Source organism: Mesoplodon mirus (assembly GCF_964341445.2).
Source record: "Mesoplodon mirus genome assembly, chromosome: 10".
NCBI classification, from domain to species: Eukaryota; Metazoa; Chordata; class Mammalia; order Artiodactyla; family Ziphiidae; genus Mesoplodon; species Mesoplodon mirus.
The window spans coordinates 41,729,674-41,973,903 of NC_138986.1; the positions used below are offsets into that span (position 1 = coordinate 41,729,674).

Consider the following 244,230-nt stretch of genomic DNA (forward strand, 5'->3'; position numbering starts at 1 on the left):
TGCTGCATCCCCGGCAGCTTAAGCTGTGCCTGGCATGTAGTAAGCCCTCAGTAGTTGTTGAATAAAGAAAAACTGAGGCACGGCATCCAAAGAGGAAGTTATCAAATATATAAAGTACAAATAATTCTACCCAAATAGGACCTGAGTCAAGTTTATTTCACTGAGAATTACCAGAGAAATTGTAAAGGAACAAATCATGTAATTTGATGGAATACTTTGGTAAAGGAGAAGGAAATGTTAAAACTGACCCAGGATTTGAAACCAGGATAATGAAAAGAAGATCATCATCTGAGACAGGGAGATCACGACAAACTACTTCATTGAAGGGGGCTGAGGTGGTAAGTTTGGTTTTAGACGTATTGATTCTACAGTCCCAGGATATTTTGGCATTTGTCACACTCAGTAGGAAAGAACAATGACATGAATAAGAAACAGAGCATTAAAATCAGTGCTTTTGATCAAGAGTGACTGAAAAGCCAGTTTCTTAAGGCTGTTGGAGACCGCTTTCTGATTTCTAGACTAGTGCTGTCTAAAATGGTAGTGACAGGCCACCTATGACTGTTCAGCACTTGAAATGAACTTCATCCAAATTGAGATGTCAGTGTAAAATTTATACCGGGTTTCAAAATTTTAGTATAAAAAAAGAATATGGAATGTCTCACTAGTACTTTTTATATAATTTCATGTTGAGATGCTAGTATTTGGGATATATTGGGTTACATATATGCCTCAAAATAATTTTACTTTCTTTTTAATATGGCTACTAAAAAATTAAAATTACATATGTGGCTCTGAATTATAATTCTATTAGCACTGGTCTAGACTACTTAGAACGCAAAATTTGGAGTAAATTTGGCACTATAAGCTCAGGACTCATGCTGCGGGCTCTCTCTCTTAACTCTTTAAGAAGTTTTATGTTAGGAAGAAAGGAATTCTCTCTCTTTAGAAATCATATTTCTGTCTATTGAAAAAAGATTATATTTTCATCAGTTTTATGCCCATTTTAAATGAGTAACACTACTACCTTTTAATGGAAGAATAGCTGCAAGCAGATTCTGAGGTAGATGGACTAGAAAAGGACTTGAAATAATCATCTCTTCTCAGCTAATTCGAACCATGACCTTGACGGAAGCCCTAAGCAGTGCCAGGAGATCAGTGAAGCTGACCCTGAAGGTTCAGAATCCTCTCCCTAGAAATTAGGAGGGCAGGAACTATGTAAAAGAAACGTCAGAGATCCAGCCTGAACCCTGGGAAAATAGAGGACTTGGGTAAGGAAGAGGGAAGTCAAAGGAAGAAGAAGCAGGAAGACGAAGGGAAATAACATGGAGAAAAGAGAAAAGCCAGCTAGAACAGAGAGTGGGAATAGCAGCCATGGCTCAATTTTGCTTTCTCAGAAAATGTGGAATGGAATTAAGGTCTACCAAAAACCAACCAACATCCATTATACTTCATTGTTCCTACTTCAGTTCCTGGATTCAAAGTTAATTTGCAATGTTTTCCTTAGTAAATATGGAAGTTTTAAATTTTTCTTCAGTCAAAAAAATTAATGACATTCTTACTTCAACTATGTTATATATCCTCTTTTATCAGACCTATGTTATTTTTCTGCTTGAGTTTTTTTCTTCTAAAATAAGTAGTACTAAATTGCTTTCTGAATTAATTTGCAAATCAAAAAATATTTAATTTTCTTTTCCCTGCCAAAAAGTCCCTTTTGCAAATTTAAGTCTGTCCAGTTTTTATATTGACATCTTTAGGAGAAGAGAGTGAAGAGATGAAACTATGATATCTATACCTAACTTTAAAAGAGATGTTAAAATACTGGGTAGTTTTAATGTGTACTGAGTGTGTGTGTTTATCTGTTCTGCAAAATACTATAGTAGGACTGTGATGAAATGTAGAACAGTTTGTGCCTTCAGGGGTACTAGGGCCCAGAACACACCTGAAAAATACTTAAGAACTTCTAGATGGCATTGTAGTAATAAATCAATTTAATCTATCTCTGTTTCCTATGGCAAGATACTAAAAAGAATTAAAATATTTTGGATATGAAGGCATTCAATGGATGTAGGATTATAAAGTTATTTAAAGACGTAGTCTCTGAGAAGTGTTAAGATTACCTAACATATTAGATTTTCTCTACCTTAATTTCATTTAAAAGCCAGTTATTACTTAATTTAGTTAAAATATTAAACAGTGGTTCATGACTTTTTCTTCTATTTTTTGCTTCAGGAGAATTATTAAAGTTGTGATTCCTACTTCTAATCTTAGGTTTATTGGTTGCTTTTCTCTAGATATTAGTATATTTGAAATTAATATTAGAAAAAGCTTTACATAATTTAAGAAATTACAGTATTATATATTAAATATTTAATTTTGGAACATTTTATTAAGATCTAACATATTTTACTTGAATTGCAACATAAGATTAGTGTAGATATTGCTTCAAGGAATTTAGAAATTTAACAAATGACATTTCTTTTGTTAGTAATGAAAATTTTATTCTATCTGTTGGCATTTGATGACATTTTGACATATGTCAAAAATTCAGTGCTTCTGATATGCCAGGCACTGTGTCAGACCAGTGATGGGGTTGTAATGATCTCTGCCTTCTCATTGCTTATAATCTAGAAAAGAAGGCAAATAGAAATAACAGTGTGACACATTAATTCATTACAACCATGGGACACAAGTGTATGTACCATGAGGACCTACCATAGTCTGGGAACTTGGGGAAGGCTTCTCGAGTAGGGGATCCTTTACCTGAGACCTGGAAGAGAAGCAGTAGTCAGGCCAAGAGGAGAAGGAGAACAGCAATCTGGGGAGAGGGGGAAGTATGTGCAGAGGCCCTCAGCCTGCCCCCAAATACCTTTGTTCTGGGGGATAGAGAGCTAGGAAGGTGGTAGAGGTAGGCAGGGTCGGATCTTGTTTGCCTTGTTGAGACTTTAAAGGGCAATGAGGAGCTACTGAAAGGTTTTAATCAGGAGCGTGACACATTCAAATATTGAAATTTCAAAACTCTGACTGCAGTATGGAGAACAAAATAGAGTAGGGCAAGATAGGTGCCATTCAGTGTATGTTGCTTCCCTCTTGGCAGTCTGTCTTTGTTCAGATGAATATTTTCTGAACAAATATTTAATATACTCATTAGTTCATTTCTCTGAAGGGTTACATTTCTAAGTCTTAGATTCTGTTGGCTTTTGTCAACAGGATTTATGCAAGATATACATATTTTTTCTAAATAATTTCTTTCTTTTTCGTTATCTAGAAGTTTCTCATTACTGCTTATGTTACTGTGGGGAAGGGGAAAAGGCAGAGAGTAGTAAGAACTAACTCAATAATAGAAGTCCATATCATTCATCTAGTCTTTTAGTAAACGTTTATTGACCACTTACTCTTTGCCAGGTACCAAGTTTGGCATTTTGGATACAAAATATGAACAAGGCAGGGTCCTCTAAAAGCTTGTAATTCAGTGAATTTCAATAGTTATATACCAATATGTTTGTAAACTACAAACATGTAAAAAACCTGTGCTATTTTCTAAATGAATAAACTGAGGTTTTGAACAATGAGATTACTCCTAAGAGCACAGTTTCTTATGTACAAAGCTGTAAATTTCTAATTAAGTGCAGCAATTTTTAGTTATTTTCAGTTTTCTTCCTCACTTAGCTGAAAGTCTTATTATATTCGTCCTTCAAGACTAGAAATGCTGAAACATATTAGTAAGCCTTCTATGCTGAAGTATCCAAGTGCTCTCAATGAGCTGAAGAGGACCTCTTGAGGCCCTTTTCACTCATCTCAAAAACTAACAAGTAGCTTAAGATGCTTTAAAACAAATTGACTATTATATAGGGCATTGATTTTTATTAGCATGGATCTTGCTTATATAGAATATTGCCAAATAATATTTTTGCATACAGATTTTTAGTTCATCCAATATTCTTTCAAGCAAACATTTACTTGGGGGATCTCATCCAGTTTTGTGGTTTAAACACCATCTGTATGTCAGTGACTTCCAAAGTTAGATCTCCAGCCTTGATGTCTTCACCTAAATTTAGTCACTTGGTTGTCTCATTGGCATCTCAGGCTTAGCATGTCTGACTCAAAAGTATTGATTCTCAGTCTCTCAGAAGTATTGATTCTCAATCTCCATCCCATCATCTTTGCTTCTTGGCACTGCTTTTTGCTCAAAGGATGAGGAGTCATCCTTGCTTTCTCTCTTTCCTTTATCTCTTATGTAATGTCAATCCTGTTTATTCCACCTCCAAAGCATATCCCAGCACCACCTGCTTCCACCTCCCTTAGAAAACACTAGTCCAAGACACCATATAACAGCCTTCTATCTAGCCTCCCCAATTTCACTTTTTTCCACAAACTTGAAGTAATCTTTTATGATGTAAATCGGATCATGCCATTTTAAATGTCACGTTTTTCAAAAGATCTTTCCTTACCATCAACCCAGTATCACCTCTAGTCATTTCCTGTCACATCAACCTTTTTTGTCATATTTACCATGAACTTTTTCTTATTTTTTGTGTATGTTTGTTTTACTATCTTATTCAGTTCTCTATATCACTCTGTACTTCCTGGAATATAATAGTACTCTAATAAAAAAGTTTTAAAGAAAAGAATAAATCTTACTTCATTTATGTAGTCATCAATAAGGGTATTGTGACCCAGCACCACTGTTGTGCCTTTTCTAATTGCTGTTGCCAGGTCTGTGGTGTAAGTCACCCCAGGGCACAGCTTAGCGACCATGCCTTTGGTTTAGATATTTCCATGGCCTGCCAACAGTATGTTGACAGTTAGTGACCATATGAGTTTAGATTCCAAATGTTCAAATATACTCTCAAATAAAATCTAAAATCTAGAATTCCTACAGAGAACCTCTGATCTTTCATATTGGTCTAATCTATCAGTTCAGGAATCCTAAATAACATATATATTTTTGTCCGATGATACCTTAAAGAGTGAAAAAATCTACTTCATAAGTAAATGCTATACATTTTACATTAACTTCTAATGCCAGAACATCAGTTCAGAGAAATACAAAGAGATTAAAAAAAAAAAAAAAAAAACAACTAAAAAATCCCTCAGATTTTCATAAGTTTTGTGAAGTCTGGAGAAGTTAAGTTTTAAGTGTCTCAGTATATAAAGCATATTATGAGTATGAGAAAGCATAAAGAAAAAAAATAAAATTAACAAACTAACTTATTTAAAAGTATGAGAGTTTAAACTAAGAAGTTATGGTATAATCAAATAGAAAGTTAATCGTTTTTCTCAACTTTGGTAAAATTGTTTATCAAATAAAAGCTAGCTTTAGTTTATGACACACCAAGGGATATTCACATTATGAAGGAAGAAAGAAAATTATGTTTTGTCTGAAAATTTGATTAGTGTCCAAAGTAAAAACCATTTTACAGGAACTTTTCTAGTTATATTAATAATATAAATTTAAAATACCATTTTGTATCCTTGGAAGGCACAAAAGTGAGGCAATTTAAAATGAAATCACATTTTCTCCACATTTGGGGGAGGGAGAGTGTGTGTTTTTCCAATGGTTTGTCACTCAGAATTCCAATGAACTTCTAAAAAATGAACCTAGATCATACATAGTTTTACCAAATATATCCTAGAAAATAGGGTTGAAAAGATATGAAGGCATCTCTTCTTCCTTTCCCCTGAGTATAAAACCAGATTATTATCAAATCTTTACATTTTCAATGATTATCCATATTTATTTCTGGCCCCCAAATTATGTAGTCAATCAAGTTAGTGTTTCAGTTCTCATCTGCTCATTTCTCATAAGAGGAGAAATCCTTCTAAAACCTACTCCAATGCTGAGTGGAATGCTTTGAAGCATTATATTGCAGATTTCTGGGAGGCATTTAGAACAGTAATATTCCTTCTAGGTGCTTCAGTAACCATTATCTTTTAAACTGACCTCTGGTTTACTTGTACTAGCCCTTGGTCTCTTGCATAGGTAAGTCTGCCAGCCCACAAGCATCAGACACTGTTCTAAGGGACTATAAATAATTTAGACTCTATGATGTAAATTTCTTTTTGTCTGATTTCTTTCTCAGAACTGTTTTCAACTTATTTTTTTCTTGAGCATATTGTAACTAATGTTCTGTGTGTTACTCTCCCTTTTTATTCTTTCTTTCACTTAGTTGATTTCTGAATGTTTCCCTTTATTCCTGTGATCTTTTTCATAGAGGCACTCTCTGGGTGAAGCTTTGCATAAATCTATCAACAATGTAAGTGACCGGCACTTACAATTTGTACATAAGGGCATGTTGCACTTTTGGTTTTGCATAAACATCATCACTGCTTTAAAGCTTTAACTTATGATTTTTAAAAAATACACTTTTTGGCATTCAGTAAGATATGTTTTGTATATGGGTAACAAAAGCTTCTAACTTTCAGGCATGCATTTGTGTATGTGCATACATCTACCACATTGTATTGATAAGCATGTATTTTATTTTAAAGCCAAGCAAGATTTTACCTCTCACACGTAAACTTCATTATTTTAATGTTTACTTTGAAAGATATAGTAATATTTTTGAAAAACTATTAAGTTGTTGACTCTCATAAAAATGGAAATAAATGTATTTCTTCTTTTGTTAAACTAGTTTATTTTTTGAAAAAGTAGTATCAATTGACTTCTTAAGAGTATTAGATAGTTGTGCAGGTTCATAGATTCAGAACATATTTTACATTTTAATGTTAAAATTACTAAAAGATTTAAAGCAAATGGAGTAAATCCCTTTCCTAAGAATTGGCAAAGCTATTCTTCTACTTATGTACACTAAAATGTGCAGAAATTAAGCTTCAAAGTTATATTCCATTTAAATACTCATTAAAAATTTTTTTCTTTACACTTGAAGAGAGAAAATGAGATTTATTTTCACATCAAACCCATACCCAACTTGTTTTTTTAAAATAAGTTAACAGAGAGCTAAGGATCTTTGAATATTTTTCTTGATATCTTAGGGCAGAGGTCAGCCAGCTTCTTCTGCCTAGGGCCAGACGGTAAATATTTCTGGCTCTGTGGGTCATGCAGTTTCTGTGGCAGCTATGGGACTCTGCTATTGTGTGAAAGCAGCCACAGGCAATATGTGAATGAATCTGTTAATCTACAGAAACAGACTGTAATGTGCCAATTCCTGACCTAGAGGAACCAGGTCTTGAGTCTAGAGATAGCCTGTGAAATTTTGATAACTTCAAAACCATGTTCTCATACCTTTCTAATTTCTTTCTACTATGCAAGAAAATTTTTATCTACTCTTTATATTCAACTTTACTGTCTATGTAAAAATTAGAAATACATGAATACATTTAATGCCAGCTTCTTTAATATATTTTAAAGTAAGCAATAAAGATATTTATCTCAATGTTGGTGAAATAAGGCTACATTTAGAAATTTTTTTAAACAGTCACATAGAACATAGTAAGAATTTGGGCATGATTGCTATAAATCCAGATTTTTTGACATATGTGCTAATTGGGATAGAAATAAGAACCCAAATAAGTATTGTCAAAAATTAGTTGAATTGTACTTCAGAATACTTGCAACGACAGTCACTTCTTCCTAAATAGTTATAAATGAAAAGGTGTTCATTAAAATAAAAACAACCTTACTGAAGTTGAATCTATTAGTAATTGAAATGAGAATACATTGACTCATCTCCTACAAAATAAGTAAAAGGGGTTTGTAACACACTGAAATCCCCATTCATTAATTCTCTTTTGTAACATCGTAGTCATTGAGGATGAACTCATCACTCAGTCATCAACCAAACAAGATGTGACCTTGTCAGTGTCATTCAGCAGGGTGAGATCTACCCACCCGCTCCACACACTGTCTTCAGCCAGCCTTCCATGCAAGAAGTTTCCCACTATATGCTGTCTTGTTCTAAAAAAAACAAGTGATTGTTGATTCCTCTGTTCTTTATAAAAGCTTTATAATTTTTTTCAACTAAGAATGAGAGGATGATTAGAAACATATTCCAGAAATATCTTAAGGACATTAATTAGGCATTACTGTGGTTCTTAATCAATAAACTCAGTTTATAGGTCTTAGAAAATACCAGGGCTTCCCTGGTGGCGCAGTGGTTGAGAGTCCGCCTGCCGATGCAGGGGACACGGGTTCGTGCCCCAGTCCGGGAAGATCCCACATGCCGCGGAGCGGCTGGGCCCGTGAGCCATGGCTGCTGAGCCTGCGCGTCCGGAGCCTGTGCTTCGCAACGGGAGAGACCACAACAATGAGAGGCCCACATACCGCAAAAAAAAAAAAAAAAAAAAAAGAAAATACCAAAAAAATTATGAACAATTCAGAATTTTTCAGGATGGTCATAATTTCAGAAGCTTAAGTTTACTTTTCTTAGCTAGACTCTCCAAAAATAGCAAATTAGAGGTTAAAAAAGGAAAAAGCATAGAAAGAATTAAAATATTCAGACACCTTCAAACATTTTACATGAGCATTTATGTAAGTTGTTGACATAGCAGTAAATTGTCCTTACTGTCCTCTACTAAGCCTATGGTAGCAGTTTTTAATGTTGCTTCATATATTTGAAAGTATTGCACTGAATATTAATATGTGGTTTAGACTTTATAGTAATTTGTGTTGGCCTTTCTTGTCAAAATTAATAAGTGTTCTGGCTCAACACAACGCCATACCTATAACTTATTGAAAAACGAAATTATATTTACACATCCTATTTTTCAAATTGCTTTTTCTTACTAATTTTCTTGTTTTCACAAAAATGAATGAACCCTCTCACACAAAACCTCTACCCTAAAAAGCAAATCATTTTTGAAAAATCATGATTTATAGGACAGCCTTCAAAAACACATAGAAGCACAAGATAAACAGTTCACCAATATCTTGATAAATTGATCAAAACTACAGGAAGAAAAAACCATAGGTAATACTACTTGAGGAACATATTTTGTTTTCCTCCGTGATCTCATAAAATGAACGGAGAGCAGAGGACAAGTAAAAGGCCAGGGCTTCAAAGACTTCTCTAGACATTGCTTTAAGATTATCATGAAAGAACCAGCCGGAGTCTTTTGTTTTATGAATTCTGGGGCAGTGGTTCTTGACTGTGATTGTGCATTAAAGTCATCTATGAAACTTAAAAAAGAGAGTTATGTACAACCTTCTGATAGACTCATATGTGTGTGCATTTAGACCATTTGTTTTTTGGGGGGTGGGGTGGGTGCAGTGTTTATAATAGCAAAACCAGGTGAGATGATCTGAATTTCCATCAGTAAGAATTAAAGTAATTATAGTGTATTTATACTTTGGAATGATGTCTATTAGGATACATTTGGCTCTAAGCAGCAGAATACCCAGGTGACAGTGGCTCAGGCTGTCAAGATAATTAAGTGCTCAGGTACTTTCTGTACTTCTGCTTTGCCATGCTCAATGTGTTAACTTCTGGACCCCAAGTTTGTCATGTCATAGTTGCAACATGGCTGCTACAGCTCCAGCTGTCATGTTCTTGAACAGCTGTGCTAATGCAAGAGACTCTCCTTAAGCATTTTTTACTTTTATCAGGAAATAAAGTCTTCCCCACCCCAATTCCCCACATACTTCCTTTTAGCTTATTAACTAAAACAGGGTGATATGACCTTAGAGTTAGATTACCGTGACTTTCTTATCCCAGTCATAATTCACTCCTTGGTGCTGGGAGAGAGGTGTACCATCTTGAAGATAGGGATTTCCATTCAGTCCGTGAACAAACTCAAGAGTTCAGCTAACTGGGAAGAAAGGAAAGGGGGGAGATGGGCATTTGGGGAGGCAAGAAACAGTGCCCGCCATTCACATTATATGTAGTCATTGAAAAGAATGGGGCATGCCTACATGTCATGGGTTGTGTACCCTAGAAATGTCACCGTGCAAGGAAAAACAAACCTCTAAAACCAAACTTGTTGGCCTCCCTAATGGAGAAATCATTGACCATCATTGAGCAAATCCATGAGTATACTCATCTTGAAGGGAGCTACATAGACTTGAGTGTTTGAAAAGCCACTCCATCACATAGCAACACCTGCAGGTCTGGACACCCTCCCTCATGGTTTCGCAAATGAAGTAGTGTTTCTTTCTCTGTGTGAGACATAGGGAATGTCTGTCCCAATCAGCAGCCCTATGGGTCTCTGTTCCAGCTACTTTGGACATTAAGCACTGGTCTCTTGAGGTGTGCCCTGGGGACCCCAAGTAACTTTTGTGTGTAAGACATAGCCAATATTTTGTCATGTCATGGCAGCTGTACTCTCTACATGGTGAAAAGCATCCACCCGTTTACACAAAATGTAGTAAAAAAAAAAAAAAAAGAAAGAAAAAGCAAAACAGGAAATTATATCAAAAGAGAAATAAGTCATAAGAGTCTGGGGAGATAACAAAATGGTAAAACTGGTTACCCTTAGGGATTGGAATTTGGCAAGGAAAAGGGAAGGAAGGAGACTTTCACTTTCATTTTATAAACTACTTTATTTAAAAAAATTATTTTTCACAATGAACACTTATTACTTTGGTAGGTAGGAATAAAAATATGTTAGGTAGCCTGGGCTCAATTCCGGACTTATTTAATCAGAATATCCAGGGATCAGGGCCTGGGCAAGTACCTTTATTAACATCTACAGAGATAATTCTGACATACAGCCAGGTTTGAGAACCACAGATTACATTTACTATCTCAAGAAATACTTTGTTTTGAGGATAAACTATTTGTATACTTTCTGTATTCTTTCATTTCTGTAATAAGAGTGATTTTTTTTAAAGGGGGAAAAAAACCCAACAGTGCATCAAAAACATAGGATGTACATAATGAATGACATATCTCGTGTTGACATCCTATCATATCCAGTACCTCAGATTTGATGTTTCAGTTTCTATTTTGAGGGATTTCTGCAAGCACCGTTGTAGAGGTACAGAATCTTTGTGAAACTGCCCTGTAGGAAGTAGGTAAAGCTTTCCCTTCTTCAGAAAAATGTATCCATATGTTTTTAATTTTGTCTTTTTGAAATTTTTACAACACTTTATTTTCAAAAAGATAGTATTTTAAGTGGTAGAGATCAGAAGGTAGCAATCACTATCAGCAAAGTTTGGCTTTTAAAATTGTTTGAGGGCTTCCCTGGTGGCACAGTGGTTGAGAGTCCGCCTGCCAATGCAGGGGACACGGGTTCGTGCCCCGGTCCGGGAAGATCCCATATGCCACGGAGCGGCTAGGCCCGTGAGCCATGGCCGCTGAGCCTGCGCGTCCGGAGCCTGTGCTCCGCAACGAGAGAGGCCACAACAGTGAGAGGCCCGCGTACCACAAAAAAATAAATAAATAAAAAAAAAATAAAATTGTTTGAAAGTATCTGGTACCTCCTTGATCAGTAGAATATATTATATAATTCATATCTAAACTGCTGTGGTTAGCATTTTTTAATTAGGATTAAAATTTTTACTGAAATAAATATTCTTTTTGGTTTATTTAAGATCAGCAAAATAAAAAGCCTTAAGATTTAAAATTATAACAAATGTATAGAAACTAGTACCATATGCTTCATAATTTGAAAATATAATTTGAAGTAACTACTGCTTCTCATTTATTCAACACATGCCTTTCTATAATACTGTAATAACTATTATAGAAAGGCATGTGTTGAATAAAAGTATTGATCAAGGTTACCAGAAGTATTTAATGCAAAATCTGTCATTCTCTTTTATTTTGAATTAATGAAATTTATATTATTTGTATTTCCATAAAGTATACTAAACTCTGCTGTTTTAAGTTATAGCTATAAAACATTAGTTCATTTTACGTTGCTTTGCTCATTTCTGTCTTTAAAGTGCCATGTAATTTTCATGCTGAATAAAAGCTGACAGTATGATGCAATCTACTAATTTATTAATTTGTAAAAAGAACAAAGTAAGTTTTGATGCTGCATTGCATGATAAAGGCTTCCTGCTTATAATTTATGTTACTGTCTTGAGCATGAATCCAAAGATTTTTAGATAGCCTTAGTATTATTTTGGTGTGCTTTCAAAATTAAGAATATAAAATATATAAACTAAGTATACTTGAACACTAAATTGCATGATAATGTCTTTTTGTATATACTTTGTTTTCTTGAGTATAGATAATAAAGATTAATCATATATCCTAAAATGAAAAATATTACTTTGGAGTTCTTTCAAGGTAAAGTATATTATGATATAAAATATTTAAGTGTATTTTATTTAAGCTTGAGAGGTTTGAAAGTGTGCTTAGATTTTAAATGTATAACTGTTATATTACTGTGGTACTTCCTTATATGTTATAATTCTTGATAAATTTCATCCTTAAATGGTTCAAGTGTGAGTCAAATTATAGTCAAATTAACATGTGGGAGCTCTTTTTGACACTGAACTTTTGAAGTAGGTATTTCAGAAAATAAGCTACACTGCTGTGAACTGATTAGCTTCTTATTGACCTGAGTGCACACTTCATTGGAGGACAGAACCCAGGGCCACTGCCAGCCCATATAGTGCCTGTGTACAAATCAGAAAATCATGCCCGTTTTCTCTGAGTGGACACGGATGCGTACCAGGCCAGATGGCTTGGTGAGCACTTCATTCACTGGGTAGATCAGTCCTCACGTGGCCAGTGGCCAGATAATAGCTTTGACAATATGAGTCATTATTCTACATGTAACAGTAGTCTTTTCCTAATGTTCTCATATGTGTTCTAACAAGTTGTCACCAGAGACAAGGTAGTCATGTGGGTCCCTGTGCTGGGTCTGGGACTAGAGTTGAGCTTGGGAAGAGAGTGGCTAGGTGCCTTCTCTATTTCAAGAACCACCTAGCTGGGAAGAAAATGGCTCTGCCACTTTACACATCAGGGTTCACAAACATTTTTATTGCCTTTTACCCTTTTATGATTCGTTTTTTCTTTCTGGGTTGTGTTTAATATTCATTTCATCCTGATTTTCTTTGCATAAAATGGTAAGAAATCACATCGTATAATTTGTTTTGGTCCTCCTTCTCCACAAATAAGGCTTAGCTGTTGCTGTGACTTTCTCCTGCAGTTTTCACACTTGCAGGGTTTATTTGAGCTGTAAATCATGAGTGCCACTGCCATTTAGAGGTGTAGGGAGTTGCATTGCCTGGGGTCAGAATGTTGCAGTTCACCATGACTCCAAACATATGAAATAACCTCTGAAATCTTAGGCTTATGTAGAAATTAATAAGTAGAATTCATATAACTTTCAATAGGTAAACTTACTTCTTTGGAAATGCGTTAAAACAGATTGAACATATGTCAGTTGTATCATTTCTCACCGGTGCTTGACCCTTTCCACAAAGGCACGTGCCAACCTTTACAACTAATCCTGGTGTATAACTTTGCTCAAAACCCTTCCAGACAGCTGTTATCCACCCTAAGCTCACTACAGTCTGTGACTGTTTCCAGCCGCTGATCTCTGGCCTCTCCTGTCTTCCAGTTCCTTCTTTCTTTTCTTTCTTATTTTGCATCTCTGGTGATTCTCCACCCTTTCTCTTTCTTTCCCACGTACCTTCCTTGGTGAGACATGTGAGGCAGACTATATCTGCCTTCCATCAATTGAAAGAAAGTCTTTTCTCATTTACAAAAACTCACTTTAAAGTTCTCTCTTTCCATTAGCTTTCCTGGCCACAGAAACAGTTTTACTTGTGTATAAACACAGCATCTTAAGTTATTTAATGGAACACATTTGGCAACTTTTTATCTGGTTCCCCTAAGTTCCCCTTAGCCTCAGACATCTAGAATATGATTGAGTTATCTAGTTTCAAGTTTATAGTTTCCTGTATATGAGAAGAGAAAAAATCAAATAAAAATTTGGTTTCAACAAATGTGTAAATGAACACACACACACACATATACAGATGCATGTATTTTGTGCTTTTAGTCTTTAAAATGGACTTAAATTTAAGTATTTTAAAACACATAGAAGCAATGTGGACGTATTAAGGGTGCGTTGTCTGTTTTCAAAAGGAGAGACAAATCAGTTTTCCGTAGTGAATGAAAAGCACCTGTCATTATTAGAAGGCTGTAACTGGAGGATTGTGAGGGGTTTGTGATTTTTAAAAAGCTTGAAAGTTTGAAATCCTTTGAATTAAATCAAAATTCAAAAATAAAACCCTTTTTTTAACATAAGAATTCTAAATTATAAACTAATAAATCTTTTAAAGAGTAGTTTTTTAATCCTGAAATAATCTTAGCTAGCTTTCATTGAGCACTTACTACGTTGCAGGGGCCATTCTGAGTGAACTGTGTGTAGTAACACTTTCCCCTCTGACACAGCCTGGTGAGGTGTTGACAGTGACAAGTGGCAGAGCTACAATTTTAACTCAGAGCCCACAGTCCTAACTACTCAACTTTGCTGCCTCAAAAATAAGCAGTTTAACTTCTCATACTAGATAGTGTGATTCCGTAAAGTGACCATAACCTAGTAAATACGTTAGCTATCTTTGTTTTTATTTCACATGATGAATTTTTGTTGCAGTGCAGCATAGGTATTTGTTGTATTTTTAAATGTGGGCTGCAGTGTTCTTTAGAGAGTCTACAAGCGTAATACCACTAAAACAGTCTATTTTTAGGATAATTACTGAAAACAGAATAAAAGTGGTAATACCTAAAGATTAGTTATCTATGATATATTATAAAACATGTTAAATGGACATTTTGTTAAGGCAATTATTTTGCTTTTGTTAGTATCTTTGAAATGCTTTTTTCCTTAGACAGGCAATATGTGAAACATGCCTTGTATTTATTCTTCTTTGTGTACCATTCTGTGGCATAGATTTCCTTGCTGAAACACAATCTGGAGATGCAGCTTTCCCAGTCTCAGTCCTCTTTGCAGCAACTGCAAGCCCAGTTTACACAAGAACGACAACGACTTACACAAGAGCTTGAAGAATTAGAGGAACAGCATCAACAAAGACATAAATCTTTACAAGAAGCACATGTCCTTGCATTTCAAACTATGGAAGAAGAAAAGGAAAAGGAACAAAGAGTAAGTTTAAAGTGACATATGTTCAAATGTAATCAACAGCCTAATAATTGTTAGCCTTCTAATTTTAAAGAGTTCATTTTTTGCTCCAAAAAATTATATATTGCTTTATTTGTGTTTTCTAGTCTATGACTTCTTGTAGGGGGTCACAGTAATTAAACACAGACACTAATTATACACTATAGCAGACAAATTTTATTTCTGTTTCCCATGATTTTGCCAAGTTCATGATGAAACTAATACACCGTCTGGCTTGTCATATGTTAGCAGTGATTAAATAAATTTAGTTGTAACCACTGTAATCACTTAATACTATCTTGAACTTACAATAGTCTTTCATCAAATTTTTAATTTTTCTCCTTAAGTCTGGATCTACAAAAGACACATGTACCCAAGGAATTTGTATTTTTTAATCTCACATTTTTGTCCCTCATACTTTTTCTTATGTACAGAATTCACAATGAGTCGAAATGGGAGACATTTTAAAATAGTATAGTTCTCTATATACAGCCCTAACAGCTATATGAAAAGTAGTGATACAAATAAATCACTAAAAAAAGACTTAAACAGATACATTATTTGTTTAATTATATGCCAGAATCGCCCCATATCTATTATTTAGTTCTGTGTTAAAATGTTAGTTTGACATAGCTTTAGTGTGATTAATTTTGGTTTAGTTCACTTCTTTTGTTTGTTTGTTTGTTTTTAGTTTTTTTTTTTAGTTTTTTTTTTTTAGTTCACTTCTTAACACTGTATTTTTCAATTTCTTCTAGGGACCTTATGGATAAAGATAAAGATTTGATAGTGTTACTAACAGTAATTTTCACCATGTATACTTATTACAGATACACATTTTTAATCCTTTATTTGGGTATAGATACTCTTTTAAGAAATGGTATGTAATTTAAAGATTGTTAAAACAAAAAAGTCATATCCTTTTAAAAACAACTCATTTGCCTGTACAATAAGTTGTAGTGTATTGATCTTGTCCAGAAAATCAAGGAAGTTCCTTTGGTTAAAAATTCGACCTGTTCGCATTACTAAATAATCTATTCATTGGATTCCATTTGTGAACTGTGATAACTTGTAAGCTTTCATATCAGTGCTTTAATTTTACACATTCAGTCTTTTCAGAACTGGCAGGGTTTTTTTGTTTGTTTGTTTGTTTGTTTTTTCTTTTTGCGGTATGCGGGCCTCTCACTGTTGTGGCCTCCCCCGTTGCGGAGCACAGGCTCCGGATGCGCAGGCCCAGCGGCCATGGCTCACGGGCCCAGCCGCTCCGCGGCATATGGGATCCTCCCAGACCGGGGCACGAACCCGTATCCCCTGCATCGGCAGGCGGACTCTCAACCACTGCGCCACCAGGGAGGCCCATAGAACTGGCAGTTTTATTGTCTGTCATTAGGTAGCCAAGCTTACCTGAGTCATGTTGTCTATAGGAGAAGTCCTTTATTTTACCTGTATCCAAAGGGACTTACGCTGTACGTTTCAGAAAGAACATAAGTAGTCAAATAATAATTTTTAAAAGCAGCATTTTAGAGTAGTGATTGAAGAAACACAGCCCTAGTTATAATGTGGTATCTTTCTCAGAAACCTTTCATGTTATAGATTATAGTAAGGAAAACCCTTCCTGGCTGAGTGCTACAGTTCACTCTAAACTTGAAGTACCCTGAGCTCTGTGTTTTTTCTCGTGGCCATATATCTTCTCTTCGTCTTGGCCACGTGTAGTCTGTTCTCTCTGGCTAGGCTTTTAAAATTAATCGCATGAAGGGCTTTAGTTCACTTTTCCAGCTACCTCCTCTCAGCTTTTGCTTCTGTTCACAAATGCAGGAGCAAAGAATGACAGAAAATAGCTACAAACATTTTGTTAAGGTTGGAATAGGAAAAGCCCTCGTCTCTCTCTTCCTGATCAGAAGGAGATCTTTTCTGATGTGCCCTCCCCCACCTCTTTCCTAAGTCTAAGTCTGCACACAGAGGAATTATTCATTAATTTTAGGTGGTTTATGTCCCTTAGGAGCTTCAGAAAACAGCTTTATTTGAAAACTGCCTTAGGTAAAGGGTCTGTATCCCAATTCAAACACTGTATATTGACTCAACCTGATTTCATGATGATTATTCTACTGAAGTGAACCTACTAATTTATTTTCCAATGATGATCATCTTATATCTAATTTTCGTGAAAATGAATTTTAAAAACTTGTTTTCCTTGAATAATAACTGAGTTTTAGTAATTTTTCTATTTTGTTTCCATTTCCTTTCCTATATTCTAGCATAATTTGAATACGTTTCTCTTATTCTAGGCTCTTGAAAATCATTTACAACAGAAACATTCTGCAGAGCTTCAATCATTAAAAGATGCACACAGAGAGTCAATGGAGGGCTTCCGGATAGAAATGGAACAGGAACTTCAGACGCTTCGGTTTGAATTAGAAGATGAAGGAAAGGCTATGCTTGGTACTTTGAAAAGATTATAATCCTGTCATATTTATTTTTACATCCTTCTAACTTAAAATTCAGCAAGAAATCACAGTTTTATTCTTAATTTTTGAAACATCAAAATGAATATCTAACTGTTGTTCATATTTTATTTGAAGTTACTGGATGAAGGAGCAAGTATGGCAGAGTAGAATGGATAGAACACAAACAGTAAATTGAGGTCCCCTCAACGTTCTCCATACTCGGGCTGTGTAAGCAACATGCAGTGGTGCTTCCATTTGTCATTAAGGGACTAAATGGAGTCAGAACATTCAGGCTTCCCACTATCCAGTGACTGAAAGGAATAGATAAGGATGGAGCCACATGTCTTTAGACTAGATCATCATATTGGGTTTTTTTTTCCACTTAAGGATTTTGTTTTAATGAGAAAAGTCATGTCTAGGTCTGACTTTTTGTTTGGATATTTTCCAGATTTTTTATTAAATAGGACTTTTATCTTTAAGGTATTAAAATCACTATAGTTTTTATAGGAGATCAATTGAGTTTGGAAGAAATACTGAATATGTATTTAAAGGATTTTTTGTTTTTTAGTGTCATTCAATGACTTTTTATTCCGGTCATCTCATTTTCCTTCTGTTTGTGTTTTTTCCAAATTCTCCTAATGTTTTTGACATCTTTTGTCACACCTCAGTGGCACACTCTTTTCTAAGTAAGAACTGAGAACAAAGAAGACCAAAGTGTTATGAATATTTGGGGCCTCAAAGGGAAAACCAATTGACCCAATTCATCTTCTCTATTATTGCTGGGAGTTCTAGGCCAAGTCGTTATAGCTCTCTCCTCTTCCCGAGGAGAGGTAAAAATGGGCGAAGTGTTGGAACTTGTATCCACTGAAACATGATTTAAATACATTTGTCTTTGTAGTCAAAAAAGTTTTTGTGGTTTCTTAAACTTTTTATTTTGAGATAATTGTAGATGCACATGAGATTATAAGAAATAGCACAGAGAGATCCTCTGAACCTTTTACCCAGTTTCTTTCAATGGTAACATTTTCAAAACTAAAGTGCATGTCACAGCCAGGATGTTGACATTGATACTGTCAAGACACAGAACATTCCCATCACCATGGTATTCCTGCTGCCCGTTTATAGCCACATGTACTTCACTCCCTCCCCTCACCATTAATCTCTTCTCCATTTCTATAATGTTGTCATTTTAAGAATGTTGTAAACGGAATTGTACGATATGTAACCTTTTGAGATTGGCTTTTTTCACTCAGCATAATTCTCTGGAGATTCATGCAGGTTGTTGTATGTGTCAGTAGTTTGCCCCTTTTTATTGCTAAGTAGTACTCCATGGTATTGACCTACCATATTTGTTGTCCTTTACCCACTGAAGGACATCTGTGTGTTTTCAGTTGTGTGCAAGTTTAAGTTTTTATTTCTTTGGGTTAAATGCCCAGGAGTTGAGTTGCTGGGTCATATGATAATTGTATGTTTAGTTTTTTAAGAAACTGCCACTGTTTTCCAGAGTGATTATACCATTTTACATCCCCACCAGCAATGTATGAATGATCCAGTTTCTTCACATCCTCACCAGCATTTGATGTTGTCATTATTTTGTTATTTTAGCCATTCTGGTAGGAGTGTAGTGATATCTCATTGTGAATTTTACTTTGCATTTCCCTAATGGCTAATGGTGTTGAACATTCTTCCATGTGCTCATTTGCCATTTGTGTATCTTCTTTTCCAATTTTATTGTTTCTATTTCTACACACACATCTATGGCTTCAACGGCCATCTGTTGTGCTTGTGACTCCAAATATGTATTTCTAGACCAATCTACTTTCCTTGTGAATTAGATTTATATTTTATACTGCTTATTAGACTGTTAGATATTCTAACTCACACTCTGTTTTAAAATATTAGCTCACCATCTCCCTCAGGTCTAAAATATATTTCCATTCCCATACCTCCCACTTGAATTTATGATATCACTGTTTACTGAGTTGCCAAAACCACGAATCTGGGAGATGCATTCAACCTTTTTTCTTTCGCTTGCACATCATGTTATTTCCTCCTCTTAAATATTCTCTGTATCTGTTTCCTCCTTTCATCCTTTCGCCACCCGTAATTCATGGTCGTATCATTTCTCACCTTCTTTCTGATCTTCCTTCCCACAGTCCATTCTCCAAACTCCAGTTGGGTTTTTTTTTTTTTTTTTCTCGCGGTACGCGGGCCTGTCACTGCTGCAGCCTCTTCCGTCGCGGATCACAGGCTCCGGACGTGCAGGCTCAGTGGCCATGGCCCACGGGCCCAGCCGCTCCGCGGCATGTGGGATCCTCCCAGACCGGGGCACAAACCCATGTCCCCTGCATCGGCAGGTGGACTCCCAACCACTGCGCCACCAGGGAAGCCCCAGTTGGGTTAATTTTTGCAAGACTCAAATCTCACCATGTGATTTCCCCACTTTAAATCCTTCAGTGATTCCTCATATCCTTCCCCAGGTCCTGTCAATTTTTCCACTGAGGCAGCCCTTAACACCAAGGGAAACTGAACTTATGCCCTACATGAGGGTCTCAGGAGGAGCCTAAATTGACTTGCTACAAGCACAGCATTTCTTTGAAGTCTCATGTTTTAGCTTTGAAATGTGTAACTTGTATTTTACTCATATATTCAGTGTTAACATTAAAAACAGTGGCTTTTCCAAAAATCTTCATGTAAAATTCGTGTTTTGGAAGATGGTCATGTGTACTCTAAAAGTCCCTCAGGCACACTGCCACACACATCTTAGTTTGAGGGCCATGAATCTAAACATGGAGTGAAAATCATTTTGTACTGAAACTTTCTGAGGCTGGGCTCCATTTTCTTTCCAATATGACCACTTGCTCTGTGGGTGCCTGCCATACCAAAGTTCTTATAGCTTGTCTGACAGAGCGGGTTTTTTCTGCTTTTGCATATGTTACTCCTTCCTGAATGCTTTTATCTTTCTCCACTTGGAGAACGCCAGCTCAGTCTTTCAGACTGTGTTACCATGACAATTCCTTTGTTGATAGCATCCCCAGTTTCCCTCTCCTAGGAAATCTGGGTTCTTACACCACCCTGCTTTCATTATAACTGAAACACTGTATTTCATTATAATGTTCATCTCTGACATCCCACCTAACTCCTTGATGCCCTTCCCTCTAGCCTGTGCAGGTATAAGAACAGGGTCATATTTTATTCTCCCATAGTATAGTGCCTGGCATTCAGTAAGTGTGGATTATATGAAATAATCTCAAATTCAGATAAAAATAATGACTTCCAAATCCCTAAGAACACTCACCAGATAGTGCTTAACATCTTTGAGGGATATCATGGAAGAAGTCTTATGTGGGTGGGAAGTTGCCTCCTAAATATACGTTATAGTACCGTTCAACTCTAAAATGTGTTATTCTACTAGTGAGTGAGAAGAGTTAAAAATTTCCTCTCCATTAGCACCTTACTTGCAAACTGAAAACATGTATAGAAAACCTTGATCCATTTGAGCAGCTGAAAACTTTCTTATCCTCTTCAAAGCCAGATGACCTCTAAATTTATATTTTATGATAGTATGTAGTATTTTAAGAAGCATAGACAATCCTATGATATTTTAATGGGAATATGTGTCCTAATTTTAAAAAATACTCTAATTTTTATGATTTTTATCTAAAATACTAATATTTAAAAAATACACAATCTTTTTTCCTTGGATTCCAGCTTCTTTACGCTCAGAACTAAACCATCAACATGCAGCTGAAATTGATTTATTACGGCATAATCATCATCAAGAATTGGCAGCCGCTAAAATAGAATTAGAGAGAAGCATAGATATCAGCAGAAGACAGGTAAAGAACATTCTGTTCTGTGATGTCTTCTTAAATAAATGAATAGATTTGAATGTTCACAGTTTTCTGAAAATTATTTTGTAATAACTAGTATTTTCACTAGTAATTATTTACTATCTATATTAAAGAGTTTTATTTTTAAAGGGAGTTAGGTAATTCAACACTAGTATAATGGTCAGTTTATTTTATGACCTTTTAATTGAATATTTTGAATTTTATTTGCATCTTGAGTGAACAATGAAATATAAATAATACAAAGAGTGAAAACAGAATACTATAAAACAGCAGTGTCTGTCCAGTAGAACTTTCCATGATGAGGGACCTCGTCTATATCTGTGCTATCCACTATGATAGTCACAAGCCAAACATGTCTAGTGTGACCAAGGACCTGAATTTTTAATTAATTTTTACTAATTTATTTAATTAATTTCAGTTAATTTAAACAGCCATATCAGATAGCACAGCTATTGAAGTAGCAGGTCCTCAGGAGAAAAAAGATAATTTATGTATTTCCATATCACTAGCACAGCTACTATTCACACTTTTTAAATTTTGCTCATTAGCCAAGTGTACTTTCTTTAATTAGATAGTTTGTGATCCTGAATGTATGTCTGGATGAATGGATTTCTAGTCATAGTACAATGAAGGCTATTCCCTGTTTATTAGTTTATTACTTACGACTTTCACTTTGTCAGGCTTCAAATATGTTAAATGATCAGCTCAAATTTTTCTTCATTACTAGAAAGTTTTAAATGAGCCACGTTATAACCATGGAGGGAACTTATGTTCTCTCCAACTAGGCTGCTGCTGAAATTGACAATGTCTAGGCCTGCAGAATTTGCAGAAAACAGTGACTTGTAGGAAAATGGAAGGGAGCTTATCTGTCTGACAGGATAACTACTAGACCAGAATGAAGCAGACAGAGTCTTCTAAGCAATGGGATGTGTATATATTGGGATGGCCTCCATAGATGCAGGTCCTTTTTAAATTAAAGGACGATGCCACCAGCATTTTACTGCAAGACCATGTAACTTACTGAGTACTTAAGAGCCCTGTATTCTAATATCAGCTCTGCCATTGATTATAGATCATCCTTGGACAAATCATCTCTTGGGTATTGGTTTCTTCATCAGTAAAATGAGGGAGATGTGCTTATATGGTCTTTTGGGTCCCCTGTGGCCCCGAAACTATTTAAGCTGCATCCATATAAACACTTCTTATATATTGATATATGAAAATAGGGGAGGCCTCGAGGTTTCCTTATTTCAGCAGTTTGCTTTTGAAGCAATGTCAGATTTACGTTTGACATTCCAGTATGTCATTTTCTTTCCCTTAAACACAGAATGTAAATATGCAGAAAACTTTTAAGAACTATTTGTATTTTTCAGAGTAAGGAGCACATGTGTAGAATAACAGATCTACAAGATGAAGTAAGGCACAGAGAGCATCACATCTCAGACTTGGATAAAGAAGTACAGCACCTTCATGAAAATATAAATGCCCTAACCAAAGAACTGGAATTTAAGGGAAAAGAAATTCTCAGAATAAGGAGTGAATCCAACCAACAGATGAGGTATGCCTTCAGTCACCACAGAAGGAATTTGCAGTGTTACCTGAAAGACTATTGCAATGGTATTTAGCAATACATGCCTATTTTTATGACTAGATAGCCTTCTAGTAAGATATTGAGGACTACTTTTTACTTTATTTGTTGACTATGTTATAATTTGGATGTAGAAGAAATGTTTATATTTTGAAACATGTACATACATTCACTAACTTTGGAAATTGTATGTAATTAACTAAAATCTTTTAAAAATGTTATTTTAAAAAGCATTAAAGGAGACAACTTTAACAAGCTAGAAGATTAGAGCAAAGTAAGTACTTTACTTTAGGCTGTTTCCACTGATTTTCTGTATATTATACCTAAAACCATTTCAAGTCTGTTAGAATATAGAAAGTTTTGAAAGCTCGACTTCAGAATAACGTTTTCTTAACTAAAAATAAATTAAACAGGTTGCATGAACAAGATTTAAACAAGAGACTTGAAAAAGAGCTGGATGTCATGACAGCAGACCACCTCAGAGAGAAAAATATCATGCGGGCAGATTTTAATAAGACTAACGAGCTACTCAAGGAAATAAATGCAGCTTTACAAGTGTCGTAAGTCGCATTATATTAAAGAAAATTCATGTGTGGAGAATAAACTGAGGAGCACTGTGTCTAACCTCAGATTAGCTAGTCTTTTGAATCTAATTAAATGATACTTCAAAAAGAAAACTTAAGCGCTGTATTTACAGATGGTAACTGCAATATGATATATTCTTTAATTACAAGAAGGCAGTTGAACAATTATGTTTTATCAGCTGCTACTGCTATGGTTCTACTAGGACAATATTTGTCCAAAGACTGTCCCTCAGGATCATGAACTATCATGCCATGGTGAAAACTCAAAAGATACCCATTCTATAGTGTTAAGCAAAAAGAGCATATTGTGACCAATGGGGTTATTATGACCCTATATATACACTAATAATACATATTTTACAAAAGTATCAAAAGATCTTAAAGAAACAAATACAAATTTTAATGGTAGTGATTCCATCTGTGGACTGGATTAGGAGGTACTGGAGACGGAGAAGAGCAAACACTCCCTCTTTATTTTACATACTCTACTTACACGTTTGAGTTCCTACAACAAGCATTGGATTGTGTTATGATTTTAAAAATCAATAAATGTAAAACATCACAAAGTTAGTACTCATATATAGTACCTCCAATATCATTAAAAGCCAAAGTTGTAATTATTGCTTTATGTTTTAAAAAATATTTAATAGCCCCTCTCTTTCCTACACACTTACTTATAAACTTCTATAGCTAATGCACCTGGCATTCACTCCATCTCTGTGGCCTAAACTGTGGTCCAGTTTAAGTTATCTCAGAAATAATTTACTCTAAGCTGCTGCAATGGTTTATTCACTTTCAGTCTCTCCTCTTCCAATCAATTAAAAAGCCTTCATAAAAAAATATACATATCTCCATATACTTCAATAAAGTCAAAATAGTGACTTAATCCCATTACCCTCAGTGTCAAAGTCAAACTTAAACTCTTAGCTCCAGCGTGCCATCTCCTGCCTCATCCCACAGCCACCCGTATTCCCTGTCTGCTACCTTTGTGTCAGCCACACTGACCCTCACAGTTTCCTTCTAGGAGTCTCCTGTGTTATCCTCTACAGTCTAGAATAACCTTCTATGTCATTCCTACCTATTGCCTTCCTCCAATCTAAAAATCATCTCGCATTTCATCCATTTAACCAGCTAAGCCTCACAGTAAGTCTTGTTAAATTTGTACCACATATGCCCACATTCACTTCAGCTGAAACAGAAAACAGACCCTCCCAGTCACTGGCATTTACTTCAGAGGCCTCTGAGGTGAGGTGTTCTTTCTAATGGACACATACAGAATTTTCACATCAGTAGGCACTCAATGAATATTTCACAAATAAAATCTTTGAGGATTCCCTATAATATTTACCACTTCATAAAGTTACCCTTGAAATGGTAAAGAGACTCATGAGGTCATTTCCCCAGTCACAGTGATTCTGGGTGTTTACAGTTATTGGGGGTAATTTTTAAATCTGTGAGCTGCAGTAAGAGCTTGCACACCTGCTGTGTCGAAAAGCTCATAATCTCAGGCATTTTGAAGAGATGAGTTACAATGAACCCCAGTGACCACAGTGTTGTTTATCATGCAGAGGCTAAAATCCTGATATCCCCCTCTTCATACTCTGAGAAAACATGCTCACAGAAAGAATAACCTCTGTCCGTCTGTGTGTCCGGTCTCCTTAGAAATGTTACGTTACAAAGAGTAAGGGTTATATCTTTGTTTTAACTTTATTCCATTTTTTATGGTTTTGCGCATTATGAACTTTCAGTAGATAGAAAATAATTTAGTATTTTAATATTCATTTTTAATCAAAGGATTAGTGTTACTCATAAGTCAAATATTTTATGTTTTTCTAGATCTACCATTTGTTTTCTACTTCAACTAGGTCTATGCTAACCGATCATATTTCTTTCTTCACCTGCTGTCATTATGTAATTAACCTCTAGTTTTAGGTATCTACTCATTTAGTTAAAAACAAACACATATACAACTGTATTTAGGCTAGCAATGTCTAGTAGATTTTTCTGTAATGACAAAAATGTGCTGTATCTGCTCTGTCCGGTATAGTAGCTGCTAGCCACAAAGGCTGTTGAGCACTTGAACAGTGGCTGGTGCAACCAAGGAACTGAATTTTTAACTTCATTTAATTTTAATTAATTTAAATGTAAATAGCCACATATGGGCTAGTGGCCTCCATATTGAAAAGCACAGTTTTAGACAGGTGGATATTTCTGGCGCATATCCTCAAATGCAGCCTGCTGGGATCTGCTGAATGGTTTGGATTTAAACAGATGGCAAGCAGGGAGGGTCCATTCCAGTTTAAGGAACTGGGGAGAACAACTTTTGAACTATTCTCAGCCTGTTTCAGAGAACTAAGGGTACCCTACTAAGTTCCTAATCAACTGCTTGCTGACTTTAAAACTTCAAAATCGGCAAAGCCCTGTGGGTTCTTGGCGGTGGGTATGGTGGAGGCACTGGAGGAGCACGGGTCAGCCTGCACTTGAAGGCTGCAGCGGAGGGGCCTCTGGAGCAGCTGGCCATTTCTTCTGTCCCTGCCCCAAACCTTGTTGGACTCCAGGGAAATGAAATGGGGACAAAAGTTTAAAGGAGGGACTGTACCCTCTAAACGTCGTTGAAATGGTGGTAAGAGTTCTGTGTCTCTTACGGAATTATTACTAGAAATCCTCTTCTCTAGTGCTGGGTATTAAAGTCTACTTAGGTTTTCAGATATGCTATAGAAATTGTTTTATTTTCTTGAGTGGTATAGTATCTTAGTAAAAACACTGTATCTAAGAAATATGTCATGGTTTTTGTTTTAGAAACAAATGAGAATGGGCTGTTCTAAAGGACTTTGTTTAAGCTAAATTGTAAATATACACAGAACTTGGAGTCATGGCAGGTCTTTATTATGCAAAAAAGGTAGTTTGGTTCAGAGATTATTATTGTTTAGGGTTATTTTACCTTAACTTCTCACTATACTGAAGCCAAAAGGTAATTTCTTCTTGGGGGAAACATTTGAGTTTCTGTACTTGGACTTTAAGTAGGTCAGTAATACCTGATTAAAAAGAAGCTCTCCACCACACCAGAATTACTTATTCCTTAAAAGTTGTTTGAGTTTTTTTAATCTATAATACCCTAATAGTTTTTTGTTGTTGTTATTTGATTTTTAAGTTGCCATACAGCTTATTTTCATAATCTTGTGAGGTACGGATGAAGTCGTTCTATTGTCACAAGTCTGAATCTGTGCCTGTAATTTATGGGAAAGAGAAGTTTGACATTAAGCTGCTTGAATTACTATATTTCCTTTCCTTAAGGCTGTAGGAGACAGTATAATAGAGTTCTTTCATCTTATACAATTAAAATTCTAAAATAGATATGGCTATTTTAGAATTTAGTCATATTTTAGAAATTAGTCATTAGTGACTAATAATACTGTTGTTTGGCTCTAAAATCTCAACCTACTGATTTTTTTTGGGTTAATTATTTATTTTAAAAGTGTGGAAGGACTATCAACTGGGAAACTTTTTTATACAGCTTTTTATGCATTCATATTTTTGGTTTGTGTTATCCATGAACCATAGACACTGACCTATATATTCTCAGAGCCAAAAAAAAAAAAAAAAAAAATCAGGGTGTGCGTGCCTGGGGAGAATCCAGCAGTGACCCTAATTAGTAATTTTATATGTTCTACTTCTGTCTGTTCTCTCTTTGTATTACTTCTAATGGGAATCTGTATTTTGAGTAAAAGTCTGTGTGTACTTGTGTGGTTCCCTCAAGGCAGTGTTTCCCAGGCTTTAATCCTTCCTATATAGCCTTTGGGGATTTGGTCATTTCTGGCTACCTATGATACTACTTTCTTAATATTTTTAATTGACTTGTTTTAACTTCATCAACTTTTCCTGTTAATTTTTTAACTCTGCAGTAAAACCATTATCACTACTGAAACATTTCATCCATTTTTCTAAATAGAAGTTAAGCCATAACTATATAAATGTGACGTCTGTGAACATACAACAGTGTTCTTAGGTCCTGGCTAGCACTGAGGCTTGAGGCCTGCTTGAGTGCTGTGAAACAGCGTAATAAGCATATATGCTATGAAGACCCGTCAAGATACACAGAACCAAACAGACTTTCTCCTCGTGGTCAGAAAGATTAAAGGAGAACAAACTAAACTGTCTCCTGTATCACTAGTCGTTCACACCTAGTCTTTGGGAAGCAGCTGGCTTAGAGAGTTGCGTGGGGCAACTGAAAGGGAAAATGTTGACTGCCCGGTGTTGGCGTGAATGGGCATCAGAAGAGGACGAAGTGTGCTTCCCCCATCAGGATTTTGAAAGACTAATAATTCTTGGAATATGTTTGCAGGTTAAATCTACATCATATTACTTGTTCTCTCCTTTAATGCTTTCCCATTTGTGTTTATATGGATGTTTCTTCAGTTTAATCAATTTTTTTTCCCCTTTACTATCCAGGTATCTTTAAAAAAAATTTTTGGTGTTGTAAAGGTATTTTGTGGAGAAGATTAACTGATAATAATTTTGTGGGTAAAGAATGTTGAAACTAAACAAAAACATACACTGGAATTTAAGTTCAGAGACCTTTATTATGCAAAAAAGGTGGTTCAGGGATAGTAACTGACTATTTTAGACTCACTTTACCTTAACTTCTCATTGTACTGGAACAAAAAGACATAATACTTATTGTTTGTTTTTTTTTTAACTTTACAAATGAAGTACATGTATTTATTTACACCCCAAGAAGATGCTTTCTGAATTTTCCATACTTAAAAAGCAACATTCAGAATTATTCTAAGACATAATAGTTTTAAATAAGGCTTTAAATTGAGTTTTTTAGTGACCATTTACTACCAAGTATTTTTGTTCAGCTGCAGGAAACAGTTCAAAAATCTTGTACCTTGTTTTTACTGATAAAGTACTCCAGTGACATCTTGTGGCTACTCTGGTATGAAACGCAAATGCCTTTTTCCACATTTCTCAAGCTTTTCAAAACCGTTGCCCATAAAATATAAACCTTTGCCCATATAATGCCACATCATGATAAAATGCAAGGTTACTTTATATGAGCTCAGTGAATTGTCACAGAAGAACAAAAGTGAAGATAGTGAAACTAGCCTCACACTGAACTGACGAAGTCCCAAATGATCCTGAGACAGTCACTCCCTAACCCCACACTTCCTCTCCCTCATACCTCCCTACTTCCCAGATTAGAACTTCAGCCATGGGGCTGGGTAGGGAGCCAAAAATGTTATCTCCAAGTCTTTGGGTTGAGCTGAGTTAGTGGAATTTACTAAAAGTACTAAAATGCACAGATTCTGGTACCCCTGTGGAACTGGAGGGTGGGAGTGGATCACTGATACCTAGAATAGATCATCTAGAAGTTATTCAATATGTGTTGACTGAATAAATTTTTCTGTGAATCTTCACTAACCATAATTTTGTTGAGCTTAGTTTATTCTTCATATTTTGAAAACAAGTTTTAAAATTGTTCCAATTACTTGAATTTTCTAAACTTAAGAGTGCTTTTTTCAAACTACACTAGCAGTTTCCATTTGCATCCTCTTCATTCTGCCCTGTGCTATATTCTTAGACTCTGCAGGGTCCATGGCACCTCTGCTCATAAAAGATGGCCTCTATTCTAGAGTCTTCAGTGGCATTTAGTTCTATTACCTTCTCATTTCGTTCAGGGCAGAACAGGCCTAGAAGGAAATACGATTCTTCTTTTATCCGATGAACTGGGGGTTTTTTTCCAGTTTATGTTAACTGATATGCAGAATTTGTAAACTGCATTTCCCATAAACCAGGAAAGAATGATGTCATATGTGTGTGTCCTTTGTACCCCTTTCCTCTGTATCTTCTGTCCTTTTTATATATGTTAACAAACTTTGTCATCACACAATATCGTATATGTGGTAAGTTCTCCTAATAGTAAGCCTACATTTCCAGCATCAAGCCTGCATTGCTAGGTTAGTATTATTCAGTATATTATTTCTTCTACAGAGCATACCTCAACTCATTCCCATATACACTTAAATGACTTAAAAATGAGTGAATTCTTCCAAAAGTAATCTGCAAAGCCTTTAATAACATCATCTACACTTGGAGAGCCTTTCATAACACTACCTCTTGAGGCAATCATGTCATTATGCTTACAAGTTTTAAAGGAAAAAGTTTGATTTTAAATTTTGGTGTGTTCAACTGAACCAATTTGAAAAATATAGGCATTGCAAAAGAATGTCTGCATCATATCAATGAAAGGTTTTCTTGTTTTTAGACTAGAAGAGATGGAAGAAAAATATCTAATGAGAGAATCAAAACCTGAAGATTTACAGATGATTGGAGAATTAAAAGCCATGCTTACAGAAAGAGATCAGGTTATAAAGAAACTAATGGTAAGTTGTTTTGGTTTGGGGGGTAGGGGGTTGTGGTGTAACCATGTTAGTAATCTGTAGACTGTTGATTGGGAAAACATGAGAAAATATTTTTAAGTAATGCTAAACAAAAGTTGAAAGTACAAAATATATGTATTGTGATTGAACGTTTATTAAAATATTTATGAATGAGGATAAGAAATACAAAGTAATTTTAAATTTGGTATTATGGTAAGGAGATTGTGTCTTTTTTCAGTAATTTTTAAAAAGAAATACTTTTTAATACATATTGAATGTTTAATAATATGTTATTGCCAGTGTACAGTTAATATTACTATTGAAGTGTGTGTGTGTGTATTGTACATGTAGAATTAGAATTGGATGGGAAAGAACGGTCAACACATACACACACAAGTCTGCATTGCACACTTCCAGTTAGTCCTGTTAACTTCCTAAAGTGTGTCCCACTAAAACCTGATCCAAAGACATACTTCATGGAAAAAGGATTCTATTTTCTTAGGGTTCTAGCCTAAGAAAAGCTACAGGCTGTCTTGAGAGTCTCAGTGCACACTGAGATGTTAGCGGCTCTGAGAAGTCCATCAAGGAAGAAAATACAGATTTAACAATAAATACACTGCCTTCATTAAAGTCATTATTCCTCAAGAATAAAAATAACAGATGTTTTAAAATTCATAAAACATTTCAGAGTCTTCTAAAATTATATGACCTGATCAATAATTAAAATATTGCTTTTTACTGCCACTAACAAATAAAAATAAGAGTAAAACTAGAAATAGAATGCTAATCATTCTGTTTACTCATTGATCTCTTCATGAAAACTTTGGACATTAGCATGCAAAGAGAGCCTAAGAGTATTTATTTCTGAAGTCCTTTTTCCTTAACATATTTCTCTTAGCATTTAGGAATGCCATCCTGTTGTATGGGACTAGAAGTTCCTGCCAAAAATCAACAGGTAGTTGATTGGGGTTCATAGATGGAGCCCAGGAGCAGGCATTGGAAAGACAGAATATGTGCTACTTCATCCCAATAAGCACCCAATTTTCCAGGCTTTGTGAACATGAGCACAGGCATCATAGCTTGCTCTGTCTCTATCTGACAACAGTAGATTCATGAAAAATTACCTTATATTCTACATATGAAATTAGCAAATGTATTACTATGTTTCATCTGTGCTAGAAATAGCTGTTGATTTTCCAATTCTAGCCAGGGAATGGTCTACACTCTTTTCACTACACCCTAAGTCTGTGGACTGTGAGGCACATGGGCTGAGATTAATGATGGTCAGTGGTAACTAGGAGGGGGTTGAAAATCTAGTTCTCCTAGAGCACACAACCCTGCCTTTCACACACACAGTGATCCATTCACTTATGTGTTTACTTCCTACAGTCTGGTTGTTCAATTAGCACCTGTTGGTGAAGCCAAAGGCAAAGGGTTTATCTCTGCATGGGCCATTCACTTTTTCTCTGTTCTGTGGTTACCATTGCTGTAATACTTTGATGTCTCACAGAGGAGATTAGGCAAGATCAAATACTTTTTCCAGTACTCAAGAATAATGATATACCATAGTGCCCTCTTCATGTCTGGAAACAACTCAGCCATGCACAGAGCAGCTCCATGAATGCAGGTTAAGCCTGCTCAAAATGCACAGTCAGCCCTCTGGAAAAGAGATGGGCCGAATAAAACATTTAGCTTTAGCCTTGGAGGGAAAAGGTATGAAAGGGTAGAGAAGAATCCCGGAGCACAGGGTTTGAAATGTGTTGAAAACTCACCCACCAGCAGACTTTAAGATTTCTAAGATTTCTAGACCTGACAGTCAGGTCTAGAAATCTTTGAATAAGGTATATAAATTTTCATTCGGGTTTTATATTAAATTTTGAATGAAATGGCATTTACACAATTAAGTTTTTAAATATTCAACAGAAAATGTTTGTAATTCTTTTGCATAGGAGGATAATAAATTTTATCAGCTGGAATTAGTCAATCGAGAAACTAACTTCAACAAAGTGTTTAACTCAAGTCCTACTGTTGGTGTTATTAATCCACTGACTAAGGTATGTGCTGTAAACATTGTAAAATAGGAGTATGGTTTAAAACTTGATGAAAATTTTTATAAAATATGTAGAGCAGCAGAAGATAAAGCTTCCAAAAAATGTTTTCTTAAGTTTAATAATCTAGGACTAAAATCTATGAATTCTTTATATACTCATTTTCAAATGAGATGCTAATAATATTCATTTATTTGTTGAGAATTCATATTCCTTAAAATAGTATTTTATTAATATTATAAAACTTGTTTATACCATTTTGTTTTTTTATATCTCTTAAAAAAAAGAAAACTCACTTATCCTCAGGATAACTTCTTGTCATTTCCTTAGTGTTCACTGTCCTCTATGGGGTCTTGAAAAGTACTCCAAGCCCTGTATACCCAACAGCTCTCCCTGACTTAAGGCCTGCCATCTTAATGGGCCTTGGGTTGGACATGTATTTTGTTGCCCACTAATCTTCAGAGGAGGGCCTTACTTCTCACAGTCTTAATCACCTTTCTTGACAATTAAAATTGAACATGACCTATTCTTACATTTTGTTGCTGTCTTAGGACAGATAGAAGAGCCTTGCAGATAAATGAAATGGACATGGCTAAGTCTTATACATCTTTGTACCCGAGCTTCCTATGACTCCCATCATAGTGCTATAGGTATAGTGGGTACTCAGTAAATATTTGTTCAGTTGCAAAATTTCATCATGTTTTCTATAAGCTACTACAAATTATTCTAGTGAATAAAGCAAGTAATAAAGAATAAATAATTGGGCCTCCCTGGTGGCGCAGTGGTTGAGAGTCCGCCTGCCGATGCAGGGGATACGGGTTCGTGCCCCAGTCTGGGAGGATCCCATATGCCACGGAGCGGCTGGGCCCGTGAGCCATGGCCGCTGGGCCTGCGCATCCGGAGCCTGTGCTCCGCAACGGGAGAGGCCACAACAGTGAGAGGCCCGCATACCGCAAAAAAAAAAAAAAAAAAAAAAAAAAAAAAAAAAAAAAAGAATAAATAATTATGTATATGGGCTTTATAGGGATTACATATCTTTTAGCAGAAATCAGTAGTAGAAATAAAAATGCCCATGCTAAAGCTATGTTTTGGATTCAGATTTAATTAATTTGCACATCATATCTAATTTCTCTTAGGCCCTTAGCCAGAAAAATTTCTGCTTTCAAAGCTCACAAAACTTCTCTATTAAGAAGATGGAATCTATCCTTTCTTCACAACTTAAAGTGCTCCAAACTTTAAACTTAAATGTTTATTAAAACAGAATGACTTGAATGATTTGCAAAATGGAATGACTAAAGTCAGGAAACCTATAGCTGTATCTCCGGAGTCCAAAACAGTGCCTGGCACATAAAGGCCTCTCAAAAAAATAATTGGTGAATGAATGAATATAGTTAGTTTCAGTTTTTAAATGCATTATTTAGGGTGAAATAAGCTTTTAATTAAAAAGCTAGGTTATGAGACTTGTTGAAACAAGATTAGAAATATTTCCTTTTTACCTATTTTATTGGAATTACATTTTTAGCCACAAAACCATTACTGTAGAAGTTTACCAATGATACTTTTGATTTCTTAAAATAGAAACCTTAAGTAGGTTTAATTATGCCCTCTCATGACTAGAACAAGAAAATGCTAAAGATACATCTTTGTAAATTCTGACTCCTAATAGGGACTCAATTTTCACAAATAATTCTGAAGAAGATATTGTTCTTCCTTTGTTTTTGCAGTTATGCTAAAATAGGCTTCTTTTCAGAGACTTTGTGATTCACAGAAAATGACAAAGGACAATGTCTAGATAGTTGAGATCATTATAAGTAAAGGAAAAGGACCATCTTGTCTATTAATTGCATTTTTTTTCAAACTCTGGAATCATTTTGCAAAAATTATTTCATAAATTAGCACACATTTATGTTAATTTTTATTACATAAAGCAAGATGATGTTCATTGAATCTACAGATGAATAGAGACTAAAGTTAATGATTTGAAAGCTGATAGATTTTAATAATCTGAAATTGTATTGCTCTTTTCATCCATCAATTTTAAAGACCAATTAAAAGATAAACATTGATCGGTTTTGTTTTATAACCTTTAAATTTTTTTCAAAGATTGTGAGCTAATGGTAATACTACCAGTTAATTGGTAATTGAGACTTAAGTATACAGATTTCATCTTCCCTCTTCAGAGAGATGGTGCAGTGAATTTAAAACCAAATTATTTCTCTAGGTCAGCTCTAAGTCTTAGGTAGAAATGTGAGACTTGATTCAAACTACTTTGCCAAGCATTTTCTCATTCCTTTTATTTTCCAGGCAAGAACTGCCTCCCTTTGACAGATGGCTAAAGTTCACAGACCTCTCTTTTAAAATTGTTAACTTTTCACCTTCTCCTAATTTTAGCCCAAACCCATTTGACCTCATGGTATCCGTGAGATGTACTGTTTCCCCCTTTCCCTTTTCCTCCCAGTATTCTTTATCCCTTGGCCTTCTTTCCACCCCCTCCTCTCCTCCCCATGAACCACATTCCTAAACATTTCTTCCTCATTCTTTCTGTCCTAGCAGCATGTCTGTCTGTGAGGATTCCATGTAGATAAAGAGCACCTCCAAAGATCCCCAGACCACACTTTGGGTAACACTGGTTCATCTTAACATCCAGCTTCCAAAATTTTCCCATGCCAAATTTGTATCTTCTATTGTTCCTATTTTCTCATTCGTCCTTATGCAGGGACTGTCCTCACATGTATTATTTTTAATACAGCAAAAGAAGAAGAACAATAAATCACCAACAAACAGGTTTGTGAGTGTTCCCAATCTAAGTGCTCTGGAATCTGGTGGAGTGGGCAATGGACATCCTAACCGCCTGGATCCCATTCCTAATTCTCCAGTCCACGATATTGAGTTCAACAGCAGCAAACCACTTCCACAGCCAGTGCCACCCAAAGAGCCCAAGACATTTTTGAGGTGAGCCCCGTCTCACCAGTGATTTCTTTTCTTTTTTAACTTGAGAAATTTACTTTCTTACATTGCAGAAATCTACTACTTTAAGAACAGCCTAGGAAAAGAAATTTTACTGTGAAATATTTTCAAAATATATTCACTACCTCTCTAGAGAACTCCTTTTTAACTCTGTTAAAGAGATTTTTTCTATTTTCTTGTCAATTTTCTAAATGCTTCAAGAGGTACTAATGTAATTCATATGCTTAGAATTTTAATATTTATGGACTGGTGCTTCATTTTTAGAATTATCACCAGTTTTTCATTAATAATCCATCCCCCTTATTACAGAAATTCAAGATTTTTTTTATTTATTAAGTGGCTTTTGTTTCTTATCTGTTTATTTTTCTCTTGCTTATTTATAAATATATATGCACTTATTGCCAAAATAAAAAATATATAAGCTCTGGGAACTTAATGATAGAAGTAGGAAATTTAGAAAAAAAAAATTTGTAATTATTATTCCAGTTTTATCTCAGAGTCCTTGAATAAATGTATTAACAAGTAAAATTTGAATGAAATCCAATTGTTTATCCATTAAATAATTAGTCAGAAAGTGCTGTCATTTTGTGCTTACCTTACTATTACTGATCTTGTGCTATTTTAAAATTTATTTTTTGATTTATTCTTACTAAGTCTCAGTGTCACTAGTAATAATCATACAGGTTGACTACTTTTTTTTTCTAGGCTAAGTGATTAATGACTAGTTAATGACATTATTTTAAATAGAAAAAAATAGCAAGAATGAAAAATAGTCAAATACACCTTTGAATGTGTCTCCTGCTAAATACTTTGTGTTGCTTATTTTCCCTTGTGCATGGGTATGTTCAGGTATCAGTAAGATGCATGTGCATGGGCTCAAGGAACATGACTACTGGAGTTTCCATTACACATTGTTGCGTGCCTTGTAATTTCCCCCAAAGACGGTAGGGATTCTTTTATTTTCTTAACTAGCCCAAAGAATCTTTAGTTAGAGTTAAGATAAGTATAAATTATATAACTTTGAAGATGGAGGGGAAATGGGCATTTTAATGTACTCCTTTCCCCTAGAGTATCTGCTTATGGAATTATGAAAGTTTAATATAAACATACATATATAAAAAATATTATACAATGGTTTAATTACTTAATTTAGTTATAGTTAAGGACACATCTGTAAGAAATGCTTGTGTCAGATTCTAAAAGTTTTTTTTAATTAACTAAAAGAGAAAAGGTGCTGGACAAGAAGAATGTTACCTGGTTCTCTCTTATTTCCTACAGTTCCTCCTGAACTTTTTTATTCCAAGAAGGTCACCTGACTTTACTCAACTGTTTGATTTTTTTGTTTCTTGTAATTGTTGTAATGTGGCTCCTCCTTCACGGACTTCATCTGAGCTGCTGCTGCACTCTCATGGAGTGGAGAACACAGTCCAGTGTAGAGGAAGTAGCAGATCTTTAAAATGCATCTCCTAACGTAGGGAACCAGTTGTGGTCATCTGCACTGATGTTTTATGTGCTTTTCCCTTCATTTTGCAAAACAGCTTAATGCTGGGTTACATGTCTCTCTTTTTATGAATTCAGTCCTCCTCAGAGTGAAGCTTCCCCGGTGGCTTCTCCAGATCCCCAGCGCCAGGAGTGGTTTGCCCGGTACTTCACATTCTGAAAGAATTGCTTTGGCACAGTTCTAGGCGGACTGTTACTAAAAGCATGACCTTATGCAGATCGTTATGTGAACAGGGTTTCCTGTGTCAGACACGGTGAAAGTATTTGTCTCTCCAATTGAAAATGCCCTGTATTTCCTGTGATATTTATTGGAATCACTCTATAAGGTACTGTATTATGTGTGTAATTATAACAGTTATTTTTATTTGAGATGGGAGAGTCTTTAATCTTTGTAATTACTGCATAATAAATTTTGTTAGAACAAACAGTGTTTCTTTTTTGCTAGTAAGTTTGTTTTAACTTTTAAATACTTTTTAATTCCAGGTAAGACTTGCCAGAAAAAGTTTTACTACAAAATAATCATAAAATATCAAATTACTTCAATAACAAAATCAGGATCGGGAAATATAACCTGTTAATTTGTTTCATTTCCGTGTATAACTGTAACTGTTCTCTAAGTTTACAAGGCTAGAATGAAAACACGTGGAAATTATGGACTTTCAAGTATATAAAATACTGCCAACTTATATTGTTTTTTAAAATTATTCTGATAGTTGAGGACCTAGGATTTCTAGTACAGCATCTATGCTCAGTGTTACGAAGCCAGCTTGTTAGTTTTCTAAATAGGCAATTTGGTACTGACACATGAACATGGACCCAACTAACCACTATCACGTGTTAATGAGACCTTTTCTTCCTTTAAGTTTTCAGTCCACCTTGGCAGGCTACTGTACTGTATCCTGTGGCCTGAAAGAGTGCATCCATTTCTAAGAGTGCCAGATATAGTTGACTCAGTAATTATAGTTGACTCAGTAATGTAGATTTTAGAAGAACCTGGATGAACATGATCTATGAATGATTATAATAATGTTAAAGACCAACTTTTTAAATGATTGTTATGTGTCAGGCACTGTGCTGAGGGGCCAGTAGAAAGATTATCTCATTTAATCCTCACAAAATCTTCAAGGAATAAACCACTGCATATGAGTGTGCATGGCTGGTAGTGTGTTCTTTAAATTATCCTGAGAAAAAGTTCTTATAAAATGCTTGCTTTGAATTTTTTCTTCAACTAAGAGATTGAATTTTCCAACAAAAAATGGTTAATGCTTATTTCAGAAAACACAGTTATAAGCTCATTTTTTTGCCCCTAGTTTATACATATCTTATAATTTGGATGTTTATTTACCAAAGAGTTGATGATTAGAACTCCTGCAGGTGACTATGGGCATACAAAGATGAATACCTGGCCTCAAGGAGCTAATCATATACTTGCTGAAATAGTTCAGTACCAAATGGTTTTTTACAGCAGTATCAGAAGGGCCACAATCAGCTCTATGGGGAGGGTACACTGGGAATGGGGAAGAGGAAGTGATTGCTACTTAAGTGGTGGCTACTTGCCTACGGTGTCAAGCTACCTAAGCTGGATATGGAAGTGGTACTCAAGTATAATATTGTATATATATATAATGTATATAATATTGAAGGATGAGTAGGAATTAAACAGCCCTACCTTTGGTCTGTCTGGTTAAGGCACAAGCTGAAACAAGTCAGGAAGGAGCAGGCCAGCTGCATCCAAAGAACTCAGTGTAATCCTGTAGGACCATGGGGCATAATAAGAGAGCACCTACCCTGTATTAGTATAATTTTAACATTTTTAACCCTTCAGCCACCCAGATGAAAAACCTGAACTCCCTCTCTTTGTCATCCCCCCACTATACAGACATACATACACACACACAACTCGTAAAGGTTGAAACCTGTACTCTTTATGCTACAAACGGCCTGGAATGCTTAGTAAGGAATTCAACTTGATCCTCTAGTATTTGGAGCAGGTAATAAATAGCATGGTTAGGTTTTAAACTGTTTAGTCAGCATGTTGGCCGCAGTTTGTTCAGAAAATATGGGGACCTAACAGCAAGACCAATTCAAGATTTATTGAATTGGTTCAGATGAAGACTGAAAGGAAGAATTGTTCGTGGGAATGGAAATGAGGGAGTAAAGAGTGAAAATGTAGGATTGCTGGGAGTTGGTGACAGATATGTGTGGAATATGAAAGAAAGTGAAGTGTGGGCAAAAGATGCAGTGTGATTTCAGGTATGTTGAAATTAAAGTTTCTCTGGAATAACAGAAGCAGTTAAACACAAGGGTCTGGAGTGGAGTATGGCATATATGAGATGAGTAAAGCCAAAGGTGTGTGGATGAAACAACATGGAATAGAGTTGTGAGCAGAACTTTGGGGGGGGGCACCAACACTTAAAGGGCACGCAGACCTCGGGTGAGAATGAGAAGTAGAGTTATAGATCCCCAAAAGCACGATGCTGTGGAAGAAGAATGCTTCAAGGAGAGAGCAGTCAACCAACAGTGTCAAGTGCCGTAGAAATCAGGAAGGGGAAAAAATGAAAAGTGTCTGTTGGTTTTGACAACTAGAAAATGGTCTTAGCAAAAGCAGAGTCAGGGTAAACGGCAGGAGCAAAAGCTAGATTCTGGAGAAGTGAGGTGAAAGGGAGTTGAGAGAGTGAGTGAAAACCCCTCTTTGAGGACATTTGGCTATACAGGTAAGGAGAAAGAGGCAGAGAAGGTAATAGTGAGACTGAGGTGGGGGGTCAGATGGGTTTTGTTTGCGTTTTATCATATTTTGCTATGAGGAGGGGGAGAAGGAGAAAGAAGAGACAAGCAACAATTTTATAACCTTCAACTGTGTCACTGGGTTATGTGTAATAACATTAAAGAGATGGTCAAAGAAGTCCCATAACATTGTTAACATTGTGATTGAAGAAGTTTCAGCAAGACCTTTATTTTGATAGAATATAAGAAGCAACATGGAATCCTAGGACCTTAGAGTTAGAAGAGGCCTTAAAGGCCATCTCTTCTAATCTCCCACAGAATGCTTGAATCTCCTCTCTAACATCCCTGAGTGAACTTTTTAATACTTCAGTGATGGGAAGCTCACCTCCTCTGAGGTGCCCTCCCTGCCTACTGGCTCTGCCACCAACAAGTATCTTAACCTCTGGGACTCAGTCTCCTGGGCTTTGTAGTAAGATGGATACTCTTAGCCTACCTTCCTTCAAAGATAATGAGAGAGTTTGAGAAAGGTATAAATTACTGTAGGTGAGTAAATAGTTGTCTTGGAAAGTAGAGCAAATATACTGGAGAAGTGTACAAGGATTGTCAGGCAGTGGCTGAGCTCAGAGGCTATATGTTTATATTGACACCCAGCAGCATGATTTTGCTCTTTGACCATGTTCAGCTACTTGGATGCAGAATTATAGGAAAGGATAATAATGGACACTTAACCAGGATTAGGATTTTGTTAGGTAAGTACAACAAAAGGAATAAAGTCAGAGGAGCAAGAGTGTTTGCAGAGAACTGATTATTATTTTTTTTTACACTAGAATTTTAGAAGTAAAACCACAGTGGACAAATACTATCAATTGCCTTACCAAAGGGTCTTGTCACCAATTTCCAATGTGTGTCGGGGACATTTCCCCACACATCCAATTCTGACACCAGCTGGGTGTCCTACAATTCAACTCAATTCTGACACTAGTTACCCAGAGATGACATCAGATCCCACAAGTTAAGGACCCAGTCCTATAAGACTACCCTCTGCTTCAGATGCCTATAAGCCCAGGCTATTACTGGCTGTAAAACAGAGGTTCTCATGACCCCCTCCTTGGGTTTGATTAATTTCCTAGAGTGGCTCACAGAACTCAGGAAAGCCATTTACTCACTAGATTATTGGTTTATTATAAAGGATATTAAAGGACATAAATCAACAGCCAGATGAAAATATATATAGCGTGAGGTCCCAAACAAAGGAGCTTCTGTCCTACTGGAGTTTGGGGCCCAGCATGATGACACATGAAAGTGTACTGGTTCCCCAACCTGGAAGCTCCCCGAACCCAGTCCTTTGGGTTTTTATGGAGGCTTCATTTACATAGGCATTATCAGTGTAATCCACTGATTAAATTCATTGGCCATTGGTGATTGAACTCAGTCTCCAGCCCCTCTTTTCTCCCCTTCCCTGAGAACCAAGGAGCTCTAACCCTTTAATCACATGGTTGGTTTTTCTGGCAACTATCCTTAGGTGGAGTCCAAAAATCACCTTATTAACATAAAAAAAGACAGCTTTTTATTCCTCTCATCACTTAGGCAATGCCAGTGGTTTTTTAGGAGCTCTGTGCCAGAAACTGGGACAAAGACCAAATATATAAACAATATCATTCTTACCTTAGAAGTTGTCAAATTAATCTTTGTATTTAGGTGAAGATGTTTAGTTCTTAGTTTTTATCTCATTCTGTCACCTCCTTCATAACCAGTCATATGTAGGTATGATTAAAATTCTTATTTTTATCTTACATCATATCTTAAAATATTTACCTAAGGCTTTTCATTATCATCAAACAGTAAGTTTCTAACTCATAGCTTTTTCCCAAATACTGATTTTAAATCTGGAGTGAAGAGGTAGGTCCTAATGGGACAATCGTAAGGAATATTTTCTTTCTGTATCTGGCACTCTGTACTACAGCGAGAGCAGAAAAAGTGCTTCTTGCAAAGCTGAACCACGATTGGTTTTTGTTGCTGTGTCCCTCTTTATATTGTAGGGAATGTTAATGTGGATTAGGGAGTGGAGAAGGAAAAATGTATAACATGGTAGGAAATGCTTCATTCATGTACACAGGAAACATATGCAAAAGTTTGTCCAAAAACAATACAAATTAGATGTTTAGAAATATGTCTAACACAAGTTTTAGTTATGCATTCAGACTCTAAAAAATGTGTTAATGATCAAAGCATATGAAAATATTTTGAGAGCAGTATCATGCTTTGGACCCAGCTAAAACTTATCCATAGGAAGTCTCATAACTTTTAATCTATTTTCATATACGAAAGGAGAACACATTTTATCTTTCCAACAAAACAAGATCAACATTATTTGGAATAGACTTATTCTTTGACAATAATGGTGTGCATAATTTTTCTTTTCATGTTGTTACAAATATTCCAAATTCTCTGTCACATGACACCACTGTGATAATGGATTATACCATATTAATTTCAGTTTGGAAGATAACTACACATTAACCACCTCTGGTAATACCAGGAATATAATATCTTTGTAATTTTCTGAATGTAGCTATATTTAATTTTAACAATTTTAATTTACTCTTATTAATAGTCAAAATCTCTTTGAAATAGAATAGATACCCCAGACATAAACTCACATATGTGGCCAAAAGATTTTTGACAAGGGTGCCAAGATCATTCAATTAAGAAAGGACAGTCTTCAACAAATGGTGTTGGGAAAACTGGATATCCACATAAAAAAGAATGAACATGGACCCTTACACCTTACACCATATACAAAAAAACCTAACTCAATGTGGATCAAAGACCCAAACATAAGAACTATAAAACTCTTAGAAGAAAACATAGGGTAAAGCTTCATGATATTGGATTTGGCAATGATTTCTCTGACATGACACCAAAAGTACAGGTAACAAAAGCACAAAGATAAATTGGACTTCATCAGAATTAAAAGCGTGTTCACAAAAGGACAGTACTAACAGAGTGAAAATGCAATTCCCCCAAATAGGAGAAAATATTTATAAAGCATACACTTGGTAAGGCATTAATAATATCCAGACTATATAAAGAACTACTAAAACTCAACCAAAAAAACAACTCAAAAATGCGCAACAGACATAAATAGACATTTCTCCAGGGCTTCCCTGGTGGCACAGTGGTTAAGAATCCACCTGCCAATGGGTTTGAGCCATGATCTGGGAAGACCCCACATGCCACGGGGCAAATAAGCCCGTGTGCAACAACTACTGGGCCGGCGTGCCACAACTACTGAAGCCCACGTGCCTAGAGCCTATGCTCTGCAACAAGAGAAACCACCACGATGAGAAGCCCGCGCACTGCAACGATCAGTAACCCCCGCTCGCCACAACGAGAGACAGCCCGGGCGCAACAATGAAGACCCAACACAGCTAAAAATAAATAAATAAATTTTAAAAATAGACATTTCTTCATAAAGATATACAAATGGCCAATATGCACTTGAAAAGATTCTCAATGTCACTAGCCAATAGAAAAATGTAAGTCAAAACCACAATGAGATACCACTTCACGCCCATTAGGTTAGCTTTTATTTATTTGAAAAAAACAAAAAAGAAGGATGTGGAAAAACTGGGGCCCTTTTGCACAGCTAGTGGGAATGTAAAATGGTACAATTGCTGTGGAAAATAGTCTAGCATTTCCTCGATAATTTAAACAGAGAATTACCATATAATCCAGGAATTACACTTCTAGGTATAGTCCCAAAAGCAGAATTGAAAGCAGGAATTCAAACATTTACTTGTACACCAATGGCTGTAGCAGCATTATTCACAGTGGCCAAAAAGTGGACACAATCCAACTGTCCGTCAACAGATAAATGGATAACTAAAATAAACAGAGTCTTTCCCTCCTGTTGTAGGGAAAATCCTTAGTTCAGTATATCTCCTGTGGGTCTTCTTTACTCCCTACACAAAACACCTTATTTCTGGTCACCAAATGTGTGGGTGGGTTTTGGGTTCTCTCCACAACAACATGCAAGTCTCCGCCACCAGACAGGCATTCTACAATTTAACTCAATTCCAACACTATCAGGAGATAACATCAGATCCCACAGATTTAGGGCTCAGTCCCACAGGACTGCACAGACCACACACACACACTTCAGATGTCAGTCCCAAGCCCAAGCCCAGGTGATCACTTGTACTTCCAACCAACCCGCTACAGATCAGAGGTTCTAATGACCCCCCTCCTTGGATTTGATTACTTTCCTAGACGGGCTCACTGAACGCAGAAAAACACATTTACCAGTTTATTAAAGGATATGATAAAGGATACAGATGAACAGCCAGATGAAGAGAAACACAGGGCAAGGTCTGAGAGGGTCCTGAGGGCAATAGCTTCTGTCCCCATGGAATTGGGGTGTGTCACCCTCCCAGTGTGGATGTGTTCACCAACCTGGAAACTCCCTGAATTCCATACTATTGGGATTTTATGGAGGATTCCTCACGTAGGCATGATCAACTATTAACTCTGTTTCCAGCCCCTCTCCCTCCCCACTCTGGAGAAATGGGGGAGACAGGGCTGAAAAATTCTAAGCTTCTAATCAAGGTTTAGTTTTTCTGGTGACTAGCCCCCCATCTGGGAGCCATCCAGGAGCCCACTCAGAGTCACTTCAATAGAACAAAAGATGCTCTTAGTGCTCTTATCACTTAGGAATTTATAAGGGTTTTTGGAGCACTGTGTCAGAGACAGGGTTAAAGACAATATTAGAACAAGAGATGCTCCTAATTTTTTTATCATTTTAGGAAAGGATTTCAGGAGCTCTGTGCCAGGGACCAACAGCAGAGACCAATACTTAATTCCCATTCTCTCACACGTATGCTTTGGATTTGCTGAGTTCCTTGGATCTGTAGGTTCAGTTTTCATGAAATTTGTAAAATATTTTGGCTTTTATTTCTTGTAATACTTTTTCTGCTTCCCTCACTCCTGGCCTTTGAGGACTCCAATTATGCATATATTATGCTACTTGACATTGTCCTACAAAACTTACCAATACCCTGTTGAATTCTGGGAGCTTTTTTCTCAGTTTCATTTTGGATAGTTTCTATTGTTATGTCTATAAATTCACTAATCTTTTCTTCTGCAATGTCTAATCTGCTGTTAATCCTATTCAATGTATGCTACACCTCAGCCACTGTAGTTTTCATCACCAGAAGTTAGGTTTGGGTCTTAAAAATTTTTTTTTCTATCATGTCTCTACCTAACATGTTCCTCTACTACTTAATCTTTCATATTGTTAATTATGTACTTTTAAAACATGTATCGTTTTATTTTTGTAAATTTTTAGTTGTGTAGATTAAAATGATTAGACTGTATTACATGATTGCTTAATTTCTATTTTTGTCCTACTATTTTGTATTCTTTTATTCTATTTTACAATTTACATTCTGCTAAAATGTGAGAAGGAATTTTTATTGGTTTTGAAGCTCCTAAATTAGCGCCACTCAGTACTGCTTGTGGAATTGAATTTTTGTCATATCACTAAAATGTCTGTTTTTGTATAACCTTATTTTAGACCAATTTATGTGTTATCTATTATCTCACAATAACAGAATTTGGTATATACATAGAATGGAATATTGTCCAAACTAAAAGGAATGAAATTCTGATACATGCTAAAACACAGATGAATGCTGAAAACATGCTAAGTGAAATAAGCCAGACTAAAGAACAAATATTCTGTATTATGTGAGGTACCTAGAATAGACAAATTCTTAAAGACAGAGAGAAGAACAAAGGTTGCCAGAAACTGAGGGAAGGAGACAAAGGGGAGTTACTATTTAATGGGTACAGAGTTTCTGTTTGAGACAATGACAAATTTCTGGAGATGGCCAGTGGTGATGATTACACAACACTGTGAATGAACTTCATGCCACTGAATTGTACACTTAAAAATGGGTAAAAAATGGGATAAATTTTGTATTATACATGTTTAATCCCAATTTTAAAAAGCAACAAAAGCAAAAATAAACAAGTGGGACAACATGAAACTAAGTTTCTATACAACAAAGGAAACTATCAACAAGATGAAAAGGCAACATACTGAATGGCAGTAGAAAAGAAATAGAAAATATGAAGAGACCAATCACAAGTAATGAAATTGAAACTGTGATTAAAAATCTTCCAACACATAAAAGTCAAGGATCAGAGATGGCTTCACAGATGAATTCTATCAAACATTTAGAGAAGAGCTAACACCCATCCTGCTCAAACTCTTCCAAAAAATTGGAGAGAAAGGAACATTCCCAAACTCATTCTATGAGGCCACCATCACCCTGATACCGAAACCAGACAAAGATACTACAAAAAAAGAAAATTACAGACCACTATCACTGATAAATATAGATGCAAAAATCCTCAACAAAATACTAGCAAAAGAATCCAACAACACATTAAAAGGACCATAAACCATGATCAAGTGGGATTTATCCCAGGGATGCAAGGATTCTTCAATATACCCAAATCAATCAATGTGATACACCATATTAACAACTGAAGAATAAAAACCAGATGATCATCTCAATACATGCAGAAAAAGCTTTTGACAAAATTCAACACCCATTTCCGATAAAAACTCTCCAGAAAGTGGGCATAGAGGGAACCTATCTCAACATAGTAAAGGCCATAAACGACAAACCCACAGCAAGCATCATTCTCAATGGTGATAAACTGAAAGCATTTCTTCTAAGATCAGGAACAAGACAAGGATGTCCACTCTTACCACTATTATTCAACATAGCTTAGGAAGTTCTACATACGGCAATCAGAGAAGAAAAAGAAATAAAAAGAATACAAATTGGAAAAGAAGTAAAACGCTCACTGTTTGCAGATGACATGATACTATACATAGAGAATCCTAAAGATGCCACCAGAAAACTACTAGAGCTAATCAATGAATTTGGTAAAGTTGCAGGATACAAAATTAATGCACAGAAACCTCTTACATTCTATATATTAATGATGAAAAATCTGAAAAAGAAATTAAGGAAACACTCCCATTTACCATTGCAACAAAAAGAATAAAATACCTAGGAATAAACCTACCTAGGGAGACAAAAGACCTGTATGCAGAAAACTATAAGACACCGATGAAAGAAATTAAATATGATACCAACAGATGGAGAGATATACCATGTTCTTGGATTGGAAGAATCAATATTATGAAAATGACTATACTACCCAAAGCAATCTACAGATTCAATGCAAGCCCTATCAAATGACCAATGGCATTTTTTTTTCTGGTGCCTGACTTACATCCTCCCCTATGTGACAGAGGATGTCACAAGCCTGCATCTAACATTTATTTATTTATTTATTTTTGCTGATTTGGGTCTGTGTTTCTGTGCGAGGGCTTTCTCTAGTTGCGGCAAGCGGGGGCCACTCTTCATCGCGGTGCGTGGGCCTCTCACTGTTGCAGCCTCTCTTGTTGCGGAGCACAGGCTCCAGATGCACAGGCTCAGTAGTTGTGGCTCACGGGCCCAGTTGCTCCGTGGCATGTGGGATCCTACCAGACCAGGGCTCGAACCTGAGTCCCCTGCATTAGCAGGCAAACTCTCAACCACTGCTCCACCAGGGGAGCCCACCAATGGCATTTTTTACAGAAATAGAACAAAAAATCTTAAAATTTGTATGGAGACACAAAAGACCCTGAATAGCCAAAGCAGTCTTGAGGGAAAATAGCAGAGCTGGAGAAATCAGACTCCCCGACTTCAAACTATACCACAAAGCTACAGTAATCAAGACAATATGGTACTGGCACAAAAACAGAAATATAGATCAATGGGACAGGATAGAAAGCCCAGAGATAAACCCACGCACCTATGGTCAACTAATCTATGACAAAGGAGGCAAGGGTATACAATGGAGAAAAGAAAGTCTCTTCAATAAATGGTGCTTGGCAAACTGGACAGCTACATGTAAAACATTAAATTAGAACATTCCCTAACACCACACACAAAAATAAACTCAAAATGGATTAGAGACCTAAATGTAAGACCGCATACTATAAAACTCTTAGAGGAAAACATAGGAAGAACACTCTTGGACATATATCATAGCAAGATCTTTTTTGATCCACCTCCTAGAGTAATGGAAATAAAAACAAAAATAAAGAAATTGGACCTAATGAAACTTCAAAGTTTTTGCATAGCAAAGGAAACTACAAACAAGATGAAAACACAACCCTCAGAATGGGAGAAAATATTTGCAAACGAACCAAACGAGCTCATGCAGCTCAGTATTAAAAAACAAAAATCCAATCCAAAAATGGGCAGAAGACCTAAATAGACATTTCTCCAAAGAAGACATACAGATGGCCAAGAAGCACATGAAAAGCTGCTCAACATCACTGACTATTAGAGAAATGCAAATCAAAACTACAATGAGGTATCACCTCACACCAGTTAGAATGGGCATCATCAGAAAATCTACAAACAACAAATGCTGGAGAGGGTGTGGAGAAAAGGGAACCCTCTTGCACTGTTGGTGGGAATGTAAATTGATACAGCCACCATGCAGAACAGTATGGAGGTTCCTTAAAAAACTAAAAATAGAATTACCATATGACCCAGCAATTCCACTACTGGGCATATACCCAGAGAAAACCATAATTCAAAAAGACACGTGTGGGGGCTTCCCTGGTGGCGCAGTGGTTGAGAGTCCGCCTGCAGATGCAGGGGACATGGGTTCGTGCCCCGGTCCGGGAGGATCCCACATGCCACGGAGCGGCTAGGCCCGTGAGCCATGGCCGCTGAGCCTGTGCGTCCGGAGCCTGCTCCGCAAGGGGAGAGGCCACAACAGTGAGAGGCCTGCGTAACGCAAAAAAAAAAAAAAAAAAAAAAAGACACATGCGGGCTTCCCTTGTGGCGCAGTGGCTGAGATTCCGCCTGCCATCGCAGGGGATGTGGGTACGTGCCCCGGTCTGGGAGGATCCCACATGCCACGGATCAGCTGGGTCCGTGAGCCATGGCCGCTGAGCCTGCACTTCCGGAGTCTGTGCTCCGCATCGGGAGAGGCCACGGCAGTGAGAGGCCCACGTTCGGCAAAAAAAAAAAAAAAAAAAAAAATACACACATGCACCCCAATGTTCACTGCTATTTACAATAGCCAGGACATGGAAGCAACAGATGAATGGATAAAGAAAATGTGGTACATATATACAATGGAATATTACTCAGCCATAAAAAGGAACAAAATTGGGTCAGTTGTTGAGACGGTGATGGAACTAGAGGCTGTCATACAGAGTGAAGTAAGTCAGAAAGAGAAAAACAAATATTGTATATTAACGCATATATGTGGAACCTAGAAAAGTAGTACAGATGAACCAGTTTGCATGGCAGAAATTGAGACATAGATGCAGAGAACAAATGTATGGACACCAAGGGAGTAACGTGGCACGGGTGGTGGTGGTGGTGTGGTGAATTGGGAGGTTGGGATTGACATATATACACTAATCTGTATAAAATGGATAACTAGTAAGAACCTGCTATATAAAACAAATAAAGTAACATTAAAAAAAAAAGAAAATACTTGCAAATCATATCTGATAAGGGGTTAATACCGAAAATATATAAAGAACTCATACAACTCAATAGCAAAAAACAAACACCACAATTTAAAAATGGGCAGATAATCTGAATAAAATTTTTCCAAAGAAGACATAAAGATGGCCAACAGTTATATGAAAAGATGCTCTACATAATTAATCATCAGGAAAATGTAAATCAAAACCACAATGAGATATCACCTCACACTGGTTAGAAAGGTTATTATCAAAAAGACAAGAAACAAGTGTCAGCAAGAATGTGCAGAAAAGAGAAACCTCATGCACTATTAGTGGGAATGTAGATTGGTGCAGCCACTCTGGAAAACAGTGTGAAGATTCCTGAAAAAAATAAAAGCAAAACTACCATATGATACAGCAATTCTACTGCTGGGTATTTATCCATAAAAGGAAAAACATTAACTCCAAAGATATATGCACCCCCATTATCACTGCAGCTTTACAATAGCCAAGACATGGAAACAACCTAAATGTCCATCAGTGAATGAATGGATAAAGAAAATGTGTCATGAATGTATATATATTATATTTATGCATAACAGAATATTATTCAACCATAAAAAAAGAATGATATAAGTCAAAGAAAAATACCATATGTTCTCACTTATATGTGAATCTAAAAATACAAAAACAAGCTCATAGATACACAGAACAGATTGGTGGTGGCCAGAGGTTGGGGTGGGGGGTAGCAAGGGTGTGAGAAATGAGTGAAGGGGGTCAAAAGGTACATACTTCCAGTTATGAAATCAATAAGCCATAGGGATGAAATGTACAGCATGGTGACCAGTTAATAATATTGTATTGCATATTTGAAAGTTGCTAAGAGAGTAGATCTTAAAGTTCTTATCACAAAAATAATAAATTTTGTATAACTATGTAATGTGATAGATGTTAACTAGACTTATTGTGGTGATCATTTCACAATGTATACAAATATCAAATCATGTTGTACACATAAAACTAATACGTTATGTCAATTACACCTAAATTAAAACTTTTTTTAAAAAAAGAAGACTAAGTAGTAGAATACTATCCCAGTGATTCTTCATTGCTTTCTGAAGAAAAATAATTATAAGGTGTTATATTTGCAAATTATTCAAGGTGAAATCTCTTCTGTTTAATAAGATCCATTCCTTTTGCTTTTTTTCTACATGCCATTTGCTACACAAATGAAAGTTCTGCTCTTGGTACCTCAGTATGTTTAAGTTATGTTATCTGAACAGAAAGTGCTTGGAATGTACAGTCAGAGAGGTGGAGAAGGATGACTGAAGATTACCTCAGATGCTGGGGGGATGTCATGTGCAGACCAATGCATGGGTTCTACCCAGAGTATTACCAAGGCATTTACCCTTCTTATTCTGAGTAATCTGGGCTTGTATCTGAAATATCTTTCTGTTGACACCTAGTGAACTCTCTTGTCACCTCCTCTGTGAAAGCTTTATCCACACCCTCACACTGAATTAGACATTCTTTTCTAGGTGCACCTATAGCATTTATATTACATTTATTCAATCTTTTGACAAATATTTGTTAAGTGCCAGGTATTACTTAAGGTGGTTGGGATGAATATGTCATTGAAAAAGACAAATATTCCTGTCCTCATAGAACTTAGATTAGAAGCAGGGGATGGAGACAATAAACATCATGAATACCTTTAATGTTAGAAAGTGATAAGTGCTATAGACAAAAGGGAAAGATGTGTAAGAGTGCAGAGGGTGAGAAGGGATGGGCATGATGCAGTATTAAACAGAATGGTCTGGGTTAGCCTTATAAAAAAAGTGATACAGGAGGAAAGACTTGTTTCCTGTCTCCCCAAAATGTCAAAGTCAATTACTATGTAATTTACCTTTTGCCTTTCCCTTCTAGTACAATGCCCAACACTTAGTAGGTTACTGGAAAAATAGAATAAAATATGTCTGTATCTTGAAGACAAAATGACTGGGACTTCCTTGGTAGTGCAGTGGTTAAGATTCCATGCTCCAAGTGCAGGGGGCCTGGGTTCAATTCCTGGTCAGGGAACTAGATCCCACATGCATGCCGCAACAAAGACTTCACATGCCACAAGTAAGGAGCCCATGTGCCACAACTAAGGAGCTGGTGAGCCACAACTAAGGAGCCTGCCTGCTGCAATTAAGACCCAGTGCAACCAAATAAATAAATAAAATAAAATAAATAATAAAAATGACTCTGTGTGTTCCATATATGCATGTATGTATGTGTGTGGTAACACATATACACAAATTCTTTTACATTCTAAATTCACTGTCATTTAATATATGTAGATGTATGTTAACTTAACATATATGTAGATATACATTAAAAATATAGACACACACTGCTCCATTCAAAAAGGATTAGAAGTGACTATATGGATGATATACAATAAAAATATATATCCTTGGGCTTCCCTGGTGGTGCAGTGGTTAACAATCCACCTGCCAATGCAGGGGACAAGGGTTCCATCCCTGCTCCGGGAAGATCCCACATGCCACAGAGCAACTAAGCCCATGCACCACAACTACTGGGCCTGCGCTCTAGAGCCCGTGAGCCACAACTCCTGAAGCACACACGCCTAGAGACAGTGTTCCGCAACAAGAGAAGCCACTGCAATGAGAAGCCCACACACCGCAACGAAGAGTAGCCCCCAGTTGCTGCAACAAGAGAAAGCCCACACGCAGCAACAAAGACCCAACTCAGCCAAAAATGAATAAATAAATAAACTTATTTTTTTTAAAGTATATATATTCTTTATCAAAGCAACTAATTATATGGCAGTGGAAAATCAGGACTAACTGAAAGGAGAATACAAACATGCAGTTGAAGGCTAACATAACTAGTCTTAAATTAAACCTCAGCATTTGCCTGATGTGTCTTCGAGCTAGGGTGAAAAGATGTATGGTTATATGATTCTTATTATCATAAAAGAGGAATGGTTCTCATGAGGATAAAAAGATTTCTGAGCCCTGAATTCTAGAAGTAATTCCTCATAGAACTTCATTATAGGAGACAATCAATTCTCAATTGATGATAATGAATGGTATTCTCAATTATTTTTACAACAAAACGTGAATTGTAAAGCTGTTATCTTGAATAACCTTATATAAAAAGGGAAATTGTAGCATTAAAAACTCAATTTAAGAAATTCTGTAAAAAATGTCAGACTAATAAGCAGTAACTGTCTAATATCTAATGTGATCCTAGGATAGAACTGTAAACAAAGGTGTGAAAAGCCCCTTGGACAAGTTTCCTTAAATATCATTTCTCTTAGCTAGACTCTTGGATAAAAGAAAGAGGCTGTAATCAGACAAGCTACTGATGACAATACCTGGAATGCTGTTATTTTGTATTTCTAACCAATGGTAGAACAATATGCTTTGGAAATGGTAAATTTGCAATCAAATTATGAAATCTGAAATTACCTATGTTATGACTATCTCCTCTGACTGTTTTATTTCAAGCAAAATGAAAATTTTCCTCAGAAATCTGCTTTTAACTGAATCTATTTTACTTTTATTAATTTTTAAATATTTTATATATATATATATATATATTGGGTTTTTTTTGCGGTATGCGGGCCTCTCACTGTTGTGGCCTCCCCTGTTGCGGAGCACAGGCTCCGGACACGTAGGCTCAGCGGCCATGGCTCACAGGCTTAACCGCTCCGCGGCATGTGGGTTCTTCCCGGACTGGGGCACAAACCCGTGTCCCCTGTATCGGCAGGCGGACTCTCAACCACTGCGCCACGATGGAAGCCCTATTTTAATTTTAAAATCACTCTACTTGAATTCCAGACTTCCATGTCATAAAGCATAGCCAAAATAATTTTGGCTGGAACACTTTCAAAGCAATTGTTGATATCACCCAACACGGCTAAAGAACAGCCTCAGCCTTGCATCCCTGTAGCATCTGTTTAGAGCTGCATGGCTTCCTGGTATATAATGTAGCTGAAAAATGTCCTTAAAGGGAAGTGACCAATATGGCAGAGGAGGAAGACCCAAAGTTCATCTCCTCCCACAGACACACCAAAATTACAACTATTTACAGACCAACTATTGATGGGAATGACCTAGAGACTAGCCGACAAGATTTTCCACACCTAAAGATACAAAGAAGGAACCACAAAGAGATGAGTAACAGGAGTGGAGACTTGGTAAAATCAAGACGCATATCCCCAGGGTAGGCATCCCACAAACAGGAGGGTTGCAGAGTTTCTCCCCAAGGAACAAGGTGTTCAAGTCCCATAGTGGGTTCCCCAGCCTAGGGGTTTCTGCACTGGGAAGAAGTGCCCCTAGACATCTGGCTTTAAAGGCCCACAGGGCTTGCATACAGGAGAGCTGGAGGGCTGTAGGAAACAGAGACTCCACTCTTAAATGGTCCACAAAAATCTCACATGCTCCAGTTACAATGCAGAAGCAGGAATTTGAAAGGAGCCTGAGTTAAACCCACCTGATCTTGGAGTGCTTTCCAGAGAGGTAGGAGGCAACTGGGACTCCCCAGTTGGGACTCCCTAGGCACAAAGATGTTGGCAGCAGCCTTTTTCTGGAAGCTTGTTCTACTATGAGGACAGTGGTACTGGCAAGCACTATCCTGGAGTCCTCCCTCTTTTCCTATTAGTGCTAGAACTTGGCTCCAAGCACCAGCAGGACACCCCTAATCATGGACCGAGTCACACCATGACCCAGTCCCACCAGTGGCTGGCAGCCTCCACACGAGGCAGGCTGTGGCAGTCAACCTAGGAGTGGACCAGCCCTGCCTACCAGTGTGCCCACAGTAGTCCACCCCAACACAACAGAAGGACCCATGAAGCCCACATAGGGATCACCCTGAGATCACATAGCCCTGGTGACCAAAAAGAAGTGTGTTACTGGGCTCCATAGGACATATCCCACATAAGGACAGTCCTCCAAGGTTGGGAAATGTAGCAAACCTACTTAATACACACATAAACACAGAAAATTAGGCAAAATGAAGTGACAAAGGACTACGTTCCAAACAAAGGAACAAGATAAAACGCCAGAAGGATACTAAGCAAACTGGAGATAAGCAATCCACTCAAAAAAATAGTTCAAGGTAATGATTATAAATATGTTCAATGAACTCAGGAGAAGAATGGATAAACACAGTGAGAAGTTTAACAAAGAGACAGAAAATATAAAGTAGAACCAAACAGAGCTGGGGAATACAATAACTGAAATAAAAAATACACTAGAAGGAATCAAGAGTAGATAAGATGATACAGAGGAACAGAGCAGCAAGTGGAAGACAATAATGGAAACACACAAGCTGAACAAGAAGAAAAAAGATTTTTAAAAAATGAGGATAGTCTAAGAGACCTCTGGCACAGCATCAAGCATACTAACATTTGTATTAGAGGGATCCCAGAAGGAGAAGAGAAAAAAGGGCAGAAAACTTATTTGAAGGAATAATAGCTGAAAACTTCTCTAATGTGGGGAAGGAAACTGATATCCAGGTGCAGGAAGCACAGAGAGTCTGATAGAAGATTAACCCAAAGAGGTCCACACAAAGACACATTGTAATTAAAATGGCAAAAATTAAAGATATTAAAAGCAGCAAGGAAAAAGCAACTAGTTCCGTGTAGGGCAACTCCCATAAGACTGTCAGCTGACTCTTCAGCAGAAACTCTGCAGGCAAAAAGGGACTGGCACAATATATTTAAAGTGATGAAAGGAAAAAACCTACAACCAAGAATACTCTACCCAGCAATGCTATCATTCAGATCTGACAGAGAGACAAAGAGTTTTACAGACAAGCAAAGGCTAAAATAGTTCATCACCACTAAACCAGATTTTTAAAAAAATGTTAAAAGGACTTCTGTAAGTGGAAAAGACAAGACTTAAACTAGAAATATGAAAATTACAAAAGGAAAATCTCATTTGTAATCACAAATACACAGTAAGGTTGTAGATCAACCACGTATAACGCTAGTAGGAAAGTTAAAAGACAAAAGTAGTAAATTCATCTACCCTCAATAAGCAGTTAAGTGATACACAAAACAAAAAGATGTAAAATATGATGCCAAAAACATTCAACATGAGGAGGGGGGAGTAAAAATGCAGGGTAGTAAGAATGCATTTGAAGTTAAGAAATTCATCAACCTAAAATAATCACAAATAGAGAAAGACAGAGATAGAGATAGAACTCTCAGTAGCCACAAAACAAAAAATCTATGATTGATAAACACACACAAAAGAGAAAGGAACCCAAAACATAACGCTGAAGTTCATCATCAAATCACAAAAGAGGGCAAAAGGAGAAAGAAAAAGAACTACAAAAATAACCCAGAAACAATTAACAAAATGGCAATAAGTAAATACCTATCAATAATAACTTCAAATTTAAATGGACTAAATTTTCCAATCAAAAGACAGAGTGGCTAAATGGACTGAAAAAACAAGACCAACGTATATGTTGCCTACAAGATATTCACTTTAGAAATAAAGACATACACAGACTGAAAGAGAAGGGATGGAAAAAGATATTCTTTGCAAACAGAAACCAAAAAGAAAAGAAAACCTGGAGTAGCAATACTTATATCAGAATAAATAAACTTTAAAACAAAGACTGCAACAAGAGATAAGAAAGGATATTACATAATGATCAAGGAATCAATCCAAAAATAAATAAATATATATACACCTAACACAGGAGCACCGAAATACATAAAGCAAATATTAACAAACAGAAAGAGAGAAACTGACAACACAATAATAGCAGGAGACTTTAAACTCCACTTACATTAATGGACAGATAATCCAGACTGAAAAATAATAAGGAAACACTGACCTTAAATGACTTATTAGACCAGATGGACTTAACAGACACATATGGAAGATTCCATCCAAAAGTAGCAGAATACATAATTTTTTCAAGAGCAAATGGAACATTCTCCAGGATAGATCATATGCAAGGCCACAAAACAAGTCTCAATAAAATAAGAAGATTAAAATTATACCAAGAATTTTTTTCTGACAACACTATGAGACTAGAAAACAACTACAAGAAAAAGACCACAAAAAACACAAACGTAGTGGTTAAAATATGCTACCATAAAAATACCATAAATATGCTACTAAGTGATCAATGGGTCACTGAAGAAATCAAGAGGAAATAAAAAACATACCTGGAGATAAGTGAAAATGGAAACACACAATCCAATATCTATGGGACACAGTAAAAGCAGTTCTAAGAGGGAAGTTTATAGCAATACAAGCCTATTTCAGGAAATAAGAAAAATCTCAAATAAACAACATAACCGTACACATAAAGGAGCTAGAAAAAGAACAAACAAAACCCAAAGTTAGTAGAAGGGAAAAAATAGTAAAGATCAGAGCAGAAAAAAATGAAACAAGACAAAAAATTAGAAAAGATCAATGAAACTAAGGTCTGGTTCTTTAAGATGATAAAATTGATAAACCCAGAAAAAAAGAGAGAGGACCCAAAAGAATCAAACCAGAAATGTAAAAGGAAAATCACAAGTGAGACCAAGAAATACAAAGGATCATAAGAGATTAACATGAACAATTATACAACAATAAAATGGATAACTGAGAAGAAATGGACAAATTCCCAGAAATGTACAATCTCCGAAGACTGTACCAGAAAGAAATAGAAAATATGAACAGACCAATTACCAGTAATGAAACTGAATCAATAATAATTTTAAAACTCCCAACAAACGAAATCCCAGGGCCAGATGGTTTCACATGTGAATTCTATGAAAGAATTAGATGAGAGATAACGCCAATACTCTCCAAAAACACTGCAGAAGAAGGAATCCTTCTGAACTAGTTCTATAAGAGCAGCATTACCCTTATACCAAAATCATACAAAGGAAACAACAACAACAAAAATGACAGACCAACAACACTGATGAACATAGATGAAAAAATCCTCAACAAAACATGAGCAATCAGAATCCAACAATACAGTGAAAGGATCATACGCCACGATCAATTAGGATTTATCCCAGGGACACAAGGATTTTTCGATATCTACAAATCAATTGATGTTATACACCACATTAACAATTTGAAGAATAAAAAAAATATGATCATCTTAAATGATGCAGAAAAAGCTTTTGACAAAATTCAACACCCATTTTATTTATGATAAAAACTCTCTACAAGGTGAGCATAGAGGGAACATCCCTCAACATAATAAAGGCCATATATGACAAGCTCACAGTTAACATCGTACTCAGTGGTGAAAAGCTGAAAGCATTTCTTCTAATATCAGGAACAAGACAAAGATACTCACTCTTACCACTTTTATTCAACAGAATTGGAGGCCCTAGCCACAGAAATCAGAAAAGAAAAGGAAAGAAAAAGAACTTAAATTGGAAAGAAAGAAGTAAAACAGTCACTGTTTGCAGATGTCATGATACTATAAAAAGGAAATCCTAAAGACACCTCTGGAAAGCTACTAGTGCTCATCAGTGAATTTGGTAAAGTTGCAGGTTACAATATTAATATACAGAAATTCGTTGCATTTCTATACACTAACAACTAAATATCAGAAAGAGATATTAAGGAAACAATCCCATTTGCAATCACATCGAAAAGAATAAAATACCTAGGAATAAACCTACCTAAGGAGATAAAGGACATATACTCGAAAAACTATAAGACACTGATGAAAGAAACTAAAGATGACACAAACAGATGGAAAGATATACCATGTTCATGAATTGGAAGAATTTTGTTAAAATGACTGTACTACCCAAGGCAATCTACAGATTCAGTGCAACCCCCATCAAAATACCATGGGCATTTTTCACAGAACTAGAATAAATAATTTAAAAATTTGTAGAGAAACACAAAAGACCCCGAATAGCCCAAACAATTTTGAGAAAGAACAATAGAGCTAGAGGAATCTTTCCCCCTGACATCATGCTATTATACTACAAATCGACAGTCATAAAAACAGTATGGCACTGGCACAAAACCAGACACACAGGTCAATGGAACAGAATAGAAACCCCGGAAATAAACCCATGCACTTATGGTCAGTTAATCTATGACAAAGGAGGCAAGAACATACAAGGAAGAAAAGACAGTGTCTTCAATAAGAAGTATGGGGAAAACTGGACAGCTATGTGTAAAATAATGAAATTAGAACACTCTCTAACACTGTATACAAAAATAAACTCAAAATCAATTAAAGACTTAAATGTAAGACCATAAATACTAAAACTCCAAGAAGAGAACATAGGCAGTATGCTCTTTGATATAAATTTTAGCAATATTTCTTTAGATCTGTCTCCTAATGCATAGAACATGAAAGGAAAAATAAACAAATGGGACCTAATCAAACTTAAAAATTTTTGCACAAGAAAGGAAACCACTGTCAAAATGAAAAGGTAACCTACAGAATGGTAAAAAGTATTCACAAATATGACCAATAAGAGGTTAATATACTATATATATATATATAGTATATATATATATATATATATATACACACTATATATATATATACAGCTCATACAGCTCAACATCAAAAATACAACCTGATTAAAAAATGGGCAGAAGAACTAGACATTTTTCCAAAGAAGACATACAGATGGGTAATGGGCACATGAAAAGATGTTCAATATCGTTAATCATCAGCTAAATGCAAATTAAAACCACAATGAGATATCATCTCCCATCTTTCAGAATGGCTACCTTCAAAAAGAACACAAATAACAAATGTTGGCAAGGATATTTAGAAAGGGGAACCTTCATACATTGTTGGTGGGAATGTCAATATGGAAAGCAGTATGGAGGTTTCCGAAAAAACTAAAAATAGAACTACCATATGACCAACAATTCCACTCCTGGGTAAATATCCAGAAAAAATAAACAAAAAACCCACTAATTCAAAAAGAAAAAAACACGTCCCGATGTTCACAGCAGCATTATTTACGATTCCCAAGAGTGGAAGAAACGTAAGTGTCCATCCACAGATGAATGGATAAATAAGATGTGGTATGTATGTGTATATTATATATACACATACATATATACACACACATAAATACACACACACACAAAATAGAATACTACCCAGCTATAAAAAAGAATGAAATTTTGCCATTTGCAACAACAAGGATGAACTTGGAGGGTATTACACTTAGTGAAATAAGTCAGACAGAGAAAGACAAAAAGTTTATGATATGACTCCTATGTGGAATCCAAAAAATAAAACAAATTAGTGAATATAACAAAATAGAAATAGACTCACATATAGAGAACAAACTAGTGGTTACCAGTGGGTGAGGGAACAGGGGAAGGGAAAGATAGGAGTAGGGGACTAAGAGGTAAAAACTATTATGTATAAAATAAGTTACAAGGATATATTGTAGAACAAAGGAATATAGCCAATAGTATATAGTAACTATAAATGGAGTATAATATTTAAAAACTGTGAATCTCTATGTTGTACACCTGAAACTTATATCATATTGTACATCAACTATCTCAATGAAAAAAAAATCACAGGTTTTCCTGACAAGACAGTGGAGTAGAAGGACCTGAGCACGCCTCCTCTTACAAAAACACAAAAATCACACATAACTGCTGAAAAACCGTTCACAAAAAAGGACTGGAACCTACCAAAAGAGATTTTCTACTTCCAAAGACAAAGAAGAATGCACAATGAGATGGTAGGAGGGGAGCATTTGTGATACAATTAAATCCCATACTGGGCAGGTGGGCAACAAACTGAAAAATAATTATATTAAGGAGGTTCTCCCATAGGAGTGAGAGTTCTCAGCCTGATGTCAGGATCCCCAATATGGGGGTCTGGCATCGGGAGGAGGAGCTCCCAAAGCAACTGTTTTTGAAGGCCAGTAGGGCATGATCGTAGGAACTCCACAAGACTGGGGGAAAACAGAAACACCACTCTTGAAGAATACATGAGGTCTCGTGTGCACCAGGATACAGGGGAAAAGCAGTGACTTCAAAGGAGCCTGAGCCATACCTACCTGCGGGTCTTGGAGAGTCTCCTGGGGAAGCAGGGGGTGGCTGTGGCTCACTGCAGGGACAAGGACACTGCTGGTGGAGTTACTGGAAAGTACTCATTGGAATGAGCTGTCCTGCAGGCTGCCATTTTGATGCCAAGACCTGGTCCTAGCCAACAGCCCTTAGGCTCCAGGGCTTGGATGCCTCATGCCAGCCAACCAAACAAGGGTGGGAACATGGCCCCACTGATCAGCAGACAGGCTGCTTAAAGTCTTCCTGAGCCCACAGCTGCCTCTAAACACATCCCTTGACATGAACCTGCCCACCAGAAGGACAAGATCCATCTCCACCCACCACTGGGCAGGCACCAGTTCATCCCACCAGGAGGCCTGCACAAGCCCCTTAGACTAGCCTCACCCATGAGGGGACAGACGCCAGAAGCAAGAGGAACTACAGCCCTGTAGCCTGTGAGACCACAAAACAGAAACGTAAACTGAGACAGCAGAAAAATACGTTCCAGTTGAAGGAACAAGATAAAACCCCAGGAGAACAACCGAGTGAAGTGGAGATAGGCAACCTACCTGAAAAAGAATTCAGAGGAGTGATCGGAAAGATGATCAAAACTCTAGGAAAAAGAATGGAGGCACAGGGAAGATACAAGAAATGTTTAAGAAAGAGCTAGAATATGTAAAGAACAAATGAACACTGCTGAACAATACAAAAAGTGAAATGAAAAATACACTAGAAGAAATCAGTAGCAAAATACATGAGGCAGATGAATGGGTAAATGATCTGGAAAACAGAACGGTGGAATAACTGCTGAGGAATAGAATTTTTAAAAAAAATGAAAAGGAATGAGGACAGTTTAGGAGACCACTGGGATAACATTAAATGCACCAACATTCACAATATAGGGGTATCAGAAGAAGAGAGAAACAGCCTGAGAAAATATGTGAAGTCATAGTAGCTGAAAACTTCCCTAACAGAGGAAACAAACAGTCACGCAAGGGCAGGAAGCACACAGAGTCTGATACTGGATAAACCTAAGGAGGAACATGACAACACACACATTAAGCAAATGGACAAAAATTAAAGACAAGGAGAAAAATTTAAAAGCAACAAGGGAAAAACAACAAATAACATACAAGGGAATCCCCAGAGGTTATCTGCTGATTTTTCAGCAGAAACTCTGCAGGCCAGAAGGGAATGGCATGATATATTTAAAGTGATGAAAGGAGAGGCCTGAACCAAGATGGCAGAGTACAAAGATGTGCTCTCACTCCCTCTTGAGAGAACACCAGAATCACAGCTAACTGCTGAACAATCATCAACAGGAAGACACTGGAACTCACCAAAAAAGATACCCCACATCCAAAGACAAAGGAGAAGCCACAATGAGATGGTAGGAGGGGCACAATCACAATAAAATCACATCCCATAACTGCTGGGTGGGTGACTCACAAACTGGAGAACACATACCACAGAAGTCCAACCACTGGAGTGAAGGTTCTGAGCCCACGTCAGGCTTCCATACCTGGGGCTCCGGCAACAGGAGGAGGAATTCCTAGAGAATCAGACATTGAAGGCTAGCGGGATTTGATTGCACAACTCTGACAGAACTGGGGGAAACAGAGACTCCACTCTTGGAGGGCTCACACAAAGTAGTGTGCCCATCGCAACCCAGGGGAAGGAGCAGTGACGCCAGGGGAGACAGAACCAGCCCTACCTGCTAGTGTTGGAGGGTCTCCTGTAGAGGCAGTGGGAGGCTGTGTCTCACCGTGAGGACAAGGACACTGGCAGCAGAAGTTCTGTGAAGTACTTGTTGGCATGAGCCTCCCAGAGTATGCCATTAGCCCCACCAAAGAGCCAGGTAGGCTCCAGTGTTGGGTCGCCTCAGGCCAAACAACCAACAGGGAGGGAACCAAGCCCCACCCATCAGCAGACAAGCAGATTAAAGTTTTACTGAGCTCTGTCCACCACAGCAACAGCCAGCTATACCCACCACTAGTCCCTCCCATCAGGAAATTTGCACAAGCCTCTTAGATAGCCTCATCCACCAGATGCCAGACAGCAGAAGCAAAAAGAACTATAATCCTGCAGCCTGTGGAACAAAAACCACATTTACAGAAAGACAGACAAGATGAAAAGTCAGAGGGCTATATACCAGATAAAGGAACAAGACAAAACCCCAGAAAAACAACTAAATGAAGTGGAGATAGGCAACCTTCCAGAAAAAGAATTCAGAATAATGATAGTGAAGATGATCCAGAACCTCGGAAAAAGAATGGAGGCAAAGATCGCGAAGATGCAAGAAATGTTTAACAAAGACCTAGAAGAATTAAAGAACAGAGATGAACAATACAATAACTGAAATGAAAACTCCACTAGAAGGACTCAATAGCAGAATAACTAAGGCAGAAGAACGGATAAGTGACATGGAAGACAGAACTGCTGCATAACAGAATAAAGAAAAAAGAATGAAAAGAAATGAAGACAGCCTGAGAGACTTCTGGGACAACATTAAATGCAACAACATTTGCATTATAGGGTTCCCAGAAGGAGAAGAGACAGAGAAATGACCCAAGAAAATATGTGAAGAGATTACAGTTGAAAACTTCCCTAACATGGGAAAGGAAATAGCCACCCAAGTCAGGGAAGCGCAGAGAGTCCCCTACAGAATAAACCCAAGGAGAAACACACCGAGACACATAATAATCAAACTGGCAAAAATTAAAGACAATGAAAAATTATTGAAAGCAGCAAGGGAAAAAAGACAAGTAAAATACAAGGGAAGTCCCATAAGGTTAACAGCTGATTTCTCAGCAGAAACTCTACAAGCCAGAAGGGAGTGGCATGATGTACTTAAAGTGATGAAAGGGAAGAACCTACAACCAAGATTATGCTACTTGGCAAGGATCTCATTCAGATTCGATGGAGAAATCAAAAGCTTTAGAGACAAGCAAAAGCTAAGAGAATTCAGCACCACCAAACCAGCTCTAAATCAAATGCTAAAGGAACTTCTCTAAGTAGGGAACACAAGAGAAGAAACGGACCTATAAAAACAAATCCAAAACAATTAAGAAAATGGTCATAGGAACATACATATCGATAACTACCTCATACATGAATGGATTAAATGCTCCAATCAAAAGACACAGGGTTGCTGAATGGATACAAAAAACAAGACCCACATATAAGTTGTCTACAAGAGACCCACTTCAGACCTAGGGACACATACAGACTGAAAGTGAGGGGATGGAAAAAGATATTCTATGCAAATGGAAATCAAAAGAAAGCTGGAGTAGCAATACACATATCAGATAAAATAGACTTTAAAATAAAGAATGTTACAAGAGACAAGGAAGGACACTACATAATGATCAAGGGATCAATCCAAGAAGACGATATAACAATTATAAATATATATGCACCCAACATAGGAGCACCTCAATACATAAGGCAACTGCTAACAGCTATAAAAGAGGAAACCGACGGTAACACAATTATAGTGGGAGACTTTAACACCTCACTTACAGCAATGGACAGACCATAAAAAAGGAAAGTAAATAAGGAAACAGAAGCTTTAAATGACACAATAAAGCAGATAGATCTAACTGATATTTATAGGACATTCCATTCAAAAAAGGCAGATTACACTTTCTTCTCAAGTGTGCATGGAACATTCTCCAGGATATATCACATCTTGGGTCACTAATGAAGCCTCGGTAAATTTAAGAAAATTGAAATCATATCAAGCATCTTTTCTGACCACAAGGCTATGAGATTAGAAATGAATTACAGGGGAAAAAAACGTAAAAAACACAAACACATGGAGGCTAAACAATAAGTTACTAAATAACAAAGAGATCACTGAAGAAATCAAAGAGGAAATCAAAAAATACCTAGAGACAAATGACAATGAAAACACGATGATCCAAAACCTATGGGATGCAGCAGAAGCAGTTCTAAGAGGGAAGTTTATAGCTATATAAGCCTACCTCAAGAAACAAGAAAAATCTCAAATAAACAATCTAACATTACACCTAAAGGAACTAGAGAAAGAAGAAGAAACAAAACCCAAAGTTAGCAGAAGGAAAGAAATCATACAGATCAGACCAGAAATAAATGAAATAGAAACAAAGAAAACAATAGCAAAGATCAATAAAACTAAAAGCTGGTTCTTTGAGAAGATAAAACAAAACTGATAAACCATTAGCCAGACTCATCAAGAAAAAGAGGGAGAGGACTTAAATCAATAAAATTAGAAATGAAAAAGGAGAAGTTACAACAGACACCACAGAAGTACAAAGCATCCTAATAGACTACTACAAGCATCTCTATGACAATAAAATGGACAACCTGGAAAAATGGACAAATTCTTAGAAAGGTATAACCTTCCAACACTGAACCAGGAAGAAATAGAAAATATGAACAGACCAATCACAAGTAATGAAATTGAAACTGTGATTAAAAATCTTACAACAGACAAAAGCTCAGGACCAGGCAGCTCCACAGGTGAATTCTATCAAACATTTAGACAAGAGCTAACACCCATCCTTCTCAAAGTCTTCCAAAAATAACCAGAGAAAGGAACACTCCCAAACTCTTTCTATGAGGCCATCATTACCTGATACCAAAACCAGACAAAGATACTAAAAAAAAAGAAAATTACAGACCAATATCACTGATGAATATACATGCAAAAATCCTCAACAAAATACAGCAAACAGAATCCAACAACATATTAAAAGGATCATACACCATGATCAAGTGGGGTTTAGCCCAGGGATGCAAGGACTCTTCAATATATGCAAATCAATCACTGTGATACATCATATTAACAAATTGAAGAATAAAAACCATATGATCATCTCAATAGATACAGAAAAACTTTTGACAAAATTCAACAGCAATTTATGATAAAAACTCTCCAGAAAGTGGGCATTGAGGGATCTTATCTCAACATAATAAAGGCCATATATGACAAACCCACAGCAAACATCATTCTCAATGGTGAAAAACTGAAAGCAATTACTCTAAGATCAGCAACAAGACAAGGATGTTCACTCTCAACATTATTCAACGTGGTATTGGAAGTCCTAGCCACAGAAATCAGAGAAGAAATAAAAGGAACACAAATTTGAAATAAAGAGGTAAAACTGTCACTGTTTGCAGATGACATGATACTGTACATAGAGAATCCAAAAGATGCCACCAGAAAACTACTAGAGCTAATCAATGAATTTGGTAAAGTTGCAGGATATAAAATTAATGCACAGAAATCTCTTGCATTCCTATATACTAATGATGAAAAATCTGAAAAAGAAATTAAGAAAACACTCCCATTTACCATTGCAACAAAAAGAATAAAAAACCTAGGAATAAACCTACCTAGGGAGACAAAAGAACTGTATGCAGAAAACTAGAAGACACTGATGAAAGAAATTAAAGATAACACCAACAGATGGAGAGATATACCATATTCTTGGATTGGAAGAATCAATATTGTGAAAATGACTATACTACCCAAAGCAATCTACAGATTCAATGCAATCCCTATCAAATTACCAATGGCATTTTTTTACAGAACTAGAACAAAAAAATCTTAAAATTTGTATGGAGACACAAAAGACCCCAAATAGTCAAAGCAGTCTTGAGGGAAAAAAGCAGAGCTGGAGGAATCAGACTCCCTGACTTCAGACTATACTACAAAGCTACAGTAATCAAGACAATATGGTACTGGCACAAAAACAGAAATATAGATCAATGGGACAGGATACAAAGCCCACAGATAAACCCACGTAACCTATGGTCAACTAATCTATGACAAAGGAGGCAAGGATATACGATGGAGAAAAGACAGTCTCTTCAATAAGTGGTGCTGGGAAAACTGGACAGCTACATATAAAAGAATGAAATTAGAACACTCCCTAACACCATACACAGAAATAAACTGAAAATGGATTAGACACATAAATGTAAGATCAGACACTATGAAACTTTTAGAGGAAAACATAGGAAGAACACCCTTTGACATACATCACAGCAAGATCTTTTCTGATCCACCTCCTAGAGTAATGGAAATAAAACGAAAAATAAACAAAAGGGACCTAATGAAACTTCAAAGCTTTTGCACAGCAAAGGAAACCATAAACAAGACGAAAAGACAACCCTCAGAATGGGAGAAAATATTTGAAAATGAATCATCGGATGAAGGATTAATCTCCAAAATATATAAATAGCTCATGCAGCTCAGTATTAAAAAAACAAACAATCCAATCTAAAAATGGGCAGAAGACCTAAACAGACATTTCTCCAAAGAAGACATACAGATGGCCAAGAAGCACATGAAAAGCTGCTCAACATCACAAATTATTAGAGAAATGCAAATCAAAACTACAATGAGGGGGCTTCCCTGGTGGTGCAGTGGTTGAGAGCCTGCCTCCCGATGCAGGGGACACGGGTTCGCGCCCTTGTCCGGAAAGATCCCACATGCCATGCAGCAGCTAGGCCCGTGAGCCATGGCCACTGAGGCTGTGCATCCGGAGCCTGTGCTCTGCTACGGGAGAGGCCACAACAATGAGAGGCCCATGTACCACAAAAAAACAAACAAACAAACAAAAAACCTACAATGACGTATCACCTCACACCAGTTAGAATGGGCATCATCAGAAAATATACAAACAGCTAATGCTGGAGAGGGTGTGTAGAAAAGGGAACCCTCTTGCACTGTTGGTGGGAATGTAAATTGATACAGCCACTATGCAGAACAGTATGGATGTTCCTAAAAAAACTAAAAATAGAATTACCATATGATCCAGAAATCTTAGTACTGGGCATATACCCAGAGAAAACCATAATTCAAAAAGACACAAGCCCCGCAACATTCACTGCAGCACTATTTACAATAGCCAGGTCATGGAAGCCACCTAAATGCCCATCGATAGACGAATGGATAATGTGGTCAATATATACAATCGAATACTACACAACAATAAAAAGGAACAAAATTGGGTCATTTGTTGAGACGTGGATGGATCTAGACACTGTTAAATAGAGTGAAGTAAGTCAGAAAGAGAAAAACAGATATCGTATATTAACTCATATATGTGGAACCCAGAAAAATGGTAGAGATGAACTGGTTTGCAGGGCAGAAATTGAGACACAGATGTAGAGAACAAATGTATGGACACCAAGGGGGGGAAGCGGCAGGTGGGTGGGGGTGGTGGTGTGATGAATTGGGCTATTGGGATTGACATATATACACTGATGTGTATAAAATTGATGACTAATAAGAACATGCTGTATAAAAAAATAAAATAAAATTCTAAAATTCTAAAAAATAATAATAATAAAGTGATGTAAGGGAAATACCTACAACCAAGAACACTCTACCCAGGAAGGCTCTTGTTCAGACTCAGTGGAGAAATCAAAAGTTTTATAGACAAGCAAAAGCTAAGGGAATTCATTATCACCATACCAGCTTCATAACAATTCATAAAGGAACTTCTCTAGGTGGAAAAGAAAAGCTCACAACTAGAAACAAGAAAATGACACATGGGAAAGCTCACCAGTAAAGGCAAAATAGAGTAAAGGTAGAAAATTATTCACACACAAATATGGTATCAAAACCAGTAATCGTGAGAAGAGGAGAGTACAAATGCAGGTTATTGGAAATGCATTTGAAATTAAGAGACCGGCAACTTCAAACAATCTCATATACAGATCGACTGCTATGTCAAAACCTCATGATAACCACAAAGCAAAAATTTACAATAGATATATACACAAAAGAGAAAAAAGAATCCAAACACAACAATAAAGATTATCATCAAATCACAAGAGAACAAGAGAGGAAGGAAAGAAAAAACACCTACAAAAACAAACACAAGGGCTTCCGTGGTGGCGCAGTGTTTGAGCATCTGCCTACTAATGCAGGGGACACGGGTTCCAGCCCTGGTCTGGGAAGATCCCACATGCCACGGATCAACGAGGCCCGTGAGCCGCAACTACTGAGCCTGCGCGTCTGGAGCCTGTGCTCCGCAACAAGGTAGGCCGCGATAGTGAGAGGCCCGCGCACCACGATGAAGAGTGGCCCCCGCTTGCCACAACTAGAGAAAGCCCTCGCATAGAAATGAAGACCCAACACAGCCAAAAATAAATAAATAAATACTTTTTAAAAAAAGAAACCCAAAACAATTAACAAAATGGCAATAAAAACTTTCATATCAGTAATTACCATAAATGTAAATGGATTAAATGCTCCAAACAAAAGATACAGACTGGCTGAATGGATACAAAAAGAAGACCCATGTGTATCCTGTCTACAAAAGACCCACTTCAGATCTAGGGACACATACAGACTGAAAGCCAGTGGATGTAAAAAGGTATTCCATGAAAATGGAAAGCAAATGGAAGCCGAGTTACAACACCCTTCTCAGACAAAATAGACTTTAAAATAAGGACTATTACAAAAGACAAAGAACAACACTACACAATGATCAAGGCATAAACCAAGAAGAATATATAACAATAGTAAATATATATGCATCCAACATAGGAGTAACCCAATATATAAGGCAAATGCTAACAGTCATAAAAGGAGAAATCGACAGTAACCCAATAATAGTGAGGGTCTTTAACACACCACTTACATCAATGGACAGATCATCCAGACAGAAAATTAATAATGAAATACAGGCCTTAAATGACAAATTAGACCAGATAGATTTAACTGATATTTATAGAGCATTCCATCCAAAAGCAGCAGAATACACATTCTTTCCAACTGCACATGAACATTCTCCAGGATATATCACATGCTGGGACATAAAGCAAGCCTCCAAAATTTTAAGAAAGTTGAAATCATATCAAGTATCTTTTCTGACCACAATGCTATGAGATTAGAAATCAAGTGAAAGAAAAAAACTGCGAAAAAACACACAAACAGGTGGAGGGTAAAAAAAAATATGGTATGAAAAAAACCAATGGATTGGGCTTTCCTGGTGGCGCAGTGGTTGAGAGTCTGCCTGCCGATGCAGGGGACACGGGTTCGTGCCCCAGTCCGGGAAGATCCCACATGATGCGGAGAGCGGCTGGGCCTGTGAGCCATGGCCGCTGAGCCTGCGCGTCCGGAGCCTGTGTTCCGCAATGGGAGAGGCCACAACAGTGAGAGCCCCACGTACCGCAAAAAAAAAAAAAAAAAAACAAAACCAAAAAACAATGGATCACTGAAGACATCACAGAGGAAGTCAAAAAATACCTAGAGACAAATGACAACTGAAGCATGATGATCCAAAACCTATGACACACAGTAAAAGCAGTTCTAAGAAGGAAGTTAACAGCAATACAATCTCACTTAAGGAAACAAGAATAATCTCAAATATACAATGTAATCATACACCTAAAGGAACTAGAGAAAGAAAAACAAACAAAACCGGAAGTGAACAGAAGGAAACAAATCATAAAAGTCATACCAGAAATAAATGAAATAGAGACAAGGAAAACAATAGAAAAGATCAATGAAACTAAAAGTTGGTTCTTTGAAAAGAAAAACAAAATTGAGAAAGCTTTAGCCAGACTCATCAAGAAAAAAGACAGAGGGCTCACATCAATAAAATTAGAAATGAAAAAGAAGTTACAGCAGGCACCACAGAAATACAAAGGCTCATAAAAGACTACTACAAGCAATTATATGTCAATAAAATGGACAACCTAGAAGATGTCGACAAATTCTTAGAAAGGTAAAATTTCCCAAGACTGAACCAGGAAGTAGTAGAAAATATGGACAGACCTATCACAAGCACTGAAATTGAAACTGTGAGTTTAAAACTCCCAACGAAAGTCCAGGACCAGGTGAATTCTATCAAACAATTAGAGAAGAGTTAACACCTATACTTCTGAAGCTCTTCCACAAAATTACAGAGGAAGGAATACTCCCAAACTCATTCTATGAGGCCACCATCACCCTGATACCAAAACCAGACAAAGGTACCACAAATAAAAGAAAATTACAGGCCAATATCACTGATGAACATAGATGCAAAAATCCTCGACAAAATACTAGCAAGTTGAATCAAACAATACATTAAAAGGGTCACACACCACAATCAAGTGGGATTTATCACAGGGATGTAAGTATTTTTCAATATCCATAAGTCAATCACTGAGATACACCACATTAACAAAATGAAGAATAAAAAAACAATATTATCATCTCAATAGATGCAGAAAAAGCTTTTGACAAAATTCAACATCCATTTATGCTAAAAATTCTCCAGAAAGTGGGGCACAGAGGGAACATACCTCAATATAATCAAGACTATATATGAAAAGCCTACAGCTAACATCATAATCAACTGTGAAAAACTGAAAGCATTTTCTCTAAGATCAGGAACAATACAAGGAGGTCCACATTCACTCAACATGGTTTTGGAAGTCCTAGCCATGGTAATCAGAGAAGAAGAAGAAAGAAAAGGAATCCACATTTGAAAAGAAAAAGTAAACTCTCACTGTTTGCAGATGACATGATACTATACATCGAAAATCCTAAAGATGCTACCAGAAAACTACTAGAGCTCATCAATGAATTCAGTAAAGTTTCAGGATACAAAATTAACACACAGAAATCTGTTGCATTTCTAACAATGAAAGATCAGAAAGAGAAATTAAAGAAACAATCCTATTCACCATTGTATCAAAAAGAATAAAATACCTAGGAATAGACCTACCTAAGGAGGCAAAAGACCTGTAGTCCAAAAACTATAAGATGCTGATGAAAGGAAAGATGCTGGTGAAAGAAATCAAATATAACACAAGCATGGAAAGATATACAGTGTTCTTGAATTGGAAGAATCACTACTGTTAAAATAACTATACTGCCCAAGGCAATCTATAGATTCAGTGCAATCCCTATCAAATTACCAATGGCATTTTTCACAGAACCACAACAAAATGTTTTTAAATTTGTATGGAGACACAAAAGGCCCCCAATAGCCAAAGCAATCCTGAGAAAGAAAAAGCTGGAGCTGGAGGAATCAGCCTCTCTGACATCAGGCTATACTACAAGCTACAGTCATCAACACAGTATGGTACTGGCACAAAAAGAAAAACACAGATCAATGAAAAAGGACAGAAAGCCCAGAAATAAACCCACGCACTTATGGTCAATTAATCTATGACAAAAGAGGCAAGAATATACAGTGGAGAAAAGACAGTCTCTTCAATAAATGGTTCTGGGAAAACTGGACAGCTTAACACCATACACAAAAATAAACTCAAAATGGATTGAAGATCTACATGTAAGACCAGATACTATGAAACTCTTAGAGGAAAACAGGCAGAACACTATCTGACCTAAATTGCAGCAATATCTTTTTTTGCAGAGCACAGGCTGTGGAGGCACAGGCCCAGCGGCCATGGTTCAGGGGCCCAGCCGCTCCACAGCATGTGGGATCCTGCCGGAGCAGGGCAATAACCCGTGTCCCCTGCATCGGCAGGCGGACTCTCAACCACTGCGCCACCCTGGAAGCCCAGCAATATCTTTTTTGATCCACCTTCTAGAATAATGAAAAAATAAACAAATGGGACCTAACTAAATTTAAAAGCTTTTGTACAGTAAACAAAACCATAAACAAAACAAAAAGACAACCCATGGAATGGGAGAAAATATTTGCAAACCATGTAAGTGACAAGGGATTTATCTCCAAAATTTGCAAATAGCTCAATATCAAACAAACGACCCAATAAAAAATTGGCAGAAGATCTAAATAGACATCTCTCCAAAGAAGACATACAGATGGTGGAGAGGCACATGAAAAGATACTCAACATCACTAATTATTAGAGAACTGCAAATCAAAACTACAATGAGGTATCACCTCACACCGATCAGAATGGCCATTATCAAAAAATCTACAAACAATAAATGCTGGAGAAGGTGTGGAGAAAAGCAAACCCTCCTACACTGTTGGTGGGAATGAAAACTGGTATAGCCACTATGGAGAACAGTATGGAGGTTCCTTAAAAAACTAAAAACAGAACTACCATATGACACAGCAATCCCACCCCTGCACATATATCCAGAGAAAACCACAGTTCAAAAGTATACACGGGGCTTCCGTGGTGATGCACTGGTTAAGAGTCCACCTGCTGATGCAGGGGACGCGGGTTTGTACCCTGGTCCAGGAAGATCCCACATGCCATGGAGCGGCTGGGCTGGTGAGCCATGGCTGCTGAGCCTGCGCATCTGGAGCCTGTGCTCCGCAACGGGAGAGGCCACAACAGTGAGAGGCCTGTGTACCACAAAAAAAAAAAAGAGTATACATGCAACCCAATGTTTAGCCAATGTTTGCTATAGCCGACATGGAAGCAACCTAAATGTCCATCAACAGATGCATGGATAAAGAAGATGTGGTAAATATATACAATGGAATACTACTCAACCATTAAACAGAATGAAATAATGCCATTTGCAGCAACATGGATGGACCTGGAGATTACCATAGGAAGTGAAGTCAGTCAGACAGAGAAGGACAATATATGATACTGCTTATATTTGGAATCTAAAAAAAATTGATACAAATGAACTTATTCACAAAACAGAAACAGACTCACAGACTTAAAAAACAAATTTATGGTTACCAAAGTGCAAATGTGGGGGTTGGAGAGGGATAAACTAGGAGGTTGGGATTAACAGATACACTATATATAACATAGATAATCAACAAGGCCCTACTGTATAGCACAGGGAATTCTACTCAATAATCTGTAATAATCTATATGGGAAAAGAATCTGAAAAAGAATGTATATATGTATATGTATAACTGAATCACTTTGCTGTAGACTTGAAACTAACATATCACCTATATTCCAATATAATATAAAAAGTTTTTTAAAAAGAACAAGAGAAAACCCCTTAAAAATAATAGAAATAAGTAATTTACCAGATGAAGAATTGAACATATTGGTCATAAAAATATTAAATGAATTAGGAAAAGTATTTATGCACATAGTGAACACTTTAAGAAGGAACTAGAAAATATAACAGATACCCAAACAAATATTGAAATGAACTCAATAGATGAAATATAATTATAAAAAACACTAGAAGGAATGGATAACAGACTGAGTGATACAGAAGAATGTATACGTGATCTAGAAGATACAGTAATGGAAATCACCCAATTAGAAAACAAAAAAATTTTTAATGAAAACAATTTTAGGGATCTCGGGATAACATTAAGCTTATGAGGATTCACATTATAGGGGTACCAAGAGGAGAAGAGAGACAGAAGAGGATCAAAAATGTACTTGAGAGGGCTTCCCTGGTGGTGCAGTGGTTAAGAATCTGCCTACCAATGCAAGGGACACGGGTTCAAGCCCTGGTCCATGAAGATCCCACAAGCCACAGAGCAACTAAGCCTGTGCGCTACAACTACTGAGCCTGCACTCTAGAGCCTGTGATCCACAGTTACTGAGCCCTGTGCCACAACTACTGAAGCCCATGTGCCTAGAGCCTGTGCTCCGCAGCAAGAGAAGCCACCACAATGAGAAGCCTGCGCACCGCAACGAAGAATAGCCCTGGCTAGCCGCAACTAGAGAAAGCCCGCACACAGCAACGAAGACCCAATGCAGCCAAAAATAAAATAAAATAAATAGGTTTATTTAAAAAAATATACTTGAGGAAATTATGGCAGAAAACATTCCTAACTTGAAGAAAGAAACATATATCCAGGTACAGGAAGCACAGAGGGTTCCAAACAAAATGAACCCAAACAGATCCAAACCAAGACATATAATTAAAATGGCAAAAGTTGAAGAGAGAATTTACGGGTAGAAAGAGAAAAACAGAGTCATATACAAAGGAATCCCCACAAGGCTATCACATAATTTCCTTGCAGAAACTTTGCAGGCCAAAAGGGGCATGATATATTCAAAGTCCTAAAAGGGAAAATCTTGCAACCTAGTGTACTTTACCCAATAAGATTATCCTTTAGCATAGAAGGAGAGAAAAAAAACTTCTCAGACAAGTAAAAACTTAAGAGTCCATCATTACTAAATCTACCAAAAGAAATGTTAAAAATTCTTCCCCAAGTCAAAAAGAAGAATCTATAGGAAAGGGAATATCCCACTAGGAAAGGCAAATATATAGTAAGGACTAAAGATCAACCACTTAAGACAGTATGAAGATTAAAACATAAAAAGTTTACAAAGCGACTATAACTATAATAAACAGGTAAAGGATAAGCATGATGGTATAAAATATGACATCAGAACCACACAATGTGGGGGAGGGAAGAGAAAATGTAGATCTTTTAGAATGTTTCAACTGAATGACTACCAGTAGATATAGTTACAGGACAACATATATATGAACTCCATGGTAACCAAAAATCAAAAACCTACTATAGATACAAAAAATTGAAAAGAATGGAACACAAGCATACTATGAAAGAAAATCATCAAACCAAAAGAGAAGAGACAGAAAGAAGTAATGAACAGAGAAGAACTGTTCTTCTCTGGAAGCAACTGGAAAACAAATAACAAAATGGCAGTAAGTACATAACTATCAATAAATACTTTAAATGCTAGTGGACTAAATACTCTGATCAAAAGACATAGGGTAGATAGACCCTTCTATACACTGTAAACAAGAGAATTACTTCAGAGCTAAAGGCACACAGACTGAAAGTGAGGGGATGGAAAAATATACTTCATGCAAATGGAAACAACAAGAAAGTAAGGGTAGCAATCCTCATATCAGATAAAAAAAGACTTTAAAACAAAGGCTATAACAAAAGATAGAGAAGGGTATTATATAATAATAAAGGGAGCAATAAAAGAAGAGGTTACTATTACACTTGTAAACATACAAGCACCCAATACAGGAGCTAAATACCTATAGCAAATACTAACAGACATAAAGAGGAGAAATTGACAATTATATAATAATAGTAGGGAACTTTAATTCCCCACTTACATCAATGTATAAATCATCCAGACAGAAAATCAATAAGGCAACTTCATCTTAACTGGCACAATGGACTAGTTGGAGTAGATAGATTTCCACAGGACATTCCATCCAAAAACAGCATAATATATATTCTTTTCAATTGCACATGGAATATCATCCAGGATAGATCACATTCTACCTGGGCCACCAAACGAGTCTCAGATTTTTAAGAGGATAAAAATTACATCAAATATATTTTGACCACAACAGTATGAAACTAGAAGTCAATTACATAAAGAAAAATGGGAAAGCAAAAACCATTTTGAGACAAAACAACACGTGACTAAAATACCAATGTGTTAATGAAGAAATCAAAGAGAAAGTGAGGGACTTCCTTGGTGGCACAGTGGTTAAGAATATGCTTGCCAATGCAGGTGACATGAGCTGAAGCCCTGGTCCAGAAGGTCCCACATGTCGTGGAGCAACTAAGCCCATGTGCCACAACCACTGAGCCTGTGCTCTAGAGCCCATAAGCCACAACAACTGAAGCCCCGTGTACCTAGAGCCTGTGCTCTGCAACAAGAGAAGCCACCACAATGAGAAGCCTGCGCACTGCAATGAAGAGTAACCCCCATTTGCCACAACTAGAGAAAGCCTGCGTGCAGAAATGAAGACCCAATGCAGCCAAAAACAAATAAATAAAATAAATAAATTTTTTAAAAAGGAGAGAAAATGAGAAAATACCTTGAGGCAAAGGAAAATGGAAACACAACACTCCAAAATCTAAGGGATGCAGGAAGAAGAGTTTAGGATGGTAGTTTATAGTGATACAGACCTTCCTCAAGAAATAAGAAAGTCTCAGGACTTCCCTGGTGGTCCAGTGGTTAAGACTTCATGCTTCCACTGTAGGAAGCACAGGTTTGATTCCTGGTTGGCGGAACTAAGAGCCCACATGTTACATAGCGTGGCCAAAAAAAAAAAAGAACACACAAGAAAATCGCAAACAACCTAGGCTACCACCTAAAGGAATTAGAAAAAGAAGAACAAACAAAGTCCAAAGTCAACAGAAGGAAGGAAATAAGAATAATCAGAGAGGAAATAAAATAGAGAACAAAAAAAAAGAAAAGATGAAGCCAAGAGCTGGGTTGTTTTAAAGGTAAATAAAATTGATAAACCTTTAGCCAGGCTCATGAAAAAAAGAGAGAGGACACAAATAAATAATAAATGAAAGAGAAGAACTAACAACCAATAGCACAGAGATACAGAAAATCATACAAAAGTCTATGAACAGTTATATGCCAACAGACAGGACAACTTAGAAAAACGGACTAATTTCTAGAAACACACAACTGCCAAAAATGAATCAGGAAGAAACAGACAATTTGAAAAGACCAATCACTAGTAGTGAAATTGAATTTGTAACAAAATATTCCAGCAAACAAAAGTCCAGGACCAGACAGCTTCATAGGGAAAATCTACCAGATATATAAAGAAGAAAAAATACCTTCCTTCCCAAGCCACTTCAAAAAACTGAAGAGAGGGGCCTCCCTGGTGGCGCAGTGGTTGAGAGTCCGCCTGCCGATGCAGGGGATACGGGTTCGTGCCCCGGTCTGGGAGGATCCCATATGCCGCGGAGCGGCTGGGCCCGTGAGCCATGGCCGCTGGGCCTGCGCATCCGGAGCCTGTGCTCCGCAACGGGAGAGGCCACAACAGTGAGACGCCCGCATACCGCAAAAAAAGAAAAAAAAAAAAAACTGAAGAGGACGGAACACTCCCAAATTCATTCTACAAGGCCACAATTACCCTCATATAATAACCAGACAGAGACACTACAGAAAGAAAATTACAGGCCAATATCTTTGATTAATATAAATGCAAAAATGCTCAACAAAATATTAGCAAACCAAATCCAAGAATATGTAAAAAGGATCATACACCATGATTAAGTTGGATTTATTCCAGGGACACAAGGATGGTTCAATATTTGCAAATCAATTCGTGTGAAACGCCATATTAACAAAAGGAGGGATAAATCACATGATCATCTCAATAGACCAGAAAAGGCATCTGACAAAATTCAACACCCATTCATGATAAAAATCTCATGCAAGTGGGTGAGATTATATCTCAACATTAAAAAGGCCATTTGTGAGAAACACACAGATAACATCACATTCAATGGTGAAAGGCTGAAAGACTTTCCTCTAAATTCAGGAAGAGGACAAGGATGCCCACTGTTGCCACTTCTATTTAACATTGTATTGAAGTCCTAGCCACAGCAATCATACAAGAAAAAAAAAAAAGAAAAGGCATGCAAATTGGAAGGGAAGAAGTAAAACTGTCACTATTTGCAGCTGACATGATACTTTATATAGAAAACCCTAAAGTCTCCACCCCAAAACTACTAGAACTAATAAATGAACTCAACAGAGTTTCAGGATACAAGATTAATATACAGAAATCTGTTGCTTTTCTATACACTAATAATGAACTATCATAAGGTTTATTTTATTTATTTATTTTTTTGTGATACACGGGTCTCTCTCTGTTGTGGCCTCTCCCGTTGCGGAGCACAGGCTCCGGACGCGCAGGCTCATGCCTGCACGGCCCAGCCGCTCTGCGGTATGTGGGATCCTCCCCGACCGGGGCATGAACTCATGTCCCCTGCATCGGCAGGCCGACTCTCAACCACTGTGCCACCAGGGAAGCCCTATCATAAACTCTTAAAACTCCCATTTAAAATCACATCAAAAAGAATAAAATACCTAGGAATAAACTTAACCAAGGAAGTGAAAGACCTATACACTGAAAATTATAAAACATGATAAAGGAAATGATCCAAAGAAATGGAAAGTTATCCTGAGCACTTGGATTGGAAGAATATTGTTAAAATGGCCATACTACCCAGAACAATCTACAGATTTAATGCAATCACTATCAAAATACCTGGGACATTTTGCACCCAACTATAAAAAATAATCCTAAAGTATGGAACCACAAATGACCCCAAATTGCCCAAAACAATCTTGAGATAAATTTAAAAATCTGGAGGTATCACCCTCCCAGACTTCAGATTATACTACAAAACTACAGTATAATCACAACAGCATGGTGTTGGCACACAGACACATAGGTTCATTGGAACAGAATAGAGAGCACAGAAGTAAACTTATGCACCTATGGTCAATTAATCTATAACAAAGGAGGCGAGCATATACAATGGAGATAAGACATTTTCTTCAATAAATGCTGCTGGGAAAAGTGGATAACTACATATAAAACAATGAGATTAGAACATTTCCCCACAGCATATACAAAAATAAATGCAAAATGGATTAAATGCCTAAATGTAAGACTTGAAACCCTACAACCTCTAAAAGCAAACACAGGCAGAACACTCTGACGTAAGGTGTAGTAATTTTTTGGATCTGTCTCCTGAGGCAAAGGAAATAAAAGCAAAAGTAAATAAATTGGACCCAATTAAACTTAAAATCTTTTACACAGCAAAGGAAATCACTGACAACATGAAAAGACAAAGACAACCTACACAATGGGATAAAATGTTGGCAAATGATGACTGACAAGGGGTTAATATCCAAAATATATAAACAGCTCATACAACCCAGTATCAAAAAAAAAACCCAATCAAAAATAAGCAGAAGACCTGAATAGACATTTTTCCAAAGAAGAAATGCAGATGGCCAACAGGCACACGAAAAGATGTTCAACATCACTAATCATCAGGGAAAAGCAAATCAAAACCATGAAATATCACCTCACATCTTTCAGAATGGCTATTATCAAAAAGATCACACAAAAAAAGTGTTGGTGAGGAACCCCTGTGCACTGTTAGTGGGAATGTAAATTGGTGCAACTGCTATGAAAAACAGTATGGAACAATATTGTAAATAAACTATTCCTCAATTTTTTAAAATTATAAAATAAAAAACAAAACAGTATGGAGGTTCCTCAAAAAGTAAAAAAATAAGTTCTATAAAATCCAGCAATTCCACCCCTGGATATTTATCTGAACAAAAATACTAATTTGAAAACACACATTCATCCCTATGTTCATTACAGCAGTATTCACAATAGTCAAGATATGGAAGCAAACTTCATACCCATCAATAGATGAAAGGATAAGAAGATATGGTATATAATAATGGAATGTTACTCATCCATAAAAAAGAATGTAATTTTGCCATTTGCAACAACATGGTTGGACCTACAGGGTATTATGCCAAGTGAATACTGTATATACTGTACGATTTCACTTACATGTGAAATCTAAAAAACAAATGAATAAACATAAGAAAACAGAGGCATAGATATAGACAACAAACAGCTGGTTGCCAGAGGGGAGGAGACAAATAGGTGAGTGAGGTTAAGAGGTACAAACTTCCAGTTACAAAATAAATGAGTCACAGGTATGAAATGTACCGAGTGGGGAGTATAGTCAATAATAATTTATTATCTTTGTATGGTGACAGACGTTAACTAACTTATTGTGATCATTTTGTAATGTATAGAAAGATGGAATCACTATGTTGTGCACCAGGAACTAACAGAGTGTTGTAAGTCAGTTACACTTCAAAACCAAACAAACTTATAATAAAAGAAAGAGATCAGATTTATGGTTACTAGAGGTGGGGATTAGTGGGAGGGGAACTGGATGAAGGTGGGGATTAGGGGGAGGGGAACTGGATGAAGGTGGTCAAGAGGTACAAACATTCAGGTATAAGAAAGTAAGTAACAGGGATTCAACGTACAACATGATTAATATAACTAACACCACTGTATGTTACATATGAAAGTTGTTAAGAGAGTAAATCCTGAGTTATCTTTTAATTTTATTAATTAATTAATTAATTAATTTATTTTTGGCTGTGTTGGGTCTTCGTTGCTGCACACGGGCTTTCTCTAGTTGCAGGGGGCTAGTGTTTGTTGTGGTGCACAGGCTTCTCATTGCAGTGGCTTCTCTTGTTGCAGAGCATGGGCTCCAGGCACACAGGCTTCAGTAGTTGTGGCATGTGGGCTCAGTAGTTGTGGCCCATGAGCTTAGTTGCTCCATAGCATGTGGGATCCTCCTGGACCAGGGCTCAAGCTCATGTCCCCTGCATTGGCAGGCAGATTCTTAACCACTGTGCCACCAGGGGAGTCCCCTTATCTTTTAATTTGTATCTATATTAGATAATAGATGTTGACTAAACTTACTGTGGTAATCATTTCATGATGTATGTAAGTCAAATCATTATGCTATAAACCTTATACAGTGCTGTAAGTCAATTATATCTTGAAAAAACTGAAGAAAAAAAGTCCTTCCAGACTAAACTTCAATTTTCTGTGTAGCAATGTCATAAACAAATAACATATTGTGGAAAAGTCACTGATTTTATTTTTCATTTAATAACTTTGTTGCATAATCATTATGTGCCAGTTAGTGTTCAAAATGCATCTGTAGTTGCTGTTGAACCACTTTTTTCTAATAATTTAAAAATAGGCCACAATTCATGTTTCTTAAAAACGTTTTAAGTGGGGAAATTTGTCCTATTGACTATGACAGCCAGGCACACATCAGTGATATCCATCCCCCAAAATATTCTAGAAATCAGAACAGGCTTTAAAGTGTTCTAGTAATAAGAGATCATTACTCTAATTTACTCAACTTAGATGTTTAATAAAATGATTTACGGCGAGAGGAGTTTTGGATCCCAGCACTGGGTGGGTATTTGGGCTCCACTGCGTGCGTATTTGGGCTCCACTGGGTGGGTATTTGGGATCCACAAAAATACAGGCATTTGGAGGCTCCTGAGAATCAGTGGGGATCTATGCCCAGCTAATGAATCAACAATTCTTGTTTTCTCTGTGTACTTCCTCTAAAAACACTCCTTGGTCAACAGGGCTGGCCCCTGGCAGTCATGTTTAACTATATGACCTGCCCGGCCTCGCTGTAGCTAATTGAACCAAAGATCAGTATAGAGCTCTAACTGGGAAAATCTGATTCTCTCACCAAGAATGTGGAACTCAGCACAAAGCAAGTTAAGTTAATTTTATCATATAGCTGCATCTGTAACACCTAAAACTTGGAGCTGCAAGGCCACCAAGTTCAACTAAACTGAGGAGTAAGAAACAGCAACCAACAGAAAGAAACCATGGAGCAAAGAAGTGTGAAAGAGACTGAAGATTCAGAGATTCCTGAGGGCTGTCACTTCTTGGTTAAGTCCTTCCCTGAGGTGCCTGAATTCCTCCTCTTTGGCTCTTTAAGGTACTTAGTATCTTTATAGGAATTTTACTGAGGCTATTTTGAGTTAGTTTCTGTTATTTGCAGCCAAGAATTCCTTAAAAACACATACATGTGGAAATAATATCCATAGATTTATCCTTAATAATCTGGCCAAGTCTGTGCCCTCTTAATGGCATTTATTTCACTTGTTACTTTGAAGCTAAGAAGTTTGCATTAAGATTTAAACTTACCTTCATGAACAGTCTCTATCAAATGCACTTTTGCATGTTGTTTTGCTGCCTTAGCCAGGTGTCTTTTCACTTCCCTGCAGTCTTAGGTTAACCAGAAGTTAAAACAATTATCTTTGTATGGTGACAGATGTTGTGTGTTGATACTCTCATTTGCACAAACATGACAAAACGATTGATCTCCTTCTGTCATTAAGGCTTTAGTAGGAGATGAAGAGGGAAACTTTTTCATAGGAAATTAGGAGTGTTCAAAAGATCTTCAGATAGCTGGCTTCATTTTAGCTTTTATAATACTGTAATTTCAACAATATAGTTACCAATGGGCTCAGAAATTGTTATTTTGAAAATTAAGTTTGAGGGGAAATATTTAAACATCATCTAACACAGTGGTTCTTACATTTTGGTATGCATGAGTCACCTTGGTTACTTGTTTAAAATACTGACTTCAGGGCCCCACCTCCAGAGATTCTTACTCCATGAGTCTCAGGTGAGCCAAGGTATCAGCCTTTAATAAGAATTTGTTTCACATGGTAAGCTACAAAGATGGTTAAAAAAAGAGGAGAGGCTAACTTTTTCATAAACTTTCACCATAACCCTAAAGCAATGTTTGTTTATTATATACCCATAGTAAAATGTCTGTGAGCACACAACCCCAAGGAAGTAACTAATTTATGTAGATGCACATATTATTGTACTGATATACACGTTATATAGAAAAAACCCCATAACTATGCTGATGGCATTTATATTTCAAGGCCTCTTCAGGCATAGTTCATGGCTAATGATAGTAGATGATATAATCTAAGTTTTTTTTTTTTTTTTTTTTTTTTGCGGTATGCGGGCCTCTCACTGTTGTGGCCTCTCCCGTTGCGGAGCACAGGCTCCGGACACGCAGGCCCAGCGGCCATGGCTCACGGGCCCAGCCGCTCCGCGGCATATGGGATCCTCCCAGACCGGGGCACGAACCCGTATCCCCTGCATCGGCAGGCGGACTCTCAACCACTGCGCCACCAGGGAGGCCCTTAATCTAAGTTTTTTTATGTCAATTTAGTTAAATTTAGAGACATATAATCTGTAGGGTGACCACATATATCTAAATAATATATCATTGTTATATACTAATGTAATACATCAATGTCATATTAACTGTATCATTATAATATAAATATATAACCTGAACAATATATAATCTGTACATCTATACACAAACTGCAACATAGCCACAACAGAAAACAAAGAAATTGAGGTACAATGCTACAGTCCACGCATGCAATTTTAGACCTCCCCCTCTCCCATGAAAACTCAAGAACTTTACCTGAAAATCATCTGACATAAACATAAGGGTCCAGTTGCAATTTTTACAATACTTTTTCGAAGATTTAAAATTAAAAAAGTTTTTGGCTGCATTGGGTCTTCATTGCTGTGCACGGGCTTTCTCTAGTTGCAGTGAGTGGGGGCTACTCTTCGTTGCAGTGCGTGGGCTTCACATTTTGGTGGCTTCTCTTGTTGCAGAGCATGGACTCTAGGCATGCGGGCTTCAGTAGTTGCAGCACACAGGCTCAGTAGTCATGGCAGGCAGGCCCTAGAGCGCATGGGTTTCAGTAGTTGTGGCACGTGGACTCAGTAGTTGTGGCTTGTGGGCTTATTTGCTCCACGGCATGTGGGATCTTACCAGAGCAGGGATCGATCCTGTGTCCCCTGCAATGGCAGGTGGATTCTTAACCACTGTGCCATCAGGGAAGTCCAACAATAAATACTTAAATATATTATTTTTAGACTCAAAAGTAAATATAAAATATATAAATAGAAGTTCCAATAAATGTCTCTTCATTGCAGTGGTTCGTCTTGCACACCCCCTGAGGTTGAATACTGCTTCCTCAGATCACAGATAAAGGTTTCTCTATGAAAACTTTCTCCTATAACGTGCCCTTCCAAATAATGCATTATAAATTACTGGAGCTTGAAATTTTCTCTTTGATTCATTGACGAGTGATCCATGGGAAAATATTCTTCCAATCCATATTCTCTCCATAAAGGATTTAGCAACACCATCACCTACAGTGGCACTGAGATGGTCAGAGACACATATGTGCTTCATTGGTTGAATGGAGAGCAGGCAGTGAAACAATAAATGTGCCCTCTCAAACGAGGGGTGTAAAAAATAGGCATATTAAGGGCTTCCATATTGGCGCAGTGGTTAAGAATCCGCCTGCCAGTGCAGGGGACATGGGTTCAAGCCCTGGTCCGGGAGGATCCCACATGCCATGGAGCAACTAAGCCTGTGCTCCACAACTACCAAGCCTGCGCTCTAGAGCCTGCAAGCCACAACTACTGAGCCCATGCTCCATGACTACTGAAGCCCGTGTGCCTAGAGCCTGTGCTCCGCAACAAGAGAAGCCACCACAATGAGAAGCCCGTGCACAGTAACAAAGAGTAGCCCCCGCTCGCCACAGCTAGAGAAAGCACGAGGGCAGCAACGAAGACCCAACACAGCCAAAAATAAATAAATAAAATAAATTTATATTTTAAAAAAGTAGGCATATCAAATATCCTTGTTAGGAAGCCAAATCTAGACAGAATGAATCTATGTGTTCAAACTGCGTTTAAAGAGGCCTGTTCATTTCTAAGGAGAGGGCTGGAATCCATTAGGGACCATGGTTTGAATTCACAGAGCAGGAAACATTGAAAAAGACATCCTGTGAACCTTGTGAACTAGTCTCACCAAAAACAAAAACAAAACTGTAAAAAGTCAAAGGTTGAAGTAAATTTTTAAAAAATTAGTCATGAAAAAATAATATTTCCAACATTTGTTGCACACCCTCAATATGCCAAGAACTGTTTTATGACTAGGGATATACCAATGAGGGGAAAAATGCAAAAAACCTGCTTTGTGTGCTCTGTGGAGCTTATATTGTTGAGGGAGTGTGTGTGTGTATCTGTATACATATATACATATGATAGATTAAAAAAATCAGTGAAAAGCACAATTGTGTATTGTCAGATGGTAATGATAAATAAAATGGAGAAGAACAAGGGAGGGAAGACATGGAGTTTGAGGCAGGGAGTGGGGATGTGGGGACTGCACCAGGTAGGTAACTGGGGGTGAGCGTTCCAGGCGGGAGTAACAGCAAATGCAAAGTGCTTGGAAAAGCAGGAATGTCTAAGCAGCAGCACTGTTGCTGTATTGGAGTGAGCAAAGGAAGAAAGCAGTGGATATGCAGTAAATTGATGAAAATTTTAAAAACTGAAAAACATATTTAAAGACTAGAACCAAGTTATAAGAACAAACATTTCAGTAATATGACAAGAATTCAATGCAACAAACAGTATTCAGAATCTACTATGGGAAAGGCTCTGTTTTAGTAGCTTCAAAACCAACAAAAATTCCTGCTTGCATTTCAGCAGAATGTAAATTGTGAGAAAGTAGAATAAAAGAAAATAAAAAACAGTAGGACAAAAATAGAAATTAAGAATTCTTGTAACAGTATAATAATTTTAAACTATACAACTAAAAATTTACAGAAATAAAACAAGATAAAAGATTCAAAACTCCATAATTAACAATATGAACAATAAGTGGTAGAGGATCATGTTAGGTGGAGACATGATAGAAAATACTTTTTAAATGACCCAAATCTAACTTCTGGAGAAGAAAGTTACAATGGCTGAGATGTAACATACATTGAATGGATTAACAGCAGATTAGACATTGCCCAAGAAAAGATTAGTGAACTTACAGACATAGCAATAGAAATTCTCCAAAAGGAAACAGAGTCCAAAAAATTCAACAGGGTATCGGTGAGTTCTGTAGGACAAAGTCAAGTAGCATAATATATGTATAATTGGAGTCCCCAAAGGACAGGGGTAAGGGAAGCAGAAAAATATCAAAAGAAGTAAAAGCCAAAATATTTTCCAAATTTGATGAAAACTATAAGCACAGAGATCCAAGAAACTCAACAAATCCAAAACACAAGTGTGAGATAACAGAAGATATATACATTTTACCCTTGAACAACACAGGTTTGAATGGTGCAGGTCCACTTATATGTGGACTTTTTCAATAAATACACACCACGGTACTACATCATGTGAGGTTGGCTGAATCCTTGGAAGTGGAACTGCAGGTATGGAGGGCCGATTGTAAAGTTATATTTGAATTTTCGACAATGCAGGTGATCAATACCCCTAATCCCCACATTTTTCAAGAATCAACTATACTGGGCTTTGCCTCTGGTTTCTGGCACAGAACTCCTGAAATCCTTGTAATTTCCTAAGTGATAAGAACACTGGAGCATCTCTAATATTTATCTTTGACGCTGTTCCTGACATAGTGCTCTGAAAACCCTTGTAAACTCCTAAGTGATAAGAGCAGCGGGAGCATCTTTTGTTCTACTGAGAAGACCCTAGAGGGCTCCTGGATGGCTCCTGAATGGGGCTGGTCACCAAAAGACTAAGCCAGTCTCCCGCATTTCTCCAGAGAAGGGAGAGGGGCTGGAAACAGTTAACAACAGACCACGCCTATGTGAGGAAGCCTCCATAAAAACCCAGTAGTATGGGGTTTGGAGAGCTTCCAGGTTGGCCAGCACTTCCACACCAGGAGGATGATGCACCCCAACTCCATGGGACAGAAGCTACTCAGGGGCTTTCCCAGACATGATCCTATTGTAGTTCTTTATCTGGTGTTCATCTGTATACTTTATCATATACTTATAAATGTAAACATAAGTATTTCCCTGAGTTCTGTAAGCTGCTCTAGCAAATTGATCAAACCCAAGGAGGGGGTCATTGGAAGCTCTGATCTACAGCAGATTGGTCAGAAGCACAGGTGATAACCCTGGCTTGCAACTGGCGTCTGAAGTATGTGTGTGTGGGGAGGAGGGCTTCAATCTTGTGGGACTGAGCCCTTAACCTATCGGATCTGATGCTAGTTCTGGGTAGATAATATCAGAACGGAGTTAAATTGTAAGACACCCCACTGGTTTCAGACGTGCATGTTTTTGTGGGGTAAAACCTCCACACATTTGGTGTTCAGAAGTGAAGTGTTTTTTGTGAGGACTAAAGGAGACTCACAGAGAAAAAACACGTAGTAGGAAAAAAACTTTTTTTTTTCATACATAGAAAGGAACACAGAAAAAAATGAGTTTTTCATTTGCAACGTGAAATTGAAGAAAAATACATCTAGGCAAATCACAAACTGCTGAACCCAGTGATAAATAGAAAATCTGCAAAGGAGCCAAAGGGAAGAGGTACAGAAAATACATGAAGAAATAATGGAAGAGCACTGGAAATCATAACTGCATGCATAAGTATATACAATTATTTTCTTGTTATTTAAATTTCTTTGAAAGATGATTGAGATGTCTGATTTCTTGTCCAGCAGGTAAGAAACCTGAAAATTGCCACTCAGTTCTAACAAGTAAAAACCTGAAACACTGAAAAATCAACAACTCTTCTTAAATCCATGAGAGTGAGGTCACAGGGCAAATTATTGCCTCCAAACTGAAGAGACAATAGAGAATCACAACTTACCAGAGTAGAAACTCAGGAGCTGAAAACCTCTACAGGAACCGGTGCTGGGGTAGGGAAACTTGAACTGTAATTGACAAATCACTGGAGGCTCGGTGCAGGCAAGTCTGAAAACTTAAAAACTCCAGAGGGACCCGCTCACACTTTTGTGGGTTTTACCTTCAGGAGTTCATCAGGTTCTCACAGTAAATACTGGAGAAAAATCCCTTCCTGCTTCTGGCAGGAGCTGGGGAAAGAGAGCCATTTTGAAATACACCAGAGCATTCTGTTCTTCTTAATAAGCTCTGCCCTCAGCTGAAACTATTTAACCAGAGCCTAACCTGCTGGGGTTTATCAGAGACTAATTGACCTTGGGAAAGGGAAATATCCATCTCCAGCTGGCTCTAGCATTCCACGTGAAGGAAGGAAAATACACAACTCCAGCCTCCTTTAGCCTTCCACATGGGAGAAGGAAAATATCCAGTTCCAGCCCATTCTAACCATCCTTTCCCACATAAGGGGGGAAGGGACTGAGAAGAACATGGAAACTTCATAATCCAGTGGCAAAGATAATCCAGTCACTGTAAGACTGAGACCTAATCACAGGACTACAGAACTTCTTCCCACTCCACACCGTACCACCACATTACTAAAGGCATTTTTTTTTTGTGGTACGCGGGCCTCTCTCTGTTGTGGCCTCTCCCACTGCGGAGCACAGGCTCCTGACGTGCAGGCTCAGCGGCCATGCTCACGGGCCCAGCCTCTCCGCGGCATGTGGGATCTTCCCGGACTGGGGCACGAACCCGTGTCTCCTGCATCGGCAGGCGGACTCGCAACCACTGCGCCACCAGGGTAGCCCTAAAGGCATATTTACAGCACTTTTATCCAGTACATCATCTCCATCTTTCAACAAAAAATTATACGATATACTAAAGTTTTAAATATACGACATTTTACGTATATTTTACGATATTATATGACAATATATGCATATTTTAAATATACGACATTTCTCCATAAAGATATACAAATGGCCAATATGCACTTGAAAAGATTCTCAATGTCACTAGCCAATAGAAAAATGTAAGTCAAAACCACAATGAGATACCACTTCACGCCCATTAGGTTAGCTTTTATTTATTTGAAAAAAACAAAAAAGAAGGATGTGGAAAAACTGGAGCCCTTTTGCACAGCTAGTGGGAATGTAAAATGGTACAATTGCTGTGGAAAATAGTCTAGCATTTCCTCGATAATTTAAACAGAGAATTACCATATAATCCAGGAATTACACTTCTAGGTATAGTCCCAAAAGCAGAATTGAAAGCAGGAATTCAAACATTTACTTGTACACCAATGGCTGTAGCAGCATTATTCACAGTGGCCAAAAAGTGGACACAATCCAACTGTCCGTCAACAGATAAATGGATAACTAAAATAAACAGAGTCTTTCCCTCCTGTTGTAGGGAAAATCCTTAGTTCAGTATATCTCCTGTGGGTCTTCTTTACTCCCTACACAAAACACCTTATTTCTGGTCACCAAATGTGTGGGTGGGTTTTGGGTTCTCTCCACAACAACATGCAAGTCTCCGCCACCAGACAGGCATTCTACAATTTAACTCAATTCCAACACTATCAGGAGATAACATCAGATCCCACAGATTTAGGGCTCAGTCCCACAGGACTGCACAGACCACACACACACACTTCAGATGTCAGTCCCAAGCCCAAGCCCAGGTGATCACTTGTACTTCCAACCAACCCGCTACAGATCAGAGGTTCGAATGACCCCCCTCCTTGGATTTGATTACTTTCCTAGACAGGCTCACTGAACGCAGAAAAACACATTTACCAGTTTATTAAAGGATATGATAAAGGATACAGATGAACAGCCAGATGAAGAGAAACACAGGGCAAGGTTTGAGAGGGTCCTGAGGGTAATAGCTTCCGTCCCCATGGAATTGGGGTGTGTCACCCTCCCAGTGTGGATGTGTTCACCAACCTGGAAACTCCCTGAATTCCATACTATTGGGATTTTATGGAGGATTCCTCACGTAGGCATGATCAATTATTAACTCTGTTTCCAGCCCCTCTCCCCACTCTGGAGAAATGGGGGAGACAGGGCTGAAAAATTCTAAGCTTCTAATCAAGGTTTAGTTTTTCTGGTGACTAGCCCCCCATCTGGGAGCCATCCAGGAGCCCACTCAGAGTCACTTCAATAGAACAAAGATGCTCTTAGGGCCTCCCTGGTGGTGCAGTGGTTGAGAGTCCGCCTGCCAATGCAGGGGACATGGGTTCATGCCCCGGTCCAGGAAGACCCCACATGCCGCGGAGCGGCTGGGCCCGTGAGCCAAACCACTGAGCCTGCGCGTCCGGAGCCTGTGCTCCACAATGGGAGGGGCCACAACAAGTGAGAGTCCTGCGTATCGCAAAAAACAAAAAAAGATGCTCTTAGGACTCTTATCACTTAGGAATTTATAAGGGTTTTTGGAGCACTGTGTCAGAGACAGGGTTAAAGACAATATTAGAACAAGAGATGCTCCTAATTTTTTATCATTTTAGGAAAGGATTTCAGGAGCTCTGTGCCAGGGACAAACAGCAGAGACCAATACTTATTTCCCATTCTCTCACACGTATGCTTTGCATTTGCTGAATTCCTTGGATCTGTAGGTTCAGTTTTAATGAAATTTGTAAAATATTTTGGCTTTTATTTCTTGTAATACTTTTTCTGCTTCCCTCACTCCTGGCCTTTGAGGACTCCAATTATACATGTATTATGCTACTTGACATTGTCCTACAAAACTTACCAATACCCTGTTGAATTTTGGGAGCTTTTTTCTCAGTTTCATTTTGGATAGTTTCTATTGTTATGTCTATAAATTCACTAATCTTTTCTTCTGCAATGTCTAATCTGCTGTTAATCCTATTCAACGTATGCTACACCTCAGCCACTGTAGTTTTCATCTCCAGAAGTTAGGTTTGAGTCTTAAAAAATTTTTTTCTTCTATCACATCTCTACCTAACATGTTCCTCTACTACTTAATCTTTCATATTGTTAATTATGTGGTTTGAAAACATGTATCTTATTTTATTTTTGTAAATTTTTAGTTGTGTAGATCAAAATGATTATACTGTATTACAAGATTGCTGAATTTCTTTTTTTGTCCTACTATTTTGTATTCTTTTATTCTATTTTACAATTTACATTCTGCTAAAATGTGAGAAGGAATTTTTGTTGGTTTTGAAGCTCCTAAATTAGTGCCACTAAATACTGCTTGTTGAATTGAATTTTTGTCATATCACTGAAATGTTTGTTTTTGTATAACCTTGTTTTAACCTTGTTTTGTATAACCTTGTTTATGTGTTATCTATTATCTCACAATAACAGAATTTGGTATATACATAGAATGGAATATTATCCAAACTTTAAAAGGAATGAAATTCTGATACATGCTAAAACATAGATGAACCCTGAAAACATGCTAAATGAAATAAGCGAGACTAAAGAACAAACATTGTATATTATGTGAGGTACCTAGAATAGACAAATTCTTAAAGACAGAGAGAAGAACAGAGGTTGCCAGAAACTGGGGGAAGGAGATAAAGGGGAGTTACTATTTAATGGGTACAGAGTTTCTGTTTGAGACAATGACAAATTTCTGGAGATGGCTAGTGGTGATGATTACACAACATTGTGAATAAATTTAATGCCACTGAATTGTTCACTTAAAAATGGGTAAAATGATAAATTTTGTGTTATACATGTTTAATCTGAATTTTAAAAAGCAACAAAAGCAAAAATAAACAAGTGGGACAACATGAAACTAAGTTTCTATACAACAAAGAAAACTATCAACAAGATGAAAAGGCAACCTACTGAATGGCAGTAGAAAAGAAAAAGAAAATATGAACAGACAAATCACAAGTAATGAAACTGAAACTGTGATTAAAAATCTTCCAAAAGATAAAAGTCAAGGACCAGATGGCTTCACAGGAGAATTCTATCAAACATTTAGAGAAGAGCTCACACCCATCCTGCTCAAACTCTTCCAAAAAATTGGAGAGAAAGGAACATTCCCAAACTCATTCTATGAGGCCAACATCACCCTGACACCAAAACCAGACAAAGATACTACAAAAAAAAAGAAAATTACAGACCAATATCACTGATAAATATACATGCAAAAATCCTCAACAAAATACTAGCAAAAGAATCCAACAACACATTAAAAGGACCATAAACCATGATCAAGTGGGATTTATCCCAGGGATGCAAGGAATCTTCAATATACACAAATCAATCAATGTGATACACCATATTAACAATTAAAGAACAAAAACCATATGATTATCTCAATAGATGCAGAAAAAGCTTTTGACAAAATTCAACACCAATGTATGATAAAAACTCTCCAGAAAGTGGGCATAGAGGGAACCTACCTCAACATAATAAAGGCCATATATGACAAATCCACAGCAAACATCATTCTCAATGGTGATAAACTGAAAGCATTTCTTCTAAGATCAGGAACAAGACAAGGATGTCCACTCTCACCACTATTATTCAACATAGTTTTGGAAGAACTAGCCACGGCAATGAGAGAAGAAAAAGAAATAAAAAGAATACAAATTGGAAAAGACGCAGTAAAATGGTCACTGTTTGCAGATGACATGATACTGTACATAGAGAATCCAAAAGAGGCCACCAGAAAACTACTAGAGCTAATCAATGAATTTGGTAAAGTTGCAGGATACAAAATTAATGCACAGAAATCTCTTGCATTCCTATATACTAATGATGAAAAATCTGAAAAAGAAATTAAGAAAACACTCCCATTTACCACTGCAACAAAAAGAATAAAATACCTAGGAATAAACCTACCTAGGGAGACAAAAGACCTGTATGCAGAAAACTATAAGACACCGATGAAAGAAATTAAAGATGATACCAACAGAGGGAGAGATATACCATGTTCTTGGATTGGAAGAATCAATATTGTGAAAATGACTATACTACCTAAAGCAATCTACAGATTCAATGCAATCCCTATCAAATGACCAATGGCAATTTTTTTTTTCTGGTGCCTGGCTTATATCCTCCCCTATGTGACAGAGGATGTCACAAGCCTGCATCTAACATTAATTAATTAATTTATTTTTGCTGTGTTGGGTCTTCGTTTCTATGAAAGGGCTTTCTCTAGTTATGGCAAGTGGGGTCCACTCTTCATCGCGGTGCGCGGGCCTCTCACTATTGCGGCCTCTCTTGTTGTGGAGCACAGGCTCCAGACGCACAGGCTCAGTAGCTGTGGCTCACAGGCCCAGTTAATCCGCAGCATGTGGGATCCTCCCAGACCAGGGCTCGAACCTGAGTCCCCTGCATTAGCAGGCGGACTCTCAACCACTGCTCCACCAGGGAAGCCCACCAATGGCATTTTTTACAGAACCTGAACAAAAAATCTTAAAATTTTTATGGAGACACAAAAGACCCTGAATAGTCAAAGCAGTCTTGAGGGAAAAAAGCAGAGCTGGAGGAATCAGACTCCCTGACTACAGTAATCAAGACAATATGGTACAGGCGCAAAAACAGTAATATAGGTCAATGGAACAGGATAGAAAGCCCAGAGATAAACCCACACACCTATGGTCAACTAATCTATGACAAAGGAGGCAAGAATATACAATGGAGATAAGACATTTTCTTCAATAAATGCTGCTGGGAAAAGTGGATAACTACATATAAAACAATGAGATTAGAACATTTCCCCACAGCATATACAAAAATAAATGCAAAATGGATTAAATGCCTAAATGTAAAACTTGAAACCCTACAACCCCTAAAAGCAAACACAGGCAGAACACTCTGACGTAAGGTGTAGTAATTTTTTGGATCTGTCTCCTGAGGCAAAGGAAATAAAAGCAAAAGTAAATAAATTGGACCCAATTAAACTTAAAATCTTTTACACAGCAAAGGAAATCACTGACAACATGAAAAGACAAAGACAACCTACACAATGGGATAAAATGTTGGCAAATGATGACTGACAAGGGGTTAACATCCAAATATATAAACAGCTCATACAACCCAGTATCAAAAAAACAGCCCAATCGAAAATGAGCAGAAGACCTGAATAGACATTTTTCCAAAGAAGAAATGCAGATGGCCAACAGGCACATGAAAAGATGTTCAACATCACTAATCATCAGGGAAAAGCAAATCAAAACCATGAAATATCACCTCACATCTTTCAGAATGGCTATTATCAAAAAGATCACACAAAAAAAGTGTTGGTGAGGAACCCCTGTGCACTGTTAGTGGGAATGTAAATTGGTGCAACTGCTATGAAAAACAGTATGGAACAATACTGTAAATAAACTATTCCTCAATTTTTAAAAATTATAAAATAAAAAACAAAACAGTATGGAGGTTCCTCAAAAAGTAAAAAAATAAGTTCTATAAAATCCAGCAATTCCACCCCTGGATATTTATCTGAACAAAAATACTAATTTGAAAACACACATTCATCCCTATGTTCATTACAGCAGTATTCACAATAGTCAAGATATGGAAGCAAACTTCATACCCATTAATAGATGAAAGGATAAGAAGATATGGTATATAATAATGGAATGTTACTCATCCATAAAAAAGAATGTAATTTTGCCATTTGCAACAACATGGTTGGACCTACAGGGTATTATGCCAAGTGAATACTGTACATACTGTACGATTTCACTTACATGTGAAATCTAAAAAACAAATGAATAAACATAAGAAAACAGAAGCATAGATATGGAGAACAAACAGCTGGTTGCCAGAGGGGAGGAGACAAATAGGTGAGTGAGGTTAAGAGGTACAAACTTCCAGTTGCAAAATAAATGAGTCACAGGTATGAAATGTACCGAGTGGGGAGTATAGTCAATAATAATGTATTATCTTTGTATGGTGACAGACGTTAACTAACTTATTGTGATCATTTTGTAATGTATAGAAAGATGGAATCACTATGCTGTGCACCAGGAACTAACAGAGTGTTGTAAGTCAGTTATACTTCAAAACCAAACAAACTTATAATTAAAGAAAGAGATCAGATTTATGGTTACTAGAGGTGGGGGTTAGTGGGATGGAAACTGGATGAAGGTGGGGGTTAGGGGGAGGAGAACTGGATGAAGGTGGTCAAACGTTACAAACATTCAGGTATAAGAAAGTAAGTACTAGGGATTCAATGTACAACATGATTAATATAACTAACACCACTGTATGTTACATATGAAAGTTGTTAAGAGAGTAAACCCTAAGAGTTATCTTTATATTATATTAATTTATTAATTTATTTTTGGCTGTGTTGGGTCTTCATTGCTGCACACGGGCTTTCTCTAGTTGCGGGGTGAGCGGGGGCTAGTGTTTGTTGTGGTGCACAGGCTTCTCATTGCAGTGGCTTCTCTTGTTGCAGAGCATGGGCTCCAGGCACACAGGCTTCAGTAGTTGTGGCATGTGGGCTCAGTAGTTGTGGCCCATGAGCTTGGTTGCTCCATGGCATGTGGGATCCTCCCGCAGCAGGGCTTGAGCACATGTCCCCTGCATTGGCAGGCAGATTCTTAACCACTGCGCCACCAGAGAAGTCCGCTTATCTTTTAATTTGTATCTATATTAGATAATGGATGTTGACTAAACTTACTGTGGTAATCATTTCATGATGTATGTAAGTCAAATCATTATGCTATAAACCTTATACAGTGCTGTAAGTCAATTATATCTTGAAAAAACTGAAGAAAAAAAGTCCTTCCAGACTAAACTTCAATTTTCTGTGTAGCAATGTCATAAACAAATAACATATTGTGGAAAAGTCACTGATTTTATTTTTCATTTAATAACTTTGTTGCATAATCATTATGTGCCAGTTAGTGTTCAAAATGCATCTGTAGTTGCTGTTGAACCACTTTTTTCTAATAATTTAAAAATAGGCCACAATTCATGTTTCTTAAAAACGTTTTAAGTGGGGAAATTTGTCCTATTGACTATGACAGCCAGGCACGCATCAGCGATATCCATCCCCCAAAATAATCTAGAAACCAGAATAGGCTTTAAAGGGTTCTAGTAATAAGAGATCGTTACTCTAATTTACTCAACTTAGATGTTTAATAAAATGATTTACGGCGAGAGGAGTTCTGGATCCCAGCATTGGGTGGGCATTTGGGCTCCATTGGGTGGGTATTTGGGATCCACAAAAATACAGGCATCTGGAGGCTCCTGAGAATCAGTGGGGATCTATGCCCAGCTAATGAATCAACAATTCTTGTTTTCTCTGTGTACTTCCTCTAAAAACACTCCTTGGTCAACAGGGCTGGTCCCTGGCAGTCATGTTTAACTATATGACCTGCCCGGCCTCGCTAAAGATCAGTATAGAGCTCTAACTGAGAAAATCTGATTCTCTCACCAAGAATGTGGAACTCAGCACAAAGCAAGTTCAGTTAATTTTATCATATAGCTGCATCTGTAACACCTAAGACTTGGAGCTGCAAGGCCACCAAGTTCAACTAAACTGAGGAGTAAGAAACAGCAACCAACAGAAAGAAACCATGGAGCAAAGAAGTGTGAAAGAGACTGAAGATTCAGAGATTCCTGAGGGCTGTCACTTCTTGGTTAAGTCCTTCCCTGAGGTGCCTGAATTCCTCCTCTTTGGCTCTTTAAGGTACTTAGTATCTTTATAGGAATTTTACTGAAGCTATACTGAGTTAGCTTCTGTTATTTGCAGCCAAGAATTCCTTAAAAACACATACACGTGGAAATAATATCCATAGATTTATCCTTAATAATCTGGCCAAGTCTGTGCCCTCTTAATGGCATTTATTTCACTTGTTACTTTGAAGCTAAGAAGTTTGCATTAAGATTTAAACTTACCTTCATGAACAGTCTCTATCAAATGCACTTTTGCATATTGTTTTGCTGCCTTAGCCAGGTGTCTTTTCACTTCCCTGCAGTCTTAGGTTAACCAGAAGTTAAAACAATTATCTTTGTATGGTGACAGATGTTGTGTGTTGATACTCTCATTTGCACAAACGTGACAAAACGATTGATCTCTTTCTGTCATTAAGGCTTTAGTAGGAGATGAAGAGGGAAACTTTTTCATAGGAAATTAGGAGTGTTCAAAAGATCTTCAGATAGCTGCCTTCATTTTAGTTTTTATAATACTCTAATTTCAACAAAATAGTTACCAATGGGCTCAGAAATTGTTATTTTGAAAATTAAGATTGAGGGGAAATATTTAAACATCATCTAACACAGTGGTTCTTACATTTTGGTATGCATGAGTCACCTTGGTTACTTGTTTAAAATACTGACTTCAGGGCCCCACCTCCAGAGATTCTTACTCCATGAGTCTCAGGTGAGCCAAGGTATCAGCTTTTAATAAGAATTTGATTCACATGGTGAGCTACAAAGATTAAAAAAAAAAAAAGAGAGGCTAACTTTTTCATAAACTTTCACCATAACCCTAAAGCAATGTTTGTTTATTATATACCCATAGTAAAATGTCTGTGAGCACACAACCCCAAGGAAGTAACTAATTTATGTAGATGCACATATTATTGTACTGATATACACATTATATAGAAAAAACCCCATAACTATGCTGATGGCATTTATATTTCAAGGCCTCTTCAGGCATAGTTCATGGCTAATGATAGTAGATGATATAATCTAAGTTTTTTTATGTCAATTTAGTTAAATTTAGAGACATATAATCTGTAGGATGACCACATATATCTAAATAATATATCATTGTTATATACTAATGTAATACATCAATGTCATATTAATTGTATCATTATAATATAAATATATAACCTGAACAATATATAATCTGTAGATCTATACACAAACTGCAACATAGCCACAACAGAAAACAAAGAAATTGAGGTACAGTGCTACAGTCCACGCATGCAATTTTAGACCTCCCCCTCTCCCATGAAAACTCAAGAACTTTACCTGAAAATCATCTGACATAAACATAAGGGTCCAGGGGCCTCCCTGGTGGCGCAGTGGTTGAGAGTCCGCCTGCCGATGCAGGGGATACGGGTTCGTGCCCCGGTCTGGGAGGATCCCATATGCCGCGGAGCGGCTGGGCCCGTGAGCCATGGCCGCTGGGCCTGCGCATCCGGAGCCTGTGCTCCGCAACGGGAGAGGCCACAACAGTGAGAGGCCCGCATACAGCAAAAAGAAAAAAAAAAAAAAAAAACATAAGGGTCCAGTTGCAATTTTTACAATACTTTTTCTAAAATTTTAAATTTTAAAAATTTTTGGCTGCATTGGGTCTTCATTGCTGTGCACGGTCTTTCTCTTGTTGCAGCGAGTGGGGGCTACTCTTCGTTGCAGTGCGTGGGCTTCTCATTGTGGTGGCTTCTCTTGTTGCAGAGCATGGACCCTAGGCGTGTGGGCTTCAGTAGTTGCGGCACGTGGGATCGGTAGTTGTGGCTTGTGGGGTTAGTTGCTCCACAGCATGTGGGATCTTACCAGAGCAGGGATCGAACCTGTGTCCCTTGCACTGGCAGGCGGATTCTTAACCACTGTGTCACCAGGGAAGTCCAACAATAAATACTTAAATATATTATTTTTAGACTCAAAAGTAAATATAAAATATATAAATAGAAGTTGCAATAAATGTCTCTTCATTGCAGTGGTTCGTCTTGCACACCCCCTGAGGTTGAATACTGCTTCCTCAGATCACAGATAAAGGTTTCTCTATGAAAACTTTCTCCTATAACGTGCCCTTCCAAATAATGCATTATAAATTATTGGAGCTTGAAATTTTCTCTTTGATTTATTGACGAGTGATCCATGGGAAAATATTCTTCCAATCCATATTCTCTCCATAAAGGATTTAGCAACACCATCACCTACAGTGGCACTGAGATGGTCAGAGACACATATGTGCTTCATTGGTTGAATGGAGAGCAGGCAGTGAAACAATAAATGTGCCCTCTCAAACGAGGGGTGTAAAAAATAGGCATATTAAGGGCTTCCTTAGTGGCACAGTGGTTAAGAATCCGCCTGCCAATGCAGGGGACATGGGTTCAAGCCCTGGTCCGGGAGGATCCCACATGCCATGGAGCAACTAAGCCTGTGCTCCACAACTACCGAGCCTGCGTTCTAGAGCCTGCAAGCCACAACTACTGAGCCCATCCACCATGACTACTGAAGCCCGTGTGCCTAGAGCCTGTGCTCCGCAACAAGAGAAGCCACCACAATGAGAAGCCCGTGCACAGTAACAAAGAGTAGCCCCCGCTCGCCACAGCTAGAGAAAGCACGAGGGCAGCAACGAAGACCCAACACAGCCAAAAATAAATAAATAAAATAAATTTATATTTTAAAAAAGTAGGCATATCAAATATCCTTGTTAGGAAGCCAAATCTAGACAGAATGAATCTATGTGTTCAAACTGCGTTTAAAGAGGCCTGTTCATTTCTAAGGAGAGGGCTGGAATCTATTAGGGACCATGGTTTGAATTCACAGAGCAGGAAACATTGAAAAAGACATCCTGTGAACCTTGTGAACTAGTCTCACCAAAAACAAAAACAAAACTGTAAAAAGTCAAAGGTTGAAGTAAATTTTTAAAAAATTAGTCATGAAAAAATAATATTTCCAACATTTGTTGCACACCCTCAATATGCCAAGAACTGTTTTATGACTAGGGATATACCAATGAGGGGAAAAATGCAAAAAACCTGCTTTGTGTGCTCTGTGGAGCTTATATTGTTGAGGGAGTGTGTGTGTGTATCTGTATACATATATACATATGATAGATTAAAAAAATCAGTGAAAAGCACAATTGTGTATTGTCAGATGGTAATGATAAATAAAATGGAGAAGAACAAGGGAGGGAAGACATGGAGTTTGAGGCAGGGAGTGGGGATGTGGGACTGCACCAGGTAGGTAACTGGGGGTGAGCGTTCCAGGCGGGAGTAACAGCAACTGCAAAGTGCTTGGAAAAGCAGGAATGTCTAAGCAGCAGCACTGTTGCTGTATTGGAGTGAGCAAAGGAAGAAAGCAGTGGATATGCAGTAAATTGATGAAAATTTTAAAAACTGAAAAACATATTTAAAGACTAGAACCAAGTTATAAGAACAAACATTTCAGTAATATGACAAGAATTCAATGCAACAAACAGTATTCAGAATCTACTATGGGAAAGGCTCTGTTTTAGTAGCTTCAAAACCAACAAAAATTCCTGCTTGCATTTCAGCAGAATGTAAATTGTGAGAAAGTAGAATAAAAGAAAATAAAAAACAGTAGGACAAAAATAGAAATTAAGAATTCTTGTAACAGTATAATAATTTTAAACTATACAACTAAAAATTTACAGAAATAAAACAAGATAAAAGATTCAAAACTCCATAATTAACAATATGAACAATAAGTGGTAGAGGATCATGTTAGGTGGAGACATGATAGAAAATACTTTTTAAATGACCCAAATCTAACTTCTGGAGAAGAAAGTTACAATGGCTGAGATGTAACATACATTGAATGGATTAACAGCAGATTAGACATTGCCCAAGAAAAGATTAGTGAACTTACAGACATAGCAATAGAAATTCTCCAAAAGGAAACAGAGTCCAAAAAATTCAACAGGGTATCGGTGAGTTCTGTAGGACAAAGTCAAGTAGCATAATATATGTATAATTGGAGTCCCCAAAGGACAGGGGTAAGGGAAGCAGAAAAATATCAAAAGAAGTAAAAGCCAAAATATTTTCCAAATTTGATGAAAACTATAAGCACAGAGATTCAAGAAACTCAACAAATCCAAAACACAAGTGTGAGATAACAGAAGATATATACATTTTACCCTTGAACAACACAGGTTTGAATGGTGCAGGTCCACTTATATGTGGACTTTTTCAATAAATACACACCACGGTACTACATCATGTGAAGTTGGCTGAATCCTTGGAAGTGGAACTGCAGGTATGGAGGGCCGATTGTAAAGTTATATTTGAATTTTCGACAATGCAGGTGATCAATACCCCTAATCCCCACATTTTTCAAGAATCAACTATACTGGGCTTTGCCTCTGGTTTCTGGCACAGAACTCCTGAAATCCTTGTAATTTCCTAAGTGATAAGAACACTGGAGCATCTCTAATATTTATCTTTGACGCTGTTCCTGACATAGTGCTCTGAAAACCCTTGTAAACTCCTAAGTGATAAGAGCAGTGGGAGCATCTTTTGTTCTATTGAGAAGACCCTAGAGGGCTCCTGGATGGCTCCTGAATGGGGCTGGTCACCAAAAGACTAAGCCAGTCTCCCGCATTTCTCCAGAGAGGGGAGAGGGGCTGGAAACAGTTAATAACAGACCACGCCTATGTGAGGAAGCCTCCATAAAAACCCAGTAGTATGGAGTTTGGAGAGCTTCCAGGTTGGCCAGCACTTCCACACCAGGAGGATGATGCACCCCAACTCCATGGGACAGAAGCTACTCAGGGGCTTTCCCAGACATGATCCTATTGTAGTTCTTTATCTGGTGTTCATCTGTATACTTTATCATATACTTATAAATGCAAACATAAGTATTTCCCTGAGTTCTGTAAGCTGCTCTAGCAAATTGATCAAACCCAAGGAGGGGGTCATTGGAACCTCTGATCTACAGCAGATTGGTCAGAAGCACAGGTGATAACCCTGGCTTGCAACTGGCATCTGAAGTATGTGTGTGTGGGGAGGAGGGGTTCAATCTTGTGGGACTGAGCCCTTAACCTATGGGATCTGATGCTAGTTCTGGGTAGATAATATCAGAACGGAGTTAAATTGTAAGACACCCCACTGGTTTCAGACGTGCATGTTTTTGTGGGGTAAAACCTCCACACATTTGGTGTTCAGAAGTGAAGTGATTTTTGTGAGGACTAAAGGAGACTCACAGAGAAAAAACACGTAGTAGGAAAAAAACTTTTTTTTTTCATACATAGAAAGGAACACAGAAAAAAATGAGTTTTTCATTTGCAACGTGAAATTGAAGAAAAATACATCTAGGCAAATCACAAACTGCTGAACCCAGTGATAAATAGAAAATCTGCAAAGGAGCCAAAGGGAAGAGGTACAGAAAATACATGAAGAAATAATGGAAGAGCACTGGAAATCATAACTGCATGCATAAGTATATACAATTATTTTCTTGTTATTTAAATTTCTTTGAAAGATGATTGAGATGTCTGATTTCTTGTCCAGCAGGTAAGAAACCTGAAAATTGCCACTCAGTTCTAACAAGTAAAAACCTGAAACACTGAAAAATCAACAACTCTTCTTAAATCCATGAGAGTGAGGTCACAGGGCAAATTATTGCCTCCAAACTGAAGAGACAATAGAGAATCACAACTTACCAGAGTAGAAACTCAGGAGCTGAAAACCTCTACAGGAACCGGTGCTGGGGTAGGGAAACTTGAACTGTAATTGACAAATCACTGGAGGCTCGGTGCAGGCAAGTCTGAAAACTTAAAAACTCCAGAGGGACCCACTCACACTTTTGTGGGTTTTACCTTCAGGAGTTCATCAGGTTCTCACAGTAAATACTGGAGAAAAATCCCTTCCTGCTTCTGGCAGGAGCTGGGGAAAGAGAGCCATTTTGAAATACACCAGAGCATTCTGTTCTTCTTAATAAGCTCTGCCCTCAGCTGAAACTATTTAACCAGAGCCTCACCTGCTGGGCTGTATCAGAGACTAATCGACCTTGGGAAAGGGAAATATCCATCTCAAGCCGGCTCTAGCTTTTCACATGAAGGAAGGAAAATACACAACTCCAGCCTCCTTCAGCCTTCCACATGGGAGAAGGAAAATATCCAGTTCTAGCCCATTCTAACCATCCTTTCCCACATACAGGGGGAAGGGGCTGAGAAGAACATGCAAACTTCATAATCCAGTGGCAAAGATAATCCAGTCACTAAAAGATTGAGACGTACTCACAGGACTACGGAACTTCTTCCCACTCCACACTGTACCACCACATTACTAAAGGCATTTTTTTTTTTTTTTTTTTTTTTTTGCGGTACCCGGGCCTCTCACTGTTGTGGCCTCTCCCGTTGTGGAGAACAGGCTCCAGACACGCAGGCTCAGCCGCCATGGCTCACGGGCCCAGCCGCTCCGCGGCATGTGGGATCTTCCCGGACCGGGGCACGAACCCGTGTACCCTGCATCGGCAGGCGGACTCGCAACCACTGCGCCACCAGGGAAGCTCTAAAGGCATATTTATAGTACTTTTATCCAGTACATCATCTCCATCTTTCAACAAAAAATTATACGATATACTAAAAGAAAAAAAAAAAGAAAAACAACCCACACAGTTTGAAGAAACAGAGCAAGCAACAGAACCAGGCTCCGATATGGCAGGGATGTTGGAATTATCACTGAAAATTTAAAACAACTATGATTAATATGCTAAGGGCTCTAATGGATAAAATAGACAGCATGCAAGAACAGATGGGTGATGTATGCAGAGAGATGGAAATTCTAAGAAAGAAGCAAAAAGAAATATTACAGATTAAAAACACTGTAACTGAATAAGGAATGTGTTTGATGGGCTCATTAGTAGACTGCACACAGCTGAGGAAATAACCTCTGGGCTTGAGGATATGTCAGTAGAAACCTCCAAAACTGAAAAGCAAAGAGAAAAAAGACAAAAAAAAAAAAAAAAAAAAAAAAACCCACTGGAATATCCAAGAACTGTGGGACAATTACAAAAGGTATAACATACAAATATTGGGAATACCAAAACTAGTAAGAGAAAGAAACACAGGAAATATTTAAAGTAATAATGACTGAGGACTTCCTCCAAATTTATGTCAAATTAATGATAAAGATAAAAAATCCTAAAAGAAGTCAGGGGGGAAAAGAAAACCACTTGTAGAGGAACAAAGATAAAATTTATATTCAGCTTACCTTCAGAAACTATGCAAGCAAGAAGAAAGTAAAATATTTAGTGTTGAGAGAAAAATCCCACCAACGTAGAATTCTGTACCCTGCAAAATTACCCTTCAAAAGTGAAGTAGAAATAAAGATTTTTCTCAGACATACAAAAATTGAGGGAGTTTGCTGCCAGCAGACCTGCCTAGCAAGAAAAGTTAAAAGTCCTTTGAAGAGAAGGAAAATAATATGTCAGAAACTCAGATCTACATAAAGTAAGGAAGAGTATTGAAGGAGGACTAAATAAAAATAAAATAAACTTCTGTTTTTCCTATTCTTAATTGCTCTAGCAGACAACAATTTGTTCAACATAATAATAGCAACAATGTAGTCATTATGCATATCTACGTCTTATAAGCTTATATAAACAAAATGGATGAGTGCAATGATACAAGGGATAGGAGGGAAGATTCAGGATTACTTTGCTACCATAAAATACTTGCACCACCCTTGAAGTGGTATAATGTTATTTGAAAGTGGACTTAGATACTTATAATGTAAATTCTAGTAGGCAACCAATTAAAAAGAAAAAAGAAGCAACTGAATGCTAAGAAAGAAGAGAAAATGGAATTATACAAAATGCTCAATTAAAACCACAAAGGGCAGAAAAAGTATGGAAGGCAAATACAGGAAAAAAGAACAAGGGTAACAAGTAGAAAAGACTAACAAATATAGTAGATATTAATCCAACTATGTCAATAATCACTTTGTATGTCTAATGGTCTTAATTCACCAATTAAAAGTCAGAGATTGTCAGAGTGGATTAAAAAAATAAGACCCAACTATATGTTATCTATAAGAAACCCGCTTTAAAGATAAAAACCTATAGATTAAAAGTAAAGGGATAAAGAAAGATATACCATACTAACACTAGTCAAAAGAAAGCAGCAGCTATATTAATTTCAGACAAAGTGGACTTCAAAGCAGGAATAGTTGTCAGGGAGAGAGAGGGGCATTACATAATGATAAAGGAATCAGCACACCAAGAACACATAACACATATCCTTAATATGTATGGGCCTCAGAATATGTGAGCCAAAAACTGATGGAACTCAAAGGAGAAACAGATGAATCTAAATTATAGTTGGAGACTTAAACACCCCTCTATAGAAATGTACAGATCCAGCTGGCAGAAAATCAGTAAGGCCATAGTTGAACTCAACAACACTATCAATCAACTGGATATAATGGACATCTATAGACTACTTAATCCAATAACAGCAGATTACATTCATCTCAAACTAACATAGAACATTCACCAAGATAGGCCACATTCTGGGCCATAAAACACACCTTAACAGATTTAAACGAACAGAAACCATACAGTGTCTGCTCTCAGACCATGGTGGAAGTAAACTAGAAATCAGTAACAGAAGGAACGATGGAAAAACACAAAATACTTGAAGATTAAGTAACACACTTCTAAATAGCTAAGGGGTCAAAGAAAAAAACTCAAAAGAAAATCTTAAAATATTTTGAACTAAATGAAAATGAAAACACAATTTATCAAAATTTGTGAGATGCAGTGAAAGCAGTGCCTAGAGAGAAATTTATAGCATAGAATACATATATTAGAAAAAAGGAAAAATCCAAAATCAATCATCTAAGCTTCCATCTTAGGTAACTAGGAAAAGAAGAGCAAATTAAATCCAAAGTAGGCAAAAGAAAAGAAATAATAAAAATCAGAACAGAAATCAATGTAACTGAAAAGAGGCAATCAATAGAGAAAATCTTTGAAAACACCAATAAAGTTAATAAGCCTCTTGCCTAAGAAAAAGAGAGAGAAAATACAAATTACTAATATCAGAAATGAGTGAGGGGATATTATTAAAGATCTCACAGCCATTAAAAGGATCATAATGAAATATTACAAACAACTCTATGCCCACAAATTTGATAACCTAGATGAAATGGACCAATTCTTTGAAAGACACAATCTGCCAAAAGAACAAATAGAGTCTGAATAGGCTTATATATGTATATATATTATATATACATATATATATATAATTAATACAGAAAGCACCAGGTTCATGGGTTTAATGGTGAATTCTTATCAAACATTTAGGGACAAAATTATACAAATTCTCTACAATCTCCCAGAACACGACAGCAGAGAGAATACTTCCTAATTCATTCTTTCAGGCCAGCATTACCCTAATACCAAAATCTTACAAAGACATTACAAGAAAACCACAGACCAATATCTCTCATGAACATAAATGCAAAAATCCTTAACAAAATATTAGCAAATTGAATCCAACATTGTATAAAAAGAATTAGGCACTGCACCCAAGTTGGATTTATCATGATATGTAGGGCTGGTTCCAATCTAAAAATCCATTAATGTAATCCCTCACATGGTCAGGATAATGAAAGAAAATCACAGGATCATATCAAGAGATGCAGAAAAAGCATTTGATAAAATCCAGCACCCATTCATGATAAAAACTCTCAGCAAACTAGAAATAGAGGGGAACTTCCTCAAGTTGATAAAGAACATCTACAAGAAACCTACAGCTAAGATCATACTTAATGGTGAGAAACTTGAAGCCTTCCTACTAAGATAAGTAACAAGGCAAGGATGTCCCCTCTCATCACTGATTTTCAATATCATACTGGAAGTCCTACTTTATGAAATAAGAAAGGAAATAAAAAGCATACAGATCGGGAAGGAATAAATATTTGTCCTTATTTGCATATGACATGTTTGTTTATATAGAAAATATGGAAAAAATCCACCAAAAAAACTTCTAGAACTAATAAGTGATTATAGAAAGATTGCAGGATATAAGGTTAATATGCAAAGTCAGTTGCTTTCTTATATACCAGCAATGCACAGGTGGAATTTGAAATTAAAAACGTATTACCATTTACATTAACACCCTCCCCAAAGGAATAGTTTGGTTTAAATCTAAGAAAATATATATAAGATCTATATGACAGAAACTATAAAAATCTGATAAAGTATATCAAAGAAGAACTAGATAAGTGAAGAGATAGATATTCCATGTTCATGGATAGAAGATTCAATATTGTCAAAATGTTAGCTCTTTCCAACTTGATCTATAGAGTCATCTCATCACAATCAAAATCCCAGCAAGTTATTTTGTGAATGTTGACAAACTGATTCTAAAGTTTATGTGAAAGGGCAAAATACGCAGAATAGCAAACTCAATATTGAGGGAGAAGAAAAAAGTTGGAGGAATAACAATACCTGAGTTCAAGACTCACTATAAAACCATAGTAATCAAGACAGTGTGGTATTTGTGAAAGAATAGACAAATAGATCTGTGGAACAGAATAGAGAGCCCAGAAGTAGACCCACATAAATATAGCCAACTGATCTTTGACAAAGGAGCAAAGGCAATACAAATCGTTGACAGATGGAGCAAAGATAGTCTTTTCAACAAATGGTACTATTACTGAGTCCAAGCTCTTACTGCTTGCCACACAACAGGCCAATAAATCGAGAGACGAGTGGTTAGGGCAAAGAACAGCGACTTTATTCAGAAAGCCAGCAGACTGAGAAGATGGTGTCCCAAAGAACCATCTTTCCTTAGTTAGAACTCAGGCTTCTTTTGTGCTAAAAGGGGAGAGGGGTGTGGCTGGTTGTTGTAAACTTCTTGGTACTGGAATCCTTTGTTCTTGCAGCTGTCCAGGTAGGTCTGGTCACAATATTCCTACAAACCTCCAACAAGACAAATGTTATTCTCTGTTCCGCAGATTTTTATCTCTATATGAATGGGAAAGTGTTACAGCTTTAAAGGTCAGAGCCTTGAGAATGGGCTATCCCGTATATTCCAGGCTATAGGCGACATTCTTTTATAAAAGGTTCAAAGCCAGCATGACTAAGCACAGGCAACAGAGCACAAGGGTTAGAGCTAAAGGAATAGATTCAACATGGAGTCAAGTTTGTTCTTCTCTGTTATAGTACTGGAACAACTGGATGTCCACAGGCACGTGTGCATACACACACACACACACACATCTAGACACAGACGTTACATTCTTCACAAAAATTAACTCAAGATGGATCATAGACCTAAGTGTACAACACAAAACTATAAGAGTCCTAGAACAGAGGAGAAAATCTAGATACTCTGGGGTGATGACTTATTAAATATAACACCAAGAGCACAGTCCATGAGAGAAACAATTGATAAGCTGGACTTAACTGAAATTAAAAATCTGCTCTGTGAATGAAAATGTCAAGAAAATGAGAAGACAAGCCACAGACCGGGAGGAAATACTTGCAAGACATATTTGATAAAGGATCCTTAAAACTCAACAATAAGAAAATAAGCAATGTTATTTAAAAATGAGCAAAAGACCTGAAGATGCCTCACCAAAGAAGATATATAGATGAAAATTAAGCAGATGAAAAGATATTCAACATCATATGTCATCAGGGAAGTACAGAGCAAAATAACAATGAGAGACTACACATGTATTAGAATGGCTAAAATCCAAAACACTGAAAACACCAAATGCTGCAGAGGATATGGAGCAATAGGAACTCTCATTCATGGCTGATGGGAATGCAACATGGCACAGCTACTTTGGAAGACATTTTAATGGTTTCTTACAAAACTACTCTTATCATATGATACAGCAATCATGCTCCTTGGTATTTACCCAAAGGAGCTGAAAACTTACGGCAAAACCTGCACGCGGATGTTTATAGCAGTTTTAACCATAATTGGCAAAACTTGGAAGCAACCAAAATGTCCTTCTGTAGGTGAGTGGATAAAGTGTGGTACGTCCAGATAATGGACTATTATTCAGCACCAAAAAGAAATGAGCTGCCAAGCCTTGAAAAGACATGAAGGAACCTTAAATATATATTACTAAGTGAAAAAGCCAATCTGAAAAGGCAACATACTGTATGATTTCAACTATATGATATCCTGGAAAACTATAGAGAGAGTAAAAAGATCAGTTGTTGCTAGGGGTTAAGTGGGAGGGAGGGATGAATAGACAGAGCTCAGATTTTTATTTAGGGCAGTGAAACTATTCTGTATGATACTACAGGGGGGGATGCAGGTTATTATACATCTGTCAAAACGGACAGAATGTACAACACATAGAGTGAACCCTACTATAAGCCGTGGACTTTGAGTGATGATGATGTGTTAATGCAGGTTCATCAGTTGTAATAAGCCCACCACTCTGGTAAAGGGATATTGATAGGGAGGCTGTGGGTGTGTGGGGACAAGGATCATAAAGGAAATCTTTGTACTTCCTGCTCAATTTTGCTATGAACCTGACACTGCTCTAAAAAAAATTAATTTAAAAATTTTAATAATAAAATTTTAAAAATCAATTGTATTTCTACATACTAGGAAAGAATCAGAAATTGAAATTGAAAATATCATTTACGTAGCATCAAAAAGTATGGTTCCTTGGACTTCCCTGGTGGCTCAGTGGTTGAGAATCCGCCTGCCAATGCAAGGGACACGGGTTCAAGCCCTAGTCCACGAAGATCCCACATGCCGTGGAGCAACTAACCCCGTGCACCGCATCTACTGAAGCCCACGTGCCTAGAGCCCACGTGCCACAACTAAGCCCATGTGCTGCAACTACTGAAGCCAGCGCGCCTAGAGCCCGTGCTCCGCAACAAGAGAAGCCACCGCAATGAGGAGCCCGCGCACCACAAGGAAGAGTAGCCCCCGCTCGCCGCAACTAGAGAAAGCCCGCGTGCAGCAAAAGACCCAACACAGCCAAAAGTAAATAAAAAAAATTTTTTAAAGTATGGTTCCTCCTTCCCCATGATTTTAGGGATAAATTTGAGACATAAATTTGACAAAAGATCAAACATTTTTGAAATTATATAACATTTAATAAATGGTGAGGTTTACTTTGATCAAAGGTCATTTAATTCAATATTATTAACACATAAATTCTTCCCACGTTGACCTATAGATTCCATGCAACTCCAAGAAAAATCCCAGCTTTTTAATAGAAAATGACAAGCTGGCTTTAAAATTCATATTGAAAGAGAAGAGCCCAAACAACTTTGAAAGAACAAAATTGGACGCCAAACACTACCCGCTTTCAAGACTCATTATAGTTAGAGTAATTAAGACAACGTCGTGTTTTTATAGTTAGACAAATAGATTGGGGAACATAAATATTAAGTGTTAGACCCACATATAAGGACAACTGATTTTTTTTTTTTTTGCGGTACGCGGGCCTCTCACTGTTGTGGCCTCTCCCGTTGCGGAGCACAGGCTCCGGACGCGCAGGCTCAGCGGCCATGGCTCACGGGCCCAGCCGCTCTGAGGCATGCGGGATCTTCCCGGACCGGGGCACGAACCGGCGTCCCCTGCATCGGCAGGCGGACTCTCAACCACTGCGCCATCAGGGAAGCCCAGGACAACTGATTTTTGACACAGGTGCAAAGGCTATTCCGTGGAAAAAATACAGCTCTTTCAACAAATAGTGGTAGATATCCATATGACAAAAAGTTACCTAAGCTCCACACTTCTCATCATATCCAAAAATTAGCTCAAAATGAATCATAGACCTAAACCTAAAACCTTCATTCTAAAACTTCTAGAAGCAGACAGATAATCGTTGTGGCCTTAGCTTTGGAGGAGTTCTGAGCCGTAAAGCGCGGGCCGTACACTCCCTCACAGCCAACGCACAGCCCGGCACTCCTCCCCACTACCGAGCGGCGGCTCCGCCCAGCCCCGCCCGGGACCCTACTCGCCCCTCCCAGCCAGCCCTGCCCCGCCCCTCTCGTCCCGCGGCGGCTGGCGGGGCGCGCGCCCGCCCGCTTCTCCACCCGGAAGAGCCACCTGAGCCGCCAAGTTGAGGCAGTGCACGTCCCGGCGCCCCTCGGGAGCGCGGGCCCGGCAGAGCCGCCCGCGTGCCGCCTATCTCGTCCGGGCGCGAGGTGGGCGCGCGGGAGCCTGCGCGCCCCCGCGGCCGACGGCGCCCCGCGCGGCCCCACGCGCGCGCCCCGCCCCCACCCGGGCCTCCTCCCGCCTCTTTGGACCCCGCCGATCGGCTTGAGCTCTCCGCGCCCCTCGGCCTCGGGAGCACTGCGCCCCCGGTGACTTCTGACACCGCGTATCCGCCAGTAAGTGACAGCCGCTGCCTTGTTGCACCATTATTTATTTTTCCCACAGTGCGTCCCAAGTCTCGCCCACACCCTGGTTAGTTCCAAAACTATTCAACTCTGGGACCAGGCCGGCGACGGAGCTGCCCGCAGCCGAGCCTGGGAAGTGTCAGAGACCTGCCGAGTTCTTGTAGGGTACGGGCTACGTCCAGAGACGGAAGTGTGGAAAGCAGTTCTCCGGGCACAAATCGCCTCCACGTTTGCTGAGCGCCCGCGGCAAGCTAGGCATGGAGGAGGCGCCGACCTGAAGCGGGCAGGCGGGAAAGGGGCGGTGCCAGCGAGGCGCGTCTTGGGACGCGGAGGGGCGTGGCTCCCGGAGGGGCGGTGCGGCGGGAGGCGGGCTGAGGTCACCAGGGACCCAGCTAGATTGCCGCTGATGCATCCTCCCGGATTTTTCTTGTTGGCACTTTAGTCAAGAGAATAAGGTAGCACAACTTGGCTTTATTTATTTTGTCTTCAAATGTTCCATAAGAAAAAGGAAAAGGAACTTGAAAGTTGTAAAACACTGCCACCAGTCAATCTGGGTGAGCACGTTTCTAGCGTTTGCAAACTGCTAAGAAATATTTGATTAGTCAGCTGTGCCCAGGTATTGAAAGTGAATACTATTTTTTTCAGCGATGCTATTTCAAAAAGACTAGGCGAAATTTAATCTGATCTTAATCTGAACCATGAATTCTGCGGCTGTCCCCTTTCTGCCCTATGTGGAACTGCCTTTTAAATTGCTAAATTTCTGGCTCCAAATTTAATATGCATTTATAGAATCTTAGAGATTATTTTATAGCCACTCTTGGGATTCCAGTTTTTTTTTTTTTTTTTAGCAAAGGCCACATCGTGAATATACTGTATGATTAGTTGTTCCTTCCCAAGTGCTTTTTCTGCTTTATGCTTAGGTGAATTTGTATTACCTAATCCAGACTAAATACTTACCAATATAGTGGCCTACACATCTCTTAATCTCACATTGGTATTCCCTAGGTGTCAGGATTCTTGACCTAACTGGTATACCGTGCCCCCCCACCACCTTCTAGTAGATTCCCAGAGAAGGCAAATATTGCTAATAGCACGTGTAATACATATCTTGGATGCTAAACTGTGAATGTCATAATCTTCTTTAATCTTTCTGTTTCTAAAGCCTAGTACAATAAATGTTGGTTGAACGAAATTAGTCAAAGGACACTTATCCTTTGACTAATAAGAATTTCTTAAATGATCCATTTGGACAGTTTATTTGTAATAAACTGTCCATTGCCACATCTGGGATTGTCACTCCATTTAAATTTAATCCTTCTCTTCTTTGTGCTCCTATTTGTATTGTATTTTTGCCACTGTTAGAACACCGTTTCATTTGATCTGTTCCTTGGTTCTTTGAGGGCATAGAGGACCTTTTATTATGCTTTTTTCATTTCCCAGAATAGTGCCTTGTACATGGTAGATATCTGCGTGTATACATGAAAATAGAATGGGGTAGGACCTTTTAATCTGTAGGTACAAATTAAAAAATATATACGTATAGCCAGGAATGTAATATACTGTATTTACTTTCAGTCGTAGTGATTTATTATTTAGAGACCAATTTCCTTTCCTCAGTTTAATGATCTAGTTTTTTTAGACTCTTGACAGCTGTTTTTGCTGAAGCCAATAGTTTTCCTAGGTTAGAAAAAGAAAATAGGAACAAGTTCACCTCCAAATGTAAATTTCTAAAGCCAATTTGTTAACTATTTAAGTCAGAATTGGCTATCAATCTGAATAGTAGTGTGTGTTCCGTTTAAGTAGCAGAATACAAATGAATGTGTGTGTGTGCGCGCGTGCGTGTGTGTAACTAGGTTGTGGGGAGACAGAGAGAAAGATACGTTTTTTATGTGAATAAAATGTAGAACCAGGATGCTTGCAAAGAACTCTACTAGGAGTAACTTAAACCAAAAGACTGGCATTTAAGATTTTATACTTGAGAGCAAACGCATATATGGAATCTGATTAAAGAAAAGGCAAAGGACGTTTACATGACATATTATAGGGTTAAGAGGAGGAAGTTTGGGGAAAAGATATGGGAAAGACATTGGACCATTTTGGATTTCGGTTATCAGTACCAACATAATTCTTTGACTTAAAATTAACTTCACTCACTGAAAAAAATAAATTTGATAAGTGACTCTGACTCTGTCAGATCTAATTAAGATTTGAATTCAGATAGTATTTTGAGATTAGAGTGTGGCCCAAAGTCAGAATGATTTATAACCAATCTTTTTGTAAACTAGTGTATAAGTCTAGAAAATCAAAGGTATAATACAGTCCTTTGTCTTTCTTTAGTTACCTAGATCCAAGATGAATAGCGATCAAGTTACACTGGTTGGTCAAGTGTTTGAGTCATATGTTTCGGAGTACCATAAGAACGATATTCTTCTCATCTTGAAGGAAAGAGATGAAGATGCTCATTACCCAGTTGTGGTTAATGCCATGACCCTTTTTGAGACCAACATGGAAATCGGGGAATATTTCAACGTGTTCCCTAATGAAGTGCTAACTATTTTTGATAGTGCACTTCAAAGATCAGCCTTGACAATTCTCCAGTCCCTTTCTCAGCCTGAAGGTGTCTCTATGAAGCAGAATCTTCACGCCAGGATATCAGGTGAATCACTTAAGGATTTTACTGCCATGTTATTGTTTAGAAAGATTCTGAGAAATCCCAACATATATTGAATTTAAGCACTAAGAATTAATTGGCATTTATACTTAAAAATATATCCATTATGTAGTTGATGGTCACTTTTGGAAAAGAATCATGATTTTATACTGTTTTCTCTGGACATTTGGAAGGCTGGGGTACTAGCCATGCCAACTGAGAGGAGGGAGAATGTGTGGAGGCAGTATATTTGTGTGCATATATACATATATGTATGTGTGTACAAAACTAGTTCAGCTTTCTGAGCTTTTATGACTCCTGACAATGAAAGAATTGATAATTCAAAGAATTAGCAAAGTGGTAGATGCTACCTAGTGATCTTCAAAACTATTCTAGGAAATTCATTATTTTTATTTATTTATTTTTATTTTTTTTATTGTTTTGCGGTACGCGGGCCTCTCACTGTTGTGGCCTCTCCCGCTGCGGAGCACAGGCTCCGGACGTGCAGGCCCAGCGGCCATGGCCCACGGGCCCAGCCGCTCCACGGCATGCGGGATCCTCCCGGACCCGGGCACGAACCCGCATCCCCTGCACCGGCAGGCGGACTCTCAACCACTGCGCCACCAGGGAGGCCCAGGAAATTAATTATTTTTATATATCAAGTTTAACATTGTGCTGGCCACCTATTAGGCACTCAATAACTTTTTTTGAATGAACGACAGATAAAGCCTCTTAACTTTAAAGAAATCGCAGTGGAGCAATCAGCAACTTGTGGTGTCGAAGCTGTGTCTTTGAATTCCTGCACTCTTTGATTAAGTTGGAGAACACATGTACCATTTTGTTTAAAAATAAATATTTACTTTATAGTACATTTCAGAAAGGTGGGGATTTATAATCAACAAAAATGATTACTGTGATTCCAAAAAAGGTTAGGAGTCACTATAGAATTTCTTGGAGATAAATTAAGATTCAAAAGAAAATTCCAGACATTTGATTTAAGTGAAAAAACAGTACCTGAGTGAAAAACTAGTATCTGCGATTGCACTTACTGGAATAAAATTATGATTATTAATCTTCATGCATCAGACACTAGGTAATCTCTTGCTAGGATCAAGAAGAAATGTCATCTTCTGATAATGTTGCAGAAGGATTGTTACAAGAGGCTTTAGTTAATGTTATTGAAATGGTATTTAGCAAATGGTTTTAGGCTGTTCTTATGTTTAGACACTTTTCCATGCTCAGTTTAAATACTAAAGTTCTGTCTGCCTAAGTGACCCTATTGGTTTCAGGTGAATTTAGCCTAGTTCTTCATTATTCTCTGAGAAAGTGAGTTGCAAATTATGTTACTACCATAGTAACATTCATTCTACAAACATATCCCGTGTAGGCATTTGCTAGACCCTTGGGAAACCAAAACGAATATGGTATAGTCCCTCATCTAAAGGAGTTCACGGCTGTAGGGGAGACAGCTGTATATTCAGATATTTACCATATCGTGTATGTACGCCCACAGGTACATGCATATGTACATGTTAAACATAATTGTAAAGGAGCTTACTGGCAGCTTTTACTTATGTGATGCACGCATCACTCAAGGTATGTGTGAGATATATTAGCTCACTGGGCAGGGAGTGAATTGTCCTAGGGGTTTCACCCAAAGATTCAAGACTAGATGGTGAGATTAGGGAGGGATGCAGGTGTCCCAGGCAGAATGAACCAGGGATGGGAAAAGTCTGGTTTTAGGTATATTGCACCTCCATCTTGGACTCCAGACAAGGCACTGAATTAGTAAAACCCAGGATGCCTCTGTGGTTCAGTCTCCTTAGGAACATTGCATTGCTCTTTGTCTTCCGGCATTTTTATTGGTCTAAAGTTTACTTGCTATTCCCAGTGGTTTCGATGAAAGGTATTCAAATACGCAGTTAGCATCAAAGTATTGAATAAATGAGGAAGAAAAAAATAGCCCTCACGTGTTATTTAAAGTAGTTTCTCAAACATTAATGGGCATCAGAATCACCTGTAGGGCTTATTAAAGCGCTGATTGCTGGGCCCCACCCCCAGAGTTTCTCACTGAAGAGGTCTGGCCTGGGGTCCAAGAATTTGCACTTCTCAAAGCTCTGAGGCTGATGCCAATTTCCAGGGACTGCACGCTGGAAACCATGGACCTGAAGTAATTGATCTGGACATATCTCTAACACAGATGTGGACATGTCTCTGTTTAAAATAAAAATTTATTTATTTATTTATTTTGATCAGTGAATGAGTCAGAGAATGACAAAGGTTTTGTTGTTTAGCACTAATGGTGGCTTAGTGCCTGATGTTCCCTGCTTCACTGGGATAGTTGAAGAACACACTTAGTAGCATATAGTAAGACAGAAGGATGAAAATGAATTGACATTTCTATCAAAACACTGTCCCTTACCCTATTTTAGTTCTAAGGTTTTGATTTTTGTGGTCAGTTGTGCTTAACATTATGTTACTTTTATCTCTGTCTTTATATTATAAATTTACTTTAAAAATTGTGATATGAAAGTAAAAAATCTGAAGATCCAAAAATGTACTCACCTCTACTACCCTTTTCTTAAAATAATATAGTTACTTTACTATACAAAATAAACCACTTAATGATATCATGTTTTAGACTAATTTGCTTGATTCTAAAAAAAAAATGTTTATCCTAACAGGTACCATATACATGATTCCATTCAGTAAGATAAGAACATTAAGGGTGGCATATTGCCCCATATTATAAAAATAGAGAAGATAATGAAAAGCTAATCTTAGAAAAATTGGTTGTAAATGTTTACATAGTTTTTTTCTTTAGAGGTGCTGTAATTGGGTTTAGACACAGGCCCCTCGTTGGAGGTGTGCGGCAGGGAATTCACTCTTGCTGGCCACACTTCAGGAGGGACACAGAGGAGGTTGGTGAGCATACGAGGGACCCTTGTGGCTTAGCCTGACGCCCTCCACCTCTCACCTGCCTTCTTCCTGAGTGTGTAATATCTCTCCAGCACATCTCCTTATGCCGATTGAAATAAAATCAGTATTGCATAGACTTGTCATGACTCAGTATGCACAGGCCTGAGTTATCATGTGCAAGGAAAGGAAGGTGCCTCTGGACGTAAGGAGTATCTTCTTTTTCACTCTTCCTGGCAGAAGTTTCCTCCAGATATAAGAAGCATCTTTTATGCAGTGATGCGTTCATTTGACCATTTTGCTTAGCTGTTCCATTTGTGTCTGTGTGAGGGTGCTAGCCTGGACTTAGGGAAGTTTTCTTGCAAAAGGGTAAACTTGAGTGTACTCTTCCTGGCTGAGTGAACTGGGGAGAGTTCTCCAGACAAAGCAGCATGCCTAAGGAAAGCTACAGAGGTACCATGAAATGCACAGAGAAATTCATGCACTTTGTCTGGACTAGGAGATTGGAGGCCAGATGTGATAAAGGGAAGGCTAGAGAGAGAGGGAAAGCCCATTTCCCCTTCTCTTATTCACTAATCTTCTCCTTATCTAAAAGTGCTTAATAAAGCACTGGGCTGGGCACAGAGGAGCATGAAAAGGATCTCAAGAAGTGACGCTACCCTCCAGATACAAAACGGTTAAGGAGCAGTGCAAAGCAATACGTGACTAAGGTCCTAAATGACTGGTCCAGGCAGTAAGTGATTATGAATGTCCCTGTCTGTTGTCATAGCATTTGGGGCAGGTCGTGTAGGGTGTGATCTAAGCAGAAGCTGAGTAGGCAATAAGAGACGTTAGGGCATTACTATTAAATGAAAGGAGGGGAGGGAGGTTTAGCGACTGTTCCCACAATGTAAGCCCCTTTTTCTATTCTTAGAGGTAATGATATGCAAGTCAACAGAACTATGGGACTGAGGATTTAAATAAGAGGTTCTTCAGGGTTATATGTTGAGAAAGTTACAGATCCTCTTCAGAAAATGCAGGTGTATATATATTTAAATTTCTGCCTGAATTTCAAGAGGTTCAGGGCTTTCCTAAAGCCCAACCATGGCCTCTACTCAAGAATCTGGATTTAGATGAGACAGGCATCCTGTTAAGTTACCATCTTAGGGAGATGGGTAAGCCAGGTGCTAGAAGTCAGTCACCGACTCATACCAGCACCCCGGGGGGAAGCATGGAGCCTATGGGGGTGTGGTGGGCGGTGGCCAGGATGACCAGGAATCCCTTCTGTCTCCCTTTCAGGAGAGAGGCCCCTCTTTCAACTCTGTGTCCCCTCTACCCTCCATCTACTCTCCTTTCATGGCAGTGTTTTGACAGAGTTCATGCCTTCTTTAGCATAACCTTCCCCCATTCACCCTTTCACCTCCACCACACTGAATGCAACCGCACCCTCCCCCGCCTTCCCAGTGACTGCCTCACGGCCAGACTGAGGGACAAGTGTGGGGATTTCTCTTCCTTTATTTCCCTGCTGGATTTGATACTGTTGCCTCCTCCCCCTTTTTGAAACTCCAGCCTTGGCTCCACTGACAGCAATGTCTTGCCCTTTCCTCCCTCTCTAGCTGTGGCTTTTCTCCCTGCTCTGGGAGCCTCTTCCTTTATTGGTCCTGTAGGTGTGGGGTCCTCAGGGTGCAGACGTGGCCATCTGCTCCTGAATCCTGCATTCTCTTCCTGATGGGGTGGCCACCATTCTGAACCTAGGCTTCAGCTGCCACTTATAGAGCAACAAGTGCCAACTTGATTGATTGATTGCTTGATTGCCAGAATCTGTCTCTTAAGCTCTGTATTCAAACATCCTCTTGTCAGTCAGATGTTTCAAACTAGAGATGTCTTCTTGCAAACTCAGTGTATCAAAAAGTGTAGTCATGATTTCCCTCCCCTCTCTGTGCCCCCCTCCATCTGAAAATCGTATTTCCTTATTCATTCAATAGATATTTACTGATTGACTACCATGTGCCTTCCAGAATTCCCTGACTTGGTTAATGGAACCAGAAAACTAGGAGTCACTCTAAATTTCACCCTCTTCCTTATACCTTATCTCTAATTGGTTTCAAAGCTCATGTAGTATCTTTAGTATCTATTCCTCCCCTCTTCCTTGCCTTCCTTTCATCTATCTTTCTTTCAAGTTTTTTCTTTTTTAATGCTTATTATTTATAAAGCGATGATAATAAAGTAGCGAATAAAATTTACCTCTGCCCTGCCCCCATGGAGTTTATATTCTAGTGTGGAAACATAATAATTACGTATTCTTTTTATTTAAATTGTGGTAAGTGGTATGAAGGAGAAGAACAGTGTGTTAAGGCACATAAAAGAGGGAATTTAACCTGAAATGGGGTAAAGAAAGACTTCATTAAGAAAATTATGTTTAAGCCAACCTTTTAAGGGGGAAAATGATAAGATTACATATAAGAACTAAGGTTTAAATGGTGCTTGCTATGTGCAAGTTGCTTTTCCAAGAAACTTTATATGAATTCTTTTAATCTTCTTGTGATCCTATGAGGTAGGTTTTGTTGTTATTGCCATATTACAGGAGGGAAATCTGAGAGGTTGTAATTTGGCCAAGGTCACACAGCTAGTGCGTGATAGAGCTGTGACTCAACTCACTCATTCTGGCTCCATAGTATGTATTCTGAACCCTTGTGTTGCTTCTTGGTGTGGGCATTTTTGAGGGACGGAGTAGGGAGGAGAATGTCAGGCAAAGGGGACATTGTATGAGAGCATTTGAGTGCCCAGAGGGCTTGGTGTGAGAAGAAGCCCGTCACAAAACGTCCTGTGGTCCAATCCCGCATTTGGTTCCTTATTCTTAGATCTGGGAGCAGCATGGAAGGGTTAAGTGGAGGAGATTAAAAGTTAGGCCTTTGCTATTTCTTGCCTGGATTACTATAGAAGCACCAGGGAATATGGTGTTTTACTCTTCCATTTGAAGATGCTCTTCAGAGTAAGGCACAGAATCAATTTAAAAGTAGCTTTTTAGGAAAAAACTACAATAAAATTATTCATAGCTTCATTCTTAAACTGAAGTTTGTTTTTAGGACAAAAATAGCAAGCATCTAACTAAATGATTATGTTAAGACCTCATTCGTTATATGTATGACTTCATCATATTGAACATCCAGAGTCTGCAGTCTGTGGTTTCACTGGGCATTCTGCTCTATGCATGGCATCGGAGTAACATAGCACTCTCCATAACCCAGTTCTTGTGATCTTAGTTTTTCTTAAGTTTTAATATATTGACAGTAGAATTTAAACTGAACAATCAGTTTGCATCTGAAGCAGAGCTAGGAATGAGGGGAGTGGGATGAAAAGTGTTATTTCTTTAGGAGCCAAGAAAGAGAATGGATGTTTCAAAAATCTAAGTGTTTTCAAAAATATAATTGTTGTTAAGTTCTCTAACCCATCACTTTTTTTTCCTATTCTCCTCCTCACTTTGCTCATCTTTCTCAGAAGTAATTTTGATAGATTTTGTTTATACTTTAAGAAGCAAATTGGGTTAATAATCCTGTTTCCCACTTGAGTATCCTTTTATATACTTACAATAGAGAACGCTTAGTGATTCTTTGAAAACTTAAAAATTAAAATTATTATAAATAGTATATTCAACCCAGCAATCCTACTCCTAGGTGTATGCCCAAGATAACTGAAAACAGGTATTCAAACAAAAACTTGCACAGAAATGTTTGTAGTAACATTATTCGTAGTAGGAGAAAAATGTAAACAACCCAAATGTCCATCAACTGATGAATGTATAAACAAAATGTGGTATATCCATACAGTGGAATATTCGGCCATAAAAAGGAACGAAGAACTGATACATGTTACAACATGGGTGAATCTTGAAAATGTATGCTAAGTAAAAGAAGCCAGACACAAAAGGGTGGATACTTTATGATTCCATTTACATGAAATGTCCAGAATAGATAAATCCGTAGAGACATAAAGTAGCTTAGTGGTTGCCAGAGGCTCAGGGGAGGGGGTATAGAGACTGTCTGCTATTGCGAACAGGTTTTCTTTTTGAAGCAGTGAAAATATTCTGGAATTAGATAGTGGTGATGATTGTATAACCTTGTGAATGTACTAATAACCACTGAATTATATACTTTAAAAAGACAAATTTATGGTACCTAAATTATATCCTAATTTTTAAAAAGCATTCATGTGGGGAGCAAGGAAAAGGTAATTGAGAATCTGCAAGCATTGTGAAGATGTGTTGCCATAATGTACATCTAATTAAGGCCAAGTAAAAAGAAACATTGCCACTTGGTGTTTTTTTGTTTCTTAACATTCTAGGATGGGAACTAAAAGAGAACATTGTACCCCTGAAACATAAGCAATGAGGATATGAGGACTAGACCTGTTCTTAATGAAAAGCTTTTGGTTGTTAGTTTGGCTTTTACTTGGTTGTAACTAGAAATATCGGTGTGTTCTCAACTTTTAGCTACATGCAGCTGAATTAACAGACGCCTGAGATGAGCACTGAGAAATGAATACAGTGGATATTTTAATGGATAAAACCTACTTTATTCCTGCCCCAACCTCTCTGTCTATTCCTGCACGTATGATGTAGCACTGTTGAGCCCCAGGGTGTTTTAATGAAGCATTCCCTAGGAATTTGAAAATAGGAAAATAAGTTTGTTTTCTGATAGTTAAACTGTAAAGTTGACACAGAACAGAGCAGAGATACACAAAATCATCATAAACAAAAGTATGGCTCCCTTACTGGCAAATTGTGATACAATCCAAGTTAATATAAATAAAGAGTATTTCCATTAGAAATCAGGCAAGTCAGCCTTGGAAACATAGAAAAAGGAGTCATAGTGGCAAATGTTGCAGTGCCCACCCTGTTTATACAGTGTAGGATATATGGAGAGAGAGTCTCAGCCAGAAGCAGAGAAAATTCAAGTCTGTCTGTACACGTCTAGGCTGTATCACCAGACTAATGTAGCCTGGCGCCTTAAGCATTCAGTTCATTTAACCAATCTGCTGCTTTTTTTTTTTTTCCTTAAATTCCTTGCATCCCAAACTGCCTTCTGATGACAATGATGATGACAGTGATGATAATGATTTGGCTTTCAGAATAGATCTATAAACAGGGAGAAAATGTTCTGACCATAGAAACTTAAAGTGTAATCATGCCTATTATGGTTATATCTTATGAGCTTGGCAAATCCAATAGATCTGTCTTCAGTGTTCATGCTTATCAGGTTTCAGAGCTAAGTTCAAGGGCAAGACCATAGACCACGGGACATGAACCAGTGTAACAAATGCCCCCTTGATAAACCTGTTAGGAGGCAGCCTTTGACCATCACAGGCAGCATCTCTCTACTCCAGTGGTGCCTTGTAGCCAAATATGAGAAAGAGGGCATTTCCACATAAGAATTTTCTTTGGCATTTTGCACCTTTTAAGTTGCCTGTTTATTAATGATGAAAAACACAAGGTTTTTAAAGGATGAAGTGGTGCTGTAGGTAAACCTCTAGGTAATTCAAGACTTGAAAACACTATCTGATTTATGTATTAATAAATCCTGAACCTAACTAGAAAAAGCACTAGCGTTTGTTCATTCCATTACCATCTCTTTATCACTCAGCTTTGATTTTATGTGTGGCATGTGGCAGTATATTCTTCATTGAATGAGGTTAAAATTATATACTGTTTACATCCTACTGAGATAGCCCTCTTAAGAGAATCAATTCTTTTTTTAATCCAGGTTATTATCAGTATATCATCTAGATACGTACTTTTAAAGAGAGTCCATTGATAATTGTTATTTGAAATAATTCTTTTATATTTTCTTGAGTTGATCTTTTTTCTTAAGTAAAACACAAAGATTTCTTTTTCCTGAAATTATACTTTCTCCCTCAGGAAACATGAGAAAAATATATTGCATGGAGTCAAATCCCAAGTAGAAGTCGATGTGTTTTTGTTTTGTTTCTCCATCAGGATTGCCTGTTTGTCCTGAGCTGGTGAGGGAGCACATCCCTAGAACCAAGGATGTGGGACACTTTTTATCTGTCACTGGGACAGTGATTCGAACGAGTCTGGTGAAGATCCTGGAGTTTGAGCGGGATTACATGTGTAACAAATGCAAGCATGTATTTGTGGTCAGGGCCGACTTTGAGCAGTATTATACCTTCTGTCGGCCATCCTCATGTCCCAGCTTGGAGAGCTGTGATTCTGCAAAATTCACTTGCCTCTCAGACTTGTCTTCATCTCCAACTAGATGTAGAGATTATCAGGAAATCAAAATTCAGGAACAGGTAAGTGATCAAATAAATGCGAAAAATAACAAATTAGAAGAAGTGTTTTTCAGCTATGGGCAAACTGCCAGGACTAGGGAACACGTTTGTAATCTGTTACTAAGAAATAATCAGAGGAACCGAGTGATTTGTCTTATGACTAGATGCAGGAAAGAACTGCTTCTCTTTTCTAGTTAAGTAAATGTTATTGTGTTTAGTAGTTGGAGCATGTGTTTATTTTGACCATCCACAAGGTAGATTATATTTTGAGATATTTTCCATATGGTTGTTTTTATTTTATTGTAGTTTTAGTGAATTCTTTTTTTTTTTTTTTTTGCGGTACGCGGGCCTCTCACTGTTGTGGCCTCTCCCGTTGCGGAGAACAGGCTCTGGACGCGCAGGCTCAGTGGCCATGGCTCACGGGCCCAGCCGCTCCGCAGCATGTGGGATCTCCCCGGACCGGGACACGAACCCATGTCCCCTGCATCGGCAGGCGGGCTCTCAACCACTGTGCCACCAGGGAAGACCTTAGTGAATTCTTAAACTGATAGTAGGCACAAGTTTCAAGAAAATTCCATAAATCCCCATCGTAATTAAATTGTTTGATAATACCAGAGAAATAGAAACAGTAATTTCAAGAACTGCTAGGCTTCTGAATACTTAGTATGTATCTGAGCATACTCAGTGTCTGCTTTCTTTTCCTTGCTAGGTTCAAAGGCTATCTGTTGGAAGTATCCCACGAACAATGAAGGTTATCCTGGAAGATGACTTAGTAGACAGTTGCAAATCTGGTGAGAATGTTAGCTTATATCGTAGGTCCTAAAGTATTGACTAGGAAAAGCCACTTTTTATTTTCCCAAGATCACTGGCAAGTGAGTGTGGGGAACTTGAGAACAGAGACTGGCATGAGGAGGTAGGTAACAGCAGGAAAGAAGCTGGGCTGGAGTTCAGCAATCTAGTCTAGCTGCTTGTTTTACAGATGAAGAACCTGATTTGCCCATGTGAGCTTATTCTTTGTGTTTCCTCCTCTTATTCCAAACAACTTAAAAACTGTTGCTTTTACTGTTTGCCTAGCAATTTCCACTGGCTGTTTAACATTTAATTTAAATTGAAGGTGGGTCAGAAAATGCAAATGATTGTTGTCAACGATTGCCTTTCAACTAACTTAAACATTTCCTGCTTTAAATATTTCCCGTCCTCACTAAGAACCCCGTAATCTCTATTAAAAAAAAAATAGCACCAATGTGTCCCCTGGGCAGTAACAGGTATGTCTGACCTCTTATTTCATATCCCAGTGCTCCCCTACTGGACAAGTCGAAAATGCTTTATGTCTCTAAATTCCATCATTTCCTTTTCTTAACCCTAAGCTTCTCCAAATGCCTCATTTTTACTGAGCTGCTGCTGTTTCATTAAAATGATGAGGCAAAGGCTCTATGGAAACAAAGAGTTAGTATCTAGAGTCAAGAATAATTCCTTGTCAAAATATTCTCCCCTTCCACCAAGAATCACCAACCCATAGTTTGAAATTTATGTCAAATATATTAACAGTTCATACTTGTCTGAACAGTATTCTAAGTAAATAACAGCTTTGATCATGGTTTGCCTGCTAAATGGACAAGGCTGTGTCAAAGTACCTTGTTCATATAAGACTCTAGATTTTAACCAGAATCTGTAATGTCTGGATCAGCAAAGCAGTGCTTGTATGAGCTTAGCCAGAACATGAAAATGTCCTTTGATAGAGATTAAGATGTTTTCATGCAGTTCATCTAAACTGAATTCTTTCTGCACTTAAAAAAAAAATCTTAAGCTATTTTTCTTTCACATGTCGCTAACAATAGAGAATGGATGGAAGCAGTCTGTCATCAGCTATCTTTCATTTATCCATTGTTACAAACCTCTGTGAGAATCAGAAGCCATAAATGGCATAATCCTTGCCCTTCAGGAATTTACAGTCTAGTTAGGAACCCCAGTCTGACGTTGCAGAGTAATAAAGTTGGAGGTTGTGTACTGATAACTGTTAAGTGCTGCAGGAGATCAAAGATGGGTCTGACCAGGGTGGCTGCAGTGGTAAATATGCTGCAGAAGATAGAGAGGACCAAAAGATTGGATTGTAAAAGTAAGAATTTTAGCTTTCTGAAAATAACATTTTTTCCAGTAACATTTACTATGGAAAAACATGCAAGTTTCAAATTAGTATCTATTGCCTTGGACTATCATGTATACCTCACAGTTGTTCTGATGATCATATGAATCTGTCTCCCAAATATCTGAGTAAATGAAAACATGTATATATTAAAGGGTGTTTAATGGTATTAGTTGCTTTACAAATGTAAAGTAGGTTTATTATAATAATAGCTAATATTTATTGAGCAAGTATTCTAGATATTGCATGAAGTACTTTATATACATTATCTGACCCAATTCTCACTATAGTTCTATGATGTAAGTATAATTATTCCCATTTTGTAGGTCAAGAAATAAGCTCAGTTTATTAGGTAGCTTGCCACACAGCCGGTGAGTGGTGGAGCTGGGATTTGAATCCACATCTGATGAGTCAGTGCTCTTGTCCATTCTTGAGTACTTTGCATTTTCCACATTACTGCTGCTTAGTAAAGTCAGGTTATTACTAGTGGGTGCAACACCTGAAAGTTAAATTTCTCATTTGACTTAATGTGGAAACAACCTATATATAACCCATTAAAATGACCATAGTAGAGAATTCTTTGAAGTGCTCATATAAAGTTGCCCTGGCCATTTTCATCTAAAAAAATGGGGGCAGACAATATAGTAAATGATCACTATTCCTGATTGGATTTGAAAACCATCCAGTAGTGGTTGAGGAAGTATCTTGAAAATGTGTGAAGAAATGATTTAATGTGTTCATCACCATTTACTGTGAAGTTGCCTTTGGCTAGAAATATGCCTTCTCTTCGGTGAATTGCTACCACCAGTTCCATGCATTTAGCATTCACAGAACACTTTTCTTCAGGAAATCAAAAGCCCTGCAGATTACATATTACACATTGACATTTAGAGAGTAAAAGGCATTTTGTATCAGCAGATATCATATATTTGACATAGGCTTAGAAATGAAGACTTGCCTGTTCCGCATATAAATACTAGGATTGGATTTAAGGTATGTCCAACATCCTGTGTTCAACAAGATCGAAATCTGGGGGACTAGGATTATCTTTCCTTTTTTGCCCCCTTTTCTCCAGGACCAAAATATCGAATGCCAAGCACTCACCTATACTCATTAATTGAATTGTATGTAATAATAAAAACAGTTGTCATTGTGCCTATAAGTTACCCAAGGCCTCTTAGGAAAATCTGGAAAAGTTTAATATTCTACCCATCAATTAGGAATGGGAGAGCTTCCTTAGATGGGAAGGAACCAACCAAGAAAGAACAAACAGGGTTGTATCTTCTGCTTCCATAGCTTATGAAAAGGAGTTTTGAAGTAGAACAAGTATTCATTCATTTCTTAGTGCACTCATTCTTTTGTTCATTAAAAAAAAAAAAGGCAGCGAGTGAATGTTAACAAATGCAGTTAAGTTAAAATGAAATATACAAGAAACTAAAACTAGTATAATATCCATTATCACGAGGTTGTCTCCTTTCCTGACACCAAATTGATTATGCAGTTGACCCTTGAACAACATGGGTTTGAACTTTGTGGGTCCGCTTATACACGGATTTTTTTCAGTAGTAAATACTACAGTACTACACGATCCATGGTTGCTTGAATCTGCAGATGCGGAACCTCAGATTCAGAGGGCTGACTGTGGACTTGAGCATCCGTGGATTTTGGCATCTGAGGTGGGTTCTGGAACCAATCCCCTGCAGATACTGAGGGCAGACTGCACTTTAACCTTTTGGCTGCAGCTCCCACCGCTTCTTTAAGTGAGAACTATATGGTTAGAGATTCTGAGAGGATGAACATTTCACCCAGTATAATCACGATGAATAAATCATCCAGTAAACTGTTTTCCCAGGGAAAGTTTAGAATTTGGTGTGATTATCATGTGGCAGATTAAGAAAAATTAAAATGCTGGCTTTAGCTTTTAGCCGTGCAAATACAAGCGCCTGTTTAAAAAAAAAAAAAATCAGGACTCTCTGGTGTTCTTTTGCCCCAGATGGTTTCTAGAAGAATGTGTACTACTATAAACCATGGTGGGGTAGTGGTTTATTTCTTGGTTCTGGTCCCTTGTCGAGTTTGTGCCCAAGCAGGCAGGATGCTACTGCTGGACTCACTCTGTGCTTTGTCCCAGGTGATGACCTCACTATTTATGGGGTTGTAATGCAACGGTGGAAGCCCTTTCAGCAAGATGTGCGCTGTGAAGTGGAGATAGTCCTGAAAGCCAATTACGTCCAAGTAAATAATGAGCAGTCTGCAGGGATCAACATGGATGAGGAGGTCCGAAAAGAATTTGAAGATTTTTGGGAATACTATAAGAGCGATCCTTTTGCAGGTTTGTGTTAAGGGTATAGAGCGGATAATTTTTTTTTTTTTTTTCCGGTACGCGGGCCTCTCACCACTGTGGCCTCTCCCATCGCGGAGCACAGGCTCCGGACGCGCAGGCTCAGCAGCCATGGCTCACGGGCCCAGCCGCTCCGCAGCGCGTGGGATCTTCCCGGACCGGGGCACGAACCCGCGTCCCCTGCATTGGCAGGCGGACTCCCAACCACTGCACCACCAGGGAAGCCCTAGAGCTGATAATTATTAACGGCATTTCATTCATTAGTTAAATATAATGTTTGTGATTTACATGCTATGTATCAGTGACGGTGTTCAAAGGGTGTAGCATTAGTCAGTACCTCTAGCTGTAGTCTCCCTTTGCAGCCCTTTTCTGGTATAATCTTTTCTATTTAGAGATCTTACTGGAAATTCCAAGAGATTTTCCATTTCCAACTATTATTTTAACATCTCTTATATTGCCAAAATAGTTTCAGAGCTTTCTACCTTCTTTACCAATTAAATACATAGTTCTGCCTTAAATAGGCAAAACTCATCCTGTTATGAAACTTCATCCTATTAAAACCATTTCTTTTCTGATGTATCTTATACAGTTAAGACAGCTTCACATGGTTTTAGCTGAAGATTTAAAAATATGAAGTAGGAAAGAGATGCAAAAAATAAGCTTTATCATCACAGCAAAAAATTTTGACTGACACTAAGATGTCATTACACAGATTAAAACATTATAGCCATTGGGTTTGTAGAGTATTTTTTATTTAAAAATCCCAGATGTATAAAACACCAATTAAATTTTCAAATGTCTATTTTCATTCTTCCTTGGAGGCATCTTCTGAGAAAAATAAACGGAAGCCAGTAAAAGACTATTTCTGATAAACCTCACCTCAAATCTAATACACAGTGATTACTTTATTCTTAAATCACATGCTGAACTGGAGAGATATCATTTCACCAAAAAAGACTTTCAGGGACTTTCCTGGTGGTCCAGCGGTTAAGACTCCATGCTTCCAATGCAGGGGACATGGGTTCGACCCCTGGTCGGGGAACTAAGATCCCACATGCCGCATGGCTCAATGAAATAAAAATTAATTAATTCATTCATTTAAGAAAAGGCCTTCACTTGCCTAAATATAGGCAGTTTGCTTTTATTTTGTGGGATGATTTTTTTTTTGCTTATGTGTGTAACACGAGTATGGTAGTTACAGATCATTCTTTTACTTGATCCACACAGAAAGAACCAAAGGTCTCTATGTTGTGGCTTTATTAAGCAAACCTGTTAAGAATCATATGTATTTTTCAATAAGTTTTTTTTACTTAAAATTGTTTCTCAGGCTCAAATCCTCACAAAAATCTGTAACTCTTCCTTGGATCATAATCATTCCTTATTAATTCCAGTGCCACAGCTACACTCCACCTAGTAACAGTGAAGGAAGGGCATCATACAGTGTTCCAACTAGGCCATCAGAAGTTCTCTGTGCTGGTGATTAGTCAATATTGTTTTCATTAGAAGGCTATAGCTATACATCTCATTTACTGGATGAAAAGAAGAAATAAATATAATATTCTGTGAGAAGACAGGGAGAAAATGGGGCAACTATTTTCTTTTTAGTATGAACAGATTCTGCTTTCTTCATTTCCTAAGTACCAATTATCAGCCCACTATATTTTACCATCTCAAAGTGTATGTGTGTGTGTTGCCGGGGTGTGGGGAGGAGGGTGGAGGTGGGGAGCTGCATCCAAAAGTGTGTCTTCATTTTGCTGGTCTAAAGCCAGAGATGACTTCACTGCTCAGCTCTGGGAGGTTGGCCTGCTGCATTAAGCTCTGGTGCTGTAAGTATTGACAAGGAACTAAAGATTTTCTTCTGATCTACGCTGATCTCAGGGATCCCCTGGCCCTGATGCATAGAGGCTGGATAGAAACCCAAACGTAGGGGTTGGGGTCTTTTGGGCCATCTCAGCCCACTCCACAGTGACTCATTTATCTTAAATCTAAGGAGTTCTCTTCCTTGGGGTAACTGAAGGCCACGCCACAAGAGTGGATTACATGGGCACACTATTAACATGGTCTAGAACCAGAAATTTGAGAGGGAGGGAGGGAAGGAATGGGGTAGAATTCACCCTAATGCATTCTCTTCCATGATACAGTCATGGGATTTTGAACTTCAGATAACAAATTTAGGGAATGGACCTTCCCCTTTGCTTTTCTCTGGTACCTCAGACCTGACTTCAGAGTGTATCTTGTGCGTTGACCACAGTGTGCGGAAACCTTGAGATGAGAAATAAGCACAAGTAGTACAGGTAATATCATAGTTAGCAAGTAAGTAGCTCCTATTATGTGCCAGATACTATTCTGTGTGCTGTGCACCTATTAGCTCCTTAACAACCCTACGAGATACCATCATTATCTCCATTTCACAGATAAGGAAATGGAGGTGGAGAGAGTAAGAAACCTGCCCAAGGTCAGACACCTAGTAAACAGTAGCACTGGGCTCTGCCACCAGAGCCTGTGGGATTTGCTTCCTCTCAGCACATTAGTCACTGAATCCACCTTTACTGAAAAAGCTGGCTCTTTAACAGCTCCGCGTTGAGTGTCTTCCAGGTCAGTTTGCCTACTTGTTCCCTGCTTGTTGAGGCTATTCTTTCTTTCTTTGTATGTGTAATCTCCAGATTCTGGTCAGAATTTACATACCTGCTGTCGGGTCTTAACTATGTAGATCTCAGACTTTTCATCTTTTTTCTCTAGACTTTCTACCTCAGGAAAGGAGGGATTCCCTCCAGCAGTTAATGAACTTCCTTCCAGGATTTACTAATTCTTCTTTTTGGTTCCCTTTTTACTAAAATGTTTTCTTTCTTAACCATTTCTGCCATCCCAGGTCACATCACCATAGCTTAACTGCCGCTGAGTCAATTTTGATTCGTTACGAAAAGTAGCCTTTGTGCATAGGGACACAAATTATGGAGGAAGGCCCTTTCCTTTATCTTGATGGAAAAGCTTCTGGAACTGGAATCATCAGCTAAAGTAGTACTTGTATGATTATTTTCCTCCTCAAAAGAGCTATCATTGAAACATGAGTACAGGCTCAGAGTTAAATATAAAAGCCCTCAAACGTGCAGATTAGTTACCAGCATGTGGACATTAATTCCTGGTAACATGAATGCAGACATACAGAGTACCATCACAGTAGTGAATTCCGTATAAGACAGACTCCGTAGGGGCTTGTTAGAGTCTCGTAAATTCTGTGGGCCTCATTGGTTGATTGGCCAGTGACAAAATGAAATACCTACTTTATTCATTGATGGCATAGGCAGATCTCAGATTTGGTGTTTGATATTTCTGAAAACAGAACCTAAAACCGTGGTAATCGCTTATTTAAAGCATGTTATCAGAAGAATCCTAAGACCTCCAGCTTGGATTGATAGAGTTGTCGTTTATAATGATCTCCTAAATATCCTGATACATTGATGCTTAGTCTAGATAAGACAGTTTACCAAACTGCTCAGAGCAAATGCTGAATTGACTTGCAGGATGGGTTGATTTTACCTCTCTTATACCTCTGGAGAAGCTCCATGAGCTCCAAGTACCTTTTGTATTTAAAGATTACAGGCTTCTACAATCTGTCTCATTGTTTCTGAGATCGAACACCTTCCTTTTATTTAGGCAGTGGAGTAATTTTACTGAAATTATTGCACAAGTGCAGCTGGTATTATTTTTAAGGGATAGTGTTGGTCCAATGCGGGAGAAAAGAGATTTCTTTCTGTCCCTTGTAAAGTACGCTAAATTTATAGAAACAAACAGGTAGCACCCAGGAATAAAAAGAATTTTCATCTCATGGCATTATAATAAGAGAAGGACTTTTAGGACCAAAACAAAGTTATTCACTCCTTTTAGTCGTTTGGAAATGGTACCCTTGATCATTTTAGAGCATAGAGTGTTTCTAAGATGATAGGATAGAAAGGGAAATTTCAGCTAGGATTTCTTGAAAATTATTGGTAACTCATCTTTCTGCCTTTCCCAGGAAGGAATGAAATATTGGCTAGCTTGTGCCCTCAAGTTTTTGGAATGTACCTAGTAAAGCTTGCTGTGGCCATGGTGCTAGCTGGTGGGATTCAAAGGACCGATGCTACAGGAACACGGGTCAGAGGTTAGTACCCATTTAAAATTTTTGAGAAATACTAACAGAGTAAGAAGAGAAGCTAGAATTTTTCTTTCCTGAACAAAAATTCCTTGTTGACCTTTATTTTCCAAATGTAATCTTTTAAAACTGACAGTTGTTCACTATGTAATACTCAGTCCAGCATCAGGAACTACTGTGTAGAATACCAGTCTTTCCAAAGACTTTAAATGAGTATATATTTTTGCTCCAGCCTATCAGGGTGCCACAAAATAAAATCTTTACATTTCTTTTACTGTCTGTGTTTTTCATTGGATCCCCAGTCTCTCTCCAAGAGGAAAAGATTAGAAATAGTGCTTTTTAATGTCTCCAAGTCAGTGTCTCTCCATCTGTGACTGTCAGTGTGTTTGTCTCAGACTGCTGCTCTCAGTCATCTGCCTGCTTGGTTCCCTTCTGCTGGTGGGTAGCAAACGTGCCATCTGCCAAGAGGTGCTGCCATAGGTCATGCATTCCAGCAAAAATTACTCTAAGTGTGTAATTACATCCAAATGGCAGAAAGCTCTTTTGTGGTTAACACACTTAACTGACCTGAATCTGGCATAAACTAGGTTTATTATGGCCCTCATATAGGCAATATGAGGGTCATAATAACCAAAGGCTTAACCGAAAGATTAAAAGGACATTATTGTAAATCAGACTGGTAGTAGGGACTCAAAAACCAAACTGTACAGTATAGAATAGTAAGTATAATACGGTTTATGTGTATTGTATGTTTTGATTGCCTACTGTTTGCAAGGCCTTCTGCTAAATGTTGAGCTTATATAGTATTTCCCTATTAATGTATTCAGAAAATACTTGAATATTACTGAATAAATTTGCTTGATCAGTGAGATAACATATGCTGCAGGATGTTCATATGTTCATCTATGTTATGTTTGAAAAATAAGAGTACTTTAAGATAGATATTTCATTAAACTACTAAAATTTTCATAGAATGAAAAGGTTTTCACTTAACTGTTAGAATTATAAGTGATTTGGTATTTATAAAGCACTTATAAAGTCCCAGACACTTAAAAATAATTAAATAAAAATAGAATAAAATACTTATATGGTGGGATGGAAAGATTTAATCACAGTATTTTGATATTTAAAATAGATTAAATAAAATCAGAAACTTTATAAGCCAAAAAATTTTTAAATGTTAAACAGTCTTAAACATCTGGAAATGGCACAAAAATCTGTTAAAAAATTTAGATTTTAAATGGTATTCAGAAATCAATTAAAAGATTGTTAAATATTTACCTTGAAAGTTAACTTTTCTAAGATATTCTGGTTAAATCCTTCCTTGAATGACCTTAAGCAAACGCACCATATAAAATGTAAATTGTGTGGGCATCCCAAGTGGACCATTTTCTTTTTGATTAATTACACTTACGAGTCTTTTCATAGAAATTTAAAACTGCATTATTTACGTTTTTCTAGGTGAATCTCATCTTTTATTGGTTGGAGATCCTGGCACAGGGAAATCTCAATTCCTCAAATATGCAGCAAAAATTACACCAAGGTCTGTGCTCACCACAGGAATTGGATCTACTAGTGCAGGTATTTTATGTGACAATTTCAGTTAATTTAATGTTCCTGCAGAAGCTAACACAATGGTTGCTTTCTTGTGAAAAAGTACCTATAACAGGATACATGTCAAGATTTTTGAGTTACTGCCAAAAACCTAAGTAAATATGTAGCATTACTTTTGTAGCTCCAAGAAAATATTTTTAAACCTCCACCTTCACTTATTTTCCAAAAGCTTATTCCGTATATCTTTTTGTATCTTAGTTTTGAATGATCCTATTCAATTTTCTCATTCTCTAATGATTACTTTCAAACATGTTTATGCAGCATCTGTTATTCTGTGAAGACCCAGAAAACAGTGTTGAAATTAATTAAATAGGGGGAAAAATCTCATTTCATAAAAGTACATAGCTGGCATAAAGCTTAAGACATTTTCATGCTCATGGATCTCACGGGCAACAGTAATTCCTACTGAAAATTCTTAGGTAGAAGATTTGTCTTAGTATGTGGAAAGCGTACTTTCATCATTGCAACGTGTAGCTTCATTCATACATTGTAATGATTCTTCAACAAGTATATTTAAAGCCTTTGCTGATATAATGTCAAGATTTGATTATAAAGTGACTTCAGGAAAAAAATTATTTTAAAAAACATGTTTTGATGCCATTTTGAATTTTTACAGTGTTTTGATTGGGGAAATATTTCTCCTATTCTCCTATAATAGGCCTTCGGTTTCACACATTTTAAAAATGTTATTTGTTACTTGTTAGGGATGCCTACTGTCCGTGGCTTGTGCTCAAATTTCTTATGAGAAGCTTATAGTCTAAAACTTAGCATAAAACAGCAAATGCTCCAATGTAACAAGAGCCCCATTTTAAGCGACTCTTAGGTTTTGAAATACAACTAAACAGTATATTAAGCACTGATAAGAAGGGATTTATGGATTGAGAGGCGTAGACAAGCTTTAGGATACTGGAGGCAAGAATATATGAAGAACACTTCATGTGCATTTTAAAATTGTTATGACCCAGTGTTCTAGAGTTCTGTATTAAATGATACTAACAACAAACAAATAAAGGTGTTTCCTGAGTATCAATGTGGAATGTTTCCAAAGTTAATTATATGGAGTGTCAAGAAATGAGTCCGATTTGTGGACTATTAGTAACTTCAGAGTATTTGGACAGTTTTAAAGGGAATGGCTGATGAATTCACTGTATTAGCCCTTTTCCTTCTTTTTCTTATTGCCAAATTCATAATCCGAATATGAAAGAAATGACAGGTAGAGGGAATATAAATTTTAGAACTGTAGAAAAGTTATTGCTACTTCTCGTCTACCCAAAGGGCCAGACTAGCCTTTCTTTGAACTGTATCACAACCCATTAGAGGGTCTTAAAAAGTTATTTCAGTGGGTCAAAACCAGCACTTTCAAAACAAAATAAAAGATACTAGAATATACTAGTGCACACAGTAAAGGTGCACTATTAAGGGCACATTTTCATGAAAATTGTTAATATAAATACATATCTGTGTTATCAGGTCATACTTAAATTTTTTTTTTTTACCATGGATTACATAAAAAGTTTTGAAAACCGCTGCCACAGGCTTTCTTGGTAAAACTAGAAACCCCAAACCTGAGGGTAAGACCACATGGAAGCCTACGGTTGTATAACGTTATAAATGGACGAATGCATGCACGTTTCTCAGACTTCTGCTTGTTTTCTCAGCTCAAATGATATCCTCATTCCCTCCAGCCTATGTGCCTCTTTTGTGGCATAACTAATTTGTTCATGTTTATCTTCTCAGGACACAGCTATTTACTATGATCAGAAAGGGAAAAAAACAGTTCTAAACTTGCTAGCTATAATTCAGGCAGCATCTAGCTAAACAGGAAAAATAAAAAACAGCCTATGCATTAGTTTCTTAGTTCCTAATGTCTGAATACTAAATCTTTATTTTAATTTTTAAAATTATCTTATAGAACCATAAAAATTTTAAATAATAGATAATAGTTGTTAAGTCTCAAACTTTTGTGAAAATTGGCTGTTGGTTTACAAATTGATATAAAAACCTAACCCTTTGATGTCAGTACAAACCAATCATAATTAATCAGAATAAAAACTCAGCAGTGAATTGATTTGGAAATTTGGCTTATATATGCTTTATTCCTAATAAGCACATATTGTGTTCTTGTTATATTAATCACTGAGCTCTTGGTTGGAAAGTATTACTTTTATTTTCATTTTAATATTTTAACATTTTCTTTTAATTGCAATTAGACAAAAATGAAATTTTCTTCATATTGTTTTAACAGCCGGATGTATCTTACTTTTAAAGTCTATGAACTAGTTAGTGGACAGTATTTTAATTATCTGGTATATTAAATTTCAAAGTTTTAACATTTAGCAAAATTTTGCTTCACAAAGTCACTTTTTAGAATGACAGGAAATATATACAACTTAGAATCCATATTCAGACAAATGCCCCTTTCCCTTCCTCAAAATAAAAGCTTTAAAAAGTGCAGTATAAAAGTTTTAGATATGAAGGCACTGCATAACTCTGCATTATATGGCTAATGTCTTGCTTAGCAGCAAGAGTAATGAGAATATTCTACATTTAATTTACTGGAGCATAAGAAACTTTTTGAGGAAGGACCTAGCTCTCATCAAAGAAAAAGAACTTTTTGGCCCATTTAGTTAATGCATTCCTTTCCAAGACTGCTTTTAAAAAACTTACCTGGAAAAGCTATCTAAAATATGTCCACCACAAATATGCCTAATCTTATTGTGCATGAGTGTCAGGGGATACGGAGAAGAGTACTACATGTGAAAATATATATAGTTCCAAAATAGTAACTTATCTATTATGATAAAGCTAGATATATCTTTCCAAATCCACTGTTTTTATATAAATGCTGCCAACAACAGATGACCTAGCAAAACAGTCTTAAAGAGTTAAGTTCATAGTATTATAAATCTAACGAACGGAACGAAGTCATTATACTCTCCTGTTCTTAAACTTAGGGAGTTTGTATCTGCTCTTGACCTGCTGAATTCACTGGGTAATAATGATGTATGATTCATGGAGTGTTCTGATGTCCTGAACTGTTATAAAAACAAAAATCATAGCCAGAGGACCTTATAAACAATTAACCACATTTGTTGTCTTAGAAACCAAACTGAATGCTGTCTAACATTATATGAACTGAACAGTAGCCATAAGAGGCTTCAAGGTGGCCTGGAAAATCAGATCCTAGAGTTCTTGGTAGAATACAGTTGACTTCAAATCCCTTCTTTAAGGGCATGCCGTAAAAAGAATGAAAACTTGCCCCTTAAATCAAACCAAATTATGTGTTATCACAGGAAGACATTTTAGTTGAAGTTAACTTTGTTCTTTCAAAGATTAGTAAAACAGTGGTCCAAAGATTATTGTCCAAGAGGCTAAGACATCTTTACAACCTGGTCTAGTGATTCATTTTTCTTTATAAGTGCTTTAATTACATATAGAGGAAAAGAAAATAATATATATGTTTTAATCAGATTAGTTTCAGAACAAATAAAATAACACATTAGAGAAAAAAATTACTTAAAAATAGTTGTATTTATATTCCACAATTTGCTCAAATACTGGTTTTCTTATAAACTTTCTACAGGATGTTTTTTAAACAAATTCTTCACATTGTATCTTGACTATGGACTTACGGAATTTGAGGGAAATAGTTCTGTGTGTTTTTATAGCTTAATTTGTACTATAGGGATGGCAGGTGGTCACATGCAGTCCATGTGGGATTCTAACATGACATTTAGTGAGTTTTCTGATGTGGACCATCCCTTTGATGCTGAAGGTAATGCATCTGTTGAAAGAAGTGATTGTAGATTTGGATTACTGCTCTCTGCATCTTCCAGTTTTTCTGTGTTATCTTCCCAATTAATGTGGAATCTTGTGACTCTGGGATTGGATGCCAAAATGTTCCTTTGAAGCTAGAGGAAGAAGGAAATATATAAATGGTAAACACTAAGAAAGTTAGATTACCATACACAAATAGACCTTAATAGAATGGTTCTTTATATTAGTACTCCTAAAGGGCTAATTCATATACAAAGGTGTAAGTCAAGTAAAGCACATTAAACATAACTAATAAACAAGAAATAGGGCTGAAGCAAAGAAATTATTTTAGTCTAATGGAAGCAAGATGTGGAGAACCTGAGGGAATTATCCAGCTCTTTTACTATCCAACAAAATATTCTAACTCTGTTCTTGTTTCCTAAAGCGGAGAGAATCTCTTGAATGATTCAGAGGATGCTTTATTTAACAAATTAACATGCTTTCTAGATTAATGTGGTGTTTCTTCACTAATATGAATATTCCCACATATGACCTCTCATTATTAATGGTTTCCTATCTTTTAATTATTATGGCTTATTCTTAGAAACAATATTCTAGTTTCTTCTCTTTTTCCTATACAAGGAACCATACAGGTAACTAATAAATCAGAAGTGGAACGTTCCACATCAGAATAAAAACCCTTCCAGCCTTTTTATCAGAAAGGAGAACATTCCATTCTACTCCCATGTAATTTTTCTTGCATGGTCTGACAGATAGAGTGTTATGTTCAATCTCACAAAAATTACCAGTTACTAAACTATTACAGCTCCCAATGGAAAATCATAAAGTACTTAGTATTTTTGAGAATACCGAATCACAGATTTTCAGCTTCTCACTCAGAAGCTAAGCTGTTTTCACCACCAGATAATGTTTAAGACCTTTAGTTTAACCTGAGAATAGCACATAAAGCAAGGCATATAGGAGTTTTGAGATAACAATGTTCCTATGAAAAACAAACACAAAACTTCCCCCCACAATTTTGGGAAGAGTTATAGACAGAAATATTATTGAATAGTCAGTACAACAAACATGAATTTGAATGTCTAAAGACGGAAATGGATAGAATCATGATGTATGGGGAATGCCATACAGGGAGCCATTAATAGAGACCTGTTTCTTATAGGAGGCACTTTCAATTTTCTAAATCATCAGAGACTCTCAAGGTGCTGAACCAACAGTAATTACTAATGACTAATCTGGAGGTAGGGTTTGAGGTCATCCATGGTAATGGAACAAAGATTAGTTTGCTCAGTTGGCACAGGGACCTCCAATTTATTTTGTCTCAAAGCCATTTTCATAGTGTACCATGAAATGGCAATTGCTTAAAAAAGTTGTATAGTAAAGTTAATGAAAAAGGAATAATCAGAGCATTACCTTAGAAAAGTCTGGTTTTACTGGCGGATTTTCCCTTAATTCTGTCTCAGTATATTCATTATTTACATAATAACCAACTCTAATAAATTCTTGACCTCGATAGGTGCATGTAATTAGCACAACTGTCACACCTACTGCATCTGCATCTGGAATGAGTCCCGGATTAGGTGCATCAGCCTAGAATAATTTAAAAAGAAAAGAAACACACATCACAAAAGGTTGTTAACCATAAGCAAAACTGGAGTTTTGGTTACACTGAGCACCTTTGGTTAAGGGTGCAGCAACCAAAACGTGGAAATCATACTGGGAAGGCAAGTGCTCACTCTTTTTTTTTTTTTTGAAACTGACTTACAGCTAGAAAATATAATAAACATGTTTCTCCACAGTATACCTAAGTACCCTGGGCCCTTGAAAGCATCACTACGTCTAGAGAAAAATAATTCTGGCTACAGTGTGTGGTTGTTCATGAGGGATTATGCAATATTCAATTATAGAACCTTTCATAAAATATAGTAAGCAAATCAATAGTCTTATTAATTCCAACCTTTCCCAGTCATAATTTTCAGACCTAAATTAGAAAATATTCAGTTTTCCCAGTCATAATTTTCAGACCTAAATTAGTAAATGTTATCTCCATATAGCCTTTTGGCAGCAAATGTTTGTTATCCAGTTTCCCAGGACACATATTCTCATATCCACTCATCCACCCTTCATAGATATTCTAATAGTAAATTAATATAAAACTGAAAATGGAATGGAAATAGTTATATAGCAGATTTTCAAAAAATACAAATAGTCCCACATATGGAAATTCAATGAAGGTAAAGATTGTTTGAGGCAGATGTAATCAATGATCTTGTTTTGAATCAAAGTGCTGTAAGCTGAACCTTGAGGAATGCAGAAGGTGGGGCAAGTGAGCTAGAGGTGGCTGAGAACATAAGTGAAGGCTAGCGCCCTGTCCACAGCCGTGTGGAAGACAGTAAGGACACTGGTTGGAAGGAATCACAGACTGGGGACAGGTAGTGATGGTGAGGCACTGAGCATGACCTGAAGCAGCTATTCTGAGTGGTAAGTGCATGAAGTCCCAGCGGATTGGCTTACTCTTGCTACGACACTAAGGACCATCCCTGGGCCTCGGTGAACACTTCAGCCAATGCCTTAGCTTGGGAACACTTCTGACTAGTGTTCTCAATCAGGCCATCATCATAGAAGACTCATGATTACAGTATACCTACCACATGTAGGTGACCCAAAAAGGCATAAAATACTCACCTAGTTACCCAGACTAAAAATCTGTCACCCTCAGCTTCCCTACCTCCTCCATCTAGGCAGTTTCAATGTTTCCCATCTCTGAAAGCAGAATTCAAGTTCTTTATCTCTTATCTGGAATATTGCTAAAACTTCCCTACTGGTCTCCCCCAGCAGTAGCCTATTTGCACTGCGGCCAGCATTAGCTACCTAAGCACAGATCCATTCCCATCCCTTTACCAGGTTTTAAAACCTCAGATGATTACCCTCATTTCTGAGATAAAAATCTCAGTTTTTAACTTCATTTATAAGGCCCTTCACAACTGGTCTCCAACCAACATCACAACCCCCTTAACTCCACATCTCTTCGTCTAGAAATGTAGGTTCTTTAAAATGTAATAATAAGCTTTCATGCCTCTGTGCCTTACATATACTCCTTCCCTAACATTCTGAAAAATTCATCTTTGAAGCTTGCATCAAATGTATCCTTTTTAGTGAAATGCTTTCTAATTCAAAGGTGTAATTAATAGCACTCTTTATGCACTCATTATTCAACACAATTTCTCTATTAATATATGTCCAATGATCTAAATATGTTTCCCCTTCAGTCTTCTCTGCGATTCTAAGCTTTATCTCGGGCAGGCATCCCATCCAGCTCATCTTTGTGATCTCGAGTCGGGCATAGCTCTAGGCACACAGTATATACTTAGTATTTTGAAATTCATTCGTAACTCAGTTCCTGCCCTGACGTGGTTTATGATCTCTCTTGGAGAGATACCAGAATGGGGACAGAGGGCCTGTCCTGAGAATATGCCGTTTGCCTTTGGGTGGAGATGGGAAACAGAGGTAGTTCAGTACTATGGGAACTTTCCCCTCTATTGCTTCCCATCCCCTCAGCAAATTGGCTCTAGGCATGTTTGTGTTTTAAAAGTTGTTTGCTAAAGGATTCAGCTTGAGCAAATTCAAGGAGAGAAGCCTGCAAGCCTCTCAGATCATTTAGGATGGAGAAGTGATCAGCAGAGATCTTTGACTCCAACAAGCAATACTAGGCAGACATCCGGGCACCTTCCTGCTAGCCTTATTCTGAGGCAAAATCCTGGCAGACCAGGAGAATGCTATGGTAGTTTGTTTAAAACATAAAATAAAAACTGTTTTAGTTCCTTTCTGCTGATAATGGTGAATTCTGAAAAATGCATAGGCTAAACATATGATCTAAATCACACTGTACTTCCTTTGTACTTTTGGCAACATGTGCACAGAATACCAAGGTAAAAATCACTGGAGGGAAATAGTTTTGAGTAATTTTTTTCCTATGATACTTCAAGCCAAAGGCTAAGGAGTATTCTTAACCAACATAAACACATAGAAAAGATTTTTAAGTTTGTTTCAAAAACATGGCATTTATTTGCAAGTTCTGTTTTTTGTTTTGTTTTGTTTTAGCAGCATAGGAACGTATATTACTACCTCTCAAATCAAGTTTCTTGCATCATAAATTATCTATCATCTGTGAAGTACAGGTTCTCCAGGCTTGTGGGTCAGAGCAAATACTGCTTCTTTGTATAACAATTTCAAGAAGCTAAGAGAATAAAAGCTTAGTTCCAGCTATAGAAATAGGCACCGTCTGTCAGTGATTAAACTGCTTCATTCCTCATTTAATCCTCGTAACGTTCTTATGAGGTAGGCTAGTATCCATGTTTTAGGGATGACTGGAGTGACTAGGGGAGGCTGGGAGCCTGTCTGAAGTCACATGTGGCTAATAAGCAGCAGAGTAGGATCTGAACCAGGTCTACAACTGCAGTGCATCCCCACACAGTCACACAACTCAGCTTCACGGCACTTTTAATATATTTGAGCCTTTTAGTCAATATAGTTAAGCTTTTCTTAACCGTTTATTTAAAATATAGTATTTGTTGCTTTTTATTTAATAAAAAGCACTAGGGCTAGGAGAACAAAATTCTGAATTCTATATTTAGGAGACGGGAGGGAGCAGTAGCAGCTCTAGAGATACTATATGTTTGAGAAATTCTTAGCTCATATCTGGTGGGATTATTTGACCAACAGTATTTAAATTGGTCCCATCTGTGAAGTGAGCAAAGCGAGAGGTCAGGGAGAGAAAAGTTAGATTTTCAGTGGGTTCTACTTAACTAATGAGACTCCGTTGGGTAGAAATACTTGTAACAAAATTAAGAATAATAGTTTTTTAAAAAGCAATGGCTAGTTACTCTTTGGATTATTATAAATATCTCCCTCTAATAAACATGGATAATTGAGAAGTGACTGAATGGTTTTATACAACAATTTGACATGGATTAAAAGAAGTAATATTTTTGAATGCAGAAGACAATGTCTGAAGACTCGGCACAGACCTAAATACTGTCAGTGGTATCTGAGAACATAATTATGTTAGTAGAATTTCTCCTCACAAATGATAAATAGAGTTGTGGATTTGTAACAGTAATCCTCTATAAGAAGTGTAGAGTAGATGCTTTAGTAGACCACTGGACTTCATTTAGTTCCAGTGACCCAAGATCTCGTAGATCTCTATCTTCTAACATACCTGATAACCTAGCTGAGTTACTGATTATGCTGAAATAAAGTTGTTGTTTTTGTTATATCATCATCATTCCTAGTGGCTGAAACTATAATCTGAAAATGCATATTACTAACTATCCCCAGTTAGTAGTAAGCATTTTGAATCCCTGTCTTGGGCTGCTGGACAGCCACCCTGAAGGTCTCGTACTAAGGGACTATTCACAGGAAGAGCCCAAAATTAACCACCACATGGCCCTGACAGAGTATAAGGTTTACTGCATGCTGTGCAAACCCTGAAGTATAAACATCACAGTAACATCTCTCAGCACACAAAATCAGGAAGTGGCATTCCTTCATGACACAGAGACTTCTTAAAACATGACAGAAGCAGACAAAAAGTGAATGCAGCAGAACCAGAGTGATTTAACCCAAAAGGAAAGGGTTAAGGACCATTTAGAAATGTATTTGGCATACATATTTACCAAGAATAATCTTACCTGAAATACAAACATATGCCTTCCTGCAGGAACAGGGCCCACTAAAACAGAGTCTAAAACTTGATCGTATTCTTCACTTTCTGCGGAGCCCACATAGATAATTTTCCATTCCAGGTCTAGGGTTAAAAACCAAAACATTATTTCATATTCATTAATTACATTATGAGATGACATCAAAGACCCTTTGAATGTCCACTTACACCACTTATTGGCTGCTAAAATTGGCTTTTCATAGCAGAAAATCCAGAAGGGCACTGAAGGTGCTCCTTATAAATTTCGGGTGTGAAATTCTTACATTTCACAGCAGAGTTTCTCAAAATGCTGTTTTGTGAAATACTGGTCCCTGGGCAGGGCTCCTCACAAACAAAACAACATGGCCAAAAACTTGGGAAATGCTACAACCTTCTCTTGAGGATTCATAAAGCACACTGGCAGAGCAAGGGGTCTGAAAAATCCTTCAGTAAGGAACACCAGTACCATTAGTCCAGTGTTTCCCAAATTTATTTGGCTAAGGAATCCCTCCCCCCCTTCTCTGTATGTCATCTTTTAACAACCTGCTAAACACACTTTGGAAGGGCTCCCCCATGCTATGTTGCACAGATCCAAATCATCAGAGAGCTCCAAAGTGGAAAAATCATTACTTGCAAACTGCTCTTGTGGCTCAGAAGCCCCTTAGGGCTTCAACTCATCAACTGTTAAGGGTCCACAGCGGGGTTTTTCCCTCATGGCACCCCTTCGTGGCATACATTCTTTACACTGGGAAGAGGAAACCAAGGATCCTTATACCACTTGATACATCAGAATATTTACAGTGGGAACAGGCACGAGTAACAAGACAGAATAAAGTGCAACCTAAGACGTTCCATGTAATTCAGACTTTATTGAGCACCCTTTACAGTGTGCTCTGTGAGAAGAACCCAGAGATGAGTCAAATGATTGTTCTTTGGAAGAGGCCTCCTCTTTAGTAGGGGGAGAAAGACCACTCTACAAATACAAATTCTCTGAGACCTCCCGGTCCTCTTAGGGTGTTTGGCACCATGTGGCCTGCCTCTTGGATTCACTCCACAGAGTCTACACCAGCAATCCCGGAGGGTGTTTCTGGGTCACCTGTGGAGAATCCAGTTAATGCCACCATGTGTTGCCATTTTTGTGTAACTTTGTAGATATTTTTGTTCCCTAAATAGATAACAGAAATAGTATAGGTAATACTCATTCACACTGTATTACAAACTGCAAGTTATTGAACTAAAAGATCCCTTAGGTTTATACTTTCTCTTATTATGTCATGGTTCTGTCCCAGACCTAGACCAGTTTATCTCCAGTTTCTAGCACATTTCCAGATGCAGGGTCCTACATCTGACATCTCTTGAGATCATCTGTTTGTTGATGAAGACTAAGAGAGGGAACAAGCAGTATGAATATCTAGTCAGAAGGAAGAGCAAGTACAAAGGCCAGGCAGTAGGCACATGCTTGACATGCTCAAGAAAAAGCAAAGTTGCCAGCGCAGGAGCAGAATGAGCAAAGGGGAAAACAGCCAACCATGAGACTGGGGGCGAAAGGCGTGGCCAGATGATGCAAGATTTTGAAGGCCATCGTAAAGATTTTTGGCTTTTACACTGAGTGGCATGGGAAGCCACTGGAGGGTTTTGAGTAGAGGGGTGACATGATCTGACTTTCAGTTTAGGAGGATCATTTTGGCTGCTGTGTTCAGTGTAGACTGTAAGAGGGCAAGGGAAAAAAACAGAATAGTTCAGTTGAGGCAAGAAATTATGGTGGCTTGGACCACATGTAGCCCTGGGGGCGAGAAGGAGTAATATTTTGGATAAATCCCGAAAATAGAGCCAGCAAGAGCCACTTATTTTTACAGGGGGCAGGGGAGGGAAACAATCAGGAGTTCTAGAGATAATGAATAAGTGGAGATAATGAATAGGTCTGGTAAAAATTTAGTTGAAAATAGGTGGGATCCCTAGGGAGTGAGCCTGGGTGCTCTCCAGAGTTAAGAGGTTGGGGAGATAAGATCAATAAAGTTACAAAACTAGTGGCTAGTGAGGTAGGTAACCCAAACGTCAATCGGAGAAACGGTTTTAAGAAGAAAGGGGTGTGGAAGCTACTAAACTAGCTGAATAGAGATAACACTGGGAATTGTCACATAGAGGTTTTCATAATGCTTTGTTCATTTCATGTGTATTTGTACTACTCTGTATCGTGCTCTTAGCTTAATTGGTATAAATTGGCATTTGTGGTCTGGTATAGGAACATGGTTATGACTTAAAAACCTACTTTCATAAAATACCTACTGTGTGCTGGGCATTGGTCTTGCCACTTCACACCTGTTGTTTAAAACCTCAACAGCTTTGTATCATATGGATTTAATTATACCTATTATACAAATAAGAAAGTTGAGACTCAGAGAGGCTAAGTAACATACCCAAATTCATATAGCTAGTAAATCGAAGAATCAGAATCCAAGCTATGTCTCTGCTTGGACATAAACTCCAAAGCCTGGACCCAACTTGGACCCAACTCCAAAGCCTGGGCTCTTTCCAAAAATCTAAGGAAGATAAATTCTTCCCTTTTTAGCTCTCAAATGAATAGTGAAATAAAGGAACTTAATTGTGGGAGGTGGGAAGGAATGGGTGAGGGCAGAGGCCATGGGGAGGTAATCTAGCCTTAAGGAGTATAGGCTGTAACTCAGGGAACACCTGTACCTTAATTTTTATGCTTATGGATGCTTGCTGTAGCTACTGAGTTTAAAATGCTCAGTACTTATTTATAAATCAGCATCAGTTGTTTTGTCCTTTTTTTTTTTGGAACCCAGCTTTCATTCCCTTGTCTCCTATATTTGAAACAAGAAGGGATATGGTCAGATGCTTTGCACAGATTATCACTTGAAGGAGTTTACTCATTTATTTAAAATTTTAACTGTTTCATTTAATCATGGTAATCCCAGCCTGCAAATTATCTCCATTTGTGGTGGGAGTGAGGGAAGTCACCAAGGGAATTTCAAACTAATTACACTACTTGCAAAGACCTGTGATCTAGGGGGAAGTATGTAGTCTTTGTGAATTAGTACAAGCCTGAGGTTTTAAAGTAGGAAGCATTCAGTTCTGGTACATTATAAGTATTCAACTGACAGTAGCTATAATTATTGATATTGATCAACTTAAAAAAAAAAGGCTCCATTCAGTAAAGAAGCAGAGAGTCAGCAATCCACAAGGCATAACAAAGAGAGAAATAAAGTCAATCAAAACTTGTACAGGCTTGGTGACCATCAGATGAAACACATCCAAGGTCTCCTACTCCCAGATTTACAGGAAAGCCTCTGCTTAAATCTGTGGATTGCTGTCCTACCCCTGTATAGGTCTTACAGTAGAAACAAGTAAATTCTCTTAAGAGTAAGTACTCCTCAAGGCTTTTTCTGAAGCAAAGCTACAGGGCAGCTTTTAAAGGAAAGTGAAAACATTTGCGGGCTATTGACAACTTAAAGTATGGAAAATGGCGGCCAACCTCCGGCTTAGGACTTGAGACAAAATTATAAAGTAAAAATTTCTCTTGAGAATATTCTGTAGTTCAATTTCAAGAACAAATTTTTTTTTTAAGAACTGCAGTATAAAAGAGGGACCTGTAAGAAACCTTTGCTAAGTAAACTCAATTTCCTTAATCCACACAGCCTCTAGGTGGAGTACATAAGCATGGCACCTTTTTGAAAGATTCCTTTGCAGCTTTGGTATGACTCAGCTTAAACTCTTAATACTAAATAAACACCCAGTATAGATGCCCTGGGAAGTGAGGTATACAAGTAGAAGTAGGTATATTCCTGACATTAGTAAAAACTTTGATGTGATTCAGCTGGGTTCTGAACAGATCCTAGTTAACAAACAGAACACATCAATGGCAGGTTTCAGCCATCCAATGTCAAAGCCCTGTAACAACATCCTGAACCATCTAACTTCCTTGTTCAGAACTGGCTCCTAAAATGGAAGGTATCACTTAGAAATACCCGTAATTTCAAGAAGTTCTAATGCCTAAAACACTGTAGTATAAGTTGGAAAGGACTCAATAGTTTTTCATGCATTTGCCCAGTTTTATATGCAATTGGTAATAAAAAGGGAAAATTAGTTTAATGGGCATGAAAATGGGCCTGGTGGCTGAAGTGCTTACGGTAGTACTGTGGGAAAGTAACCAAATAGTTTCAAAGTACCGTAATAAGAAAAATTCCCTTTAATGTTATTACCAATGGCCTATTTAGGAATTAGTTTAATAAATGAATCGTCTTTCAGAATGTGCCCTACTTATACATGTGCATTTGTGCTTTATATATGTAGTAAAACTATATGGAAGAGCACAGACTAAAGTGTTAATTATGGTTACTTAGAGTGAGATGGGGGAAGGTATTGAGTACAGAGGACTGTTAACTTTATATATGTATGTACAACTTTTAAAAACTCTATTACAATGAGCATATATTGTTTTTGTAATTTAAAAAGTTAACAAGTTAACACCCTACATAAAATACATTATACAGAGATTAAGAACTAATTTTTAAAGTGAAAGTGCTTTACATGCCTTGATTAGCATATAACTTAAAGTGCATTTTGCTAAACATACTTGTAAGTTCAAAGAAGTATGTCCCCTATTTAATTGTTAAATTACCATTGATGAAGTTAAACTTTTTCCCCCTCAAATTTTGAAAATGGAGCACTGGATTGTTTTAATAAAGTCGCAAAGACCTTGGCAAATTTTAGCTTTCTAAGTTTATTACTGCATATATTAAATATTTATCTTTTTGAAGACCTTAAAAAGTACTTAGAAAAAAATAGTAAAAAATTTTGCATTGCCATCAGGACTTTACCTTTTATTTCCTAGCCCACTGTAGTGTTTTATGTTCAGGGTATTTGGATGTGGAGTTACTGTGTTTAGATTTCAACACGTTCTTGAAAGTCTTCTTTCAGACTACTTAGAAGCCAGTGATCAAGTCCTGGAAATTATTTAAGTGTTTTACTTATTTCTGTTCTCGGGTTAAATGTAACTTCCTAGCTTAGCAATATTTTTCTTCCTGAGAGGAGAGAAGATTTCGGTCATTAAAGATGAGGAGTCCACGTTGGTCTGGGCGAGCCTGAGAGCCAGCATCCCCAGGCGCCCCGAGCATCCCAGGCACCGGCCGGGGAGCGCCGGCCCGCGAGCACCGGCGGCCCCCGGGAGCACCGGCCCGCGGCGCCGAGGGGCCAAGCCTGCGCCCGCCTCCCCCGCTGGTTGGTCCAGGGAGCCAGAAATCAGCGCGAGGACAGCCTCGCTCTCCTCCCCGAGGCGGCCGGGCATGGCCACCCAGGAGAGTACGGCAACTCCAGCGTAAGCCCTAAAAATGGATCTGCCTCCTGCTCGGGGGCAGGAAGGTGGGCAGGCGGGGCGCCGCGTTCGTCACCCGCGGAGAGGAGGCGTCGTGACGCCGGGGTCGGTGGCCCAGTTCTCTACTCTCGGTAAGATGGCTCCGCTGCGAACTCGCCGGCGCGACCACACACACATGCCTCGCCTTCCCACCTCCTCACTGGGGCCGTGGGGGCCGCGGAGGCCGTTCGCGGCCGGGGGCCAGCCCGGCGCGACCCCCGGCCGGCGCCATGGGCGCGAGTGCGGGTCTCGCGAACCGTCCGCCCGCCAGACAAAGCTGACAACATGGCTACCTCCGCTCGAACAAGTTCCTCACAAGTTGAGCCGCGGCAGGCGCCCCGGCTGCGGCCGAACGCCGCGCGCGCCTCGCCGGCCGTCGTCCATCAACTTCAAGTTTCCCTCCGCAGAGCCGAGCCCGCCGCCCGCCCGGCGCCGAGCACCGGCCGCCCGCGCGAGGCCGGGCCCGGCAAACTTTCAACGTCTGCAGCCCGCAACTGACAGCCCGGCGGCGGGCGGGCGCCCGACTCACCTTCAGACAGGTCCTCGATGCACTCGAAGGTGATCTCGAACTGGAATGGGTTGTAGAAAGGAGAAGGGTTATCCAGCACCACTACATTGTTCACCTGAACCTTTGCCATATTTTGAAAAAAGCACAAACAATGGGAACGGGGGCTTGTTGCGGCACAATAAAGTCCAGCGCGTGGCCGCTCGGGAGAGCGCAGACCCCCGCCCCGGCGCCGGCCCGACGTCGTGCAGCGGTGACTTGAGAAACTTTTTTCCTCTTTTTATTTACACGGGAACACTCCACAGTGTTTTGCAGCTTTCCTATTTCACTAAACTACAGCCCATTCTGCTCTGATAACTAGCAGCGTTGTCCACGATTGGCTGCACCCGAGCTCTGACCCTCCTCCTCCAGCGAGGGCCTCCGCGGCGAGCAAGATGGGCTCCCGCTCTCGGAATGGACTCGGAAACTTTAACTGCGGCTCCACCTGCTGGTGTGGATTAGGACAAAGGCGGAGAACAAAGTGAGTGGAATACAGGCTGTGAGGCCCGCGCGGAGGCCGCCGGCGGCGGCGGTGGGAGGGGCGGCTCAGGCCCCGCCTCCGGCCCGGCGGCTCCCGCGCCCCACGTCGGGCGTGGCCTCGGAGGGGTGGGGTCGGAGGAGGAGGCGTGGCCACGGCGAGGCGGCGGGAGGCGTGGCCACGGCGGGAAGGCTTGCTCGCCGTCGGCACGGCGGCGGGAGGGCGCGATCTCCGGCGAAGCCCGCCCCTCGGGTTTGCTTAGTGTGGTTTTTTTTTTTTTTTTTTTTTTTTTTCTTTTAACGCTTTCTTTACATAAGTCCAACGGCTGTGCCGGCTCTCTACTGAATTTAGCAGATGTGAATCCGCTGTCTACGCTAGGTTAGGTTCAGTTGTCTGTATATTGGGTAGTATTTTGAGGTAGAGGGAAGGGTTACTTGCAGTGGAAGTAAATTGCATTTTATAGACTGATGCCAGCTCGAAAGGAGCAAAGCCATTTTGGAAATCTAGTTCTTGGCCAGTATGCGTTTGGGCACGACAGCACCGTTAGTTAAATAGATACAAAATGAAGGGCGAGGAGACGCTTTTCCACCCACACTTTGTGGAATGGGTAATATTTGGGCTGCACCTGGGTCTTCTTCCTCCCATTCCAACCTGGAAAGTCTGGAATAAGAAAAAGATGATTAAAGGTGGGATCAGTTACGCCCAGGTTTCACCCGTGCGGTGGGCACAGCAGGAGCATAAAAGGAGAAAATGGAAGTGTCAGGAGACCAAAGGGCAACAGATATAACAGAGAAGGGAAAAGCAGAGGAGAAACCACAAAAGCATACCAGGACATGCAATTTTCAAAAAATTCATGACCTAAACCGTTAGTAAGTAAAAATTTGTGGCTGACACCACGAGTTCAGAGGAACCTTTGCTTGATTATTCTCCATTCAGTATCAGTGTATTTATGCTGCTTGACTACCTCTGTAGGGAAAGGGAGAGCTTGTAATGCATTTGTAAGGTTGTTGAACTGTTTCTATTTACTAAGTAAGAGGGGTATAAAGGGATTTTTTTTTTTTTTTTGCTGCTGCTGCTGCATAAACCATTTTTTTCCTTAAGTATTTTGAATGAAACCATTAAACTTGGCTAACTAAATTCAGAGAGAAAATTATTTCTTAAGTATCATCTATGCTGGAAGTTTTCTCTTAGTATGGTGTGGAGAATTTTTCAGTTATCATTCTTTGGGCATTGTTCATACCTAAGTAGGTTGCTTTTGATGACTTCTTCATCTGATGGTCTTTTGAAAATTAATATGGGACAGCTAATACCAGGCCTCCCCGCATTTAGGGAGAGTACTTAGAATGGGGATCCCATTTTATCGTCAGTGGATTAGCAGTCAAATATGACCTGCTAGAAGAGGTTGCCTCAAGCCCAGTTGCTTGTGTGCATTAGACTATAAGAGTGATACTGTGGCGACAGATGCAGATTACGTTGAGTGATAAACTGTATTTCCTGTTCGCTGTTATTAGTGTTGGGCCTAACACCGCCTCAGATAAAGTATAAATTGCTGTATGCTGTAAGACACACTGGACATATAAGATAACCATTTGAAGTATAAAACATGACTCCCTTGAGAATGATGTATGGAGTTTCCTGATTACTGCAGGCACACTTAAGAGGAGATTCTAATCCACTTGCTTTATAAAAATGACCTTATCAGCTTGGTAAAATCAAGGGCATTTTGAATCTGACCATAGGTGTGTCATAATAAGGTGCGTCTTATAAGATTTGCTTCTGGTGGATATGCAGCATGAAGAATGAGAAGATTTACTGGATACTACTAGTTTGGCTTATTTTCTTTGAAATCTTTTGTTTAACATGTCGTATATAACAGTATTTAAGGGGAAAAAAAACCCTCCCTATTAGTTCACTGGAAGCCACAGAATTGGCTCCAGGCCTTTCATATTGCCTTTCCCATCTTAACTCTCTTTGTTACTGCCCCTCAGAAATATTAAAGAGCCTTTGGGTATGCTCTCCAATGGTTTCCTCACCATTGACAGTGCTTTCTAGGAAAGGCCAAAGGGATTCTCAGATGTACCCTCGCATATCTCTAAATTAACTGGCATGCCATAGGGGTAAAGATTGTAAAAGCATTATTCTGGTTTCAGAGGCAGTCTATAAGATCTGTTGCTGAACAACTTTTTGGTGACCCTCAAACAGTTAACCATATTGCAACAGATGGGTCACCATGAATGCTGTCATGTCTTAGGTACCCAAGGGGACCCACATGATGCTTGGAGATCTACACGGAATGTAATCCCCAAATCACTTCTCTCTGTACAGACTGCTTGGGGGAAGGATGGCTGAAAAAGGATGCTTTGGCTCTTAAATGAACAAAGCCTAAATTAATGCCTAGGACAGAGATAAATGAACCTAGTTAGCTATTGTTATGGGCTGAATTGTGCCCTCCGCCCCCAAATTCATATGTTGAAGCACTACTATGCCCCCAGTGCCTCAGACTGTGACTGTATTTGGTGACAGGGCCTTTAAAGAGGTGGTTAAGTTAAAGTGAGTCCCTTAGGTTGGGCCCTAATCCATTCTAACTGGCATCTGTATACGAGGAGGAAATTTGGACGTAAAAAGAGACACCAAGGGCACTCATGCACAGGAGAAAGACCAGGTGAGGACACAGCAAGAAGGCGGCCATTTGTAAGTCAAATGAAAACAACCTTGCTGACACCTGATCTTTTATGTCTAACCTCCAGAACTGTGAGAAAATAGATTTCTGTTGTTTAAGCCACCCAGTCTGGTGTTTTGTTATGGCAGCCCTAGCCAACTAATGCAGGTGTAACTTTTCCTCCCAGAATTAAGTTTATTTGGTACTCTAAGTGTGTTTAATCCACGTACTGTCCATCTATCAAGGGGCCATTTAGCCATGCCAGCAGGTCGTGGGGTGGGGTGAGATGGGGTGCTGTAGCTGTTCCTCAGAGGAAGTGCCTGCTGTAGGGCGTGCACACCTTAAATTCTGAGCAGACCACATGCAACTCGCATCTGTGTTCCAAAGCTCATCTACAGAGGGCTCCTAAGTATCTTAAACTTGAAGTTAAATTGAGGTCACACACAAAACTAGATGAAGGAGTGAGTTAAAATGTACTAGAATTAAATTGGATTAAGTTAAAATATACTGGATTAGGGACTTCCCTGGTGGCGCAGTGGTTAAGAATCCGCCTGCCAATACAGGGGACACAGGTTCAAGCCCTGGTCCGGGAAGATCCCACATGCCACGGAACAACTAAGTCCGTGCGCCACAACTACTGAGCCTGCGTTCTAGAGCCGGCGCTCCGCAACAAGGGAGGCCACCGCAATGAGAAGCCAGTGTACCGCAGCAAAGAGTAGCCCCCGCTCGCCTCAACTAGAGAAAAGCCCGGGTGCAGCAACAGAGACCCAGTGCAGCCAAAAATAAAAAATAAATAAATTAAAATATACTGGATTAAAATGTATTAGAACTAAGAATTAAATCAAGTCTCAGACCCTCCCTGCTGCGGAAGTTATCATAGGTATGGAAATGCTGACCTCTTGCCTTTGTTCAAATCCTAAATTTCACCTGGGGTAATTATATTATCACTGTGTTGAATTCTCTTTGAGAAGACATTTGCGTTATTGTCCCCATCTCTTAAAAAAATTCTCATGTAAGGCTTGTTGTAATATGATCTTTAGTTAGTTTAAAGGGCTCCCTATTCTTATTAGTTATAGGATGTCAAAATTTCACGATAGTTTTAAATGAAAATTTCTGTATGAATGTAGAACGTAGAGATTTGCTGCAGTTTACAGACATTTCTAGAAGGAATAACTCCTAGAGTAATGATTTTAATAATAATAACTCATTATATATAGAGAGAGAAAGTATTTATTATGTGAATTATTGTGCTAAGCTCTGCGGAATATTCAAAGACAAAAACGTATGTGGACATTATCCTCAAAGACCTTATGGTCCAGTAGGAAAGAGAACTATGTAATCAAGTCAGTATGGTACAGAATAGAAGTGTTAGATGCAATTTTAACAGTAATGGTTAAAGTTCTATGGGAGGCGAAATATGGTATCACAATAAAGGCTGTGTGTGTGTATATATATATATACAGTATACATACAGATATATGGTATATATGTATATACCTATGATGTTTTCTTTACTATTTGTAAAAAAATTTTTAAATAACCTGTTTTTGAGCCTTGTAGCACGCTGGTATGGTAGGAAGGTAAGATATTATCATCTCCAGATAACAAATGAGGACACTGGTGCTCAGAAACCTGCTCCTTTAAGTGCTGACTTAGTGCTTCTCTGTTTTCTGTCCACTGTGTCGGATAATATTTAAAGTGGACTTTACGTGCAGAAAAGCAGTTGGTATAATTTCCTGGAAGAACCCACAGGCTGGCAGACACGGTAGTAATGACTTGATGAATGAACTCTTGAGGAACAAAGCTCCATGAATGAGGTTTGCCCCAGTATATACCAGGAGTGAGAGGAGGCTACAGCCAAGGCAGAGCTGTGGGAGCCTCCCCATTGAGGCTGCAGAGGCCAAGCCTCCTGTTGCGGGAGGAGTGATTGGGAGGTGGCGGAGGATAGATCCTGGAATGCATCATTACACTCTTAATAAGGTTTTTATGTTTGTTACATAACGTATGTCCCCCTCCTCCATTCTCTGTAACAGTTTCACTGTTTTGTGTTCATTGCTACCCACCATTAGGTTACAAATTTGTTGAAGAGATAAGCTGTGTTTGGCCCCTTATCCATAGCTGGACTCTACTGTTAAACACCTTTTGGATCGCTATCAATTAGTCAGCTTTCTGAAGCACCATAATCATGTTTCTTGTGGACAATCTGCTGATGATTTCAATATCATGGTATTGTTTCTGACCAGAAGAATATGGATGGAAATGCTTGATAATTATATTCTGTTTCTTGTATCTAGTTTTTAACCATGTGTTCTTAGTCCTCTTATAAATGAAGCTCCTTCTAAACTCGTTTCCTTTGGAGCTCAGTCTCTGCTTGTAGCCCACTGTCCTTCATGTTGTACATTCTGTCCTTTTCTCTTTCACCCTCCACCTCTCCTGTTTGTCAGAGGCTCTCTCCTTTTCTTAGCACCAGGAAGAATTCAGTGGTAAGTAGAGAGGGAACTCAAGTCTTTAAAACATCTCTAGGCTGAACCACTGCTTGCACAAAGCCTCTGCTAAGCACAGCAGCTTTTTTAGTCGGTTACTATAGAGACAAATGACGTTAGATGGAGTCACGCTTGACGGAAGCTAGGCAAGTCAGCTTCCTGAGATTGGAGGCCTTATATGCAGGGTTATTTAGAAAAGGTAGAAAACTAGAAAGGATAGGAAGTGGAAAGGTTTCACAGTGAACTGATAGCTAATTAATTGGTAGATCTTGTTGGTAGAATTTGTGCCCGTTAAGGCCTTGAATCCAGCATGCAAAGAATCTATCTCCAAATACCCCCAGTATGATTACACAGTGATTTTTTTTTAATAACAGATATATTGCTATCAACATTTGTATACAGATTTTTGTGGGGGACATATGTTTTCATTTTTCTGGGTATATGCTTAAGAGTGGAGTTGTTGGATCATGTGGTAACGAGAAGCTACTAGACTGTTTTCTAGAGTGGCTGCACCATTTCACATTCTCACCAACAGTGTATAAGCTTTCCAATTTCTCCACATCCTCACCAACACTTGTTACTGTGTCTTTCTGATTGTACCTATGGGTGCTGTGAGAAGTCATTCTCGCTGTGGTTTTGATTTACATTTCCCTGGTGGCTAAAGAGGTTGAGCATTTTTCATTTGCTTATCAGTCATTTGTGTATCTTCTGTAGAGAAGTGTCTTTTCAGCTCCTTTAGCCATCTAAAAAATTGGGTTATTTGTCTTTTTTATGGTTAGATTGTGAGTTATTTATATATTCTAAATATATATAGAATATATAGTCTCTGATAAGAGACTTGTATTTACCAGGTTTGCAACATTTTTCTCCTGTAGTGTAGCTTATCTTTTCATTTTCTTGGGGGTGTCTTTTGCATCACAAAAGCTTTTAATTTTGATGAAGTCCAATGTGGTAATGGCATAATGATGTAGACCAACAGGACAGAGTTGATTGTCCAGAAATAAACCCATACATTTATGGTCAGTTCATTTTTGATAAGGGTTCCAAGACAATTCATTAGGGAAAGAATCGTCTTTTCAAAAGTTACTGCTGGGAAATTGGACATCCACATGCAAAAATATAAATTTGGATCCCTATTCACACCATATGCAAAAAATAATTCAAACTGGCTCAAAGACATCAACGTAAGGTGCTAAAAGTATAAAACTCTTAGAAGAAAACACAGGCATCAATCTTCTGGCCCTTGATTAGGCAGTATTTTTGAGAGATGATAAAAAGCAAAAGCAAAAAAAGTCTGAATATGGGGTGTTTTTCACTTATGTCATTTTAAATTTCTTTGGACAGTGTTCTGTACTTTTCACAGTATAAGTTTTATATACTTCTTTTGTTAAATTCATTCCTAAGTATTCTATTCTTTTTGATGCTTTGTAAATGGAATTACTTTCTTAATTATATTTTCATATTCTTCGTTGCAAGTATATAGAGATACAATGGATTTTTAAAAATTGATTTTGTATCCTTCAACCTTGATGAACTCATTTGTTAGTTGTAGTTTTTAGTGGTTTCCTTAGGATTTTCTATATGTAAGATCATGTCATCTGCAAACAGGGATAATTTTACTTCTCCCTTTCCCTTCTGGATGTCTGTTATTTCATTTTTTGCCTAATTGCCCTTCCTAGAACCTCCAGTACAGTGTTGAATAGAAGTAGTGAGAGTGAACATCCCTGTCTTGTTTCTGATCTTAACAGGGAAGCATTCAGTCATACATCAAGAATGATGTTAGTTCTGGGTTTATCAGGTTGAAGAAGATGTCCTTTATCAGGCTGAAGAAGTTCTCTTCTGTTCCTGGTTTGAGTGTTTTTTCATGAAGTGTGGTTGAATTTTGTCAGGTGCTTTTCCTGCCTCTATTGAGATGATCATATGCCTTTTGTCCCTAATTCTATTAATATGAGGATATTACATTAATTGATTTCCAGATGTTATACCACCACTCTTGGATTCCTGAGATAAATCTCACTGGGTTATGGTTATATAGTCCTTTTTATATATTGCTGGATTTGGTTTGCTAGTATTTTGTTGAGGCTTTTCGTATATGTAGTCATAAGAGATATTGGTCTTTACTTGATTTTTGGTGTATGGGTAATACTGTTCTCATAGAGAATGAGTTAGGAAGTATTTCCTCCTTTTCTACTTCTAAAGAAGAGTTTGTGAAGGATTCATATTTGATTCTTTTAATGTTTGGTAGAGTTCACCAGTGAGGCCATCTGTGTATGGTTTTCTCTTTGTGGGTAGTTTTTAAATTACTAATTCAATCCCTACTTATTATAGGTCTGTTCAGATTTTCTTTTTCTTCTTGAGTCAGTTTTGATAGTGTCTTTTTAGAGTTTTGTCAGTTTCATCTAAATTATCTAATTAGTTGATATACAGTTATTTGTTGTGTCCCTTTGTAATACTTCTTATTTCTGTAAAGTCATTTATAATGTCCCAACTTTTTGATTCCTGATTTTAGTAATTTTATTCTTCTCTCTTTTTGGCTTGGTCAGTCTAGCTAAAATTTGTCAATTTTTGGATTTATTCATTTTCTCTATTGTTTTTATATCTCTGTTTCAGTAGTTGCTATTATTTCCTTCCTTCCACTTGCTTTGGGTTTAGTTTGCTCTGCTTTATTTCCAGTGTCTTAAGGTGGCAGCATAGATTGTTGATTTGAGATCTATCTTCTTTTTTAATGTAGACGTTTATAGCTATAAGTTACTCTCTAAGCACTGCTTTAGCTGCATCCCATTAGTTGTGGTATGTTGTATCTTCATTTTCTTTCATCTCGGTGTTTTCTAATTTCGTGTTGTTCAGCCACCTATTCATTGCATAAATACCTTTCTACACTATCTCTGATAACTAGACTTTCCACTTTTACTTAAAGATTACTTTGACGAAAAGTTTATTACCTTGAAAAGTAGCTCATTCCTTTTTAAACACCTCAAGTTTTCCAGTAGTTCCCTGTAAAATTCTGCACGTTGGTCTCAGTTTTTTCTTTTGAAGCCACCCCAAATTAGCCTAATTGATCTTCCATAGGATAGTTCTCTAAATATGTAATAATTAGTACTTTCTCTTCTCTAAATCTTTGTTTCAGGCTAATCATAGCCTATGCAGTAAACTACTTTTTAAGTGGCATTATTTCCATGTCCTTCATTATTTGTTTACTTGCTTTTTTATTAGTATTTCTTTTAAAATTTGATGTCTCAATGTAGATATTAATACTGTACATCAGGAGTCAGCAACGTTTTTCTGTAAAGGGCCAGATATAAATATTTTAGATTTTTGAGGGCCATTCAATGTCTGTCACAACTACTTGACTCTGCCATTGTAGTGTGAAAACAGCAATAGACAATATGTAAATGATGAGCATGACTGTGTTCCAGAAAATGATTTTTACAAAAACAGGTGGTTGGGCCAGATTTTGCCCACAGATCATAGTTTGCTGACTCCTGCTCTGGATGTTATCTAACCAGTGCAGAACTTAGTGTGATTTTATCTTCACTTCTGAATGCTAGTCTTGCCTTAATGTATTTTTGAGATTGTATTGAAATATTCTGAGGGGAAGTTGGATATAATTCTCATTTATGCTCCTCTATAGGTAAGGTGGTTCCCCCCCACTCTGGCTTTTTTCAAGACTTTTTTCTTTACCTTTGATTTTCTAAAGTTTAAATCATATGCATAGGTATGGTCTCTTTAGTGTTTTTCCTGCTTTATAGTCTCTTAGTTTTCTGGATCCATGGTTTGGTGTCTGACGTTAATTTTGGGAATTTCTCATTATTGCTTCAAATACTGCTTCTGTGCCTTCTCTCTTTCTTCTTCTGGTATTCCCATTACATACACTGCACATATGTTACACCTTTTGTAGTTGTTCCATAGTTCTTGGATATTCTGTTCTGTTATTTTCCATGTTTTTCTCTTTACTTTTCAGTTTTGGAAATTTCTACTGAGTATCCTTATTCTCAGAGATTCTTTGCTTAGCCATGTCCCCTCTACAAGTGAGTCCATCAAGGGCATTCTTCATCTCTAGTGATTTTGATCTCTAGAATTTCTTTTTGATTTTTTCTTAGACTTTTAATCTCTCTGTTTACAATGTCAGAGACAAATTTTTGATATTCAATGTGAGAACCTGGTAGAGCTCTTGGAGGTGAAACACAGAAGTGTGTGTACCCACCCCCTCCATGACTGGGTTCCTAAGGAATTTTTAATTCTCAGAGTTGTCCACACGGAGACTCCAGCAATTTGTCAGTTACAGTTCAGGGTTTCCTGTCCCAGTGCTGGTGCCCATAGAGGCTTCTGTTCTGGTAAGTTATAATTCTCTGTCTTTCCAATTTGGGGGGCAGCAGTTTGCCCTGTGAGCTCATTTTTTTTGACGGATCTTAGAACAATTGTTGATTTTTCAGTTTGTTTAGGTTTTCACTTTTTAGGATGGATTAGCAACTTCTAAGCTCTTTAAGTGCTGCACCAGAAACCAGAGGAGCTCACATAGCTTTTTTCCTGTGTTTTCTTCTTTAAGTTTTACATTTTTCATTTAGGTCTTTAATTCATTATGAGTTAATTTTTGTATTAAATGTGAGGTATGGAGAAATATTGATTTTTTTTTCTGTTTGCATAAGGATATCCAATTATTACAGCACCATTTGTAAAACAGATTATCCTTCCTCCATCGAATTGCTTTTTCATTTTTATCAAAAATTACTTGACCATATATTTGTGGGCCTATTTTTGGACTCTTATTCTATTTCATTATTCTGTCTGTCTATATCTTTTCTCCAATACCACACAAAATTGATTACTTCAGCTTTGTAGTAAATCTGGAAATTGGGTCGTGTGAGACCTCCTAGTTTCTTTTTTGGTTTGATTCTTCTATTTCCTTTGCTTCTCCATTTAAATTTTAGAATCACCTTGTCAATTTCTATAACAAGAAAAATCCCACTAGGATTTTGTTTGGACTTGCATTGAATCTATAGAGCAGTTTGGGGAAACATCTTAAAAGTATTGAGTTTTCAGTTCATTCCATGAACGTGGAATATCTCTTGATTTGATTACATCATCTTTGATTTCCTTTATCAATGTTTTGTAGTTTTTGCACACAGATCTTGCATATCTTTTTTAAGAATTATAACCAAGTATTCATATTTGGGGGTAATATTATAAATATATTATTTTAAAATTGCAATTTCTAATTGTTTTTTCCTAATATGTAGAAAGATAGTTGATTTTTGTATATTGACTTGCACCCTGCAACATTGCTACACTTACTTATTAGTTTTAGTATTTTTTTGGTAGATTATCTGGAATTTTCTACATAATCATTTTCTGCAAATATGAACAATTTAAATTTTTCCTTTTTGATCTGTACATTGTTTATTTCTTTTCCTTGTTTTATTTCACTGGCTAGAACCTCCAGTATGATTTTGAATAAGAGTGATGAGAGCTGATCTCCATGCCATGTTCTGATCTTGGGGGTAAGCATTCAGTCTTTTATCATTAAGTATGTTAGCTGCAGGATTTTTATAAATACCCTTTTTCAGATTGAAGAAGTTCCCTCTGTTCCTTAGCTTTCTGAGAGATTTCTTCTTTTCTTTTTAATCATGAATGATTGTTGAGTTTTATCAAGTGTTTTTTCTGTATCTGTTGAGGTTTGCTTTTTCTTCCTTAGTTTGTTGATATGATGAATTGCAGTGATTAATAGTTGAATGTTGAATTAGCCTTGCATTCTCAAGGTAAACTTCATTTGGTTATGATCTGTTATCATTTTATGTATTATTTGATTTACTTTTATATTTTCAGGGTTTTTTGCATCTATATTAATGAGGGGTACTGGTGTGTAGTTTTAGTATATCTTTATCTGTTTTTGGTATCATGATAATGCTGGCTTCATTAAATGAGTTAGGAAGTGTTCCTTGTTTCTCTATATTTTTGAAAGCTTTGGTATAATCGGTATTATTTCTTCCATAAATGTTTGGTAGGTTTAACCATGAAGTCATCTCAGCCTGTAGGTTTCTGTTTTGCATCGTCTTTAACTATAGAATCAATTTTCAAAGTAGATGCAGGATTTTGCAAGTTATCTATTCCTTTTTAGGTAAACTTTGGCAGTTTATATATTTCGAAGAACTTGACCATTTCATCTAAGCTAGGACATAGAGTCATTCATTGTATTTCCTTATTATTAGTTCAATGTACTTAGGGCCTATAGTGATGTCCCCTCTTTCATTCCTGATATTTATAACTTGTGTCTCCTCCTTTTTTTTTCCTTGATCAGTCTAGCCAGAGGTTTATCAATTTTTATCAACAGTAGTTATTATAATTCCTCATTGTGCTCCTTTTAAAGAGCTTTATTTATATTCTATTTGAATATCTGAGAATCTGTTAAGTATTTTCTATTGTTATCCTTTTTCTATAGATAAATAAACTGAGGCCTGGATATACAGGCATACCTCAGAGATACTGCAGGTTCAGTTCCAGACCACTGCAGTAAAGCAAGTCACATGAATTTTCTGGTTTCCCAATGATATAAAAGTTATGTTTACACTATGCTGTAGTCCATTAGGTCTGCAATAGCATTATATCTAAAAAAAAGTACATACCTTAATTAAAAAATAGTTTACTGCTAAAAAATGCAAACCATCATCTGAGCCTTCAGTAAGTCATAATCTTTTTGCTGGTGGAGGGTCTTGTCTCGATGCTGATGCTGCCGACTGATGAGGGTGGTGGTTGCTGAAGGTTGGGGTGGCCGTGGCAGTTTCTTAAAATAAGACACCAGGGAAGTTTGCCACATCAGTGGCTCTTCCTCTCACCAATGATTTCTCTGTAGCGTGTGACGATATTTGGTAGCATTTTGCCCACAGTAGAACTTCTTTCAGAATTGGAGTCAATTCTCTCAAATCCTGTTGCTGCTTTATCAGCTAAGTTTCTGTAATATTCTAAATCCTTTACTGTCATTTCAGTAATCTGCATAGCATCTTCAGTAGCAGTAGATTCCATCTCGAGAAACCACTTTCTTTGCCCATTCATAAGAAGCAACTCCTCAAAAAGTTTTATCGTGAGATTGTAGCAATTCAGTCACATCCTCAGACTCCACCTCTAATTCTAGTTCTCTGACTATTCCCACCACACCTGCAGTTACAGTAGTAACAGGAAAGATCACCGATCACAGATCACCACGAGAAATGCAATAATCATGAAGAAGTTTGAAGTATTGCAAGAATTACCAAAATGTGACGCAGAGACATGAAGTAAGCAAATGCTGTTGGAAAAATGGCACCAGTAGACTTGCTGTACTCAGGGTTACCACACACCTTCAATTTGTAAAAAACACAGTATCTGTGAAGTGCAGTGAAGCACAGCTCAATAAAAAAAGGTATGCCTGTATCAGGAAACTTGTCTACAATATGACAGCCAGAATGACAGATCCAAGGTTCAAATCCAAGTCTAGGTGGCTCCAAAGCCTTTGCTTTTGACCAGCTCTGCTTTGTTGACTGGTATAAAGGATGACTCAAAATCTGATAGTACTTATGAAGGGAATCCTCTCCTTCACACTGTGACTGGCAGCAAACGTTTCATTTTCATCACTGGACTGCAGTATCTACTGTTCTCTGCCTTTGGACTCTTCTCTGTAAACAGCATGTAGTTCAGCACTTATTGTCATAAGATCTCTGGAGATCTGTTTGCTCCGTCTAAAAGTTTAGACTGCTCAGTGAGCGTACCTACCAAGGACAGACAGAAAATTTGGGGACTTCTGTCTGCCACAAAATACTCAATAACACATATTAGATTTTCAGAACATAGAATCTCCCGAGATCTTCCAGTGAATGGATACCTGAAGTAGCTGTCCTGATGCCATCTGTTGTTGGTAGAAATTAAAGCCTTGACTCTATCCCCTTCCCTTTAAAATATAGGAATTTATTTACCTTCATAGTTATATGATACACTTTCGAAAATAAAAGCTAACACAGCTTGCTTGTTTCCTTAGGTCTGACGGTAACTGCTGTAAAAGACTCAGGAGAATGGAATTTGGAGGCTGGGGCGTTAGTCCTTGCAGATGCAGGCCTTTGCTGTATTGATGAGTTTAATAGCCTCAAAGAACATGACAGAACCAGTATCCACGAAGCAATGGAGCAACAAACCATAAGTGTTGCTAAGGCTGGGTAAGAGTTTCTTTTCTTTAAAATGTATGGGAATAGTGAGATTAGTTAATATATGATTATTCGAAAATGTGAACCATACTGAACTGCAATGTATGTTTGGTCCTCTAAGAGATTATCAATTATCACCGTTCAACACACATTAGTCTCCCCATGGAGATACGTGAAGAAGTAAAAATGAGGTGTTGAGAAAAAGTAAGGGAAGGCTAAAGTATAAATGTAAGTTGACTTAATTCTTGCAGGGAACTTATGAAGAGCTTTCAATGCAGCATTCAACTTGTCCTCTCATTCAGTAATTGTGTGTCTACTCTGGGCATAGTACTATGTTAGGAATTTTGAAAGATTTGAAAAGAAAAAAAATGTAATTTCTGCTTTCGATGGCATTCTCCTTATATATCCTAATGGAAGGTTTATCACTGCATATAGAAACCTAAATAATAGCATAAGATGAAGTACCTCCTGTGACTCAAGGAGACTCAGAGGTTCAGGTATGTGAGTCTCTGGCTGCACGTGACCAATGAGGAGGAAACTTAGGTAGGTTCAGATAGAAATCCATTCACCCAGGTGCTGAGGTGGTTATGGGAAACTTACCTGGCTACAAAGACTGACCATCAAGCAGGCTGCCAGGTCATCCAAGCAAAGAACGGAGCCAGAACTATCTCAGTCCTAAGGCTCCTATTATAGATGTGAGGCTAGCTGATCAGGCAAAAAGGGCTGCCAGCAGAGTCTTCAAACAGTAGTGGGTACCTAGGAGCCAGGCAGACACTGGTAGATAGGGATTCTGTGAGATCTATATATACACTCACAAAAAAGGAAAGGGGAGAGGGCGGAAAGAGAAGGATATACCCCAGAGGAAAAAGATACACGAAAAAGCTATGCAGAACCATTATCAAATCTATTCATTTCACTTCATATATAATCATTCAGAGCCTGGCATATGCCAGGCACTGGGCTAGACCCTGAGAAGTACAAAGATGGATACAACACCATCCTTGAGGTGTTCAGTATTTTGTTGGGAAAGATTGAAGAGCAGCAAAGGGATAAGTCCATAATGAAAGTGTTATAAGAGAACATACTTTAAAATAATGATTGCTTCTAAACTCTTTATCAGGGGAAATTAGAGATATAGTTTACTAAGTGTCTTCAAGGCTACTTTCTCTTTTCATTATGTCTCCATTTAATTAGCACCTTTGCTGGTTGGTAGAACCTATGGTTTATTTTGATACGCCTTTTCCAGAGGCAATCTGAGACATTTTGAAAGATTCCTAAATAACTAACCCTTACATCAGGTAAAATTGGGACAAATGCTATGAACCTGTTTTAGAAAGGGAGAAAATTAGCAGCGCTGTATGATAGTCTACAGAAGAAATCTTTGGAAGTGAAAATATTTTATCAACCACTCCTACTGCCTTACCCTCTGCTAAATGTGAATTAGTATGAACCTTTTGTGCTATATCCATAAGTATGTCATAAGGTCCAAAAGAAATGTTCTTGTAGCTAAACAGCGTACCCTCAGATTGGACAATCTTGTCATAACCATGACGACTTTATGCACTGGAACAGTGCTGCTTTTCGTACTATTTGTGGTGAAGGACCAGTTTTATTGTTGTTTTTCAATCCACCACAGAGCAATATTTTTATAACATAAAATTTATTTTTTAAATGAAATAAAAGGGCAAAGACATACAAACCATAAGCCTGAGTTCTTCCACTTAGGATGTAGAAAGCTGTAAGAGAATGTCACTCTCATCCTAATGAGAAAAATCCAGAGAGCCCACAAAAGTCATAACTTTCCGAATGTATCAGAGGGCTGAGTTTACAAGGAAATCAAGGGAACTCAATTCCAAGGCGTGACAGGCCCCTCCTAGGAGAGATGAGCCACATAGACTGTTCACCTTTGACAGAGCATGAGAGGAAGTGGTGGCTGCCATAGAAGCAAATAAGAGGAAATAACTAAAAAATTTTAAATTCCCTGAAGTCCAAATATGGGATAGGGTATCAGTTTAGAATAACTGGGAGCCCCAAGTACAAGGGGAGTTCTCACTTGTAAGCCCTTCCTCCTTGGGTCTCCACAGATGCCTCGCCTGCCCTCATCATTCATGCAGACCTGAGGGGGGGTTGCTGCTGGGTACTAGGCACGAAGCCCTGCTGCTTCTCCAGACACATCTTTCATATGAAGCAAAATTTTTAACTCACTGGGACCAGGGCAACAAACCCTCTCATCCCCGGGCCTCTGGAGGAAGGCTAGAAGCAAAAAAATCCTTCTGCCTCAGGAGGAGGTTAGAGAATCTTCCTTCCTTTCTTCCCAAAGGAGCCAGGCAAAAAGATGCTGCTTTGGGGAGGAAGGTAGAAACAAAAGCCATCATCTCCTAAGGGAAGGGCAGGAAAATCTCTCGGGTCCAGGATTCTGACCCAATACAAAGCAGAGGTCCGTGCCACTGGGAAAGGGAGAGAAAGACACTTCCTGCCTGAGACCCACCTCAGATACATGGCAGGGTTCAGCTGCCACAGGTGGGAGGGACAGGAAGGCTTACAGCTCTCTGGTCTGTCCCCTCCAAGAGTAGATACACAGCGCCTGCCTAAGACCAGGAGACCAAGAACCAACCTGGCCCCCAAACAAGCCTAACACCAGTAACACGCAGTAGCAGTCTGCCACTGGGGAAGGCACTGGAGTGCAGAATGAGACCCCTCTGGTGCAGGTATGCAGGGACTGCTGAAAGCTGAAGGTGGAGCAGAAACTCCAAGGATAATGTTCCAGCTCTGCCCCACACCGCCACACGAAGCACAGGGTAATGACAGCTCAGCATAGAAAGAATTTGAAGTCTGTGCTGCACTAAGGGTAAAGGTCACAACAGCAGTGCCATCCCCAGCCTAACTGTGATGGCCTTGCACTCTGCCTGAAGTGGTATGGTATTATTTGAAGGTAGACTGTAATCAGTTAAAGGTGTAAATGCTAGAACAACCACTAGAAAATAAGAGACAAAACTAAAACTAATATGTAAGTTGTGGAGGTAAAATGATATCATAAATAATCCAAAAGAAGGCAGGAAGAGAGGAAAAAGGGAACAAAGAATAGATGAGACAAAGAGAATATAATTAGCAAGATGATAGATTTATTCATTTATGTATTTATTTATTTGGACCACATCAACACTTAAAACTTCGGAGCATCAAAGGATGCAGTGGAGTGAAAAATTAACATGTGGAATCAGAGAAAATATTTGCAAATGATGTATCTGAAAAAGAGTTAATAGCCAGAATATATAAAGAACTCCTACAGCTCAGCAACACAAAATAATCAAGTTAAAAACTGGGCAAAGAACTTGAATACACATTTATCCAAAGATGATACACAAATGGCCAGCAAGCACATGAAAAGATGCTCAGCATCACTAATCACTAGGAAAATGCAAATCAAACACAATGAGATATCACCGCACAAATGTTAGGAGGCTACCATAAAGCAAACAAACAAACAAACAAAAAGAAAAGAACAAGTGTTTGTGAGGGTGGGGAGCAATTGGAGCACCTGGAATCCTTGTGGATTATTGGAAATATAAAATATAAAATGATGCAGCCACTGTGGATAACAGTTTTGCAGTTCAGTTTCAGTTTTGCAAGATGAAGTGCTGGAGACTGGTCACACAACAATTTGAACACATTTAACATTATTGCATGTACACTTAGAAATGGTTAAGATGGTGAATTTTATGATATGCATTTTTTACCACAATAAAAAATAATATACAAATTTGAAAAAATATAACCCATTCACATTGTTGTACAACCATTTACGTACTTTTCAAAAGAGTTTTCTAGCCAATAGGAAAGTGAGGGTGAGAAGATACTTAATGACTCTCCAAACTTACTTACTTCATTTGTATATGAAGGTGTTCACAGGGACTCCTTGTGTTTATGAACTCAGTTGATTCTCCAAAATAGTTTCAGAATTATTACCCCAACACCATTGCCTATAACAACAACCACAAAGAAACTAAGTAATATTTAAGCCTTCTTTGCAGTTCTTTTTGGGTTTAGAGTATATTCCACTAAGGTTATATATGGTCAGAGTGCATGTTCAAAAGTTATTTGAATTAATTCTTTTCTTTGTGTGGTCATATTACTGATTTGGTATACAGTTAGGAAACAGGTCTTTAAACCTATGTTTGTGTACACTTTTAGAGTTTGCCTTTTGATTAATTTTGTTTTCTGAATTTGTAAAACATATTTCAAAAGTCAAAACTATTATACCAAGGAAGTTACACTCATATCCCTTCACCTTCCATTCTGTTTTCTCCTATCCCTTTCATAAACCTTGGTTTCTGATTTATCCTTCCTATGTTCTTTGTTTTAGCAAAAATAATCAAAAACACGCGTGTGGGTGTTTGTGCACACGTGCATGTGCACCTCCCCTCTTTCTTATGCAAAAGACAGCATAATATGTATGCTCTTTGGCACTGTTTTAATGGTATCCTGTAATTATTATATGTAGTGTCCTCATTATCATTTTTTATATGTTTTTTATAAATTCTGCAGTTTTGGTTTGTACATCCCCTTTTTCTCAAGGTTTGTTTTAAAGAGTTTTTTAACCTCCAGGTAGAAGGACCTTTTGAAAATTATTTGTTTTTCAATGGTGCTATTCATTTCTGGTTTTATTGCATTGTGGTCAGAGAATGTTGTTTGTATTATTTCTACTTTAAGGAACTTCATGAGTTTTTTTTCTTTGTGGCCTCATGTTAGAACAATTTCATGACTGGCCCATCTTTGTTTGAGAAGTTATATTCTTTATAATCAGGATGTGATACACACACACACACAAACACACACACACCTATAAACTATACGTTATGAGGTCTTTTATATCTTTATTTACCTTTTGTCTGTTTGATGTGTCTTAGGCTGAAAGTGGTTTGTTAAAGTATTATTATTGTGTGTCTGTTGTTTTCTCTTTGCATTTCTCACATCAGAAACTTTGCATAAAGTTTCTGCTTTATCAAGGTAGTTGCTGTGGCTTTAGCATTTGCAGTTTGTGTTAATGCTGTGTGGCCTGAATTTTACCTTGCCTGGTATCAAAATTACAACTCCTGATTTCATATTATTTACATTTGCCTGATATATCTGCCTCTTCCTTTATGTTCAGCCTTTTGATTGCAATTTGTTCTCTTGTATACAGCATAAAGTTGGTTTTATTTTACTTTGCTTTGTCTTACAAGTAACCTGAAAATCTTTTTCTTTTAATGTGAGTTAAGCACATTTACATTTATTGGTATTACCAATATGCTTGGTGTCAAGTGTTTCATTTTTTTAAAAACTTCGTTTCTTTTTCTATTTGTTTGGCATTTAGGAAGGTTTGCATTCTTGTTATACATTAGGAGTTGGCAAATTTTTTGTATAAAGGTCTGGATAGTAAATATTTTAGGCTTTTGTGGGCTATATAGTCTCTGTTGCAACTACTCACCTCTGCTAATGTAGACAATATGACTGCATCAATATGTCTATGATGTGGACAGAATAAAGAAGCCATAGACAATATGTAAAAGAATAGGTGTAGCTGTTGCCCAGTGAAGCTTTACTTTAAAAATAGGTAGTGAGCTGGATTTGACCCGCTGGCTGTAGTTTGACGACACCTGTTCTGGGGCTTACCTATAAATACCTTTTTTTTTTTTTTTCGGTATGTGGGCCTCTCACTGCTGTGGCCTCTCCCATTGCGGAGCACAGGCTCCAGACGCGCAGGCCCAGCGGCCATGGCTCACGGGCCCAGCCGCTCCACGGCACGTGGGATCCTCCCGGACCCGGGCACGAACCCGTGTCCCCTGCATCGGCAGGCGGACTCTCAACCACTGCACCACCAGGGAAGCCCTATAAATACCTTTTATAATACCTGCAGCCCCCTTTATCTTCCCTTGGGAGCTTTAAATAATATCCTTTGACTGTACTTCATTACCCTTTTGGTAACCAATGAGCATATGCTACTTCCCCTTTTCTCCCTTCTCTTTACTATTAAAAAAATTGTTATATTATTTATACTTTGTCAGGACAAATAACACTTATATTTATATACTCTTCTTCTACTTTTATACCTTCCTTGGTTTTGGTCTTAGACCTAAAATTAAATATATTCAGGGCTCACCATCAATCCTTTTGCCAGAGTATCACTGTCATCTCTTGGTTGAATGAAGGTCTCCTCTAACAGATTCCTTGGGAGGGGTTCCTGAATACTGTACTGAGTTTGTGCAGGTTTAAAGCTATTAATATTTTTCATAGCTTTGATACTTGAAGAACAGCGTGACTGGATATAAAGACCTAGCCTTATACTTTCTTTCCTGTCATCTTGCTTTGCATGTTGCTGTTGACAAATCTAATGCCATCCTGATATCCTTTGCTTTGTAGGTGATTTGATTTTCTTGCCTGAAGGCCCAGAAGCATTTTTCTCTTTGTGGTTTAAGTGTAATACTTTTATTAGGCTATATCTTAGTTGATTATCCTTGGTCATTTTTTTTAGATGTTAGTGAGCTCTTTGAAATGTATCAATAGAAGACTCCATTTCTCTCTGGAAATGTTTCTTGAATTATAGTTTCACATATTCTGTTCTTTGTTTTGTTTTTATTTTTCAGAAATTCCAATTACATGTACGTTAGGTCTTCTTTGCCTAGATTCTATAGCAACCAATTTTTTTCTGAGACTTTTTAGCTCTTTTGTGTTTTGTTTTTATTCTCTTGGCATTTTTATTCCTCCCCTTAGTACCCTTTATTATATTTTCATTCCTGTCTGTCCTCTCTTTGGGTGCCCAGATTTAAATGTTCAGTTCTGAAATTATTTTGTCTCCCTCCCTTCCCCCATTTTCTTCCCTGTGTCATCTCTGGATGTTCATCTTCCTCTTTTTTATACTTTTCTGTTCTGAGTTTTTGAATTCTGATTTGGAATGGTTCTTCATACATACAAATGTTTGTTTAAGAATATTTAAGTGAGCATATTAAATACAGATTTCTTCTGCTTTGTGGGCTTTTTTAGGGGGAGGTGGGGTGGGGGTTTTGTCAACTAAGGTATTTTGATTCTTGTGGTAGTTTTGTACTAATAATGCATATTATTTCCATTCATTCTGAAATGTCTTATCTTTTCCTTAATCAGTAGTAGTTATTCTATTAAGGTAGTGGTCAGAGATTTGGATGGTGTACTAGTTTTTAGTTCAGAGTAATCTCAGCTCAGTGCATTTTACTTAATAGAGTTTTTTCCTAAGGTTTAAGGGGGGCAGGTGATGTGTTCTGATTTTGTGTTTCTCATTTGTGCTGTGGATCTTTAATATACTACTTGCCTCCTTCTCCTGATTGCCAACACTCCGAGGGACCCTTGCCCCTTGTAAGTCACCTCCATCCACTCCAGGACCCTTCCCAAGCCTGCCACCTCTGGTCCCAGGAACTTTCAGGATCCTCTTTCTATTGCCCAGTAGTCACTGCTTTGATGAGGTCTCAAGGCTGTTCTCAATATTTCCCTGCTCCGTGTGGGATTCCCTCCTTGTAAGGGTGGTTTTATCTGTGTTCCTCCATCATGAGGAACCCATTGCCCTCTCCTCCTCTTCACTCAGTCTTCATCCATCTTCCTGTTCCAATATGGGCTCTAGATTAGCTTTGCTGGTTGCTAATGTCTGTTTACATGGAAATTGAAGTTTGTAGTATTCTGTCTCTCTCTTGGCTAGCTTTCAGTTTTGTTTTACAGGTTTATTTGCTCTTCTTGTTTATCCCTAAGGTCTCTGGACCATGTGTTGAGAGATTTGGATATAAGCAGCTGCCATTATCCTATGGAAGCCTGGACATCAACATTTTGTTTTTTAAGCTATTCTTTCTTGTTGTTTAAATAACACCAACTTTTGCTGTATATTTTTAAAACATTGCCTGTGTTTTCCTTGAACCATTTCCAGAAAAAGTAATTAGACAGATTGTTATCTGCAATCATTTTGAAGGGCTCAAATATAGATATGGAATTAGACTTGTTCTATATTCTTTAGAATCAATGGATTGAAGGTTCAGGGAAGCACATTTAGAATCAGTACAAGCAAGACTTCTTAGTGGCTAGAGCTGCCTAGAGATAAGTAGACTGCCTATAGGGTTTAGAGGTCTTCAAGTTCATCTAGGAAAAAATTGTATAAGGAATTCAAGCATCTAATGAGTAAATGGATAACCTTTAAGGTGCCACCTATGAGATGCTGCAAATTATGGGCTGGCCCACAAACTCAGCCATGATGAACGAATTCAGCTGCTGGCTGGCTTATTGCAGAATATGTACATACATAAAATACGGTTTCACATTATATCATGAAATATGAAACATGATCTGTGCTAGACATGGAACAAGTTCAGGAAACTGCATCAAGAGCTCTACCTTTTTTAAATGACCACAAGAATGTATTGGGTATTGAAAGAATTATCATAATGATGAAGAGCAAGAGTCCCCGAGCTAGTCTGGCTGGGTTGAGGTTCCATCTCCACTTCCTACTAGCCAGGCATATTACGCGACTCCTCTGTGCCTTGGCTTCCTCGTGGTACGATGGTGAGAATTATTCTGTTTCATACGGCTGTTGTGAAAATTAAATGAGTTAATCCAGTAAAGTGCTTAGGATAGAACCCGGCACATAATAAATGCCATTTAAGTGTTAACTATTATAGGTCTATAATTCCTTTCAGAAACTCTTGGGGCCCAAATGCATGTTGGAATTCAGATTTTCTGTTTCAATTTTAAGAAAGTACTACAATGCATGTGTCATGTATTATGAAACCCACTAGCAGTGTCTGAGACAGCACTCTGTATTCAAACGCTTTAATAATTATTTAATGAAACTTATAATACTTCACACTAAATGGGATAAAGACTCACATCAATTTAGGTCGGAGTTTGCTGCCAGATTACCTATGAAAACCTTGCCTTTTTTAAGAGCTTTTTGGATTTTGAAATTGTTATAAGTGAATATGGGCCATTATCATCATCATCATCAGGTTCCTGCATTTGTCTAGGATCCCTGAGCTGTCAGCCAAAACATGGTTCTGCTCCAGGATGAAATAGTGAATGCTACAAGGTGGATGATAACTGTAAAGGTTTTCTAAAGTTATAATGAGACTAGCTCAAGTTACCTGAAATAGACCTTAAGCCAGGCCTGCTAGGGTATGTGGGAGAGTAAAAGCTGCATTTTGGTGTGACTGGAACATAACTTGGGGGATGGGAGTTTGTAGATATAAAATAGCAGCTATATTATCTCATTGCCACCTTAGCATCAGAAGTACATTCATTGTCAGACCTGCTCTCCCATTGTTGTGACTCACATATTTTCTCTGTCTTTGATTTATCTGTGTGTTTGTGTGTCTTTTAGGTTTGTTCACCTCTCTTTAGTAGTTCAGCTCTCCCTCTTGTGTCCATGTCAGATACCCTCAAGAGAGGCCCAGTTAGCAAGAGCAGCTCAGAGACCTCTGGCCAGTTTATGGGCTGACTGGTCTTGGGTCAGGTTCCAATATCAGGCCCAGCCAGTCGTCCACGTACGGCAGTTTACGTACGAGGGATTGTGGAGTTATGTGCTTGGTGGGCATTCCAGTGGTTGGCCTGTCCAGGACTATAATGAGGACAAAGAATCACTTAAGAAATATACCAAAGAACAAGTCATATGTCAGTTGTAATTACTAGTAGATTTGTCGGCGCTGGGAAACAATAGTTTGTTTACACAGACAGAGTACCCTGTCAATCAATCTAAATAGGAGGTAGCTCTTCATGAGAAAAGTCTCGAGCTCAGTGGATTTCAAAGAGATGGACAAAAAGGATGGCAGGGTTTTAAAAGACAGTACTTAGTCACATGTACCTAGTGAGTTGTAAACTCTTGGTCAAGCTCTGTAGTTTGTAGAAGTTCTTACAATTTCTCCCCAGATCATAGCTCCCATAGCTTACGTGATCTTTATTCCTCCATTCAAGTTGTCCTTTTACGTTTTTTTTTAACTTTTATTTTGACGTCACTGTAATAGCTGTAATACCACTTACAGAAAAGTGCAAGAATATGGTACATGTTGGTTTTGCTCTTGGGCTGGCAGTTAAGTGTGCCCTCAGTTACCACTGTCCATCTATCATCTCCTTGGTGGTGGGAACCAAAGAAAACACTCTCCAGGTTCCACTTAGCTCATGTGTTCATTTTTCATAGCACTTACTCTGGGTCACTCTATAATTTAAGAAAAAGTTGGATCTGCTTCAAGCAGTTGCTCATCTAATTTTGTGGCCAACAGTTTTCAGAATCTTAAGTTCACTCCCCCTAATTAGAAGCCTGTTAACCTTCCTAGTGGCAAGTATACAGTTAATTGCCAAATGCAGAACTCTTTCAGAAAATGTCTCTAGATACATAAAGCATGTCAGGTTGTTCATTAGTAAGCAGGTTAGAAGGGTTAAGTATGAAAAGGGAATACTTAATCATGTATTCAACTAAAATAAAATAAGGATACTCTGAATTTTCCTCTTGAAACACCTTACCTACTCATCACTCCCCAGTTCAGACTTTTCTTCCTTTGGCTTTTGTCCCCTAGAATAGGAGTCCTTCAATGAGCCATCATCATCCAGATGTTCTGGGCCCATTCTCTAGGACCATGTCAAGATTGTCTTTGAGATGTTTGATACCTTGCAGCATCATTTTTAGGAACTCTTTGATATGTATGCTTTTGTTTTCTCTGTCTCGTTGTCTCTCTCATGTCTCAAGTGACTAAAGTCTGATTGACTTGTGAAGGAATTTTTGTTTGAATTATAATCTCCCTTTAGGGTATCAATGTGAACTGCTGGATCAGAATGGCTGGCCGCCAAGGCTGCAGGGAATCTCGCAGAGAGGGGTGTGTGTGTGTGTGTATGTGTGTGTGACTTTATATACATTACATATAAGTAGAGAATTCTTTTAAAAAATAAGACCCACACACTTAATTGTTTCATGTAACTGTGCCAGTTCCACAAACTGTTTTTTAAGTTGAGGTTAAAGTTTATCCGTGTGGTGAGCATATACCTGCGAGGGCATATCATAAGCCATATACTCACCATTCAAATGCACAAGGGGCTGGGAGAGAATCAGTCAATATGATTTCTGTGGTGTAAAAGCTTGTTATGGGCAGTCAGAATAGAAAAAAAAGCTAAAACACTCAGGATGTCTACTACGGATGTCTACAGTCTACTAAAATGTAACTTACAGTGTTAGTACCAAAATATAGGTCTTATTGAATCCATATTTGTTTGAAAAGACCAATAGTTTTATTGTTCTCTGCTTATGTTACTTAAATCTGAAAACATTTTTAAAGTTTGGGAGTTTAACACTTTACATTTGTCCTGGCTGCTTAATGAAATAGAAGAAGAAACCAAGAAGGAAAGGATGCAGTATAAGCTTAAAGGGGGGTATCAGTATTTGAATGTACCTGTTTAAGCTGTGCAAATCAGTCCCTGCAACTGGCAAATGGCAGCACAATGCCACATGACTGTGTGAAGTCATTTGAGAGAGCTTTATGTGGTGATGATCTTTAAGGCTGTAGAATGCTAAACTAAATACTGATTTGGGAAAGATAATGTTTCATATATTTTCCAGGTTGTTTTCAATCTTAACTAGGATAGCTTCTCATCAAAGGCAGGGTATCAGATTCTTAAATAATAGAGGATACCCTCACTATTTGCTGAGGACACATTTTAGGAGAAAATCTGACATTGCAATTATATATTTGCTGCTACTAAATTATACTTATATGCCTAGGTAGAAGTACAGTCTAAAATTTAAAAACAGCAAGATGGCAATTTCTTGTCTTGCTCCGTAAACATGTCTTGAACACTCAGCAGCATCATGGTCTCTGCTAGCTACTAACACCACAAAGATGAAAAGACAAGGCCTTTGTTCTCAAGATGCTGACAACCTTGTAGCGAGACAGACAAGTAAACATTTATTGTACACCTTGATTCTAATAGCCATGGAAGAGTCACAGCACCAGTCCCCACTGGGCTGATCTTCAGTTTTCTAGCCCACACCAGGCCTACCAGTCAGAATCTCGGAGGTGGGACCTGGGAATGTGTATTGTTAAAACCCACCTGGGTTCTCATCGACAAGCCAGGCTTGGGAAGCATGGCTCCAGGGTAAGATGCCTCCACACCTGGCACCCAGCTTGCCTCCTCCTTCCAGGATCTTGAAAAGCTGCTTCTCTGGTAGCATCCTTCACAGACCAGCCTCAGGTTAAGAGGGGGAAACAGGGAGAGGAGGGAACAGATTGAGAAGTGTTCCTTAGAGGCATCCAAGCATGCCACCAAGATGTGACAATCTAAGTGCAAATCAGGTACTCGGAGAGTGTCCTGTTCTTTCTAGACGATACATACGAGCAGTACTTTCACCCCTTTCCTCTTTCCTATTCCCATTGCCTGTGCATCTCTTGTTACCCCTCATTGGGTCAATCTAGATGTGAAAGGTAACTTGTTAGAAAGCAGGGGAGGGTGTGTGTACCTCAGCGTTTAAGGTTGCCAAAAAGAATGTAATGGATTGTGAGAATATCATTATTATGTTTTTGTTTTGTATAGTTCTGTGGGGTTTTTCCTCCCATTTTTGGGGAGTGCTAAACATTTTTATTTTTAAATCGAGGCCCTATTAATCTAGAAAAGTTGGGTAATCCGGAAACTGATATGTGAATGTTGCATCCAGGCTGTTTTCTGGCCTGATTCTTTAGGTTAGGAGGAGATCACTTGAACACTGGGATGGTTGTTGTCATAGCCAGCAGATCTGGAGCTCAGTAGAGAGATGTGCTATATATTAGTCAGGTCAGGCTACACTAAGCACTGTAGCAAACCGTGGCTTAACACAACCTAAGAAGTAACCCTCAACTACTGAGGGATCGTCAGTCAGTAATCTTTGCTTCCCTGTCCCTGGGTGGCACAATTCTAATGTACGTTCCTCGAGGTTCCCTGGCGGGACTGAGCCCCAATTTCCTGCCGTCATAACTTGCTCCTCATTGTACTCTTCACTGGCTTCTCTCTTTTTCTGGTCTGACTTTCCCCACTCCTAGGGTTGCCTCCCAAATAAACTCCCTGTTCCTAAATCCTTGTCTCAGAAGTCAGCTTTCGACGGAACCCAGCAATGCACTGTCGAACTGAGAAAGACAAGTATGTTCCCACCCCACACAGTATATACCACGGTGGACCAGACTGGTTGATCACAGTGACAGCCTCTACTTAGAAAGGGGGAGAATGGAAAATACATGGCAGGCACTGGACTGTAGAAATTCTGGGGTCCTGCTGAGCGGGCATTATTAAGGGAGGTTTTGTGATTAAACCCTGGTTCTAATTCGAAGATAACTCCTTTCGCACTGTTCTCTGGCCCCTGGCTCAGCTCAGCACACAAAGGGTTCTTCTTGTCCGTTATCCTCCTTGGCCACATCTGAAGGTGGCGCCTGAACTTCCCAGCCTGCATCCTCCTGGAGCAAGCTTAGGGGACCAAGATTGTTATTTTTGTTTGTTTGTTTTTTACAAATGCACCATTTTATTTTATCCTTTCCTCTGACTTTTTCCCTTAACAGCTTTGAGGTATAATTCACATACTACATAAAGTCCACCCTTCTGAAGTATACAATTCTGTGGTTTTTAGCGTATTCATAGAGTTGTGCAGCTATTACCATTGGTTCCTGAGCATTTTAATCACCCCAAAGAGAAATCCCATATCCTGTAGCTCTCACTCCCCCATTTTCCGTCTCTCCCAGGTCCTTGGCAAATACTAATCTACTTTCTATCTCTGTGGATTTGCCTGTTCTGGACATTTCATATAAATCGAATCATATAAGATGTGACTTTTTGTGTCTGGCAACTTTCACTTGTTTTTAAGGTTCATCCGGGTTGTTGCATGTATCAATAGTTTGTTTCTTTATATGGCTGAATAGTCTTACTTTATATGAATATACCACATTTTGTTTATCCATTCATCAGTTGATAAAAATTTAGGCTGTTTCCAATTTTGGGCTATTATGAATAATGCTACTAAGAAGATTCAAGTACAAGTTTTTGTGGGGACATATGTTTTCATTACTCTTGAGTATATACGTAGGAGCAGATTGCTGGGTCAAATGGTAACTCCATATTTAACTTTCTGAGGAACTGCTAAACTGTTTTCCAAAGCCACTATACCATTTTACAATCTCTCGGGCAATGTATGAAGGGTCCAATTTCTCTACGTTCTTGCTAACACTTGTTCTTGTCTTTGTGATGATAACGGTACTAGTGTATCTAACGTCGTATCTCACTGTGTTGTTTTTTAACTAAAGTGTAGTTGATTAACAGTGATCCAGATATATATACTGTTATATATCTATATATCTATATATATATTTTTTTTTCAGATTCTTTTCCCTTATAGGTTATTACAGAATATTGAGTATAGTTCCCTGTGCTATATACAGTAGGTCCTTGTTGGTTATCTATTTTATATACAGTAGTGTGGATATGTTAATCCCAAACTCCTAATTTATTCCTCCTACCCCCTCTTTCCCCTTTGGTAACCATAAGTTTGTTTTCTATGTCTGTGGATCTATTTCTGTTGTTTAAATAAGTTCATTTGTATCTTATTTTTTTTCAGATTCCACATATAAGCAATATTATATGTTTGTCTTTCTCTGTCTGGCTTACTTCACTTAGTATGATAATCTCTAGGTCTATCCATGTTGCTGAAGATGGCATTATGTCTTTCTTCTTACAGCTGAGTAATGTTCCATTGTATAAATATACCACATCTCCTTTTTCCATTCATCAGTCGATGGACATTTAGGTTGTTTCTGTGTCTTAGCTATTGTAAATAGTGCTGCCATGAACATTGGGGTGCATGTATCTTTTCAAATTATAGTCTTCTCCAGATATATGCCCAGGAGTGGGATTGCTGGATCACATGGTAACTCTATTTTTAGTTTTTTAAAAAACCTCCACACTGTTCTCCATGGTGGCTGTACCATTTTACATTCCTACCAACAGTGTAGGAGGGTTCCTTTTTCTCTACAACCTCTCTAGCATTTATTATTTGTAGACTTTTTGAAGATGGCCAGTCTGACCAGAGTGAGGTGATACCTCCTTGTAGTTTTGATTTGCATTTTTCTCATAATTAGCAGTGTTGAGCCTTTTTTCATGTGCCTGTTGGCCATCTGTATGTCTTCTTTGGAGAAATGTCTGTTTAGGTCTTCTGCCCATTTTTTGATTGGGTTGTTTGGTTTTTTTGATATTGAGCTATATGAACTGTTTGTGTGCTTTGGAAATTAATCCCTTGTCAGTAGCATTGTTTGCAAATATTTCCTCTGATTCTGTAGGTTGTCTTTTCTATTTTGTTTATGGTTTCCTCACTGAGGTTTTGATTTGCATTTTCCTAATGACTAAAGACATTGAGCATCTTTTCATACGTTTATTAGCCATTTGTATATCTTCTTTGGAGAAATGTCTATTCCAATCCTTTGCCCATTTTTAACTGGGTTATTTATCATTTTATTGTTGAGTTCTAAGAGTTCTTTGTATGTTCTGAATATAAGTCCTTTATCAGACATATGATGTGCAAATAATAATTTCTTCCATTCTGTGTGTGGGTTTTTTCACCTCCTTGATGGCATCCTTTGAAGCATAAAAGTTTCAAATTTTGATGCAGTTCATTTTACCTATTTTGTCTTTTTTTTTACTCGTGCTTTTGGTGTCATATGTGCAAAAGGTTGTTTTTACAACTTGAAAGCAATTGTCAATGAAAAAAATTAATCAATAGTCGATCTAAGAAAGAAATGGAAAATTTTATTTGAGCCAACCTGAGATTATAACCTGGGTGACAGTCTTTCAGGAAGCTCTGAGGACTGTTCTGAGGTCAAAGCACAGTTATGTAAGTTTTTGACGTGAAGGGTTATATGTCAAATGATGTATTATTGACAGTTTACACAATCCAGATCTACACATACAAAGTGAGTTGTGGGTCATGGGTCATTGTGGCCCCTTACAAGATTAAGAAGGAAGGTTATCTCCTAAAGAAGTCTGGTTAATGCAGGTACACAATACACACTAAAGGGGAGGGAGGAGGCCCAAATAGGCAGAGAAGAATTTTATGTTTAAATTTTCTTGTCTTGCCATAAAGTATGAATTTTATTCCATCACAACAAAGGCCTCTTCAGACTGAGTTTGTGGTTTCTTTGGCAGTGCAGATCCCGTAGTCATTTAGGTCTCTGATCCCTTTGCTTCTAGTCAGTTGCATATGCCAGTATCCAGAATTCCTTTCTTGACATATTTCTCAAGCTCAGTTTGTTGGGTTTTGGGGGTTTTTTCTTCCTTGCCTTGGGCTGCTATAACAAAGTACTATAGACTGATTGGCTTAAACAACAGGCATTTATTTCTCATAGTTCCAGAGGCTGGGGAGTCCAAGGTCAAGGTGCTAGCAGATTCGATTCCTAGTGAGGACCCACTTCCTTGCTCTTAAACAGCTGCATCCTTGCTGTGGCCCACATGGCCTCCCCTCCATGTGCGAGCCGGAAGAGAGAGCTCTTGTCCCTCATCCTCTTCTTTCAGGATGTGAATCCCATTATGAGGGCTGTACACTCATAACCCCATCTAAACCTGCTTACCTTCCTAAGCTCCCCAACTCATAATATCAGCACTTTGGGTGTCAGGGCTTCAAAATAGGAATTTTGGGGGGACACAAACATTCAGTCCATAACGCTCTCCATTCCATTTTTTAAAATTGTGGTTAAAAAAAAAAACATAAAATTTACCATCCTAATTATTTCTAAGTATACAGTTCAGTAGTGTTAAGTACATTCACATTGTTATGTAACCAGTCTTCAGAACTCTTCATCTTGCAAAACTGAAACTCCACACCCATTAAACAACAACTCCCCATTTTCCCCTCTCCCCAGTCCCTGGCAACCACCATTTTACTTTCTGTTTCTATGAATGTGACTACTCTAGAAACCCCATATAAGTGGTATCATATAGTATTTGTCTTTTGTGACTGACTTAATTCACTTACCACAATGTTCTCAAAGTTCATCCATGTTGTATTTTGCGGCGGGATTTCCTTTCTTTCAGGCTGAATAACATTTCATTGTGTGAGTGTGTGTGTTGTTTATCCATTTATTCATCCATGGACACTTGTATTGCTTCCTCCTCTTGGCTATTGTGGATAGCTGCTGTGAACACGGGTGGGCCTTCGTTCCATTTTTCTTCAACTTAATGGTGGCTACCCTAAGGCCATCTAAGCTGAAGGCTTCACTCTTAATCTGGGTCACTTTATACTACTGAGAAAATTGACTGGGCCTTTGTTGATCAAAGCCTGTTTCAGTCTTTCCCCTTACTTTCTGGGGTCTAGAGGCAACTGTCTTTTCCAGCCCTTCAAAGCCTCAACTTCCTGAGCTGTCTATTCTCTTTCATTACTCCTTAAAAAGTGGTCACTTCTCTCCTGTGCTCATCTCTTCCTGCAGTGTTTTGCCAGAGGGAGTTTTTCTTGCTTGAGTCACAGTCTGATGTGGGTGGAGGGTGAGGCGCTGTGCTCCATAGTCCCTCAGGTGGCTGTCTGACTCCAGGGCCTTATCCTCATCTGTACCAGCAAAGAGAGAGAGAAGCGGGGAGGGTTGCACAGGAAGGCTTTTAGGAGCCTGACCTGGAAGTAGCATATGTTCTCCTACCCCCACTCCATCGGCAAGACTTGCTATTACAGCTCTCCTTAACTGGGAAGGAGGATGGGAAATTTAGTCTTGCTCTGTCCCCAGGGAGAAAGGAAAACAAGGTTTGGTGAACACAGAGCAGCCACTGCCACAGGCTAGAGCTAAATTTGGAAGTGCCATCCTATAGGTAGTGATTAAACCCATGAGCAAAGATGGGGATCACCGGTAAAGATGTAACGAGAGTAATGGCGGACCGTCACAAAAATAAGGACACTGTCCGGAGGGCCTGTCATGGTAAAAATAATTTATGTAACTTAACTTTACGATGTTTAGAAGAAGTGCTCCCATGTATGTAGGAAGTTTTAAACATGTGGATTAAAAATGGAAAAATAGCTTTTTCAGAAACTGGAATGTTTTCACTCCTTGAAGTTAATGCAGAAAACAAAATATATTAGCGTGATTATTTTATGACTGATGAAGCCTGTTGGTATAAAATGACTCTGAATTTTTAGAAATACTGTACTAAGTAAAGTAAAGATTAATTTTTTTATCACTTATTCAGTACATGTTTATTGAGCATCTAGTATGTGACAGTGTGAGCATTATACAGTAAGTCACAGGCCCTCAAGGGGGATCAAATTAAGTAGGAAAAAAATAAGGCAAGGAAATGAATACCTAAAACATGAGGCAGAATCTTCAAGACCACAGGAAGTGTTTAAAATGTGACACCACCAGGGTGGCAGTCTGGAGATGAAAGAGCATTGGTTTTGGAGTTAAGCAGATCTGGGTTTGAATCACAGCTCTGTGGCTCTCCACGTAACCTTGGGGAAGTTATTAACATCTTGGGACTTCTAGTTTCTTTATTTCCAAGTTGGTGATAGTAATATCTACCTTTCAGGTTGTTGTGAAGATTAGGGGTAATATGTATACATAAAGCCTAACACAGTGCTTGGTATTACAAATATGGTAGTTATCTTCTTATTACTGAGGAAGGTAGAGCTTGTATTGGATTGGGAAAATGACCCTTACCTTCCCCTAATTCATGAGTTCCTCATTCAGTAGTATTTAGCGAAGCATTACTGTGCACACAGTACTTAGACTGTGTGAGTATCTTTGTTTGCTACAGCCCCATTCAGTTTGTCATGCAGTCATGTTTGTACACAGGTCTGCAGCCACCAGGTTTATACGCTGTCTTCCCCTCTTTCAAGTGACGGAGGCCACTCTGTCCCTTCTGACGCCGTCCCCATCTTCCTCTCTGCTACTGTCAGCTGCCTGACTTACTACCCCACACAGTCTCCTCTTCTCCTGCCCACCGCTCTACCTTCATTGCTTGAATTTCCACAAGCTGCCCCACAGGAAACCTGTTTTCTTCACGTATAAATCTTCCTTAGCCCCCTTCCCTAAGCTTCTCCTTTCATTTTTTCCCAGTTACCTCAGGAATAACTCACCACCTTTTTTCTGTCTTGGCTTACTCATTTTCCTTCTCACGTCACGGATATCGTTAAGATTCTATGTCTTACACGTATCCAGGCATCTCCACAGAAGTCTCTCTTTGCGGACACTAACGCTGACGCCGCCGCCAGCTTCCGTTGCACACGTCCTGTCTGGCAGGCGCTGTGTTGAGCCTCCTTATCCTCCAGCAGTCCTATTGTAAACTAACTGAAGGCCGGGACCAGCTATACACGCTTCTCAATTCTCAGTACAGTCCTTTGCACACAGGAAATGGCTTGTAAATAGCTCTTGGTCAGAGAGGGGAAGAACAATCAATTTTACCTCTCAGAAAATAATTTTTGAGAGATTAATTCATATGCAGTTGTATTTTGTTTCATTGCCAGTATTGCAGCAATATTCCTTTTTTATGATAAATGCAAACAGCCTCGCTTCAGTATTGGATTAAATGTGCTTTTTGTGGGATTAGTTAGGGACCATTTATTACATTGGTTTTATGGCAAACTTGAATCTGAGTTCTAAACAGCTGCCTTTACAAAGTCATTTTGGTACATAAATGTGAAGATATGGACTCTCTGTTCAAAATTTTTCCCTATCAATAATTTTTTTAAAAAGAGGATTTAGTTTTCAGTGAAAGTGCCTTGTTCGTCTTTCTCTTCTGTGTCTTCTTGTGACATTTACCACAAATAAAAATTCTCAAACTCTTTCAGTCTTCAGGCATGAGGTAATTGCTAGAGCCAACTGGAAATAGATCAGGGATTAACAGACATAGCACATGTTTGCCGATGTCCCAGGGTTGTGACTACTGAGAGGCAGACATGCCGCTGTAACTGAAAACAGTCATCACTAGAGAGCATACAACTTCACAGAGAAAGAATGCTATACTTGTTACTGTCAGTGAATGTGCCATATTATTTTGAGGGCTTGCCCATCATAAACAAGTTTAAAAACAACATCTAGGCTATGTCACCTCCGTATCTATCCTGTCACTGCTCTGTTGAAGACTTGAGTGCCTCTTCCTAGGCCACTGCCCTTGTCTCTCCCATGTGTCCGGTCCGTGGTCCTTCCCTGTCTGACCAGCCCTCCTCCGCAGCCTTCCCTTCACTGTTGCTCCTCAAAAACACTACGCTGGGGCTTCCCTGGTGGCACAGTGGTTGAGAATCCGTCTGCTGATGCAGGGGACACGGGTTTGTGCCCCGGTCCGGGAGGATCCCACATGCCGCGGAGCGGCTGGGCCCGTGAGCCATGGCCGCTGGGCCTGCGCGTCCGGAGCCTGTGCTCCGCAACGGGAGAGGCCACAACAGTGAGAGGCCCTCATACCACAAAAAAAAAAAAAAAAAAAAAAACAACTATGCTGATCAACCTTTCTTTTTCCTGATTTCTTCTTCTTTTATCCCTCCCTCCCTCCCTTTCCCTTCATCCTGTTTCTTTCACTTTTAGAAAACCGAAACAAAGTAAGTGAACGCACAGAACAAGTCCAAATGTCATGAAAGGCCCAGTTCAAAAACTACTTCGTAATGTTTCTCCGAGTGTCTCTTCCATCCACATAGATGAATACACATCATCTTTATTTCCCCTGGGGAATTTATGTTTCTAGAACTTACCATATTCTGCCTTGTCTTACCATCATAGCTAGTGGGCTGCAGGCTCCCTAAGAGCAGTATCCACGTATGGTTTAACTTTGTACACCTCTTAACACCCCTTAGCAGAGGGGTCTGCTCATACTAAGGGCATAAGAAGTGTTTGTTAAATACTTACTTCTCTTCAAGATAGGCTAATGTAAATGTCCTTCATTTGAACTTGGTGTTTGTATCATTCACATTCTCTTTCACATGACTGTAGATTTTCAAGGTGCAAGAGCAGTCCCTTTCTATTAACAAGTTTAATCTTGCTTTTCATTTGAATCTCAGCAGTCAGTGAATTGTACCTTCTCTTTTGGTAGCCTCGTGTGCAAGCTGAACACAAGGACCACCATCCTCGCAGCAACCAACCCCAAAGGCCAGTACGACCCCCATGAGTCTGTGTCAGTGAACATTGCCCTTGGCAGCCCACTCTTAAGTCGATTCGACCTGATCCTGGTTTTGCTTGATACCAAGAATGAAGACTGGGATCGTATAATTTCTGCCTTTATCTTAGAAAACAAAGGTACGTGGAGACGAACAAATCATTCAAATTGACAAAAAGTAGACGTAACAAATGAAATTTTCCTTGAAGAAAATTAAATAAATACCCAAGGTACTGTAACTAATGAGCAGTAGAGAGAGGCTTAGATAGCAGTGAGATGACTCAGTTAGTGAGCCCAGAATAACAAACAGAAGGAAGAGGGTCTTTCTCTGCTTGCCATTGATGAGATTAAAGTTGGTAAACGTGTCCTTTGTGGTGAACGGGGGCAACCTTATGGTATATAATTACCACGTGGTTCACCTCTTGCACACACAAAAAATGGACTGAGTTTATGAAACAGAATTCTAAATGTGGGACTTCTGTCAAAAACTTAGATTTACCAAGTACTATTTATTTCTGTATATGGCAGAACAGAATTATTCTGAATAATTTAAACCTCTGTAGGAAGCTTACTTTTATTAAGCTTCGAGCCTAAGACTGTTTATTATAGAACTATATGCAGAGACACATCTAGATTTCAATGGCCCCAAAACCTGAAGGTTATCTTTTTAAAAATGAGTACAAGAACTTTAGCAAAACCCTTAATATGAGATGTTTGCCTGTTCTTAGAAATTACTGACCCAATACCTGATATATACAGGTTATCCAAGCAAATCAGAGAAGCTCTGGAGCATGGAAAAGATGAAAACCTACTTCTGCCTCATTAGGACTCTGCAGCCCACACTGTCTGATGAGGGTAATCAAGTCCTCCTCCGGTACTACCAGATGCAGAGGCAGAGTGATTCCCGGAACGCTGCCCGGACAACCATCCGCCTGCTGGAAAGCTTGATACGATTAGCAGAAGGTTTATTTCCTTCAGAGGATAATACTTTCATTGGGTGTCCAATGTGAGCAAGGCATGGGGCTTGGCACCGTGAATTCAGAGATGAGGGAGGGTGATCTCTGAGGTGCTTGCTCATAGTTGCTTAAAAAGTAAAAACCCGGAGTTATGAAACTACTCTTCTGGGGACGGATTATAGATGTTGAGCGGAACGAAGCGTCGTTCAGAAAGAGGAATCTTTGTGACATCTCAGAACCTCCCATAACTTAAGACATCATTCATTTAGACAGTCTTATTTATGGATGTTTTGTTTCTCGATGGCTTCTGTTAGCATTTGGGGTGGAATACTCCCTTACTGGGAAATGTTTCCTGTATAGCACCCTGGGTTATTTCTCACCAGTTGCCACTCACAGCCCACCACTAACACAATAATGCTGAATTAACAGTGCCATGCTCTATCCCATCCCTAAGGTATGAGACTTACATGCATACTTGCAGCTAATATGCGTCTCCAGACTTTTTTTTTTTTTCTTCTAAGACCGGCTTTTACATTTAGCCCTTATTAAACAATCCTAAATTTTTTTCACATGAGCTGACTGTATCATATGATGATATAATATATGCTTACCAAAAAGTTCTATAAAACAAAAGTGCCTCACTTTTTCAAGGATTTATAACTAATATAAAGGCAAGAAATACCCAAGATTCAGGCTTGCAAATTTGGCAGTTTTGAAAAGCTCACAGATAAAGAGATGTACCAGAGATGAGAAATGAATATTAATTTTAATTTTGTATGATTTATAATAGATTAGAAAATAAGGATTAAAAGTCACTGAATATTAAATATATGCCACAGAGCACCTTTCTTTGCTGGAGCCCAGAGTACCTTTTTATGTAAATACACAGAATTGCCATGGGCTGTGCAGAAGGATTAGGCCCATTATTAGAGAAACAACCTTAAAGCTAGTTGAAGTTAGACTTATGTGCTTGTTCTAGTAAAATTTGTTGTTAGGAGCTCATTTATAAAATACAGTTTTGGAATAGGGGGGATCAAGGAGAGTATTACATTTATCACCTCAAAAATTCATAAAAATAATTCTTCATAATTTCAAATGCACCTTATTAGCTCATGCTCGCCTGATGTTCCGTGACACAGTGACTCTGGAAGATGCTATTACAGTGGTGTCGGTAATGGAGTCCTCCATGCAGGTAAGGATATTTTGTACCTAATGTTTGAACCCTACTTACAAGCATTGTTTAAAAAAGACAGTTTATAGCCTATCAGGAGTTATAAAAATGATCATATTCTAGACCTAGTAATTCTTGGAAATATATCCAAAGGAAACTATTTAAAAGAAGGGGGAAAAATTGTCATAGAAACAGTCTCTGCATCAGTAGCATTGCTTTACCCACTGGTACAAAGCAGTGGGTCTCAATCCTTTTTCTCCTCAACACGCCTGGGAGATGCTTATGGTCCTACTAGAGACAGTGTGGCTTCCCAGAGCAATGCATGCCACCAGGAATTGAGGGAGAGGACCACTGAAATTTGAAAAAGGCTCCCAGCTGATTCTGATACCGTGATGGGGCTGTAGAGGGCTGGTCTCAGCCATCTGGGATCAGTGGCCCCTAGTGTGTACTTCCTGTCTGTGGGCTAGCCTGGTGACTGTCCCTGGTATTTTCCATTTTCTCACCCTTTCAGGGAGGTGCTCTGCTGGGAGGTGTGAATGCACTCCACACATCCTTCCCTGATAACCCTCTGGAGCAGTACCAGAATCAGTGTGAACTTATTCTGGAAAAGCTGGAGCTGCACAGCCTCTTAAGGGAAGAGCTAAGAAGACTTGAAAGGTGAGAAAAGAAAACCAAGAAAAGCATATAATGGAAAATGCTTGTTTGGCATTTAGTGAAATGGAAGAAGTATAAAGTAAGTGGAAAATCTGTCTGTACTCTCAGTAGGGGATTTCAGTTATCTAGTACTGTATGATCTACTACCTCAAAGCTCAGTAGCTTAAAAACAAAACAAACAAACCAAAAAAAACCACCACAACTTTTTAGCGCTCACTTTTCTGGGAGTCAGAAGTTCAGGAGCGCTCAGTGTGGATGGCTTATCTCCATTCCACATAGTGCCATCTGGGGTCACTCATACACCTGCATTTATTTAGCTGGGAGCTCAATTGGAATTGGAACATCCAAGATAGCTTCCATCACGTGTGGTGCCTTCGCAGGGGTGGCTTAAATGGCCGGGGGCTAGCTGGGCTCTCTCTACTGTAAGGTAGTAAGAATTCTGAGGTGGTAGCTTAGGACTCAAGTAGCTTAGCAAAAGTGGAAGCTGCAGGCCTCTTGTGGGCTGGGCCAGAGCTGACTCAGCATCACTTCTACCACATTTTGTAGTTCAGAGCAAGTCACAGGGTCAACCCACATGCAACGTAAAGGGAAATGGACACCACCTCTTGATGGGAGAAGTGGCATAGTCATATAGGAATGAGGGAATTGACGGCTGCCTCTTTGGAGACCACCTTCCACAGCTGCATTTCCTTGGCTTACTGGTTTGGTGAGCCTCATGGAGAACACTGACTGGTCCTTTACTATATGTAATAAACTGGGTCCTGATGATAGGAGAAGCACCAAGGTGTGCCACCTACAGTTTACACCCAGTATGACACACAGTGTCCATCAAGAAACCTTGGTGAATGGGCTGTATCCTGTTGACTGCCACCACTTTTTCTTCTTCTCTTTCCTTGGCTCAGTCTAAGAAATAGAGCAGTGCTACTCAGAGAGGTGGCTGGGACTGCTGTTGAGGAAGAGGAAGTTGGGAGGGAGTGATCCATCCCATCCTGGGCCAGACCCAGACACAAAATATTTCATAACTTGGCTGTATCGTGTTTCATCACCAGGCGAGGACATGTGCAATAGCCTTTACATAAAGAATCTTAGTGCTTATTAATATTTTAATTCTTTTCTTACTGTTTGTAAAGCTTTCTTCAAAGCATAATAAATATTTGATCATTAGTCATTATCTATCTCTGGTAGAAGAAAATCGCAGGTAGAGACCCAGACTGCTTTCAGGCCAGCCTGTGCTGGAACACTGGTAATGTTATAGAAGTAGAGATAGAAGTACTGACTCTCACCCAGGAAAGGCCTTCCTGGTCCATTAGCAGCAGCACTGACTTTCCCTTCAGCATCATGATTTCCTTCCCTACATGCCCAAATCCGTGACTTTTAAAAGTTTACAATTTAACAGTCAGACTAAAAAAAACTCCCCAGTGAGAATGAGGTATTTTATGTTAAAGAAGGAACTGTTTTTCTTTTTTTTTAATATAAATTTATTTATTTATTTTTTGGCTGCATTGGGTCTTCGTTGCTGCGTGCAGGCTTTTCTCTGGTTGCGGCGAGCAGGGGCTACTCTTCGTTGTGGTGCGCAGGCTTCTCATCACGGTGGCTTCTCTTGTTGAGGAGCATGGGCTCTAGGCACATGGGCTTCAGTAGTTGTGGCACGCGGGCTCAGTAGTTGTGGCTCTCGGCTCTAGAGCGCAGGCTCGGTAGTTATGGCGCACGGGCTTAGTTGCTCCATGGCGTGTGAGATGTTCCCGGACCAGGGCTCGAACCCGTGTCCCCCTGCACTGGCAGGCGGATTCTTAACCTCTGTGCCACCAGGGAAGTCCCGACAGTTATTTTAAATATTCTGTTTTAGTATCAGGACTCAGCACAGTGCCTCACATGGACTACTGAATAAATGACTGATTTTATGGCGTTATTCACACTGGGATTTTGCCACCAGGGAAGACCATGAAGGAACTGCTTTTCATCCTACAGGGGAACAACTCAGGAATGACAACAGCAATGTTTCAAAACTCTCCTTTCTAGTGACTTGTTAAAATGTGGACATGTGGGAAGGAACATGTCACACACATTACCTAAAGAATTTTTGCCTGGACTTTCATATTTGCATGCTCCCTAAATATGTGAGCTTCTAAAAAGCCTGCCTTTGAGTCTGTGCCTGTGAAGCAAGAGTGAGGGATGGCAAGTGTGTCCATTGGGCCTCTTCCTCATTCGTGTGAGTGGGTTACTGACTGACCTGCATCTGGTTACCGGTGTTGATCTCAAAGCTGGGGGCTGGTGAATGGAGGGCATGTGGGGGCAGAGCAGCTGTACAGCGAGAATTTGGGGAGCACACTGGGATTACTGACTGTTTAAGTAAAACCTCGAGAATTCTTTTCCTGGCGTTTCTCTCCTATTTGCTCACTCTCTTCATCCAGCAGTGTTCTTGTTCTGTTTATAAAACCTCAGCACTGCCTTTTGGGGAAGTGTGGGGACTGGTTTTGTCCCACTAATACCCAGGTGCCAGCCTGCAGTAAACTTGCACTTTGTCTAAAATCAGACTCTTTTTTTTTTGGTCTCCTGGCTTTCTCACGATAAAAGCTCTTCCTCTGGTTCTTTTATAGTTTGATGTAGCTGATCCTTTTCAGGCCTGTCCTGGGGTTGGCTTTGCTTTTGGAAAGGATGCTCATTTTGAGTGACCAGAAACTAGTCATTTTGACTACCCTAAACTGACATGCTGGATTCAGGAAAGAAGGGATGTGAGGCTCAGAACCAGTGTTGTGTGATAGAAAAATAGCAATTGGACTTACCAAATTCAAAATGACCCTCCTGGAGGGAAAGAAGGAAAACAAAAAAAGAGTAGGTGATGGTCTAAAAGATAGACCTTAAAGTGGCCTTTAAAATGTTTTTTTTCTTCTGGTATTTCTCTGTAATGCAAGGGCATGTTCCGGAGCTGATCCTCACAGCAGCAAAGCCAGTTGCCCCGCAAAGGAACTGAATTACCTCCAAGACACACTCTAAAGCTAAGCTTAGCAAGAGGGAAAACCCCCAGTAGCACGTGGGTTTATCCCCTTGGGAAAGAGCTTTCTATTTCTTAAGGAGAGCACATGTTAATAATACAGTTTGTATTTTTATCACTCTTATTTGGGAAAATGCTTTACTAGTGACAGCCAGCCTCACATGGTGGCTGTTCTACCCATCTCAAAACAACCGAGCAATCCCACTCATGGGCATATACCCTGAGAAAACCATAATTCAAAGTGTCATGTACCACAATGTTCATTGCAGCTCTATTTACAACAGCCAGGACATGGAAGCAACCTAAGTGTCCAACGACGGATGAATGGATAAAGAAGATGTGGCACATATATACAATGGAATATTACTCAGCCATAAAGAGAAACCAAATTGAGTTATTTGTAGTGAGGTGGATGGAGTCTGTCATACAGAGTGAATTAAGTCAGAAAGAGAAAAACAAATACCGTATGCTAACACATATATATGGAATCTTAACAAACAAACAAAAAAGGTTATGAAGAACCTAGGGCCAGGACAGGAATAAAGACGTAGACGTAGAGAATGGGTTTGAGGACACGGAGAAGGGGAAGGGTAAGCTGGGACGAAGTGAGAGAGTGGCAATGACATATATACACTACCAAATGTAAAATAGCTAGTGGGAAGCAGCCGCATAGCACAGGGAGATCAGCTCGGTGCTTTGTGACCACCTAGAAGGGTGGGATAGGGAGGGTGGGAGGGAGACGCAAGAGGGAGGAGATATGGGGATATATGTATATGTATAGCTGATTCACTTTGTTATAAAGCAGAAACTAACACACCATTGTAAAGCAATTATACTCCAATAAAGATGTTAAAAAAACAAAAACAAAAACAGCGTGTAAAGATGTCTTAGGAGGTATACTAAAATGCAGAATTTAAATAGTGGAGAAATTAATTTCCCACATCAGAATCAGACTAAGATAGTAGGGCTAAATTATTCTACCCTTAAAATTCCCATAAATTTTTAAAGTTATGGAGCGTTAACAATTACGAGTATCCCTGACCTCAATTTGATACTGAAAGTATACTAGATAGTAGTAATTTTGAAAGCTATTTGGGGTTTTGTTGTTGTTGTTTTGCTTTTGTCTGGCTGTGACTACAGTGAACCTAGGTTTTCCTGTATTGATGTTCCCAAGTCTACCAGTGACTATAGCCCAAAATAATTTTCAGGTATTTTTTTTTCCCAATTGTAAGCAATAATGCACATTCTTTTTTTTTTTTTTTTTTTTTTTTTTTTTTTTTCTAAATTTTATTTTATTTAATTTTTTGCTTTATAACAAATTTAATCAGTTATACATATACATATGTTTCCATATCCCCTCCCTTTTGCGTCTCCCTCCCACCCTCCCTATCCCACCCCTCCAGGCGGTCACAAAGTACCGAGCTGATCTCCCTGTGCTATACGGCTGCTTCCCACTAGCTATCTACCTCACGTTTGGTAGTGTATATATGTCCATGCCGCTCTTTCACTTTGTCACAGCTTACCCTTCCCCCTCCCCATATCCTCAAGTCCATTCTCTAGTAGGTCTGTGTCTTTATTCCTGTCTTACCCCTATGTTCTTCATGACATTTTTTTTTCTTAAATTCCATATATATGTGTTAGCATACAGTATTTGTCTTTCTCTTTCTGACTTACTTCACTCTGTATGACAGACTCTAGGTCTATCCACCTCATTACAAATAGCTCAATTTCATTTCTTTTTATGGCTGAGTAATATTCCATTGTATATATGTGCCACATCTTCTTTATCCATTCATCCGATGATGGACACTTAGGTTGTTTCCATCTCCGGGCTATTGTAAATAGGGCTGCTATGAACATTTTGGTACATGTCTCTTTTTGAATTATGGTTTTCTCAGGGTATATGCCCAGTAGTGGGATTGCTGGGTCATATGGTAGTTCTATTTGTAGTTTTTTAAGGAACCTCCATACCGTTCTCCATAGCGGCTGTACCAATTCACATTCCCACCAGCAGTGCAAGAGTGTTCCCTTTTTTCCACACCCTCTCCAGCATTTATTGTTTCTAGATTTTTTGATGATGGCCATTCTGACTGGTGTGAGATGATATCTCATTGTAGTTTTGATTTGCATTTCTCTAATGAGTAAAGATGTTGAGCATCCTTTCATGTGTTTGTTGGCAGTCTGTATATCTTCTGTGGAGAAATGTCTATTTAGGTCTTCTGCCCATTTTTGGATTGGGTTGTTTGTTTTTTTGTTATTGAGCTGCATGAGCTGCTTATAAATTTTGGAGATTAATCCTTTGTCAGTTGCTTCATTTGCAAATATTTTCTCCCATTCTGAGGGTTGTCTTTTGGTCTTGTTTATGGTTTCCTTTGCTGTGCAAAAGCTTTTAAGTTTCATTAGGTCCCATGTGTTTATTTTTGTCTTTATTTCCATTTCTCTAGGAGGTGGGTCAAAATGGATCTTGCTGTGATTTATGTCATAGAGTGTTCTGCCTATGTTTTCCTCTAAGAGTTTGATAGTGTCTGGCCTTACATTTAGGTCTTTAATCCATTTTGAGCTTATTTTTGTGTATGGTGTTAGGGAATGATCTAATCTCATACTTTTACATGTCCCTATCCAGTTTTCCCAGCACCACTTATTGAAGAGACTGTCCTTTCTCCACTGTACATTCCTGCCTCCTTTATCAAAGATAAGGTGACCATATGTCCGTGGGTTTAACTCTGGGCTTTCTATCCTGTTCCATTGATCTATCTTTCTGTTTTTGTGCCAGTACCATACTGTCTTGATTACTGTAGCTTTGTAGTATAGTCTGAAGTCAGGGAGCCTGATTCCTCCAGCTCCATTTTTCGTTCTCAAGATTGTTTTGGCTATTCGGGGTCTTTTGTGTTTCCATACAAATTGTGAAATTTTTTGTTCTAGTTCTGTGAAAAATGCCAGTGGTAGTTTGATAGGGATTGCATTGAATCTGTAGATTGCTTTGGGTAGTAGAGTCATTTTCACAATGTTGATTCTTCCAATCCAAGAACATGGTACATCTCTCCATCTATTTGTATCATCTTTAATTTCTTTCATCAGTGTCTTATAATTTTCTGCATACAGGTCTTTTGTCTCCTTAGGTAGGTTTATTCCAAGATATTTTATTCTTTTTGTTGCAATGGTAAATGGGAGTGTTTCCTTGATTTCACTTTCAGATTTTTCATCATCAGTATATAGGAATGCCAGAGATTTCTGTGCATTAATTTTGTATCCTGCAACTTTACCAAAGTCATTGATTAACTCTAGTAGTTTTCTGGTAGCATCTTTAGGATTCTCTATGTATAGTATCATGTCATCTGCAAACAGTGACAGCTTTACTTCTTCTTTTCCAATTTGGATTCCTTTTATTTCCTTTTCTTCTCTGATTGCTGTGGCTAAAACTTCCAAAACTAGGTTGAATAAGAGTGGTGAAAGTGGGCAACCTTGTCTAGTTCCTGATCTTAGTGGAAATGGTTTCAGTTTTTCACCATTGAGGACGATGCTGGCTGTGGGTTTGTCATATATGGCCTTTATTATGTTGAGGAAAGTTCCCTCTATGCCTACTTTCTGCAGGGTTTTTATCATAAATGGGTGTTGAATTTTGTCGAAAGCTTTCTCTGCATCTATTGAGATGATCATATGGTTTTTCTCCTTCAGTTTGTTAATATGGTGTATCACATTGATTGATTTGCGTATATTGAAGAATCCTTGCATTCCTGGAATAAACCCCACTTGATCATGGTGTATGATCCTTTTAATGTGCTGTTGGATTCTGTTTGCTAGTATTTTGTTGAGGATTTTTGCATCTATGTTCATCAGTGATATTGGCCTGTAGTTTTCTTTCTTTGTGACATCCTTGCCTGGTTTTGGTATCAAGGTGATGGTGGCCTCGTAGAATGAGTTTGGGAGTGTTCCTCCCTCTGCTATATTTTGGAAGAGTTTCAGAAGGATAGGTGTTAGCTCTTCTCTAAATGCTTGATAGAATTCGCCTGTGAAGCCATCTGGTCCTGGGCTTTTGTTTGTTGGAAGATTTTTTATCACAGTTTCAATTTCAGTGCTTGTGATTGGTCTGTTCATATTTTCTATTTCTTCCTGATTCAGTCTTGGCAGGTTGTGCATTTCTAAGAATTTGTCCATTTCTTCCAGGTTGTCCATTTTATTGGCATAGAGTTGCTTATAGTAATCTCTCATGATCTTTTGTATTTCTGTAGTGTCAGTTGTTACTTCTCCTTTTTCATTTCTAATTCTATTGATTTGAGTCTTCTCCCTTTTTTTCTTGATGAGTCTGGCTAATGGTTTATCAATTTTGTTTATCTTCTCAAAGAACCAGCTTTTAGTTTTATTGATCTTTGCTATCGTTTCCTTCATTTCTTTTTCATTTATTTCTGATCTGATTTTTATGATTTCTTTCCTTCTGCTAACTTTGGGATGTTTTTGTTCTTCTTTCTCTAATTGCTTTAGGTGCAAGGTTAGGTTGTTTATTCGAGATGTTTCCTGTTTCTTAAGGTGGGATTGTATTGCTATAAACTTCCCTCTTAGAACTGCTTTTGCTGCATCCCATAGGTTTTGGGTCGTCGTGTCTCCATTGTCATTTGTTTCTAGGTATTTTTTAATTTCCTCTTTGATTTCTTCAGTGATCACTTCGTTATTAAGTAGTGTATTGTTTAGCCTCCATGTGTTTGTATTTTTTACAGCTCTTTTCCTGTAATTGATATCTAGTCTCATAGCATTGTGGTCGGAAAAGATACTTGATACAATTTCAATTTTCTTAAATTTACCAAGGCTTGATTTGTGACCCAAGATATGATCTATCCTGGAGAATGTTCCATGAGCACTTGAGAAAAATGTGTATTCTGTTGTTTTTGGATGGAATGTCCTATAAATATCAATTAAGTCCATCTTGTTTAATGTATCATTTAAAGCTTGTGTTTCCTTATTTATTTTCATTTTGGATGATCTGTCCATTGGTGAAAGTGGGGTGTTAAAGTCCCCTACTATGAGTGTGTTACTGTCGATTTCTCCTTTTATGGCTGTTAGTATTTGCCTTATGTATTGAGGTGCTCCTATGTTGGGTGCATAAATATTTACAATTGTTATATCTTCTTCTTGGATCGATCCCTTGATCATTATGTAGTGTCCTTCTTTGTCTCTTCTAGTAGTCCTTATTTTAAAGTCTATTTTGTCTGATATGAGAATTGCTACTCCAGCTTTCTTTTGGTTTCCATTTGCATGGAATATCTTTTTCCATCCCCTTACTTTCAGTCTGTATGTGTCTCTAGGTCTGAAGTGGGTCTCTTGTAGACAGCATATAGATGGGTCTTGTTTTTGTATCCATTCAGCCACTCTGTGTCTTTTGGTGGGAGCATTTAGTCCATTTACGTTTAAGGTAATTATCGATATGTATGTTCCTATTCCCATTTTCTTAATTGTTTTGGGTTCATTATTGTAGGTCTTTTACTTCTGTTGTGTTTCTTGCCTAGAGAAGTTCCTTTAGCATTTGTTGTAAAGCTGGTTTGGTGGTGCTGAACTCTCTCAGCTTTTGCTTGTCTGTAAACGTTTTAATTTCTCCATCAAATCTGAATGAGATCCTTGCTGGGTAGAGTAATCTTGGTTGCAGGTTTTTCTCCTTCATCACTTTAAGTATGTCCTGCCACTCCCTTCTGGCTTGTAGAGTTTCTGCTGAGAGATCAGCTGTTATCCTGATGGGGATTCCCTTGTGTGTTATTTGTTGTTTTTGCCTTGCTGCTTTTAATATGATTTCTTTGTGTTTAATTTTTGACAGTTTGATTAATATGTGTCTTGGCGTATTTCTCCTTGGATTTATTCTGTATGGGACTCTCTGTGCCTCCTGGACTTGATTAACTATTTCCTTTCCCATATTAGGGAAGTTTTCAACTATAATCTCTTCAAATATTTTCTCAGTCCCTTTCTTTTTCTCTTCTTCTTCTGGAACCCCTATAATTCGAATGTTGGTGCGTTTAATGTTGTCCCAGAGGTCTCTGAGACTGTCCTCTGTTCTTTTCATTCTTTTTTCTTTATTTTGCTCTGCAGCAGTTATTTCCACTATTTTATCTTCCACCTCACTTATCCGTTCTTCTGCCTCAGTTATTCTGCTATTGATCCCATCTAGAGTATTTTTTATTTCATGTATTGTGTTTTTAATCGATGCTTGATTCATCTTTAGTTCTTCTAGGTCCTTGTTAACTGTTTCTTGCATTTTGTCTATTCTATTTCCAAGATTTTGTATCTGGGAAATAGAATCTTGGATCATCTTTACCATCATTATTCTGAATTCTTTTTCAGGTAGAGTGCCTATTACCTCTTCATTTGTTAGGTCTGGTGGGTTTTTATCTTGCTCCTTCTCCTGCTGTGTGTTTTTCTGTCTTCTCATTTTGCTTATGTTACTGTGTTTGGGGTCTCCTTTTTGCAGGCTGCAGGTTCGTAGTTCCTGTTGTTTTTGGTGTCTGTCCCCAGTGGCTAAGGTTGGTTTAGTGGGTTGTGTAGGCTTCCTGGTGGAGGGGACTAGTGCCTGTGTTCTGGTGGATGAGGCTGGATCTTGTCTTTCTGGTGGGCAGGTCCACGTCTGGTGGTGTGTTTTGGGGTGTCTGTGGACTTTTTATGATTTTAGGCCACCTCTCTGCTAATGGGTGGCGTTGTGTTCCTGTCTTGCTAGTTGTTTGGCTTAGGGTGTCCAGCACTGTAGCCTGCTGGTCGTTGAGTGAAGCTGGGTGCTGGTGTTGAGATGGAGATCTCTGGAAGATTTTCGCCGTTTGATATTATGTGGAGCTGGGAGGTCTCTTGTGGACCAGTGTCCTGAAGTTGGCTCTCCCACCTCAGAGGCACAGCACTGACTCCGGGCTCCTCAATTTGGGATGATGTGTTGTCTATTCATGTATTCCACAGATGCAGGGTACATCAAGTTGATTGTGGAGCTTTAATCTGCTGCTTCTGAGGCTGCTGGGAGAGGTTTCCCTTTCTCTTCTTTGTTCTCACAGCTCCTAGGTCTCAGCTTTGGATTTGGCCCCGCCTCTGCGTGTAGGTCGCCGGAGGGCGTCTGTTCTTCGCTCAGATAGGACAGGGTTAAAGGAGCAGCCTCTTCGGGGACTCTGGCTCACTCAGGCCGGGAGGGAGGGAGGGGCACGGAGTGCGGGGCGAGCCTGCAGCGGCAGAGGTCGGCGTGACGTTGCACCAGCCCGAGGCGCGCTGTGCGTTCTCCCAGGGAAGCCGCCCCTGGATCCCGGGACTCCGGCAGTGGCGGGCTGCACAGGCTCCCGGAAGGGCGGTGTGGGCAGTGACCTGCGCTCGCACACAGGCTTCTTGGCGGCGGCAGCAGCAGCCCCAGCGTCCCACGCCTGTCACTGGGCTCCGCGCTTTCAGTCACGACTCGCGCCCGTCCGTGGAGCCCCTTTAAGCAGCGCTGTTAATCCCCTCTCCTCGCGCACCAGGAAACCAAGAGGGAAGAAAAAGTCTCTTGCCTCTTCGGCAGCTCCAGAGTTTTCCCGGACTCCCTCCCGGCTAGCTGTGGCACATTAGCCCCCTTCAGGCTGAGTTCTCGCCACCAGCCCCAGTCCTCTCCCTGCGCTCTGACCGAAGCCCGAGCCTCAGCTTCCAGCGCTGCGTGCCCCGGCGGGCGAGCAGACAAGCCTCTCGGGCTGGTGAGTGCCGCTCGGCACCGATCCTCTGTGTGCGGATCTCTCCGCTTTGCCCTACCCAGGTATGTGGGGAGTTTCTTGCCTTTTGGGATGTCTGGGGTCTTCTGCCAGCGTTCAGTAGGTGTTCTGTAGGAGTTGTTCCACGTGTAGCTGTATTTCTGGTGTATCCGTGGGGAGGAAGGTGATCTCCGCGTCTTACTCTTCCGCCATCTTACCCGGAAGTGAATGCACATTCTTTATAGAGTATTTTGAAAGTAGCAATAATAAATTAATAAGGAAAAAATCAGACATAATCTTATTTCCCAGAGAGAGCTATCATTAACATGTTAATGTATTTAAATATATTTAAGTTTAAAATCCATTTAATTTTAACATATTTTCTTCTGTTCCTTTTTCTATGATTACCCATAACCTTTAGAATAATTTACTCATCTGCTTTTTGGTGTAGTTTCTGTTTGGATTTAGTGCACGGAAGCAGAGTCATGTTGCCCCTTATACTGAGAAGGCATTTCTAGGTTGTTAGGAAGGGCTTTCTAAGGGACCTCCTTTTGAGAAGCTACAATCCCTGTTAGAAATTGGTCCTCTGGCATTATTCCAGTTTAAAACGAATATCACAAGATGAGCTCTGCCTTCTGGGCAGGTCAGTAGGTTTCAACTCTGTATCAGTCTAATGGAGAGTGGCTGCCCAGAACACATGCTGAAACGTGGCTGGGCTAGGCAGGGAAGAGGTCACAGGTGCCTGGAGGAGGTCTGCCATGCAGGTGGCTGCTGGAGGGGCAGGGACCACAGCACGGAGGAGTCACAGTCTGCCTTCTCCTGAGGAAGGTGATTTTTCAGATGCACGAAAATTCAGTACCTCAGTTAAGTCAAGAGATGTGAGGAGCTCGTAAACTATAGTCTTTCACTTTGGTTCAGATCTGCAGACTGGCTACCAAACAACTCGAGCCACTTCTCTTGGTCCGTAATCAGCGACTCTGCACATAGCCACCAGTCTGTCCTGTAGGAGAACATTTAACACGAGAGAGAAGACTGAGCATTCTCAAATGAATGAAATGGACTTTCAGAGAGATCTGAAAATATGTACACAAACCTGCTACTTCATTTTCTTTATTTTACTACCGTTTTAGGTCAAATTAGAATGATTATCAGAACACTTGAATTCTATCCTGATGAAAGTATAATTTCCTCCTGCTGCTCTAAGGGACTGTATGTCGTATTAACCCGGAATTATATTGGACTTAAACCCTTAGATGGCATCTCAGAGAATAAAGAAATGAAAAGATTAAAGCAGTACACGTTTTCCTTATCTTCTACAGGTTACAGAATCAGAGTGTGTGTCAACACCAGCCACGGACAATGGAAGCAGAGACGACTTCAGGGTCCCTGAGAGATGATCCAGGGGAAGAATCAAAGCTCAGACCATCAGCTCAGCAGGAAGTGAACTGTAGCACACATCTGTCCTCTACTGGAGGCAGTCCCGGGGGAAGCCCACTTCTCAGTCCCCCATCCCATCTGGGGCCTGATAGACTGACAAGTAGAAGGCATTCAGCCGAGCACAAAAATAGCCAAGATGACAGTTTGGACTGGTTTGACTCCATAGCAACTCATCCGATGGAACCTAAAAACACTGTTCCTGTGTCTCCTAGTCCCAAAACAAGTGGGGGGGAAATGGCTTTGAAAATGTCCAACAGCAAATCTCAGGGTAAGGAAAAAAGGGAGCCAGGCCAAAGGAGCCAACTGGAAACTGGACCGCTTCCAACACCAGAAGAGACAGAAGCTCCATTGAGGCCAGACAGCCTTGAGGGTGAAAAGGCAAAAAAGGCAGCAATGGTTTCTGAAGCAGCAGTATCTGCTGATGAGCCAGACTCAGTAGTGACTCATCACGTCCCCAGGAAACTGCACAGGCTGCGCAAGGAGAGGGCCCAGGAGTTGTGCAGGAATCCCGCCAGGCCGCCCTCGCAGCCCACAAACTCTCCTCATCCTCGGCCCACTCCTGTACAGAGCCCAGAGAGAGTGCTTGGAACTCCCAAAAGAAAGAGACAGAAATCCCTTGCTCGGGTGCAAGAGCCCCACCTTGAAAGTGTTGAGAGTCCGGGTCCCCCTGTGGCCAAACTGGCAAAATTTACTTTCAAACAGAAGTCAAAACTGATCCACTCTCCTGAAGATTGCAGCCATGTGTCTCCTGGCACAAGTAAAACAGCAGTTCAGAGTCCTGAAATTCCCCAACGTAGAGCAAGAGGAAAAGCAGCTCTGCCTGGGAAGGGTCCAGAAAAGCTGGCCTCTACCTCAGAAATCAGAAGCCCAGCTCAGCTGCAAGATAAGACAAAGGAGGTGTCACGGCAGCCACCGGACAAAGACGGACCAAGAGAGAAGAGGGAATGTGCCCCTGCAAAGGGAGCTGTCCAGCCTGAATTAGAGCTTGGGAGCAACACTGGACGTTTCCATCTTCCTTCTGAAAGGGACAGAAAGGAAGAGGTTTCGTGCCATAGTAAAAGTGGCAAGGTTCATGCTTGCACATTAGCAAGATTGGCAAACTTCTCCTTTCCTTCCCCCTCTGAATCCAAATCAGAAGCCCCTCCTCCTCCTGAAAGTAAGAACCCGGGTGAGGGAGGCCCCAGCCCTCTTCTTGTGACCGCAGCTACAGTGCTTGGCAGGAAAAGGAAAACTTTTCAGCTGGGGGGATCCACCGAGAGACTGAGTCTTTCCAAAACATCTCTCTTCGCTTTACCGGAACTAGACAGTGAACCATTAGACTTTGATTGGGATGAAGAAATGAGAAAAAAGCCATAATCATGAAAAGCTTTCTGGTCAAGTTTCACCCTCGTCCACTCAAGCCAGCACCTTCAGGATATCAACATGGTGTTTATGGATATATAGACGTATTGACCATATTGGGCGCCATTCTGAACACCAGCCCCCCCATCAGGTTTTATAAATTCAGGTTTATCTTCATGATTTGAAAAGCTGTACAATCAGTGAAAGTCAGTGTGATACCAGTGCTTGAATCTAATTGAATCTAATTAATTAACAATTGTACTTGATTTTTGCAAACAGAGTACTTATATTCCCAAAGATGTTTCTGTTTGTTTTGTTTGGGTTTGGTGGTTTTTTTTTTAGGCGGTAGGTTTTCCTGCGATCCCTTCATTCACTCAGGAGCAAATGCCAGGAAGGTAACACTCACAGTGCTGACAAGTCAGATGAACTCTTTTTCTGCTTGTTTGTTTTTTTCTGTGTTTTTTTTTTCTCACCCAAGACGTGCTGAGTGTGTAAATATTTATTATGATTTGCCAAAATCATGTGATTTTTTTCTAATTTTTTTGTATTTATTCTCAAGTGTCAGATTAAATATGACTGAAGCTTTTGTTTCTTTGAGAGGTCTTCTCACAGTTGCATGATAGTCATAGAGATCTGGCCACTGGTCAAATAGTAGCTTTCTTGGGGTATTGACCTTTTGAGTTTTCCTTTCTTTCTTGAGCCAACACTTTGTGCTTCAGATTCTTTTTTATGTCTTGGGGACTTACCTTCAATACAATTTAAATCCTACAGTTGGAAGAAGAGAGCGTGCAGTAGTCTCAGTCATATATCATGGCATCCATCCAAGTGGTTAACATGGAAACATGACTCCTACTAAGTTATGATTCATTTGTCTTTAGAACCAAGCAATAACTGTGTTTGGTAGGAAAAGGCCACTCAAGCTTCGTCTTAAATGCTTTTAGAGTAACTTTTTCTTTTAGATTCTAGCAAGGGTTGTTAGGATTTCATAATTATAGACGTTCTCTTCTGAAGTTTGAATTTGGAAAATGATAATAGATTCTTTCATTGTCTGAGGGACTTTAGACATGAGGAATACTGAAAACTATATGTACTTTGTCTAATGATCACTTCATTAAATTCATACAGAAAAAAAATCAGGAATCTCAGTTTTTCTTGAGCGTTTAAACATTAATTCCAAAATTGACTAAATTTTCTGAAAAATTTTAAACTAGGAGTACAAATTTAGTATGGATGAGTCTTGAAATCCTCAGACACCTTAAGCAGCTGATGAACAACATACATAAGCAGTGATTATAAGTTATTGCACATTCACATAAACCTATCCTAAAACATCAAGGCTATGGTTTAGGTCATTTCTTCATTATTTCTGTACTTTACTAACTTCCCAGTGTAGTATGATTCTTAATGTGATATATTCCTAATCTTTAAGTATTAGTACTTCCCTGAGTTTTAGCATTCTTACGAGAACTAAAGGAAAAGCAAAGCATCTGGGTTGTTGACTGGTGATTCTTGGCCTGGATATGGTCTGATTGTGAAGACTAGGCTATTTCAAACTTGAGCCACAGTGTCGAGCTGACTTTTTTTATGGTAAACTTTTATGTTTCTTTCTTATAAATTTTTGTCTTTGAAACTTCGTATCTTTTGCAGTAATGATGTATTAAGCTGGGCATGGCTGATAATTCCTAACCTCTTGATTTACCATTAGGGTATTTTGATCTGTTTTTTATCATTTAATATGGTTGTATTCTAGAGCTTTCATTTTTCATTTCAATCTTTTTTTTTTTTTTTAAAGACGTTGGGGGTAGGAGTTAATTAATTAATTAATTAATTATTGCTGTGTTGGGTCTTCGTTTCTGTGTGAGGGCTTTCTCTAGTTGTGGCAAGTGGGGGCCACTCTTCATCACAGTGCGTGGGCCTCTTACTATCGCGGCCTCTCTTGTTGCGGAGCACAGGCTCCAGACGCGCAGGCTCAGTAGTTGTGGCTCACGGGCCTAGTTGCTCCGCGGCATGTGGGATCCTCCCATCCCAGGGCTCGGACCCGTGTCCCCTGCATTAACAGGCAGATTCTCAACCACTGCGCCACCAGGGAAGCCCCTCATTTCAATCTTGATTGTAGTGCACTTAGTTTCACGAAGTTAACTTGTCTCTTCAGGATGCTGAGTAATTCATATTTTAAAATACAGTGTTGAATTGTCCGTCTTCCTTAGTTACTGTATATGACCCTCTATGCCATCTTCTACCTGGTATTATCTCACCATATGTCCTATTATTTGTGCTAATAAATCCACCCTACTTTTTTTTAGTACCTTCTTCTGCCAGGATCATTTGGTCAAGTTACAAGTTCCATGTGTTTATTCTTCAGTACTTACCCAGAGAGCAATAACTATATATGTAAATATTATAAACAGACATAATTATTAGAAGAAATAAACTACTCAATATGAATGCTCCCCTACTTATTAAAAAAAAATAAACTTCTGTCACAGCTTACTTTCGTGCTATGACCACCTCTGTACTTGTTTTTGATGTGCAAATTCTTACAACTCGGTCAATGGGAAGTCCCTTTATGTTCACACCAATGTCCTTTTAAGACTCTGACTTTCCCAAAAGCACCCATGCTATCTGAAAACAACAGCATGTTGTTCCAGACTCATTTTATTTTTTTTCCCAACTCAAGTCATAGAATCCACTACCCCTAAGGCACTTTATTCCTTTCGTGACAAACGGTATTAAAGGCCGAACACAGGGCTTTGGGGATGCACAGGGAAGTCAGTACTACTACTACTGTGGGGTCCCTTAGTTTCAGAACTGAAAATGTTTAATGTCCTAAGGTCACATTTTATCCTGCTGTGTCCTACTTTTTTTTATACTGTGTGATTTCACAACCACTAAGACTTTCTCTTATATGGTATTTAATGTGCGTACCAAGGAAAAACACAGATGTCTCAGGGGAAATATGTACAGTCTCAAAAATCATATTTGTAGCCAATAAAGGAAAGTGTAAAAATAACCTTTAATTCTGAATCAACATGTCAGGATATAGTTTTTTCAGGCCAGTGTACTCCTTGAAAACATTTTAATAATGTAAAATTATTTAAACACAATAAAAGCTGTACTTAATTTTCTTTGTGAGAGGACCAAACCAGGATCTTAATTCTATCATAACTACATAAAAGAGTTGAGTTTTCTGACATTGTTAAAGATATACTTTTCAGTGTATATGTGGTATTCTAAAATTTATAATAGGGATTTTATTATTTTAATTTTTAGCGTTTCTTAGAAATACAGACAAAACAAGCATATTATTCTGATACCTTTAACTCTTTGGCTTAACTCAGCCAAACTTTAAACTTTTTTTGAAGGTATACCAAAACTATAATAATAGAGATCTATTCTTTTTTTGTTTGTTTGTTTGTTTTTGCTGTACGCGGGCCTCTCACTGTTGCGGCCTCTCCCGTTGCGGAGCACAGGCTCCGGACGCACAGGCTCAGCGGCCATGGCTCACGGGCCCAGCCGCTCCGCGGCATATGGGATCCTCCCAGACCGGGGCACGAACCCGTATCCCCCGCATTGGCAGGCGGACTCTCAACCACTGCGCCACCAGGGAGGCCCTAGAGATCTATTCTTGACTGACAGGTTTTAATTCTTGCAAACCTACGTATTCTTTCGTGTGTATTGTATTTGATTTCTATGCCTTCCCCTAGTGCTAAAGCTGCCTAGCTGGTGGAATTACTGGAAGAACAGTTCTAGAGAAAATCTTAGGTCAGCCACAAGGAAGTTCCCTAGAGCTCACTTTCAGCCAGTCCACAACACGTGGGTGTTCAGAACCTACCTACCCTGATGAATGTCTAAGTCTAGGGACTACCTGGGACCAGGTTAACCTTTCAGATGCAGCTTATCAGACACCCTAGTTCCAAATCTGACAAACTCAAAATGTGGAAGGCGGGCTTCCCTGGTGGTGCAGTGGTTGAGAGTCCGCCTGCCGATGCAGGGGACACGGGTTTGTGCCCCAGTCCGGGAAGATCCCACATGCCGTGGAGCAGCTAGGCCCGTGAGCCATGGCCGCTGAGCCTGTGTCCAGAGCCTGTGCTCCGCAACGGGAGGGACCACAACAGTGAGAGGCCCGCGTACCGCAAAAAAAAAAAAAAAAAAAAATGTGGAAGGTGAGGCCAGTGTGTATTCCTCAGTGTTCAGAATAACATTTTCCATGTCTGCTTTCCATACTGTTAACATTCAGAAAAGGTAAAAGAAGGCTCCTGGCTCACATCAGTACTCTCTCCAGTAGAGGTTTTGCTGTCTATGACCCATCTTGCAAGTGGCGAAGCAGCCCCTCCACCCCAGGTATACGGGGGAGCATTACCCACACTCATGCCCTTCACTGCCACTCAGAGGACACACACAGGAAGCTGTGGTAACTCTTCTGTTGTTCTTATATCAGTTCCACCATCTTCCCTCTTAAAGGCTTAAAAATGCATCTGAAAGTAATATTTGTAAACGTGAACTTGACAGAAATGTTAGTTTAAACTCAAGTAAACTGTTCATGTGTCTACGTAAATACTCTGATGCAAGATATAGAACAAGGGAAATAGGATATGCACACTGGGCCTGACCTCACTGAGGAGTAGGGTGTAAGTTATTTATCTTGTGAGTGTAAATGGTTTTTAGGCCGCTCTTCTTTATGTTTTGTTGGAACCTTAAGCCTTGGCTCAATCGAACCACCAGAAAGCAATTATTTGCATCAGGCACACTTCTATGTGGGGACAAAACTGGTTTAATTTAGGGCTTCCATAATAAACCAGTGTTGAAAGACTGCTTAATATTTCAGATCTAACTTTTTCAGTGCCTACTGATGCATCAAGGCGACTGGTAGCACAGCAAAATTGGGAATCGGGCGAATTGGGTTCCAGGCCTGAGTGATCACTGAGCAGCAGTTATCTTACTTGATTCGGTGCGGCTGACTCCTGTCCCCTCCCTGGAATCCTTTGTCACATGGCCTCCAGGACATCACATGCCTGTGGTTTTCCTTACTAACCTCTTCTGGTCTCCTCAGCTTTTCTTCTCCTTACCTAGTTTCTCCTTCTCTCCCAGACCTTTAATGTTCTCATTGAGTCTTAGGGCTCCCCAAACCTATTGGTCAGCTGATGATTCCTTTCCTGAACTCCAGACTCCTCTATCCAACTCCTAGTCAATATACCTCCACCTCAACATATTTCAGATAATACTCCTGATCTTGTCCCCATCAAATGTGTTCATTTCCCAGATTTATCCATCTTGGGAAATTAGAGACTCCATCCTTCCAATTGCTTAGGCCAAAAACTTGAGTCATCCTTGACCATTTACTTTCTCTTGTACCTCACACCCCATCTGTTAGCAAATCCTATGGAATCTCTATTTAAAATATATCCAGGGACTTCCCTGGTGGCGCAGTGGTTAAGAATCCGCCTGCCGGGCCTCCCTGGTGGCGCAGTGGTTGAGAGTCCGCCTGCCGATGCAGGGGATACGGGTTCGTGCCCCGGTCTGGGAGGATCCCATATGCCGCGGAGCGGCTGGGCCCGTGAGCCATGGCCGCTGGGCCTGCGCGTCCGGAGCCTGTGCTCCGCGACGGGAGAGGCCGCAACAGTGAGAGGCCCGCATACCGCAAAAAAAAAAAAAAAAAAAAGAATCCGCCTGCCAGTGCAGGGGACACGGGTTCAAGCCCTGGTCCGGGAACATCTCACATGCCGCGGAGCACCTAAGCCCATGCGTCACAACTACTGAGCCTGCGCTCTAGAGCCCGCAAGCCACAACTCCTGAGCCTGTGTGCAACAACTACGGAAGCCCTCACACCTAGAGCCGGTGCTCCACAACAAGAGAAGCCACCACAATGAGAAGCCCGCGCACTGCAAGGAAGAGCAGCCCCCGCTCACTGCAACTAGAGAAAGCCCACGTGCAGCAACGAAGACCCAACGCAGCCAAAAATAAATAAATAAATAATAATATATTTTTTAAATGGTCCACATCAAAAAAAAAATCTTTAAAAAGAAAAAAATATATATATCCAGAATCTGTACGCTTCTCACCACATTTGCTGCTATCACACCAGTCCAAACCACTATACTCTCACTGTGCTTCCCTACTAGTCTCAGCACAGTAATCAGAGTGAACCTGTCAGGTAATATTACTTCTTATCTCAAACCCTCCAGCAGCTCCCATCTCATCCTGGGTAAAAGCCAAAGTCCATATAATACTGATCTCTAAGGCCCTGCACATCTGGCCACGTGCTACCTTTTTTTTTTTTTTTTTTTTTTTTTTGCAGTATGCGGGCCTCTCACTGTTGTGGCCTCTCCCGTTGCGGAGCACAGGCTCCGGATGCGCAGGCCCAGCGGCCATGGCTCACGGGCCCAGCCGCTCCGCGGCATATGGGATCCTCCCAGACCGGGGCACGAACCCGTATCCCCTGCATCGGCAGGCGGACTCTCAACCACTGCGCCACCAGGGAGGCCCTACGTGCTACCTTTTTGACATCAAACACTAACCATGCTGGTTCCTATAATTCTCCAGACATGAAGCAGCCCCAGGGCTTTTTCACTTGCTCTTCTAACTGTGGGGTGCTTTTTCCCTGAAGGTAATCACTCCTCACTTCCTTCAGGATTTTGCTCAAATGTCACTTCAATGAAGCCTACCTACCTTCAAAATTGCAAAACATTCTTCCCCTTACTTAATTTTTCTGTAGCATTTTTATCATCTGACATACTATAACATTTACTCATTTAGTTTATTGTCTGTCACAGGTGCTAACCAGGGGTGAGGGAAATCTAGAATGGATGGTAGAGGAGAGAGACCCTGAGTATCATTTGCTGCCTCCAGATCAGCTGCTGTGGGCAGGGGGTGGGGGGCTGAGGGGTAGGCGCACGGCTGTGGCTTATACCACATCTGGCACAACAGCTGCCGTTGGCGCTACAGGTTAATGGAGCTTGGGGTACTCTGCTGACATTTTCCCCGATCTAATTCTTGTAGAGGCCAGACTGATGAATTAAATGGAAATTGATGGGGACCACCACTCTGCTTCCTTTAGGTCTTCAAGGGTGGCGCTAGTTTCTGCTCTTTGCCTCGGGATGTGTGTAATTCGCAGTCTTGCTCAGAGCGGGAGGAGAGGGGCAGCTTCAGAGGCTCCCACTGGTCCTTTCCCACTTTTATTCACAGGCTAAGGAACCAGTGTGGATATGTGAGTGTTCTGGCAACTTCCAAGTATTATCTATTTCAGCCTACTCTGAAGTAGACCTGGGTCCATCTATTACCTGGCCCCCACACACATTCTTTCTACCGGGGGAACATGTTTTTATCATACTGGGTATCATTTTTCAACTCAGACCTTGTATCCAATGGTTCTCAAAGTATTAAGTATTGGGCTATTTCCTTTCCCCAGGGTATAGTTACCCAAGTAAATACCTGCCAGGCCCTTTGTAGAAGGACTGGGGTAATCACCATCATATAGTCTTGCCAAGGTGTTGCAGGGTACTTCTACCTAAGGACCTGACCTTTGCTTCAGTCAACGGGCTCCGAGTCCAAAAATTAATCCAGGTCCAGAAGCTGGTCAGAGAATTCTGACTTTATTGGCACAGCTGCCCTCAGCCTGTTCTAGATCCTTTCTCTTGACCAGTGCATCTGGAGTGCCTGCCTGGAGGCCGTGTTAAACTGCAGATTCCTGGTCCCCACCCCCCAGAGTGGGCTGGGGCCTGAGAATTGGTTTCTGACAATTTTCCAGGCAATGCTGATGCTGCTGGTCAGAGACTATGCTTTGAAAACACTGTGTATAGTTTGATCTCGGAGCTCATCTCCGGGCTCCAGCCACTTCCACAGCTCTGTGAGTGTCTCCCTGCTGTTCTGACCCTGCTTCTCAGTGAGGCATTTACTCCCACCTTGCTTCTGACAGTTAAGCATTGTCATCTGGCCTCTAGGGTTCTGGGATCTTCTCTCTCCACGTGGATCAATCATCGGATGTAGGCTGCCCCTGGGGAGAGGGCCTGTCCTTGGGCTAGGGCTCTGGGCTGAGGGTAATCTCCGGGGGCGGGGACTCAGCTGTGAGCTGTCATTGCGGTACGCGGGCCTCTCACTGTTGTGGCCTCTCCCGTTGCGGAGCACAGGCTCCGGACGCGCAGGCTCAGCGGCCATGGCTCACAGGCCCAGCCGCTCCGCGGCATGTGGGATCCTCCCAGACCGGGGCACGAACCTGTGTCCCCTGCATCGGCAGGCGGACTCTCAACCACTGCGCCACCAGGGAAGCCCTGATGCAATACTTTTAAAAGTCAAAGCACACACACACACACAAAAAAAAATCCACGAGGAGCAAAATATCAAATTTTTAAATAATGGCAGGATCAATGTTACTGATCTCTCTTTTTGCCTCAGCATGGCACCGTCTACCCTCACTAGAATGTAAGCTCTGTGAGGGCAGGGGTTTCTGTTTGTTTTACTCACTGATGGACCAATTCTTAGAAGAGTTCCTGGCACATAGTTGATGCTTGATAAATATTTGTTGAATTTAAGACATTTGAGGGAGGAATGACCATTTGTCTACACTTCCCAATTTCTCTCTCTTCTTTTCCTAGTGTTTCTCAGTGTTGACTAGACACAAGAGGCTGCTTCTCCTTGGAGCCAGGAGACTTGGAGGGAGCTTTGTGCCATGTAGGGAAAGCACCTGACAAAAATAGGACGTATCTTACTATTAAGGTCAGTTTTGAGATGTGTGTGTTTGAAAACCTTCATTGATTTCATCATCGGATTTAAGGGATAGATGTAGTGCATGTCATTGTGCTAACTAACCGCAGCTAATTTGTTGTCAGGCTTGTATAATTATGAGAAACAGTTTTCAGAACTGCTCCTAAAAAGTTGCCCTGCCCCCAAGAATAGAGGGATTTAGGATTCCAGGACCAAAAGCAGAACAGCAAATCTTGATGCCAAGTGGAGAGTGTAAAGGTCAGCAGGCTGCTCTCCTTCCCTGCTTTTTATCTCCTTGAGACTTATGATTATCCGAGGGGAGCACTAAGGTTGGTGTTAGCACGTGGAAGGAACGCCCTCCAGGTGTGGCTGAGATGAGAGCGTTTTTGCGCGTGATGCTGGAAGTGGATGTGATCAGAGCTGCCGGGCGCTGACTCTAGTGAGTCCCCTCCTTACTGGAGGGCCTGTTGTCACCACACCCTGCCCTCTTAGCACCCACGACCAATTCTAAGTTCTTTTTTAGTCAGTGAAGGGAGCTTGGGAGTCTCTGGGTCAGATGAGAATCTCAGGGGGTTAAAGGCAACTCCCACTCACTATAGAAAAATGAGATTGTTTGTGTCCTGCTAAGGCTGGGGTACAGAAGAAATCCCAAGCACCAGATCTCCAATGTCATTTCAAAACAAGCCAAAACAAACAAAAACAAGCCTGCCAAATAAAAATTTAGACCTGAGAAGTTTCAAAAGCAGATGAACTGGGTCTGGTTGTTCACCCCTCTCTGGAGCAAGAGCCGTATGTGCAGATGCTGGGGTGGTGATGGGGTCCTGCCTCATGACGTGTATGGACCGCTCTCCTCCCAGGCACAGAGGGATCTGAGAGCGGACGATTGTGACGATATGGGAAGATGAAGAAACTGACTGGTATTGAGCACCTGCTATGTGCTAGGCATCCTATTAGACACTTCATGTATGTGTGTGAGTCTATATGTATGAGATATAGATAGATGGATAGATGATAGATAGCTAGATATTTAGTTCTTGCAGCAATTCTGTAAGAAAGGTATCATTAACCCTGTTTACAGATGGAAACATGATCAGAGGGACTGTGTTAATTTTTCAAGGTCACACAGCTAACAAATGGCTTCTGGAGGAGGCACTGTTTGATTTCAAAACCAGTGCCCCGTCAACTATATCATGACAGCTCCCAAAAGCAATGTGACTGTGTCAGGGCAAGGCCAAAGTCATGAGGGCGTTGGCTCATCTCCCATTTAGTCATCATGTGCTTTCAGAAAGAAACGTGTGGGCAGCCCTATCCTATGGGCACTAAGCCAGGGCAACAGTGCTGGGCGGAGCGCAGGTCCCTTTCCTCTACAAGCAGACCTGGGCAGCTGCTCCATATCCAAAGCAGGGGACTCCTCCACGCCTCCGCCCTGGTTCAGCACCTAAGAAGGTGCAGTAACACTCCAGGGCAGTTGTACTTCGCCACGCCAGGAGGGCCATCACCTGTGCTGGGCTCTGGGCACCGTCCACGTAGAACACACTGAGAAGGCTGCCGCGGAGGACGGCAAGGTGCGGCCCAGCCAAAGGGCCCTTTTTATTTTCCATCAAATGTGTGCAAATACTTTTTTTCCTGGAGGACTTTTCCTCATTAAAAAGCTTTCAGTCGTGGGACCCTAGATAACCATCCGGAAGGGGTTTTTGTCTGTCCGTTTCCTGTGCTTACTTGCCTTGAACAAACGTGGCTCTGACGAGCCAAGTCCCCTGGAAAGGGAATGTAGGCCAGCCCGTTCTGTCTGCTGCTCACACCGCTAGGGGGCATGAGGGATCTCTGGCAGGGGAACTGAAAAGGCTGGAATGCCTAAACTCACCAGCAGAAGCTGAAGACCTGCCTGCATTCAACTCTCACGATGAAAACACTTCTTCCACAATCAGCCTCCTCGGGCACTTCCAGCAGCAGACACACAGGCCACCTGAGGGGTGGACCAGAGCGGGTGGGAGCACCTCAGCGGGCGCCCCATCTTCTGAAGACTTTGATAATGTGTACGTGAAGAGCCGGCGGCAGCAGGGCTTTGAAACCCTCTGCGCCATGAGGTCAGAGTCCGTTTCATAGAAGCTATACTCTGAAAGAGTATACATTCAATCACGCGGTTCCTTTGGGAGACGGGGACAGAGAGTCAGACTCCAATCCACAAGGTCCTCAGATAGATTTTTGTTAATCAGAAGCTTTAAAAAAATGCCCAGAATCTCCCACAAGCAATAGCCTGAATTATTTTTTTGTCATTGAGGTATAATTGACATATTACGTAGGGTAAGTTTAAGGTGTACAACAGTTGTTTTGATACATTTATATAGTGTGTGATTACTGCTGTGGAGCTAGCCAGTACCTCCATCATATCACATAATTATCATTTCTTTTTTGTGGTGAGAACAATTAAGATCTAATCTCTTCGCAACTTTCAAGTATCTAATACAGTATTATTAACTGTAATCACTGTGCTGTGCATTAGATTTCCAGAACTTATTCGCCTTCTAACTGTAAGTTTGTAGCCTTTGACCAACATCTCCCCATTTCCTCCACTCCCCAGCCCCTGGTAACTACCTTTCTACTCTTTGTTTTTATGAGTTCAGCTTTTTTAGATTGCACATATAAGTGATATCATTACAATATTTGTCTTTCTTGGTCTGGCTTATTTCATTTAGCATAATGCCCTCGAGGTTTATCCATGTTGTTGCAAAGGGCAGGATGTCCTTTCTCGTGGATGAATAATATCCCATTGTTTATGTGTACATCTTCTTTATTCCTCTATTGATAAACTCTTAAGTGGTTTCCATATCTTAGCTACTGTGAATAATGCAGCATCGAACATGGTGGTGCAGATCCTATTTTATTTCCTTTGGGTATATACCCAGTAATGGAATTGCTGGATCATATGGTAATTCTGTTTTTAATTTTTTGAGGAACCGCCATACTGTTTTCCATAGTGACTGCACCAATTTACATTCCCAACAACAGTGCACAAGGGTTCCCTCTTCTCCAAATCCTTATCAACACTTGTTATCTCTCTCTTTTTTTTTTTTGATGATAGCCATTCTAATAGATGTGAAGTGATAGCTCATTGTGATTTTGATTTGCATTTTCCTGATGATTAGTGACATTGAGCATCTTTTCATGTACCTGTTGGCCATTTGTATCTCTTTGGAGAAATGTTTATTCTGCTTCTCCATTTTTAAATAGTTGTGTTTTTTTTTTCTATTGAGTTGTATGAATTTCTTAATATATTTTGGATATTAACCCCTTACCAGGAATATGATTTGCAAATATTTTTACCCATTTGGTAGGTTGCCTTTTCACTTTGTTGATGGTTTCTTTTGCCGTGCAGAAGCTCTCTAGTTTGATGTGGTCCCACTTGCTTATTTTTGCTTTTGTTGCTTTTGCTTTTGGTGTAAAATCCAAAAAAATTGCAAAGGCCTATGTCAAGAAACTTACCCACTGTTTTTTTTTTCTTTTTTCCTATTTAAAAATTTTTTTTTATTGGAGTATAGTTGATTTACAATGTTGTGTTAGTTTCTGCTGTACAGCAAAGTGAATCAGTTATACATATGTCCACTCTTTTTTAGATTCTTTTCCCATATAGGTCATTACAGAAACCACTGTTTTCTTGTAGGAGCTTTACAGTAGGTGTGGGTTTGGCCCTCAGCGTGTTAGGGGTACCCACAAGTCAGTTGGGGGATCCTCTGGTGAGGTTTCCCCAGCAGTTCATAAGCAGCCTTCCTGCTGGAGTTTAGAACACAGTCAGCAGGAACCGTGTCCCTTTAATGCCCTCTGATATTCTTATCTGCCTCTTTCCCAACCTCCTCCCTCCCCCTAACCATGGAACTCTTGCTTCAATACTCTGGCTGCAGCTCTGGAGAGATGGTTTCTTTAGCAGCGTCCTGCATAGCTGGGACAGCCAGACGCTCACTCACCACTCCTCCAGTCCCCCGCCAGAGGGGTCCCTGGGCTCTTCCTTCTCTAAGCTGGGCTGCCTTGGAGGGCAGGAACTTGGCAGAGTTCCTCTTACCCACTCCAACACAGCCAAACTTGTATTTTTTTATTTTTTATTTTTTTGTGCCAACAGAGTGCTGGAACTTCTCCTCTAGAAACTTGAACTTCTACTAAGGCTCTCTCATCCATGGGTATCTGCCCCAATCAGCATCTTCCAGGTGCTCTCAGACTGTGGCCCAGAGGGGTTGGAGCTGGTTCACAGGCTCCTGCTGGCTGCACAGCCCATACCAGGGTCTGTCTGCCTGTTACCCAATGCACGTTGGGTGAGATGCCTCTGGGTCCCTTGGCGTATAGTGCTGGATCTCATAGCTCCCAGAGGCACTTTGGTTCATGGATAGAGGCCAAATCTTAGATGTTAAAGGGGGATAAAAAATAAGGGACATCTTATTCTGCCATGATGCTAACACCACTCCTCCCAATAGCCTGCATTTTGGCAATCCAGATTCTAGCGTCCATGCAGGTGTGACAATAGAAAGAGCATGGCGTTGGGTGCCAGACAGAGCTGCTACTCACTAGCTTTGTGACTGCCAGGGGTACTTGATGTGAACATCAACAAAACGGCACAGTTTCACCTTTGTAGGACTGTTCAACACCAACAAGTATTTCTCAAGGACCTACTTACTGTGTGCCAGGCACCATGCTAGGCACTGGGGATATGATAAATGGTAAGACAGACGTGGTTGGTACCACTCTTGCACATTACAATCTAGCAAGGACTGTATCGCTAGTAGGGATGTGTCTAAAGTGTCTGCACAGTGCCTGGCACATCCCAGACATTTAACACATATTCATGGTTTTTTCGCCCATCCTTTCCCTCCCATCTCCTTCTCCTCAAAAATATGGATTGTAGGGCCAGGTCGAGACTCCCCTTTGGCAAAGTGGGTTTCTGGGGCAAATGGAAGGATAGGCTCCTTTCTCATGGCTGAATAATATTTCATTGTGTTTACTTGAGCATATTACGCTAAGTGAGACAAGTCAGACAGAGAAAGACAAATACTGTATTTCACTTAAATGTGGAATCTAAAAAAGGTAACCTTGTAAAAAACAGAGTAAAATTATTACCAGGAGATGGGACTGGGCAGGGACAAGTTTGATGTTGTTTAAGGGTATAAACTTGCAACAAGTAGCAAATAAGCCATAAGCCATAGAGATCTAATGCACAGTATAATGAATATAGACAACAGTGTTGTACTATAATTATGTAGTGTGATGAATATCTCTACAATGGGAATCATATTGCAATATATAAATGTATCAAAGTAACACACTGTATACCTTAAATTTACACAATGTTATATGTCAAATTTATTCAATAAAAAAAGTGGGTTTCTGGAAACACAATTAGAGGCGATTCATTCATACTTTACTTTTTAATCTGCCTTTACTTAGCACTTACTGTTTGCCAGACTGTGCTAAGTCTGAGGGATCTGTAATAGATATTTGTTGTTGTCTGGCCACCATTATCTGAGCCACCCTCCTTATTTGAGGAATTACCTCACCATCTCTGACCAGGCTGAAAACATCAGCTACTCACCTTCATTCTGAGCATGCGCACTTTGACTGAGGCTTAGCCAATCAGGTGCTTGCACCCTGGTACACCTGGGAGCCAGAGAGGCCAGGAAGTAGGGCGGGGTGGATAATCCACAAAGGGGGAGGCCTGGGGCAGATGCTGCAGCAGCCTGTCATTTCCAGAAACAGTCGGCAGTGCCAGTGGGAAGACAGTGCATTCTGGACATCAGGTGGCCTGGTTTGGTGGTGTGATTTTGAGTGTGGTCCTGGCTGCTTTTTGTTTCCTTTTTTCATACCTACTTTCTGATTTTCCCACTGGTTCAGCAAGCTACCCAATTCCTTTTAGCAAAATCCTTGCATACTTAAATCAGCACAGATGGGTTTCGTTCTTCACAGCTAAGAACCCTGATTGACAAAAGAAGAAAAACAGTTAAGTCTGACCCCTGTCCCTCAAGAGCTTAGCATACAAGTGATTTCAATACAGCCTGTGTATTGGAGGAAAGACAGGCCTCGTTTGGAACATCTACTGTGCTGGACAGTGACATTCAGTAATGAACACACAGGACTTCTGGCGGCAAGGAGCTCAGTCTATTGGGAGAGATGGATCCATCAACAGATAAATCGTAGAGCAGTGCCATAAGAACAGTGCTGGAGACGTGTGCAGGGAGGGATGGAAGCACCAGCTCAGCTGAGGCAGGGCTGCTGACGGACGAAGGCTTAAGAGCGGAGGATGCGATGTTTGAGGCAAGTCTTAAGAGTAAAAGCAGGTCAGACAAAGGCAGAGGAGCCTGGTGGAAAAGAAGGCGTTTTCTGTGCAAGAGCAAAGGCCCAGAGGAGAGTCAACGTGGTGTGTGTGGAATTAAGCAGTTTGGTGTTGCTAGAACCACTGTGTTCCTGGCGAAGGGTAAAAAAGTCATCAGGGGCCCAGAGAGAGGTGTGCTTTGAGTACAAGACTTAGATGCAGAGGTAAGAGTGGGGAATAGCTCCCTAGGGGAATGGGAGATGATGAGGACCAGGGATAAGGAAAAGATGCAGTGGTGCAGAAGGCCCAGGAGAGGCTGGAGATCATGATATTTTAGCAGAACTTACCCATGGGGTCAGAGATTTTCTCCAGAAATACTTAGCTACCAGTGTATAGCAGTAAAGAAGGATATTGGTCCAGAATTAGGGTTTTGCTGTAAAAATGAAGGCATCTGAATTTGGAGAGCCTGATCTTGGACCAGGTTTGCTCAGGTAGAACAAGCCACACACTTGAAACCTGCCTTTGGTTTGGATGGAGGAGAAGATACAGGACCGGGGTGAAGACAGTGGGAGGGTATAGTCTTGACTGAAATCTGCCACATATGGCCCAAATCCATTTCATGCCCTAACACAAGAGTCATTATATATTTTGAGTATAAAATTAAGAATGTAAAAGAAAATTTTAAAATCATCGTCTCAATTCATGACACCGTGGGGATCAAGATGTTCCTCACGTTTTTATAGTACATTTACACAGCATTCATTTCCCTTATGAGGAAAACATACAAGCCCTCTTTAAGCATTTTAAGGAAAAAGCTTGAAATAATTGTAGCAAACATTTATAGAGAGCTTTCTATGTATAAAGCACTTACTTACTCTTCATAAAAACCCCCTGAGGGAGGCATCATTATTAACCCATTTTACAGATGGAGGAACTAAAGGGCAGAAAACTTAAGTGACTTGCCCAGAGTCACACAGGGGGAAGTGGGAAAGCTGAGATCTGAACCCAGACGGTCTGGCTCTGGAAGCAGTGCCCCTAACCATATACTCTACTGCCTGACCCTGGAAATGTCACCACATCCTCACAGTTAGAGGCTGAATTGAGTCCCCTCAAATTTTATATGTTGAAGTCCTAACCCCTGGTACCTCAGAATATGACCATATTTGGAGAAATGGCCTTTAAAGAGGTGATTTTGCTAAAATGAGTCCATTAGGATGGACCCTAATCCAATCTGACCGGTGTCCTCATAAGAAGGGGAAATTTGGACACAGACAAAGGTCAGATGATGTGAGGACACAGGGAGAAGATGGCCATCAAAAAGCCGAAGAGAGAGGTCTCAGAAGAAACCAATCCTGCCAACACTTTGATCTCAAACTTCTAGCCTCCAGAACTTTGAGAAAATAAATTTCTGGGGTTTCAGCCACCCAGTCTGTGGCACTTAGTTACAGCAGCCCTAGGAAACTAATACCCTCATAGACCATGAGTTAAGAAGGAGAGGGAAAAGGGGGAGGCAAAAAAGAAATTAATCTTGCAAGTGAATTCCCCTTCTCATTTAATATAAAAAATATATGCATTTCATTAGACAATAAAAGCTTTAATTGGATCGTGTTTTAAAAGAATTAACTTGGAATTCAGTTCTGTAATCGGAGTAAAATAAAGCATCAGCCGTCTCCATTGATATTGGGGTAATATCACAGACAGGAAAAGGCAGCTTAATCAAGGCCAAAGTGTGCTTGTTAATTGGCTGTCATCCTCTCCAGGGAGCCTCCAAGGGATGCCGTTAACAATTAGAGAGCATGGATTTATTGACCAAAGATGAGGTAAGCTGGGCGTTAAGTGCACTGTGTTTCCTCAGAGGGCGGCAGTCCTTCATTAATAATGAATTCAGTCTTTCCTCATGTCTTCTGAGTTTCCCACTAATACTGGAATTATTGGTGTGAAACATGAGGCCTTCCAGCAATTATAGGCAATCGAGAGATTCTTAGAAAGTGCAATAGTATATTCCAGGGTAAAACTTATTTCCAGCATACTTATTTTTTCTCTAATGAATTTCAACCCGCGTGTATTCAGTACTGACTGCCTGCTAGGTGGTACCGGCTGGCTCTGAAGATCTCACTGGTGTCAGGATTCTGGAGGCTTTGTAGCCTCAGGCCCTTCGGAGGTCTGTTTTCTGAGAAATAAATGAGGGAACGTCCCAGTCACAGGTCTGAATCGTTTTAAGATCAAAAAGCCTTGTTTGTAGATTTGGAAAAATTCAAACTTTGACCAGGTTGTCACATTTTCAGTTCCTGCTCCATGCTTTATAGAGCTATGCGTTTCATGTTTCAAAGTTTAAAATCAGAGAGTATAATTAAATGTCTCATTTTTACATGTATTTTCATTTTTACATTGTCTCGTTCCTCTCTGCACCTGAGAGTCTGGGTTCTCCTTTTACCGACTTATTTCTCACTAGCCTTGAAAGGCATCAGCATTCTGTGTATATCAATATAGGTTTGACATGATGGATGTTTCTGGAAAACTCCATCCCGGGTCAGGGAAATAGTCAAGAACATTTTTTTTCTCAAGGGCACTGAACTTTCAAAGATCAACTGAAGTACCTGCGTGAAAAAGCTACTTGATTCAGAGTTGCGGGGAAGAGGAATTTGATAATTCTTAGAAACAATATACAGTGGTTGCCATTTAATGTAACTTTGAATAAATGAATGGGAAGAAAGAAAAGTGTGGGAAAAAGAGGCAAACACAGAGGAGACAGATGGAAATAGACAAATAGAGACAGTTTAAAAGAAGTGATGCAGGAACAAAAGCAGAGCAAGATGTGCCCAGGCCCAGAGACACAGGCAGAAATATATGTATTAGAAAGAAATACACAGTCATATTAGGGTCATACCCAACTTTCATGACATGTCATACCTCGTCTTAAGATACTATTACTTTAAAAGCTGTGTCACATTTTTCACACCAAAACGAAAGCAAAAAACCCAAATTTAAAACATAAACAAGAAATAAACCTTGTTCCACAAGCAAAAATAAAATAACACTGAAGGCCATATCTGACTGGGCTGGGGATTTCTCACTTCTACGTTTTGGCCACATGTGAGCATGTACATGTGCGCACACACACACACACACCCCTAATGATTTTGGGCTATGAGAGAAGCTACTGCTCTGCCATCGTATGGCTTGGCAGCGTCATTCAGAGTGAGGAGACGTACAGTGATGGTGATTTACATCAACCAGAGCAATGGCCTGTGGTGGGTTTGACTGTGTGTAGAAGTGGCCATAGGCTATTGGTAAACAGACTCAAAGCTGCACTCATTCTTGACTTTTCTTTTGTTTTAGGAGCCGGCCTTGGGTGTCCCCTCCCAGGCCAGGCCTGTTCCCCGTCTTCCTTCTCATCATTGCTCTCTTTATTTTACTCCCTCACCAGTCAGAAAACCCAGGCTATATGGCCTGAATGGAATGAGAACTGTTGAGTAAGAAGAAACATCCAAGTAGAAAGAAAAGAATTTTCAAATTTCTTGTCCGGCACTGGGCCTTCTTGATTAGCCTCAGCGATTGGGATCAATCCAGTTATTCCCATGTAGCAATATTTTTCATTCCCCAGTGTTTAGAAACCATCTCTCTATTCCTCTTATAGTCTCTGGTCTTTTGCATCTCTGTCTCTCCAGATGGCTTCTTTTTTTTTTTTTTTTTTTATAAATTTATTTACTTTTTTCTTTATTTTTGGCTGCGTTGGGTCTTCGTTGCTGCGCGCGGGCTTTCTCTAGTTGCCACGAGCGGGGCTACTCTTCATTGTGGTGTGCAGGCTTCTCATTGCGGTGGCTTCTCTTATTGCGGAGCACGGGCTCTAGGTGAGCGGGCTTCAGGAGTTGTGGCTTGCGGGCTCTAGAGCACAGGCTCAGTAGTTGCGGCGCACGGGCTGAGTTGCTCTGTGGCATGTGGGATCTTCCAGGACCAAGGCTCGAACCCGTGTCCCCTGCATTAGCAGACAGATTCCCAACCACGGCACCACCAGGGAAGCCCCCCAAATGGCTTTTTAAAAAAATTTTATTTATTTATTTTTGGCTGTGTTGGGTCTACGTTGCTGCCCATGGTCTTTCTTTAGTTGTGGCGAGCCAGGGCTACTCTTTGTTGTGGTGCACGGGCTTCTCATTGCGGTGGCTTCTCCTGTTGCGGTGCACAGGCTCTAGGCGAGCGGGCTTCAGCAGTTGTGGCACACGGGTTCAATAGTTGTGGCTCACGGGCTTAGTTGCTCTGCAGGATGTGGGATCTTCCCGGGCTAGGGCTGGAACCCATGTCCCCTGCATTGGCAGGCAGAGTCCCAACCACTGCGCCACCAGGGAAGTCCCCTTGATATATTTTAGAGTGTGTTTGCCCTTGGCACTATCCTGAAGGCAGCAGTGAATAAAAATTCTACTGGGAAAATACAGTAATATTACAACTGGTGGTGAGGGTGAATTTGTAAACACACGTTTGTTTTCAAATTTTCTGCGCCCCAAGGCATTCCCAGGGCTGAGAAGTTTGGTGAATTCGAGGAAAACAGAGGAGCCTGGAAATCTGGATGTTCCACCACCTGCTCACAGACCACAGGGAATTTCGCAGCCAGTACATTTGCGGAGGCTGGTGCCGGGGGACTGAAAATGAAAGCGGGCTGTGGAGTTTTCTATCTTTTCATTCAGCTTTTTTTCAAACATTCTTCCCCTTTCAAGAAACATTGATGTGCCTTTCCTTTAAAGTTAACACTGTAAGGAATCGAAGCCTCATTTCCGGGAGATACAGAGCTGGACGGCAGCCATCCCTCAAACGGGCCCCCACGGAGAAGACGTGGAGACGTGAGCTCCCAACTCAGGCTTCCGGCGGATGCGTATTGAACCCCTCGGACTGGAAGCTGAGGTCATGGATTACTTTCTCATTGCTCTCAAGGGTCAGTTCAACTTATACTTCCTGTCATTGTTGTCTTAGACCACGCATAACTCAGTCTTTCTCAGCCCATTTCCACACACACAGATTTCTAAATCAGTTGTGAAAAAATACCATTAATATCTCTACATTCAAGAAGAGATGCTAATGGGAAAAGGGCGGAGGAACTGCTGTGGATTGGCAGTAATAGAGATCAAATAAAATAGGGCAGCAAATCAGGAAATGGGGTAGTGGTGGTCACTTGAGGAGAGGAAGTTCAGCAAACAGGCCAACATAACCACTGCAACATTTTCCGTTTTCCCTGGAAACTTCATTTGCATAAGTGGGCCGGCAGGGGCTTGTGGTGGGAGGAGTGTGAGCTTTGCTACCCGATAAATACAGGTAGGAATCTTGCCTCTATCGCTAGGTTCTGTGATATTGGACAAGTTTCTTTTTTTTGTGTGTGTGGTATGTGGGCCTCTCACTGTTGTGGCCTCTCCTGTTGCGGAGCACAGGCTCCGGACGCGCAGGCTCAGCGGCCATGGCTCACGGGCCCAGCCGCTCTGCGGCACGTGGGATCTTCCCGTACCGGGGCACGAACCCGTGTCCCCTGCATCGGCAGGTGGACTCTCAACCACTGCGCCACCAGTGGAGCCCTGGACAAGTTTCTTAATCCTTCTCAGCCTCAGGTCAGGGATACTTCCTAACTTACAAAACTGTTGTAAGAAACAGATCATGGATTGCCGAGTGGTTGGTATACAGAGGCACTCACTACACTGTAGAACTCAGGGTGTGCCCCGCAGGGCACTGGCCTGATGCTCACTTTGCTGGGAGCCAAGGAAAGAGTAAAGACAGTAGGAGGCTAGCAGGACCCTGGTGAGAGCAGCGTTAAACTCCCATTAGCTACTTAATTTGTTTTTGTTGTCCTTATCACAACCTCACCAGCATTTCCCCCAACTTCAAGTCAAATGATGACCCAAAGAGATGACAAGACAAAATGATGTCAATATCGTGAGGAATCTGAAATTTTTACCCTCTTTGGAGGCTAACAAGTGAGCCAGTCACAGCTTCATTGATGCTGGCATTGACATCCCCTGGTCCGAGACAAAGGGCGTTATTATTCGCAGCACAGCAGGCAGTGTGAGCTTCACATTCTCATGGCTTCCTCTTGAGCCCCGAGTCCCATGGGGGTGATGCCGAGGTGGGCACAGGCGGGTGCTATGCACACAGTGGATTTATGTCAAAGCTGAGGAAATGTGAGCTTAGAAAACCTCTGATCTTATAGTGGGCTCTTAGCAAACCTGCCCAACCTTTGTTCCAGAGACAGACATGACCTTTATTATCCTTGCCAGAAAACAAATCTGCCCTCAGCCCCTGAAAGAGACTCTATCTCTATCCTCCAAGGCTTTTTTTGTGTACAATATCCTTGGAAAGACGGTCTGGGACAAGAGTTGTTACAATGCATGTAGAAATGACACAGAGAATTACCCTCTATCCCCCAACAAATAAGACACAGCCAGAGGCAGAACTCAAAAGAAGACAGTGTGATTAGATGGGAGGTGTTTAAAAATTTATTAGTTTATTTTATTTTATTATTATTATTTTTTTTGCGGTATGCGGGCCTCTCACTGCTGTGGCCTCTCCCGTTGCAGAGCGCAGTCTCAGGACACACAGGCTCAGCGGCCATGGCTCACGGGCCTAGCCGCTCCACGGCATGTGGGATCTTCCCGGACTGGGGCACGAACCTGTGTTCCCTGCATCGGCAGGCAGACTCTCAACCACTGCGCCACCAGGGAAGCCCTAATAATTTATTAATTTAAGCAATATAATTGATAACTTCCCATGGAACCTTAAATAACATAGCTCTCAATTGCCTGAGAATAGAGGGAGAGATGATTATTGCTCCCTTACATCCTAGTTTGGAAACCGCCGCCTGCACCGGTCATAGTACCTTGGCTGTGGGGACTCGGCACCTACTGATCCCATCTTGGCTAAAGGGCCTGGACTGATGTTTTGGTCCATGCAATTTCCAATTAGCTTGGAAATGGGATTTTAGCCTATTGAAAGGAAATGCATTAGGGACTTTTTTTTCCCCTAGTTAATGCAAAGGAAAGAAATAAGATAGTCCCTTCTGAGTTTCTTTGGACTTTATGAGATGAAAAATGGTTTTGGAAAAAGAATTCCTTCAGAGGCCACATTTGGAGATTCTGGAATCCTGAGATTTATCCAGATAAATCGTCTTATCAACGTGCATTTGTGAGGTCAGACATGGTTCTCGTAATGACTTGAGGACCTGGAACACACGCCACCAAAGAGCTTCCAGCATTTCAGGTCCTACCTCGGAGCACACCCTTTGGAGTCCTAAAAACGGAACCACCTTGAGGACCTTACACCCTTATATGGAGGCACAGCCCTGCCTCCACTTTTAGACCACCCAGGGATCTGGTATCCTACGTTTTGGTTCAAAAGTATTTTCAGTATTTGCCGCAGGGCTTCCCTGGTGGCGTAGTGGTTAAGAATCCGCCTATCAATGCAGGGGACGCAGGTTCGTGCCCCGGTCCGGGAAGATCCCACATGCCGCAGAGTGACTAGGCCAGTGAGTCACAAGTACTGAGCCTGTGCGTCTGGAGCCTGTGCTCCGCAACGGGAGAGGTGCAACTGAGAGGCCCGCGCACCGCGATGAGGAGCGGCCCATGCTTGCCGCAACTGGAGAAAGCCCTCACATGGAAACGAAGACCCAACAGAGCCAAAAAAAAAAAAAAAAAAATTTTGCCGCAAAATGAAGTAATTGTCATAGTAAGGAATTCAGGGGCTGCCTTGTTTGAGAGTTTGATGACAGAGCAGCCAGGGCAGGTGGGGGGTGAGAGATGGGTGATTCAGGCAATGTCCTCCTTGCTTTCACTTCAGAGAGAAGGATGCAGGAGCCCCAGATCTGCGAGGCCAGAGACCTGGTTCTCAGCCCTAACACTTCCTTCTCCCTTGCTTTCCACCTCTAATCAGTCAAAAAGTACTGTTGGGGCTCCTAAATGTTTTTGCAGCTCTGCCCAACAGTCTTTTTTTTTTTTTTTTTTTTACTGAGAAATTCTCTTATTTTATTTCCTTGTGGTCTTATTTGTTTACATATAAAAAAATCCATCTGAAATATTTCGTTTTTGTTGTTTCATCCTGTGAGGTAGAAATCTCATTGGATTTTTCTCAGGCTCCCGAGAAGAGTTGTCAGTGCTTCCTTCCTGTCCCTAACACCTGCCCACCCCGCCTAGAGCACACCCAAGACACCCCAGAAATGCACCCAGAGGGGAGACAACCCTTACTTTCATTCTACTCAAGTTCTTTCCCGTTGCCCAGAATTCCGTTTCCTTCAGTCATCGCTAGGTGTCACCCGAGAGGAGCTTCTCCAGGCTGGATTTTCAGCACAGACACAGAGGTTTGGCTGGCCTAGGGACACTGGGAGGCTTGGGGGTCCTGCCCCGCCGCCGGCGCCGAGCCTGAGCTCTGCCCCAGTGCTGGGCCCCCAGCTCTGTCTCCTCCCAGCACCTGGGGCCCGGCGAGGGGCCCTCTCGGCAGAGGGGAGCTCCACCCCCGGCGTCCCTATCCCCAGCGAAGGAGACTTGCCCTCTGTGATTTTACATGGAATCTGCCAGCAAGAGCCGCCTGAGAGACTAGACAATGGAGCTCTCTGTATCACTGCAGAAAAGGAGAACAAAAATGCTGACACTTCAGTGATTACATCTGGTATCCGCAGTCACCTGGGAACATCCCAAAGATGACCCAATAGATGAGACGTACCTTTTCTTCAGAGCTTAAATTAGCTTTCAAATATCTAAAAGGTTAGAGATATATCATTTAATTAGAGGGAAACTTAGCTTCCTTCTCCATCCCCATAAAGCACTGGCGTGTGTGTGTGTGTGCACGCTCGCGTGCCTGTGTGTGTTTTCCTTTACATTTTTTGTTTTTTATTCTTTTAGATTGAAGTATAGTTGATTTACAATGTTGTGCCACTCTCTGCTGTACAGCAAAGTGACTCAGTTATGCACATATAGACATTCTTTTTACTTTGTATTTTTTGCACGGCTTTTGCAATGCTGGGAGCTGCAAATAGCTACAGGCTTTCTGTACTCTACATAAGGTGGCCACACATTACAACAGGCTTTTTTTGTTTGTTTGTTTATTTATTTATTTTTGGCTGTGTTGGGTCTTCGTTGTTGCACACGGGCTTTCTCTAGTTGCAGCGAGCCGGGGCTACTCTTCGTTGCAGTGCGCGGGCTTCTCATTGCGGTGGCTTCTCTTGTTGCGGAGCACGGGCTCTAGGCGCGCGGGCTTCAGTAGTTGTGGCTCGTGGGCTCTAGAGCGCAGGCTCAGTAGTTGTGGTACACGGGCTTAGTTGCTCCATGGCATGTGGGATCTTCCCGGACCAGGGTTCGAACCCATGTCCGCTGCACTGGCAGGCGGATTCTTAACCACTGCGCCACCAGGGAAGTCCCGACAGTTATTTTAAATATTCTGTTTTAGTATCAGGACTCAGCACAGTGCCTCACATGGACTACTGAATAAATGACTGCTTTTATGGCCTTATTCACACTGGGATTTTGCTAGTAAATATGGATACACAGAAAACCCATTTGGTAAATATTCCTTAATTCTCCCTTGGTAAAACAAATTCCAATAACTCCTGTGCCTCTTCACTCTTTTGTCTAGCAGGGATCTCACTTGTCAGCAGAAGTGAACCATGTGGTCACTGCCCAAAGGCCCCATGTTATGCATTGTCACTGCTTTGCACATTCAGAACAGATTTGTTTCCTCACCAACCATGAGAAGCTGTGTCTTAAACAACTGGAGCAAAATTATATTTGTCAAACATCAAGAACAAAGTGCATTTTTATAAGTCAGTAGTCTTGTTTATAATCAATTCAGTTTCCTGAATATTCGAAATTCAGTCATCTGGCTGTAGGTTTCTGGCTTATTTACATAATAATGCTTAATAAAGCTCAGAAACCACTTTCAGCTATATCTTTGTACTATGAGTCCAGCAGACTGAGGAATTCCACTAGTAGTTTTGTCAACCCTCCTCCCGATGCACGTGGACCCCAGGAGTCCCAGTATTGGCAGCTGTGGTTTGCCCGCCTGCACTGCACCACAGCTCAAGTGTGTTACCTTCCAGGTGTTTAGTCTATGACTGAAGAGCTGGCGAGGACTTCAAACTCATTGCATTGTGCTGCAGGTTAGTTTGATTAATGCCAGGTCCAAGCTTGAGGCAGCTTGATTCTGACATGTGTTTTGCACTGGGGGCTAGGACCACAAGGGTTTGAATTGCATGATGGTTTTTTCGGCTGAAGAAGAAAGGAAGAATTTAAAAAAAAATTTTTTTTTTTGGCTGCACCACACGGCATATGGGATCTTAGCTCCTGGACCAGGGATCGAACCTGTGCCCCCTGCGGTGGATCACAAGGGAATTCCAAGAACTTTTCATTTTTTCATATGCATCTGGGAGAAAAATTAAGATGAGAAGGACTTGTAATTCAGACACCAGTTCCTTGGTTAATCTCAAAGACCAGGGGACCAGGACAGAAGATGTTTGGAGCATGTGAAGACCATGCCGTGGGCAGAGACGTGGGCTTTCCCGGGGATAGCTGTGGCAGTCACGGAGGATACGGGTTGCCTTCCTGTGACTTCAGGAGCGGCCAGCATCACAATGACGGTTGGAATTCATGGCTACAAGAGAGAAAACATCTAGGACTCTCAGAAAAAAAATTGTGAACTAGGGAACAGGCTGAGGCCCTTCATGAAGAGATGGGCTAAAAGCCAGTGAAACTGGAGCTGTTAATGTTGTTGGGGGAAAAATCCCAGTGTCCTGCCCTGTCTTCTTCTATGGTGTTGTTGTCAGAGAGCAGAGACCAGCCAAGAAAATCACATTAATTCTGGTCTTTCCTGGTGTCTCTCAAGTGACATTCAAAAGGAAATGCAGTTTACAGTCTGCAGTCTCACTCACTGAATCTCCTTTCCCCTTCCTCCCCAGCTCCCACTCTCTCACTCAGGCCTCCTGCTCCCCGCTTCCCTTTCTCAGCCTTTTCTGAGACAAAACTTCCCTCTTAGTGGTGCTCCTCATATGGATTAATCTGATCTGAAGGATGGGTGTGAATTTTCATCAGGATCGGGATGATGTGGTAGAATGCTAAGCAGGAAACACTAGAATGTTCCTCCAGGGGTAAGGAAGGGAAAGCTGTGAGTACTTATGCATTCATAATTTTTGTCCCCATGTGTTGATGGGATTCTAGTTGTCCCCCCAGGCTAGAGAGGCCTGGAGACACTTTGGTTATATGAAATTGTGAAATTAAAGTTTGTATTTAGTTCTCCAGCTTTCCTTTTCCACAAATCTTCCTCAGCATTCCATTGCTCATGCATTTAGAAAACATTTAGGGAATGCCACTTCTATGCTAGTAGTCCAGAAAGAAAGAAAGAATCTAGAGAAGGAGACAAAGAAGGAAACAAGCAATTACATTAGTATAGTAAACACTATAATAGGGTTAGAAAAGTATAGTATAAAAACAATGACTGGTGTTTGCATTTCCCCCTTCCAAAAATTCAGAGGCTTAAATAAAAAGTGTATTTCTCTCTTATGTAACAGTACAAGAGTAAGTGGTCAAGGGATGCTATGAGGTTCTGGAGTTTCATTGTAGCAGGGACCAAGGCTTGTGGCCTATTCATCCAGGTCTTGCCCTGGTCCATGTGGGATATGGTTCACCACCATATCTGCTGGATCTGCATCCTGGCTAGCAGGAAGCGGGAAATGAGAAAGTGCTTCCTTTAAGGAGGTGACCTGGAACTTTGATTCTGCTCACACCCTATGGGCAACAGTTTACTCATTTAATCACATCTAGCTGCAAGGGAGCCTGTGCAATGTAGTCTTTTGCTGGATAGTCATGTGCCAGCAAAACTTGGGTTTTGTATTTAGGGGAGAATGGATTTGCGGGAACCACTCATGATCTCTGCTACAATTGATAGCTAATTCACCATTTCCTAAGACTGTGTGAGCCAAGCAAAATACTTTGTTCTCAGCAGCAATGGCTTTTAACCCTGTAGTTTCCCTACATTCTTCAACATGGCCACAAGATATGGCCAAAATCTGGAAAGGCCATAAGACACTCAGAGGGACACTAGTAGACAGATTCTTCTGGTATAGGCAGTATGAGGTATTTGCCAAACAGTTCAAGGCTCTAAGCTAAGGAATCTGAGTGGCAGATACCATTTGGCTCCCTTCCCAGCGCACATGTTCCACCTGCTCATGATGAAAAAGGAGACACTCCCTGGAGGCTTGAGAGTTTATGAGCATGGGGCATTCTGTGTACATCTACTGCTATCTATGTGGGTGCACATCATCTTCAGTGGATCCCCACAGTCCCTCCCAAATTGCATCGTACACTTCATAGGCAACCTCAACAATGTTTTGACAACCTGGTGGAAGACATGCCAAAACTCCTACCAGAACCAAGACCTAGAGCAATAGGAAGGGTGTGGGCCAGAAGGGTGTTCAGAACAGCTCACCTCCCCATTCAGAAGGCTGCACACCAGGTGGCTTGGATGCTGCCATTTCGATATGGATACTTAGATTTGGTCATCTTGACCAGAATAACACCAAGCTACTAATTTTTCTTTTTATTTTCCAGAATGAAAAACTGTGATATTATCTTCATCTAATGACAAAAATAACAAATAGCCATTTTAAAAGAATCAGACAATGCCAAAATTATGACATTACAAACCATCCAGTGCAAAATACTTGAATATTTTTTCCAGAATTTGTTCACTGGATAGGTATAAAAATCACTGGTTTGGGTTTTCTGGGAAGCAGATTCTGAGATGGAGTTTATTGTGCAAGACGTTTCCTAAGAACTGTCCTTGGGGTCAACACCTGTGGAAAGAAGGGGATGAAAGCAGAAACAGGTAGAGAGATAACTCGAGGTGTGTTGCGACCTTGGCTGACCTGACAGGAAGCTCTGGGGTGAAAATAGCCCAGCAGAATTGCTCTCTGTTGAGTTAAAATGACCGTCCTTATACCCTTACCTCCATCAGGAAGTACCCACCCTCCATGCTTGGGAGGGCAGGACATTGGGAGAGGTAGCCCTGCAGCTGGGTTAGTTCCTGACTGCGCTGACAGCAACAAGTCCTCTTTTGAAGGGGCATCTGGGCGGTGCCGCTTCACATCCATCACACAGGCACACACACTATTATTTTAAACAAAAATGTAATCATATCATCTATGCTATTATGACCCTGATATTTTTTACTTAGCAACACAATGTAAACATTTCCTCCATGACCCCAAATATAGATCACATTCATTTTTTTTTCTTTTTTTTTTTTTTTTTTTTGCGGTACACAGGCCTCTCACTGTTGTGGCCTCTCCCGTTGTGGAGCACAGGCTCCGGATGCACAGGCTCAGCGGCCATGGCTCACGGGCCCAGCCGCTCCGCGGCATGTGGGATCTTCCCGGACTGGGGCATGAACCCGTGTCCCCTGCATCGGCAGGCGGACTCTCAACCACTGCGCCACCAGGGAAGCCCCACATTCATTTTTAATTACTGCATATATTGCATTGAATAGATGTACAATACTAACGAAATCCCTGTTGAAGGGCATTTGAGAACCTTTCTATTTTTTTGCCGTTATGAGTACCTCAGTCGTGAACATCCTAATGTATATATCTTTTCACACATTCTAATTAACATAAAGTAATTCCCAAAAATGGAATGGGCCAAAAGGTATCCATATTTACATTTGAAGTGTAGTGCCAAATTACTCCCCAGAACGCTGTACCAATTTACCAGAGCACTGAAGATAATCAACATCGGTCTTCTTAATCTTTACTAATCTCATAGGTGAAAAATAACTCATTGTTTTCTTAATAACATTTGTCAGTTAGTAGCCAGGTTAAATGCTGTTTCAGATGTTGACAGATTGTATCTCTTCATTTATTTTTCCTCTCGTGAATTATCTGTACCCATCCTTTGCCCGTTTTTCTCTGGTTTGTAAGTGTCTGTTACATTGAGGATATGTACCTGTTTGGTATGTATAATATACCGTTATTTGCTAGTATGTCATCTGTGTCTTATTTTTTCTTTTCCTTTTTCTTTCTCTTCTTATTTTATTTTATTAAACTAACCAAATCCATTTATCACCTCTTTCAGAGTTCTGGTTTGGGTGTTATTCCTAACAAATTTCTCTCTACCCAACTCTACATAGATATTCTCCTGAACTTTCTTCTGGTAATTTTGTAAATCCTTCCACTTTCAAGTTTTCTATTAGTAAGTAATATAAAAGATAGATAGTCTCTCCCCAGCCCATTCCTTAATCTCATCTTATTCCCCAACCAAACTGAATTACCTGTGATGGAGAAAAGTTATGAAGAAAACACAGTCTTTATATTTCCAGAGGGTCATTTTGATGCAACTGCATCAAGTTGTCTGCTTTAATGGTCTTCCCTCCATCAGAAATGCCCCTGAATGGTCAGACTTTCCGTTTAGAGTTCATGGAAGCCCTGCCTCTACCTGCAATAGGAATCTGAGCCGGGAAGCAGTGTCCTTTCTGCCTCTAGCCTGCGGACCTCAGGCCACCCACCTGGGCATGAGCTATGGACAATGGAAAGTGGACAAAATAAGTTCCAAACTGCAGCAGCTGTCCTAGGCATTTTTCCTGCTCACCTCCATCCGAGCTCCACATTCACCTTTCCTTCTACCCAGTTACCCAGGCTTCCTAGCTCTGTACCTACATTTATAAGTTATCCACTCTGCTTTTCCCTCCTGTTGTTTTTTTAAAACACCTTTATTGAGGTATAATTTACAGACCACAAAATTCACTCATTTTTAATATACATTGCAATGGTTTTTAGTAAATTTACTGTGTTGTGCCACTATCACCACAATCCAGTTTTAGGACATTTCATCACCCCACTAAGACCTTTTCTGTCCATTTACAATTAATCCCCACTCCCATCCCCAACCCCAGGCAACCACTAATCTACTTTCTGTCTCTATAAAGTGGCCTTTTCTGGACAGATCAGATAAATGGAATCATATACCCCTCTAGTTTTGACATTGCCTCTTATCTCCAATGAGAAATTCCAGATTGAACTTCAGCTCTGTGGAAACTGACCAGCTAGACATAGGTTCACAAAACTGGTAAATGACGGAGCTCTGACTCAGATCCAAGTCTTGTGATTCCAAATTCTTTCCACTCCCTCCTGCTTTCCTGATCTGGATACACTTTCAATGGTGAATGGAAAAATTTAGTAATGGCCATTTAAAAAAGCCTCAAAGATCACTGGCCTTCTGAGTCTGGACACAGCTCCTGACTCTTCTCAGCTACCAGAGGTTGCCCCAAAGATCTATCTTTGAATTGGCTTTTGCTTGTCACAGTTGGGCATCTTAGGAAAAATTATGTGAATTGTGACCTGAGTGAGATCTTTCTGGGTGGTATTTTTCTTACAGTGCTTTCCCTCTCTGGGTAACTGCAAATAGCAATGGAGAATAAAAGCTAGAAATGTGTTTGGTGCACATTGAAAGTTTTCTTTCAGGCTTCTTTTTTAAATACAATAAAAAGGGAAACTACAGATTTGATTTGGGAAGCTGGTGAAGTGTTCTTAAGTTATAACAATCCAGCATGACAGGTATCAATTAATCATAATATAAGGTGATTTTGTTAATCTTTTGCATTTTTACATAACTAAATTGATTCTTTGAGGGAAGGGAACTGGAAACATGTTTTTAAATTGTTACCCTGGGCTTCCCTGGTGGCACAGTGGTTAAGAATCCACCTGCCAATGCAGGGGACACGGGTTCGAGCCCTGGTCCGGGAGGATCCCACATGCCGCGGAGCAACTAAGCCCGTGTGCCACAACTACTGAGCCTGTGCCCTAGAGCCTGTGCTCTGCAACAAGAGAAGCCACTGCAACAAGAAGCCGGCACACCGCAGTGAAGAGTAGCCCCCGCTCTCTGCAAGTAGAGAAGGCCCACGCAGCAATGAAGACCCAATGCAGCCAAAAAAATAAAATAAATAAATATATAAATGCAGTATCTGTGTAGCTAGAATTAACGGGATAATAATTCAATATGACAATTGAATTTATCTTCGAGAAATAATCTTATTGTGACATATCACCAGCTATCTGGACAAAAATGGCTGAACTCAGTTGCCAATTTAGCCTTTAAGAGGAGGCTCCAGAATCCAGAGGGCATATGTGCCTCTTGCCCTCCCCCAACTGAATACCTCCTATACTCCCCTTCATTCTGGACAGAAGGATGGATGGATGAATGGACAGATGGATGGATGGATGGGAGCTGATCAGCAGCCAGGATGGGAGCTCCTGGGAGGATCTTCAGGGGAGCTTAATGATGACTGTGCTGAGCACCCCACCTGCCTGTTGTCAAAGTCACTGGAGCCGTATGTCTGGTGGTGCTATGTCCCTGTCCCCACCGTGGACTGCATGCTCCCTAGAATCTGGGCTACAGCTATGGAACCAGGATTAGACTGGAGCCACAAGACAGGTTTTAGGACTGCATCTTCCCACACCTAGCTGTGTGTCACTTATCCTTTCTGTATCTCATTTTAAAAAGTCTGTAAAATGGCAATACTATTTGCCTTAATCACCCTCTACCTTACAGGCTGGTTTCAGGAACGAATGGCGAGAAAAGAATGCTGGACAAATGTAAAGTTTGATTATTATAACACTGTGCCTGTGTGAGTAAGAGAGAAATAGATACCAAAGCAAAGGTCGAGGACAGAGAGAGAGAAGAAGGAAACCAGGAGAGGGAGAGAAGAAACCACAGTTCCATAGGCACAACTCTTCCTGCAGTCACGTGAAGACACCTTTCCCTATCTTTAGTCTAGTCACCCTCCTCTGAAAAATAGAAAATAATCCATTCCTGTGTTAGGAGATGATTTTACCAATATTTTTCAAGCACCAGAAGTTCAAAAACATTTTAATGTTTTTCCAGGAGAATTAATTTGCTTTTAAAATATAAAGGTCCCAATTAAATCCTGGTATGGGATAGTGCCAATCAAAACCTTCATTAACTGGAATGAGAGGTTGAGAACTGACTCACAAGTGAGAAGATGTGTCTTTTTCACCTATCCTTCTCTTGACAACTAAGCCATTTGTGAAAACCCTGCCTTTAAGTGATGACATTGAAAGGAGGGTGCTTAGAATTTCTAAAAATGGCAAACCTTCAAGTACTTTCAAAGCATCTAATTCTATGCAATGAATTAATATGCTAATAAGGGAGCACAGCATTCTGGTCACCTTAGTAGGGTCCCTGCTACCTAAAGAAGGCAGCATTTTATTGGTTTCTATCTCCAAATGGCAGCCCGTTAAAACCTGGGCCACCTGATACTCTCCAACTAGAAAATATTGTCTATATAAATTGATGAAACTGTGATGTTGAAATAGCACTTCTTTTTTTATCATGCTAAAACACACACAACATAAAATTTACCATTTTTAAGTGTCTGATTCATTGGCATTAAGTACATTCAGTGTTGTGTAAACATCACCACTAGCCATTTACAGGAATTTTTTGTCATCCCAAACAAACTCTGTACCATTAAACAATAACTCCCTATTCCCCACCAGTCCCTGGTAACCATGATATATCACTTTTATATTCATTTAGTATGTCTGGGGATGAGAAAGTCATTTTACAAAAAGGAAAAGTGGGAGAGTTAAAAAATGGCAAAACTCTGCAGAAGTCATTATAGTGAAAATCATAAATCTGTCCATCTTTTCCTAACACAGAATGAACATCAGAATCGGCCTGTGATGGGAAATGCTGCTGCACACAGACAGTAAAGATGACACCCAGTCCTAGATGTGTTTGCTGAGCACTGAGGATGCTCCCACAAAGTAAGGAAGTTGCAGAATCTCCTGAGAACCCAGAGAGGGCTCAGGCAAGGCTGGTAGGAGCGGGCGTCTGCCTGGGGTCAGCAGTGGGGCAAGGCCATGGTCTCAACCTAAAACTTCACGCTAATTATCTGAACTCTGAACATTTTTCCAAAGCTAAAAATTTAATTACTACCAAAAGGGACATTATTCTATAGTTTGAAACACCTACACAATTACCTCTTAAATAAAATTCAACCTCTAAACCAACCACAATTCATATTTTTTAAAAAGTACTTAAAGAAAAACGTTAATGAAGATATTAATGATCTATCTTAAATCTGGACTCACAAAGTCTCTTCTTTTGTGCTTTATTTACAGTCTTAAGCACTTAATCTAACTGGCCTCTTTCCAAGACCCAGCTTCTTCTGAAAGCACATGGATTTCCCTGTGAAGGAAATACTTACACTTAAAGCCTTTCTAGGCTCCCTTCCCCCAAGGCATTTTGCTAATGTGTACCAGAACAATCTTGAAAGGAGAAAAAAGGAAAAAGAGAATGAAGTGCTTTGTGTAGAAAAGAGTCTGCCTTTGGGCACGTCTAACACAGCTGCCTCCTATCCTATTAATCTGCAACCTGGTTAGGAGAACCAGAAATAATTTATTGTGAGTGGTGCTTCCTATAATAACAGCTAACATTCATTTGAACACTTGCTATGTGCCAGGCACTATGCTACATTCTAAGGATAATCTCATTTGCTTGGCACAACTACCCAATAAGATAGGAATCATTTGTATGAATATTGCATATATTGAGGAAACTGAGGCTTTAAAGACTTTAAGCAACTTGACCAGATTCACGCAGCAAATCCATGGTTGAGCCAGAATTTGAACCCTAACTAATCTGATTCCAAGAGCCGCCCCCCCATGACACTGATCCAACTCATGCAAAATCTCTAGATGTTAACTTATACTGTACAGGTGAGAGAACTGGAGATTAATTGATCGGCCCAAGGTTGCTGCTATTATGTGATTGAACAGAGAATCAGGCCTGGTGTTTTGGGCCCTCAAGTCCTTGTTCTTTCCAGTAAACACACATGTCCCATTCCCTGAGGCCACTTTAAAAACAGAAGGGGGGCTTCCCTGGTGGCGCAGTGGTTGGGAGCCCGCCTGCCGATGCAGGGGACACGGGTTCGTGCCCCGGTCTGGGAAGATCCCACATGCCGTGGAGCGGCTGGGCCCGTGAGCCATGGCCGTTGAGCCTGCGCGTCCGGAGCCTGTGCTCCGCAACGGGAGAGGCCACAACAGCGCGAGGCCCACATACCGCAAAAAAAACAAACAAACAAACAAACAAACAAATAAAAAACAGAAGGGAAACTGAACTGATGTACAACAAGAGTAGTCGAGTGGCAGCTTATCCCTCCCACTGACTTTGTACTTCTAGGAAGTCTCCAGGCTCTGATAGACCTTTGCACACATTCCCCGCCTGCCTGCAGCCTCCTGAAGCCACTTGACACAAATTAGGTGATCAAGGTTCAGTTACTGAAGGAGATGAAAATAATACAAATTGTAACGTTTGTTTACACGCTATCTGGCTCTGATAGGAGCCTCCAGCCAACAGGTGTTCCCCGTCTACGTGAAAGAACAGAACATGTGAGAATAAATTTACAGGTGTTGTATGGAATGTTTTAAGTGCTATTAGCCTTAAGCATTTGTTTGTTTCTCTCAGGCAAAGCAACTCCGTCCAAAGACCTACACTGTAATTTAGGACAGGAGGGTCTCTTTACACTCCATGAAATTCTTACAAACTTACTTTCCAAACCAAACTGTGATGCCGAATTTTGACTGAGAAAAAAATCTACAAATATGTATACATATATATATATAATATATGTATATATCCCAGGATGTTAATTTTTATCTCTGTGACTGTTAGGAGAAAAGAATGGTTATAATCATTGAAAATGAACATTACTCTCAGGGAGCCGGTCAATTAATAATTATGGAAAACCTGTGTTCAGTAAATTTTAAAGATAGTCTATGGTGATACCATTTAAAATGAGCAGCTACTTTGGCAAACATGAACAATTTATGCTTATTTGTCTGTTTTTTAAAAATTAATTTTCTTGGGAATTCCCTGGCGGTCCAGTAGTTAGAACTTGGCGCTTTCACTGCCCTGGTTGGGGAACTAAGATCCTGCAAGCCGTGCGGAGCAGCCAAAAAAAAAATTATTTTTCTTTTCTTTCTTTAATTTTTTATTTTATTTTATTTTATTTTAATTATTATTTTTTTTTTTTTGCGGTACACGGGCCTCTCACTGTTGTGGCCTCTCCCGTTGCGGAGTGCAGGCTCCGGACAAGCAGGCTCAGCGGCCATGGCTCATGGGCCCAGCTGCTCCATGGCATGTGGGATCTTCCCGGACCGGGGCACGAACCCGTGTCCCCTGCATCAGCAGGCGGACTCTCAACCACTGCGCCACCAAGGAAGCCCTCATTAATTTTTAATTGAGATATAATTGACATATAATATTATATTAGTTTCAGGTGTACAACATAATATTTATATATGTATATACTGTGAAATGATCTCCACACTAAGTCTATTTAACATCCACATCACCACATATAGTTACAAAAATTTTTTCTTTCAATGAGAACTTTTAAGAATTACTCTCTTTGCAACTTTCAAATACACAATACAGTAGCTCTTGTTTCAGACTGAGATGTAAAGGCCAAGAACAGGATGTTGAGAAAGCAAGTTCACTGCCCAAACTAGATTAGAAAAAATAATTCCAGAACAGGGACATGCAGAGCTTCTCTCTTTCTTTGGTTAGCAGGGGCAAGAAAAGACAGCGAGGATACCTGAAGCTTAGAACTCAGTAGGGCAACCAGAGCTTTCCTTTGAAGGAGCAGTAAACAGACAGCAGGTGAAAGTACGTCCTTATCAGAAACTGCTGTAAGGAAATGCCTTCTCATTACGCATGTCACCTAAGCCAGGCGTTTCCAATTGCCTTTCCCCTGAAAGTTTCCGCTCGTCTTATTCAGAAAGCCATTCCCTCTGGGCTAAGAGGGAAATAAAGACACCTAGAAGTGGGTCAGAAAACTGCCTCAGCCTACTTGCTTCGTGTGGCCATTCTTTTGTTTTCTGGTTTATCTTCATCTTTTCCTGCCCCTCCCTTTCTTTTAGACTCTCGAGTTTGTGGAGGTTTTTTTTGTTTATTTTTTTGAGAACCACTGAGCTATTTGTTTATTTTTAATTGAACTATAGTTGATTTACAATACTATATTAGTTTCAGGTGTACAACATAGTGATTCAATATTTTTATAGATTATACTTCATTTAAAGTTATTATAAAATATTGGCTATATTCCCCATTCTGTACATTACATCCTTGTAGCTTCTTTATTTTATATGTAGTAGTCTGTACTTCTTAATCCCATACCTCTATTTTACTCCTCCCCACTTCTCTCTCCTCAGTGGTAACGACTGGTTTGTTCTCTATACCTGTGAGCATGTTTCTGTTTTGTTATATTCGTTCATTTGTTTTCTTTTTTAGATTCCACATATAAGTGATACAGTGAAACACATACAGTGTTTGTCTTTCTCTAATTTATCTCACAAGCATAATTACCTCCAGGTCCATCCATGTTTGTGCTCTTGAAACTGCTCACTCAGACATCACCCAAGATGTTGTCTCCATCTCATTCTTTCTCTTTGACATTCTGCTCTATTTGACTGTGCTGATCACTGTTTTATTCTGCAGTGCAGGTAGAACCCCAAAGCATCTGCCAGGAAGCTCCTTCCCAAATGAGAAGGGGCCAAAGGCTGGCCTTTAGAGAAAACACCAGAGGTCAGTATGGTCAAGGTCAAGGCCAGGAATTCAGATTGTTGGAATAGAGAAAGTGGGAAGGACAAGTGGAAAGTTGGAAATAACAGAGCTCAGACTTGCTGGAGACACACATGCACTGGGATAAGTCAGCGCCCGAAGTAACTAGGAACAAGAGGGAGTCTTGTGCCAGCTGTTGTGCATAGTGCAGGTGGGGATGCAGGCAGAGTGGAGCTGTAAATGAGACTCCTACAAAAAGGCCTGGGCTTCCCTGGTGGCACAGTGGTTGAGAGTCCGCCTGCCAGTGCAGGGGACGCGAGTTCGTGCCCCGGTCCGCGAAGATCCCAAATGCTGCGGAGCGGCTGGGTCCGTGAGCCATGGCCGCTGAGCCTGTGCGTCCGGAGCCTGTGCTCCGCAACGGGAGAGGCCACAACAGTGAGAGGCCCGCATACCGCAAAAAAAAAAAAAGAAAAAAAAAGGCCTGTAACTCTAGCCCGTAGGGCCAAAGGGCTTTGAAGGTAGAGGCCGAGGCTCTGGGTCCATCACTCTGGTTCATAAGATGATGGAAGCCCTGCTGAGCAGGACAGAAGGGTTCAGTTCTACTGCCTAATCCTGCCCATCAGAATTTACCTTTTAGATTCTGTACATTATATTCATTATTGTCTCATCCTACCCGTTTGACCTTTGGCCTTTATCTTCATTATCTCTCTTCATCCTAACTTAATCTTTTTTTCTCTGTAGGTCCTCTCTTCCTTCAGCATCCCCGTCTTCCTTGTTCACTTTGTTCTGGGGTGTCTACATTCCAATTCTCTGGCTTGAACAGCCTCACAGACCTTGCCTGTGGATATCCCACTGTCACTTTATGGGCTCATCCTGGACAGTCAGCTCTCACAGCAGAAACTTCTAACAGGAGTGCCACAGTTGGACTGAACTAGAACACTCTCCTCCCAACCTTTGGATTCAAGGGATTGGGATTTTCTGGTCCATGTTCTGGAGGCTCAGGGCTTCCCTGGTGGCGCAGTGGTTGAGAGTCCGCCTGCCGATGCAGGGGACACGGGTTCGTGCCCCGGTCCGGGAAGATCCCACATGCCGCGGAGCGGCTGGGCCCGTGAGCCATGGATGCTGAGCCTGCGCGTTGGGAGCCTGTGCTCCGCAACGGGAGAGGCCACAACAGTGAGAGGCCCGCGTACCGCAAAAAAAAAAAAAAAAAAAAGATAACGTACATGTTCTGGAGGCTCATGGTCCTTTTAACCCAGAATACAATCACTATGTTGGAGTCAGCACTGCTCTTAAGGGATCCTATCTGCCAGGGAATTGCTAGACCTTGTAGTCCCTCGCCCTGAGGAGGCAGAGTAGGGCCACTCAGCTCTGAGACCTCTGCAGGTGGCCGAGGTCACTTACCCAGCAGTTCCTGCCCGCTAGGTTGCGAAGAGCACTTTGGTTCTTTGATCCTCTACGTCCTGAACTCACAATCGGGGTATTCACAGATTGATCAGTTCTCATTTATCCAAAATCCCCTGACCCCTTCTTGTTTACCTAACATGGAACTTTGGAATCTCTTTGTTCCCTTCTGACACAACTCATTTCTGCATAATTCTTTCAACACAGAGGTCCAAAAAGGTTTTACAAATTATCACTTTGAAATCTATGCAAGAAATATTACTCTTAAGACACTTGGAAACATCTTCCAGAAAGAGTGAAATATTAATTGTATCGGATGTTTCTGTGGCCTTCAATGTAGAATGAAGACTGCCTAGTACAAACAGTGCTTTCTCCCATGTCTTTTCTTTTCCAATAAACTTGAATTCCCTTGTAGCTTCTTTTTTTTTTTTTTTTTTGGCCACACTGCGCGGCACATGGGATCTCAGTTCCCAGCCCAGGGATTGAACCCACACCCCTTGCAGTGGAAGTACTGAGCCTTAACTGCTGGATTGCCAGATAAGTACCCCCTTGTAGCTTCTTTTTTTTTTAATTAATTAATTTAAAATTTTTAGGTTTATTTATCTATCCTCCTCCCTTATTATTTTATTTTATTTTATTTTTTTGGCTGCTTTGGGTCTCCGTTGCTGTGTGCAGGCTCCTCTCTAGTTGCAGCGAGCAGGAGTTACTCTTCGTTGTGGTGCGCCGGCTTCTCATTGTGGTGGCTTCTGTTGTTGTGGAGCACGGGCTCTAGGCACGCGAGCTTCAGTAGTTGCGGCGTGCAGGCTCACTAGTTGTGGCACATGGGCTTAGTTGCTCCACGGCATGTGGGATCCTCCCGGACCAGGGCTCAAACCCATGTCCCCTGAATTGGTAGGCAGATTCTTTTTTTTTTAATTTTTTGAAATTTATTTTTTTATACAGCAGGTTCTTATTAGTCATCCATGTTATACACACCAGTGTAGACATGTCAATCCCAATCTCCTAGATCATCCCACCCCCACCCCCCACCGCTTCCCCCCCTTGGTGTCCATACGTTTGTTCTCTACATCTGTGTCTCAATTTCTGTCCTGCAAACCAGTTCATCTGTACCATTTTCCTAGGTTCCACATATATGCATTAATATACGATATTTGTTTTTCTCTTTCTGACTTACTTCACTCTGATTCTCCCAATCCAAGAACATGGTCTATCTCTCCATCTGTTTGTATCATCTTTGATTTCTTTCATCAGTGTCTTATAGTTTTCTACATACAGGTCTTTTGTCTCCCTAGGTAGGTTTATTCCTAGGTATTTTATTCTTTTTGTTGCAATGGTAACTGGGAGAGTTTCCTTAATTTCTCTTTCAGATTTTTCATCATTAGTGTATAGGAATGCAAGAGATTTCTGTGTATTAATTTTGTATCCTGCAACTTTACCAAATTCATTGATTAGCTCTAGTAGTTTTCTGGTGGCATCTTTAGGATTCTCTATGTATAGTATCATGTCATCTGCAAACAGTGACAGTTTTACTTCTTCTTTTCCAATTTGTATTCCTTTTATTTCTTTTTCTTCTCTGATTGCCGTGGCTAGGACTTCCAAAACTATGTTGAATAATAGTGGTGAGAGTGGACATCCTTGTCTTGTTCCTGATCTTAGAGGATATGCTTTCAGTTTTTCACCATTGAGAATGATGTTTGCTGTGGGTTTGTCATATATGGTCTTTATCATGTTGAGGTAGGTTCCCTTTATGCCCACTTTCTGGAGAGTTTTTATTGTAAATGGGTGTTGAATTTTGTCAAAAGCTTTTTCAGCATCTATTGAGATGATCATATGGTTTTTATCCTTCAATTTGTTAATATGGTGTATCACACTGATTGGTTTTTATATATTGAAGAATCCCTGCATCCCTGGGATAAATTCCACGTTATCATGGTGTATGATCCTTTTAATGTGTTGTCAGATTCTGTTTGCTAGTATTTTGTTGAGGATTTTTGCATCTATATTCATCAGTGATATTGGTCTGTAATTTTCTTTTTTCGTAGAATCTTTGTCTGGTTTTGGTATGAGGGTGATGGTGGCCTCATAGAATGAGTTTGGGAGTGTTCCTTCCTCTCCAATTTTTTGGAAGAGTTTGAGAAGGATGAGTGTTAGCTCTTCTCTAAATGTTTGATAGAATTCACCTGTGAAGCCGTCTGGTCCTGGCTTTGGTAGGCGGATTCTTAACCACTGCGCCACCAGGGAAGTCCTGTAGCTTCTTATTTGCCTTAATATCCAAACTTGGGAAAGGTTTGTGAGTTTGAAATGCAGAGCCTTCCTGAAAATTGGATGAAGATATTACAGTTTTACAACTTGTCTTAGGGAATAAAAGATTATGAGAACATTAAATCCAGAGTTGTAGGGATTGGTGCACTTTGCAAAGAATGGTGACTAGCATTGAAGTGATATTTATGGCTCACTGAGTTATTTTGATACCAGCAAAAATTACCCTGGGAGCCTGTAATATATTACTTATTCTGTCTGCTATTTCTCACTAACTATAGGCCTCAAAAGTTTACAATTCAAATACTGTAAGGTTTGATGTAAGAGGATTGGAGTAAGCCAAGGAGGACTTGATGTGACTTATAAAGTAATGAAATGCTGAAGCATTTGTGCCATTTGAGAAGTCTTATTCCTGTCATTTTCTATAATAATTTGTATTCATGGCACACTTTACATTTTACATTATAGATGGAGTTGAGACCCCTCTATACTATTTCCTTCCCTTCCACCCCAGAAATACATACTATAATGAATTTGATATTTAACATTCCTGTGCATGGTTTACATTTGTGTTATATATTAATTCATCTATAAAAATACGTATAATATTGCTTTCCACGTTTTGAAATTCTCTCAGAATATAACATACTATATAAATCCTCTTGCAACTTGCTTTTTTTTTTTTTGCTTAACATTCTTTTAAGATTTAGTGTATTGATTCATGTAACTCCAGTTTATTTATTGAAATTTCTATATAGTATTCTTTTTTATGAATAGCCCTCAAATTATTTACCCATATTTCCTATTGATGAATATTTAGATTGTTTTCATGTTTCTCATCATTACAAACAATGTTGAGATGAACATCTCTGGATATGTTTTTTTGTGCATGTTTGTAAGGACTATTTAAGGCAAAAACTTAGGAGTCAAAGTATTCTGGATCTTAAGCTTTTTTTTTAACTTTACTAGACAACTGTTCTATCAGGAAAGCTTTTGATTACAGGATACAGAAAAGCTCACCAACAGTTTTTTGTGAAATAAAGGTTTAATTATCTAACATTGTCAATAAAGGACCCAGTCACTTTCAATCCTTCAACTCTTACTACCTTAGTGTGATGGCTTTGGCCCTCTTGATTGTCACCTCGTGATCACAAAATGGCTTCCACAGCTCCAGGCATCACAGTCCCATTCCAGTGTCCCAAACAAGAGAAAAGGGTATGGAGAAAAGGGGGTTTCTTTTTTTTTTAGGGAGGAAAAACCTTCCTATTTTTCTAAGTGTAGGCCACTACTGACTTAGGATGGGGACATGTTTGAAGAATAAAGGGAACCCCCCCCACCTCTACCCCCACCCTTAGGGACTCTCGTGTCCTAGCAATCAGAAGTTCTTCATCAGACTTCCCTTTACATCCCATTGGCCAGAATGGGGTTGCAGCCTCTTGGTGTCAAGGAAATGGGAAAACATATCTAGCAAAATGTTATAGGATGGTTATGATTGGCTCCAACCAGACATGATTCATACACTGAGCCTAAGGACGTTGCTGTTCTAAAAATATTGGGGTTTGGTAAACAAGGAAGAAGAATGGAATGTCTAATCTTTAGGCGATTGGCCACTTCCATACTTTGCAAAGACGTTGTACCAGTTGACACTCCCAGGATCAGTATATGAGCATTCCTGTTGTGCCATATCCTTGGCAATACTTGGTATTTTTTAAATTTCAGTTTTCTTGAGGTATAACTGACAAAATTATAAGATATTTAAAGTGTACGTCATGGTGATTTGACATACATATACCTTGTAAAAGGATTCCTCCCTTCTAGCTAATTAACACATCCAATGCCTCACCTGTTTATCACATATTTATCTTTTTTTTTTTGATGAGAACATTTAAGTTCTATTCTCTTAGCAAATTTCAATTATACAGTGTAGTGTCAGCAACTATAGTCACCATGTTTTACATTAGATTCTCAGACCTTATTCATCTTTATAGCTGAAGGTTTGTACTCTTCTACCATCCTCTCCCTATCTCCTCCACCTCCTGCCCCCCACCAGTCCTAGCAACCACTTTCTACTCTGTTTCTATGAGTTATGACTTTTTAAAAAAAAGATTCCATGTGTAAATGATATCATGCCGAATTTGTCTTACTCTGTCTGACTTATTTCACTTTGCATAATACCCTCAAGTTTCATCCATGTTGTTACAAATGACAGGATTTCCTTCTTTCTCGTGGCTGAATAATATTTCACTGTAAATATAAACCACATCTTTTATACATTCACCTGTTGATAGGCATCTAGGTTGTTTCTGAACCTTGGCTATTATGAATAATGCTGCAGTTAATATGTGAGTGTAGATATCTCTTCAAGATCCTGTTTTCATTTGCTTTGGATATATACCCAGAAGTGGAATTGCTGGATCATATGGTAGTTTTATTTTTAAATTTTGGGGGAACCTCCATACTCTTTTCCCCAGTGTGTGCACCAATTTACATTCCCACCAACAGTGCACATGTGTTCCCTTTTCTCCACATCCTCACCATTTGTTATCTCTGTCTTCTTGATGATAGTCATTCCAAAAGGTATGTGGTGAGATCTCATTGTGGTTTTGATTTGCATTTCCCTGCTAATTCGTGATGTTCAACGCCCTTTCATGTACTTGTTGGCCATTTGTATGTCTTCTTTGGAAAAATGTCTATTCAGGTCCTCTGCCCATTTTTAAATCAGATTTTTTTTTTTACTATAGGGTTGTATGAGTTCTTTGTATATTTTGGATATTAGCACCTTATCAGTCAACACTTGGTATTATCAGCCTTCTTTTGTTTTTGCCAAAATGATGTGTATGAAATGGTAATTTTTTTCTGTTAACTTGCGATTTTGAACGTTTTGTCACGTTGGGCTACAGTTCACTTGGAATTTATTTTTATCTGTGGTGTGTGGTCACAATTCAATTTATCCCTCCTCCTCCCACAAGGTAATTTTCTTGTTTAATATTGAGATGACCTCTTTCTTGACTATCTGGGTAGAACTTATTTTTAAAAGTATTTCGGCCTGGTGTTTCTTTTTGAGATACATATATTATAAACTATATATATGTGCATACACACATTCACATACATACATACATGTATACATAAGATATTTTTGTATATTATGTGGACTGTATATCGACTATACATGTTTCTATATTATGGATAAATTACATTTTTCTAAGAATTTGTCTACTCCATCTAAGTTTGAATACTCAGCATTAAGTTTTTCATTGTAAATATTTTCAGTTTTTTTATCTGCTATATCCTTTTCATTGCAAACTCTATTTCTACTTTCTCTCTTTTTTCTTAATAAATATTGCCAGGGATTTGTCTACATTATTAGTCCTTTTAAAGAAACAGCTTTGGTTGTATTGATTATCTTTATTGTATCTTTGTTTTCTGTTTTCTTAGTTTTTGCTCATATCTTTGTTAGTTCTTTCCTCCTGTTTTCTCAGGGTATATTTTGATGCTAACTTCTCGAATGGGAAATTTAATTCATTAATTTTCTGTGTTTTCTTCTAATATAGGAGCTGAGAAAGCAAACGCAGAGCCTCCACCCCTGCCCATTTTCCTGCCACGGGCCCCAACTCCATGTTTCCAGGACTCACTCATGACCTTCTGTACTAACAGCCCCACACGGGAAGCTGAAGCCAGACTATAACCCAGAGAGTCTGTTCAGCTAATCTTCTCCAAGGGGTGGCAAACCGTCTTCTCCATACACAGCTAGGCTTGCATTTTAAAGTCCAAAACCGAAATCCAGGTTTGTCAAAAGTGAACACTGTATTAAGATACACACACACATATATATCTACCTATATATGTATGTGTGTGTATGTATGTATCTACCTATATATGTATGTGTGTGTATATATGTGAAAAAATCATAAAGAAAAGCAAAAGAATGTTTAGTTCAAAGGTCAGTACAGCTGTTCCCTCTGGGAAGAAGGGAGGAGATGATGTAAAAGATGCAGGGAGATTAATTGATAGAACAAGTGATTAAATATAAGAGGTAACAGAATCAAGGCCAAAATGAAAGAGTTAATCTTTGAGATAAGCAGGGAAACTTTATTTTCTATAAATAATGATGGGAAGGGTGTCTTTTAAAGTTGGGAATGTGAGGGAGAAGATTGAAGAACTTCGCATCAATCATTTCAGGAAAGTGGAATAAAGGTCATCTGCTAAGAGGCCAGGGAGCAGTGGGGGGTTGGGTGTCAGGCTCCAGTGTCTGGAACATTTTCTTGCTCAATAAATGTGGGTTGAATAAATGCTGAATAAGAGTTTTCAAAATATTGGAATAAACACTGTTGGTCATTTGCTAGGAAGTAAACCATGAAAGAATATAAGAAGAAAAGAATACTTGGACAGCTCTGCAGGTTCAAGTGAGGTTAGGTGGCATGAAACTATTGTAGTAAAGCCAACTGGCAACCCAAGAGCTCTGGAGAAGAAAGAAAATGGTGGGCTTAGGAAGGAAGGAGTAACAAAAGGGATGCATTGTAGGGGGTTAGTAAAAGCATAATAGAAATAGCCAGTCATGGGACCAGGCTGGCTAACAAGGGAAATGAAGCAAGGAGGGAAATGAAACCAGGCAGGGAGGAAGAGAAAGGTTGAGGGACTAAAGTTCCCCTCCACTGAAGTTTCTCTACTGGCTCATTCCCATCACCGTACAAACTTGCCGTTATTTCTCTCATCTTTAAACCAAACAAAACAAAGCCCTACTCTTAATCTCAATTCCCCTGTCGGCTTCCGCCCCATTTCTCTGCTCTACTTTGCAGAGGACATCCTTAAAAGAGTCTCTTATACTCACTGTCTCAAATTTCCCTCCTCCCGTTCTCTACTAAACCCACTCCAATGAGGCTTCGCTTCATGGACCTCCACTGAAACCACGCTGGTCAAGGTCACCAGTGACCTCCATTTTGCTAAATAGAGTGATCAATTCTCAGTTCTCATTTTACCAGAGCTATCAGCAGCATTAGACACAGCTGATCACTTCCTGCTGCCTGACACAATTTCTTCACTTGGCTTCTAGGGCGCCACACCCTTGGCTTTTCTCCTTTGTCTCTGGCTGCTCATTCCTAACTCTTTTTTATTGGTCCTCCTCTTTCCCATGACCTTTTAACCCTGGAGTATCTTAACGCTGAATCCTTGTTCTTTGTCTCTTCACTGTCTATGCTCACTCCTTGGCATTACTATCTTGTTCTAAGCCTTTAAATGCCATCTATGCCTTCCAAATCTATATCTCCAGGCTAGAACAGTCTCCTAAAATTCAGACTCATACATCCATCTCCTACTCAACATAATGGATATCTGAAGTTCAGTTTGTCCAGAACTGACCTTCTGATTGTCCCGCCCTTCCCTTCCCCTGCATCTGCTCCACCCAGAGTCTCCTACTTCTCAAGGGATGTCAAATCCATCCTTCCATTTGTTCAAACCAAAAGTCTTAGTGTCAGCCTTTACTCCTTTCTCTGACACTGCATGTTCAATCAATTGGCACCTCCTGTAGGTGCTTTCAAAATATATCTAGAATCCAGCCATTTCTCACTAAATCTGTTACTGTTACTCTGAGCCATCACATTTCACCTAGGTAAATAGACTACAATATCTAGAATAGTTTTGCCTTGCTTGTACCTTTTCACTTCCCATCAACTTCCCATCAACTTCCCCCAACTTAATCTATTCTCAACATCCCAAAGTGGTCCTTTTAAAAGTACATTAGGGGCTTCCCTGGTGGCGC

At 39.3% G+C, this 244,230-nt stretch overlaps 4 protein-coding genes across 10 annotated transcripts in view; 3 read left to right on the top strand and 1 right to left on the bottom strand.

Moving 5' to 3' along the window:
- The window catches only part of FAM184A (family with sequence similarity 184 member A), a 180,187-nt gene extending 143,358 nt beyond the window's left edge, over nt 1–36,829 (top strand). For 2 of the 4 annotated variants that reach the window (XM_082633921.1, XM_082633920.1), the window contains exons 10-18: nt 14,812–15,024; nt 17,322–17,475; nt 21,192–21,319; nt 22,708–22,892; nt 23,336–23,482; nt 29,775–29,892; nt 31,839–31,943; nt 34,687–34,889; nt 36,483–36,829. In XM_082633921.1, the coding sequence (XP_082490047.1) occupies nt 14,812–15,024; nt 17,322–17,475; nt 21,192–21,319; nt 22,708–22,892; nt 23,336–23,482; nt 29,775–29,892; nt 31,839–31,943; nt 34,687–34,889; nt 36,483–36,564 (1,335 nt within the window). In that variant the 3' untranslated portion in view covers nt 36,565–36,829. The remainder of the gene's footprint in view (nt 1–14,811; nt 15,025–17,321; nt 17,476–21,191; nt 21,320–22,707; nt 22,893–23,335; nt 23,483–29,774; nt 29,893–31,838; nt 31,944–34,686; nt 34,890–36,482) is intronic. The other 2 variants (XM_082633923.1, XM_082633922.1) reach the window with 2 other exon arrangements.
- A 72,600-nt stretch (nt 36,830–109,429) lies between these two features.
- LOC309810975 (DNA helicase MCM9-like) lies at nt 109,430–242,679 on the top strand. 4 transcript variants are annotated; one of them, XR_014295086.1, is made up of 14 exons: nt 109,586–109,669; nt 112,016–112,334; nt 121,216–121,532; nt 122,221–122,302; nt 125,783–125,983; nt 130,005–130,130; nt 131,583–131,702; nt 160,757–160,931; nt 181,953–182,155; nt 182,775–182,978; nt 184,081–184,163; nt 184,654–184,799; nt 230,906–231,013; nt 242,027–242,679. XR_014295086.1 is itself a non-coding variant. In XM_082633385.1 (13 exons), the coding sequence occupies exons 2-13, from the start codon at nt 112,031–112,033 to the stop codon at nt 198,246–198,248; spliced, it is 3,435 nt and encodes a 1,144-aa protein (XP_082489511.1). In that variant the 5' UTR covers nt 109,430–109,669; nt 112,016–112,030; the 3' UTR covers nt 198,249–198,817. The 4 variants fall into 4 exon arrangements, 3 of the variants coding, with proteins under 3 accessions (XP_082489511.1, XP_082489513.1, XP_082489512.1); XM_082633385.1 differs by lacking the exons at nt 230,906–231,013; nt 242,027–242,679 and adding an exon at nt 196,775–198,817 and having other exon boundaries at nt 109,430–109,669; XM_082633387.1 differs by lacking the exons at nt 230,906–231,013; nt 242,027–242,679 and adding an exon at nt 186,643–186,950.
- ASF1A (anti-silencing function 1A histone chaperone) lies at nt 133,859–147,608 on the bottom strand. The gene is made up of 4 exons (XM_082633388.1): nt 147,117–147,608; nt 141,203–141,318; nt 136,926–137,102; nt 133,859–135,646 (listed from the first exon to the last, which is right to left on the bottom strand). Exons 1-4 carry the CDS (start codon nt 147,223–147,225, stop codon nt 135,434–135,436), a joined length of 615 nt encoding a protein of 204 aa, XP_082489514.1. The 5' UTR covers nt 147,226–147,608; the 3' UTR covers nt 133,859–135,433.
- On the top strand, nt 146,475–147,085 carry LOC309810889 (uncharacterized protein; the record flags this gene model as incomplete). The annotated part of the gene is made up of 2 exons (XM_082633212.1): nt 146,475–147,036; nt 147,075–147,085. Exons 1-2 carry the CDS (start codon nt 146,565–146,567, stop codon nt 147,083–147,085), a joined length of 483 nt encoding a protein of 160 aa, XP_082489338.1. The 5' UTR covers nt 146,475–146,564.
- Nucleotides 242,680–244,230: the final 1,551 nt, after the last annotated feature.

What these genes read in the sequence shown, in the direction of transcription:
- LOC309810975 (XM_082633385.1), top strand. Translation starts at nt 112,031, where the DNA reads ATGAATAGCGATCAAGTTACACTGGTTGGTCAAGTGTTTGAGTCATAT. An exon ending in AATTGGATCTACTAGTGCAG is followed by an intron (nt 131,703 to 160,756) that starts GTATTTTATGTG and finishes TTGTTTCCTTAG; the next exon opens with GTCTGACGGTAACTGCTGTA. An exon ending in CTTGATACGATTAGCAGAAG is followed by an intron (nt 182,979 to 184,080) that starts GTTTATTTCCTT and finishes GCACCTTATTAG; the next exon opens with CTCATGCTCGCCTGATGTTC.
- ASF1A (XM_082633388.1), bottom strand. Translation starts at nt 147,225, where the DNA reads ATGGCAAAGGTTCAGGTGAACAATGTAGTGGTGCTGGATAACCCTTCT. An exon ending in CATCGAGGACCTGTCTGAAG is followed by an intron (nt 141,319 to 147,116) that starts GTGAGTCGGGCG and finishes TTTTAACCCTAG; the next exon opens with ACCTGGAATGGAAAATTATC. An exon ending in GGCATATGTTTGTATTTCAG is followed by an intron (nt 137,103 to 141,202) that starts GTAAGATTATTC and finishes AAATTATTCTAG; the next exon opens with GCTGATGCACCTAATCCGGG.